The 276485-nt window shown below is 50.4% G+C and overlaps 11 protein-coding genes across 35 annotated transcripts in view; 8 read left to right on the forward strand and 3 right to left on the reverse strand.

Moving 5' to 3' along the window:
• The first annotated feature begins 6190 nt into the window (after positions 1-6190).
• TRIM9 (tripartite motif containing 9) lies at positions 6191-36449 on the forward strand. Of its 15 annotated transcripts, none has more exons than XM_072336883.1 (13): positions 6191-7106; positions 19257-19352; positions 19717-19839; positions 23866-23976; positions 24252-24405; positions 25255-25412; positions 26826-26964; positions 30123-30311; positions 31502-31543; positions 32258-32281; positions 32947-33250; positions 33827-33989; positions 34960-36449. In XM_072336883.1, exons 1-13 carry the CDS (start codon positions 6288-6290, stop codon positions 35020-35022), a joined length of 2385 nt encoding a protein of 794 aa, XP_072192984.1. In that variant the 5' UTR covers positions 6191-6287; the 3' UTR covers positions 35023-36449. The 15 variants fall into 15 exon arrangements, with proteins under 15 accessions (XP_072192984.1, XP_072192985.1, XP_072192987.1 ...); XM_072336884.1 differs by having other exon boundaries at positions 32950-33250; XM_072336886.1 differs by having other exon boundaries at positions 25267-25412.
• Positions 36450-37103: 654 nt separating this feature from the next.
• PYGL (glycogen phosphorylase L) lies at positions 37104-46300 on the forward strand. Its single transcript, XM_072338441.1, has 20 exons — positions 37104-37452; positions 38818-38919; positions 39751-39829; positions 39936-40039; positions 40148-40279; positions 40848-40959; positions 41039-41121; positions 41208-41351; positions 41477-41569; positions 42130-42276; positions 42839-43002; positions 43077-43191; positions 43825-43926; positions 44012-44159; positions 44237-44295; positions 44379-44520; positions 44619-44826; positions 44897-45031; positions 45783-45849; positions 45967-46300. Exons 1-20 carry the CDS (start codon positions 37210-37212, stop codon positions 46159-46161), a joined length of 2574 nt encoding a protein of 857 aa, XP_072194542.1. The 5' UTR covers positions 37104-37209; the 3' UTR covers positions 46162-46300.
• A 136-nt stretch (positions 46301-46436) lies between these two features.
• ABHD12B (abhydrolase domain containing 12B) lies at positions 46437-51147 on the reverse strand. Its single transcript, XM_072338442.1, has 13 exons — positions 51016-51147; positions 49625-49752; positions 49111-49213; positions 48915-49034; positions 48685-48715; positions 48559-48604; positions 48355-48484; positions 48234-48274; positions 48011-48090; positions 47850-47932; positions 47080-47158; positions 46861-46985; positions 46437-46566 (listed from the first exon to the last, which is right to left on the reverse strand). The coding sequence occupies exons 1-13, from the start codon at positions 51105-51107 to the stop codon at positions 46545-46547; spliced, it is 1080 nt and encodes a 359-aa protein (XP_072194543.1). The 5' UTR covers positions 51108-51147; the 3' UTR covers positions 46437-46544.
• Positions 51148-53469: 2322 nt separating this feature from the next.
• NIN (ninein) lies at positions 53470-106457 on the forward strand. 7 transcript variants are annotated; one of them, XM_072338263.1, is made up of 30 exons: positions 53470-53569; positions 57464-57667; positions 61024-61105; positions 67367-67536; positions 72343-72382; positions 73400-73590; positions 74068-74214; positions 74871-75038; positions 76226-76362; positions 76658-76798; positions 77337-77511; positions 78412-78522; positions 79580-79669; positions 80922-81075; positions 81416-81537; positions 82472-82986; positions 83683-85662; positions 86746-86871; positions 87681-87750; positions 87921-88136; positions 88282-88395; positions 89705-89827; positions 90342-90455; positions 91117-91263; positions 92050-92211; positions 92908-93057; positions 93174-93272; positions 96070-96261; positions 100951-101064; positions 101990-102958. In XM_072338263.1, exons 2-30 carry the CDS (start codon positions 57485-57487, stop codon positions 102197-102199), a joined length of 6243 nt encoding a protein of 2080 aa, XP_072194364.1. In that variant the 5' UTR covers positions 53470-53569; positions 57464-57484; the 3' UTR covers positions 102200-102958. The 7 variants fall into 7 exon arrangements, 5 of the variants coding, with proteins under 5 accessions (XP_072194364.1, XP_072194363.1, XP_072194366.1 ...); XM_072338262.1 differs by lacking the exon at positions 53470-53569 and adding an exon at positions 53929-54046 and having other exon boundaries at positions 101990-102338; XR_011903751.1 differs by lacking the exons at positions 53470-53569; positions 83683-85662 and adding exons at positions 55947-56020; positions 94205-94265 and having other exon boundaries at positions 101990-106457.
• Positions 106458-106663: 206 nt separating this feature from the next.
• On the forward strand, positions 106664-117359 carry SAV1 (salvador family WW domain containing protein 1). The gene is made up of 5 exons (XM_072337359.1): positions 106664-106890; positions 107600-108046; positions 112341-112611; positions 113876-114019; positions 116215-117359. Exons 1-5 carry the CDS (start codon positions 106797-106799, stop codon positions 116414-116416), a joined length of 1158 nt encoding a protein of 385 aa, XP_072193460.1. The 5' UTR covers positions 106664-106796; the 3' UTR covers positions 116417-117359.
• Positions 117328-141002, reverse strand: ATL1 (atlastin GTPase 1). 2 transcript variants are annotated; one of them, XM_072337356.1, is made up of 14 exons: positions 140854-141002; positions 131328-131575; positions 130840-130974; positions 130108-130212; positions 129750-129800; positions 128529-128585; positions 125026-125118; positions 124116-124254; positions 123164-123291; positions 122565-122621; positions 121757-121828; positions 120239-120670; positions 118874-118888; positions 117328-118212 (listed from the first exon to the last, which is right to left on the reverse strand). In XM_072337356.1, exons 1-14 carry the CDS (start codon positions 140885-140887, stop codon positions 118102-118104), a joined length of 1677 nt encoding a protein of 558 aa, XP_072193457.1. In that variant the 5' UTR covers positions 140888-141002; the 3' UTR covers positions 117328-118101. The 2 variants fall into 2 exon arrangements, with proteins under 2 accessions (XP_072193457.1, XP_072193458.1); XM_072337357.1 differs by lacking the exon at positions 118874-118888.
• Positions 141003-147894: 6892 nt separating this feature from the next.
• MAP4K5 (mitogen-activated protein kinase kinase kinase kinase 5) lies at positions 147895-203944 on the forward strand. Of its 3 annotated transcripts, XM_072337464.1 has the most exons (33): positions 147895-148049; positions 148176-148398; positions 164572-164629; positions 176128-176218; positions 177445-177509; positions 178232-178287; positions 179532-179579; positions 179670-179712; positions 181199-181271; positions 182180-182311; positions 182794-182856; positions 183980-184061; positions 184662-184778; positions 185089-185167; positions 186222-186280; positions 187204-187268; positions 189685-189729; positions 190631-190673; positions 191123-191333; positions 191857-191954; positions 192066-192107; positions 192804-192888; positions 192971-193050; positions 195903-195963; positions 196910-197024; positions 197146-197204; positions 198190-198293; positions 198681-198858; positions 199810-199878; positions 200486-200578; positions 201326-201396; positions 202013-202068; positions 202585-203944. In XM_072337464.1, the coding sequence occupies exons 2-33, from the start codon at positions 148300-148302 to the stop codon at positions 202670-202672; spliced, it is 2628 nt and encodes an 875-aa protein (XP_072193565.1). In that variant the 5' UTR covers positions 147895-148049; positions 148176-148299; the 3' UTR covers positions 202673-203944. The 3 variants fall into 3 exon arrangements, with proteins under 3 accessions (XP_072193565.1, XP_072193564.1, XP_072193566.1); XM_072337463.1 differs by having other exon boundaries at positions 147895-148398; XM_072337465.1 differs by lacking the exon at positions 189685-189729 and having other exon boundaries at positions 147895-148398.
• Positions 203945-205707: 1763 nt separating this feature from the next.
• Positions 205708-213188, forward strand: CDKL1 (cyclin dependent kinase like 1). The gene is made up of 9 exons (XM_072337346.1): positions 205708-205997; positions 206831-206952; positions 208036-208108; positions 209044-209134; positions 209984-210184; positions 210597-210679; positions 210778-210834; positions 211482-211637; positions 212185-213188. Exons 1-9 carry the CDS (start codon positions 205830-205832, stop codon positions 212290-212292), a joined length of 1059 nt encoding a protein of 352 aa, XP_072193447.1. The 5' UTR covers positions 205708-205829; the 3' UTR covers positions 212293-213188.
• Positions 213189-214330: 1142 nt separating this feature from the next.
• Positions 214331-217696, reverse strand: DMAC2L (distal membrane arm assembly component 2 like). The gene is made up of 4 exons (XM_072337347.1): positions 217562-217696; positions 216713-216921; positions 215772-215943; positions 214331-214630 (listed from the first exon to the last, which is right to left on the reverse strand). Exons 1-4 carry the CDS (start codon positions 217663-217665, stop codon positions 214516-214518), a joined length of 600 nt encoding a protein of 199 aa, XP_072193448.1. The 5' UTR covers positions 217666-217696; the 3' UTR covers positions 214331-214515.
• A 47-nt stretch (positions 217697-217743) lies between these two features.
• On the forward strand, positions 217744-232305 carry L2HGDH (L-2-hydroxyglutarate dehydrogenase). 2 transcript variants are annotated; one of them, XM_072337345.1, is made up of 10 exons: positions 217744-217871; positions 217980-218095; positions 218913-219064; positions 221453-221584; positions 223199-223361; positions 224165-224199; positions 224993-225160; positions 226338-226495; positions 227904-228035; positions 230255-232305. In XM_072337345.1, the coding sequence occupies exons 1-10, from the start codon at positions 217795-217797 to the stop codon at positions 230448-230450; spliced, it is 1329 nt and encodes a 442-aa protein (XP_072193446.1). In that variant the 5' UTR covers positions 217744-217794; the 3' UTR covers positions 230451-232305. The 2 variants fall into 2 exon arrangements, with proteins under 2 accessions (XP_072193446.1, XP_072193445.1); XM_072337344.1 differs by having other exon boundaries at positions 218913-219002; positions 221475-221584.
• A 981-nt stretch (positions 232306-233286) lies between these two features.
• SOS2 (SOS Ras/Rho guanine nucleotide exchange factor 2) overlaps positions 233287-276485 on the forward strand; it is a 46437-nt gene continuing 3238 nt past the window's right edge. Inside the window, exons 1-21 of the mRNA XM_072338497.1 lie at positions 233287-233677; positions 241498-241623; positions 244324-244455; positions 245707-245871; positions 246504-246707; positions 248194-248337; positions 251826-251936; positions 253663-253761; positions 260183-260310; positions 260675-261330; positions 263697-263778; positions 264478-264600; positions 267306-267409; positions 267906-268125; positions 269044-269163; positions 269874-270036; positions 271025-271142; positions 271658-271830; positions 273261-273377; positions 275079-275340; positions 275813-275854. Coding sequence (XP_072194598.1) covers positions 233591-233677; positions 241498-241623; positions 244324-244455; positions 245707-245871; positions 246504-246707; positions 248194-248337; positions 251826-251936; positions 253663-253761; positions 260183-260310; positions 260675-261330; positions 263697-263778; positions 264478-264600; positions 267306-267409; positions 267906-268125; positions 269044-269163; positions 269874-270036; positions 271025-271142; positions 271658-271830; positions 273261-273377; positions 275079-275340; positions 275813-275854 — 3376 coding nt within the window. The 5' untranslated portion in view covers positions 233287-233590. The remainder of the gene's footprint in view (positions 233678-241497; positions 241624-244323; positions 244456-245706; positions 245872-246503; positions 246708-248193; positions 248338-251825; positions 251937-253662; positions 253762-260182; positions 260311-260674; positions 261331-263696; positions 263779-264477; positions 264601-267305; positions 267410-267905; positions 268126-269043; positions 269164-269873; positions 270037-271024; positions 271143-271657; positions 271831-273260; positions 273378-275078; positions 275341-275812; positions 275855-276485) is intronic.

Here is a 276485-nt window from a genome sequence, read left to right on the forward strand (position 1 = left end):
AGAAGGCCCTCGCCGTGCTGCTCGGAGCTGAAGAACCACTCTGATGTGAGATTTAATAGCCTATTCTGAAAGCCAACATGAAGGTGTTTGGAGCCATTGGGGGAGGAGATGGGCTGAGCAGGCCAAGTGCAGTCCATGAGGTCCACCTGGAGATGCCTAAAACCCCTCAGATCAGCCCTGGCAGCCCTAGGCAGAGCAGCCCAGGGTGCAGAGGTTCATAGCAGCACCTGATACGCAGCTATAAATAGAGAGCTTGCTTCCACCGGGAAGTGGCAGAGCTGCAGGGATGGCTTCGCTCTCCTCGGATGGTGCTAAATTTTCCCAGCTGAATAGCAGAGAAGACAATGAAGATCTCCGCTGCTCGGATCCTATTCTCCATCTGCCTTCGCCTTGGTGATTTTGTCTGCCCACCTCCTGCTCCTCCTCCAGCAAACCTCCACCCACGGGCACAGCTGCAGCATCCTCCAGAGAAGGATGACGAGAGAGGAGAGCTGGGGAGATGCTGCTTTGAGCATCCCTCATCCTGCAGAGCTGGCTCTGCTCCATCCCCAGTTGACTGCCAAGCCTTCGTGGGCCCTGCAGGCAAAGCACCTTGGTTCCAACCCATACCCACTCCGTGCCCCCCTTAGACTTCTTGCCAATGTGAAGCCCCCAGCCCAGGAGGGCACATATGTGCCCTCTTGTGTCCTCGCATGCCCTCACTTTTCCCTCCCCAGCATCCTTCTGTGAGAGCCGATCCCTTCTGCGCTCTCAGCACCAGCAGATGTTGGAGCTTTTTAAGTCTGTTGAAGGCAGAATCATTTGATCTTCAGATTTCTGAGTGAAGTCGAGTCAGAGCTGGCAATTTCCTTTCAAATCCATTAAGATCCTGCATGATTTTCAATTCACTCCTCTTTTGTGGCAGATGAATAGAGAAGGGTGTTCTCCATCAAAGGCGGTTTATTAAGATGCAAATGAACTTCAGGCTGCTGGTCCATTTGAGCACTGGAAGTCACACGCATCCAAAGTAAACACAACTTTTGGTCCCAAGAAGAACTGGAGCAGGATCTTTGTGGAGGAGCTGAGATGAGCCACTTCACCAACAGTGCCCACCTCCTCCCTCTGCAGGATCCTCCATGGCATCACCCAAATTCCAGGCGGCCAGAGCTGCCATTTCCCATGCAAGGTGACCTCAGGACTGAGTTGGGCATCTCCTCGTGCCTTTAGGACCTGACCACATGCAAAGCACCACCGTCCTGATGGGCACAGCAGGGACATGGCTCAGCGAGCACGGTACTGATGAGTCAACAGTTGGACTTGATAATCTTAGTGATCTTTTCCAACCTTAATGATTCTGTGACATCCCAAAATGCTCCAGTTTGGCTTTAGAGCATTCCCAAGGGCTTCAGGGTGAACATGCCAGTCGATGGGCTCCAGGAATGCCTGAACCCCAGGCATCACCCCACAGCCCCCAGTGCCACCTGCTTGGGCTCAGCGAGAGGAGTCCCTGCATGTCCCCATCACACAGGCAGGGAGCACTTCTACACTCACAGCGCTGGGAGGGCTGGAGGAGCTCACGGATGCTCTGAAGGAAGGACCTAATTCAGGTGGCTTGGAGCCTGGTCCGAGACCACCTTCCCCATGCAGGAGAGGTGTGGCTCAGGCTGTGTCTGCATGGGGCTGCAGAGTCAGACCCTGTTATTACCCAGCCCTATTCTAAAACCTGGGGCAGCCACAGGCAGAGGGAGCGGGGAGTTGGATGTGGGGAGAGCCGTGCTGCCTGCTGTGCAATTCCTGTGTGCAGGGGTGTCCCCAGGGCTCTGCCTGCCCTGCTGGGGTGTCACTTGTTGATGGATGTTCCTGTGGCCAAAGCCGTGACCAGAATATATTGAGGTTGCCATGGCAGCAGGAAGAAGACAAAAATGGGAAGAAAGCAAGGAATAGGAATGGGAGTCGTGAGCTTTAAAAAGAGAAGACAAACAAAAAGCCAAGAGCATCCCAGTGCCAGCACTGACCTGGTGTGCCCAGTCCCCCTGTGTCCCCCCAGATCCTGACTGAGTGCCAGCTCCCAGGGCAGGTGGGCAGCAGCCCTTGGAGCCATCAGATCTCCAGTGGCATCCTGGGCATGGTGGGTGGACACAGAGCAGTCATGGGAGAAGGAAGCCTTAGAGCCTTTGTAACACCCTTTGAGCCAGACAGGAGCGGCTCCAGGCCATCCATGAGGCCATCAGAGGGGATTTGTTCCTAATCTTCTTGTGTAAAACCCCACTGCAAGGCAACACAGAACCCTCCAAAAGAGTAGCATCAGCCCATGCCAGGGATGTTGCAGCGAGGACAGCTCAGCCCCCAGTGAGTCAGTGTCTCAAGTGACGTCTCCCGGTGGATATTTTCTTTCCCTGTCCTCTCCCACACAGATCAACTGTTCATCTGTGCCAGCATCTGCTGCCATGCCTGAGGTGTGTGGGTACACATCTTCTTGCAGCAGGGCTGGTTCTGGATCCCCTACATGCACAGGGGGTGGATGGTGTTGCTTTGGAAAGGATCATGGAATCACAGAATATCTTGAATCGGAAGGGACCCATAAGGATCAGTGAGTCCAACTCCTAAGAAGACCCCAAGATTCCTCAGGCCTCATAAGACAAAAGCTGGACTTATCTGAAGTTAACCTTGGTGGCAGAACATCAGGATGTAGCTAACCTTGGTGGATGTAGCTGTGGTGTAATCACAGAATCATAGAATGGCCTGGGTTGAAAAGGACCACAGTGATCATCTCATTTTAACCCCCTGCTATGTGCAGGGTTGTCAGCCACTAGAGAAGCACTGCTGGATGCCTGTGGACATACACTTCTCATCCAGATATGACCCCAAATGAGGACAGATGTTGCTCTGTGAGTGTACCCAGGAGAAGATGTGGGTTTCTCTCCACGCCACGTTGTCCATTTCATGAGATGGAAAACAGGGCTTTGTCAGCCTGACGTGTCTTAGTGAGGATTGGTTCCAGGGCTGGGAACACGCCTGCCTTGCTTTTCGCATCTCCTCAACACTTCCACCCCCTTGATTCAACTGAGTGTGTCACTGCATGGCAACAGGCACAGAACACCCACATCAGGGGCTGGGAGCAGCAGTTCTTTGCTGGTGGTTGAGCTCAGGACCTGCACCCCACGCAAGGCAGGTCCCAAAGTGGAGCATGGGGTCCCCTTGCTGCTGTCCTTCACTGTGGGACTTGCTGGCTCACCTAGCAGCACCCCAAGCCCACCCAGACCTCCCCCAAGGGCTCTTTCTGGCCCAGCTGTCTCACTACCCCATCGACATGGGAAGTGATGCTATGGTGGCTGCTGACACTGGATGCCCTCTGTGAAGGCTCCTACCCCTACACCAGGTTTCCCATGATCTTTTCCAAGCTTTCCAAGCTCCTTCCTAAGGCTCTGAAGTCCATGTGGTGCTGCCACCTGCACCTTCCAGAAGCCTGGATTTCACCCAGCCCTGGGTGATGGTTACACAGAGATGATGAGCAGCAGCACCAGTTCCATGAGGGACATATCTACATCAGCACATGTCAGATCACAGCGATGTGAACAGCTCGGTTAAGCACTGGTTATCATGTCAGCAGCACAAAGCATGCAGGGAAGCAGGCTGGCTACCTAAGTTATGCAAAGTGCCTTACCTGGAGACAATTTTCCCATGCAATTACCTTAATGTTAGACACCGTTACATAACGATCGCAGATTTCAGGTCAAATACTCCGTACGTCACGAAAGCATGGTGTGTTTTGACATTTATGGGAATACTTCTTATTTTTAGTTAGTTTGGTTACCATGGCAGCGCGAAGAAGTCTGCACCAGACGCAGCTATACATTAGATTTGGGCCTCCCACTTGATACAGCCAAAAACTTTGCAAGTGATTTTCCTCCAGCTCTGAGCCATAAGCCACAATGGGCGGAAGGAGGCTGAGGAATGCAATAGCCAGCATGCTGCTCTTTATTAACGATGCTCCTTGAAGCCCCTCTCTGCATCAAACGTAGGCGCTCATTGGGATACGAAGCTTTATTTGCTTAGGTACTGCAGCGAGGCAGGCTGCACTGCAGAGGTTCGTAGAGGTGGAGTGGGTTTAGATCATGATGTATGAGCTCAAAAGCGAGCAGAAGCTGTTGGAAAACAGGGATCTCATAGGATGGCTTGGGTTGGAAGGGACCCCGAGGACCATCAAGTTCCTGCCGGATCTGCAGGAACGGGGAAAGCTTTGGCAGCAGGGATGTGAGCATGGAGCACGTGGAATGGGTGGCTCCAATGTGTGCTCTGTGCCACGGGTGCAATGCAGAGGCAGCACTGTCTGCAGGGACGCCGCATCTCCAGCCCTGTAAGCTCCCAGCGGAGCCCTCAGCCAGCAGAGAGGGGGGAAGAAGACAGCCAGGCTGTGGGAGGAAGGACAGATTGCTCGGGTGGGATGAGTTCAGTGTTGCTGTTCTCTGAAATGAGTCACGGGTTGGGAAAGTGGGGCATTAATCTCAGGGGAGATGAGTAAGTGGGCAGCACAAAGGCAGCGGTCAAAGGAGCATCACAAATTATCCCTGCAGCTCAGCTCTTCCCCTGTATCAGCAACAGCAAACGGAGTCAGGAATCATCCGACAAAGCCCGGAGAGAAATAGGATGGCAATAAATGATGTCACCTGTGAAAGCACTCAGCGAGGACAGGATGCCCGTGTGCCACCTGCCTGAGTGTCAGTCTGGCTGACTTGCCTTACAAAGCGCATGTCCAGCAGGTGGTGGGGAGGTGTTGCCACCACGCTCACTGCCAGCACCTCCAATGCAAGCCCTGTGTGTTAAAGTAAATGGCCGTCAAACAGCTGAAATGGTTACATGTTAATGGTCCCGTTGGTTTCTCAGGAGGGCACCGAGCCCTGCAGCTCCAACAGGACACCCAGGTCCAGAGCTATTGCTCACCAGCCAGAGAAGCTTTGTGTGTGGATGGGATGGGTGCAGTCAGATGCTGACTGTGATTCAAGCAGCTCCTGACTCAGAGCCACTGAAGTCAGCAGAAAGCCTTTATGTGATGCTGCCTTTACGTGATGCTGCCTTTACGTGATGCTGCCTTTACATGATGCTGCCTTTACATGATGCTGCCTTTACGTGATGCTGCTGGGCTCAAGGGTCAGCGCCAGCCCCAAAACTGATGAATTTCATGGGACCCCAAGGATGCTGCTTGCCCAGAATAGGTGACACAGTTCTGATGACTCTCATGTCACCACCTATGCATGGGGGAGCTCCTCAGGACCATTTGGGTTCCATGGGATCCAACACCTGCACTAAGTTGGCACCTTGGAATGATGATGGGATGTGCAATTCAAGGCCAAGTGTGCACACAGCTCAGAGCCTCACCAATCAACCCAAACTCACCCTCCTGGCTGCCCATTCATTACCTGCACAGCCCCCGAAATCCCACCCCGGACCGAGGAGCCCACGCAGCACACAGCAAAGGTGGGAGCAGCCAATGATCCACGCTGGGAGCCCAGCCATGATGGGGACTGAGACAGGCTCCTTTCTGCCCCTCAGATCTATGTGCCGGGGTGATGCCGGCCGATTAATGAGCGACAGGCAGCCTCCAGCATCACATCCCGCTGCTCCTCGCTCTGATCTAAGACGAGAAACCCATCGATTTCCCCAGCCCTGCCTTCCTCACGTCCTACAGCCCGGCTGGAGGATGCGGTTGGGATGAAGGCTGGAGGGGATACGGGACTCCCAAATGCTGCCATTTCCCAACGGCTCCGCCACAGCCATCGCACCGGTGCATTAGCATTAGCATTAGCATTAGCGTTAGCACCTCCCCGGTGGGTTCAAACCTTCCCGTTTGATCCCCGTTTCTAATCTGCGTCTCCCGCAGACAAAGCGAACCTTCCCGCAGGCTGCCGGGCTGCCAACGGGAGCGGGCGGGCGATGCCGCTAACATCACCGCCATCTTGGGGGGCAGCGGCGGGGCTGGGCGGGCACGGAGGGCGGCGCGGGGGGCGGCGGGGCCGGTGGGCTCTGCTGACAGCGGCACTGCGGCGGAGCGGCCGGCCGGCCCAGCGGCGACCCCGCACCCCGAGGACAGCACCCCCCACCAACAACACCGGACGGACGGGCCGGGCAACCAATAGCGGCTCGCCGGCCGCCTCCCCGCTGCGATCGGACCAATGAGAGGACGCGGGGCGGGGAGGGGCGGGGCGAGGCGGGGCGTTGTGCGGGCGGCGGGCAGTCGGCGGCGGGACGCGGAGCGGTGAGTCCGTCGGGCTGAGCCGCGGCCGGCGCCGCGCGTCGCTTCGTTCCCCCTTATGGAAGAGATGGAAGAGGAGCTGAAATGCCCGGTGTGCGGCTCGTTCTACCGCGAGCCCATCATCCTGCCCTGCTCGCACAACCTGTGCCAGGCGTGCGCCCGCAACATCCTGGTGCAGACGCCGGACGCGGAGTCCCCGCAGAGCCGGCGCGCGTCGGGCTCGGCCGTGTCGGACTACGACTACCTGGACCTGGATAAGATGAGCCTGTACAGCGAGGCGGACAGCGGCTACGGCTCCTACGGCGGCTTCGCCAGCGCTCCCACCACGCCGTGCCAGAAGTCCCCCAACGGCGTGCGGGTTTTCCCTCCCGCCGCCCCGCCGCCCCCCGCCGCTTTGGCCCCTCCGCCTCCGCCGCCCCGCAACGCGTGTCTGACGTGCCCGCAGTGCCACCGCAGCCTGGTGCTGGACGAGCGCGGGCTGCGCGGCTTCCCCCGCAACCGGCTGCTGGAAGGAGTCATCGACCGCTACCAGCAGGGCCGGGCGGCGGCGCTGCGCTGCCAGCTGTGCGAGAAGGCGCCCAAGGAGGCGGCCGTCATGTGCGAGCAGTGCGACGTCTTCTACTGCGAGCCGTGCCGCCTGCGCTGCCATCCGCCCCGCGGCCCCCTGGCCAAACACCGCCTGGTGCCGCCCGCGCAGGGACGCGTCAGCCGCCGCCTGAGCCCGCGCAAGATCTCCACGTGCACGGAGCACGAGCTGGAGAACCACAGCATGTACTGCGTGCAGTGCAAGAGCCCCGTGTGCTACCAGTGCCTGGAGGAGGGCAAGCACTCCAGCCACGAGGTGAAGGCGCTGGGGGCCATGTGGAAGCTGCACAAGGTGAGGGGGCGCGAGCGCTGCGTGCTGGGTTGGAAAGGTGATGGTGACCGCCGGGCATCTCAGGATGAGGGGATGCGCCAGGTCGGGTAGGGAGGTGCTGTAGCGGCACAGGGAGCGCTGGGGTTCTCCCCTCTTCTAGTTGTGAACCATTCATAAAACCATAGAATGGCCAGAGTCGCAAAGTACCGCAACGATCACCTTGTTCCAACCCCCTGCTGTGTGCAGGGACCAGCAGACCAGGCTGCCCAGAGCCACATCCAGCCTGGTGGGATGGGGCACCCACAGCCTCCTTGGGCATTCAGGGCAAAGCCAACCTGCAGCGCAGTGAGGGTGAGGAAGGACTGCCTGCCTCCTGCACACTGACTCATGGGGGGGAGGAGGAGGGTGGCATCCCCTGAATGCTGATCAGCTGGAAGTGCAGTCACTCCCACACGGGGCCCTGCTGGAGGAGAGGCTGCTGGGGCTGCAGACAGAGCTGCCACCAGCACACCAGCACTCACCTCCCCTTTGCCAGGTGCAGATCCGGCTCAGGTGAGCAGACCTGGTGGCTCTGTGTGCACTCAGGTGCTGCGGGGTCAGCCCTCACAAGCCGTGCTAACCAGGCTCGCCCTGCAGGATGCACCAATGCAGTATCTCACTGATGCTGCCAGGCATGGTGCTGCTGTGTTGCTGCTGCTGAGAGTTTCCATGCATCTACCTGAAAATCCGACCGTGAAGTCTTGCCTGCCTTTCTGCAGGTGGTCAGTTTGGTTTTGGGTTAGGATGGGGCCCGAATTCGCTGCCATTTCCCACTGCCTGTTCGTTAGGGGAGCAAAAAGAGTTCTGTTGGCATTAAATGTGATTTACGTTTTGATTCGAAGGAATGATTTCACCTCCGGAGCTCAAGAGAGCTCCCTGAGATGCTGTGTAGTGAAACTGGCCCAGCTTTGGATGAGTTAGGCTGTCTCCTGAGTTCGGGCTGTGCATCCAGAGCCAACAGCCTGTGAATTGGAGCTGGAGCCCCCAGGTGCTTTGAGGAGCACGGCCCTTTGGCAGCAATGCAGAGGTGGCTGCCCTTTTCTGCCCCATCTTCCTGCTGTCCTGAGTGCCTGTGACACCCCTACAGGCCACGAGAAGGGGAGAAGTGTCAGCTGTTGACTTCTCATATCACAGAGCTCTGTGCAGAGCTCTGTGCCTTGCAATGCATCTGTGCTCGTTGGTTGTGAGCTGAGATGAATGTGATGCTCGCTGAAGCCCATGTTGACCTGAGCATGGCTTGCTGGGCTGCTGCTCCATCAAGCTGTGTCAGTGCAGGGTTGCCAGGCCTTGTCAATCACTGCTGAGTCAGTGGGTGGTCACAGCATGGCCAGGGTTGCAAAGGCCCACAGTGCTCATCCATCCCAACCCCCTGCTGTGTGCAGGTCACCAACCAGCAGCCCAGGCTGCCCAGAGCCACATCCAGCCTGGCCTTGAATGCCTGCAGGGATGGGGCATCCACAGCCTCCTTGTTCCAGTGTGTCACCACCCCCTGGGTGAAGATGGGATGGGGACCCAAGGGCTTTCAGCGCGGCTCTTTGGGAGCTGCCCTGCTTTACGTTTCCCTCCGAAAGCAAAGATGATCATTTCAGAATAATTGGTGCTGAGGCACGATGTCCTATAAAGCTGGGAGCTCGGATCTCTAAGCTGGGAATCCTCTCTGTTCCTGTCTTCCCATTAGGACAGCTGTTGGGAGAGGGGTGAACGTTCAAGAGAAGTAAAGAAGGAAACGGTTTTAATCTGAATTGTCCCAGTTTTCTGTACGTATCACAGCTGTCTGGGTTTTGCCCTGGGAAGACGTGGTGCTGCTCAGCACGTCAGAAGCACAAGATGGAGCTGGCTCATGTATTCCTCACACATCCAAGTCCCTCTTGTGCTTGCTGGGAGGTGCGTGGTGAGGGCAGGCCTGGCAGCTTGCTGATGGTGAGAGAGAGAAAAGCCCAGAATGAGGGAGTGGTTGGGTTGGAAGGGACCTCCCAGCCCCAAAACTGTGCTCAGATCCTGGATCCCCACTGCATCCCTGCACTCCTTGCAGCAGAGGCTGGCCCTGCTGGCTGTAGTTGCATGCTGTTGAATTGGCTGTAATGATGGTTAGCAGCTAATTAGCAGCTGTGTTCCCTAGCCCCTAGCTCATGCACTGGTTCAGCCTATCTGTGAGCTGCAGGGGGGCTCTGTGAATACTAAGGCTGATTGCTTTGTACCCTTGGGACAAACCAGAGGGTGGGAAACACTGCATTGCCTGTTAGCTCCTGCCTGGGGCATGGTCAGCATCAGCACCAAGACAGCAACGAGGAGACAGGGTTATCCATCACCACCTGGGCTGGTGGGAAACCCCATGGGATTGCTACCAGACAAAGCTCTGTTTGCTTTTGCAAAGGAAAATATTTGCTTCTGAGAGAGAAACAGTGAGAATCCTTTCTCTTTTCCCATTGCACTTTCCAAAGCCTTGCTTTGCTGGCCTTCTGGATTCCCACTGCCCTCCCCCCATCTGCAGCACAGGGACCACCCATCCTCCTCTGGCCGTGCCATGCAGCCTCCCTGCTGCTTTGTTCTCCTGTGGCCTGGAGCTGGGGGTGAAGTCAGAGGGTAGCCAGCAGTGTTGGTGGGGCCTGTGGGTGTGCACAGCTTGTCAGTCATAGAATCACAGACTAGATTGGGTTGGAAGGGACCTCAAGGATCACGAAGCTCCAACCCCCACCACAGGCAGGGCCACCAACCTCCACACTGAATACCAGCACAGGCTGCCCAGGGCCCCATCCAACCTGGCCTTGAACACCTGCAGGGATGGACGGGGCATCCACAGCCTCTCTGGGCAGCTGTTCCAGCACCTCACCGCTCTCACAGTAAAGAACTGCCCTCAATATCCATGAGCCCCAGTCCCAGATCTGGAGGTGACACTGCCTTCTCACGTGAGTATTTATTTAGAAAACAGCTTTCTGTCAAGCAAGCCTTCCCACTGTGCTTAACCTCAGTTAACAGAGGAACGAGCATCCAAGAATATCCCATTAATCAAAGGTAATGTGGTACAGCAAGTTCTACAAGGCATTCTTGGAGCCAGCGCCGTGCTCAATGCCAGGAGACGCCCACTTAGGTATTTGCAAGGAAAATGGGCTCCGGGCCATCTTGGAGCAGGGTAAATCACTGCAGCTTTGTCAGTTCCAGTGGGAAGCCCTGAAAATGAGGCTGTGGATGCCCCATCCCTGCAGGCATTCAAGGCCAGGCTGGATGTGGCTCTGGGCAGCCTGGGCTGCTGGTTGGTGACCCTGCACACAGCAGGGGGTTGGAATGGATGAGCACTGTGGGCCTTTGCAACCATGCTGTGATTCTGTGGAATGCTCCAGGATTTGAGAGGACAGTGCTGTGCTGCACCAGCTGTGCTTGGATGTCCCAAAGGCATCTCAGCACCTGGCTGGGGTCGGCTGGGGTCAGTCCTTCTTCCCTGGACTGATTTGTGTCCCTCTCCTGGAAAGGGGAGGCAATGCAGAGTGTCACCCAGGAGTCTCCTGTCACCGCTTCCCCAGCCTGAAAACCTTCTGAATTGACAATGGGAGCAAAATCTGAACTCGGTGTTAAAGTGTCTTACAGTGGCTCGAGCACGGATCCCTCCATGGCTCAGGCAATGCTCTTTTGGAGGCTGTTTGACTCCCTTCCTTGTGCTCTCAGGAGAGTGATCCTCTTTCCCCCAGCTCTGAAGGGAGTTCAAGGAGCTCTACCTGCAGCTGACACTACAACCTCACTTGAACCCTGCTTGTGGTTGACCCAGAGGTGCGGGCAGGTTGGGTGGCCCATCTGCTGTGAGAAGCAGTGCAGGTGGGTTTTGCTTTGAAACAACCTCCCTTCTGCAGAATGCTTAGCATCCCCCGGTCCTGCAGGGGCTCCTTGCTGCTTGGGTTCTCTGCAGTTAATGGCAGGAGATTCCCTGCTGCAGAGAGCTGGTAGGTTATCGCTGCAGCCCGTCATTAAGTGCTGGGAGCATCCCTGGCTTGGGCAGCCCATGCAGGGAAATGAGAGCACCCACGTGTGATGGGCAGAGGAGGAGCACGCTGGCAATGGGTAAAGGGCCCTTTGTGCTGCCCAGGGGCACAACAGCCACACGTGCACCCCCCAGCACTCAGCTATAGGGGCCAGCCCACCCCTGCCTGCTCCTCTGAGCGGAGCTTTGGATGAGAGCTCTTTGGCATTGCACTGCTTTATCGGCTTTGCAAAGCTGAGGTATTTTTGGAGGGGCTGTTGCACCACAAAGCACATTGCTGCTCTTCCAGCCCATCCCTGGGCATGCAGGTGCCTTCCCAGGGTGGAAATGCCACCGTGGTACTGCTGTGTTTGCAGTTAGTGATTTCCGCTGCTGCTTGGCTGGGAGCCTTGCAAGCTTCCTCCCCATGAGGAGGGAGGGAAGGAAGGACAGGCCTGGGTAGCTTTGCTAATGAGCTGCTTTCCCCTTGTGTATTCAGAGCTAGTTGTAAGTCTAAATAAAAACACGATTCAGTCAAAATCTCCCGGCATCAAAGCTGCAGCCCTAAGGAATATAAGGAATAGGCCCTGGTGCTTCTGTAACTTCACCCTGTTGCCTTGCAATCTAAACAAGCCCCAGCTAATGCTCTGCAGTTATCTGGGGTGCTCACGCCGTCCTCTGCTCCTCCCAAGGTGCAATGTGCAGCCACAGTGCTGGAGCTGGGACAGACCTGAGGCAGTTCCCTGCCCACACAGGGCACAGCAGGGACATCCAGGCTGCTAATGAGGAGTCAGGGCTGATGAGCTCCAGCAGATCACTGGGTTAATCCCACCAAACCAGATCTGTTCATCCATCACTGCAGGCTGGGTGCCTTGTCCTCACCCCATATAACCGACCTGTGCCTGTCAGCCTACAGGCAGCCCCTGCCGGCACACTGTGCTGGGTTTGCTCTCTGCACCCAGCAGCTCCTCTCCCATTCCCCCCAGTGTTTGTTTGCATCACAGCAGAGCTGGAGCAGAGCTCCTGATGTGCTGTGTGTTGCTGCCTGCCTTCATGCCTCTAAAGATCAGCAGAGCTCCTGTCTCCCCAGGAGCTTCACTCTTAGAGTGTTGGGAAAGGTTTCTTATCCCCTTACACCAAAACAGTGACTGAGAAGGAGCCCTTCACCCGAGTGGGAAGAGTGGTGCTCTTTGGCTCTGGAAAACAAGAGGGTTCTCTGCCTGTCAAACCCATTGCACCAGCTCTCCCAAAACTCTTTGACGTGCATGTTTTCCTTTAAAGAAGTGTTGAATCAATCACTTCTAAACGTGCCTGTCCATTCCTGGTGTGAAATGGCTCTCGTGGAAAGCTGGAATGCTGCAAAGCAGCATCTGAGGCTGGAGATGCCACCTGCTATCCCAGCATCTCCTGTGCTTTAAAGCCATTTCTCATTGCCTCCTTCCCCTCCTCCTGTATTTAAACGAGGTGGATTTACATGAATGCACCAACACTGACTCCAAACCCCTTTGGCTGCCTCTTCTTTAAGGTCTTGGGGTCGCTTCTTTCTTTCCCTTAAGAAGGCACTTACTGGAGTAAATGGGAATGATTCCCCCCTCCCTTCCCCTGGGATTTCCCGAATCCTTCACTTCATGAAGAACCATCAATGATTCAGTGAGCCCATTAGCTGCTCTCCTCATAGCACACAGATGTGTTGTCCTGCTCCAGCAAATGGAGATCCTTCAGTGCTGAGCACCAGGTCCCTGCACACGCTGCCTGGTCCCTATCCCGCTGTGGGAGTCATCCCAAAACCAGCCCCTTCCAACCTGGGATGCTCCTGGGGGCTGAGGCTGCTGTGCCTGGAGGAAGGTGAGCAGAGGATGAAGGCTGGATGTTGTTCAAGGTGAGGTCTGAGCTCACTCGCTGTGCTCTGAGTGCCACCCAAGCACCCGCTGCAGCAGTGAGCATTGCCATCCTCCTACTGTGGTGTCCATGGTGATGGGAATGAATATCTCTACAGCGGTGCTTCAAGGAAATAGGGAACCCTGCTCCTCAGACCTGCCTGTTTGTCTTGTGTCTGCCCTTGGTTTTCTCCTAGGAGGACAATGTGCAGCCCAAGGTCTGATAGTGGCCTCGCTGACCCATGGAGCAGCTGTGTCCTCACATGGACACCCCAATGGACAGCAAGGTGGGAGCATCTCCACTCGGGGATGTTCACAGAGGGCAAAGCTGCAGCCCTCAGGGCAGGGAGGGCTCCTCACCTCTCCCTGTGCTGTCTGCAAAAGGCTCCTGGCACAGAACAAGGCAGCTGGTCCGGGAGAGCAGCATGCTGTGCTGCTGCAGAGGGAAGGGGTGAAGCAGAAAGGCCAATCAATCTGCATTGCATCATTGAATTCACCTTCACCCCCCCCCCCTCAGCCCAGCTCCTGCTGCCGTGTGATATCAGCAATCTTATTAAAAGCAGAAAATCAGTGATAATCAGCCCGTGTTCTGCTGCCAGTGAAACTGCAACTGCCAGTAAGGCAGCAATCTCCCGGCCTTGGTGCTGCCTGTGCTGAGCAGCAGAGGGAAGGGGTTTGCAGCATCCCTTGGGGACAGGTGAGCCTTGGGTGGCAGAGGAGATGCCTGTGGTTGCTTTAACTTAGCCTGGCAAGGCGGACTAGCAGTGAGGCACATTAGCTCATCTTCAGAGGCTGCAGATGAAGGATTGGTTAGGAAGTAGCAGCAGATGGGTTGTCTGTAAGGGCACGGCACAGCCCTGCTTTGCGGAGATGCTCGGGGGATGTGAGCTTGTCCCCATTGAAGGGAGGGAGTGTGCAGGGAGCCAAAGGGAACGAGATGCCATCTCCCATCTGTGCCTATGAAAACCTCCCTTCAGCAAAGTGTGTGAGCGCTCGCTGATGTTGGTCAGCAGCCAGAGAGGCACAGGGCTGTGAAATGAGGATCTGCTGATAAAGCCAGGATCTCCCAAAGCTGGGCTGCCTGGCTCTGCTCGGCTCGGTGGGCTCTTACCTTTGGGCAAAGCCACATGGGGACCATCCTGGGTAGGATGGTGGGTCCGTTCAGCTCACTGCATCACTGTCCCCATAGTGGGACGCGGCGGCCATCAGCAGGGTGGTGATGAGTGGCTGCTCTTCTCATTTGCATTTCCAGGCAATTAAATGTCAAAGCAAAGTCAAGATGTTGGCTAGCTGTCAAGCCTATTTATGGCCATACCGGGCTGCAGCACACAGATGGGTGTTGGAGGCTGTAGGACAAGACGAAAGGATGGTCAGTGCTCTCAGTGCAGAAGGAGGAATGACCCCACAAGGTTTGCAACCTGCTTTTTCAGCTGGCCCTGCGTTTGGGTTAGGATAGGTAAAATTCATCGTCGGGGCGGTTCATCAGGTTTAAATTTAACTCCAACCAAAGTAATCAGATTTAAAGACTTAATGCAGTAATGGGATGGCAGAGCTTAAGTGCGAGTAACCATGGAGGCAGCTGAGTGGGGAGGCGATAATTGGATTGAAGGCAAACGGGGCATCATTTTAAGGTGGAAAGCATAAGGGCTGTAGTGTGCACATCGGTGGGCGTGGGGCTGTCCCTGGGCTGGAGGTGGGGCCCATAGGGCTGCTCGCTGCAAAGAGGCAGCAGGGGGAAGGATGGCTCTGGCCAGGTGAGTGCCTCATTCCCACCCTCAGTCCTGCTGTACTGTGGGAAGGGGTATCCAGGGCTCGGAGGCTCATGCAGAGCAAGAGGAAAATGCTGCAAGGAGCAGTGACCTGAGAAGGGATCATCTGCTGCAGAGATCAGCTGCCGAGCAGACCTCCCAGGAAATGCAGGGTCTGGTATTAACCGCCTCTTGCTCTAATTAAGGCTGTGCAATGAGTTTATTACTCTTTAAAACAACTGTAAGGCTCTTGCAGCGGCTGCCTAAGAGGCAGAGGCAGATCTTCCTTGATGAGCTACTTGCTTCTGACCTGCAGAGCCCTCCAGCAGGTGAGCAATGCTGCCCTGATTCCATGCACTGCCTCAGCCTCAGCTTCCCTCCCGGGTGCTCATTCAGAGCTGGTGCTGTGTTGGTGGGGCTCTGAAGGAGGGCAGCATCGTGCAGCAGCCCCACACACCTCCCTGTCTGGGGCACCAGCAAGTTCATGTCCTGCAGTTTCCCATCAACACAGACTGACTGCAGTCCAGGGAAGGCCTCTTCCAGCAGGGCTCAGTGCAGCCGTGGGGTGACCAAGCAGCATGGAGCTGCATCCAGGCTAATTAGCATGAGCACTGGGTGTGCTAACGAGGACACCAAGCTGTGCTGCCTGGGTGCCTGCCCTGCTCTCAGCTGGAGGTCTGCACTACCACCACTCGGTGCCCTCAGCAGAACCCAGTGCACTGACCTCCTCCTCAGGCATTTTCTTGGCAGGAGGGCACGCTGAGCTCTCTGCTGGGTCCCTGCCCAGCTCCTCTCTTGGTTCTGACTCCCATCTCAACTCGTTCCATCTCTCTGCTCCTGTGCTAGCAGCAGCTGCAGCCAAATGCAGAGAAGCCACGCAGAAGCAGTTCCCAGCAGGAGTGTCCCTGTGCAGGTGGGGAGGCAGCGACAAAAAGGGGCTGACATCCCAGGAGGGAGGAGCAGTGCACGAGCATCACGGCCCCAACACCACGCTGCCCTCTGCCACCCTGCAAAGGGCGTCCGACCTTCCTTTGTGCATGAGTGCAGCAAGAGATGGGCAAGATGGTGCCTCTCCAGCTTCTTCAGAGGGCAGTGTGCAAGCTGCGGTGTGGTGTGGCTGCTCCGTGCTCTGCAGGGGAGGGGAGGGAGACCGGAGAAGTCATTGATCAGCTGCAGGTTGTCCTCAGCCTCTCACCAGCCTCATTCATCTCTGGAAGCATAGCAGCACTGACACGCTGCAAATGAGCCCAGTGCTTCCAGGGGGGTTGAAATGCCACCAGCCTCACGACAGCAGCTGTAGATCAGAGTGCTGGGCCACGAGTGGCTGCAATCAGCCAGCATTACGGCTGCCCTCCTCAAGACAAGACGTGTCTGTGCTCCCCATTTCAGGAGCTGCATGTTGCTGCTGCTTTGGGAGGCACCAGCTTGCATCAGAGCATCCCTGCTTCCTCCTGCCTGCCTCATGCAGGCCAGATGGAGCTGCCCATACCTCCTCACCACCAACCTGCTCTGCAGTCCCCAATATCTGGCCTTTTTTAGCTTTTCACCCCACTTCTCCCTGGGATTTCGCAGGGATGTGCAATAGGTTTTGCTGATGAAAAGCGAAGGTGATTTGTTGTTGAAGCAAGGCAGGAATTAATTGGGCAATATCAAAGGGCTGTTAATATCTCAGTGCTCATTTCTTCTGCATAGAAATCAGAGCAAGGACTGCATCCTGTATCAAAGCAAGGACTGCATCCTGTATCAAAGCAAGGACTGCATCCTGTATCAAAGCAAGGACAGCACCTTCACCACATCACTGGGGCTGCCTGTGGACCCTTTTCCCACAGTTCACATTGGGAAGCATAGGGTCCAGGTGGGGATTCCCAGCAGGATCGGGGTGCCGCGCTGTTCTGCCACAGGCCTGCAGGACCAGGTTTCTCATCACCAGTTCTGGATGTTTACATGCATTGAAATCAGCCTAATTGCTGTTTTTGCCCCGAGTGCTGCACTTCCAGCAGGGCACCCAGTGCTGCCTGATGTGCAATTCCAGGGGCTGGCGACCAAAAGGCAGCGGGTGGTTCTATAAGACAAGAGAAGCAGAGCACAGACCCCTGTCCCTGACAGGCTGTGGGTGGCAGCTGGGGTGAGTCACCATGCTAGCACGGATGGGCTGCCAGGCAGTGCCAGCATCACCAAGGCCTAAGTGGAAAAGGCATAAACTCGGTGCTCCCCATGGTGAGGAGGCAGAGCAGTGTGTCTGCTCCCCAGAGCAGGGCACCCTGGAGCCGTACAGGAGGCAATGAAAGGGCTTCAGTGAGGTCATTGTGCTTGCAAAGAATATATTCCCTGTCTTATTTCCAGGCTGGAGCTTTGAATCCCTTCTGCCTGCTGAGGAAATACACTGCCCCAGTGTCTGCCTGAACAAAGCCAGCGGCTGGGGCCATCTGTGCACGCAGGGGCAGCACAGTGATGCTGAGAGCTTTGGCTCCTGGCTGCTGCTTGCAGTCAGCTGAGCTCAGGTGGGCCGAACAGAGCAGGTATGGGCTGGTAGGGGGGTACACAGTGATTTGGGGCAGGAGGGTGAGTAACAACCTGATGAGCTGATAAGGCGTCAAAGTTCAGCGTGCCAGAATTGATTTCTGCTCTGCACTGCAGCACCCAGAGCTGCTTCACTGTTCTTTTATCAACAAATAATTGGCTTTATCCAAACCTTAGCAGCTTGCAGGCAGCAGCTTGGCTTTGGGACTCACCATGGGGCTGCTGAGCGTTAACATTCACATCTCCTCCTCCTCCTCCTGCATCCCCCCATAGCTTCAAAGAAGGAAGCAGGGGGTTGTTTCTTGCCTGCAGTTTGCACCCAAGGAGCTTTGCTGCTGGGTCAAACACACAGCAGTGGGGGCTGCACCCCTGGCCCTGCTTCCTCACCAGGGTCAGGCTGTGGCGGCTGGAGCGGAAAGCCAATTAGCAGCTGTTTAGCTTCATCAGCTTCCTGAGTGAATGCAAGTTTTAATTAAACATCCCGTTTTAATTAGTCAGGCATCGCGTACAGTAAGCTTGCCACAGGATTCAAAGGCTGTAGGTCCTGTGCTTTAATTAAAAGGATGAAGCACGTGGCTTCAGCTCCAGCATTTGTGGCAGCTCCTGGTCCTGTCAGGGCTACAAGCAGAACACTGGGAGCAGATCTCCTTGTTGCTGTGCTGCTCTCCCACCTCTCTCATCCCCCTGTGAGTGCCCCACTGCCCACATTCAGACAGCCATGGCGTGTGACAGCTCATGACGTGCCACTGCAGGCTGTGTTAAGGCACAGGGGAGGTAGGAAGGTGATCCAAGGCAGCCAGCATGGCTTCATCGTGGGCAGATCCTGTGTGCTCAACCCTGATCTCAGACAGAAGGGAGTCAAAGCCCAACAGAAATCCCTTTGTCAGCCCCGCCTGGGAAGGAGGGCTATTAGTGAGCACAGAAAGGGGATGGATTCCCTCCTAAGTGCTCCAGGGACAGAGATTTAAATGCTTAACTCCCATTAATGCTAATGTGAATTACGGAGGTCTCCTCTTAGTGCTTTGAAACGAGAGCATCAGGAAAGGAGGCCAGCAATTTGAGAGGAACAAATTCACTTGTTTTTCAGACCGTGCTCAATAGGATGTTTCAGTGTTTGGCGCTCATTCATTCCCCCACTGATGCTGGTCAGGGTGGGACACTGCTTTGGTCATAGGGGACATTTGGGTTGGATACAGGGAGAAATTTCTTCTCATAAAGAGCAGTGCTGCAGTGGCACAGCTGCACGGAGTGCTGGGCTCACCATCCCTAGAGGTGCTCCAGAGCCCTGGGGATGTGGCACTGCGGGACGTGGGCAGTGGGCACAGCGGGGTGGGCTGGGGATGGGGGCCTCAAAGGTCTTTTCCAACCTGAGTGATTCCATGAATGTCCCAGTGCACGTTGGGTCTCCATCAGCTTCCCTGTCCTGCTGGGGCACAGCAGCTGCCTCGTGTGCCTGGCAGTCCAACCCTCCTCTGGAGCTTGGCTGTGCTCCGAGGGCAGTGGCCTTTCAGGAGGGCACCTGTGGGGCTGACAGCCCCCACTCAGACATTTAATTTCTCCCTGCCTTTGAATAACGCAGGACCAGAAGGCCTTGGTTTTTCTGTCCCCCACAGCTATGAATCATACGTTGTCGCTGTGCCCACAGTGCTGCCCTTAATGAATACATTCAGGCATGCCTGCAAGTCCCCATGCACGTTCCCACACGCGCTCCGTTGTCATCTAGCATTAATTAACATTGTTTAATGGGCTAACCGCTCCGTGTCCCCAGCTGGGTGACTCTTGCTGTAAGCAGCAGGGATGCAATGGGATTAAGAGCACAGCAGAAACACTTCCCTGTTAGGCATCTTCCTGCATCTGGGGGTGCTGGTGATGGCTAACCCTCCTTTTTTCCTCCTCCTCCCAGGGCACCAGGACACCTCCTGCCCCAGGAAGGCAGTGCTGGGATCCCAGTCCATCCCTACCGCACTCACATCAGCTCCTGCAGCTCACGAATGAGTTTGGGACATGGAAATGACACTGCTTCTTCTTCCCCCTGCAGAGCCAGCTGTCCCAGGCCTTGAACGGGTTGTCAGACAGAGCCAAGGAGGCGAAAGAGTTCCTCGTGCAGCTCCGCAACATGGTGCAGCAAATCCAGGTATGGTGCTCAGCCCTTCCCGGGGGGATGAGCTGCTCTCTGGGATCTTCCACCTCATCTCCTCCACTTGCTTTGGGGGGATCCTCTCCAAAGGAGCCCCCAGTCAGCACCTGCCTCTTTTCATATGATCCTTCCTCAGAACTGCTCCTCCCAAAGCTGCCTGTGATGGAGTGAGCAGACCTCACTCTGCCATAGGCAAACCCAAGGATGCTCACTGCTGCTCTGTTTGCCACGAGCCAGGGTTGTACGCACCCCGTATGCAAACAGCACGGGTTTGTGTGCTGCCATGGCTGTACACATCAAGATAACCCTGGTAGTACCCCAGCAGGAAAGTCATGCTGTGATGCTCTGCTCTCACCCACAGGAGAACAGCGTGGAGTTTGAGGCCTGCCTGGTGGCTCAATGTGACGCCCTCATCGATGCCCTCAACAGAAGGAAAGCCCAGCTGCTGTCCCGCGTCAACAAGGAGCACGAGCATAAGCTGAAGGTGAGCCCCAGGCCCACAGAGCTTTCTGCAGGGTGAGGATGTGCTGCTGTTTGTTGGGCTCGTTGTGAGGATGCTCACCCTCCGTGCTTCTCATGTGAGCTGAATGAATTCCCCTTTGCTGCAGATGCTCAGCTCACTCTGATGGGTCCGGAGCAGGGTGCTGCTGCCTCCAAGTAGTTCCCACTGCATTATTCCATTTCTGCACCAATTAGAAGTGATTGGGTCGCTGGAGCCTTCTGGACGGCATCCAAAGGCTGTTAGATGACCTCATCTGTGTGTCTCTGAGCTCCTGGCCTCATGCTGCAGGATGCAGTGCTGTGAGTTCTGTTGGTTTCAGCAGGAGCTGCAGACCTGGGGCACCTGGGGCTGCAAGATGCCACTTTTGTCATCGGGCAGGAGCAGAAATCACTCCATGTTTTGCTTGATGAGCACCTCAGGGTGATTGTTGCACCCAGCAGTGAAACATTGGCACACAGGGAGCTGAGCTGCAGATCTCAACATGAGCATCAAGGTCATCTGAGAACAGGCTGAGCTCTGCACACACCTCCTTTAAGCTCTCCCTCTCAAGCACTTCCATCGTATTCACTGTCCTACACTCTCTCCTTGCTGCTGCTTCTCCCCAGCCTCCCTCCAGAGCCCCCAGCAGGTTGGGCGTTAGGCTCTGATCCACAGCTAAACCCCATGGGTCCCATGTAGGTCCATCCAAGCCTGGGAGCTGGACAATAGCAGCTTTGTGAGGCTGAACCCTGCAGCAGGGCTTGCTGTCTAACAACAAAGCACAGCCCAAATAGGCAATGCCACATTGCTGGCATGTATATACAGGGAGAACCCCTGTGCCTGCAGGCTCTCTTTCACTCCTGCCCTTCGGGGCATGGTTAATTAAAGCATAAAACATTGTCTTTGCTCAGCACAAAGCACAGAGACCTTTCACATTTTGGCCAGGGAAAAGAGTCTGCTTCCCACGGCTTGCTCATCCCGTATTGCCTGTCCCCCATCCTGCCCCATCCACGCTGGTTACTGACTGAGCCGCCCTGTGAGTGCACTTCCAGCCCCTGGGTTCCAGGCTGGGCTCTTAAAATCAGCCCTCAAGTCTCCCTGCCTGCCTTCACACGTGGGTATAGGATGGGCTCAAGCCTGCTGGGCACCTCCCTGCTTTCCTCCTCATGCTCAAACAGCGTCCCCTGCCACATCACACCCCACAGCCCCATCCCCACTGTGCTCTGTGACCCAGAGGAAGGGGCTGCCTGCGTCATTGCTGCCTGGAGCAGCTTTCCCTTTGCCCCTCCAAGGAGCCCCCAGACAAAGGCAGCACCTGCAGGTCCCAGCTGGGCAAGCATTGTGCCTGGAGCAGCTGCACCTCCCCAGTGTCACCAAGGCTGCAAAGGCTGGCACTGCCTGCAGGGGATGATGACAAAGCCTGCAGCTTTTGCTTGGAGGCTCTGTGCGGCTGAAAGCATTGCAGAGGGATCAGACATCCCTGCAGGGTGTCGGAAAGGACAGCATGCAGGGTGCCTGGTGGTGCATGGAGGGGCTGCCTCCAGCTGCCCCCATGCTATGTGCTCAGCCCGTGGCTTGCTGTATGTTCTGCTGTACGCCCTGTCCCATGGGATGCCCGCAGTTGGGGTCAGCTCAGCCTCAGGACTGACCTACTTTAGCTTGACACACATTTCATGGAGACGGGCACCAGGCCAGGACTGCCCGTGGGCCGACACTCATTGTGCCAAGGAATGAACTTAGCATCTCTCTGCCATGGGACCCAGGGGAGCAGCGGGGTCAGGTTTTAAACCCCACACTTTGGGTGTTCCCCAAAGGAAGATGCCCTATGGCACAAACACTGAGTGTGGGACATGCCTTCCTGCAGGGTTGTCCCAGGAGGAGATGAGATACCTCTTGGAGCTCCAGTCCGTATCATTGGACATGTTGGCATCTCCAGAGATGAAGTGCTGCTCCATGACCCTTCATACGGGATGGCAGCTCCCAGCAGGGCTCATCCAGCCAAGGTTCACACAAGGCTGCACGCCTTGAAAAGCAGAAGGGGCTAAAAAGAGGAGGGAAGACAAGGAAGACATTCAGGTGGCGATGAGTGCAGATGCCTTCTAGGAGCTGTATTAACATGTAAATTATAGTTAATGTCATCTTGCAGGAAAGAAAAGCTCTGGAAATAAATGTCCTATTTTAAGGCAGGGAGCTGCTGTGAGCACGCAGCAAACATCCTTTCTGCAGGGTACAATTAGTAACCAGGTTCTGGCTGTTGCCTCCATTGACATGCAATGGGAAGATAAGTGACAAAAGCAACCAGAAAGGAAATGTATGGAGCTGCCCCAAGCTCCTTGCCAGCTGAGCTGGTGCTGTGTGTCCCACAGGCCTTTTCCCAGAAGATGCCACCATTCAGTGCATCCAGCAGAGCTTTGCAAACCATCTATTCCATGCTAACCCCAAGGCAGCTGGTGCTGCTGGCGGGCTGGTGAGCACTGCAAGCCTTCCGAGTCCTCCTGAAGCTGCAAGGCTGCTTGTCTTGTTCCCTTGTGCAAATCAGAGGAGCTTCCAGTTCTTCCTTTTGGCTCTTAACATAAAGCCCCATTATTTTGGGGTAATGAGGAGCTGAGATACCCCACCGAGTGGAAATGCCAGGGGACAGCAGCAGAGGAAAACTCCTGCAATGAATCTGCTGTTTCATGCTCTAGTTCTCCAGCTGAATAGGTTCTCGATCCCTGAGCAGGATCACAGAGCTCCAGAAGGGCAGGAATGCTGCCGAGGGGCAGCCCTGGTGGGACGGGTGCTCTGACTCAATGCACAGTGCAGCCAGAGCTGACCGTGCCCTATAGCAAGGAGCCTGGGCTGTGGGCTGTGAGCCTGATGGTGACCACAGCCTGTCCCTAAGTGTGCCACCTCCAGCCAGAAGCACTGTGAGCCTCGCTGGGATGGGAGCAGCAGGTGTTTGGCTCATGCACTGCAAGCACAGACCGCCCTGCTGCTCCTGGTTGGGACCAGACCTCTGTTAGGGACCAGACATCAGGAATCAGCCTTGTTTAGATGAGAGGAGCTTGCTGGAGCTGACTGTGCAGCCAGGGAGCATCGCTCCTCAGCCTCGGTCCTCACTGGGTGAATGCTGCTTGTTGGCAGCACACACAAGGCTGCTGCTGCCAGATGGCCACTCTGCCGGTGATACTTGGAAAGCATCCTTTGGGGCAAGGAGGGGGCTGCAAATTCATTATGCTGACCCAACCCGACGGAGATTTAAGCTGCAGAGAAGATAAGAAGATTGTTTTCCCAATCCTGTCTTTGGATTGGTTGTGTGTGCTGGGGATGTGTTGGGGGTGTGCAGTGTATCTTGCAGCTGGGAGGCACAGTGCACAACCCTCTTGGCCAGGAAAATCCTCGGACGCCCTCTGCTTTTCTGGATGGAGGACGAGGTGGGAGCTCCCCCTGCTGTCTCTGCAGCTCAGCGCACGGTGTGAGCTGCTGATGGTGGTGATAACGGTGCTGATGCAGCCCCAGCAAACAGCAGATCCCCCCCCCAAACCGAGAGCCAGCCAGCCAGCATTTCCCCCTGCCTCACAGAAGCAGATACGATGCTCCAAGCTGCAGAGCCCGTGATTCTTTTCTTCCTGTTGGGTGATTAAGCAGAGGTGATTAAATTGTCATTAAGCAACACGTGATCTGATTGATTGCCCTGCAGGAGCCGTTGCCCCCCTTCTGCAGCCCAAGTTTGCTGGCTGCAGGAGGTTGGCACATGCCCAGGTTCAGCTCCATCCCTCTGTATAGCTCACAGAGGAGGCACTCAGCACGGGTTACTTTATATTGCTACGGTTGCTATCGCTGTGCTGAAGATGGGGCTGTGATACCAAACTGCCAGGTAACACTCCTGGCTCCAGCACAGCAGCCCAGCTGCCCTGAGGATGGGAGAGCAGAGCCCAGCAGCTCAGATGGAGGCAGTGGGCTGTCCTGTCTGTTCCCTAAAGGCTTTATCCCCCTTTGCATTGACCACATCCATGTGCCAGCGCTGCTCTCCTCGTGTCGTTGCAGGTGGTGAGAGACCAGATTTCTCACTGCACGGTGAAGCTGCGTCAGACCACGGGGCTGATGGAATATTGCCTGGAGGTCATCAAGGAGAACGACCCCAGCGGCTTCCTGCAGGTCAGTGCTCGGCTCCCAGGCAGCCTGCAGGAGCACTGGGAAGTCACTGCACAGCCAGAGCCCTGCAGACAGAAGCAGCAGTAAGCCAGGGGCAGGCTGAGGAGTTGGATGGAGGGGAAACCAATGAGGGCAAGCGTTGGGCAGGAACGACCACCAAAACTCCAGCAATCAGGGACAGAGGTGGCAGTCTGGAAGGCACAGGGAAGGGGGACAGTGGGATGGGGACAAGGCTCAGCATGCAGCCCTCATTAGCTGAGGTTGCTTCCTGCCCCCAGATCTCCGACGCTCTCATCAGGAGGGTTCATTTAACCGAGGACCAGTGGGGCAAAGGGACGCTCACACCCCGCATGACCACAGACTTCGACCTGAACCTTGACAACGGCCCCCTGCTGCAGTCCATCCATCAGCTCGACTTCGTGCAGATGAAAGGTAAGGGTATTCTCTGCTCATGCTGGCTGCTTCCGTGCAACCCATCACAGGCCATGGGCAGCAGAGAAGTGGTTTCCATCCATACCAACATGCACAGTTTAGAAGGTCTGGGCTCAGCCTGGCTTCACCAGGCCTCTGGGTCAAACCTGCTTCTGTTTCTCAGTGCTAAAATGCAGATAACAGCTTTCCTCTCACTCCCCACTGCGAGTTTTTGGGCTCGTTTTGGGAGCAGAGAACTGTCCTGAGACAGCTGTGTCCCACTGCAGCACCTGCAGATAAGGCAGGACTGGGGCCAGCTTTGCACAGTGCAGGCGCTCACCTGCAGTGTGACAAGACCTCCCGACAGAGGGCCTTCTGTATTAAGACAGTCAGCTCCCATTTTCCATCTGGGTGGCCCTGGCAGTAGTGGCAGCAGCCCCCTGGTCCCCAGGTGTCGGGGTTACTGTGCGCCAGATAGCACAGGAGATCCACAAAGCTCAGCTCCACAAATGGAGGCAGATGAAATGTTGCTTTTAAGGGTGAATAGAGGCTATTTTTCTTGAGGGGCATCCCTCAGTCACTGCTGGCACTAACACCGTGGGAGGACCCTGAGATAGCATTGCTGGGCAGTGTTCAGCTCTTTGCACAGTCCTGCAATTCATGCCACAATCCTCCCGTTTAAGGAGGAATCCGACCTGTTCTGCAAAGCCCAGCACTTGTTGGTATCTACGGCTCTGGCATCACTTCTGCGGAGCTGCCTTGGCCCTGGGGCAGTGGGTGCCTCCTCCATCCTCCAGCTGCACGTGCGCAGCTCTGCCCTGCTCCTCCCCAGTGGTGCTAGCAGCCAGGGTCACCCTAATTTGTGTTTAGTTTCCTCCCCAGTGCCGGCCCCCCCAATCCTGCAGCTGGAGGAGTGCTGCACCCACAACAACAGTGCCACGCTGTCCTGGAAGCAGCCCCCCTTGTCGACGGTGCAGGTGGAAGGCTACATCCTGGAGCTCGATGATGGCAATGGAGGGCAGTTCAGGGTAAGTGCTGGGGGCACAGAGCCGGCCCTATGGCACAGCACGGCCATAAAGCAACCAGCCAGCTGCCCAGCTCCTTGCAAGCACTCTCCTGCCCTGTAAAAGTGAGACTTGCCCAAGGAAACCGATGGTGCAGACAAGCCATGGGCTTTTTGGGGGCTGAGGTTATTTGAGGGGGTAGAAATGCCTTTCCAGAGACCAATATGACTTGCAAATGTGAAAGACTACTTTGAAGCTCCGTCTTTTTTAGCTTGCTAAATATTTCCTGCAAGGTATGCTAATTGCCATGAAAGTCTCCCAGCTTGCCAGCTGCCAGCGAGCAGAGGTGTTCAAGGCCTGAGGGCTTTAAAATTGCTGTAATTACACAATTAAAAGATGATTTTGCTCCGATCCGACAGGCTGATAATTACCCAGCTGTGCTCCCATCCACTGCGAGTGGGCGCAGCGACTGCCCATCGTGTTTCCTGAGTACATCCCTGAGAAACTCAGCTGGGCAGGAGGCAGAGCAGTCAGGGCAGGAACCCTCACCCAGAGGGTGCTGACACACTGGAACAAGGAGGCTGTGGATGCCCCATCCCTGCAGGCATTCAAGGCCAGGCTGGATGTGGCTCTGGGCAGCCTGGGCTGCTGGTTGGTGACCCTGCACACAGCAGGGGGTTGGAATGGATGAGCACTGTGGGCCTTTGCAACCCAGGCCATGCTGTGATTCTATGATAAGAAAGGGAGCCTTGGGGGCAGGCACACACCTGGGAAGGCAGGGACCAGCTTCAAGTATTGCCTCCTCTGGAGTCTGGAGTCAGAGCAGGGCAGCAGAGCTTCCCCGTGCAGTGCTGCTCCCCAAGCAGAACCTCCATCCACACCATGAAAAACAGAGCTCAGTTGTGGGATCTGCTAATTACAAGCCAGTGCTTTGTGAGCCAGGTGTTTCAGTAGCCTGTAGATGTGTTTGCTGTCAGCTTACACAGCCCTGTTGCTTTGAACAGGAGCAGAAGCATGACATGTTGGTGAGTCAGCACCACATGGGTGAAATCACTTTGTTTTCTTTCAAGGAACACTTTGATCCTGCCATCCAGGAGCATGCAGAATTGGTTTCTGCAAGGTTTTTTCTGTGTCCTGGGCTCTCTGTGTTAATTCATCTCTCTGGCAGGTTTCATCTGGGATTCAGTGGGAGCTCAGCTGAGTGCTTTACACGTTGGTCCAATGTGAACGGCGTATCTTTTCCCTATAGAAACTGTACATCATTGCGAAGGAACAAAGCACAGTCCTTCTGCTCAGCTCTAGGAACATGCATGCTCATAAAGCTGCCCCATGCAGCATGGAGTAGCAGGGGCAGATGGGCTGCTCCCACCCCCGGGGTTGGATGCTCCAGGCACTGCTGCTCCTGCTAATGAACACCCACCTGTGCTTGCTCTGCAGGAGGTGTATGTGGGCAAGGAAACCATGTGCACGGTGGATGGGCTTCACTTCAACAGCACTTACAGTGCCCGTGTCAAAGCCTTCAACAAAACAGGAGTCAGCCCCTACAGCAAGACCCTGGTGCTGCAGACATCCGAGGGTAAGGCATGGCCACAGCCCCAGCCCTGTGCGCCCGGCTGCTGCTCATACACACACGTGGGGCACATCACCACCCCAGGCTTAGCACTGCCATACTGGGAATTCCACGCTCGCTGGGTCTCTGGTGTCTGAGCAGCCATGGCAAGGAGACAGCACTGAGGGGAGGAGGAAGGGCTGTGTCAGGAGCCTCGAGCGGTGCCCACATTGCTCTCTCATCCCCTTTCCTTTGCAGAAGGTGTTGTCTGGAGAGGAGCAGAGGAAAGTGTCCCGAAGGGAGGTGCTGTGAGGTTTGGGTTTGTGTTGCACCCAAGGGAAACTCGTGCCTGCACTAACTGTGTAAAACAAGACACTAAACGTTGCTCCCAAGACACTGAGGGCTGTGCAGGGCTGCAGAGTGACAGCACCATACAGTGTCCCCTTAAGCCCCTGGCAGGGCAGGGACCTTGCAGCCACACGAATGTCCTTGCAGACCCCATAGACAGCGTCAGCATTGTCTGCAGAGCCGTTCTGAATATCAGACACCCTCTTGCAGGTTACAGGGGAGGGTCCTCGCTTGGCTTTAAGTGCATTTGTCACAGCGAGCACTTAATCTGTCGTGGAAAATGGGCTTGCTTCTGACATGCAGGTCACAGGGTTAGGGATCAAGGGGGTCAGGCAGCAGTGCTGCAGCCAGGCAGGAAGGGCTCAGTTCCATCAGCACACCCACCTGCAGCTGGGGACAGAAGGGAGTGCACTGCCTGGGGCTGGGGAAGAGGGTGAGCCCCTTCTTGCTGCAGAGCACTGTGGTGGATTTGAGCAGGGAAGAAAAAGGGTTTCCTGCTGCAAACTGGATTGCAGAGTAGAATCAGCAAGGCTATGCAGAGCGCTCCCACGTGCTTGCCTGCACTCATCCCTAGCAGGAAACTGCTGCTTCTGTGCAGAAGGGGCATGGGCCAGGAATGACGGTGAGGTGGAGCAGAGAGCAAACCTGTGACAAGCCCTTCTCATCCAAGAGGATCCCAAAGCAAATCCCAAACTGCACATCCATCTGAGAGCTGCGTGTGCATCTGCAGAGCTGGACAGCAGCAGCAAGGAAGCTGTGGCATTGCTCTGGAGAGCTGAGGATGGGACAATGCAGAGCAGCCCACACTGGGGTGACTCCTGAAGTCAGCAGATATCACTTGCATCACTGACTGGCTTCACTGGGCATTGCAGGAGGCAGCAGGGCCTTGGCTTCCCATCAGGTTTGTGCCTCTTTTAGGCTGCATTTGAGACACAGCATCCCACAGTTGGCCTGTAGGCAATCTCAGGAGCTCTAGGATACAGAGGAAGCTGGAAGAGAAAATGGCTGTTGGTGGTCCCAGCAGGCTGGGTGGTGCTTGGGGTTGGTGCCCAGCTCAGGGAGCACGCACAGATGGCTCATTTGTGCCTCAGATGGAAGCTGGCTTTGTGTTGGATGGCCTGTAGCATTCCTGCACAAAAGAAAGAGGCAGAAAAAGTCAATGGACCCGGAGTGCTTTCTGCTTTCAGAAGCAGTCAGAGCTTTCTGGACTCAAAGTGCCATAAATTGCAGCTGTGTGCAGCTTCCAGACCCCTGAGTGATGCGGTGACTGGGCCGCCTTGCACGTCATTACCATCCATCTGGGCTTTTGTCTGTATAGCAGTGCTGAGCTTCTAAGTGCTGTTTGCAGTGAAATAGCTCTCAGGTTTGGCTTCCCCCTGCAAAGTGCTCCTGTGGGAGAGCGAGGAGGGACAAGAGAAGAGACCTGCTCTGTGTGGGGAGGACATTTCTTAGAGCACAGCTGTCCCATGTAAGTCCTTAGGAGATGTTCTGCTTGGAGGCTATTAGAGAAAAGCAGGCTTCAGGTGCTGGCAGGCAATGTCTGTCTGCTCGCATTGTCTGATAGCGATGGGACAGTGGGGAGTGGCTTTAAAGTAAGAGAGGGCAGATGTAGGTTAGATGGTAGGAGGAAATTCTCTCCTCAGAGGGCTCAGAGCTGTGGGTGCTCCATCCTTGGAAGTGCCTGAGGCCGTGGATGGGGGGCACCCAGCCCATGGCAGATGGTCTTTAAGGCCCCCTCCAACCCAGCTATGCTGTGATAGCTGAATGCAAAGCCTACAGAAGTTAGCTTCTGCCTTCAGCATGCAGTGAGACGAGCTGTGAGGGCTGTGGGGGAGCAGAATGCCCTGCAGGCTGCCTGGCTTCTCCATGGAAGAAACCAAAACCTCCTCCATAGGATCCAAAGACGGCAGCAATCCCTCAGCTGGGGCACAGCATGATGCCTTCCCTACCTGACACAGCATCCATCCCAACAGAGTGACCTCCAGCAGCAAGTTCTGAACCAGCATCATTTGGAAAGAGCTGAACAGCACAAGGGAAAGGCACTGCAAGGAGCTGCAGGAACATCAGGTGCTATGAGGAGAGCCACCAGCCTGCCTGCCCACTGTGGCCCATGCCTCTTGCTCTTGGCGGACATCACAGGGTGCATCCCAGCCTCGACATGAGCTCCACATATGAACATGTTTTGCAGTGGGTTACCCAGCCCGTTGCTGAACCCACTGATGCTCTTTGCTTCTGTAGCCTCACGCAGCAGCAGGTCCCAGAAGTTGGCTCCCACCATGCAAAGAAATGCTTCCTTTCATCTCTCTGGACTCACAGAGAGGTGGGAAGGCTGAGGTGACGGTGCCTGGGATTGCAATGAGTGGAGGATGGTGGATTCTATGTCTTTGCAATATTGCAGCCCTTGGCGAGGCAGCAGGGAGGAGGTGGCAGGAGGTGACCGTTGGCGGTAGCGGGGAATGGGATGCAGTGATGTAGAGGTTCCCTCCAGGCTGACGTTTTGCTGTGAACCACACGAGTTAAATTCTCACTGTAAGGCTCAGATGTGTTTCGACAGGTGCAAAGAGATACCGAGGTCACACCATCCCGAACGGCCTTTGAGTCAGGTGGGTGCTTGGTGGCCCTTAGGGCAACAGTGCTCTGCAATACGCCTCTGCAGCATTACAAACCTCGTAGCCAAGCGATGCGTCTCACTCCTCTGCCAGGCAATGCTGTGCACAGAGCCCTGCCCCGCTCTCCATGCCCACATGCACTCACTGCAGCCGAGGTCCGGGTGTGGGCAGCGCGTGGCCCTGCAGAGCTGATGTCTGATCTCCAGTTTGCATTGATCTCACGTTTAGAAACGCAGTCAGAAGAACAGACCCTCCCTTTTCCAGTGCCTTTGGAAAGATTGCAGCTTCGTAGAATGAGTCCTTTCTCCTCCACCCTTAATCTACAACCCAGCTTCCCGGGGAGATCCTACTTTGAACTAAGATCTTCGGCCCACCAGCTGAGCTTGCATTCTTCCTTACAGTCCCTGAACTCAGCCGGTGAGCCCAGCGCCTCTGGCATTTCTCTTGGTCTGTGCTTCTGGGCATCTCCAAAGTCTTTGTTTGTTTTGTTGCGTTCTGTTTGTTTTTGCCATGACATGCGGATGGCAGGGCAAGCTGTGCTGTCTGTCAGTGCCACACGGAGGGCATCCCGGTGGTGTAGCTCTGGCAGTGTGTCCGTCTGTCCTTAGCGGTGTGAGGCCTGGGGCGATGCTGGGAGTGCTGTTCTCAGCAGAGCAGATTCCTCATCTCTAGTTGCCATCGATCCTATGCTGAGACGCGGGCAGAGCTGACCCCCCCCACCCCAGGAGGAACCCCTGGGTGCACTTCCACTCTTTGCTTCCCCTATGGAGGTGGGTTGGAACCAGGTGGTCCCTGAGGTCCCCAAGGAGCGCAGGCGCAGTGCATCTCAGAGCTGTTTTCTAACCAGTCTTTGCACATCCTCTGTCACTAATGAATCCTGGGCCCCGATTCTTCCACCAGTGAGTTTACACCGCTCCCACAGAGCAATTTGCAGCTTCCTCCATTGTAAGCCCAGGAAGAATGGGGGTCCCTGATTGCTTTCTTTCCATCTCATCACCTGGAATGAGGACTGCTGCAGCATGACGGGTGCCGGAATAACCAGGGGCCTTGCGGCTTTTATTTGCTTTGTGCTTTTCATGTTCCTTCTCATCACACTGCTGTGCTCTGGTGCCTTCCACTGTCTCGTTACGGACGTTTCTGACTTTGTGTCCACTGTCCCAGCACCTCCCGCAGTGGCTGTGAGCATCGTGCCTGGACTGCGCGTGGCCGAGATGGGGCACTGGGATGGGGTGGAGCGGGGTGGTGAGCGCACCACGTGTCCCCACTGCTCTGCATTGCAGAACTGCATTGCTGCAATGCAAAACAACCCCTGCAGGTGGGGAGAGCCCCATGGGTCTGGCCTGGCTGCACGGCAGCGCTCAGGGGGAGCTTGCAGCCAGCAGGAAGGCTGCAGCCCTCAGGGCTCCAAGGCCAAGAGCCATCCCAGAGATCCCCATTGACAGCCATGCTCCGAGGTTGTGCTGGGAGCCCTCTCCATGCTCTCTGGCTTTCAATGAATCAGTTCTCCCACGGCTGCTCCGTTAGGGGTTAACTCCTCAGGAGTGCTTTTCAGGAGACCAGTTGTTCTTTCTTAGCTGTGATGTGTGAAATGCAGTATCTCTTTATAGGATGCAATTTTGAGACACAAGGAACGCCTTACTCTCAATTAGGCAAGTATCTCTCTTACAATTACCCAGCACCTACTCCACGTTGGTCACCTTTTTTGTTTGTTAACCTGGGTGGGTGAGCAGCATTTCTCGTGCACACCCTCCTTGCAGGGCGTTCCCACATAGCAGTAGGCAAATTTGAAGGCCATGGCCATATGCTGTAAAGGCATTTTCAGTTCTCCCCCTATGAAGAGAAGCCTGAAGTCATCTCTGTGCCAATGGCCCTCTGATTAAAAACCCAGCCTTCTGCTCAATGCGTTCCCATTCATTCAGGATAGTTGAGCATGTGCCAGACCCCAAGTAGTGATTAGCCCTCCCGCAGCTAATTGCAGTGCTGGGGTAGACATGCATCCATCAGGCTCACACCGCCTTCTCCAGGAGAAGTGGCACTCACAGCCTGCAGAGCCATCCTAACGGCATGGGATGGGGGCATGAGTCCTCTGAAGGGCCCGTCCTAATGGGATTGGATGGGATGGAGGAGGAAGTCACCCGCAGGTCCCATCCTAATGGCTTGGGATGGGGAAGGAGTCCCCCTGCAGCACTCTCCATGCCCTCCAACTCGCACCCCACATTCCCTCCCTGCATTTCAGTGTACGCACAATGCTGGAAGCCAGAGAAGCGGGCAAGCAGAGATTGTTTCTGGTTCCTTCTTTGACCAAATGCCAACTTTACGTGCTGTTTTCTTTCCTGCATGCCTCTCCTCGGGAATGACCACAGTTGACATTAAAAAGATGGTGGCAGGTACGGAATCGCTTCTGTCGGGTTGTGGCAGCGGGGCACCCGCATGCATGTGAGTTGTGCTGTGTCACCATCCAATGAATGGAGGAGCAAAGCTCACCAGAGCCTTCCATCTTTAAAGCTGTGTTTTCCTCCTGGAAAGTCTGTGCTTATAACCAGGCGTGCAGGCTTTGGGGCATCTTCCAGCATTGCCGTGGGTTAGTTCTTGTCTCCTGCTGCTCTGGAGAGATGTGTAGCAGCATTCCTGTAAATGCAGACCTTTGGATGTGCTTCTGGTTGCTGCCAGCTTTCCAAGGCACACATACCTGCTCATCCTCAGGTTGTCCTTCCCACCCTGAGCCTGACCCTGCTCAGAAGGGTGAGCGTGGCCTGCTGTGTTAGCCAGCAGCTGGCCAAGATCACGCATGTCCTTCTGTTAGGGCCAGGCTTTAGGAGATGGTGATCATCCTGTGGGCTCTAGGCTGAGCTGCAGACAGGCAGGGACCCAAGGAGCAGCAGAACAGAGCTCAGCTCATTGGGTCCCAGCCTTAAAGCCCCAACCCAAGCTATATTCCCACAGCCTGGCCCTCCCTGCATGCAGCATGCACTGTCTCTGTCCGGTCCTCGTGGTTCAGTCATGGAAGGTGATGTTCCCATTGGCCTAACCCTTCGCTCTCCATTTCTTCCAGTAGCTTGGTTTTCTTTCGATCCTGCCTCTGCACACGCTGACATCATCTTTTCTAACGACAACCTGACTGTCACCTGCAACAGCTATGATGACAGGGTCGTGCTGGGGAAAACGGGCTTTTCCAAAGGGCTGCACTACTGGGAGTTGTCCATCGATCGTTACGATAACCACCCGGACCCGGCCTTTGGGGTGGCACGCATCGACGTCCTGAAGGATGCCATGCTGGGCAAGGATGACAAAGCTTGGGCCATGTATGTGGACAACAACCGCAGCTGGTTCATGCACAACAACTCTCACACCAACAGGTAGGCACTGCGCACTGCTCTGCTGCAGGACCACGGCTTGTCCGCCCGCAGGAGGGGTGAATTGGCTCCTTGTCACCTATATTGGAGGATGTGCCCTTGCCCGAAGCAAAAGACAGCCCTTGCTGCACTGACTCATTGCTGCAGCCATTTCTTCCCTGCACTGGCTCTTCCATTGGGACCCAAAGCCTTGTCGTTCCCAATTCAAGAGAATACTGGTTGCATTTAAACTGGCACAAGGGGAATGATGTCAAAGCAAAAGAGGGGAGATTTAAGTCAGATGGCAGCAGGAATTTCTTCATGAGAGCATTGTGGTCCTGGCATTACCCAGAGCTGTGGGTCCCCCATCCCTGGAGGTGCCCAAGGCCATGGATAGGGCCCTGGGTGGCCTGAGCCAGTGGTTGGAGCTGGATGGGCTTTAGGGTCTTTTCCAACCCAACCATGCTGTGGTTCTTGTGGCAAAGGTGGGTTTTAAGACTCCTTCCAGCCCAACCGCTCTGTGATTCTTTTATCCCTGTGCCAGGAGCACGAGGGACACGATGCCACGGAGATGCTGTGACTTTCTCTTTGCTCCCACAGGACTGAGGGTGGGATAACAAAAGGTGCCACGGTGGGAGTGCTGCTGGATTTGACCAGGAGGACCTTGACGTTCTCCATCAATGAGGACCAGCAGGGCCCTGTCGCCTTTGAGAACTTGGAGGGCCTGTTCTTCCCAGCCGTCAGCCTCAACAGGAATGTGCAGGCAAGTGCTCTCTGCAAGGAGCCTCACCAGCTCCTCCATCTCTCCAGGGTCCTAAATGGGAGCATTACAGGGGAGAAGGGCATCTCTTAAAGCCTCTTTTCCTCTGGGGAGTTTCAAACCCCTCTTCTCTCCCTCTCTCCCAAGCTCTCTGCTATCCTGAACATCACCAAGTGGTGGCTTCCTGGGCCTCTCTGGTATTTTCATCCTTCATTTCCCCTTCTCACCAATCTCATCCCTGCTCTCATCGATCCCAATGAGTCTCCACGTTCCCCTGTTGTGGCTGTGGCACAACCCCTTGGTCACTGCTTGCTCCTCCAGCACTGCACAAGCCCATCCGTCTGCACTGTTTTTAGGGGATGCTTATTGGTGTGTCCTTCTCCACAATGGGTTTAATTCCTGCCATACTCATTCACACTGCCCTAAGAGACAGGCACGTTTCTAGAGCCCTTCTGGTTTCTGGCAGCTCAGTGTGCAAGGCAGAGCTTGAAATCCTCCGGCATTAAGGACGTCCCAAGGGATCATAGCATCATAGAATGGCCTGGGTTGAAAAGGACCACAATGATCATCTGGTTTCAGCCCCCCTGCTATGTGCAGGGTCACCAACCACCAGACCAGGCTGCCCAGAGCCACATCCAGCCTGGGATGCTGATAAAAGACTGCTAGTAAACCCAAGCCCTTCACTATCCTCCTTCAGAGGTGTATGAGTAATTACGATGACTCTAAGCAGGATGGAGATAATTGTATCATAGACAGAGTTTTCTATAAATCCATATCTGAAGGGGAAAATGCCTTCTCAATAAGGAATTGTACTTCCAAATCAAAGCATTTTGGGGGGTGGGAGGAGCTGAATTACCCCTCACAGCAGCTCTGCACCGGTGTGTGTGCTCAGGACACAGCCCTTCACCTGGGACTGCAGCAAGCAGTGAGCATCACCGCCAGCATCCTTTACCCTCACCCCGTCTCCTTGCAGGTGACGCTGCACACGGGGCTGCCGGTCCCTGAGTTCTACGCCTCACGCTCGGCCATGCAGTGAGGATGAGGCAGCGCGGAGCTGCGAGCGCCGGCACCGGGGGGCAGCCAGAAGGGAAGGAGGAACCCGGCTTTGGCAGTCTTCATTCTCCACCCACCAGCGCTGTCCTGTGTGTGTATGCTTCGCTGTTTAGCTCTTTTTGGCTGATGAAGTACCTGAGTAGCCCGAGATGTCCCTGTGTCCGCTTTTAGGTTTGGTTTTGCCCCTTTGAGTTGGGGCATGGAGTTGGGATGAGAGCTTCCCATCCTGCGTCCCGCTGCAGCTGGCTGAGCCGCATGGCCGGGCTGTGGGAGGGACTACCCCAGAAAGCTTTCACCCCCTCCAGCCCCATTCCTTTGCAGGATATTTCTTTCCCCGTGGCCTTTCTCGCAGAGCACCTCTGCCACACACCGGGGTCAGCCCTGGATTGCTGCTGGTCCCCGTGGATCCCAGGGGTGTCCTACGCCAGCAGCACCCCACTGCTGTTGGGGTGTTGCAGCTCCCAGCAAAAGCAGCAGCACCCCGAGGCGATGCTCCATGGGGTTAAACCGCAGCCATCTGCTGGAGCAGAGCTGCATCGTTGCTGGGGTCAGTGCCGGCAGAGCGGCGAGCAAAACTGGTCCCATCACTGTGCCACCAAGGCTGGGCACAGCAGGGGCAGGATTCGGGGCAAAGCCAGCACCCGGCTCCCTACAAACCAGCACCACAGCCATACACCACGCGGCTCCTCGGAGGCAAGCATTTCTTTTTGTACAGCCTTAAATACTGCCCGATAGCATCCTTCCCTTGGCAGGAAAACTCACTCAGCAGTGAGGTTCTGACGGGGAGCCCGGGGATGGGGAGCACGGAGGGTTGACCTGCACTCAGGAACCCGTGCCCACTGCCTGCCCCGTGGCCATACCCCAGGGGTGATTCAGGCTCAGGGCAGCACCATGCCTGCAGCCCACACACACTCCTACCCAAGGGCCATGCATGCGCTCATCCCCACGCTTTGCTTTGCTTTGCCCTCGCAGCGGCGGTGCTGCCCGTGCCATCAGAAAGCTGCGGCTGTTCGCCCCAGGTCCGGCAGAACGACTGTATATAGGTCACCCCCTCCCTATCACCCCCTTATTCCCTCCATCCCCTCGTTGCTCTAGTACGAAACTCACCTAATTTATTGACTGGGTGCTATCTTGTCCATCCACACCGACGAGTTCCTCCGCTGTAGGAGAGCTGTGTTGCGGGACAACGCCGAGCGGCTCTTTGGTGTTTGCCCGACGGGCTCCGTGGCCGGGTCACGGGGCGCCTTCCTCAGCCATTCCCCCCCTTCTTTAGGATGTTCATGGTGCTTATTAGGCTCCTCATGGTCGTACGGTGTCGTCCCCACTGTCCCGCGATGATAGCTGCCTGCAGCTGCTCTGCTCCAGACAAGTGTCATGGTTGCTGTTCTAATAAAGGACTTTTATCAGACTAAAACTGAGCTTCCGTGAGCATCTCTGCGCCACTGCAGCCCCTGCAACGTCCTCATCCTCTGGGTTGGGCATTGGCTGTGGATAGAGTCATGGAATCACTGTGGTTGGGTCTGAAATGACACGGTGCTGGCTCTTATATGGGATGTGTGCAGCTCAGCTGCTGTGCCAAAGTGCCTTTTCCCAGCCCTGCCCCTCTCCGAGGACACTTGTAAATACAGATTATTTCTGAGCGTGTTCAGGAGTGATTTCAGGAAGGTCATTGTCATCTAGGCTGTGGATGCCCCGTCCATCCCTGCAGGTGTTCAAGGCCAGGTTGGATGGGGCCCTGGGCAGCCTGGGCTGGTATTAATGTGGAGGTTGGTGGTCCTGCCTGTGGTGGGGGGTTGGAGCTTCATGATCCTTGAGGTCCCCTCCACGCCAAGCCGTTCTATGATTCTGGGTAAGGGGACAAGAGGTCGTTGGGAGGAGGAGCTGGGAAGGCGTGCGGGAGATCGGGATGTGGGGAGTCCCAGGCGACGGGGCGCAGAGGAGATGCACGGAAAAGGGCTGCAGGGGGTGGGCAGGAGGAGCAGCGGGACGCCGAGACTGCGGAGCAGCGCAGCCGGGATCCCGGCCCTCCCCGCTCCGGGCCCGGCCCTGCCCCTCCCGCTGTCCCCTCCCTCGGGGGCGGCCCGGCCCCTGGCGGAGCTCAGCCCCAGGGCGGCGCCACCCCGGGCCGAGGCGGATCCCCGCGGCCGTCCGCGCTCCGCTCCCCGCAGCGATGTCGCGGCCGCTGTCGGACCAGGAGCGGCGGAAGCAGATCAGCATCCGCGGCATCGTGGGAGCCGAGAACGTGGCCGAGCTGAAGCGGGGCTTCAACCGGCACCTGCACTTCACGCTGGTGAAGGATCGCAACGTGGCCACCCCCCGCGACTACTACTTCGCGTTGGCCCACACCGTGCGGGACCACCTGGTGGGGCGATGGATCCGCACGCAGCAGTACTACTACGAGAGGGACCCCAAGGTGGGTTCCCGGGCCGGTGGGCTGCGGGGCACCGAGAGCTCGGCGCGTTCCGCCTCCGTCGGGCTGCGCTGCTCGGCTTTGCAGAGTGTCCCGAGTGGACTTTACCGGGCGAGGCCGCTGCCCTTTGCTTTGCAAAACAAACAGAGAGCGCTGGTTCCGAGCACGGCAACGGCGGTGCTGTCCCCTATGGGAATGGCGCTGTCCTGTATAGGAGTGGCCGTGCTGTCCCCTATGGGAATGGCGCTGTCCTGTATAGGAGTGGCCGTGCTGTCCCCTATGGCAGCGGCATCGTCCTGCGGGGGAGCGCCGATGTTGTCGTCTCGGCCCGAGCGTGGGTGCGCCCCGAGGAACGCTGCGCTCCCACGGAGGGCGGATTGGGTTTGCAGAGCAAATGGAGCTGAAAGGCTGCAGGCGGAGCTCGTTCCGCAGCACCTGGGGCCAAGGGCGAGCCGTGCTGGGGGGGTTTGCACCGGGCTCTGCTGGGGATTAAGCTCTAATCTCCTCCTGCCACCTGCACGGCGCTGTCGGCTCTAATTTATCCCAATTTATCTACTGTCGGGAGCTGGAAGCCCGCTGCTCGGTGTGATTCTGCTGCAGGGCTCCAAATGTGGGACGCCCCCCCCCCCCAGGTGCCGATCCCATTGCATCCCATTGCATCCCATTGGGCCGAGTGTGCAGTCAGCACTTCTGCAGCCTCAGTCCTCCCTAAACCCATCACTGCTGGGCAGCTCAGACGAGCAGGGCCCTACAGCAGTGCTGCTATGGCCATGGGATGGCAGCACATGGGGAAATAGGATGTGCTCGGTTCTGCTTCGCCACTTTGTGGTGCTGAGCAACGTTAGGAAATAGATCCTCTTTAAATTTAAACTTTGTACCGAGGTGACTCAACTCTTTGGGAGGGCAGGTAACAGCAGGACAAGGGGAAATGGTTTGGAGTTGAGGGAGGCCAGATTGAGGTCGGATGTCAGGGGAAGTTCTTTGCTGTGAGAGCGGTGAGGTGCTGGAACAGCTGCCCAGAGAGGCTGTGGATGCCCCGTCCATCCCTGCAGGTGTTCAAGGCCAGGCTGGATGGGGCCCTGGGCAGCCTGGGCTGGTATTAATGTGGAGGTTGGTGGCCCTGCCTGTGGTGGGGGTTGGAGCTTCGTGATCCATGAGGTCCCTTCCAACCCAGGCCATTCTGTGTGATTCTGTGTGACCTTCCCATCCAAACAAACCCGCTGTGCCAAAATGGGCTGAGGGCAATGGTCCCTCTAGAGGCCCTAAAATCCCCTCTGCAAAGCGTGCTGAGAGGTGGGGTTTCCCATTGGAGCTTTGCTTTGGGAGCAGCAGCCCATGGGGTTGAGCAGAACCGACTTCCTCTTGCAGAGGATCTATTACCTCTCCCTGGAGTTCTACATGGGCCGGACGCTGCAGAACACCATGATCAACCTGGGGCTGCAGAACGCCTGCGATGAAGCTGTGTACCAGGTGAGAGCTGCGCCCGGGGCCTCAAGGGGACACTTGGGTTGATGAAGGGCTTTGTTTGTTTGTTTGCTTTTCTCTCCTCCCACCCCTCTGCCCAGTGCAGGGCAGTTACTGCTCAGTGGGAGAGGTTGCACAACAGCAGGAGCAGTTGTTAAGCAAATGACATTCAAAGGGAGGGCGATTTATCTGCAGAGCTTTTCTAAAGCTGTTAGCACAGTGAGGGCAACAGCCCGGCCAGGGGCAGGCGGGTATAAGAAGAGGTATAGGAAGAGGCTCGGGTGTTGCATAGTGATTGCACAGCTGTGCAACCAGCTGAACGCTGAATGTCTCTGCAAGAAAATGTTTAGCTTTGTATGCATTGGTTTATATGTGTTTGGAGGTGCTTTGGGCAGTTCAGTGCAGTGCAGAGAGGGGCTGGTGCTGCAGGAGCAGCTGGGGAGCTTTGGGGTGGGGAGAAGCTGGCAAACCCATTGGTTATGGGGTGCTGGTTTTTTTTGGAGAAGTGGGAGCTGGTGGTTCAGCTGAGTTCCTCCTGAGCTGCCCTGGGAGCTTTGCATTAAGCAAAACCTCTTCCTTGACAGCACTGTGGGCTGAAAGCTGGGGATGTGTTTGTAGGGGTCCCAGAGCCACGTCTCTGCGTGTCCCTGTTGTAGGGTGGTGCCACCTGTAAGCTTGGCCACAACGAAGGGAAGGATGTGCGTGTCCCTCATAGTGGCCCAAAGCATTGGGGTGGACCCTGCCCCCCTCCCTCATGTCCCCATGTCCCAGCAGCCAGGGCAGCACCCAGGGGTGTGGGGTGGGCGCTCAGTCCCATTGCTTTTTCCTTGTCCTCAGCTGGGGCTGGACATAGAAGAGCTGGAGGAGATCGAGGAGGATGCCGGGCTCGGTAATGGTGGGCTTGGCCGGCTTGCAGGTGAGAGAGGCCCCAGAAGGTGTTGTTCCCGGGGTGGGGGCACAGCCCGTGTGCAGGACCTGTGCCCTGGGGCTCCCCGCTCCTTGCTACCCCCTGTCCTTGGCAGCCTGCTTCCTTGACTCGATGGCAACGCTGGGGCTGGCAGCCTATGGCTACGGCATCCGCTACGAGTACGGCATCTTCAACCAGAAGATCCGCAATGGGTGGCAGGTATGGTGGGAAGCCCGGGCCATGCACGGGGCCTTGGGCAGACTGAGCTGGTGGGGGGCAGCCAGTCTACAGCTGGGAGTGCTGTGACTCCATGACTCCCCCATGCAGGTGGAGGAAGCTGATGACTGGCTGCGGCACGGCAACCCCTGGGAGAAGGCCCGGCCCGAGTACATGCTGCCTGTGCACTTCTATGGCCGCGTGGAGCACACTGCCAGTGGCACCAAGTGGGTGGACACCCAGGTACAGGGGCACAGCTGGCACGCAGAGCCCCCAGGTGGCTTGTGTCCTGCTGCACTCAGAGTGACAGCCTGCATCCAGCTGCTGCTGGCACCTGAAGGCATCTCTCCATTTCCAGGGTGTCCCTATGTCTCGCTCCAATTAAGCAGAGAGGCGAGGTGCTTTTGATAAGTTATGGCCAGTGTGAGATTAAGAAGAAAAACATTCAAATGTTGATCCAACCAATTTATTAGAAATAATAGACAGCTGAGGGGATGGGGAAGGGAGAGCGGTGAATATCAAAATTAGGGTGATGGGGACGGGGAAAGTGGGCGATAGGAAAGGTGGAAAAAGGCAAGAATTACATAAAAGTGGGGAAAGTCACCTCCTGGATGCAGCAGCGTCCCGTTGCATGTTGTTTTGTTGGTCCGGGGAAAAACAAGCATAGGGGAGAGCAGCAGCAGAGTCCCCATGCCTGTCACCATTGCAAGGGTGGATGCAGCCCTGGTGGTTGGGGTGGGAGGGTTCCATCAGGGCATGGGGATGTGGGGACATGGCGCCCACAGTCTGCCCAGCCTCACCAATGCCCCAGGTGGTGCTGGCACTGCCCTACGACACCCCTGTGCCTGGGTACATGAACAACACCGTCAACACCATGCGCCTGTGGTCGGCTCGGGCACCCAACGACTTCAACCTGCGGGACTGTAAGTGGGGGGCAGCGGGGGCCGGGTGGGATAGGGTACAGCAAGGCCACTCTGACCATACCCCTCTGCACCTCTACAGTCAATGTCGGGGATTACATCCAGGCTGTGCTGGACAGGAACCTGGCTGAGAACATCTCTCGCGTCCTCTATCCCAACGACAACGTGAGTCAGGGCTTCTCACTGTGCTGTGATGCCCTGTGAGCCCTTCCCTGTGTGCCCGCTGGCCATCCCACTCCTCTCACCGGCAGTTCTTCGAGGGGAAGGAGCTGCGTCTGAAGCAGGAATACTTTGTCGTGGCCGCCACCCTGCAGGACATCATCCGCCGCTTCAAAGCATCCAAATTCGGGAGCACAGAAAGCGTCCGCACCGTGTTTGACTCCTTCCCTGACCAGGTACAAAGCTGGTTGCTCCACCGCGTGCCTCCAGCCCAGCAATCCACCTCCCCGTTGTTGTGTGCCATTTGGTGAACTCAACCACCGGGCTGGTGTGGCTGATGGGTGCCGCCGTGTCCCCGCAGGTCGCCATCCAGCTGAACGACACGCACCCCGCCATGGCCATCCCTGAGCTGATGAGGATCTTTGTGGATATTGAGAAACTGCCCTGGAACAAGGTTGGGGGACGTGGCTCAGCTTTCCATGGTGCAGGGTGGCCTACTGCAGTCTGGGCAATGGGTGTTGCGCCTCCTCCTTGTGTGTAGGGGCTGCACACCCGTTAGCACTCATTAATAGGATGGTAGGAGGAGAGTATGGCCCTAATATTGTGCTGGGGAGAGTCGGGTTGGGTAATGGGGAACCACTTCTCCATAAGAGCAGTGCTACAGTGGCACAGCTGCCCAGGAGTGCTGGGCTCACCATCCCTGGAGGTGCTCCAGAGCCGTGGGGATGTGGCACTGAGGGACGTGGGGTGGGCTGGGGGATCTTAGAGGGCTTTTCCAACCTCAGTGATTCTGTGGTTCTGATTAAGCAGCACATTGGAACAGGTGGGTTCAATGAGCAGCTCAGGAGCATTACCACTGTTGGAACATCTCCAGTGGGTGCTGGGGAGGGATGAGCCTGTGCTGCCCACCCAAGGCATGCTGGGGCCTTAGTTCTGGGTGTAGGAACACATGTGGGTGCTCACACTCAGCTGGGTGCCCCGGAGCTGCCCCTGATGCCGTTCTCCTGCCTGCAGGCCTGGGACATCACCAAGCGGACATTTGCCTACACAAACCACACCGTGCTGCCTGAAGCCCTGGAGCGCTGGCCGGTGGACCTGGTGGAGAAGCTACTCCCCAGACACCTGGAAATCATCTATGAGATCAACCAGAGGCACCTGGACGTGAGTGGGTTGGGGGCTCTGGGTGATGGGCGTCACACTATGGAGACAGGGACAGTGCACAAACTGTGCTGTGTGGTCGGTGGCTGGGTGGTTCTGCAGCTCTTTGGGGAGGCTGGTGCCTAGGAACTGGGTGAAGCAATGCAAAGCCCTTCTCGTTGCCATAGAGCTGCCCAGACAGGTTGTGGAGTCTCCTTGGTGAACTTCATAGGGCTGAACACCAGCTCTGGGTGTCCCTGCTGGAGCAGGAGCTGGGTCAGAGGAACCCAGAGCTACCAGCCAGCCATAGCATTCTGTATTGCTATCCACAGTTGGTGGCTCTTTAAGATACTGTAAATGCTCCAGGGATGTTCAAGTTGATATTTCTTTGCTCCCTGAGCACTAAACTCATCCTGGAAAAGCATGTGGATGGCTTGAACCCCATGGAGAAGGTTCGCACCATCACTCTGGAGTAAAAGCCATCAGTCTGGCTGGCACCAAACGCATTGAGGACATTGCTGTGGTCCCCTCCTTGGGTGCTGGTCTGTTGGATTAGTTGCTCACCCCTCCCGGCCGCCCCCCACAGCACATTGCATCCCTCTTCCCCAATGATGTGGACCGGCTGCGGAGGATGTCTCTGATAGAGGAAGGAGGCACCAAGAGGATCAACATGGCTCACCTCTGCATCGTCGGCTCCCATGCTGTCAATGGAGTGGCCAAGATCCATTCTGAGATCGTCAAGTCTGAAGTGTAAGGGTGGGTGGGATGTGGAGGGGGATCCACCCAGGCACAGAGCCGACGTTGTCCCCTCCTTGCCATTGCAGCTTCAGGGACTTTGCAGAGCTGGAGCCTGATAAGTTCCAGAACAAGACCAACGGCATCACCCCGCGGCGCTGGCTGCTGCTCTGCAACCCAGGGCTGGCCGAGCTCATTGCAGAGGTATGGATGGCTCTGCACGTGGCTCCCAGCCTTGGGGGTCATAGAGACATGGAACAGCTTGGGTTGGAAGGGACCTTAAGGATCAAGGCTGTGGATGCCCCATCCCTGCAGGCATTCAAGGCCAGGCTGGATGTGGCTCTGGGCAGCCTGGGCTGCTGGTTGGTGACCCTGCACACAGCAGGGGGTTGGGACATTGTGGGCCTTTGCAACCCAGGCCACTCTGATTCTATGATCATCGAAGGCTTTATGGCCGCTGATGACTTTATGATCCTAACTCCCTAGAAGTTTGCAGCTGGGCCAATTACCGAAGTGACACCAAGGTGATGAGCGGTAAAATGGCCATTTATTGAAGCAAACACACACTTATATCAACTATGCCTCTCATGTACGCCTACTACATTGTACACGTCACCGATCCTTCTAGAAATGGGGAAGGGCCTGCCACGTAACAGCTCGATACTCCCGCATTTCACCTATACAACAGATCATTGAGTTCCAGCCCTGAGCTGGGCATGAGCCCGCAGCATGTCCTTGCTTTGAGGTCCTTTCCAATCCAACCCATTCTCTGAACTCCCACGTGGCCGCAGTCCATCGGTGCTTTGCGGTCAGCACGTGGCTGTGCTCCTCTCACAGAAAATAGGGGAGGACTACGTGAGGGACCTGAGCCAGCTGGCAAAGCTGCACGAGTTTGTGGATGACGACCTGTTCATCAGGGAGGTTGCCAAAGTGAAGCAGGTGAGGAGTGCGGATAAGGGCAGCTGGCACTTGGGGGCATGAATTCATGGGGTATGGGGCTGATGCCTGCCCTGCTCTCGGCCAGGAAAACAAGGTGAAGTTTGCACTGTACCTGGAGAAGGAGTATGAGGTGAAGATCAACCCCTCCTCCATGTTTGATGTGCACGTGAAGAGGATCCACGAGTACAAGCGGCAGCTGATGAACTGCCTGCACATCATCACCATGTACAACCGTAAGGCCCCACGGGGGTGGGCAGGGGATGGGTGTGAGATGGCACACAGCTGATACTGGTGCTGCCCTCTCCTCCAGGCATCAAGAGAGACCCTGTGAAGCTCTTTGTCCCTAGGACGGTGATCATTGGAGGCAAGGTAAGTTGCGTTTGGAGGAAGCCCTTGGAATGCCCTACAAGGGAGGCCCCAGCACTCTGGGCCCACCATGGTTCTGCCCCTAGGCTGCACCAGGGTACCACATGGCCAAAATGATCATCAAGCTCATCAACGCCGTGGCCCAGGTGGTCAACAATGACCCCGTTGTGGGCAGCAAGCTGAAGGTCATCTTCCTGGAGAACTACAGGGTCTCCCTGGCAGAGAAGGGTACGTCCTATAGTGGAACACCAACGCTTTGGCTGCTCGTTGGCCTGCATCTTTCAGCATGGCCGTGGCGAGCCCCTTGTCATGTGCTCTGTCGGCAGTGATCCCTGCCACCGACCTGTCGGAGCAGATCTCCACGGCGGGCACGGAGGCGTCAGGCACAGGGAACATGAAGTTCATGCTGAATGGGGCTCTGACCATCGGCACCATGGATGGAGCCAACGTGGAGATGGCCGAGGAGGCTGGAGAGGAAAACCTCTTCATCTTTGGGATGAGGGTGGAGGACGTGGCAGAGCTGGACAAGGATGGGTGAGGGATGGGGACGTGGTGGGGACAGTGGGCAATGGGGCTGGCATGGGCTCACGATCTCTGCCCCCAGCTACAACGCCCAGCAGTACTATGACCGGCTCCCCGAGCTGAAGCAGGCTGTTGATCAAATCCGGAGTGGCTTCTTCTCCTCAGACAAGCCAGACCTCTTCAGGGATGTGGTTGACATGCTCTTCCATCATGACCGGTGAGGTTCATGGCTGGGCCGCCACCCATCCCTGGGTTCCAGCTCCATATCACAATTCTTTGGGTTGGAGACCTCTGAGCTCCCCAAGCCCCACCCCCACTGCCCACATCCCTCAGTGCCACATCTCCACAGTCCTACAACACCCCTGGGGATGGTGACCCCACCACTCCTGGGCAGCTGTGCCAGTGCCCAACCACTCTTCCAGAGAAGAAATTGTTCCTAATATCCAACCCAAACCTTCCCCTCGTGGCCATTAACTCACATCCTAAAGGAGACCATATACCCATGCAGAGCAGCCCTACACCCACTGCCTGATAATATCCCATTTCCTGCCCCAGCTCCTGTGCACAGGGAAGTGCAATTTGTGTACCCCTGGTACAAAAGGCTCTCTGTGCTCAGCCCTTGAGCTGGGCTGCATTAATCCCGCATTAAGGCTGGAATGCATTCATTTGGGTACACAGCCCTTCATCGAATCACAGAATGGCGTGGGTTGGAAGGGACCTCAAGGATCATCAAGCTCCAACCCACCTGCCGCAGGCAGAGCCACCAACCTCCACTTTTAATACTAGACCAGCTCTTGCCAGATGATGGATGCTTTCAGGCATCTCAAGGGCTTTTCTAGCAGGCTGTGATTCAGTAGAGGCTGGGGAAGGTTAATTTATCTGAAGCATCCATTTGAGTGTCCCGTTCCTCCGTGCCAGCCAAGCTCTCGCCCTGCTCTCCATAACTCCTCCATTCTCTGCTGCTTCAGGTTTAAAGTCTTTGCAGATTACGAGGCTTATGTCAAGTGCCAGGAGAAAGTCAGTGAGTTGTACCTGGTGAGTGCAGGAGGGGACAAGGGAGAGTGTCTGCCGTGGGACCCCAAAACAGCACAGGGCTGTGCGGATGGACACCCATAGACACAGCCTGCCCTCCATCCCCCCTTTCTCTTGCAGAACTCCAAGGCGTGGACCAAAATGGTCATCAGGAACATCGCAGCCGCAGGCAAGTTCTCCAGCGACCGCACCATCAAGGAGTACGCGCGGGACATCTGGCACGTGGAGCCCTCTGACCTGAAGATCCCACCGCCCAACGAGCCGCGGGAGGGAGCCGAGGACAGGACCCCCAACGGCACCGCAGCACGGGCATAGGGCAGGGGAGGAGCTCAGAGCTGAAAGTGAAACCATTCCGACCCATTGCTTGCGGTAGGGGCTCAAACTAAAAGCGCTGCGCGGAGGTGGAGTGGGGGTTGCTGGAGATGGAGCGAGGAATTGGGCTTGCTCACTGCAAAGCTAATTGCTGAAAGCACAAGGGAGGTGGGTATCTGCAGTGCACCCTCGCCCTGCTTCTGGTCCCCGCTTGACCCCTCTGTCCCTGCAGCTGTACCTCCATCCCCCGAGCACCCCGCAGCAGTGGGAGGACTAGCATGGGTCTCAGTGTTTATTACATACAGCAGTAGTAGGGTCAGTGCAACGGCAGGATCCCAGCGCGGGGCAGGGGCAGTGCTTATGGGCGCTGCAGGCAGCAGCTGGAGTCACTTCATGTTCAAGAAATCTCTGCAACGAGATGCAATAAACCTCACGCTGTGTCGCTCAGCCCCGCTGCTCATCTCATATCCCACGGGGCTGACCCTGTGTCACCCCACGTGTCACTGCGCTGCTGATGGGCTCGGAGCAGTGATGGGGGCTCAGCAGATTGATGCCAGCGAGTGCCGTGGGATGGGAGGGGATGGGATGGGATGGGATGGGATGGGATGGGATGGGATGGGATGGGATGATTCTGTGTGGGGCTGTGAAGGAGCACAGGGAAGGGTCGTGCTGTGCCCCGTGTTTCTGCAGAGCAGCACTTACTTCACCAGGGCGGGCAGCTCTGGGTTGGATGAGATGTAGTCGTGGCCCAGCCCCAGCTTCTCAGGGAAGGTGATGAGCTTCACCTTGCTCTTGTCCTTGTAGGCTCTTCGTGCGGTCTCGAAGAGCTGCAGCAGAGTGGGAGCAGGGTTAGTGGCACAGAACCCCAGTAGGGTCCCAACCCCCCTCCCTGCCTTTTAGCCCCCAGAGCAGGTGACCCACCTGGCGTCCCAGCTGTGGGGGCAGCACGGTGTCATCCTCTGCGTGCAGGATGAGCAGCGGGCAGGCCAGCACCTTCACACTGTAGGAAGGGGTCAGCACGGGGCTGCAGGAGCTTCTCCTGCCTCATTAACCCCCCTAACATGACCCTAGACCTCCCCAACAACCCCCTGCTGCCTTTGAGGGCCACCCTTGGTGTCCATGGCTGCTGATAAGCAATGCTCAGGGTGCTCACCCCAGGACTGAGCACCTGATAATAACAGTAACAGTAATAACCCAAAACACCGTTCAGCGATGCTCTGATTGGAAAAGCACCCACAGCTTTAGCAAAGGTGTCTGTGAAGGCCAAGCCAAGAGGACACCATCACCATAGTGCTCATCCCCAACACCGTGTTGCCACGTGGGCAGCATTCAAATACATTATGCTCAGAAAAATAAAAGCAATGGTGATGCAGTGGCACAGCTGCCCAGGGGGGTGGTGGAGTCACCGACCCTGGAGGGGTTCAGGAGCTGTGGAGATGTGGCACTGAGGGAGATGGTGGGGATGGGCTGAGGTTGGGGACTTCAGATGTCTTCTCCAACCTGAATGGTTCTATGACCAGCTGGCGGGCTTGGCTCAATAGTAATGTTTGTATCTGCCCTTATACAAATAAAAGCCACTTTGAAGGCATGACAAAGCTGAGCAAATACAACTGGGAGTACACCATAGTGTGGAACAACCCGCCCAGCTCCTGCTGTCCCCGTACCCTCACCCCATCCCGCTGGGCACTCACTTCTCATCGTTGCGGAAGAACATGTTGCCCAGAGCCATGGAGTCCAAGATGAGGTACTCAAAACCTGGGAACTGCCGATAAATCTGCCCAGGAAAGAGCAGGGCACTCACTGAGATGCTGCCAGGGGGGTGCAGTGCCATGGTGCAGGGAGCTGTGCTCACCTTCGTGATGGGGATGTTGGCGGCTGCGTCGCGGATGTTGGTGTAGGGGGACTCCAGCACAACAGCGTCCACCTGGACCCCTGTGAGCAGCATGGGGTAGGAGTCAGATGGGATGTCCCTGACCCCAGAAGGAAGATAGGGACTGACAGTTGTTCCCCACTTGATGATACTTGAGGATACTGATGCAGCCCCCCAAAGTCTGCTGTCCAAAATGTGGCGTTACCTCGCTCCTCCTGTAGCTTTCTGGCTGCGTTTGTTGCAATCCTACAACAAAGGAGGTGGTAATAAGGTGGGGGGTGGGAGAGGAGCCCTACAGCACGCCCCCCACCTGGCCCCACACCTACCCAGTCCCCAAGGAGTGTCCCCAGAAGATGATGGAGCTGTTCCCACTGCGTGCTTTGGCCCAGTCGTACAGCGCCAAGACGTCAGTGGTGAAGCCGCTCTCCGAGGGGTGCCCACTGGAGTCCCCATAGCCTGCAGGGACACGTTCCCATGTCACCACCCAGAGGGGACAGACCCCAAGGTGAGGGGGTGGGGGGTGGCCATACCTCTGTAGTCCAGAGCCAGGATGTGGAAGCCGGCAGCCCCCATCAGCTGGTGGACATGGCACAGCATTCGTTAAGGTGTCCCCATGTCACCTCCCGTGCGCTAGGCAGGTCCCAGCCCCCACTTACCTTCATGAACTGGATCCGGTGGCTTGCAGCCCTGGTGGGGAAACAGAGGATAAAGCAAGGATAAAGCTGAGGGTGCCTTCCCCCTCTAGCAGGATGGGGCCAGCTGGGGGACACTGTCATGCTGGACAAGGGACAGTTCTAAACCCGTGGGAGCAAAAGAGGAGCGGCCAGCTATCACATGGGACAACATCATCACTTGCCCGTCAGGTCGGGCAGCCACGGGTACTTGCCTGGTGCCCCCGTTACCGTGCAGGTAGATGATGATGGGGTGATCATCAGCCAGAGCCTCCTCGAACCAGCGCTGCTCCCGACCTTGCGCCTCAGTCCCACTGCTGCCCGGCACCATGTGCCTGCAGGGATGGACACAGCTCAACCCCAGCCCACAGCCACCAAAGGGGGGATGAGGAGCTGGGACACCCTGCTCACCAGATGCCAACGGTGACGCCCGGCTCGGTGGGCAGGTAGAGGCTGATGGTGTTGTTCAGCAGCAATTCCGGCTGCCGCAGGTCCACAAAGAAAGGGAACGCCACTGCAGGATATGGCACCACCAGGGGTTGGATGAGATCATCCCAAGTGGTCTCTTCCAACCTCAACCACCCTTTGACTTTGTGACCCCTCTAAGCCGGCTGCTTTAGTGCCTCTCTCAGTTGGTTGGGTTCGTTTCGTTGGCTTTTTCTGACATAATTCACCCCGAAGACCAACCCCATTGGAGTATGGCCACCTCCTGCATACCCAGATGTGTTGCAACATCTGGCAACAAGCAGCGTTGCTTGCAAAACATGGGGTGCCCAATGGAGAGCTGCTGTGAGCTCTGTGAGCGTGCCGTGCATATTTTGGGAACCCCTCCACGCCTCCACCCCAAAAACAAGGGCAGATAAACAGTGCCCTGCATGCCTGCATGCTACTGCTTAGGGCGAGCTCTCGGTGCTGGGGTACTCACTGAAGTTTAGGAAGACAAATTTGGTGAGGATGACAGGGAAAAGGCGGACCAGGAAGGGCACGGACATGTAGACGAGGAGCAGCTGCAGGAGGACGGTGCGCAGTCGGGGGCACCAGCCGAACCAGCCCCTGTAGGACACAGCACAGTCAGCACGGCCCCTTTGGACCCAAGCGTTTGTCCTCCCAAGAGCAGGCCCTGATGTTGGGTTTGTCTTCCCAAGACCTCACCTTGGGTTTGTTTTCTCCCTTGCTGCTTTATGGCTGCGCCCCCCCAAAGTTTGGTTTCTGGGGATGGAACTGAGCCCTCAGAGCTGTGATTCAGCCTCGCCAGAGGCCACCACTTGGGCCCCCACAGCCTCCCACAGGGACATGAGTGGGCAGGAAGGGCAGGGCACCTGCCAAGTGAGCCACCAACGCTGTGACAACACCCAGAGCCCAGAGGTGACAGAAGTGTCCCAAAGCTGGGGACAAGGAAGGAGCTGGGAAAGGGCTCGGGGGAGCCCCAGTGCTGCAGTCGAACCATACAAAGAGCAGATGAGGGATGCCATCAGCACGGGGGAGACGCTCCAACAACATCCTCATCTCACCCCAAAGCACTGGGGACAAATCCACACCCTCCACAGCTGCAGCAGTTTTGAAACGAGCACCCAAGAGGGTTGGGAATGCCAAACTCTGCGGCTCCCCAGCACCACGGTGCCCTATGCACAGCAATGGGGCAACCAGCAGGGATCTGGGGCAGAAGTGTCCGTGTGCGATAGAGCAGAGCTCAGCAGCACTGTGGGGCTGTGCTAGGGAGGATCTGGCACCACAGCCTCAGTCGGTGCTGCAGAGAAGGGCTGCAAAGGGCAGTTGGATGCGGCCCGTGAGCATCAGAGGGTGCAGAGCCCTCTGTGGGGCTCACCATCGTTAGGGCTAATGACTGGGTGCTGCACCCCGTCGCCAAGTGCAGGGGCGAGCGCTCACACCCTGCTTGCACAACATCCCGCAGGTGGGGCAGGAAGGGCCAGGGCCGGGGGCAGCACGGGGGGGTGGCAAAGCCACGGCACAGGGGTACGGCGAGAGGAGGGGTGACACGGGGACGCGGCACGGCGGAGGGACTTGAGGACACGGGATGGGGTCAGGGCAACGTGACACCGAGCCATGGCCACGGCGTGGAGCCCGGCCAGGGAACAGCGATCGTGGAGGTCAGGGGCAAACGGCTGCGGAACGCGGGGCCACCGGGATCGGGGACACGCGGCCACAGCGGGGCGGCTCTGCCATAGGGACACACGTGGCCACAAGCCCGCAGACACGGGGTCACGCCGCAGGGCGCTGCCGGGCACGCGGTAACCCCGAGCCGGAGCTGTAGGCCGTGTCCGTGTCCGTGTCCTCCCGGCCGTGTCCGGTACTCACCGCCGGCTCCGTTCGGCGCTGCCCCCCGCCGCCCTCCCGTTCCCATCGCCGTCCCCACGACCCGCAGTTTCCGCGCCGCCGCGCCGCCGCATCGCGCCGTCCGACTGCCGCCCCGCCGCTAGGCCACGCCTCCGCCCCCTAAGCCACGCCCACCGCCTCGACACGCCACTCACAGCGTCGCTCCTCCCATAAGCCACGCCTCCCGGATGCGAGGCCACGCCTCCTCCCCTAGTCCTCGCCAATCAGCGCCCGGCTCCTGCTCTATAGCCACGCCCACCTCCCGCCGGACACTCCCACGTGCAGCGCCGCGGAGCAGCGGCGGGGCAGGAACGGGAGTGAACGGGGGGGGCCTATCAATGGCGCGTGCTGTCCGTAGGGTGGCAGCACCGAGCTGCGCCGCGTACCGACATTGTGTGGGGCCAGGAGAAACGGAGCGCCCTGCCTGAGTCACGTGTGATGGCGTCGCAGAGCGGCCGTTTCCTTCCTGTGAGCTCACGCTGCGGGCACAGAGCTCAGCTGCGGCTGTGGACATGGAATGGGAGGACATGGGGATGTAGGGATATGGGACCATAGGGACATGAGGACATGGGGATGTAGGGATATGGGGCCATAGGGACAGGAGGACATGGGGATGTAGGGATATGGGGCCATAGGGACATGAGGACATGGGGATGTGGGGATATGGGGCCATAGGGACAGGAGGACATGGGGATGTAGGGATATGGGGCCATAGGGACATGAGGACATGGGGATGTAGGGATATGGGGTCATAGGGACATGAGGACATGGGGATGTAGGGATATGGGGCCATAGGGACATGAGGACATGGGGATGTAGGGATATGGGGCCATAGGGACATGAGGACATGCGGATGTAGGGATATGGGGCCATAAGGACATGTGGATTTGGGGATGTGGGAATTGGGGGACATGGGGATGTGGAAATACGGTGGTATGGTGACATAATGGGATGTGAAGACACAGGAATAGGGGGACTTAAGGATGTAGGGACACAGGGACGTGGGGATATAGGGATGTGTGGACACAGGGACATGAGAACACGGGGATTTGGGGAAGTAGGGACATGGTGACATGGTAACACATGGAGACACAGGGACATTGGGAACATGGGGTCACATGGACACGGAGACATGGGGATGTGGGGACATGGGGATGCCATGCATGCTGCCCATCCATGCTGCACGCATGCAGCCATGCAGAGGCTTTGTTTGGTGGTGGCAGTGATTTTGGGGCAGCGCCGTGGATTAGCACGGCATGGGGGGGGGGGGGGGGGAGGGATAAAGGTCCTGGCACTCGTCGGGCTCCAACAAAACAAAGCAGCAGATGGTTCCAGCTCCGCATAATGCGCAGTGAAATAAAAGGGTTTGAACCGGGGATGAAACAGCAAATGGGGAAAGGGAGGGAGAAAGGAAAGGATAAAAAAGAAATAAAGAGAAAAAGCCCTCAGTGAGTGTCAGAGCAGAAGAAAGCTGAGGAGAAAAATGGCAAATGGTACAAAACAGGCCCCAGAGCCCACCCCCAGCACAAAGCCCTCGCACTGACAGCTGTCCCACACAGCCCTTGTCCCCACTGCTGTCAGCTTTAGCCTCACTCGGGGCCATGGGGCCGTGACCCCAGCAGGCAGCACGCGCTGGGGACTGCAGGGACAGGAGGTGGTGACACTGCACGGGGACCAGGGCTGCTACTGCAGCAGGTTTTGTCCTCATGGCAGCCAGTGAGGCCCTTGGCCATCCCACAGGATTCTGTGGGTTTGAAGCTCTTCTTTTCTAAATGTATTGAAACCAACTTCAGATTCATCTCCAAAGAGGGCTCCGAGGATTCCCTAAGAGTTTATGCAGGGAGAAGCGAACAGCATCTTGCAGTGTGAGCTCAGCCCCATATGAGCCAGCAGAGAACCCACAGGCTGGCTGTTGAGGTGGGCTCAGCTCCAATGAGGGCTGCAGAGGTTTAATAGGGCGCTGCGTTTTTGGGGTGCCCATAGGTGCTGTGTCACCACTGAGGGACCCACAGCACAGGGACACATAGGGAACAGTCAGCCCTGGGTGGCAGGGAGCCGACGTGCCCCTGGGCTGCAGATATTGGGGTGACGTGGCTGGCACCAGCTGGTGTGGCACCGGTGCTTGGGACGAGGGGACGCTGTGCCCTGGCGAGGTGATGCCACCTCGGCGACAGAGGGGACTCCACGGGGGACTTGAGCTGGGCTGCAAGCCAGCAGGGCCCAACGTGATGCCACCTCGGGGCGAAAGACAGGGGGGCACGGGAACCCCAGGTCGGGACAAGACACCGCTGTGATGCTACCCACGGGGGCACGGCGAGGATCCCGCGTGGGGACACGGACCGCCGCAGCCGCTCGGGACCGACCCTCCCCCGGCCCACAAAGAGCCGCCGTCCGCCCGCCCCCCCGGGGCCGCCCCCGCGCCGCTGCCCAATAAACGCGGCCGCATTTGAACGGGGCGCCGCCTCCGGTAGCCACGCTCCGTTCGGCGCAGCTCCGTTCCGCTGCGCTCCGCCTGCAGACACCGGCACGGCGCCGGGTGAGTCCGGGGGGCACCGGGGGTAGGTGGGGTGGGGGGCAGAGCTCCCCACCGGAGCCGCTCGCATCGTTCCGGGCGGGCTGAAGGACGTTGCGAGCTGCCGATGGGGGGCTGGGATGGTGGGTAGGGATGGTGCCATCGCTCCGCTTGTGGTTGGTGAAGTCCCCAGACGGCAGCTGGTGGGTGAGCGCGGGGTGGGGGTGAGACCCGAAAGCGGAGCCCCGTGGGGTCAGCCGGAGCGAGGAGCCGGGAGTAAGGCTCTGCTTGGTTTCATTTTAGCGTGCGTTGCTTTGGGATGGTGCCTCGGTGTTGGAGCATCTTCCGTATGTCTGCCGGGGGGTGCCGGTGTGTGGCGCCGTGATTCAGCACCCAGCCGTGTCCTCGGGGCTCCGTCCCCGCTGCTCTGCACCGCTCGGGGGCACCGGCCGGGTGTTGGTCCCCATGTCCTCATCGGTCCTTTCCAATGGGGGATGTTCTGTGAGTCTGTAATTACTCGAGTTTGGATTTTGGGTGGCCCCGTGTGGAGCCAGGAATTGACCCCCATGTCCTTACAGAGCCCTTCCAACTCGGGCTGTTCTGTCATTGTAGGATTACGGGGGTTGGATTTTGGGTGGCCCTGTGTGCTGCCGGGACTCGGGACCCCGCGACCCTTATGAGTTCCATCCTACTCCAGCTATTCCACAACTCCATTGGCTGTATGGTCTCAGTGCCCAACGCTCTGGGTTTCATCCCAACGGGGGTTCCCCAAGTTGTGGGGCACAGCCCCATCGCAGCTCGCAGAACCCCAGCAGATGGGAGCATTGTTTTTCCTTATTGACGCGAGGCCCCTTATTGAAAGGGCCCATTACAATGCAAATCCCGAGGTGCCGTGAATATTCAAACCTCCGTGCTGCTTTGAAGCTCTTTACATACATTTATAGTGCTTTATTTGTCATCCCTTCCCTGCTAATCTGCAGGCTGGTTAACAGCATCCCCTCTTTCTGACAGTTCTGGAGGGGCTGGCTGTGTTTTGGGGGGGCACTGAGGGGCTGTGGAAATCATTGTGGTGCTCATTGGGGTGCAGGAAATGCCAGCTGTAGGGTTGGCTTTGGGGCCGCCCTTGGAGAGGTGGGTGTGCTGTGCTTGTGGACTGATGGTTGGGTGCTGTGTTGTCCTTCTGGCTGCTCTTGTTGTTGCTGGCTTTTCTTTCAACCAAGGGGATGGCTGGTGGTTAAGCTCAGAAATAGCCCCCAAAAGAGGCAAAACGGGGGTCTGTGGTGTGAGCAGGGAATGGTGTCAGCTCAGCCCCAGCTGTGCTGTGTGTGAGATGGTTTGTTAGGGAAAGGAGATGATGATAAGCTCAGTGAGACAGCTGACCTTCCAGAAGGGCTCCAGGGTCTCACTTCAGTGGCACCTTGGAACAAAATGCTGTGCCAATGCCTGGGTCCCAGCCTCGCTCAGCACAAGGTGACATTGGCCGTGTCCTGCAGCGGCTGATGTTCTGGCCATGGCCATGTGATGGAGCTCCAGCGAGTGGCCGTGCTCTGCTGGATGCCAGGGCTTGGTTGGGTCTCAGCAGTGACTTGGTTTGGGTGCACAGAAATGCCATCAGCAACGCAGCCTGAGGGGAGGGCTGCAGGCAGAGCATCAGTGGAGCAGCACTGGGAGAGGCTCCTTGCTTCCACTCCTTGCTTTGATAAGCAGGTGCTGTGCCAGCTGCCATCCATGGGTTGGCTATGTGCGGCTTCAAGGCTAAAGCCTGGGGATTGGGATTGGCTTGAGGTTCTAAATCACCTCATCAGCCTGTATTGTTGGGGTTCAACTGAGCTGGGAATGGCATTGTCAGCCTCTGTGCTGTGCTCCTTGAAGGGGGTGGGTGCGAAGGGAGGAGAGAAATGCTGGGGAATTCCTTATCTCACCATCCCAAGTGCTTTGCTGCCAAAGGCTTGCCATAGGAATGGTAGAAATAACACTGATAACAATAAAGTGCAGCTCTCCTAAAGCTGCCCACTCTACCGAAGTTTGTCATTTTGGAGGATTTAACGAACCCAAACAAAGCAACCCCATTAGAGCTGAGCCCCTCTCAGAGGGGGTGGGGGATGGGGCAGCCCAGCCCAGCTGCTGCCCCCTCCCCAATCCCAGCACCTCAGCTGCTGCCCCATCTGGAGCTGAGACGAAAGGCTGCAGGCTCTCAGCCGGGCTTTGTGCTCCGGTTCCCCTCCGTGCCCCCGCGCAGCAGCTGGGGCTCAGCTGACCCCATTATCCCCACGGCAGTGGGATGGCTGTGGCAGTGGGATGGCTGTGCCGGTGCCTCCCAGCCCGGCGGTAGGAGGAAGGCGTGGGGTTGGGTTGGATCCTTCTCCCTGAAGCAGTGCTGAATAATTCAGGCATCTTGGGTCACCTTGCACGGCGGCTGCCTAAGATGGAGGTTGTGTGGGATGCGAGCGGGGCCGCGGCGGTGAATGCCTGCAGGTAGGAGGGAGGGGGATGTCCTGTGCCTTAGTCCTTCCTTTGTTTGTTTGTAGGCTGGGAAACCTTCAGTCCCCCCTTGGCTGCGTGGGGATGTCCATGTCTGTCTGTGTTTATAACCCGGCATGCTCTGGCTGTCTCTCCATGCTGTGCTGCTCTGTGGCATTGTGGCTTCATTCCTGGATTTATAGGCTTCCATCCCTCCTCCCTCAGCATCCCTGGGCTCACCAGGGTCAGTTTAGTAGTGGGGGGCTGCACTGGGAGGTGGCACTTAGCTCTGTGTGCTGTCCAGCTGGGGGAACTGGATTTCGGGGTGTGGATGTAAAGGCAGGGATGGTCTGTGGGAGCAGGAGGTGACTGAGCCCAAAGGTTCAAGGCTCAGAAGGGCCTGGGATGATCCTGGGGCTGGAGGCACTGCAGGTGTGCTGTGAGCATTGGGGCTGCCATGCAGGCTGTGGTGCTGGTGCCCAGCGTATACTGAGCCCTGCATGCAGGTGGGAAACAGGATTGCTGGCTGAGAAGTAAGGAACCAGTTTGCTGCCTTCCCTCTGCTCGCAGGCATTTGGGGTTTCAGGTGCTGACTCCTCCTCTGCACCCCAGGTTGGATGCAGATACACTGTGGCTGTGCATCATGGACAGAGCTGCTGTGTCTGTCCTGTGGGTTTCCTGATTCCTGGGATCCCTGGAGGCCCCTGTGTGGGAAGGAATGGGGCTGCATCTCAGGTACAGCCCTGTAATGTGCTCCTGGGCTGCTGCTGTGACCCTGTGTTGTGTTACAGCATCGGTTCTGCTGCTGACCTCCTGAGCCAGGAGGGAAACCCTGCAGCCAGAATCAAAGGGTGCCAGCCAAGTCCTCGGTTTGGACAGGAAATTTCTCTCCCCGCTCCCCCTCCCAAAACAGCTCCCTGGGGTTGGGATGCTCCACATTCCAAATCCCAGCACTGCCACCTCCCAGTGTCCTGTGCTCAGTGCCGAGTGCTCCGGGCAGGGTTTGACCTCGGGTCCCTGCAGCACAGTGTTGTGATATGGGCAGGGCAGTGACCCAGCATGGATGTGTCCCCTGAGCACGTGCCAGTAACAGAAGTGCTGCTTTGGGGTGTATGCTGAGCCCGTGTGCAATGAGATCCATGTGTAGAGGGAAGGTCGTGACTGGATGATGGGAGCGCTGTGGATTTTTGGGGTGCAGGCCCCAGCATAGTGGCCATGTATAACTGCAAGTCACCCAGCAAGGTGCAAAGTCCCCCAGATCATCGCTGTGTTTTTCCCACTGAGCCTTTGCAGTGCGTTGCTCCCGGCTTCACCCAGGAGGCTACTGGGGAGGCTTAATGCAAGCAAACGCAGATGCAAATAGTATGCACCATGGAGCAAAGCTGCCTCCATATCAGCCCTTGGGGTTTTCTTTGTGCTGTGCCGTGGGAATCCTCACCTCTGTATTTTTCCCTGCAGGTGAGTGTGGCAGGCTATGGGATGGATGAAGCTGAGCAGGACCAGTATGAAGCCCGCCTCAAGGAGCTCTTCGACAGCTTTGACAGCACGGGCACAGGGTCACTGGGGCAGGAGGAGCTCACTGACCTGTGCCATGTGCTGCACCTGGAGGAGGTGGCCCCGGCGCTGCAGCAGACCCTGCTCCAGGGCAACCTCCTAGGCAGGGTAAGGCTGGGGTTGTGTGGTTGTGTCACTGTGTGGATGTGGTCCCTGCTGTGAACGTGAGAAGAATGTGTTTCATGGACTTATGGAATGGTTGGGTTGGAAGGGCCCACTTCCTTGGGTCCTTGGAGGGTAATAGGGACCTAAAGCCAGGCCTTGAGCTTCTGATTTCAAAGAACCGCAGGATGGTCGGGTTGGAAGAGACCTTAAAGCCCACTCAGTTCCAACCCACTGCCATGGGAGTGCACGGCACCACGTTCAGAATGTCATCAGACTCCATGGTGGCCACCTGAGCCACCTCTACCCCTATTTCCTGGTGTCCCCAATGCAGCTGTTGGTAGGAAATGGCTCCTTCCTCCTTTGGGGCCGCAACATCCTGCTGGCTCACAAATCCCCCAGCTGCTCTGCGCTTTGCAAATTGACTTTGTGCTGTAGTTGTGTCCTCATAGATGGAAGCATCAGGGTGTCGAGCCTGTGCTGAGAGCACTCCAAGTATGGGGCATGCTCACCCTACCCCTCCTACAAGCCGGCTTCCTGCAAGCTTGGGCTGTTCCTATTTTCTGCTGGGGAGATGTGCACCTGCCCCTGGCCGTGCTGCTTTGTTCCTGGGCTTTATTTCATGGTAGGCTCTGGGGGAGCGTTTTGTCTGCGAAGCGGCGGGGAGTTGGCGTGGCCACGTGCTGCCTTTTGTACTGGGGCTGAATGCTTGGAGCTGGGGGGGGGGGGAAGCATCCTCACATCCCAGCACCAAGGAGGTGCACGTGCTGCTGCTGGCTTTGTGTGAGCTGCTGGGGATTATTGCTGCAGTCCGGTGGGGCCGTGCAAATCCTCACAGCACTGCTGGGCCATCCCCAGTTCCTCTTCTCACGCCATCCTGCAGTGCTTGCAGCAATTCCTGGCATTCCTGGGCACTCTGCCTGTTTGCCCCTTGTGTCGTGTCAGTGAGCAACTAACATGGAGCAGCGCTGCGGGGACAGCCTGGCAGCAGGGATGTGAGCTGTAGAATCGTTCCAGTTGGAAGAGACCTCCATGATCCCCAGTTCTGACCCCAGCCCATCCCCACCATCTCCATAAGTGCCACATCTCCATGTTCCTTGAGTTATGGGGTTGGGGCACCTTGGGTGTCTCCCTGGAGCTGTCCTTGGTGGCTGTCTGTCCTTGGTGGCTGTCCCTTCCCTGCTCAATGTGTCCCTTTCCAAGCCCTGATGCAGGCAAGGGGACGTTGTGCTGACCCCAGCCCTATCCCAGCAGTGCACACACATGCTGTCATTGTCACCCAGCACAGCTGAGATGGGCAGTCCTGCAGCTCCAGCTTCTGGAATACCCCGCGTTCAGCCAAGCGTGTCAAAAAGAGCATTAAACTTTAAATGCCCTCCTGGCGTTTTGCTGCTGCAGACATTCTACCTTTGGCTTGTGCAGGCTTTGGCAGGGCTGGCTCGTGGCTGAGGCTGCTCTGGGAGGGCTTTGTCCAGTGCTGATGTCACTGGTGCTTGCTGCATGTCATTGGAGGAGGGTGGTGCTGGGGGCAGTGGCAGAGCCTCACTTTCTTTAGCATGAGCTATTCTGGAGCTTATGGCTTTGCTGTCCCATGGGTTTCCCTGCCTGCTTTGTGCTTGAGTACAGCACTAATTCTAGCAGCTGCAATTTTCTAGGCCTTTGTATGTCCCTACAGCACTCAAGGTTGGATACATGGCACCAGCAGATGCTGCTTTTGCTGGCTGCTGGGATTTGCTTTGTTCTCCAATGGGTTGAACAGGAAGGGAAATACCCCCCAGCTCTCCTGGTGCATCCATCCTAAAGCCAGGTGCTGCTACCCCAAAGGCATTCAGGCTCTGCAGAGCTGTTGGTGCATCCAAGTGTCACCTCCCTCTGCCCATCAGCAGTGCAGGAACATTGTGTTCAAGGAATACTTGGATGTAGTGCTGAGGGACATGGCCAGTGGGCAGTATTGGGGGTAGGTGGGTGTTGGGTCTAGATGATCTTACAGGTCTTCTCTAACCTTAATGATTTGGTGATTAAGGGTCACCTATGAGTGTGCCTCTTGTCTCGGTGCTGCCCATTTGCATTTGAAATCCAGGAGCACTGAAGGATTCCCAACCCTGGCCTGGAAGCCTAATCTTCCACGAGGCCTTTGGCTGTGGTCACGGTCAAATTGGAGCCATCTGCCCACGTGCAGCTGCAGCCCTGTCCTCGTTCCCTTCCTGACCCCCCTGGTTCAGCTCCACAGCTCATCCCATTTGCACAAGTGACACCAAGTGACTCCTATTAATTTTTCCTTGCTGCTGCCAGGGCCCAGACAGACCCCGTGCCTGACCAAGGGGTGGCTCTGCCTGTTGTCCCCGAGCAGATCTTATTGTGGGGGGGAGAGGAGGAAATGTGTTATTCCAACTCTCATCTTTTATTCATGCCCCTTCAGTCTAAATGTTTTTTTTATTGGGCAAATTCTCCTATCTCTGCACACTGTCCTTGTGAAACATGCTGGCGTTGTGAAATGATTGGCAGCAATTAGTATTCAGGTGAAGGCATCTCTGACCAGGTCCTGAATTAGTCTGGGTGTTCACAGGAAGTGATGGGGATGCGTGGTGGGGTCACTGTCCCTGGGGGTGTCCAGGAGCTGTGGAGGTGTGTTACTGAGGGATGTGGGCATGGTGGGGTGGGCTGGGGATCTCAGAGGTCTTTTCCAATGGTTCTGTGATCCATACTTGTGCTTTGCTGCTCATCCATTCCCCAACAGCATTAAAGTCTGCTCTGGCTACACCTCCAGCAGCACCGTATCCACAGCGCTTGATCTGCCAGCAATAGCATCCTCTATTTCTCTAAACATAAAGCCCCTTGTTGAAGGCTCAAAATTCTCCAAGGGTTTCTCCAGCCCCAACACACAGCCGTAGCAGCCAGCTCTGCCTCACTGTCCCCAGCTGTCCCCAGCCTTCCATCTTGCCCTGACAGCATCACCTGGTGCTGGTGCATGGCTGGGATTGCTCACATTCCCCTGCGTGGCTGCAAAGGATGCTGCAGCTCCTCTGCAACTGAACCACAGAATGGCTTGAGTTGGGGGGGACCTTTAAAGGCCATGAGATCCTGCTCCCCTGCAGTGATCCTTGTGGGTCCCTTCCAACTTGGGATGCTCTCCATGGTCCTCTGGACATGGACAGACTAGGTGACCTTTGCGGTCTTTTCCACTTCAGGATTCTGTGATTATTTCAGCTCTCTGCTTAATGGGAAAAGCCCACAAGTGCATTGAAGTCGTGGCTTTGGGTCATTCTGTGCTAACACTGAATGTTTGTGTTGCTGATGGGTTGTCAGACCGACACTCAATTATCTGCACCCATTGACCTCCTCCTTTTGTTTTTTCCCCACAGGTCCACTTTGATCAGTTCAAGGAAGCACTAATCCTCATCTTGTCCAGAACACTGTCAAATGAAGAGCACTTCCAAGAACCAGGTAAGTGCGTGCTCCAATTACCTAAAATAGCTCTCGGGTAGTTCTCACAGAGGCGCTCGGAAGAGGAACAACTGTTTCAGTGCTGAAATGGACCCATTAGAATGGGTTGGGTTGGAAGGGACCTTCAAGCTCCCCTGGTCCCAAGCTCAGAGATATGTCCTCAACTGGAGCCCACTGTGGCTCTTGTGAAGGTTGTAAGGCAAGAACTCATCGTGCTGATGTGCTGCACAGTGCTGGTTTTGTTTTGAAGTCCATCTTCTTCCTTGTGCCCTGGGTAGCTTGGGTAAATTGCTTCCCATAGGAAGCCAGTGCCAGGTGTCTGTTGTCTATGGTTGGTAGGTGGTTGGACTTGGATGATCTTGGAGGTCTTTTCCAACCTTGGTGATTCAGTGGTTTTGTTTCTAAAATGGTGTTTCTGACTGTTGTGAAGATATTTCTGCCCAAGATGAATCATAGAATCACAGCATGGCCTGGGTTGCAAAGGCCCACAGTGCTCATCCATTCCAACCCCCTGCTGTGTGCAGGTCACCAACCAGCAGCCCAGGCTGCCCAGAGCCACATCCAGCCTGGCCTTGAATGCCTGCAGGGATGGGGCATCCACAGCCTCCTTGGGCAACCTGTTCCAGTGCGTCACCACCCTCTGGGGGAAAAACTTCCTCCTAAGATCCAACCTAAACCTCCCCTGTCTCAGTTTCAAACCATTCCCCCTTGTCCTATCACTGCCCACCCATGTAAACAGCCATTCTCCCTCCTGTTTATACGCTCCTTCAAGTACTGCAAGGCCACAGTGAGGTCTTCCTGCAGCTTTCTATTCTTCAAGCCCTCCTATGAGCTGGTTTGGGGCTGGCTGGAGGAAGCAATGGGCACTGAGTCCCCACCGTTCTTTGTTCTCCTTTGCTTTGTTTTTCCCATGCCTTTAAAATATGGGTATTTTAGACCCCTGGCAGGGGATGAGGTGATAGCTCTGGTGTGCTGGGAAGCAGTGCTGAGCTCCAGAGGCTTGCTGCTGCACCCCTGTATGTAAATCCTAAATCCATAGCACTGCCTGTGGGGTGTGAAAGCCCTGGAGGAGAAAACAGCTTGGGCTGGGGGAGAGAGGGCTCCAGGTTTGCTCTCGTGTCAGCTCTGCACACTGAGCATCCGTAGCACAGCCAGTCAGTAGGATGACAGCTCCCCTCCTGCAGGAGCTGTGGAAAAACAATAATGCAGGACCTGAGAGATGCAGTAGCTGGGGGTTTTATTTTCTTTATTTTCTTTATTTTCCTTTCATTTCTGAAGCTCTCCATGCTTCAGCGGTGATGGGTGCTGACAGCTCTTGCACCAGGCATCCCTTAGTGGGGCCGGAGGGAGCTTTGTTGGGGTCTCGGGGGTGGGGAGAAGGGGGTTGGGTTGGCTGCCATCCCTTCCAGCCCAATGGAGAGGAGCTGGGAGGCAGCCCTGCTGACCAGTGCGAGCCCATTGCCACGCATCTACTAGGCAGTAAGGAGCTCTGGCTTTAAGTATAGACATTAAAAGAAATGGCTTTGTTTGGGGCTGTTAATGCAGAAATGACAAAGGCAGCCCCCAAGAGGAGCCCACCTTGGGGATGCATGTCAGCGTGGTGGTAATCAAAGGGCTCGTGCTTCAGGTAGGGAGCCTGGTGCAGGTGGGCCCTGCAGGCATTTGTTTTTAATGTGATGTGACAGGTTGGTTAATGCTCAAGTCTTTGCTTCTTTTAATTTAGATCAAACCTGAGATTGGGAGAACAAGCTGCTCTGTGCTGTTGGTGTCAAACTGTCAGCGAGCGTGGAATGCCGGTGCTGCAGCCAGCCCCGGGCTGGGGAAAGATTGAGTTAGAGCTCTGCAGTGTGTGATTGAAATGAAAATGCAGCTGGGGAAGGCTGGGCTTGAAGGCTGCTTGCTATGCTGTGAGGAAGTGGCAGCGTTGGTGCTGTGGCTTCACACAGAGAGGTGGCCGTGGGTTGGGGCCATGGTGTGACCTGCAGGCTGAGGCGAGGAGCTGGAATTGCTGTGTGATGCTAAAGCAGCTCCTGCAGAAGAGATCAATGGGTTTCCCCATTTTTGGAGAGGAGGAGCAGGTGGGAGAGGTGCTGGTTTGATTTGGTTTGTTATTATCTTTCCTTGGCAAAGCTCTCTGAAGGGCATGCTGACAAGAGGATGAGACCTGGGGGCTGCAGGCATTGCTGCACCAAGGGCAGAGCTCCCTGCCAGCTGCTGTTCCAGGCTGGATGTGGCTCTGGACAGCCTGGGCTGCTGGTTGGTGACCCTGCATGTAGCAGGGGGTTGGAACTGGGTGATCATTGCAGTCCTTTTCAACCCAGGCCGTTCTATGGTTCTGTGTTTCTGTCCCCCTTGGGGATGCTGGAGATGAGTACCCAGCTGCTTGGAAGTGAAATGGCTTGGAGGGGAAGCGTGGGGTGTGGGAAAAGCAGAATGCTTGGATGGGTCTTCAGTGAGTGACAGCCATGAATGAATCACAGGGAGATGGGTGCAGGGATATGGGCTCTGGGGGGGGATGCTGCTGCTGTGGGATCACCAATGCTCTGTGCATGGGCCAGCTGAGCCCCTGCTGTGCACAGGTCACCCAGGGATAATAGAAGGGATTGAAGGGGGGGAAAAAAAAAGGGAAAAAAATAAATTGTTATTTAAAAAGTCAGATCTGTGTATTAGCAGCCTGGATAGAGAGGGATTACCTGGGTGGGGCGTGGGATTATGGGAGCACCCAGGACAAATTAGAGAGCATCTTGATGTCAGCCTGGTTACGAGGGACACTTGCTCATTCTTCCCATGGAGACAAGAGAATTACCCTCCCAGGAGGGAGCTGGGGTGAATGACTTGCAGGAATCATGTGTGGTATGGAAGGGCTGCTTGTAGGTTTGCAGAGGTCTGCAAGCTGACTCCCATTGGGTATAAAGGCATTGGGATGGAGGTGATTTGGGTACAGGCACCTTGCTTTTGGGGCTGTGTGTCCGTGCTGTTCTCTGCCTCAGTTGCTGAGCCCAAAGCGTGAAGCAGGGACGAGGAGTTGTTCAGACAATACCTGGTATCCCCAGGGATTAGGATTTAGCCAGTCCCATCTGTAATGCGATTTGCTGTCTGCTGTGGCCAGGAGGATTCCTGCCTTCCAAATCTTCAGTGGCAAAGAAATTAATTTTGCCTCTGAACCTCCAGATTTCAGGGCGACTGCCTTCCTCCTCCTCAAAAAGAACCCAACTCTTTTGTGCACAGCTTTGTGGTGCTGCATCCCTGTGCTGTGTGAGGAGGGCAGGAAGAATCCCAGCTCTGGGGGCAGAGCAGGGTGGGAAATGATTTCTCTCATGCAGAAAGGCAGGGAATCAAGTGGAAATCTCCAACCGTGGTGACGTGTAACCCCAGGGAGGGGAGGGTGTTGGGAGGGGAGCAGGGGAATGGATGGGTTCAGTCTGCAGTGCTGAAATGGGGGCTTTGCCTGGGAGATGCAGCGGGGCTGATTTCTTTAGGAGGGTTTTTGGGGCTGTGTCACAGGGCAGGGAGCTCAGGTGCTGGCCTGTGAGCAATCACAGCCTTCAGGGCACTCAGGGAGGGCAGGTAAGAAAACCTCCAGGGTTTAATTAGACGTCAGCTCTGATGTCTGTGTTTTACAGAGCCTGTGGCTTGCTGAGGGCTGTAGGAAGCAGGGAGCGTTTGCCCTTCTTTCTATGCCTTGTTTCCTTTCCTCCCTTCCCAGTGAATCATTGATGTGTGGCTGATAAGGGGAATTCTGAGCATCCCTCACTCATCTGCCCTGTGGGGCACAGGAGCAGCCCCCCTGGGTGTGGGTTTGGAGTTAATAGCTGTGTGCTTCTTTTTGCATCCCTCTCCCATTTCCCTACATAACTTTGGAGCAGGTGCAGATCAAGAAGCCCTTAGCCGTCCTTCCTCATCAGCTTTGAGTGGAGATGGGGAGCTGAGCATGGCTGCTTGTGCTCGGGAAGCATGGGTTGCTTCTGTAAACCAGCATTAAGAGAGGAGCAGCAGCTCTACAAACAGAATTTGATGGTGGCGTGAGCTGCAAGCAGGGATGGGTTAGTGAAGGACACGGCTCGGTGGGCACGGGTGATGGGTTGGAGGTTGGCCTTGATGATCTTAGTGGTCTTTTCCAATGTTAATGATTCTATGAGTGGGGGTGGCAAAGATGGGTTGGTGGTTGGACGTGGTCTCACTATTCTTTTCCAGCCTGACCCATTCTGTGGTTCTATGATTCAGGGATGGGCTGCCCGTGTTGGGTAGGCTCAGGTGCTGGAGAGCTGTGGGGTGTGAGGCAGCTTTGTGCTCCCATCTCAGGCTGTGGATGTCGCCCATCCCTCCTGGAGACGTTCCCAGGCCTTAGAACTCCTCATCGGAGAAGGAAGAACAAGCACAGGGTGCTCAGATCAAAGGGAATGTAGGCAAAGTGGGGAGAGGTAAATCAGCTGCTGGCCTCCGAATGCTTAAAAACCAAAGAAACAACAAAAAGAAACCTTCTCATCTCCATTCTGCTCTTGAAAGGCTTGCAAAGCGACCTGGCATGAAGGGAACCTGGGTTTCCATGCATGTCTGGGTTTTGTAACTCAGTGCAGCCCAGAGATGCGATTTGTCTCAGCATTAGGAAATGCAGAAGAAAATGTAGCAGTAGCTTAATTATCACCTAATTGCTTCTTTTCCCACCCGGTCTTCCTACAGACACATTGCACAGAGTTGCGCCTCCATCTCAGCTGAGGAAATTTATTTATCACAAATAAAACAAAGCCCCCAAAGCCTTTTTATTTCCTACATGGAGGGAACAAACGGGCGCACGGACGGCCACGGCTATTAGCATTTCAGAGCGAGCTGCTGGATGGAGATTGTTCACCATCGGGCAGGCTTTAATAGGAGCGATAAGGTTTGCTTTTGTTCTCAGGCTCTCCCTTCATCAGCCTGCCTCGTTGTGATTCTTCTATCGGCACACTTCATCACGCAACTTTCATGTGCGAGTCCCAGCTGCAGCAAATCTCGTTAGGATGGCCTTGTTCAAACACGGGCGCAGGGTTTGTTCCCTAGAGCTGCAATATGGATGGATGGAGTGCGAGGCTGGGAGGAATCAAAGGCCTCCCGATCCTGTGTATTTTATAATTCATTGCATAGCTCAGTCGCGCAATGTTTTTCCTCTAACAAGCTTGGAGCCTTCTTCCCATATCTGACAGCATATTATCCATGGAGGCATTTAGGAAGGGAGCTTTGGAGACCCGCTGGCTGCACCCCAGTGATGAGCAGCTTCCCTGCTCCTTGTTAGTACAGCACTCCTGCATTTGTTTTGTAGTGGAGCTCTGTGCAAACAGAATTTGCAGCAGCCGCCGCCTTCGGTGTGCTGCAAGTAGCAGGAAACAAAGCTGAGAGGGTCCTGGGGGCGGTAGGGGGGGTTGACAGCAAGGTTAGCAAACAAAGTGTGGTGGAGAGCCTTTTTTCCCTAATTGAATCCCTGGTTAATTTGGTCCTCTGGTTAATTCACCCCCTGCTCCAGCTGTCAAATGACTCGTGCTGGAAATAGCCTCAAAAGTGCTTGTTTATTTGTGGGGCTTTTTTTCCTGTTTTGATCCCTGTCTGCAAGTGCCGGAGGATAATTCAGTCCCTAAAGGCCGGAGGCTGCTGAGGGAAGCTGAGATGGGGAATGTGAGCGGGGCCACGAAGCCCCCTGTAATTAGATGGCAGCTCTGGAGGGTTATTTGGATGCTGCAGCTGGCAGTGTGCACGGGTCGGGACCTGCCCTGTATCAGCTGCTGGTTTTGGGCCCCTCGGGGCATGTTTCCCTCCGTACTTGCTCAGTTTTTTTCCACTCCTGTGGTTGTTTTCACACTTTTAATCCAGTTGTGATTGAAAGGAAAGCAGCGGAGGTCGCCCGGGTGTCCAGGCATTGTGGGTCTCTGGTGCTGCCCAAGTGGGATGCTGTCCCTCATTAAACTTACCCGTTGCTCCTAATGAAGATGAGTGCAAGGAGGACAGGCCTAATTACTGGCCTGATCCGAGGCAGTTGTGGATGGGTTTCCCCAGCACCTTAAGTGGGCAGAGAGTGCTGGGATGCAGAGCAGCCATGGTGACTTATGGAGACACGGCACTGGAGGATGTGGTGGGGTGGAGTGGGCTTGGGGATCTTCCCCAGCCTGAATGATGCTATGAACGGGAGGGTGAGAAAGGCAGAGAGCCCGCTGATCTCTGCAAGAGTGTCTGTCCTGTCAGCAGGAGCAATTCTAACCCGTTACCTGCTCCCTTTGCTCCCCATCGTTGCAGATTGCTCCCCGGAAGCACAGCCCAAATACATCAAAGGCAATAAGCGCTACGGCCGCCGGTCGCTGCCGGAGTTCCAGCAGTCGGTGGAGGACTTTGCTGAGGTGACCGTCCTGGAGCCGCTGGGAGAGGAAGTTCAGCCTCCACACATCACAAGCAGCAGCCGTGAGGAGGTGAGCAGGGCGGCTGCAGGGCACGGTGACACAGTGCTGCCTGTGTACGTGGGCAGCTGTTCAGTGCGGGCTGTGAGCCACGCTCTGTGGTTGATCTAATGTGGGCTGGGGGTGAGCAAGCAGAAGGAGCACGTCCTCATCCATCAGCTCACCTGTGGAAAGCCAACCCTGGCCATGAGCCGCAGCATGGCTGGGTGGGAAGGGACCCCAAACCAACCCACTGCCCCCCACCTCAGCTGCCCAGGACCCACCCATGGCCTGGGGCACCCACAGTTCCATGCGGTGCTGGGGCCTCACTGCTGAGGATGAAGGATTTCCCCTCGTATCTTAACACACATCTCCCCTCCCAGCTCGGCAGCAAGCTGCCCCAGCGGCATTTCCTTGGAGCTGGGTCCATTCCAGCCTGCTGCAGGTCTGCCAGCCATTGTCAATTCAGCACTCGGTATGTGTTAGGAGTTTTCCAGTAGGAGGGACAAATGCAGCTGCTTTCCCCTCCCCTTCCTGGCATCACTTTGCTCTTTCTGGGCTCAGCAGCTGCCCCACACTCAGGCATGTTCCTCCCTGCAAGAGGGAGGGAGGCATTTCATAGAGTCACTGAGGCTGGAAATGACCTCTAAGATCCCCAGCCCACCCTTTCAAGCCCATCAGTGCCCCATCACTGTGGTTCTCAGACATCTTTAGGGATGGTGACCCCACTGCTCCCTGCCAGTGCCCGCCTGCTCTTTTGGAGGAGTTTATCCTGATGGCTGATGCCGTGAAGCTGATCTTCACGAAGCTGTGGGGATGTTCTTCCATCTCTTGGGGATGCTCTTCCATCTCTTGGTGCCTCCCTGACCTGGAAATCACTGCAGATCCACCCACACCCTCCAGGGAAGCGATGCCCTCGATAGAGGCCACTCTAATTTTATTCCTGCTTCAGCTGTTGAGTAGGTGTAAAGGGCTCCCATGAACAAGGTCAGCCAATTAGCTAAATTGGTACATAACTGCCAACAGGGAGCACAGGTTCCTGGCGCTGCCTCTCGTTGCGCTGCTTTGGATGGATGGAGTGGTAATTCCCTTGCACCTTGAGCCAAAAAAGAGGATAAATGTGTGAAATCCCCACTTCTCCTTTTTATCGGTGCTATTTTCTTATCTCCAAAGGATGATTCTCCTGTTATACACAGGAATTGGTTTGTCTGCAGCCTGGCGCTGAACTGTAGCTGCTGTCAGTGCTTGGGTAGTCCCCAAGATTTCAGGGCCCATCCAACCCAGCACTTCTTTCCTGCTGTGTGTATGAACTCGCTGCTGACTGCGTTGTGAGTTTGTCTCCAGCTCGGGGTGTTTTGCCAGCCTGAGAACTGGGGCAGTGTGGCTTAATTGGTGCTTGCTTTCAAGCGGTGCCAATTAGAAGGGCTCAGGCTGTGTCTGTGTGGCTTTCTTCCCTCTCAGCCTCTCATTTAGTGTTGACAGAGCTGAGGAGGGCCGGTCTGTGGGGATGGGCTGCCCGGGGCGGCTCTGCCACATCCATCCCTGGTGACTTTCTGGGAACCACTGGACCAAACCTGCAGCAATCAGGGCTGAATTCAGCGCTGTCACCAGGCTGTGCGCTAATGGGTAATGAGAAATGAATGGCTCTGGCAGCTTTAGGGTGCAGTGTTGTCAGAGATGCAGTCGTGAAAGCCCCTGGAAATGCAGCATGAATGCTTGCAGTGGTTGAAGCTGCTCATCTCCAGGCCCAGTTGTCATCTGAGATCACTTCTTTGCAGAGCGGTGCTGCAGTGGCACAGCTGCCCAAGGAGCGGTGGGGATGTGGCAGTAAGGAACATGGGTGGTGGGCATGGTGGGGTTGGGGATCTCAGAGCTCTTTTTCATTCTGAATGATTCTGTGATCCCGAATTCTTGGAGTATGTGATGGATTTTGTTGGGCTTTCAGACCGGTGGTGGCATAGAGGTGACCAAGTCTGACTGGGGAATGCTGGCCTTGTTTTGGTTTCCTTCTTGCCTGTCGTGATAGTGTGAGGTTGGTGTGAGGCAGGTTCAGTGTCTGTGGGGCCTCCAGCATTGTATCCCCAGCTATGTGTTCAGATGCTGTGCTGATTCCCAAACCTCAGTACCAGGCATCTGTCATCTCCTGCCCAGCTGCTCTGGGAAAGGTCCCCCCTTCATTGCAGGAGGCAGAAGCTCGTAGAAACTCAAGGGATAGGACTGGGATGTGACAGCAGCGTCTGCCCCATCTGTTACCCAGACATCCGTGTGTTTGCTTCTGCAGGGAGAGGGCTGTCTGGTGTGGCTTTGTTATGGGAGAGGAGATGAGAGCTGCTTTGCCCCAAACCTTGGGGCTGCATCAGTGCCTTATCCTGTACAAAGCAGGATCTGCAAAGAGCAGCTCAGTGTCGTGCTCGCTCTCCCCACAGCCACATTTATTGGCGCTCCACTTTGCAGCTGAGGATAACCCGTAAGGCTGGGTTGTAGAGTTGTGCTGCCTTCCAGCAGTCCTTGCTGTGCCGGCTGGGCTCTGAGCTCATCCCCCAGGCAGACACAGGAGGATGAAATAGGGGCTGTCAGCACGGGCGCGGGGGATCACCTTGTGCTCAGTGTGCGCTCCTGATCATCATTTTAATTAGCCGTATATTCTGGGGGAGAACAAAGGTCTGTCTCGCAGAAGCAGATGGCAGGGTGGGAGAGGTTGCTAAGTTATTATGGGGAGAGGCCACCGCGAGCAAACGGCACAGGCTGCAGATGCTCGCCGGGCCCTGGGCTGCAGGACGAGAGCATTGAAAGCTGCGGCCATCTGCTCCTCGGGCAGCCGAGCACGCGCCGCTGGGATAATGCATTCCTGGGATCCCAATCCTGCACGCAGCCACTGATGTGTGTGACCCACATCCAGCTGCGGGGCTGGGAACAATGCCCTATGGGACAGCGGGGCACGCCGGCCCCTTTTGTCCTCCCACTGTGCCCACCCTAACCCCCACCCCCAGTCAAACAAAGGGCCTCGGGACGTGGCAGCAGCTCCCAGGGGTGATGGGGAGTGCACTGACCCTTAATAGCATCGCTGCCCCTCTGTGCCCCCTCTGAAGGGGTGGGTGCCTGGCTCTTCTTTCTGGCTTCCCTGGAGCGTGGAATCATTCAGGTTGGGAAAAGACCAAGGCCCCAAGTTGTGCCAGGGGTGGTTTAGGTTGGATATCAGGACAGAATAATTTAAAGGAAGGGTTGTTAAGCGCCGGGATGGGCTGGAGGTGATTGAGTCAGCATCCCTGGATGTGCTTAAAAACCATTTGGACGTGGTGCTCAGGGCCGTGATTGAGCGGAGGGCTGTTAGTGAGGGGAGGAGGGTTGGGTTGGGGTTGGACTGAATGATCTTGAAGGGCTTTTCCAACCTGAGCAATTCTATGAAGACCTTCAAGCATCGCCCTCAGTCCAACCCCGTCGCATCCCCACTGACTGCGTCCATCACCTGTTGGGCAAAGGAGGGATTTGCCCACCCCGATGCCTCAGTTGTGGCTGCATCCAGACAGCTCTGCTTGAGGCCAAAATCCACAGCCTTCCAGTGTGCTGTTATTTATGTTCTTGGCTTTGTCCTGCATACCCAGCTGAGCCCCAGCCCTGCCGGCCGATCTCTGCCTGCAGCCTTACAGGGGAACAAAGGCTGATCTCCCCCTTTCTGGGATCCCCCCCCCAGCCTTCTGCCTTGGCCCCACAGCAAAGGGCCGTGTGGGGCTGCTGGCAGCGGCCGTTCCCTCATCCGGCAGCCAGGCTAAAAATGTACAGTGACCTAATCCAGTTTCCACGGCAACGCTGTAGATTAATGGCTTTTAGCTGTAATCGGAATGAGGCGTGTTGAACTTCTGTAGGATGATTTAGAGCCTCTTTATGTCCCGGGTGACTTTGACTTTAAGTCTGTCGGTCCCATGCACGCGCAAGGACACACTTGTAATGCAGAAGTAACATCTGCTGGTGCTGTTGCTGGACTGGGAGATTAAACTGCTGAGCATTGTGTGCTAGCAAAGACCCTCAGCTGGTACGAGGGAGGTAGAGGAGGCAGGATGCTCAGGTTGGGCCAAGCTCAGGCTGCTGGCCCTGCGCTCTGCAGGCAGATGGGTCCCTCCTTGCAATACAGGATGCACAAAGCAGTGAAATCCCCATTTCCCACACTGTGTGAGCTTTGGAAGCAGATGTCCCCGTGGTGCTCATGTGAGATTGTTGCAGCTTAATTACCCGCTGTGGGTGCACTTTGCCAGGGATGCTCTGCAGCTGGTGTGAGGTGATGTGAAACCACCTTGAGAGTGGGGCTGTGCTGCAGGGCTGTCTGCTGTAGGGATGCTCAAGGCTCTAGGTGGGCTCTGCCAAGCCAGCTGTCTGTGTAGGATCCACGTGGGCTGCAGGAGTCACTCTGCAGCAGGAAGTCAGGTGCTGCAAGGAACGGGTGATGCAAATTCAGGTGATTCCTATGCACTGCACAGTCTTAGCTGCACCCCTGCCGTCTCAGCCATCCATGTTGCTAAGAAAGCAGCTTGGAGAGTTCAAAAACCAGTAGATCTCTCTCCTTCCCCATCAGGCTGCTGGGCCCTGCTGCTCTCTGCTACCATGCCTCTCCTGGGCCGTCTGCAGGGCTTTGGCAGCTCCTGCCGTGGCTGTGCTGTGTCCCCCAGCAGCACGGTGTGTGCCAGGAGCAGCAGCAGCATCAAACAGCCGAGGGCTGCCTGCTGGGAGCAGGGAGATGAAAGCCTGGCAGCCTGCAGCTCGTTTGATGCTGGTTGTGGAATCTTTCATATGTGTCGTGTCTTGCAGTCATAACAACTCAGGGTCCCTTTTTGTTTCCTTCCCCAGCGCTGGAAGACGCAGGACAGCGAGGAATATGAGGCAGAAGGTAAGGGTGAACAGATGGATGTGGTTCGGCTTTAAAGCTGGAAGGAGAACCATCACAGAGCCAGAGGGCTGTCTCCGAGCTGTGCTGCTGGGCTATGCTGAGCTCCTGGTCTGATTCTGGCTGAGCTAGAACACAACTGGCTCTTTCTTTGTTTGAAATGGGAGTGAGTCCCAAACTGGGACTGGTGATGAAAATGCATCTCCTTAAGGGCACTGCCTGACATCTCAGCATCTCTGCCCTCTTCCTGCAGCTGCTCGTATTCTTTCTTGCCCCCATAGCAGCCCCTGGGACACGTCCTGGTCCCTGTAGTGGGGCAGGGTGGTCGCTAGATGTCTCCACGGGCCAGCCCTCAGTTCCTTGTCCTGTTTGCAGACCTGGGTGACCCCGGGGTGCGTTTTGGTTTGGGATGCTCAGGGTGGACCCCATAGCAATGAGCTGGCGGGGCTGCAGTGAGCTGCTGTGCTCCGTGGCACATGAGGATGTGCTTATCACTAAGCCATGCAACTCCTCATTGCTGCAACACACCTCCCCCATGTTAGCTGCTGGCTAACCCTCACCCCATCCACCAGGATCAAAGTTTTGCTCCAGAAGCCACTTTCTCAGCAGGCACAAGGAGGTGGCCCTGCAGCTGGACAGGCTTTGGCTGGTTTATGTCCAGTGGCTTTGTGCAAGGTCTTTGTGAATCCTGTGATTCCATCAGGGGTTGGGCAGCAGGGCTGTGCCCCTCTAGCTGCAGCCCACTGTGGCTGTCAGCTCACCTCCATCCTGGGGGTCCCAGATTGCCCTGTCCTTGGGCCTGGGGATCCTTTGCTTGTGATGAAAGTTAAATGCCATGTGAAATCTGCTGCTAGAAGAGTCTGACATCCACGCTGGTGCTGGTATGCATGCCTCAACATACCAGTGCACTGGGGTCTGCAAAGCTCCTTGTGTTGTGCAAGCTCCATTAATCTCCTGTTGGCCATCAATGCAGTTAATGGATCATTCCCATACACCAGAGTGATTTTTCTCCCATTTCAGGGCAGCTGCGCTTCTGGAACCCTGACGACCTGAATGCCTCCCAGGGGACATCACTGCCCACACCGGAGTGGGTGGAGGAGAAGCTGCAGGAGGTCTGCGAGCACCTTGGCATCACCAGGGATGGCCACTTGAACCGCAAAAAGCTCATCTCCATCTGCGAGCAGTTTGGGCTCCAGCACATTGATGGGGAGGTGAGTAGGGCCAGAGGCTGCTTAAGCAATAAAGCATACCCCACATTCCAAGCATATCTCCTTAATCCTAGAAACTTTCTATCTAGAAAGATGTTGTCTCAAATATCCTGAGATAGGTCTTTGCAAAGTCAAAAGCAACTGCGGGCTGTTCCTGTTCTCCAGGCAGAGTCTATGAAAGATTCAGCTTTATTAAAGAGATGGGGGGGGGAAAACTGTTGTTTCACATCTTAGAATGCCATGACTTAAAATGGTTTCCTTCCTAAAGGTTGGATCTGAGCTGTTGCTGCTTTGCTGTGCAGCACGTAGCTCTGTGAGATGGCTGTTCCAGCAGTGGGCTGCCACAGTCCTGTGGTCTGTTTGCTTTCCTCTTCCTTTCTTTGTCAAGATCCAGGGAACAGGAGTTGGTCTGCTGTGCCAAATGTTGCTGCAGTGTTTTCAGCAATAGCAGCCTTGATTTCTATCCCCCGCCTCTTGCAGGTGCTTGAAGAGGTGCTCCATAACCTGGAGCAGGATGGCACGATGAGCGTAGAGGATTTCTTCTACAGCTTGTTTAGGAACGCAAAGCCACTGACACCCTCAGCATCTACCCCATACCGACAGCTGAAGAGACACCTCTCCATGCAGGTGAGGGATGGGCATGGAGCCCTGCTTTGTTGTGCTGGGGGGAAAGCTGTGGGTCCTTTGGCTACGAGGGGACAGAGTGATGTAGGAATGTCCTCGTGCTCGAGGTAGGAGAGATGGCTCACTTAGTGGTCTTTTCCAACCATAACGATTCTATGTACATAACAGGGTTTGGGGATGCATCTTGCCAGATGTGACTTGTGCATAAGGGTGTAAACTGTGTGCAGAGGGACACTGCAGCCTGGGGGTGGCTGCAGACTGTGGCCACACACATCCTGCTCCTTCCACTCTGAGCTCTGGGAGACTTCGGAGTTGCTGACCGTCTCTGCCCAGAGCTGGGGCTTCTGTGTGCTCCTTCAGACAGGGAGGAACACTGAACACCAAAAGTTGTTCTTCCTTGGGTTCCTTAGACTCAACGTTCCTGGTGGGTCCCTCCCAACTTGGGCTGCTCTTCAGCTCGCTTTAAGCCCACCGTGCTGGGTTGTGCTGCGGTCCCACGAGGTCACTGCTGGGCGTTGGCGTGGCACTGAGGACCAGCAGGACTAATCCTTAATCTCTAGATCCCCGCTAGCAACGTGACCCACGTCAGCCCTTCCCGGGTGGGTGTGCAGGGGGCCGGGCCTGCCTGTACCCTCCACAGCTCTCTTCTCTCCCTCCAGTCCTTCGACGAGAGCGGCCGCCGCACTGCAGGCCCCGCTGCCATGCCCAGCACCATTGGGTTCTGCCTCTTCTCCGGCCTGGATGACGGCATGGGCTATGGATGTGTGGAGGGCATCCTGGACTGCTGGCACCAGGAGGGTGTGGAGAACAGCCAGGACGTCCTGAAGGTAATGGTGGGCCCATATCAGCCCTGCTGGCTTTTCTCTGTGGGGTTCTGGGCTGTAGCTGGGCTTTTTCTTGCTTAAAACACCAGTGTGTGTAGAACTGTTCTGGGATGTCCCCAGTGATGTCCATCATTGGAATGGTGGTGCGTATCTGAGAGCTGGAAGTTAATGATGGGTGTAATAGGGCTTCCAGCTTAGCTCAGGGAGGTCAGCTGTGTTTGTAGAAAGCATAGCGATGCCTTTTCCTTGCTGAGTATGACACCTGCAAACCTATTAGTGCTCACATGGCCTGGGTTATGGCTTGCACAGGAATCAAGAGCAGAATTTGAAACCCTGCTGAGTAATTAGTGCTTTATTACACATTACCCATTTGCTCTCTGTATTGGGAATCAGGTGCCTGATGTCAATCCCTTTCCTGCCCATCCTGCTAAAAGCTGTGCATGGGATCAAGCACTTACTCATGCCCGTTCCTAGAGCATCTCTGAGTTGCTGGCAACGGTAACAGCAGTTTTCTCTTAGTATTTCTAGTCTGTGCAGATTTTGTACATCCAGGCTGCCATAAACACTTTATCCAAAGCTCTGTCATTGCTCTCCAGCAAATAAAACCCAGCTGGAGTTTGCATGGGTACAGCTCAGCTCTCTAACAGTGCAACGTGAGCCAGACTAGTACGGTTTACCTTTTAGCTTACCTTCTGCCTTTTGCATTCTCCCTGGCTTGCTGTGTTTTGCAGTAGGTGTGCAGAGTAATCCATCCCTCCTGCTTTGTGCTGAGGGAAATCCCAAGCTCTTATCACAGTAGCTTTCTGAAAGAGGTGGAGACCTGACAGGAAAAGACCTCCTTCTGCATTGCCTCTGTTACACAGCCTGCTTCATTTACTGGAAACACTTTCAACCACTTTCTTGCAGGAACTGAATATTTAAAAAGGGCACTGCAATTAGGCCCAGCAGAGAGCTGATACTTTAATTGAACAGGACCTTCATTTCCTGCTGGTCTTGCAGCACTGTCGTGGTGTTTTCCACTGCCACAGCTGGTAGCAGCACTTCAATGTAGGAAGGTGCCAGAGGTGTCTCTTGTAGTGCCACAAAACCATTTGTAGCAAGCACGGATCTTTTCTGAACCTGCTCAGTTCATTGTCATTCCTTGTCCAAGTGCACAAGGAAGCACGTTCTAATGCTGGATTTTTTTACAGGCTCTGGATTTCAGCTTGGATGGGAAGGTGAACCTGACCGAGCTGACGCTGGCACTAGAAAATGAGCTTCTAATAACCAAGAACAGCATCCACCAGGCAGCTCTGGCCAGCTTCAAGACAGAGATCAGGCACTTGCTGTAAGTCACTGGGATCGCTGCTTCTGCTTTCCCCTTGGATTTGTTCCCCTTTGTACACCTGTACACCATGCACATAAGCTCCAACTGCAAGCAGTGTTTTCTGCTGTGTATCTTGAAATACTGTCCTTGGTTATCCATCAACCTGTGCGTCCAACACAGATCCATGCCACAGCTGGTCTTTAGGCCTGTAGGTGTTACCACTGGCTTGTATGACTTGTGCCTCTCGGCTCCCCATGTCTCCTCTATGGCTACAAGATGGGGCAGCCCCAAGTGTCTCCGTTTCCTTTGCCCTTAGGGAGCGGGTTGACCAAGTGGCCAGAGAGAAGGAGAAGCTGCGCTCGGATTTGGAAAAAGCTGAAAAACTGAAATCTCTGATGGCTTCTGAAGTTGATGACCACCATGCAGCAATAGAGCGCCGCAATGAGTACAACCTCAGGTACGGCGTTGGGTCACCCCATGGTGGGTGACAGCAGCTCCTGCTTATCCTGAGCACTGCTGCAGGGTTGTGGCACTGTAAGTGCTTGGGGGAGGGGTGAGCACCTGAGGCTTGGCTGAAAAGCAGACTGAGATTGTCCTGTGTCTGGCCAAGCTGAAGTGGTCCTGTGCTGTTCCTTCCCCATCTCATTGGTGGCTCCCAGGTGGTGTCAGCCCCATTCCCATCTCCCTGCTTCCCACCGTAGGGTCTGTGCACACCGTTCACCTTCTCCATTACGTGGTGCGTGTGAATGTCAGACTTCAAATATTGACATCTCTGGCTGCACAAACGTCAGCCTTAATCCCCAAATCCTGGCCAGGCTCTGGGCTGTGCATCTGAAACGTCGCTGAGCCGTGCAGTTAATCCACGTTTCTCCAGGCAGCGGTCCCTCCTGGTGCAGGCACTGATAGGAGCAGCGCCGATTAGCGCCCAGCTTAACTTATAGTGGTATTTGCCTGCTTCTTTTCCTGAGCTTTTCTTACCTTTGATGCCTTAATAGGAAGCTGGATGAGGAGTACAAGGAACGAATCGGCGCTCTGAAGAATGAACTGCGGAAAGAGCGCGAGCAAATCCTGCAGCAGGCGAACAGACAGCGGCTGGAGCTGGAGCAGGAGATAGAGAAGCTGAAAACTGATGAGAACTACATCCGTGACCGACTCACACTGTCACTGAAGGTAACAGACTGAATGGACCCAGGAGTGGGGAGTGGTGCTTATGGTTTGGTCCTTAATTGTAGGATCTCTGCCAGGGTAGGCTGAGCTGAAGTGAAAGGAGGTGGAGCAGCAAGATAAAGGCATTGGAATCAGTGATCCTTAAGAGTCCCTTCTGATTCATAGGATCATAGAATGGATTGGAAGGGACCTCAAGGATCATAAAGCTCCAGCCCCACCACCACATGCAGGGCCACCGACTCAGGGTGTTTCATTCTATATCTGCAATGGTGTTTTTGGGCTGTCTGGGTTGGCTCCTGCTTGGGCTTGTGGGGCTCTGTTTCGAATGTTAAAGCAAGCCTGCTGTTATTTCTTTTGGAAGCTCTTTTCTGCCTTCCAGAGCAGTCTTGCACCCATGGCTCTATATTCTCATATCCTTTTCCCATGTAATAACATGGGAAGTATTTTTTAGGAAACTCTTAAAACACAACCAATTATCCAAAGCTGACAGCTGCTGTATCATGATATAACGCTTTGGGTTGTTTTTAAGCTGATCCCAAGTGAAGGGTAATGGTGTTCCTTTACCAACATCACAAGCACTGACAGTCAGTGGGTGCTAATGGACCAGTGTGGTGTTGAGGAGAGCAGCTTCTGAGCAGGCTGGCTGTCCTGTGAGCATCAAAGGAGCTGTTAAACACCCCCAAAGCAGCAGTTAGAAAGAGAGAGGAGTTGCTGTGTGTTGGGACCACCAGCAGCTGTTTTGTTGTGGCTGTGTGTGTGTGGAGGGTGGAAAATCAATGCACAATTCCCATTGCTGGCTGAAACTCATAACAGTGTCGGTCTCTAACTTGACTTTAATGAGCTATTGCTTGCTATTGCTTTCCTTCTGCAACTGCTGAGGCTGTTGGGTTCTGTTTGGTGCAGGAAAACAGCCGTCTGGAGAGCGAGCTCTTGGAAACTGGAGAAAAACTGGCTGAGTATGAAAGCCTGGCAAGCAAACTGCAGAGGAACTTGGAAAATGTCCTGGCTGAGAAGGTAAAGCTGCTTCTTACCAGCACGTGCTCCCAGTTCCTCAGCTTGTTTCCAGTGAAGGAAATCGCAGATCCTGCAGCCTAGCTGTGGTTTTGTTGAAATTGACAGTGGAGGGATACATGGCAAAGCAATCATTGCATAGGTTTGCAGGGTGTTTTGTTTGGTGTTTGTTTGTTTTTGGTTGTTTTGTGTTTGTTTGTTTTTTTACTTCCCATATGATTTTGGATAGGTCCGATCTGCTGGTCCTTTCTAGGGCAGCTCATATCATAGAATCACAGCATGGCCTGGGTTGCAAAGGCCCACAGTGCTCATCCAGCTCCAACCCCCTGCTGTGTGCAGGGTCACCAACCAGCAGCCCAGGCTGCCCAGAGCCACATCCAGCCTGGCCTTGAATGCCTGCAGGGATGGGGCATCCACAGCCTCCTTGGGCAACCTGTTCCAGTGCGTCACCACCCTCTGGGGGAAAAACTTCCTCCTAAGATCCAACCTGAACCTCCCCGTCTCAGTTTCAAACCATTCCCCTTGTCCTGTCACTGCCCACCCTCACAAACAGCCGTTCCCCCTCTTGTTTATACGCTCCCTTCAAGTACTGCAAGGCCACAATGAGGTCTCCCCTCAGCCTTCTCTTCTCCAAACTGAACAAGCCTGGTTCCCTCAACCTTTCCTTGTAGGCGAGCTGCTCCAGCCCTCTGATCATCTTAGTGGCTCCTCTGGACTTGCTCCAATAGCTCCATGTCCTTCCTGTACTGCAGGGCTCCAGTCCTGGACACAGCAGATGGGGCTTCACAAGAGCTGAGCAGAGGGGGACAATCACCTCCCTCTCCCTGCTGGCCACCCCTTCTTTGTGCTGCCCAGAACACAATTGGGCTTCCAGGCTGCAAGTGCACATTATGAGGTGTTTGGTGTTGCATGGCACCTCTGCTAAAATTTCATCTGAAAATCAAGATGAACAGCTGAATGTGGTAATATTCCAGTGAACAAATAATAAAGTGGAAGGAGGCAGCAGGCTATGAGCAGGGCTATGTGGAAGGCTAACTGGGTGGTGCTGGTGCTGTTTCAGTTTGGGGACCTGGATCCCAGCAGCGCAGAGTTCTTCCTGCAGGAGGAGAGGCTGGCCCAAATGAAGAGCGAGTACGAGCTGCAGTGCAGGGTGAGTGGGGCCCTGGGGCTGCAGACCCAGCACTGGGCAGGGGTGGGGTATTTCTGAGTGCTGTCTGTTTCTGGAACAGCTCTGGCTTAAGAAAATAGAACTGTACATGTTTAATGCTTGCCTTCTCCTCCCAAAGTCCTTGTGCAGCTGAATGCTTCTTGAAGGTGGGTCTGCAAGTATCTGTTTTCTGAGGGCTGCACTGATTGCAAGCAGTTGGCTCATCTGTTCTGCATTATCTGTGTTCACTGTAGGAACCAGCTTGGCTGGGGACTGTAATTGGAACAGCAGAGCAGCTCTGTGAAGTTGGGGTTAAAAAGCAAATATTTTCTAGAAATATTTGCTGAACTGATTGATGCTTTTTGATAAGAATTGGCTTGAATGTGCAGCTGCCTCTTTTGAGTGCTGGCAGACTCTATTAGTCTTTAGGGTTCCCTTTCTGAACCCTCCAGGTCTCCAGAGTTGCATGTTTACATGTTCAGGCTTTCATACTCCTCAATAAATGCTGCTCACTGAGCTGAGCACACTGAGTTTGGCACAAACTCTTGGGAGGCTCTGCTGGCAAGTGGGCAGGAGTACCAGATGGGAAAGGCACTAATGGGATCTCTTTCCTAATTGGATCTTTTACTTCTGCTTTGATTTATTTCAAGTAGAATGGTATTTTGGTATTTGAGGAGGGATTTCTCAACTGTGTTTCGAAGTGTTCCAAAGGTGTTGCTTAAAGCTGTAGGAGAATGAAGGAATAAAAAGTGAAAGGTCCTACAGAGCGGTGGAGTTCAGAAGCACGATGCATGTATCAATCTGAGGAAGGCTCTGTTGTCTTAATAAGAAATGGATCTGCTGCTTGCACGTGGGTTGGAACTTGGAAAAACAGTACCATCTCCAAAAGGGAACCCATAGAGTTATCCAGGTTGGAGAAGACCTCCAAATCATCAGCCCACCCCACTGTGCTCAGTATCACATCCCCACGGCTCTGGAGCTGCCAGGGATGGTGAGCCCAGCACTCCTGGGCAGCTGTGCCACTGCTCTTTAGGAAATGTTTCCTCTCCAAATATCCAACCTGACCCTCTCCTGGCATGACTTAAAGCCATCACCTCCCATCCTGGTTGGTAAATGGCAAGACCGAGTCCTTACTTACTTACAGTAATTCTCTCCTGAATGCCTTGTCTCTGTGTTACACTGATGTGCAGGTGACACCCAGCTGCCTTGGCTGCTTTCACCAAAGCTTTTCTTTGTTTCTCCCCACCCCTGGCAGGAGCTGCAGGACCAGATCGATGAGCTGCACTCAGAGCTGGAGGAGTACCGCACTCAGGGCAAGGTGTTCAGGCCGTCTCTGAAGAACTCACTGTCGGAGGAGTTTGACATTGATATCAAAAGCTACGGCAACAGCGGCATCGAACCTGACCAGGGTAAGGCATGTTTCTTCTATGAGATGTGCAGCATTAAGTGCATGTGAGCGCTGTGCCGTGTTCAAAGCTCAAATGATAGAATCCTAGAACAGCCTGTGTTGCAAAGGCCCACAGTGCTCATCCAGCCCCAACCCCCTGCTGTGTGCAGGTCACCAACCAGCAGCCCAGGCTGCCCAGAGCCACATCCAGCCTGGCCTTGAATGCCTGCAGGGATGGGGCATCCACAGCCTCCTTGGGCAACCTGTTCAGTGTGTCACCACCCTCTGGGAGAGTGAATATACCTGTTGAAAACGTAGCTCTTGGTGTTTCAAGGTGATGCATGTAATTATTCTCTTTAAAGGACTTGGGTCAGAAGACTGCAATCCATTAAATATGAGCATAGAGGCTGAAATGGCCATTGAGCAAATGAAGGAGCAACATCACCGGGATTTGCATCACCTCAAGCAGGAGCTGGAAGATGCTGTAAGCTATTTTTGTTTAGAACTTCACAACTTTCGCAGCTTTTTTGTACAAGTGTGGCCTTGGAGGGGTCCAAGCTTGTTCTGCAGCAGGACCACAAGTCAGAGATCCTGTTGGGTTTCTGTTGTGTTTGATATGCTGGACGTAAGCTCCAGTTAAGAGCTGGTAATTATGCTGCATATTTATAATGAATTCATTTCATGTGTGCTATAAGATAAAGGTTATGAAATCGTATTCTGACAAAGCGGTCAGTCTCTGCCCTGGTTTGCAAAGGGAAACAAGTGATGTGTGTGGGGGAAGGGCACTGAAGCAATATTCCCTTGAGATTGTTACTTTTCATGTCATTTCTAAAACCTTTATGAAGGGAAGCCCCTCACCAGCCTCTTAATCTGGGGAAGGGTCCTGAAGAATGAGTTGGTGAAATGCTCCCGTAGCAGCTTACAGACCTGACTTAGAACATTAAAACGAATGGGTTCTCTCTTCTGTGACAGAATGAATATAACAGGAAGATGTGAGTTTCACTAAAGCACCTTAATCACAGTGAGATGTGCTGCTGAGCTCTTAGCAGGGGAAACCAATGTAAAGAGGGAGTCATAGAATTATAGAAAGGCTTGGCTTGGAAGGGACCTCAAGGATCATGAAGCTCCAACCCCCACCACAGGCAGGGCCACCAACCTCCACATTAATACCAGCCCAGGCTGCCCAGGGCCCCATCCAACCTGGCCTTGAACACCTGCAGGGATGGACGGGGCATCCACAGCCTCTCTGGGCAGCTGTTCCAGCACCTCACTGCTCTCACAGTAAAGAACTTCCCCCTGACATCCAAACTGTGTGTCCAAATGCTCTGTAGAATATGTGGAAACATTCTAGAGATGTTTCCTGTACATTTCAGTTGTATATTCTGGAGGAAGCCAAGCAGTCTGTGTTCTTCCTGCAGGTCAGTCACTACGAAAAGCAGCTGGATGAGACAAAAACCCACTGTGAGAAGGAGCAGGAGGACATGAGGAAGAAGTACGGCGAGGAGATGTGTGTGATGGAGGAGCAGATCGCCGGGCTCAGAAGCCAAGTTGCAGAGCTGCAAGGAGAGGCTGCAGCACTCAGGGAGCAGCAGGAAAAGCTCGGCTGTGAACATAACGCTGAGAAGAACAAGCTGCAGGTCAGCTTCAGTGAGGAGAAAGCCAATCTGCAGGAGCTGCTGAGGCAGGAGCACGAGGATGACGTTAGAGCCAGGTTGGAGCAGGCAAATGAGAAGTTCAGTCGAGAACGGGAGGAGCTGATCCAGAACGGTGTCTGGGCAGAGGAGAAGATGAGAGAGCTGCTGCAGGCACTGCAGGAGGAGAAGGGAGAGCTGGAGCACAGCTTCCATCAGCAGCTGGAGAGGATGGCAGAAGCACACAGCCTGGAGAAGGAGGAGCTGCTGAGGAAGCACAGGCTGGAGTTGGAGGAGGAGAGGTGAGTGTCCCTGTGGCTCTGTGGCCGTGCTCTTTGCTGCTCAGCACTGTGACCTTAGTGATGCTAGCACAGAGCTCGCTCCCAGTGCACATTTCAGGTGTTTTAACTGTACAGTGCCTTGTTGCAGAACGCAGGTGGGCTCATACCCAGAGCTTTGTCTTCTGACCCTTTTCCAGCAGAATCTCTGTTGGTTCTTGGCTCGCTCAGAGGCAGCAGCACTGCTAAAGCGTGACCAGGTGTGGTTAATCTGAGCTCTGTTCAGCATCCCTGTGCTTTCCACTCCTTTGGTTTCCAGTTGTCCTTTTCTGAAGAAGCAAACAGGTGGTTGGTAAATGCATCTGGTCAGGAGAGAGCATCAAAAGTAATGAGACCATCCTGGGCTGACAGGGAGAGATGGGGACAAGAATATCTGCCCCCCACAAATCCAATACCAGGTATAGACGGAGAACATGTTATACATAGAGCCATTTATTTCAAAGGGCACGTCCCATGGCAGTGGTCACTGAACTATCATTGATGCTTCAATGAATGGCCTCGTGTAACTTTTGCTCTCAGAAACACCCAGCAATCAGTAGTGCCACTAAAACTCAGTAGGAGGAAGTAAGTATTCGGTTCACTTCGTTAAGTAGCTTTGAAAATTAATCTCTTCCTGAGATAGCCCGGGGTTTAGTAATGTGTTGTGTTAACCACGTTTAGGCGCAAAATGGAAAGTGACTATAACAGAAGAGCATCTCACACTGAAAGCCAGTTCTCTGCTGACACCCAAACACTTGTGAATAAGTATGAAGAAACCATCCAGAGTCTGGAGGGCCGCCACCAGCGAGAGCTGCGTGAGCTTATGGAGCTGCAGAGAGAGGAGAAGGCTCAGTGGGAGTTTGAAAGGGATGAAATTACACAGGAGGTGGCTGAAGCCCACGAACAGCTGAAGGAAAACCTGGCAAATGAGAAGGCTGCTTCTGTTGCCCTGAGCAGAGAAAAAGAGCTCCTGGAGAAGAAGTTTAAGGAGGAGGTGAACACGCTGGTGTGTGAGAAGGAGCAGCTCCAGAAAGAGCTGCAGGAGCTGAGGGATGCTGCTGAGGAGCAAGAGAGAAAGCTGAGCAATGAGATGTTACAGCTGCAAAATGACCACGAGAAAGAGCTGAAGGACAAAGAGGAACGTATCAACACGGTGGAGGAAAGTGGGAAACTGGTCAGCCAGAAGCTGGAGAGACTCAACAGTGAGTATAAGAGGGAGAAGGAAGAACTGAATTCCAAACTTCTTGCCTTGGAAAGTTTAAACAAAGACATCCGTGTGAAAGCAGAAGCAGAAAAGGCAGAGATGAATTTGGAGATCTCAAACCTCCAAGAAAAAGTGCGGAAGTTGCAGTGGGAGAATCGTAGTTTTTCTACACTACAGAATCACTATCGGGTCCTGGAGAACGAATACACCAAAGCAAAGAGCAAAATAGCTTCTTTCTCCGGTACAGAACCTCTGGGAGATGACACAGATGTTCTCATCAACCTGCAGAAGGTGCACGAGCAAGCAGTGAAGGAAAATGTCAGGATGGCTGCTGAGATTGGCAGGCTGCAGCAAAGGCTGCGAGATGCTGAGTGCAGATCCATGGGCTGTGCCTGGCCTGATTGCTCCCACCCTGGAGGGCTGCCCTGCGGCTGCAGAGATGAAAGTAAGGGAGAGCATCTGGATGGCTTTCAGCTCCTGGAGGCTGACACTGCAGACCTGAAAGAAGGGATGGGTTCTGGTTTGGAGGAGCCGTGTGGTGGAAGCAGAGTGGACAGTGGTGCTCCCCAGGTGCGGGTGTGCCGTGTGCCACAGGGTAAAATGGCACTGGAAAGGGACTGCAACCATGATTTGGACAAGGATCAAGAGGTGGTTTCTCAGGTGCCTCTGCTGCAAAAAAAGAGGAATATTGAGAGAGTACCCAGGCTAAAAATACTCCAAAATGGTATTAAGCAGCAGAACGTCTGTCTGCTAAGTAACAGAGCAGCTCCCAGGAGTAAAAGCTTTCATCCTGATGCTTCAAAGCTGCAGACTGAGGTCAAGAACGTCAAAGAACTGGAATGTTCTCCAGGATTGATGAACAGTGACCTGGAAAGTGCAATGCCTCAACTCTGGGAGAGGGTTGAAGAGCTGCAAGAAAGACTGTTGGCACAAGCCAAGCTGCTGTCACTGCAGGAAGAAATTCAGGCAGAAAACGAGGACCTAAAATCTGAAGTGATGAGGTTAATTGAACAAAACAGAGTCCTGGAAGACAACCTGTGTGAGCTGAGAAGCTTTCATTGCCAGCTACAAGAAAGTGACCCGGAAAGCATGAAGCTCTGGGAGGAAAACACGCAGCTCCCCAAAGCAGAATTGAAAGGTGGCCAGACCCAAAGTGCTGGAGGAGAAATAGATGTGTCCAGGGGAAAAGTAAGGCCACGATCCCAGCTTGGAAAGCTGGAAGAACAGGTGGCAGTACTTGAGGTTCTGCAAGATGAGCATGCCCAGTGTGACAGCACGATGAAGGAAACCTCCACAGGAAAGAGGGGTCTGCAGGAGCACAGTGGGATGCTGGAGGAGGTTCCCACTCTGGTTAACCCCAATGACCTGCATCTCCAAGGGGAGGAGGAGAGGAACGCGGTGATGCATGGCTTGCAAAGCACATGCACAGAGCTGCAGCAAAAAGTTGATCTTTTGAGGTAATGTACACTTGCAGAGCTTTGTGGGATGCGTGGCAGCCCCACAACACTCCAGCTTGCTGCTTGCTCCACGTAGAAACTAACCTAGTGTGTCCTGCTGACCACCTGTAGCACTACTGACCGCCCAGCAGCTGCCACATTAACCCCTGTAGTTTAGCCCTAGAAAGCAGAGCCTCAGAATCTGACTGCTGGTAGGTGTCTGAACGTGGATAACCATGGCTGGAATAAACGTGTGCCTTGCTCCTCTGAATGTGACTTAGCATGACATAACACCAGTGACTGATGCAGTCGTCTTCGCAGTGTGTATGTGGGACAGCAGGGCCCTCTGTGTTTTAATGTCTAAAAGATGCTGGTTACATTTTCAGAACGCTTTCAGCTTTTACTAATATCGCCTCTTTGTTCTTTTCCTTTCTAGCACTGGGTGTTACTTGGAAAGCTGGGGTTGTTTTGCTTTTTCTAAATAGCAGAGTTAACACTAAAGAGTCACAGAGCCATAGAATGGTTTGAGTTGGAAGAGACCCTTCAAGGCCATCTGCTCCCACTCCCTGCAATGTGCAGGGACACCCACAGCTCCATCAGTGCTCACAGCCCATTCCCTGACCTTGGGTTTCTCTTGGGATGGGGCACCGCTGCCTCTGTGGGCAACCTGTGCCAGAGCCTCCCCATCCTTAGTGTAAATAACTTCTTCCTTATGTCCAGTCCAACTCTCCCCTCTTTTAGTTTGAACCCATTTCCCCTCGTCCTGCCACTGTGCTGCAGTCTGCTTATGGTGGTGCTGAGCTCTTCGAAGTCACAGCTATGTTACTGGTAGCTTAAGGACCAGAAGGTATAGTACCGTATTGAAGTGCAAAACTTCTGCTGGCTATCTTAGGTAATTAACTTTGTGCAGGAGTTTTGTACAGTTAATATCCCCTTTCTCACAATCTGGGAAGCAGTCTAAATATAAAATCTATGCACAGCTCATACGAATAACCCAGCTGCAGCTTTGTTGCTGAGGATCACAAGCAGGTCAGGCTTTCAGTGCCTTCTCTCCTTTGGTGATGCACAGGTGCTGTTCTCATGTGTCTCATCTCTCTTACACAGATGTGAGGCTGAGAAACTCAGAGAAGAAAATGCCATTCTGAGGAACAGAGTGACGCTGCTAAACGAGGAGGGCAGTGCTTCCAGCCTGAAACTGAGGGAGCTGAACGGATCCCGGGAGGAGATGCGGTAAGGATCAATGGGACCACATGTGCACCTTCAGGCTCTCACTGCAAGGTCACATCCTTTCTCCTAAAGCACCTTAAGTATTGCTTGGGCTTTGAGGAAAGCAGACTGTCTGGTGCCACCAGCAATCCTTGTGCTTCCCCCTGGCCCACAGTTTCTCCTGCTCAATCCTAGTGCTGAAGCAGGAGCTTAACCTGTGGGCTGTATCGTAGGATGCCCTGGGCTGCAAAGGCCCACAGTGCTCATCCATTCCAACCCCCTGCTGTGTGCAGGGTCACCAACCAGCAGCCCAGGCTGCCCAGAGCCACATCCAGCCTGGCCTTGAATGCCTGCAGGGATGGGGCATCCACAGCCTCCTTGGGCAACCTGTTCAGTGCGTCACCACCCTCTGGGGGAAAAACTTCCTCCTAAGATCCAACCCAAACCTCCCCTGTCTCAGTTTCAAACCATTCCCCCTTGTCCTGTCACTGCCCACCCATGTAAACAGTCGTTCCCCCTCCTGTTTATATGCTTCCTTCAAGTATTGGAAAGCCACTATGAGGTCTCCTTGCAACCTTCTCTTCTCCAAGCTAAACAAGCCCAGATCCCCCAAACTTTCCTCATAGGAGAGCTGCTCCAGCTCCCAGTCTTCTAGGAAAGAGATGTATGGGGGTGTCAAGGAAGCAGGTCTCACCAAGCGTGTGCAAAGCAGTGATGTAAGTGTAAAACAAAAATCCAGAATGACCAATTATTGTGATGTCAACCAGCTCGTTTTTGCAGGCCATGTATCTTAACAAGTGACCCTTACACTGACGAGCTTTCCTTTTCCCTAGGCAAAAGATAGAGGCGGTAAGGAAGGAGAAAGTGGCTGTTCAGAAGATGGTCGACAATCTGAAAAAGCAGGTATGCAGACTGAGTGCATCAGCTTCTGTGGAGGAACATCACTGTGCAATCATCAGTCCTTCTTTGGACGATCCGATCTGAAGGCAACTGATGTTACTGCAGTTGTTTTTAAAATACATCTATAATTCAGTGCAAAATTAGTCCTAATTGACGCTGCTCTCCCAATGCAGGTAGCAGATCTGAAGGCCAGGAACCAGCAGCTGGACTCTGAGAACACAGAACTGAGCCAGAGAAACTCCAAAAACCAAGCGGATGTGCAGGATCTCAACCAACAGCTGGCAAGGGTGCTCAAACAAAAGGAGAGGGAAGCAGGAAGATGTACTCTGGAAGAGTGGGAAAAGGAGAGATTGGCACTGAAAGAGGAACTAGAGAACAATAAAGTCAAGGTATGGAATAAGTGGCTCTAGTGGGATGGAGCAATTAGGAGGAATTAGCATCCATTCCCCAACCCATATCACTGATCACAGCACCTTCTGTGTAACCTTCGTTACTGTCTCTCAAACTGAAATCTGAGCCTTTTACTTCTTGCAGTCATCAAATGTGGTGTCCTCCTTGGAGATGGAGCTGTCAAAAACAAAAGTTCAAGCTCATATGTTGGAGCAGGAAAACCGCCTTCTCAAGGAGGAGCTGGAGAAGGCAAAACAGGTATGGCACCCTATCCAGTACCATCAGGTGATGGCTTAGAGCCACCAACCTGTCTCTTCACGGGCCCTGCTCTCTTGATTGCGATGGAAATAGTTAATTTCTCTAACCAAGTGTCATAGTGTAACATATATTATCAATGACACTGTTATAAATCTTGAGACAGCCTCTCAGTACAACACACAGCTGTTCAATTGTGGTTGGTTTTTGCTTGCTTCAGCTTTGCCAAAAGTTATTCCAGAGCAATAGATCTTCACAGTTAGTCCTTAATGACAAAGACCGAGGCTTAAAAACTTTAATACAGCAACATATAGAGCTTTTCTAGCTTGTGTGACTAGGGTGGACAGGGGAATGTTTCACTGAGCCTTTGTGACATCCATCCAGCTCCTCTGAGGGACTGGTTGCTTCCACCGTGTCCCCCAGCAAAGCCAAAGCAATAAGGTGCCACTTGGAGGCTTTGGCAGCTCGGAACTTAAAAAGATAATTTCCTGGAGGATGTGGCTGTTGTCCATATAAACACGGTTCATTTGGCAGTAAGGGTAGGATGATAATTAAAGATAATGAAGGCTACAAGTGAATTAGCCTTTGTGATTAGGGTGCTGCGAAGTCTTTTTCTTTAAAGCAGAGCACTCAGTTGATGTTCCCAATGTTTGGGGTTTATAATGGCCTTAAAAAGCAAAAGCAGATGAGATCTATTGAGTCGAGAGTGGATTGTGGCTCGAGTGTAATTAAAGACAGAAGGCTTGAGTGAACAAAGCCCAGAGCACAGAGGAGCAGGCAGACAAAGCTGCAGCACTGCGCCAGGTGGGAAAAGGGATCAGGAGTCAGCTGGGTGGCTTTTCTTTTCCCCCTTTTCTGGGAAGGAGGTATTCAAAGCCTTATCTGCCCTGATGATGTTACAAGGTGAATGGAGATGTGTGGATGTGGGAAGAATTGTCAGTCTTGTTCTGGTTGTTCTTAAAACTAAAAAAACAAAACCCACCACCAGAATATACAAACTGCAAATTCAAAGATGTAGTATCTGGTATGTTCTGTTTCCGTTCCAATTGGTGTTGTACAACCCAATGGGTCCTATATTATGTCAGGGGCTTTAATGCACTAATACATGCTGTGCAGGAGGTATAGCACCTGTCTGTGGGCATTTGGTTCACAGGAGCCCTAACACAGGCTGTTCTGTATCATGAGTGGTGTTCTGCTCCCATCTTTTCCACTCTATCCAGTACACTACAATTGGTCCTAAGGCAAGGAGAAGGCTTTGTTGAGTGCTTGCATGCAAAGCTCTGACCTGATGGGAGGGGGTTGTCTCCCACAGCTACCCAGATGCCCTGACCTCTCTGACCTTCAGAACGAAGTCTCTAGCTTGATGACTAGAAATGAAAAGCTGCTGAAAGAGAAGGAAGCACTGAGCGAGGAATTAAGCAGGTGTATCGATAAGGTAAGGCAGGACTGCACACCCATGTCCCTGCCCACGTGCTGTAATGAGGTACTGAAGTTCTTATATCACAGTCTGCATCCCTTTAAGCTATACAACTACTTTGGGTTTCCTTCTTACCTTCAGGCCAGATCAAGGCTTCTGTGCCATTGCGTATTTTCCCTCACTGCTCTTAAAAAGAGCTTTTGGAGCATAGCTTGAGTGCAATTTGGTCACATAGCAAATTCCAAACGTTGTGAGGAGCAAAGGCATGGATAGAAATGTTGCAGCAAGACAAGGAGGGCAGTGTTCTTGCACTCTGTATGCTAAGTCCAGGCTGGGGCAGCACAGTAGGCATGCCATAAATAATGATCCTGTTGTGCATAGATTGAAACGGAGTTGGTTGGGCTGTGGTTTATTTTTTTGGCTCTCTAACTTCCCTGCATAGCTGTAACTCCATCTATCGTAACTTCTGAAGTCAAACTGAGTTAAAGCAAATCCCAAATGATTCAGGCTTAGCCGTGTAATCTTATTCCAGGTGGCCAAAGTAAGCTTCTTGGAGAGCACGGTTGGCAGCTTGAAGCAGGAGCAGAAGTCTTGGGAGCAGCAGAGTCAGAGCCTGAAAACACAGCTATCAGCTTCACAGGAGAAGGTAGAACAGTGGGTTTTGTTACAGTCCTGAATCAAAGCATCTCCGAATTTCTGGTACTGCTTCTTTCATAGAAAACAGCCCTCTTCTAACATGCGCAGAGACTCCGTGCAGCTGAGAATGGGTGCTTTGATGGGCTTTCAAAGTGATGTCCTTAAAGGACAAAAGGAAACTTGTTAAATATGACCTTTTATTCCCCACATCCAAGTTCCTCCTGCCAATTCACTGTGCCCCAGCCATCCCTCGAGCACTGCAGAGATCCTGCTTCTGCTCCCTGCTTTTTGGTGGTAGTTTGCTTCCTAGCAGCCAAGGGAAGGGACAAATGGCCATTTGCTTGGCTGATGGCGCTTTCTTAGAATCATAGAATCATAGAATTACTCAGGTTGGAAAAGACCTTGAAGATCATCAAGTCCAACCGCAGCCTAACCCATGAAGAAATAATCCCAAAGCGATCTCCTTTTCCCAGCATATCACAATCAGTATTCTGGGATGGAAGGCGTCTGGGTGTGGTATTTTGGCCATGTTTAATAGTGTATGGCAGCTCATTTGAAGCAGAAACTTGGAGATCTGGTTAGTGTTTGTAGGAGGTGGGCCACCAGTGTCATCTCATCACCTCCTTCCAACAGACAGCAGTCAAATAGCAGGTGCTTGTGGCACGTTACAGGTTCAGAGCTTGGATGAAACCCTGCAGAACACCACCCTCCAGATGTCCCGCCTGAGGTCAGACCTGCGGGTGGCACAGCAGGAGAAGGAAGCTCTCGAACAAGAGGTGATGTCTTTACACAAGCAGCTGCAGAATGCCAATGAGAAGGTAAGTTACCTCTATCAGATCCACGTGGGTGACCTACAGATGGGCATCCTGTCTCTGGAGCCAGTCTGGTTTTTAGGTTGGCTCATTAATGAGTGAGGCAGAAATGGTGCTGCAGGCCTGAGCAAGCAGATTCTGAGTGGTGTTGGTTTTGACTCTTTTGTAAACACAAGTGATGGAAAGTTAGCAATCAAACTGGCTGGAGGGAGGAGAGTATATAAAAAAACACAATATTTCTGTGTTGCTTTCTGGTTTTAATAGTTTTCATTTTTAAGAGTTAACTGTCATTAGACTGGTAAGGTTGTTTGCAATGCCAAGCTGATGAGGAGGTGGGTCTGAAGGAGGTGGCAGGCAGCAGTCCTGCATTGGCATGATGAGTTTAGCCCCTGATTTGGCTCCTTTGCCCTGTAATTAAAGGAGTATTTAACATCCACACAGAAAGGAGAGTGCTTCAGAATTGTGCAACAGGAGCTGAATCACAGCTATTACTGAATAATGTGTAATGGGGTTCTGTTATTTACTTGATGAGGCCCCAAAATTGAGCCCAATTTCCCTTTCTGTGCCACTGAGTTGTGTGTGCACTCACAGTAACCATTCCAGCTGCGGCTGTGGTGAAGTGCTTGGCTGCACGCTGGGATAATCATGTTGGATTTGACTGGAAAATGGCACACAGGCTGGGAGGGAGATGGAACCCTGCAGCTACCAAAAGCCTCCTTAAACCCCACCTGAACAGAGCAAACATCTGCTTCTCTGTTGAAGGCCTAACCCTGCAATTCTGTCTGTCTTAAGAACCGGGTCCTAGCACGGACTGTGCCTTCCCCAGGGCGCTCACAGCAGGATGAGCTGGAGCAGTTGATGGCCCAGGAGCAGCAGCTGCTGCAGCAGGAGAAGGAGCGGCTGCAGAGGGAGGCCCGGAGCTCTGCCACAGAGCTGGTGCATGCCAGGGAGAAGGTAGGGGACCGTGCAGACAGTCTCTTGTCTAGGATTTTGGTCTTGCCCCCTCTGCTCTGCCTTGAGGAGGTTACATCTGGACCACTGGATCCCCTTCTGGGTTCCTCAGTTCCAAGCAGATGTGCAGCTGCTGGAGAGAAGCCAGCAAAGGGCTGCAGAGGTGGTGGGGGTCGTCTGGACACTTTCCTGTGCAACCTACTGTAGGGAACTTGCTTTAGCTGGGGGTTCATAGAGTCACAGAATGGCCTGGGTTGCAAAGGCCCACAGTGCTCATCCAGTCCCAACCCCCTGCTGTGTGCAGGGTCACCAACCATCATCCAACCTAAACCTCCTACCTCAGTTTCAAACCATTCCCCCTTGTCCTATCACTGCCCACCCTGGATTGAATGTGGAAGCTCCAGAGGGCCCTTCCAACACGTATAACTCTGGGATTTACTTATTAAACCTTCCAGCGTTCTTTGTGTTTAATTTCCCAGCTCACAGGTCGGACAAATTATGGAGAGGAGGAAGGGATGCTCAAAGCTAAAATGTTTGAAATCTGAGTCTGAAATCAGCTGGTACTAGATATTGCAAATGCAATTGGTTTGCAGTGGGTTGTCAGTTTTGACCTACTGGAATGTGCCCAAAACGTCACTATGAAGCAGACGGAATAGTCTGGAATGTCTTCTCACATTTGTTCATCTCTGGTCTCTTTAGATCCGACAGCTGGAATCCACCGTCCTTTCCCTAAAGCACCAGAAGCATCAAAGCCAGTCAGGTATTGTCAAAGCCATAGAGCAGGAGAAATTAAGCTTGAAGAGGGAGTGTGAGCAGCTACAGAAGGAGTTGTCCTCTGCCAATAGGAAGGTTAGTCCAAATACTTAATCTGGAGCTGGTGTGACGCGCGGTGACTCCTGACTCGTTGAATACAGCAGATAAAACAAAGCTGCTGCCTTCCTAAGGAAACATCTTGTCTTCCACAGATCAGTCAGCTGAATTCTCTTGGACGTGAACTGGAAACAAGCTCAGAAAGCGAAGGGCTGAGGAAAAAGCAGGTCAAGCTGGATGATCAGTTAATGGAGGTACTTCTCAATGGGTGTTGACTGCGCTGTCTGTAGTGTGCAGGTCTATCAGAATGTCACTGAATATGTGAATTTATTTATAAAATGAAAGAAAAAAAGCTTTTCCTCTTTGGGGGGAAACGATCAAAACTGGAAGAATCAATGTCCTCTAATGTTAACGTCCTCTTTCATGCTCAGTGTTTGACTGCCACGCTTCTGTGAAGCATGATGTGGTTCATGGGAATTCGTGTGATGTTCCAGATACGAAATGAAACAGGGAAGGATTTTGCTTCTGTGCTTGAGGCGAGGCTAACGCTTGGTTCTTCCTAAAACACATCACCTCAAATTTCCTAACTAATATTTGCCTAATGCTGCTCTTGATGTAGAAGCCTGTTCTTATTTACCTTGGGAATAGTTGGCTGAATGGAAGCCTCGCTTAACAGGACCTTTGAGCTGTCTCTGCATTGAACTTGATGGTCTGAATTTGAGTTTAAAACGTACTTTTTACTTATTTGGTAAATCAGACTGTCTTATAGATGAGGCTTTTGCAGCACTGTTTATTGAGATACCTCGTGGTTTTCACCAAGGAAGCAAATGGGAAGCATGTTATGCTGAATATGCCATGTAATTAGCTGTAAAATTATTAAAGACTTGATTAGAAAAGATGAAATCTTGACAAGTCATTGAAAACAGTTTTATTTCCCGTGCCTTTGCTTCATGTGTTCTTAATTATGCTTTGGGGGAAATCCCAGCTCTGTTCAACTCTTCAGTCTGAACATAAGAGTGGAATTGGGTTTGGGTTTCCTCCCAAAACCTGTAATTCAAACTTGCAGGACTCGCTGTTTCTGATAACATTATCCCAACAGGGCTGTGTAACATTCACTCAGCGCTTCGTGACCTCTAACTTTCTCTTTTGTGCCTGTTCTCCTTTTGTCCATGGCTAACCTGTCTAGAACTCAGTGGTTGGAACTAGCAGAGAAGGGTGCAGTTCTCTCTCTGAAATAGTGTGTGAAGGTAGAGCAACCATTTTCAATGTACTACCATAGCATGAAGGAAACATTTCTGAATGGATTTGCTTTTTCACTCCATGCATCTTTTGAAGTAAAGGAGCCACTATTCATTTGAATGTAACATCCTCACTTCGGCAGCTGCGCTAACCTGTTGGGTGCAGGCAGTGCATTCAGTGATTTGATTCAATAGGAAAACATTGGGTATTCCAAAGGGGTCGCAGTGAAAATGGAGAAATGACCAATTGCATTCAAAAGGATTAAACTGATCATGAGAAAATGAGAAGTGGCTCCATCCCTTCCTCCTCACCCAGTGACTGTGAGGCCTGAAGGTGTCCTCATGTTTGCCCCTTTGCATGCCTTTCCACCAGACCATCAAGTGTTTCCCTAGTGCTGACTGATACGTGGTCACGCTGTGTCATCCCTGATAGCTTAGTGAGCTCCTTCCTGTTCCACTTCCTTCCGCAGGTGAATACGGCAAGGCTACATATTTTCATTAGCCATTAGCAACTTAATTTGGAGGTGTTAACATTCCGTGGTGGTTTCCTCAGCTCTTCCACTTGTGTGCTTTGCAACATCCCATGAAACCCTGCACAGATCCCATTTAAATTTCATTATTTCTACTCTTTATGCTGCTGGTAAAAGAATAGCTTCATTATAGGCGAGTTGATTCTAAAGAACCTCCTGATATGTACATTTATATTTACATATATAAGCTTTTTAAAATACTTACACTACTTTAAAGTACCTTATAAGGCTGCATTCTATCTATTTGGGCCAGCACAGGTGAACAGATGCTATCACAGCCACAGCACTGATGTTCTTATCACATTTCAAGCCCTTCTCTATCTACATTGGGGCTCCACCATTGGATACACCATTAGAGCAGTACCCTTGATAGAATTACACCATTATGTCAAATGCTTATAATCGATTCCATTATAGATGAACTCAATAACGGAACTGTGATTGCTAATTGAGGCCTTAATTACGGCACTTGTGAAAGGAAAAGTGATACTGCTTAACATAATCTCACGTACCTTTTCCTAAGGGACCAGAGTAATGGTTATGAGATAACAAGAGGATTTTGTGATGCAGTTAGCTGGCTCTTACAGGAAGAATGATTTTTACATGAAGAAATCATTAATCTTATGCAAATTGAAGCTGTAAATTGGCTTGGCTGGAACTTAAGTCTCAAGAAATTTTATCAAGCTCTGCTTGTGGCATGACTAAATGGAAAGCTTAAAATGCGTTGAGATCTTCTGTTCAATAGATATACGGGCTCCTAAGTAGTGAATTCAGGATAGAACACAGCAGAGAGCATGAAAACAATTCAGTCACCCTAGAATGTAGGTGGATGGTTGGACTGGGGGATCTTAGAGGTCTTCTCCAACCTTAGTGATTCTATGCTAATTCTATATTATGCTTTTATTTGTGCCAAGATGCCATTATTAGAAGAGTTGCAAAGGCTAAGGTGAAAATTAAAAACTAAAGTGAAGTTATAGCTCACCACGGACCTGTTTAGGATTTCACCAGGGGTTCAATGAGTCATAATGCAGGCCTGGAGTTATGAATCAAAGTTCAGTCTCCGATGGACTTTGTAGAACTGCATGTAAAGATGCACCTTTTTCACCAGGAAGAGTTTGTCTTAGCATCTGTTACTGGCTTCAGACTCGATTCCCTTGTGCACAAGAGATGCTTTATGCTGAGGTCTCATGCATCATGTATCATGCCAGAGCAACTCCAGAAACGTGCCTCGTGCAACCTGCCGTGCTGCTCTCCCCTGACAGCCTGTCTGTGTTGCTCTGCAGATGCGACACTCGAGCAGCAGCGGGATGCTTAGCCAGCCCCTGCCCCCCCGGGAGCTCCCGCAGCAGGGCTGTGCTGTGGTGCCTAGGGAGCAGTTCCTGCAGCTCCAGCAGCAGCTGCTGCAGGCAGAGCAGCGGAGCCAGCGGCTGCAGGAGGAGCTTGAAAGCAGACCTTCTGAAACCAACATGCAGCAGGTAAAAGGCTTTTGTTACTCTGCAGGCTTTTACTTCGGTGGGGTGTTGTGTTCGTTTGGTGTTTTGACTTTTGAGATCCATTCTCTGTTTATGCCAGTTCAAAAACTGAAATTAATTGCATTAAAGCTCTACACAAAACAAACCTTTATTCAGCTTATGCAGCGTGAGCCATGAGTTCTGACGTCCTCTTTATCTTCATGGCTCACTCCATCCACTGTGGCTTTTCTCCTTAGTGTTTGTAGTTGGCTTTTTATTTTCCCTAATGTCCATGTCTGGAACCTTTGCTTTGGAAAATGCACATTGCACAGACACGCTGGCATCAGACATAGAGCATGAGTTCAGGCTGTTGCTGCCACGTGAAGTTCTGCCACAGGAGATATAGCAGAGCATAATACAACCAAGTAACCCTTTTGTAAGGTCTCCCCCTCTTTGTTATTTGGTCGTGAGAGGACGTTGTTTGGAGGGCACCATTTCTGTTATCCTGAAACATCATCCCTGGTGTTTCTGAAGGAAAGCAATCCAATTCCAACGAAGATACAGCCACTGTGCTCATTGGGCTGAGTCACTCCTTATTTCAACATGCGAGACTGGAATGAGAAGCAACAATAAGCTCTAGTAGCAAATTTTGCATCTCCCGTGTAAAATGAACCTTAAAATGAGGCTGCCAGCCAACCTCTGCCAACCCATAGTTTTGCTTGGGGTACTTTGAGCTGCTCAGCTCCCCCTTCCTGCAAGTCTTTGACTTACCCAATGAAAGATGATTTGGTGACCATATCCATCAATCACCACAGCTTTGGCTTTGGGCACATCTCTTAAATAATAATGTGACTGAAGATAAAGCTCTAAGTAACTTAAATAAGAGACTGATGGTTTTATTAACCTGATAGTAGGGGAAAAAAAATGCATTCTATAATAATAAATTTATGTATCTGTATAAGCTTGAGTCCCTGAAGTTTAAAACCATATTAGTTAAGTGTATTTTGGAAGATGTGTTATGGAAAAAATACATGCAGTAATAGTTCCTAAAGCTTACAGAGCTCTCAGTAGCTGCTTTAAATCACGGCCTTGAAGGGAACAATTCCCTACAAAGGAGAGTGACAGCAAAGAATGCAGGAGAAGGAAACAACTGAGTTGTAAGTTTCTCTCCCTTTCACTGAGTGATGGTGGAGGTGCATTACTGATGTACTTGGTCACAGACATTGGAAAGCAAAGCACGCAACTGAATTTTGAAAGCAATAAAAGCTGTATTACAGCAGCAGCATCTGCCAGTTGGATGTGCTGTGTGCGTTGCATTAGAGCTAGATTTGTAGCTTTGCTTTTGAAAGCCTGAGAAGCAATTTGCAAACTAATCATATCCCGGAACCCGCAGCTCTACAGGCACCGCTTCTGTTTCCCAGAATCTTCATCAATGTAAAAATCCTTTGAGAGAGGTTTTGCAAGTGTTTGCTGTCAGTGCACTTGCACTTAATGCTTGTAACATTTCTTTGTGTATTGATTTTTACTTAAAGAGAACAGATGCAAACAAAGTTCCAGTTTGGAACATCTCCTCCAGCTGTTCTTGCGGGCTCTACTGCCTGCCTTTCTACAGTCACTGTTGTGAAGCACTCATTCCACAGCTGTAAACAAGGGCAAAATGGTGGATGCTTTAAGCTGGGGCAAACCCAACTGCTTCTCTAAGCACACCTTGAATTGCTTCTCTCTTTCCCTCAGTCATCCTGAAGCAAACATCTAGTTGAGCTCATGTCCATGACAATGTTCCCTTTAAGTATCTTGGGAATCTGCATCCTAACTCCTCTTCACTGTCTTTTCACCACTGAGTACAACATCATGTCATCTGTGTTTGCTGCATCAATTAACCACCTCATTTTGCTGGTGCTGCTTTGCACTTCGCAGCTTTCTTCAATCCCTAGTCCTTCTGTGGAAGGCACCAAAGTTACCCTCCTCCTTTATGGAATCTGTGTGCTCCTTATGCTTTGCATCCTTCTTTACTTTTCCATCATGGCTATGGTGGTCTGTGTTCTCCTTTGCTTTACAGTCCATGTTGAGCTGTTGCTCACCAAGCTCACTATGCCAGCATCACCCCGTTAAAGCCCCACCACCTTTTCTCCTCTGTTAACCTGCCTACTTTCTCCCAAACAGCAACACAGAGTTGCTCAGCTCCCCCTTTCTGCTGGTCTGCTCTGGAAAATTCCAATAACCTCTGGCCAAAGCTTGCTCAGCTGTCTCAGCAGAAGACTTGCAACCAGGTTTGAGGAGAAGGTCAATGGGGCTGTATTTCATAAATGCTTTTTGGTGACCTCAGGTGATATGTAGTGGCAGATCATCTCCCCTTTCAGAAGTGGAACTGCTTTGCCAATGGCACTTTATTATGGTCACCGATCTTTTTAAATCTCGCCCAGATGTGGATGAGCCCCCTTCAGCATCCTGAGTATTTCCTTAATTGCGTTTGTGTAGTACTAATACAGAGAAATGTAATGTGGTGGTGCTCTGCTTTTTCTCTTGCATGTGTTTTTTGTCTTGTGTTGCTTGCTTGGCTTGTGCTGGTGCTTTGCTTTAAATGTGTGTATGTATTTATAAAGACAACCTGGATATCAGGGTGAAGTGTCCCACTTGCCTTCTCTCTCTAGGCCTTGCTACCGGAGCAGCGAGCAGTGCATGCAGATTCCTACAGGAGGATCGGGCACCTCTGACAGCTTGGCTGCTTACCATCTCATTCCTTGCCATGATACACACACACAAACATACGAACTGGCATAAGCTGAGAAACTTGAGGATCCATTTTTATTTTATTTTGGAGTCTGCACAGTGTTATTAACTATTTATTTGTCTAAAGTTATTTTCTGGATGTTTGTCGGCTGTTCATTTGTTGCAAATCGTTTCTATTTATGTTATTTAAAACGTGGGTTTGCTCTATGTGGGAAGAGCCTATTTTTCTCAAATGGTACTAATTTTATATGAGACAAAGGAAATCTGGGGTATTTATGCTGCTTTTTTTTTGTATAAGATGCCTAAACTTTTATAATGGGGAAAGATGACGTTTCTGATGTAAATGAGAAATAAATTCTTTTTTAAACATAAAGTCTCTTGTCTTAATGGCATCAACAGCTTCAGCTTTATGAGTGAGAATTAACAAGTTTCAGACACTGTTGTTGAATTTCTCATAATGAGGACAGTGCCCAAGGTGATGGATGGGGGCCCTGGGCAGCCTGAGCTGGTGTTTGGAATTGGATGGGCTTTTTTAGGGTCCCTTCCAACCCAACCGTGCTGTGGTTCTATCATATGACCTCTGGGAAAGAATACAATAGAGGATATGCTTTAATATGGAACCCTCTGCTTCCCCAGGACGTGTTGGTGCAATTTTGAGACAAGAATTTCCATGCTACTGAAACGTTTCCTATTGCTGTGACCATAAAGCAAATATGGTAGGGTCAGGAAAGGGGGAAGTCGTCAGACTTGTTTCTCAGATGTTCCTTAGTGTTTTTCTTCTGCCTCCAAGTACTAGATTAAATGAGATTTATTACCAATATTTTGAGGTCGACAACCGCTTCTTTAAAGGATATGTTTTTTGCTTATCTTTCTGAAACTTGAGCTGGCTTCTCCCATCAAGTGTGAAATGTGAGATTAGATAGAATGCTCTCAAATTATCCTTAAGTAAAAAACCAAACAAGGATCACAGACACTAAGACCACTAAATCTTAGATTCCACTGAGCCGCTCCCTCAAGGCTCCTGCAAGCAGTACAATGTGTAATGCCCAGCCATGCTCTTGGATTCCAGTTAAACTGCAGAAGGTAGCTCAAGATGATTTTGCTGGAATTCCTTTTAGTAGAACTTTATAAAAGCTGGAAAAGTTCCCAGCAGCACTTTAAATCTGCTTTCTGGACGACTCTAATGCAACCTTTTCCAATGTCTTTGTAAGCCAAGCACTCATGCAGCTCCATTTGTAAACTAAGAAGTTTCTGGAGTTCCAACAAATAAAATCTTGAGTGGACTTGATTCAATTGGTCCAACAGGATGTTTCTACAGTGGTTAAGATGAATAACTGACTCTGTACAGTTCCTGGTGTTTCTAACTTATTTGGGAGACTTGCATTCAACTGTTGATGCAACAGGCATCTCATAGAATCATGGAGTCACCAAGGTTGGAAAAGACCTAGAAGGTCATCCAGTCCAACCATCTACCCAACACCAATAGATCTCACTAAACTCATGTCAGTGGTTTGCTTTCATTGTAGTTAGATTGCCCATCGCCTCAGACAGGAAAAACAACAAAAGCACATTGGATTATTCAGAAGCATTAGCTATCTACAACTAATCAAATAAAGTAAAAATAGGGGCTGGGAGAATGAAGTGCTAGTTTTAGGATATAATTGAATTTTGGGTGGCCTTTGAGATGAAGGGTTACAGTCAAAGTAAGCAGCCAGCTGTCCCAGTTGATACAGAACTGTATCATATTGATTTGTCTTAGATAAAGTCATCTCACATACAACTTAGATTTAATGCTGTGAATGTCCTTTAAATGTTGCCATAACATTTTGCTTCCGTAAACTGTTCATTAACTGCATTGACTCTTTAAAATGTACTCAAAAGTGGAATGGCAACACTTTCCTTCTGCATGAAGTGGAAGGAAGAACAGCACAGAATGCGACCCGATCTTTGTGAATAGATTCTCATGTACGTGTTGCTTTCCAGGGGGGCCATGAGCAGCTTCTAAAGATGATGGAAGAACGTATGATGGATGTTGAACAGAAACTGAGGCTTGTGAAGAGGCTTCTCCAAGATAAAGTGAATCAGCTGAAGGAACAAGTAAGAGTTCTTGCTCTTTTCCCCAAATCTTCCCTGTTGCTTCTGTAAACAGCTAATTGGGCAAAAGCCACAGCTTCCCTCTTGCTGAGAAGAAAGTTAAAGAGCGTTTTCTTTGAGTTCTTTTGAGCCAATGTATTTGCCCAAAACCTCCCAAAAGTTCAAACTGGAGTCTGAATTCATTGCACGTTAATTCCCTGAAAGCTGTGCACACTTGGTGTGCAGGCACACATAAAGTTTGGGCCAAGGATTTTAGCTGGACAAGTTTCTTACAAAGGACTAAGGAATTTCCTGAGGAATACAGGGATTACGGTACAAGAACTGATTTTTCCACACCCCCTGACCCAACATATCCTTCACTTGATAAGATGTTGGGGTTTCTGTTCTTGCTCCGGCCTCTCTTCTTCAAAAGCTCTCAATAGGATCTTTTGTATACTTGGGAAGGAATGACATGGTGCCATTGGAGAGAATGTCTGTCAGCCTCCCCTCTCATTTTAAGGAGAAGCTACACCAATGGGGTCTCCTGCCAAATTGCTTCTCCAATGCAAATGGACAAATGCTGAGCTGCTTTCCCTAATTTTATAGGGTGGTCCAAACCTCTGTGGAATTACCTGTGTGGGACCAATGAGCACGTGGAGCACACCTGTCCTTAGAGGGCAAATGGCGAAAGGGTCATTTGAAGTCCCCAACATCCACGTGATCTTTCAAGTTCCTTGCAAAGTCTTTCCAGTTCCAAAATGTTCACAGCGTCCATAATGACTCCATAAGCCTATAGTTTCTAACAGATGAGAGAATTAGAGGGCGGGTTGTCTTCCTTGGCTACGTTAAAATGAAGGCGTTCAGCCATACCTACTTACCTCTTAAAAAAGCTTTTCATTTCTCTTTTGCTGCTTGTGTGCTGAGTAATAACGTTTCGCTCACAATTCAGCTTTCCAAGAACACCAAAGCCGATGCAGTGGTCAAGGATCTCTATGTTGAGAACGCTCAACTGCTGAAGGCTTTGGAGATGACGGAGCAGAGACAGAAAACTGCTGAGAAGAAGAACTATTTACTTGAAGAAAAGATCGCCAACCTCAATAAGATCGTGAAGAACTTGGCATCCCCATCTTTCAGTCCAGCAGCTGAGTTGAGATCCTAGCAGAGCCATTAAGTATTGCCACAATCCCATGCACTTTACTGGAATTTTAATATTTCAGCTTTTCACTACGTTGCCTTTTTGTATCGATGACTTTTGGTTAAGAGATGCCTCCAAAGGGATGGCAGAGCTAAACCCCAAGCAGACACTGCCAATGGAGATCCTTTTGTTTATTCCCAAACTGATTTTTCTGCTAAGTCTTGTCTAAAAGTAATCTTTGCTATGTAAAAAAACAAAAGTATGTTTTTCTGGGTTAACTTATTTTGATACTTTGGTTTTAATTTAAAAGACAAATTCTGAATATACCAGATTGATTATTTCTATTTAGACCGAAGCACAAACTCCTGCTATTGAATTAATGACTTTAAAACCCTTTTGGCTTTTTGGGATATTTCTTGGTCCAAACCTAGGAATATTGATAAAATCAGGCTCACCTGAGTTGGAAGGGACCTGTAGGTCATCTGGTCCAACTAGAGCAGGGAACGAGGAGGGACATCCACAGTCTGCATACTGCTGATGGAGTTGCTATTGAAAGCAAGACTTTCCTGACGTTGCCTGTATCCTGCAATATGATTCTAGTTTCTGTAAAGCAATACGCTCCTCTTATGCATTAGGAATCCAGGTTATTCCTCACAGCTGTTTCTCTGCAGGAGAAAAGCGGTGAAAAATGTGTACATAGACTACTGCCTCCAGCTGACATAACTGTATGTTATCTGGAGAGACGTCCCAGATGGCAAATAAAGACTACTGCTCTTTTTTAGTTAAGAAATTGTAGAGGCCTTACTCTTTTTGTTTTGTTTTGTTTTGTTTTGTTTTGTTTTGTTTTTGGTTATACTAAACAATAGAAGAGTCACCAAACAGAAGGGAAGCAATGAGTTCCTGGGAGTTGCACGTTCAATATAGTGGTGGAGTGCACCTACTGCACAACTGGCAGAGAGGGAAGAGGAAAACTTAGTGATGTGGCTCTGGGCAGCCTGGGCTGCTGGTTGGTGACCCTGCACACAGCAAGGGGTTGGAACTGGATGAGCACTGTGGGCCATTGCAACCCAGGCCATTCCATGACTCTATAATCAGGCCTCCCAGCCCTTTGTCACTAATGCAGTGCTCTGTTTGACGTGGTGATTTGGAAGGACGTGTCCTTTGTGGTGGGTCTGAGTACAGAAACTAAGTGTGTAGTTAATTGTGAGGAAACATACTGCGTGTTGAATACAAAGAACTCAGGGAATTAAATGTTAGTTTCCTTTAGTTTAATAAATGTGGGCGTTAATGACAGGCTGAGGGAGTTGGGTTTGTTCAGCCTGGAGAAGAGAAGGTTGCGGGGTGACCTCATTGCAGCCTTTCAATACCTGAAGGGAACTTACTCCCAGGAGGGGAGCAAACTCTTCGAAAGGGCTGATAATAGCAGGACTAGGGGAAATGGTTTTAAGTTAAAAGAGGGAAGATTTAGGTTGGATGTTAGGGGGAAGTTCTTTACTAGGAGAGTGGTTAGGTCCTGGAACAGGCTGCCCAGGGAGGTTGTGGATGCCCCGTCCTTGGAGGTGTTCAAGACCAGGTTGGACGGGGCTCTGGGCAACCTGATCTAGTAAAGATGTATGTTTGGTGGCCCTGCTAGGCAGGGGGGTTGGAACTACATGATCCTTGAGGTCCCTTCCAACCCGGGTCATTCTGTGATCTGTGATTCTGTAATGTCAGTAGACGGAGGTTAGCGTGCATTAGGGAGAGCAGGATAGACGGAATCACCTTTGGTTGCGTATTGCCTTCCTACTCGCAGAGCAGCCTGCAGTGGTGCTGTAGTCAGGAAGGCTGAAGGGCGCGCAGCTTTGTCATGGCAGGTGGTAATTACACCTCCTGTCTGATGAGCTGATGGGGAACGCAGGCTTTTGAGGAACACCTTCAGGAGTGAGACGGGCCCAACAGAAGTCGCTGAATGAGGACTGATATGCTTTGGAGATGGTTATATCCAATTATCACTACAGTCTAGACGTGATGCTAGCTCCCCCTACAAATGCTGGCCTCCATCAGACCAGTAAGGTGTACTTAATGTATACAAAACCAGTGAAAGGGGCCATACTGGCAATACTTGAAACTGGACCTCTTGAAATATGCATGGATCATGGATGCAGGAGGGGAGGAGGGGAGCTTTATCTCTGGGACTGCTAGCAAGGTGACAGTTGTGGCAGCATTTGTAACATGGCAGGTCTGGATACTGGGATGCAACTGCCTACACCCTGCTGGTAACCTATGGAAGGTGACTTTCACTCAGCAGTGTGGCTGTAGGGGATGCTACCTTTGTCTACAGGGTTACCTGCCACTCAGAGGGCTGCCGGACTGAGCTGCACTTGCTGGGTATGACCTCCTGTTCTCCTCCTCCATTGCCTTATGGAAACAGACATACTGTAGAGGCAGAATGTCTTGGAGGAACAAAAATTTCCTTTTAAATGATTACACTGCTCTGCTGTTCTAAATGCCCACACAGGCTTTTTGGCTGCATAATCTCAGAGATTTATGTATCCTGATTCTCACAGGCTGCAAAAACATTTTGACAGATCTCAGTGATGCGAACTGGAGCTTGATTTTCAAATCTGAAGTCAAGACATCCATCTTCTTTGTACAGTTATAATCATAGAATGATTTGGGTTGGAAGGGACCCTTCAAGGCCCTCTGGTCCCACTCCCTGCAATGCACAGGGACGCCCACAGCTCCATCAGTGCTCACAGCCCATCCCCTGACCCTGGGTGTATGCAGGGATGGGGCAGCAGCATCTCTATGGGCAACATGTGCCAGTGCTTCATTTTATACCTCTGTGTGTGGGTACCAGGGCTGTGTGTTAGCAGGGTGGTAACTGAGCACACCTTGAACCATGCTTACATGATGGAAATGAGCAAAGTTTCAAAAGATTTCCAGGAAACACCTCAGGTATGGTTCAGATGATCAGAACTGTGCTTGGAAATGCATTATTAGCTATTACATATTAACACCACTTCATATATTGCCCAGGGATTGCTGGGCTCACCATCCCTGGGGATGCTCCGGAGCTGTGGGGATGTGGCACTGAGGGACGTGGGCAGTGGTGGGGTGGGCTGGGGTTGGGCCTGGGGGTCTCGGAGGGCTTTTCCAACCTGAATGATTCTGTGACTCTACAAAAACAAGGGAGCCAAGCTGTGATGTTAGCACTGGGATACAGGGGAGAAGCAGAGAAAAGGGATTCTGTCCGTTCCTCTTCTCTCCCTATCCTGTCTCATCTACTTTTCTTCCTTCCAAACACCAACTGAACTGCAGGAAAGGACAGGAGAAGGGTGGAGGAGGAACACAGCAGACAAAGAACTCCAGTCTCATTGGAATGCTTGTGCGAATGAGTTCTCAGAAGTGCCTTTTGTCATTTCTATGCTGTACCGCTTTTGTTGCTGCAGAACAATTCAGGACAAACCCTTCCCAGGTGGGGGGAATGGTCACGGTGCTCCAACCAGTTGCTTGTTGTGTCAGCTCAAGAGATAAGCAGCTCGTCCCGCAGTGTCAAGGCTACTGAAAATAAGCATAGAAACATGCCAACGTGCAAAGCGTTTTGTGGTCTTTTTGTGCATGAATGTGTCTCCTGTGCACTACAGGCATCTTTAAGATACCAAAGTATTTAGCCGTGTGGTAAGTCACTGAATTTCTGGGCCTACAACAGGGCTCGCCCATTAGGCTATCGGTTACTTCACAGCCTGAAGGTGTTTTAAATGCTTTCAGCTCTCATGTTATGAATCACTGTGAAAATAAAGGCATGTGGGTACCCAGGGTTGGAGTTTGGGAACAGGAGGGGGCAGAGGAATCGCGCTCACGTCAAATGGATGCGAGCTGAAATCACACCATTGAAGGACTACGTGTCAATTTAGGACGGTATAAAAGCATACTTTGCTACCCACGCTCCCATTGCTACTTCAGGTACAAAGCAAATTGAATTATTTCAGTTCTGGCTGGAAAAGAAAGGATTGTAACATACTTTTAGCCAAATAATAGGCGAGGTAGAGCTGGGGACAGCCCGGATCTGTCAGATACAACACAAACGGCATCGCCATCCCTCAGGTGTTCCACGGCTGCCTGCTGTGTGTGATGCTGTCACTGTGTAAATGGAAGCAGTCGGGTCTTTGGGTATGCTTGTTTTTGCTGAGCGTCGTCACGCGCTGTCCTGACACCACCATGTAACGCGGAAGGAGGGACCAACCTATGTGTTATTTGTAATGAATGTAAAGGAATGAAATAAATCACTGTCGGATCCCTGCTTGTGGCTGTGGGGTTGTTGTTCGGGTTGGTTTTTTCCCATCCTTTATGGCAGGGCTCGGTGAGCTCAGCTTTTTCCAGCCAACATGCTGTCCGCCCGCCCGCCCGCCAGGGGGCGCTGTGACCGCGCTACCGCGACGCTCTATCCGCCGTCCTTCCTCTCGTCTCCTCTCCTCGCCAGGCGGGGCCGCCGCCCCACAACGCCCCGCGCCTAACGGCACCCCGCGGCCGCAGCCCGCCCCCCGCTCGGAGCGCCTGAGGGAGCCGCGGGCGGCCCGGCCCTGCGCCGAGCGGAGCCGGGCATGCGGGCGGCGGGAGCGGGCCGGGAGGAGGAGGTGGGATGCTGTCGAGGAAGAAAACGCGGACGGAGCTGTCGAAGCCCGGCGAGGTGCAGGGGAAGTACGTGAAGAAGGAGACCAGCCCGCTGCTCCGCAGTGAGTGCCGCACGGCCTGCCGGCCCGGGGGGATCCGCGCGGCGCCCAGCCGACACGGCTGCGTTGTTTGGCCGCGGCCCGGCCCGGCCCTCAGCTGCGCCCTCGCCCGGCCGCGCTCCCTCAGCACGGCCTGCAGGAACGGCCCGGCACCGAGCGGGGCACGGCTGAGGGCTGGGGGGGGTCGGCTGGAGAGCTGGAGGCTCCGGGGAGATCGGCCTTGGTGTGCCCGAGGGGAGCGAGACGGTCTGGTGTTAAACGTGGAGGTTTAATGTGGCCGGGGGTTGGGTCTTCGTGAGCCTTGAGCTTCCTTCCAGCCCCTTCGATTGTGTGATTCGGCTCCCGAGGGCAGTGGTGCCGATGGGGCGGGATTCAAGGTGCTCGGGTTGGTTCTTGGCCTAACGGAGAGCTTTAAAAGCGGGCTGATAGGGTTGCAGACCGGCGGGGGTGGGAGCTGTTTGTGTTGGCTCCTTTTGCTGTTAAAACTGTGCTGCTTTGGCAATAGCCTCTGTTGCACATGGAGGGTGTGATGGCTTTTGTTGCGCCAGTGCAAACTGCAGCCCTGCTGTTGTACTGCTGCATGCATAAGAGGTGCTTTAAAGGGGTTCTGGCATTAGAATGGAGTTACTTACACGGTGTAAGTCTGACACTTTGGCTTGCCAAACACCATAAGTGCATACAGAGTTCTCATTTCCCTTCTGTGCTGTAACAGATCTGATGCCTTCCTTTATCCGTCACGGTCCGACCATTCCAAGACGAACTGACATCTGCCCTCCCGACCCAAGTCCTTCTGCTTATGGCTCTGGCGGAGATGGAGCTGTTTCCAGAAACCAGAGTTTCCTTCGAACGCCGGTGCAGAGAGCGCCGCATGAAATAATGAGGCGCGAAAGCAACAGACTGTCTGCACCTTCCTACTTTGCTCGAAGTTTAGCTGACGTTGCTAGAGAGTACGGCTCTTCCTCACAGTCCTTTCTGACAGAAACCAACTCGGTTATGGAAAATGGAGATGCCGGCACACGTTGTTACTATTATGATCACTTCTATGATGCCCAGAGGAGACGTCAGCTGAATGATCGCTTGCATGAGGACTGCAGGTATTATGAGCACAGCGGGGAGCTTTTCCAGAGGATGTCTCACAACCATGGGCGGCGCATGTCAGGTGAGGATGGGTTCATTGTTGCCTTCACATATCACTGAACAACTTCAGGTACAAAGGTATTTCATAGAACCCTACAATGGCCTGATTGCAAAGGCCCACAGTGCTCATCCAGCTCCAACCCCCTGCTGCGTGCAGGGTCACCAACCAGCAGCCCAGGCTGCCCAGAGCCACATCCAGCCTGGCCTTGAATGCCTGCAGGGATGGGGCATCCACAGCCTCCTTGGGCAACCTGTTCAGTGCGTCACCACCCTCTGGGTGAAAAACTCCCTCCTCAGATCCAACCCAAACCTCCCCTGTCTCAGTTTCAAACCATTCCCCCTTGTCCTGTCACTGCCCACCCTCACAAACAGCCATTCCCTCTCCTGTTTATACATTCCCTTCAAGTATTGGAAGGCCACTATGAGGTCTCCCTGCAGCCTTCTCTTCATTGTGTCATTTGATTTTTGTTAATTTTATAATGAATTATTTATTGTGAAACAATGAGTAATGACTGTTTTGTGTAACCAGCAAATTGATGTGTAGTTAGTGTTGAAATTCACTTCCTAGTGTCTGAATTCTTTTTGGCTTGTAGTATTGTGAAGACAGGCTGAGGGAGCTGGGTTTGTTCAGCATGGAGAAGAGAAGGCTGGGTGACCCCATTGGAGCTTTCCTGTACCTAAAGGGAGCCGGTAAACAGGAGGGGAGTCAACTCTTTGAAAGGGCAGATACCAGCAGGACAAGGGGAAATGGCTTGAAGTTGCAGGAGGGCAGATTGAGGTTGGATGTTGGGGGAAGTTCTTTACTGTGAGAGCGGTGAGGTGCTGGAACAGCTGCCCAGAGAGGCTGTGGATGCCCCGTCCATCCCTGCAGGTGTTCAAGGCCAGGTTGGATGGGGCCCTGGGCAGCCTGGGCTGGTATTCAGTGTGGGGGTTGGTGGCCCTGTCTGTGGTGGGGGTTGGAGCTTCATGATCCTTGAGGTCCCTTCCAACCCAGGCCATTCCATTTGATTGAGGAAGAGTCATACTCACACATGTATACGGACCTGCAGCATTTTTCTTATGGAACAAGAGAATCAGAAAAAAAATCCCTTCAGTATTTGTTTTTGAAGTATTTGGTTATCTGTGATGACACAAAGGAGTCATTCTTTTGTATGTCATGCTGCTGTCAATGTACTGAAAGAAGAAATGTGAGATGTCAGTGTTACCCATAGAAAGGTGACCTTGCAGGCATTGTTTGAGTGGTGTTTCTACTGCTGAAATGATGTTCAGGGAGGAGTTTGAGAGAAGCACTCCAGACCTGCAAATAATGTAGTGAGAGATGCTGTTAGTTCATTGTTACTTGCAATCTGCTGGTAAAAATGTCAGCACTGAATTTGTGGGTGGAGTTAAAAAGCTGCCAATGCTTTGCTGGTGGTGTTTGGTTTTTAATACAGAGATGTTCCAATGAAGCGTGGCAGGAGAGCAGTGCTAGCATTGCTGCTGCCAGGCAGTGCATTTTGAGATGCTGATGTTTAAGACTTGCTGCTTCATCCTTAACTTTGCTAAGTGCTGTCTAATTACATCAGATCTATCTAGACTGTGTGGGAAACCCCTCCATCTCTGCTGGCTGCTCATCATTAAGCACATATCTGTCCTCACAGCAACCCCTGCTGGCTTCTGCTGTGGGACCGGAGGGGAGATGTCACACCCCAATTGCTCGGATTTACAGTCAAAATGTCTCAGTGGTGATGAGGCTAAGGGCCTTCAAAACCAATACTGCCATGTTGTAGGACTGGAGCAGCATCTCAGCAGGGATGGAGCTCCTCCTGTTAGTTTGAAGGTGGAGTTAATCTAATTTCTAACACAAGCAGCAAGCGGGCTTCTCAGCTGCGTTTTTCTCACTTGTAGCAACACAGGTTTCTTTTCTTTGTTCAGCAAAGTATTCAAGCAAATGTCTTGATGTTTTCCAAGAGGTGAGAGTGTTGCATTCATTGGTGTTCCTCCTTCAAGTCACGTTCTCCCTGATTCTTTTCTCCATCAGATCTGTTTTAATCACTAACTAGTGTGAGTGTTGTTCCTGAGAAGTGCCTTCAGCTGCTTCCCAGGGCTCTTTGGTTACCCCTAGGGCATTTCTTGATATGTATTTTTTGAATTTTAGTTCTCTTAAGTGTTGGTTTCAAACTTAGTTCTAAGAGTCTTTACCCATCTCTCCTCGCCATCTCTGTCATCTCTTCTAGGTGAAAGGTTTGGGGAGGTCTGTGGTTGAAGTTCTATCTACAGTATAGATTGGAACTAACTTGTAACCAAGACCTCAGAGTTTCTTTGTACCTGTTTGAGTGGTGAGCTGAGCACTTCTTACAGGTGTATGACAGTTCGGAGCTTGAAATCCCAGTGTACTTCGGGGAGAAGCCATGCAGCCGGAGGTGATGCTGCTACAGAAGCAGAGCTGCCCATGCTGCCTTCCCAGCAACACATGGTTTGCTTTTTGGTCTGCTTCCCATAGCAGTTCTCTGTGTGATCAGCTGCTGGCTTTCCTATTTACCTGAGTCCATCTTCCTGCCTTCTCTGGCTCTTGTGTGAGCAGACACAGGCCTTGTGGCAGCAGAACTCGTGGAGCAGAGGGTGGTTCACTGCCTGTTTGTCATCCTGTTTCATTAGTACCAGCCTTAAAGTGTTAAAATACATTCACCTTTAGCCCATGCAACAATCCGTTTGTATTTGCTGCTGCAATCATGAAGGAATTCGAGTGGGAGGAACTCTTTAAAAAGCACAGCAAGACAAAACACTGACAGGGTGAGCAGCAAAATATGTTGATACCTCTATGAAAACTGTTTCCCTCTGTCAAGTCTGGGTATTGAGACTGGTGCTGGTTTAATATTTGTTGTTTATTTGTGCTTCTTACCCAAAGTGCAGTATTTTCAAGAAACTTAAACGTTGGTATTTTGTCATTGGAATGCAAACAAAACCAGTGGTGTAACCATGGCCAGGGCCTAAAATGCTTTCCATGGCCCCAGCATGGCTAAAGGTCAGGCAGCAGCCCGCATGTTCCTTCTCACTGGAAGTAAAGGGCTGAGTTGCTTAATCCTAATGAGGGATGGAGCTGCCACGTGAACACAGCTATTAGCTTGCCTTCATAAAGCTAACGAGTGGCTGAATACTCCAACAAGGGGAGGAACTTGGAGGCTGTGTAATCCAGAGCACACCAAGGCCAGGAATGGGTTTGAAGGTGAGCAGATATCTTCTGCAGGGCAGAACTCAGGAGGAACTTCTTGCATTTACTGCTTCTCTTCGTTCTGTTGCTTTGAAACCTTCCCACTGCATTGGTGGTGACTTCCATCTGTCACTGGAATCACAGCCCAGCCAGTTCTTAATCTGCCATTCTGCAGGTAACCAGTACTTACACTTCCCCTGCCTGCTGCACCATGGGCAGTGTGTGCATTGGTAGAAAGGGCCATTCCTGTGGTCGTCCAACAAGAGTGTGGAATTCCCTGAGACATAGAAGAGCTTTGCTGTTGTCTGAGTTAATGTCTGTACCTGAAAGGCTGTGCCTTTGCCTTCCACTCAGGAATAAGTGCACAAAAATGTTAGCTCTGAAAAACAAGCAGAGGGATGTGCTCCTCACTGACTGACACAACATTTATGGTCATATCTCTTCCTGACTTTAAGAGACTGGGGAAAGGAGCTCCCCCAGCCCTACTGTTGGCTGTGGGGAAATAGTAATGCTCAAACCCTGGGTGCTGAGGTTGAATAGACGCTTTTGGTGAAAAGGCAATTGGAATTCCACTGCATCCAGAGACTGAACAACTGTAGTATTGCAGATAACTGAAGGAAATGCCTCACGTAGAGTTGAATTTGGGCCAGCACGTCCAGCAGGAGCACATTCAGTAGGCACCCAGAAGGTGAAAGACACCCGTGGAAGTCTTGATTGCATCACTTGGCTGTTTATTTGCTCTGATTTTTCTTTGGAAGGTGGCTGATGTAACAGCCCTGAGTGTCCACAGGCCATAGGAGGAAAGGGCAGAGAAAACTGGAATGCCTGATGATGGCTGCACTGTGCCAACCTGGCTGATCCCTCCTGGTTGTCCTCCCTGTGTTGCTGTTCTTCAGTGGTTAAGCTGGAAAACTTTAATACTGTGTGATTTCTAGTCCAGGCAGCTGAAGTCTGTGATTATAACCTGATCATGATTTCTTTCACTGATGTATACGGGTGTGTGCTGGAAACCTGGCAGTATTGTTCATAGTGCCTTGTGTCTGTGGGGGGGGAAAGCTAACTTAGTACATCATGTTGACTTGAGGTGTTACCCACTGAGCTCAAGACCTTGACTTTCTGGTTTTAGGCATCGGGAGAGTTGCTGCTACATCTCTAGGAAATCTAACAAATCACAGCTCTGAAGACTTACCTCTTCCCCCCGGCTGGTCCGTGGACTGGACTATCAGAGGAAGGAAGTACTACATCGACCACAACACCAACACCACGCATTGGAGCCACCCCCTGGAGCGAGAGGGGCTCCCACCAGGCTGGGAGAGGGTGGAGTCTGCAGAGTTTGGAGTGTATTATGTGGATCACATCAATAAAAGAGCTCAATACAAACATCCTTGCGCTCCCAGGTATGACAGCTGTCTTGTCTGTTGTGATTGTCCTTGTTCTAGTCCAGCTGAAAATGTAGAACTGGCACATATACAGACTGAAAGGAGCAGTCCTTGAGAGCAGCCCTGCAGAGAAGGACCTGGGAGTGCTGGTGGATGAAAAGCTGACCATGAGCCAGCAGTGTGCTCTTGTAGCTCGGAAGGCAAATGGGATCCTGGGTTTCATCAGCGGAGGGGTGGCCAGCAGGGACAGGAGGTGATTGTCCCTCTCTGTTCTGCCCTCTTGAGGCCCCATCTGCAGTGCTGCGTCCAGGTCTGGAGCCCCCGGTACAAGAAAGGCAGGGAGCTGTTGGAGAAGGTCCAGAGGAGGCCACAGAGTGATCAGAGGGCTGCAGCACCTCCCATACAAAGACAGGCTGAGGGAGCTGGGATTGTTGAGCATGGAGAAGAAAAGGCTGCGGGGTGACCTCATTGCAGCCTGCCAGGACCTAAAGGGAGCCTACAGACAGGAGGGGAGTCAACTCTTTGAGAGGGCAGATACCAGCAGGACAAGGGGAAATGGATTGAAGTTGAAGGAGGGCAGATTGAGGTTGGATGTCAGGGGAAGTTCTTTACTGTGAGAGCAGTGAGGTGCTGGAACAGCTGCCCAGAGAGGCTGTGGATGCCCCGTCCATCCCTGCAGGTGTTCAAGGCCAGGTTGGATGGGGCCCTGGGCAGCCTGGGCTGGTGTTCAATGTGGAGGTTGGAGCTTCATGATCCTTGAGGCCCCTTCCAACCTGGGCCATTATGTGATTCTATGATGTGATTCTGTGAACTGCTTTTGCCTTGCATACCATGTGCCAAAACCAACTTATTTTTTATAAGTAAGCTTTACTGCTTCTTGGCTGGGACTTTTAGAAGTTGTAATTGTTGGTTTCTGTCTCATCTGTTCGTTCAGTTTAGAAACAGGATATTATTCTCACTAAAATAAAGCAGCTGCTGTCTGTGACTGCTGGTGAAAGAGTTGAGTTGCTGAGAGCAGAATTGGGTTTTAGACTGCAGGTAAAAACTTGATTGATGTTCTGGGAAACCATCTCTGAAACCCAAACTAAGTCATCTCTGGGATAAAAACAGATATTTTAGCTGCTTAAAACACAGAGGTAAAATCAAGTTAGCATGCACCAAATCTACTGGTTCATTTCTATTCGATCCTTCTTGCTGTATTGCAGGAAGTTCATCTCTTTATTAATGAGAGCAGGACATCCTGCTTGGTGCCTGCTGAATTTCTCTGCCTTCCTCCATACAGTGTTCCCCGTTATGACCAGCCTCCCCCAGTGACCTACCAGCCCCAGCAGGCAGAGAGAAGCCAGCCCCTCCTGGTCCCTGCGAACCCCTACCACACTGCGGAGATTCCAGACTGGCTGCAGGTCTACGCCAGGGCTCCTGTCAAGTAAGCTTGTTTCCTTTACTCTTATTTTGCACTGCATTACACATGCATCGTTTAGACAGAAACCACGTGGGTTCTGATGACTGGAAGTAGAACTACAGCTGCTGGCTCTTCTGTAATTGCATGAGAGCTGCTGCTGACAGTGGGTGAGGGATCTACTGGGATGTTTTCATATCAGAAATACAAACCACACTGAATTGAGTGGACCATCACTGGCAGAGGATCCAGCCTAAGCACCTTAGACCTGTAATTCTTGTTGCTCAATTGCCCATTCAACAAACTGCTGTCAGAATATGCTTTTAGAACATCTATATATTGTTTGTACACATAATATATTAAGATCACCGTGCATGTAATCTGTGCTATATACATTATGATTTAAACCATGTGTGTGACACTCACATCTCCCACAAACATAGCAAAAGTTGGCCCGATAAGGGGAACGGACTCTTGACTCTTCTGGGTGGAAATGGGTAAGTTGGAAATAAGCACAACTGGGCTTCATTTGTGTCTTAGCAGGAGATTGGAGACCACTTCTCATAGGTTTGCTTTGCATTAGGTAATACTTAACATGGCACTGCAGAACTAGGAGTGCTTGCTGTACTTTCAGTGTGCTTGTGAGCATGGTGCCCCATGGCATATAAAATACGTGGGGTATGTTTAGGAACAGGGTCTTCTCCAGGGGTAGATCTGAATCAGTGCAATGAACACGTTCTGATGGCTGCAGCTCTGCACAAGACTGACACGAAGTAGAAAATCAGTTTCTAAAAGCATCCGTGTGGCACTTCAGCAACTATAAAACCACGTACTTCTTTGTGAGGAGAACGTGGGGAGGCTGAGTCACAGCAAACAGCCCAGTGCACGGCTGGGAATTGTCAAACCATGTAGCAGTCAGTGGCTTTCAGCTGAAGTTTTTAGCTGCTTCTAATTAGTGTAATTGGAATGGGTTTAATTACTTCTCGTGGCTGCTGGCAAACCCATATGGATTTAAATGGACCTAAGATCCAGTGGTGTACTTGTACTGCAGCACGGGCGTGCTGAGTTCCTGTAACCTGGGAGAGGGCTGAGTTCCTAGAAATACTTCTAGGTTTTGGCTGCAGCTGCATTTCTTAATTTAGGTCTTTGGCACATCTAGACAGTGCAGAAGGATTTCAGCCTGTGTTGTGTAGGTTCTTGCTGGTTCTTCTCTTGAAACTTGAAGATCAGCACTGTAAGATTCTCAGAGACTTCCTGAAGGGCTGGGACATTGAAGTCAGTGTTGGGAGGAACCCAAAGTCACCCATTTTCCAGCCTCCTTTTTTTCTTCAGCTGAAGCAGGGCAGGTACAAACGCTGGTGTCTGTGGCATTCTCAAATGTGAAGAAGCAAATCCTGTTTCATGCTGATTTTGTACTGGGAAAGGGAGGAGAAGTAGCAGCTGACTTGCTGTCACCTCAGCTTGAGGGCTTCTTAAAGAACAACTAAATCTGCACATTGGGCAGCCTGGTCTGCTGGTTGGTGACCCTGCACACAGCAGGGGGGTGAAACCAGATGAGCATTGTGGTCCTTTTCAACCTAGGCCTTTCTGTGATGGTGTGTTTATCCATCCTTGCAGTCAGGAAGACCACCTGGTAGGTGCTCTGGGAGTTTGGTGGGCTTCATGGGTGGGGAACCTGACAGTGCTTTCCATGGAACAGAGATTATAGTTCATATTCTTCCCCACTTCTTTCGAAGCACAGATCAGAACCTTTGTCTTTCTCTGTGTAACCAGGATCTCATAGCTCTGCTTATTCCATCTTTTCTCCTATTCTTTCAGTAGCTGCCTTGTCAGCTGCTGATAGCCAAGTTAAGAAAATAACACTGCAGGTGAGTTACAAATGTTTAGAAGTGCTGGGAAGAAGTAGATTGTGAACCTGCAGTAAGGATGTAGCATCTAATACGGAGCAAGGCTGGGGCTGCCTGCCTGCAGCAGCTGGCGGCTGCCCAGGGGAGCTCCCTGTCATTCAGAGGGGTGTTCCTCAGAGAGGGCTTTGGGCTGGCACCGAGGTGACATGGCCACTAGTTAGGGCTGTTTCTTCTTACTGATGTTACCCAGTTCTCCTTCCCGTTGTTCCACGGGCCTCGTGCCCCACGGTTTGGGATGCGGTGACCTAAATCAGCACTGCCTGCGAACACAGAGCAGCACGGCAGCCACAGGTGTAACCCTCTGTGCCACTCCAGGTACGACCACATCCTAAAGTGGGAGCTGTTCCAGCTGGCTGACCTGGACACGTACCAGGGCATGCTGAAGCTGCTCTTCATGAAGGAGCTGGAGCGCATCGTGAAGCTGTACGAGGCCTACAGGCAGGCACTGCTCACCGAGCTGGAGCACCGCAAGCAGCGGCAGCAGTGGTACGCCCAGCAGCACAGCAAGAACTTCTGAGCTGCCCCACGGACACAGGGGAGGCCAGGAGCTTTCAGAAGCCCCCACAGTTCATAAAGAAGTGCTTTGGTTGAAAAGGCAGCTTATTTTTGTTGACATTGCACCTTTTGTTATTATCCTCTTGAATATTTTTCTACATGTATTATGTATTGTTTATACAAATGAGAAACGTTTGTTAATCTTTTTTCCATACAAAAACTAGTTTATTATGCTGAAAACCAGCGTGGAGTCGGAGCAGAGAGCTGATTCTGCTCTCCTTTCCTAGCAGTTGGCTGCGTTACGGAGAAGCTGGCTGTATGTTTTTAACCAGCAATAGGTGCAGTTACCAGAAGGGCCCTGGATGCAAAGCACCACTGCAGCCCCTGTTGGTACTGCGGTGTGTTTCCCTCAGGCCTTCCTCCGAGCTCTGCTTACAGCTTTAATGGACAGCACACCGTTACTGCACCCCCAGTACTGCGCCGCACGGAGCTGCCACGTGCTTCACGCCACTCAAGTGGGAGTTGCCTTATTTTTTACTTGGTTCAACACCGTTGTTCTTTAGCTTCCCTCCTCCACCTCACAGAGGGCAGACGGGGAAATACTGACCCTCCTTAAGGACCAACCTCACCGCAGAGCTTCCTCAGTGCAGTGTGAGCCCCGCGCCGTGGGAAGGCAGCAGCACCGCACCTGGAAACGGCAGGGACGGGTCCCCACCTTCTTCTTTCTTACTGCTCTTTTCTAATCGAGCTGTGTCTTATATTTGGGTTCCTTACCTGGGGGGAGAGGGGAGGGAGGGGGAGTTTTTACATGTACAGTGACCCTCACCACTGTTCTCCTTTGGTTCACTGATTGTCCTGAAATGTTATTTATGGATTCTTTTTAGTGCAATAAATACATGGTTGCAGACAAAAAGAAAATACATTTCTTGTAAGTCCTGTTAATTCAATAAAAATCACTTTGTTTAATGAGCCGGGGGCCCAGCAGCTCATTTGTGCCGCGTCGAGGGCCCAACTGAAGGTTCATAGTGAGCGCAGAGCCCGCGTCTTAGGAACAGAAAGCAAACTTTAATGGTTGTGACAAGAAAAGAACATGTTCCTGGGCACCATGACGGATATACAGACAGAAACACAGAGACGTTCTGCAGTACTTGTACAGAGTGAGACCGTGTGCATCAGCTACGAATGGACAAGTACGCGTTCCTTACAATTGTTAACATACCATAGCAGGAGTGTCCTCGTGGCTGCCAGCAGAGCAAGTTAATACGTTTTCATTACGTTGCTGTAATTGAGGAAAAACCGTGGTTACGTGTTACAGCCCGTTCAAGTATCTGGACATGGGGTGGTTCGGAATGACGCGAACGTTTGGAAGGTCTTCAGTTGCAGTGCCACGCCAATTATAATTCCCTTAACGACTTAATGATTAATTAAAAAGGGAGAAATAAGGCTTTGTAAACGAGCTGGGAAGTACGCTGGATATTGCAAATCAAAAGCACTTGGTGTGGGCGGCAGCACCGTACACAGAACAGAACACACGACACGCTCCAGCCTTCCCTGTGCTGCACCGACAGAGCCAAGCCGGGCGCTGAGCTCCTGGTTTGGTCCTGCATGGCAGCGGGTGGTGGGGAGCAGTGAAGGGCTGAGCCGATGGCGGCCGCGCCGCGGTCATGCACCGACTGCACCGACGGGACCGCACGTGGCTCACAGCTGTCACATCTTCTTCCTGTCCGGGCCCTCGGCTGGCTCCGCTTTCTGTGCGGGGAAGGCGTGGTGGTACAAATGTCTGTGGGTCGCTGCCGCGCTGTACAGCTTGTACAAAGCCTGCAAGAAACACAGCAGAGGCTCAGATGGCCCTTTGGTTTGTGCCCCCACTCCTGTACGGTTGTACAGCTGCAGAATGGTTGGGTGGAAGGGCCCTCGAAGCCCAGCCGGCCTCCAGCCCTGCTGCGACATCCAGAAGGGGAAAAAAAGCGAGTTCAGGAGCTCGCCAAGCTTTCACCATTGCACAAAGACACAGCAAAGCCCGCAGCCCCACAGCTCACAGCTTTCAGCAGTGCCTGAGGCACGGAGCAGCCCCCAGCCTCTGTGCTGGTCTCCATGGGACAGAAGGGGTTCGACACCTGTGAGAGCTGCTCTGCAGCTCACTTGGAAGTTCCCACCTCACTCAAAGGCAGCAAAATGCACCAGCACTGACAGCGCAGGGAAGCTGTGCAGCGGAGCTGACCCCGTAGCATCCCCGAACACAACTAATAGGAGCAAGATTCAAGCCCCCTTATAACACACACACAAAAGCCCCCAAACTCTCTCCCCTGCTTGGCCTCCAGTAGTGCCCTTCCCCAGGCACTGGAGGTGCCACGTGCTGCCATCAGCCCCCAGCCCAGCACCCAGCAGCTCTGCATGCTTCACCTCCCAGGGGCTTCCCATCACTTGAAGCACCCATGGGAGAGTGCAGGGGGGAGAGGGGAACCCGAGAGGCACTTACCTCATTTGTGCTCCCCTGCGAGAGGCATTGGGGAAAGAAAAGGGAAAAAGAAAGAAAGAAGCATCTCTGTGTATCACACATCCACAGGAGCAAACCTCACGCCTCCACTCAGTGCCCCCACAGCACCATGCTTGCAGGACCCCCCCAAAGGCCCCAGCCAGCCCTCCTGCACCCACAGGGACAGCCACACTCATACAGAGCACTGAGGGTTCCCAGCACTGCTCCTCCCTCCGGGGCACCAACAGCCCCAGAGGCACTGCTGCTCCACAAAGCTCTTTGGGAGTGCTCTGCCCCCATTGGGAAGTTGTGCCTGGGGCAGCTGGGTACCAGGGAGCAGCTGCAAGCACTTTAACCTCTTCTTTAACTCCCCAGCAGGGCAGCTCGCTGGGCAGCCCATGCCACTCACTTGCTGCTGGCCCCATCCTGTTCTTGCTGTGGTGCTGAACTCATTCCAGGTTCTTACACAGGGATGGGCTTCGACAGCCAGCATCCCCCAAAAGGTGCCAACAGCACCAGCAGGATGTCAGGATGGACACACCTGGGATGTGGGGGTCTATGCTGCCCCTGCTTGCCCTTGTTTTAAAGGCAGCTGACATCGTTGGTTCAGGGGTGAAGAAGCTGAGCAATGAAGAGCTCAGTGTGAAAAATGCAGCATGTGGTCAGTTCTAGGCACAGCTGGAGCAGGCAGAGGCGCTCACCCTGAAGCAAACCCTCCTCACTCATGGATGAAAAGCAGCCCAGGGTTTTCTCACTGCAACCTTTGTTAAGGTTTTAAGGGAAGTCTGACAGCAGCGCCTAACCAAGGCCTCTGCACTTGTTTGCACAAAGCAAAGAGAGATGGCAAGCCTGACGCAGGCAGGACAGTGCCCCAACCTCAGCATCCTGCAGCACAGGGATGGCCACATCCCTGCCCTGTGCCAGGCTGGAGGAGCAGGGCTTCCTCCTTAGCACACACTTGGAGCACACAAACTCCTGTGGTCCTGAGCACCTCCCCAGCAGGATCACACTGTGCTGCCCTGTGCCAGCACTGAGTGTCCACAAAGCAGCATTTGGGGATGGGTAAAACAAGCAGAAAGATGCAGAACAAAACAGCTTGTGGGGATCAAACTTCCACCCTTGGAGAGCCACCCAGACCTGAGACTTCTCCCCTCATAACCACCTGAAAACACTCCTCCAGCCCTGCTTTCCCCATCTAGGCGGCCTAAGGCACTGGTGTGTACTGTCCCACTGCACCTAACAACCCTACGTGCAAACTCAGCAGCCATTGGAAGAGGAGGAAAAGCCCCAGGAAACTGCTTAAGACCTTGGAGCGGGGGGACGTGGGCTTGGCCGGTCAGTTTGTAAATGAAAAGCTCTTTATCCTACCTGGTCCCACAGCGCCGCCGCCACCTGGTCTATTACTGCGCCCAGTTCTCTGTACTCCCCAGAGTATCTGATGTACGCCCAGGTACACAGTGTGATAAGTGTCAAGCCCATGATCATGTTGCACAGACTGGCTATGATGTCCAAGCCAATGAAGCCGGTCACTCCGGCGATCACGTAGGTGATGAAGATGACGACGAAGAGCGTGGCGGGGGTGCGGGCGGCGTGGAAGATGTTCTTGCTGTCGTTGTGCTTGATGTACTGGATGTAGAGCTCATCGATCTCATTCTCCAGCTGCTGGAGGTAGCGGCGGCTGAACTCCTCCCCGCCCATCTTCTTCACCCCGCGGAACAGCCTCACGGCCTCGTCCTTCAGCTCCACGTGTTTGGTCTGCAGGTCACTGGGTGCAAGGAAGGGCTTGTCCCCACCACAGACCTGCATGGAAAGCACAGCCCGCTCACTCAGCGCCCTCGGCTCCTGTGTTCTGCCATGCAGACCACTGAACGGCAGCTCCATGCACTCCTCTATTGACATTGACCACTGTGTGTCCACACTCTGTGCCTGCTCACCGGTATCTGGGGAACCAGCCCCTCTCATCCTCCTCTTAGCCTAATAGATTGTTCCTAACATCCAACCTGAGCCTCCCCTGGCTCATCCTACCACAAGACCCTGCCCTTCTCTTGGGGCTGTTATCGCTCAGGACTTGAACCCGGAGACTCAACAGCCCCCCTTCAACTAACCAGCTCCAGCAGCACTGTTCTCCCACTACAGAGGATCAGCACTGCAGGGTTTAAGGCATAAGCACAAACACAGACCCAGGGCGGTGCACAGTAATTTGGCCACGCAGCTCCGCATCCCTTCCATGCCAAGGCACAGCAACCTCCAGTACTGTAGATCAGAGCTGGAAGCGGCAGGAGATGGGCCGAGGTCTGAGCTTCACCTTAAAACATCACAATCATCTCATGCCTGAGCTGAGATGGGCTGGTAGGGCAGGGCACGGGTGAAAAGCTGGTTATAATAATATATAATGACTTTATCCCCTAATTAGCACCAGCCACGGTATGGGTTAAAGGATAGGACAGGGTTAGGAAAGGACAGGACATTCAGATGGAAGGGACCCACAAAGACCATCCAGTCCCATTGACTGAGCGCTTCAAGGCTGACCAAAAGGTAAAGCACATCATTGAGGGCATTGCCCAAATGCCCCTTGAATGCTGACAGCCACGGGGCACCAGCCTGCTCGCTAGGGAGCTGCTGTGCTGTCTGACTGCTCTCTTTTTGCTCTGCAAAAAGCTGCCATCGGGTGGGACAGCATCCATTTGTCAGCCATCTTCCCGTGCCCTGCCATGAACTCCTGGCCAGGCATCGCCACCACAAACATGGCAATGAGTCTCACTGGGAACCTGAACGCGCTGCACCAGCACGGATGTGGCCATAAATCTTGGCCAGGTCCTTGCAGGGCGTTTTCCATCAGGAAACCAGGCAGAAGAGCCTGTGAAATAGGGTGCTCAGCACACCTACCTCTTCCATCCTCCTGCTGTAGGTGTCTTTGGCAGTGGCAACCGCTGCTAAGTTGTTGGCTTCTGCTGTGGCCTGCAAGAAGGGCGAAAGGGAGCAGAGCTGAGCTGCAGGACGGTAAGGTTAAGGATCACAGGATATCCCCGTCTGGAAGGGATCCAAAAGGATCACTGAGTCCAACTGCTGCAGTCACACCAAGTGTAACGACAGCCAGGAACCCAGGGGCACAGGATAACATGCTTTTGGCCTGGAGGCATGTGTGGTACCCGGCACACACAGAGTCACCCGGCTCCCTTCTCCAGCAGCACTCTGACCAACACCAAACAAGATCCTTCTGGGTTTCCCTGTTCAGTTCCCCTCAGGCAAAAGCCTGTGTCAGGAGAGGATTCCTCCCCTCCAAGTCAGAGCAATGGAACCTCTGGCTTCAGCTGTGGGAACCAGCAGGAAAGCAGATAAAAGGCTCAGGGTATGTAAACAGCCACAGCTGCAGCCTCCCGCCGAGCCCTGACCCAGCACAGCAGCTGATCCATGTGGGGAGCATCCCTGTGTGTGGTCACAGCACAGCCAGGGGACGACGCTGCTCACCTGCAGGGAAACTGCAGCTCAGCAGCCCAGCCCTGCTGCCCCCGCTGCTTCCCCGCAGCACAGCTCCTTCGGGCTTTGATGTGACTGCTGGGTGCTGCTGGGGTTGTCAAACTAAGGCACTCAGAACTCACTGCTGACTCCAAGTGTTGCACTAGTGGGACTCAGCTCTGACAGCTCGTGGGAAATCAGTAGCGGTCACGGTGCAGGAATGGCACAGCCCACCTACCTGCAGCATCGACTTCGGGTGCGGCAGCTCTTCCCCCTGGTAGATCTTGATGTATGCCTGCAGAACATGAGATCACATCAGACGCGGCACAGACCCCATCACAGCATCAGCACGATGGGAAAAGCCCAGAGAGGGGGAGGTTCCTGGCACGGGATGGCTGCAGCAGGGGGGGCATTGCCAGGCAGCGCACGGCTCACTGTCCATTCTTTGGGCGCTGCAGGGCGGCCTCTCAAGGCTCACGCTCCCAGCACTCACTCCAACGTTCACCCCATAGGATTTGCACCTACCTCCGTCCTTCACTGAAGGAGAAGGAGCTGGAGTCAAGTATCCCCAGAGAGTAGGTGGTGAGAATTACTCACGGATGTCTTACACTAACATGTCCCAGTAGCCATGACAACACGGTGAGGCGTTTTCCAAAGGCAAGGGGGGAATACGGCCCTCAGCCTCCCTCCCTCCAGTCCTCCATCCTCCACAGCAAGGAAGGGCCCTGCCCACCCCTTGGGCTCACTGCATGGCCAAGCACACTGACACGTTCCCCTCTTGTTACAGCAAAAGCGCTGCAAACCAATAAGCTCAATTTGTCCAGAAAAAGCCAATACCTTAAAATACTCCACAAGGCCTCGGCAGGTGATGTGGTTTCCATTGATCTCCTTAACATCCAGACTCTCGGGACTAAGAAGCCAGGGAATTAAAATCTTCAAGTTCTTGATGAACTCGTCGTCTATTTCTGGAAATAAGCCCAGCATCGTCAGTGCCAGCGCTCAGCACAGCACGCACTGCTCCTCCAGCAACCCTCAGCACAGCACGCACTGCCATCACAGCAAGGGAACCCGAGCCGGGATGCGGGCACTGCAGCTCAGTGAGGGGAGCATTCAGCAACGATCCCCAGTGAAGTTAACCCACAAACAGAGCGTGCAGCCGTGCATGTGTACACAAGCCAGCTTGCTTCGCTGTCTCAAAAGTAGCTGCAGGAACACAGATGTGACTTTTGCTGATGGCACTGCTAACGTGCACCAACTGCCAGAGAGCAGCAGCTCAATGCCAAGAGAAAAGCTGAGTGCAGCACTGAAAGAACAAGAGAATGCTGTCAAGAAGATGCTGACAATCCTAAGCCAGTTCTGTGTGCATTTGTTAAATCCTGCTCTGCACCTGAAATTAAAAGGAGACTTAACAAACCCCAGTTCAGCTTCCAGCAGAGCTTCCCCCCATTCAGCTGCCTTGCCTGCCCTGCTGCTCCTTAGCATGGTTTGCCAGAGCAGTGAGTTCCATTTTTTAGCTAAGTCTGTCCTGAAGGGAAACCACTGATCAGATCAGTCAGGAGGGTTAAAGGTTCCTTGTCAAGCTTTTCAAAGTGAAATGATGTTCTTTAGAGAGCACACGTGTGACAAGGCTGCCAGCACAACCTGCCGTGCAGCACCCAGCCTGCCCCGCTCTGCATCTGCACCGAGCTGCACCAGGGCAAAAGGAACGCACTGCAGAAGCTCTTTCATGGGACGTATTTGCAAAGGACAGCCTGTGGTATCGATCCAACAACGGACTTTTGCTTTGTACCTTTCAGCTTTCCGTCGAAATTGGGGTTGGTGGCGACCTTCAGGCCGGGGTGAGGCAAAAGGAAGCAGGAGATTTTGGTGAAGCAGGAGTGGATGTGCTTCCTGACATTCTGCAGTTCTTCGTGCTGATTCCCTGAGACCTGTAGGAGAGCAGCGTGTGCTCAGGTTTCCTCTGCACACAGAGGCACTGGGACAGCAGTGCCAGCAGGACCGTGGGGCGTCCCGCACCAGGAGGGCATCCCTTAGCAGTGCAGTGCTTCCAGCAACCCAGGAACTGGCCTATCTGTGACCACATGCCCCGGGGCATGTTAGTATCAGCTGGAAAATGCGCACATGTGTGTACGACCCAAATGCAAAAGCATTTGGGATTCCCCACCAGGACCATTCTCGTCTTCCCTCTGACCAGGCCTTTCAGCTACCAAATCACCCACGCATTTCTTGATCAGTCCCCACAGAGCCCCTGCCCATTGGTTTCACTGTACAAGTGCCTGTTGCTGAAGCATTTTTCCTCGTCCCTCCAGCTGAAGGGCAGCCCTGCACTGGGCTCCTCTGGGCAGTGCTGACATGCACCATCCCTGGAGGTGCCCAGAGGCAGCTGGATGCCTGATTTAGTGGCTGGCAACCCTGTCCATGGTAAGGGGCTGGAACTAATCACAGAATGGCTTGGCTTGGAGGGGACCTCAAAGACCAACTGGAATGCAGCTGATGATCTTTGAGGTCGCTTCCAACCCGAGCCATTCCACGGTTCTGAGATTCCCTACGACATTTCTGCTGTCGTTTTAAGGCATGGGCAAGTAGAGGTGTGACCTGAACCACCACCAGCAGCTCACAGCTGAGCAAAGCCCTGCCTCGGATTGACATGGAAGCCCACATGGAAATCGTTCATGGAACCCAGAGGAGAAAGGACAAACCTTCAGACGCTTCTCCAGAAACCTCGCGCCGCCGTCGGACCCGTAGGAAAATTCATAGGGGAAACTCCAGTCACGCACCAGGAATATCAGGGACTGGGAAAGAGAAACAGAAGCAGTCAGCGCCACGCGGCACCAGCGCTGCTCAGCCACACGTTATCGAGGGGGGATTTGCTGGATGACAGTTTGAGGCCCTCGCTTGAAAAACAGCACCCGTCACTTCGACTGCAAAACAAGAAAGGGATTTCTGCTAACCAGGACAAAAGGCAGCGAGCTGCAGCACTGAGCTCCGTCCGATGGGAATTTCATGGGCTCGTTTTCCAGCCATGTTCAGCGGGCAGCTCTCCAGGCAGACTTCTAACGAGAAGCACATGTAGGATAACGAGGAGGAATAAGAACTGCTGGCTTTGGCCATCTTTATTGAGACATCCGACGTTTCTATTCAACGAATAAATAAATACCAGCACGGGCAACTCCGCATCTTTACAGACATGGGTTGGGGATGAAACCACATCTCTGGTGTCTCATCTACATCCCATGGAAGGCTGTGGGGTAAAGCCCTGGGGGTACCTCAGTGCTGGGGCAGAGGAGACAGGACTTCTCCCCTCCATTGGAATAAGCAATAATGCGTTTCATCGGAATAGCCCTAAAACTCGCCTGCGTTTCAAACAAAGATCTGGGAGAGGGAAGGAAAATGTTTCCCTCCTTATTTTCCTTCCAGAAAACAAAAAGGGGGGAAAAAAAAAGGAAAAAGAGCAGTGGGTTGGCCATTCCTAAAGGCACTGCAAGCCACAGCAACGCCTGCAGCTCTGTCAGGACATGCTGTTCTTTTGCAGGATGCTCAGGACACGGGGCCACGCTGAGGACTTTCCCACAGACACATGATGTGCTCCTCAAACCATCGGAATTGGGAGTTATTTTCCTTCTTCTCAAGCAGAATTGCAGCAGAGCTGCTGTGCTCGCCGTGCCCAGCAACCTTCAGCCCTCTGCCAAGCAAAGGCATCGGTCAGCACACAGCGCTGCATTTCAGCACATAGCAGAGTGAGGGGAGCAGAAGGGAAAAGCTCATTTTCCACCACCAAGTGCTGCTTCCTTTCCAGCAGCACCAGCTCAGCCATCTCCCTATCGCTGCACTCCCTGTTTGGCAGCATCCTCCTGTAGGAGCTCTCTCCAAAGTCCTCCTTTCCAGGCTCGCATATCACCAGGCCAAAAGACATTCACTGAGTTTCACTTCCAGGCTCAGAACCTCACCCAGGGAACTCAAGCTGCAAAGAAAGCTGCCTTGGTTCCGAGCCCCCACATCTCTGCCCGAGCTGTTCAGTTGTTCCCCATCACCTCACTGGATTTGTCCAGTCCAGTTCCTCCCCCTGGGTGGGACATGGCGATAGATGGGCGCCCTGTGCAGGAGGCAGTGCTGTGATGGGGACAGGCGGCTGCGTGCTGCTCACATGGCCCCGCTGCCATCAGCTCCTCCACCACGTCTCACCACATCCACAGCTGTTCCACACTTGCGTGGAGATTGCTGCTGAAGATTGCAATGAAGCAGAGAGATCCTGGGGGAGCCCCAAGGAAACACTTCTGAAGAGTGGCACGTCCCTGTTACAATTAGTTCAGCATCCTCAGCCATCTATCAGTTAATGGGTTTTTAATCCATTTGCATGGATTAAAACAGACAATGCTGGCAGGCTGCATTGTTGGCTCTATTTCCATCAGCACTTTATGGAGATAAGGCACACGGAAGGCAGAGCATCACAGTGACAGTCACCTTTACCAGCCAAGGTTGTGGCCTTGCAAAATGGAAGCTGGGATGTGTGACCAGACTTACTGCCCACAGACCTGCATGACTCGACATCACTTACATCATTAGGCAGAGCCACGGGCTGTCAGCCAGCCCTAATGACTTAAGCACATTTAACAGTGCCTCCTTACAGCCTCCTTCTCACTGATGGAGCATTTCACTTTCACTGTAATGTTTGGCAAGGTTTTTCTGCTAACTTTTAAATAAAGAACAGAACGATTTATTTTATGACTGGCTGTTTCTGTACCGTATTACAGTTTTCTCCTGGTTCTTATAACAAGCCAAATGTTTTTACTGGTAGCTTTAACGCCATTTACCAACCATCTACCCGTGCTATATCCAGTATATACTCAAAGCTCCCTAAAATCTATCTGTCTACTTGTTATATTCTTTAACCTTTTCATTTCATTCCCCCTTCACAGCCACCTTATAACCCACACCTCCACCTTCCAGGATGATGGGGAGATTGACAGTTCTCTCTTAATACTGAAAGGCAAAGCAAGACAGCTGAAACCCATTCCCAATTACTGTCTGCCTTTCTACAACTGCTTTCTGCTTTGGGAAGCTCACAAACCCCATTTGCAGCTCCCCTATTGCAGGTGCAAGCTAGAAGATGGACTGCTATTGGGACTGCCAGGGGGCACCTGGGTAAGGGAAGTGAGTATTGGGCCCCATTCCCTGGTTCATGTAGGTGCCAGTGATGTCCAAAACCTTCCAAACCTGGCTGATCCCTTCCCAGCCTTGCAGGCGCACAGACACTGTCAAAGCCACACAAACCACAGCTTGTTCTGCTACAGGACTGCAGGTTTAGCGAGCTGCCGAGCCACCTTTCTCAGCAGCAGCTGCTAAAACCATCCCATGGACTCCTCCCTCCCTCCCTTCCTTCCTTCCACTTTTCTCTTGTCACTCCCATTCACCTTCCTCCTGGAAGGGGCCCTAACAGCCCATCACCCTCCTGCCATGCTGAGCTGCTCACAGCTCTGGTGTCCAGAGCAAGCTGATGTTTGCCTACTGCTCTCCTCTCCTGAGTGCCCCCTATGCACAGGTTGGGAAACAGATGTCACTTACTTGAAGTTAAAACCCCACTTACACTTGCCACTCTGAGCTGATCCCTCCATGCTGAGCTAATGTTCTTTGTTCTGCCAAGTGCAGGGATTCCCAGGCTGCAGACTGAAGGCTGTGACAGCCGAGGCTGCAGTGTTACAGACCTGTCTGGGCATTCACTCCACAGCTCTGCCACTAAAGCTGGGCACCTCATGAGACCAACAGGGCTGAGCTGTAGGGGTGGCTCTCCCTCCTTCAGCTGGGGACATTGCTGTGTGCACAGCTCTCAAGGCAGAGCATCACTTGTATGGTGCCCTGCCAGGACACAGCTGATGCCACAAAGCCTTCATCACGTTGCACCGAAGCCTTTTGTCCAAGGGAACAAAGCCTCGCTCAGCTAACAGCCTCCAGCTGCATCCAGACCTGCTGGGTGAGGGGATCGCTGCAGGGCTGGGGAGCCGCCAGCAGCCGACGTAGAGAGCGGAACGAAAGAGATTGGGTGTATTCAGAAAGCTCCTTGGGGGTAAGAAACACAAAGCCTTTCCTTCGCTTCAGCTCAGCCGGTCTCCACGCCTCCCTGCTCATCCGTCCTGCGAGCTGCAGTGACACCTCGTGGCAAAGCCGTCGGTTTGGGGGATGCTGGTGGCCGGCAGCCTCTACTCACCTGGAAGGGCTTCAGGAAGGTCTCCTCCATGGCCAGTCGTCCGTACTCGGTGAACAGCTGGGGAGAGATGCAAGGAAAGCGGGGCTGTCAGCGCCCGGGGCCACGTTTGGTTCGTGTTTTCCAGGCAGAGAGAAGCTGTTTGGGGCGATCACCGTGCAAAGCCTCACAGGAAAAAGCTCAGCCGAGAGTTTTTGGCAGCCAAATCTATGACGAATGGCTCCAATCCGCTGCTTGCTGCTGCCTTCAAACCTGACGTGTGAGAGGGGACTGCTGGAGCCCTGCTCGCTTTGAGCGCTCCAGGAAGGGGTGGAAATGAATGCAGAAATAAGTACTTTCCCTGCAAGCCCCCACTGTGCAGAGACCATCAGATCCGCCTTCCAGCAACGTTTGAGGGCTCTCCGGTCTCTCTGGGCTGCAAATCTTAGCTGAGGCACCAATAATGTATTTCACAGATGCCTAAAAGTGGGTCAATGTGTTAAACAATAATGGCTTCAAATTCCAATGGCAAGATTTGGATCTGCACTGGGTAAGTTCAATGTAAATCCAGTGTTACTGTTAAAAAATGGTTACTGACTGAAGCAGTGCAGAATCTGCTGGTTTCTCCAGCTGGACTTTCCCTTCCTTTTCCTTCAGCTACTGAAAAAAATCCCAGCTAGTCAAGCAGCCAACTGAGCAAAAGAGAAGGCTGTGGGCAAAGGCAGGCAGGATGTGTGTGCCATAGAAACAGAACACCCCAAAGCTGCTGGTCTCCAGCACTCAGAGTTATAACTTCCCTTCTGGGTCATCAGTACTGACCTACAACCAGACGTCAATATCCATCCTTACAAACCAATTCCTCTGAGTTTCTCAACCAAAAAGTCCAGGGCCAGGCTGGATGGGGCCCTGGGCAGCCTGCTCTGGTTGGAGGTGTCCCTGCCTGCAGTGGGGACTGGGGGGCCTGCTACCCCCAAAGGCCTATAGGGCACGACTCTGCTCCTGCTGAGTGTCCCACTGTCCTGCCACAAGGCCCGGGCCCCAGGCAGGCTTGCAATGAAGCAAGACACATTTCAACACAAGTGACTGTTCCTCCATGCCCATGAACCAAAATGAGAGCAGGAAAACCCTGAGACCCTTTTGTAACTCCAAAGGCAAACGTGCCTTTCCAAAGCAAAGCATCTTACAAGTGCAGAGCGTAATCCAGGGACCCCAGTGACAAAGAGCAGCAGAGACGAGGGATCTTACCTGCAGGTGCTGCAGATCATCCTCCTGCACGTTCTGAGACAAGTTATAAACCTATAAGTAAACACAGGAACTTCAGAGCGAGGTTTCTCCAGCAGCACTGAGACAAAGGCATACGAACTTCACCAGACCAACATCCTTTCCCCTCTGCCAGCTGGGAGTAAAGGAGTGCATCTGCTGCTGGCTTTGCTCTTAGGGTGAGATGAGATGAGACTCTTCTTCTCACAACCGAACCCTGCACTCAGTGCAGCCAGCACGCTGGCCTTTGTCTCTCCCCCAGCTGCATTAGGCCGGTGCCGAGCTGCTGGTTCTCAGCCACCACCTTTTAGCAACTGTTTGCTGGAGACATCTCCCTTCTTACCTGTATTGAGCTGATCATTGTGCTCAGAGCAAACACGGTGGCTGAGTCCCGCAGGGTGGACTGACTGTCGAAGGTCCCCTGTGTGTCCATCAGCAGCACCGCAACCTGAGAAGCAGAAAGCTCCCGGTCAGCATGAATGCACCCGTTCAGCATCTGCACCCAAGCAAAATCACTCTCAAATGCCAACAGGACAAGTGGCTGAACGTCAGCTGTGTGTGGAGAATGTCAGTGCTCCCTCCTCAGAGTCAGGGGAAGATAAAGGAAAAGAGCATCTCCAGTCACTCTTGACAGCAAGAAATGAACGCTGCGTAGCAGAGGAGGGAACTGCTTTGTTCTTCTGACACTTGCTGTCAGTGCGGATGGGTCTTTTCCTGAGCCTGCACAAGCTTCACGTCACAGAAGCCAAATACAGCAACGTATCTCAGCTTCACTGAGGAGCTGACAACTATTCCTGCCTAAAAGCTGAACTGGCAGGATTCCCCAGCTCTCACTGTACGTGACCTCCCTGAACGAAGACATTCCATGTCGCAGCTACTGCTCTAGGAAGGGGGAATAGTTTACAAGGGCCTCAAATGGCAGATCCCTGGGAACAGCAGAGAAATGATGGGGGATACGTATCAAAAACCATTGCACAACCATTCCAATCACCTCCAACAAGGCAGAAGCTGGAGCAGCAAGATGAGCTGATGAGTAACACGTAGATAGAGAGCCACACAGCACAGAAGCAAATACCTTTTTACCATCAGGCTTGTCCACCAGGAAAACCTCACTCCATATCTGGATGCCGGTCGTCTCCCGCTCAGATCCTCCCCTCCAGGAGAAACCAGTCAGCGGCTCGTTGTAATCTCCAACCCAGTCCACTGCTTCCTGCAGATGGGAACAGAAGAAATGCTGAGTTTCCCATCTCACTGTGGTTTTGCACCTCTCTTCTGTGCTGCCTCTACCCCAGCACTGCAGACAAGCAGCCCCCACAAGAGAGGTTTCCTACAGCATTGCACATGTGAACATTTCTGCTCCAGAGTCAAAGAAGGTAGCGTCCCACCGAGATCCAGTGCTGCACGGGGCTGTGGAAACATCTCTACTTTAGTTTGCGAGGCTCCATGTTAAAGAGAGGCTGGAGCATCTCTAGAACACCAAACCAGGGTCCGTCCCTGATCAGCCCCGGGCACACAGGAGCACTGAGCAGCAGTGGGAAGAGCCAGGTGCAGCTGCAGCCCTACCTTGTTGTACATGTACCGCAGCATGAAGTCCATCAGGAAGGACTTTCCTTTTCTAAAAGCTCCAGCAACTGACACAGCCACCACCTCCTTGTCTCTGACAGCCTCTGAGAGGAGGATGCGGTTGAGTGCGGCTTCGTCCAGCTCAAAAGAATGGTCATCCTTGACAATGAGGACTTGCACCGGTCCTGCCTTCCTCACGGACTCCTCCTCCTCTGAGCTCCACTCGTAAGCCTTGTCTGCAAAGCTACCTGTGGAAACCAATGACACGAGAACTGGTTGGTTCCTTCTGAGAGCACAGGATGAAGGAAAGCAGGACTGGACAGGGCTGTAACAGGTCAGCCGGCCAAAATATCCACCCCAAAACAGCATGACTTAGAGCAGATGTCTTTGCAGCACTCCTCGGACAGCTGCTTTGGGGCAATCTGTCAGCATGCCTGCCCGGCCCTCCTGGACAAAATGCTCCTGCAAGAGTTGACATGGAGAACAGATTACTCACTTCCCTTCAGAAACACCTTCCTACATGCACTAAGGTTGTCCTAACATCTCCATTAGCCTCAGCTGAGGCCACAACATCTCCCTTAGCAACTTATACGGTGCTGTGTTCTTGACTGAGGGTGAGAATCACGTTGATAACGCACAGAAGGGAGATGTAGGTTGGGTACCAGGAGGAAATTCTTTACTCAGAGGACAGTGTGGTCCTAGCACTGCCCAGAGCTGTGGTGCCCCATCCCTGGAGGTGCCCAAGGTTGTAGATGGGCTGTGGGCAGCCTGAGCTGGGGGGCACCCAGCCCACGGCAGGGGTGGTGCTGGGGAGGCGTTCAGGTTCCTTCCAACACAACCATGCTGTAATTCTGTGATGTCACTGCAGTTTCTGTGGCAACAGCACAGCCCAGAGTCCTGCCCAACCTGCAGTCTGCACTAAGGCTCTGACTGTTAATTCTGCAGTCCTCCCACTCGGCAGCTTGCTGAGAGCCTTCAGACCGGACACACAGACACTCAGACACACAGCACCCATTCACTGCCATAGTAACAGCAGGAACCACAGCTCCTGCCAGTGTCCTTTCATGGTCTCCCAGCTGCTCAGCACAGGAGAGGAACAGCAAAGGTGATGCCCTGCGCCAATCAGCTCACCCCAGGCCCTGTGAAACCTGCTCAGCAGTGGGGAAGGAGCATGCAGTGGAAAGTCCCCCATGTTTCCCCCTGCTATCAGCCCGTCCCAGCTGTTGCAAAGCACAGGGACAACGCACAGACATGCTAGAAGGCAAACTATAAATACCACGAGGAATGGGGTTCGCCCATTCTGGGCCTCGTATAAAGATGCCTGCAGCATAAACTTCTTGTTTTAAATAACAACGGCGCTTTTGTACAAGTTTCTGATTTCCTGTGATCCCACTATGGAATATCAGGATCATTAAGGCTTGTTGCTAGGGGATTTCTGGTGGTTGTGGGCCATATACTGCAAGCTTTCTCCGCTCACAGTTGAAAGACAAAGATCTTTTCTTCCCAAAGCTTGGAGTTGCCTTAGCAAAACAAAAGTCCCAAACATGCTGGAAAGCAGCATTTTGCAGCGGGCTGCAGCAGCTCTGAACGTCCTTCCAGCATCAGCCCCTGGGTCACATCGCTGCCCTGCGGCCTCCAAGGAAAACCCTCCCTGTTCCCAAAGCCCGGAGCAGGCACACATCACTGAGACAAACAGAAAGGGAAGAGCCCACAATGCTCTGCTTGCTGTGTGCACTCAGTACCTCCTCCAGCTTTAGGTCCTCCCCAGCACACAAGTGCAGACAGTTGCCAAACCCGGTGGTCTTCTTAGGGACTGCCATGCACTGAGTGCCATGTAGAGCCTGCCATTGGAAATTCCTCTCTCCTGCTGTTTCCCAATGCTGAGCTAAACGAGCCCCTTGTTTTTTTTCCCCTTCTGCAGCTGCACAGAAAGGACAGCAGAGATCCTTGTGTGCTGTGACTCATGGTGGAGGCAGGAAAACATTTGTAAGTGGAATTCAATCTAAACATTGCTGGCTGTATCCGTAGCAAGGCCACCCGGTGTGCAGGTGACGGAGCTGTGCCACCCCTGGGCCTCCCCCACAGAGCACACAGACAGAGGGACGGCCATCCCATAGTGGGACACTGCAGGTGGGCACAAAGGATATCCCAGCTCAGCCCCAGCCTTGCTGTGGATCCGAACACCCCAACTCCTGTTTAAGGACCATCCTGCCCTGCCAGCACGAGGGATGCTTGGTACCCAGCTCCATGATGCTGGTGCCTGGAAAAGGTCTCCAGGTCTTCCTGTTGCTCTCATTCAACTGCCAGGAAGAGCAGAGATCCTCCCACCTCATGGGAAATTCCACTAACGAATTCCTGCCGTCCCCACGAGTCTCACGTGAGAATCAGGCCCATTTGACAGTACCAGGAGCAGCTGGGAACTGCAGCAGTTCCTCAAAGGTACCTCAACCTGCAGCAGAACGGGGTGCACAAGGGATCCAGTGCGCAGTTACCCCTGCTCCATCACCAACAGCAACCAGCACAAGCAGGAGGTGGTGCAGTTCCTTCAGTGGCAATGCTTTGCTTTCATTTTACCGAGTGTTGATGGATCCGGGGAGGTTCTCTGCACACAGACAGCAGTCGGAGTGGCCACGCTCTGCTGGAGGACATCCTTGGTCCATCAGCGGGCAGCCAGGCTGTTTGCTCATCACACAGAGCACGATGAGCGGGATGTGCTGCTTTCCCAGTTCCTTGGGGATATCAGGAGGAAAGACATTATGGTAAGCACGTCCCTGAGCTAATTCCAGCCCCGTTATCTCCTCTGCTTTCATGTAGCCGCCTGCAAACAGAACTCCATCCTTCCTATTTATTTCCATGTGATGAAACTCCCGTGTTCTGGTTATTGGATTATCTGCCAGAGATGTTTTGATAAGCTGGCTGCGCATTAGTGGAAATCAATTGTTTTAATTGCTCTTTCTGGCATAAATTAGCTATCTGCTCTGAAGGAAGGTGTACCTGGCAATGGCAAAACATCGTCTGGCCAAAAGGGGAGGGAAGGGGGTCTCTGCTCTCCCAAACACACTCTTGCTTTCACTCATTTTCGGACTCTCCTCCTCCTCTCTCAGTGCCATGCGGTTACGTCAGTCCTCCAGCTGCTCATTCAGCCATTGCCAGGATACAGCTCCTTTTGCCCATCTCATAACAGCTCATTTCCACCGCTCTGAAGCAAGGTAGAATCCAAGCCTCTTTTCCATACAGTGATTTAAAAGAGAATGAAGGAGATGGGGATTCACATTCGTTCCTATTGCGCTGTCAGACAGCAGTGAGGAAATGGCCCTGCTCCTGCAGGCAGCCCCAATACAACCTGAGAGTCCACGGGAAGAAATGAGCTTTCTTCAATCACAAATCAAATCAAATTTAGTGAACAAGGACAGCATATATGAGGGCAGACAGCTGATGTCTGTATAACTGAGCCCGTACAGAAGAATACACTGGATAACTTACATCACTGATCACGCAGCATACTTTGATGAGTACTTCATGCTCCTCCTTAGCTACGGACCAACAAGTCACATGCTGAGACCAGAGACCAACTAATGCAGTCATCTTTTTCCTTCAGTGACTTTGCACAACAAATACATTTCATTCTGCAGACTAACCCAGGCCTGTGCAAACAAGGGCTGCAGAGCACACCCTGAGATGGACCATTCCCAGCCCTGCTCAGGGGAGCCTCACCTGCCAAAGCACTGCAGGAGGAGTGGGGCTGCAGCCTGGGCCGCTGCTCCAGCACACTGATTTACCACGGAGCTGCTGCTCCAAATGCCTTCACTGCATGGAACAACAGAATGTCCAAGGAGAGAGAACAGAAGTGTAATGGTTTAACTTCTTTAACCTTAATTTTTGTGTGGTACCGTCTGGAGCCACGAGTTGGGCTCGATGATCCTTATGGGTCCCTTCCAGCTCAGGATATTCTGTGATCCTATGATTATTAACTGGTGCTTTCTCTGGGATGAACCATGTCTGTATTGATGGGATTTGGTTGCTTATCAGCAGCCCTCCGGGGATTCATTCAGTCAGCAGCGATAGCTCTGTGGATCCTTTCGAAGGCTGTTTTTGCCCCAGCTGTTTGCATTACAAACGTATCACAGTGCTGCTACCCGTACCACGAGCCAAACACAGCAGATCATGCTCAGCCCGGATCCCTCGGTGCATTCTCCAGAGGGTTCCGGCTGCCAGAAAGCTTATCTGCCCTGTGCAAACAGCTTGGGCAGAGAAAGCCATCTATCTCCAGGCCACGGCATCCCTGGCACTTACCCCTTCCAGCTCCCATGCCACGAGTCCTGCTGGTTCCACTCATGCACCACGCAACCACCAGCTAAGGGTCAGAGGAGGCTGGAAAAGACAGCAGCCATTCTGAGTGGGGACCACAGATCCCCTCCTCTGTGAGAGAGGCTTGCACACAGCTCAGCATCTCAGCATGCTGACAAAGGAAAACAAGAGATAAAGCACTGAAAGCATACGCTGGAGAGCTAAGGTGGAGGGAGTGTTGCAGAGCAACAACCTGTATCAGTCCTGCACAGAGGCTCAGCTGGAGAGCTCTCCTTCCCAAGTGCAGAGGGGCACAGCTGCATCCCAAAGCACTGAAGGCAGCTGTGAGTTAGCAAATTCCCCAGGTGTGGAGCTGCCAGGTGTCTGTCTAGACAGTGCTGCTCCAGGGAGACGGCATCTTCCGGAGGGCAAAGCAGGGCTGCCAGGCTGGGCAGAGCCCTCTTCCATCCATCCACCAGCATTAAGCAAAGAACTGACCCTGCATCTTCTTCCCACCAGCCCTAAGGCATCCCGCTGGCATCAGGGCAGCATGGCCAGCTCAGCTCCTTCCAATGGCAGATCAGGGAGATGAGTGACGACTCTGACAACACTCCCAGCTGGAAGGCTGCTAGTAGAAACAAGAGTTAGCAGCATTCCCCAGGGGTCAGAACTGGGTCCGGTCTCTTTTGACATCTTAACCTGGATGAAGGGATGGATGGAGTGCACCTTCAGCACGTTTGCTGATGAAACGAAGCCAGGAGGAGCAGCTGACACACCAAAAGGCTGTGCTGCCATTCCCTGACAGCTGGGTGGAGAGCAACCTGATGAAATTCAACAAAGGCAAATGTAGGGTCCTGCACCTGGGGAGGGATAACCACATCCATCAGCACAGGCTGGGGCTGAGCTGCCAGGAAGGAGCTCTGTAGAGGAGGATCTGCGTGTCCTGGATGATCAGCAGTTGAACAGTGGTTGCCCAATGGTTGCCCAATGGTTGCCCAATGGTTGACCAACAGTTGACCATAAGCCAGCATTATGTTGTGGTGGCCAAGAAGGCCAATGGTATCCTGGGATGCATTGCACAGAGAGTGGCCAGCAGGTCAAGAGAGGTTCTTCTTCCCAAGTGCTCTGCACATCTGGAACACTGCACCCAGTGCTGGGATCCCCAGTTCCAGGCAGACAGAACTGCTGGAGAAAGCCCAGCAGAGGGCCACAGAGATGATCAGGGCCTGAAGCATCTCCCTTATGAGGAAAGGCTGAGAGCCCTAGGGTTGTTCACCCAGAGAAGAGCAGGCTGAGAGGGGATTTTATCAATCAATATAAATACCTAAGGGTAGATGTGATGCAAATAGGGAAAGGCTCTTTTCAGTGGTGCCCAGTGACAGGACGAGGGGCAATGGGCACCAACTGGAACACAAGTAGTTCCATATGAACACAAGGAAAAAGAGACAAGGGCACACCAACTTCTTTGTGAAGAAGGCAGATCACAGAGATTCCCTTCTAGAAGTTTTCCAGGAAGCGTGAGGCCACGTTAGATAGTTCCGTGCTTATGCCCATGTCAAGACTGGGCGATTCAAAGCTCAAGTGGGCGATGCTCAGAGGGAACTTGAATCCCATTCCCTGGTGGCAAACAAGAACACTTCTCCAGGACCCAATGAGCTGGAGTGTCCCCAGTCCGAGGGTGTTTTGGAGGTGATCCACTGGCACACCGTGCCTTGTAGAGCCTGTCAATATGGCCCTGCCTCACCACACAGCTGGAGGTGGCTGCAGTCAGTGGTGCAGGGGGGTTAACACAATTCCTGGCGCCTATGAATACAGAATCATAGGATCATTAAGGTTGGAAAAGAACTCTTCTAGCCTCTCATCAGGGTTAACCATCACCCATCACCACCATGCCCACTAACCATGTTCCTACATACCACATCTACATCCTTCTTGAACATGTGTTCGAGGCTCAGGACATCTTTGTTCCTCCCCATGAGGGGCAAGGTTAGACTTGCTCTGCTGATCTCTGAATGACTCACAGCCTGCTGTTCAAATACCTGGTGCAATGCTACCTCTCCAAGCCCTGGGCACACAAAGACCAAACGCTGTTTAGGGATTTAGGTCTCTATTGCACCGTTGGCTCAGCTCGCTCACAAGCCCCAACACCTCACCTTCCCTTCTCATTTACAGGCTAGCAGTTTGGTTGTGAAACTCCTCATCCCTAGTTGCATTTGTGTCCTAACCCTAACCCTAACCCTAGCCCTGACCCTAACCCTAACCCTAACCCTAACCCTAACCTTAACCCTAACCCTAACCCTAACCCTAACCCTAACCCACTGGCCTGAAAAGCCTCAGCTTTCATTCTTCTGGAGGTTCCTGTCATCCAGAGTCACAAACAGAACAACAAACAAAGGCTGTTAGCAATAGTACTTAAATACATGTACATATAAAATGTACATACAAAAATCACCCATTTTTTTTCTGTCGAACCCATTTCTGTGCATGCAGAAAGAGTGGCAATGAAAACCTCAGTCTGGTCTGTTTTGGAAGAGAATCTTTCCTCCAGAATCTGCTGTTCAGCCCCTTCTAACAGCCCTCATTAAGTCCGGGTTGAAAAGCCTGACCATGAACCTCTGTAATCCTCTTTATGGTTTTGAAACCGAACTCTTGGCGAGCCGATCATTTGGATTACAACACGTGCCATGATGGGAGGTGAGAGGTTTCACATATTTCACACTCATCCGAGCTGTTTAAAGGAGTGACTGTGGGCAGAGATCTCCAACGGCTTTGCCACAACAGGGGGAGCAGGTGAAAAGCACAAGGGATTTCAGAAGGGAACATCACTGCCACGCACTGCAGACCTCCATAGTACTGCACCCACTGGGGTTCAGGCCAGGTAAAAGCAGGATCCCTTTCTCTGGTGAGAGCACGGTGTGATTTCTCAGGCAGAGGGGTTGGAAACAGATGATCTCTAAGACGGAATCCCACCCAAGCCATTCTAGGATTCCTTTCCATGGTTCTATGATCTCCCCATACCCAGCTCTCCCAGCCATCCACCCCACAGCTAGCAGCAGCTGTAAACTCTCTGCACCACTTAGCACGTTTGTAAGAGAGCCTCCAATGATGCACAGCCTTATGCTGACCTCCTGCCCGGGGCTAAGCCCTGTGCTAGATGCACAACATGCCCCAGCACGACCAGGCAGGGAGGTACTGCATGCTGCAGGAACACAGCCCTGACAGCTGACTGGAGGCAACTCCTTCTGGGTGCCGTGCAATTGCTCACCTGGGATCATTGCACTCTGGGATCATTAAAAAAGCAAACTGTTTTTATGAAACAAAGGTGGAGGATTGCATTGGGAAGCTCTCAGGCCTGCCTAACAACCAGGAACTAGGACAAAGCTCCAAAATAGCGTCGTATTTTTACTGACTGAACTTGACTGAACTGACTGCTGGGTGGCTGGAGATTGAGACGCCTTCGGAGAATCATAGAATCACAGCACGGCCTGGGTTGCAAAGGCCCACAGTGCTCATCCATTCCAACCCCTTGCTGTGTGCAGGGTCACCAACCAGCAGCCCAGGCTGCCCAGAGCCACATCCAGCCTGGCCTTGAATGCCTGCAGGGATGGGGCATCCACAGCCTCCTGTCGGACTCATTGCAATGCTAAGCAGGCTGGCACAGTGCTGGGAGATCCCCCTGGGGATAGCCTGCATTTGGTCTGTGGATGGATGGAAGGCGGTCGGTCCATGTGAGGTTCCAGATTCTTGAAGAGCTGACCCAGAAGCAAACCAGCGATAGACCACGTTTCCCTCCAGCATGGCTTAGCAGCACGCTCACACCAGGCACGTGCCTAATTGCATTGCTACACCAAGCCTATACCTCCTGGGATGGTGTTTTTTTCCCCCATTTAAGTCTGTTTTGACATCATGTGCTTTTTTTTCTCACACCATCAAGACGCGAAGCGAAAGTGCAAGCGTCAGTACGTGCGTGCAATGCTCAACCCGCATCCGAACGGCACCAACGCTCGTGTGAGACGGAGCTGAGAATGTCACAGTGTCGGCTGTGAGCTGTCAGCCCTGCTCACACGAGGGCTGAGCTCCTTCCTGCACCGTCAGGGTTACATGCAGCCCTCATGAGGCGCTCACTGCTTATTTCCTCCTGCAAAAAGAACGGCTTCAATCACAGCCTCCGTTATCTGCCTGCTTCTGCAAACATGTCCCCGAGCCCGTAATCATTACCATGGGAAATACTCATCTATCCAAATTAGAACCTCATTTGTGTATCTAAACATCAGAGCTCCGCTCACCTGCAGACGGGTGCCGTGAGCTGTGATGCCTTGCTATGGGGATGGGAACACGAGAATGACACATCACGCTTTCTGCAGCCTCACATAGTGGCAATAAGCCGTCTGAGCTGGATTTCCACTGGGTGAGGAAGGCGGTAAGCAGGGCAGGTGAAGGCCAGGCTGTGTGCGGGGGACAGCCCACCTGTGGGACCCCCGGGGCCGCAGGGGGACACGGGTTTCCCCTCCTGCCCGCAGGAAGGCGGCTGGGAGACGGGAAGGCCTGCAGGAAGGAGGCTGGGGACTTCCTCCTCCTCCTCCTCTTCCTCCTCCTCTCTGGCAATGCTAAAAGCTCCCGGGGCTCCGGCGGAGCGGTGTGGAAACGGCCCGTCTCGGCAGGGCTGCGGCACACCGACAGGCCCTTAGGAACGTGCAGAGCCCTGGGCACGGCGCGGGCGGGGCTGCGGGGGCTCCGAAGGGCCGGACCCGCCGGGGCTGGGGGCGCTGCAAGGCGGAGAGCCACGCAGGCCGGGACCCGGCTGAGGGCGGCGGCCGCCCGGGACAGCTCCGCAGCGCGGGGACCCCTCCCAGCATCCGACGTACGGACGCAGGCTGACACACAGACACACAGAGACAAACACACACACACATACATACACACACACACTGACACACAGTGACACACACAGCGCAGAGGCAGCGGGGACGCGCAGGGCCCGACCACCGCCCCGCTCCGGCCGCAGCCCCCTTGGCCTGCCCTCCCCCCGCCCGGCCCCAGGCCCCGGTCCCGCCGGGCAGCACCGCCCGCCCCGCCCCGCCCCGGCGGCCGAGCGAGGCCCGGGAGGAGCCGGGCGCGCCCCCCGCCCCGCGGCATTGTTCGGCACAGCGGCGGGCCGTGCCCCCGTCCTTCTCCTCGTCCTCCTCCTCCCCCCGGCCTCCTCCCGGCCGCGCTGCCCCCCGCTCTGCCCGCCGCTCACCCCAGCTGCTCCTCTCCCTGCGGTTCCGGGCCATGGCGCGGGGCGGCTCCGGGAGGTTCCGTGCGGGCTCCGAGCCGCGCTGCGTCTGGCGCGGCTGCCGCGGTGGAGCGGGGCGGGCGGGGGCGCCGGCAGCATCCCCGCCCGCTACGGCGTAGCGCGGCCCGGCCCGGCCCCGCGGGGAGCGCCGGCGGCGGGGGACGGCTCGTGCCGCACGCCTGTCCGCTCTGCCTGAGGGCTGCCGGGGCGCAGAAAGGGGCGGCTCGAGGGTCGCGCGGTGGTCGGCTCGGAAGGGAGCCCGCTACCACAGCCCCGCCGGGGGATGGGTGACCCCCGACTCGGGCTGCCCGCAGCCCATCTGCGGCCTCGGGCGCCTCCAGGGATGGGGCACACGCAGCTCCGGGCGGTGCCGGGACCTCGCCACCCTCTGCATGAAGGATTTCCCATCACGTCTAACCCAAGTCTCCCCTCCTTTAGTTTAAAACCGTTGCCCCTTGTCCCGTCACCCACCAGACTCCCCCCGCTCTGACCCCTCGTTTTTGGGATCGATTCATTGCTCTTCGAAATGGTGACTCAGCACAAGTGCAAGGAAACACCCAGGTGCAAAATCTGGGCAGTGAGAAGCCCGTTCCATGGGGTATGGATGGGGTAAGGCTGGCTGAGGGATCCAGGGGACACAGTGCTGTGCTGCCCTTCGGAAAGGAGCACAGTGCAGCTCTTGAGGCCCGCAGTGATCAAGGGGGGGCTGCGCAGATGGAAGCTAAGAAGGATGGGAAGAGGAACTGAGCCCTCAACTGTACATGTGGAGATTGCCCAAGGAGGCTGTGGATGCCCCATCCCTGCAGGCATTCAAGGCCAGGCTGGATGTGGCTCTGGGCAGCCTGGGCTGCTGTTTGGTGACCCTGCACACAGCAGGGGGTTGGAATGGATGAGCACTGTGGGCCTTTGCAGCCCAGGCCATTCCATGGTTCTATGATTTTGGGGGAGTTTGCTTCTGCACACTGTCCCCGTGGTGGTCAAGGAGAGCCAATGGCCATTGGATGCATGGCAACTGGGGCGATCCGGGGGCAAATTTCATGAATGAATTGATGTTGTGTCCCAGGAGGCTCATAGATGCAAGCCATGGTGCTCCATCCCTGGAGATGCCCAAGGCCAGGCTGGATGGGGCCATGGGCACCCTGAGCTGGTGCCTGTGTAATGGTTGGCAACCCTGCCTGTGGCAGAGGGTTGAAACTGGGTGATCCTTGAGGTCCCTTCCAGCCCAACCATTCTGTGACTCTGTGATTTTATACACATACAAATTAAAGTAATGCACACCTGTTGATTCTTTGAAGCAGCCCAAGAAGCAGACCGCATTGCAAGAGGGGATTTCTTATGCTGGAGACATACAGAGTTCAAATAGGTTGAAAGAGGAGATTAAAAGAAAAGCAGCTGGGAAATGGAGAGAGGAAAGAAAATAGGATGGGAAGGAGATCTGTTAATTTGAAAGTCTAATTAAGCCAAGATGGGCTCCAGTCCTGCTTTCCTCATTCCTTATGAGAACTGCAGCGTAGGTCAAGATTGTCTTGCCCCATTTACAGGCATTTTTTCACTTTCCATTGTGGCACCTTTCCTCAGAGGGCAGAGAGGCCCCAGCACTGCCCACAGCTGTGGGTGCCCCATCCCTGGAGGTGCCCAAGGCCATGGATGGGCCCTGAGCTGGGGGGCACCCAGCCAATGGCAGGAGTGGGGCCGGGGGAGCTGTGAGGTCTTCTCCAACCCAACCCAACCCAACCCAAGTCATTCTCAGTTTCTTCCTGCCTTCATTTTTCCACCCATGGGCAGCCCTCCCTCGGAAGCATCCTTAAGTTCTTGCTGCCTGAGTGGCCAGATCACAAAGAGTCAATGTCAGGGCTGAGCAGGCACACAGTGCAAGGATTCTTGAGGAAAAAACAATGGGGGAAAGGCAAAGAGAGAAAGTGCTGCGCAGAAAATGAGCATTGCCGTGGGGTCAGCAAGCTGCAGTGCTGGGGGACTGCAGTGCTGGCCACAGAATGAGTAGAAAACCTGGATTTGAACCCAATAAAGCACATTGCTCACGGGGGCAGTTTCATAATTCACCTTGTCTTGCCTGGCCCACTTACCAGGGCTGCATTTTCCATTGCTTTTCCCATCCCCAGCCCTTTGTGAGCAGAAGCATTGTGCAACGCTTATGTAAGGGCCGGGTGGGTGCTGCACAATCTCTGCTCTGCTTCAGGTGCCGCTGCATACTGGGGGCTGCTCAGAGGGTCCCCATTATCCCATCCCATCCAGGGCTGTTCCCACACTGCTCTATGAGGTTCTGGAACCCATTGGCTGCTTCCCCACAGTTGTTTGTATCACTTCTGCCTGCTCACTCTTTGCTTTTTCACCGCTTCTGCTTAATTTCATGCGAGAGCACACAGGATTCAGACCTTAGCTGTGCTTCTGCTAAGCACTTACACTCCTCTGTAGCAGCGATTTATCATCACTTTTTATTGCAGCGTCCTTATTCTCAGGTTAAGGGGCCAAGATTCCTAGGAAACAGCAAAAAGGGATCAAACAAAATCGGTGCTTCGGCCCTTCTTGAAAGCCGCAACCTGTCTCAGTTTTCCCTTTTTCTTTCCCCTTTACTGAAGTATTTTTAAGCAAAGCAGATCACTGTTGCTTAGGAAATCCTCCTGTTCCTGCGGTTCCTATTTCTCACCCCAAACTGTGCTACAGCCACCCACATGTACACGGGGATTGCAACCAGAGGAATTCTCTTTGCTTCTCCCGTTAGCATTGCTGCACAGCAGAGCTGTAACAGCCATTTCACTCATAGAGGAGATGGAATTTCAGCAGTTAATTACTTAGCTTGTTTAATCACTCTGTGGGGAGGGCCTTGCTCTGGAAGGTGCTCTGTATTCTGAAGGAACTAGTTAAGAAGACAAGCAGTGATTGAGATAAAGGAAATATCGGCCAAAATCTTCAACCTCAGAGTGCACGTGGGGACAGCTGGGTTTGCTGCTCAGGAACAACAAGCAATTGCACAAGGCCTGCAATAAACAGATGCAATTCTTCTAATCTGATTTAGACCACCGGGCCAGTTTCCAGTCAGTCCCTCACCCCAAACGACACCCTCAGGACTCCTGCGAGGTTCTGCTGAACTGGAACAAAATATCCCACTCTCAGCCATGGATTCAGACAATACCCGTTTTGCAGGACGAACCACAGCCTTCCCAGATTTCTCTTCCTTCCTCACATTTCCCTGTAAAGCTCAGTAAGAGCTCTTCCGAGCCCAGCTTCCCATTTATCTCCCATATTGTTTTGAATTCTTTCTCTCCTATGCTGACGGATGGCTGGAGGCTATATTCAAAACATCCTTCCCTGCCGCTCTGTTTTCTGCAACGTGGCTGCACTAAGGCCAAGCCAAAGCCTGCGTGTGCCAAGTTTGTTTCTAGGATTTCCCCCAAAGATACACCTCTTCCCAAGGAGAGGGTTCCAGCTCGTCTCGTGCCTTGGCAGAAATACCCCTGCAGCCTACCTGCCTGCATGATTCACCAAGATGCTTGCAATGTGCTCCAGCCAGGTTTCATGCACCTGGACGCAGGGCAGCAGATGGGTTTCCAGGCAGCTCTCTGAAGTCCCCTCGTTAACGTGGCTTTGAATTTCGTAGCCATGTTTCTCTGCATCTTCACACTGAGCAGTTGGTGCCGGTGAAGCTGCCAGCTCACCTCTGCCCTGGCTTCCTTCCTGCTGAATGCAAACAGCACGCTCAGCTGCAGAGCGACCCGGGACACGGTGACGTAAACAAGGTGATGCAGGAGTAAAGCGTGGCCACCTGCACTCCTCTTCCTTCCCTGGAAAACAAATCCTTGCCCATGGAGCTGGCTTCAAGCTGCCAGAGGGTCTTGTTTGACTTCTGTGCCTCTTTTTGTTCTTCTGACCCTACACGACTTTTCTCTCCTTTCAGAGCATCTCAGCAACAACCTTTCCTTTCTGCTCCTGCAGCAGGATATCATCAGTGCTCTTATTAGCATGTCTGTGGGTTCTTTTCTGGCATCTTCTGTACTGACCATCATATGCTCACTGTTATCCCAGCTCCAAAGGGATGCACCAACAAGGAGGAGTCATTGCACCTTTGGAAAACCTGACCTGCCTGCGCTGTGTGTGGGTCCCCCAACAGAACTCAGCATGAAGCAGTGTGAGCAGCACTGCGAGCTCCTGAAGCAATACTGAGAAGCTGCTGTATGCTCAGCATCCCACCTGCTGCAGGCAGAACTGCATTTGGTGGCAGGGAAGGTGCCAGCTACCAAATCAGGCACCAGATCAGGCTGCCCAGGGCCCCATCCAGCTGGCTTTGGGCATCCAGGAATAGGGCAGTGGGTGCATATCTTTCTCAGTCCTACCTTCCAGGAAAGCCCTTGGCTCGTGGCAGCAGGGAGATGTGTTGTAGCAAAAGCATATATTTCATCAGATAGGAAAAGCAATCAGAAAAACCCAAACCACAGACTTAACAGAACAAAAATCCCATAGGGGAAAAGCTGCAGCATTTCTTGAGAGCCTACTTTGTCTCCTCAACAATGAAGTCTGACGTAAAATAGAGTGCATGGCATGAACCAACGAGGGGGAAAGCCGCAGGCCTTGCTGCTGATTCCTGTGCCTTTGGCTTCCTTGTTGCTGTGCGTCTGATCTATTTTAGTAGTCAAATGCACCACAGGCACGAGGCAATCTCGCAGAACAGTTCTGAACACCTTCGGTGTGAGACGGTTAAACAATGTGAAGCTAAAGGCACTCAGGTAATCTCATGAGAAGGAGGGCTGATTTCTTTTTCTGGGTGCCGATGTTCCATAGCTCAGTTTCCCGTTCACATGCCCAGCACCCTGTGCTGCTTTAAAAGGCACTTTTGTGACATTGTTCAGCTAGAAATTGGTGCAGCTTTGTATCGACCTTTACCGGCTAAATCTCGTTAAAATAACCTTTGCTGTTCTTCCTCTCAAGACTACAATGCAAACAGATCACATTCTCTAATCCTACGTAATGCCTTATGTAAAACCACTTAACATTCCTGCTGGGGCTGGGACCCATCCAGATGAACGATGCTGCAATGCTGCATAAAAGCACATTCCTCAACGTGCTTGACCAGCAGAGCAACCTGGTTTCAGGTGGTAAATGCAGAATGGAGATGGGCATGTGCTCAAGAGGCTGTGTCTGGGAGGATGCAGCGTCCTGCCATGTCTTGGACTGAACTCTTTGGCCACCTCTCCTACCCCCATTCTTGCAGTCATAGAATGGCTCTATGTGAGAGTCATTCAGACTTGGTGCTGCTGTTACTGATTTATACTTTCCAGGAGGGACCAAGAGCCAGCTGGGAACGGTGGAACAAAGCACAGATCATAAGGCAGCCTCAGAGCTCACAGCACAGGCACCACGCTCCGGGTGTGCTCCAAACCTCCAGGTGTGAAGCGAAAGGTAACCCAGCAAGGACAAAACCTTGGTGTATGGAAGAGCTCTCGCCTTACACTGCAGAGCTCCTGGATCCACAAAATGCTGTAGGAGGCCAAGTCTTAATGCACCATCTGCTACTGGAAAATGAAACGGCCTTTCCTGTGCTGTCATCTGATGGCTTGACGGGAGCAGAAAGTCCGTCAGATGAAAAGTGGTGTTCAAATATGCAGCTGAGGAAGGATGGGGGGGGAGGGAAAGGACACAAACAGCTCACTATCAGGAGTGCAGGAAGCCAATTTCTAGGGGAGAGGTAATTGTTTGGTTGAAAATGGCCAGAGGAAATACAGCCCCCTGAAGGGTAAATGGATTTCTTCTTTATTTGCTGGGCGTTCAGGAAAACTTACGTATTGATGTTGGAGAGAACATACAGGATGTCGAGAGCTTTCAGAGCACAAGGGGAAATGAAATGTGAATCTCTTTAAGTTGGCAGTCACGTGCTTCCCTGGCGCTCTGGAAGCAAGGCAGTTTACATTTGGAGCCCGCTCCTGAAAAGCACCATTTCCAATGAGCCCATAAATCAGAGCCCAATAAAATCAGACGTGACTGTGCAATTCCTGAGCGTCAGCACATGCAGCCTTTGAGTTCAACCTCAAACGGTGCAATAATCCTAATGAGTTCTGCCAGAGAGCCTGTGTTTGGAAGGCAAAGCTGACGCAATCGGCGGTGTGGTTTCAGGTACCTGCACGTGGCGCTCCTAAAGGCGCTGTGCTAAGCTAAAAACAGGCTCCATTTGGAACTGGGAAGCTGCACCGAGCTGCTTTGTCAATGCATTGGGCCCAGTCGGGCTGCCTGCCTGCAAAGAGGCCCGAGCACCAAAAGGCCCAAACATCTGGCATCCATTTCATTCATCCTACCAAGCTTTTGCAAACATATTTCCTGCGTTGAGTACGTGGTACTTTTTGCACCTCAGAACTCACACCTCCTTTTGTAGGCCTTAATGATTTTACTGCGTGATACCGCTGTGGATTCCAGCATTCCTCTGCTCTGCGGCTGGGCGCTTCGGTCTATTAATTGTACAGCAGCCATTTCAGAGACCACGGGTGGGTTTTACTCAGGAGTTCGGCTGCTTTGCTGGAAGTAAAAACCAACCCAAAGCTTGAGGTGCAGCTTGAGGCCTCACCGCATCACCAGCTCCAGCTGCAGCCCCACAGACTGCGTGGCCTTTGCAGTGCCACAGCCCCTGTCTGACAGATGGCACCATTCCTCAGTGCCGTTCTCCATGAAGGAGGAAATATTCTGCCTTTACTGATCCGACTCCCGCCCTTTAGATATCGATATGCATCCATAAGAACCCCTCAGCCTTCTCTCCTGGCGGCGCACGGCCCCGGGGCTCTCAGCCTGTCCCTTTGGGACGTGTCTCACACCCTGCCGCAGTTCTCCGCCTGCCTGGAGCTGCGGGCCCAGCGCTGCAGAGGCGGCCTTCCCAGAGCCGGGCAGGGCAGAGCAGAGCGGAGGATCCCGCGGGTCGCCCCGTGCAGCGCAGCGCTATGCGGGCTGTAAACACGCCGCGGGGCGGCGGCGGCCGTGAAGGGCCGCGGGTTGGGATCCGGCCGCGCCGTGGCGCTGCGGAGTTGCGGAGGCGCCGTTCCGTCCCGTCCCGTCCCGGCGCGGTGCGTGCGTGGGGCCGCGGCGGGAGCAGGAAGGAGGAGAAGGGAGGAGGAAGGAGGCGGCGGCGCGGCGTTCCCTCGGCGCCGGGACAAAGGGCCGCGCGGGTAGGGCACGGCGGGCCGGCCTGGCTGCGGAGGGCCGCCGAGCGGCTCAGGGCCGGGACCCCCTCCCCGCAGAACCGCGGCCGACGGACGTTCCCAGCGCCCCTTCTGCTCCCTTTGTTTTGTCAGCCGTGGCCGAGACCCCTCCCCGGGAGGGGAGGCACTTCCCGGCGCCGCAGCCATGAGGGCCGAGGGCCGGTGGCCGTGCTAAGCGGCAGCCCGGAGCGGAGGGCGGCCCGCGGGGCCCGCCGCCATGGAGCGGCCGAGCGGGGACATCATGCGGCGGAACCCGCAGCAGGACTACGAGCTGATCCAGCGCGTGGGAAGCGGCACCTACGGCGACGTGTACAAGGTAAGGGCCGCCCAGCCGGACTCGGCCGCTTCTCCCGGCTCTGGGACGGGCCGGCGGCGCCCGGCACCCGGCGAGGCGTCTCCAGGCCCCGCTCGGAGCGCTGCGGGCGGTGCTTCGCCCGTGGCTGAAGGCGGAGGGTATTTACCTGCTCGGAGAGCGCATCGCTTCGAGCACCTGATTAACAGAGCGCGAGTTTAGCCCAGGGTTAATAATAGCCGCGAAAGGCAGGAGCAGATTAAAGCTCTTCGGAAGCCGGAGCGGAGCTGGAGCTCACTGCTGGGCTCGCTCTGAAAGCCAGCGGGTGCTGCTCAAACTGTTACAGCCACAGAGGCGTGAGCGTCCCACCTTCCTTCTGTAGCCTTCCTCAGGCTGCCCAGAGCTGTGGGTGCCCATCCCTGGAGGTGCCCGAGGCCATGGATGGGGCCCTGGGCAGCCTGAGCTGGGGGCACCCAGCCCGCGGCAGGGCACCCAGGTGGCCTTTGAGTCCCTTCCAACCCAACCGTTTGCTGATGGCTCTGTGAGCCCGTTCTGTTTGTCAGGGATGCCCAGTAACTCTGTAGCGTTTTTGGCTTGTGTGTCAGCAGTCCGAATTTCTGAGCTCCATGTGCAGAATGGCTACGATGCACTTCATAATGCTGCTGACTGTACGTGGAATAGGCCTGCTGTGACTGAACTTAGGAGCAGAGGTGCGTGGCTGTGCCACATCAAAGGCTCTGGTAATTGCTGCGTGCTGGGGGAGGGCTGTTTGCTAATGTTCCAATTGGAGTTTTATAGTTGGATCTCATTCTCATCCCCCTTTGAAATGGTTACTCTTGGCCTCAGGGAGTTATTTTTAACTATTTCGTTTTCATGGTAATGGCTATTTACCTTCTTATTTTTTTTCCTTAGAGTGCTGTGCACAGATCAGTTGGCTGAGGAGCTACGAGATCTGGTTTAGTGGCTTGTGGTAGCGGTGCTAATGGGAGGATGATTGGACTAGGATGATCTTGTAGGTCCTTTCCAACCTTGTGATTCTATGATTCTGTGACTTTGCTGGGAAATCAGGCCCATAATACTTACAAAGGGCATCTCGGGTTTCATAAACCTGCACCATAGCATGCCTTCAGCTGGCTTGTGTGGGTACAGCTGCACAGTGTAGGGCAGCGTGGTGAGAAGTGACTGGCTATGTCACAGGGAAGCATTCTGCATCATCCCTTTGCTCCTCGTGGAAAAAAGACACGTTCTTCTTCTCATTATCGTGCTAATGAGTGGAGAGCTGTGCTGACATGTCCTATAGCTTCCAGTTCAGAAGCTGGCTGGATGCAGGGCCCTGCACAGTGCCCTGTAAATAACACCCCCACACCCCCTTCCCACCAAGCCCTCCTCTCTTTGGGTCTTGGTAAACATCCTTCTGTTCTGGCAGGGGTCTCAGCGATAAACCCTCTCCTAGTACAGCCTGAGAAGTGTAAATCAAAGCCTTGGATGGAGTTGTTACACCTCTAAACGAAGTGTGAAGTTAATGAGTTTAAAGTAGTTAGGAAGCCTGCTTGTGTTTCTAGGTCATTGGTGCGCTCTTTGTTTTCATAGAGCCTTGCAAATGGGGAGGAACTGTGTGGAGGGAATACTGAATGGGATGGTGCGGGCTGTTATGGCAGATATGCAAAGCCAACTTCATTTTTGAAAGCCATTGATGTTGTGTTCAGTTTAAAAGTATCTAAGATAAACTTCTTTTCTTGGAAGCAGCTGATGTATAAACATTGTGCTTGGAGTTTTCTGTGTCCGTGGTAGGGCTCTCAGCACAGATGGCCTGAAGCCCTGTCAGCGGTGTTTATAGAAAGCGTTTCTTAGTCAATACCTGGTTGTTGTGATGTTTCGGAGCTCAGACAAGGTTTGTTAGAGCACTCTTAAATTAACATGGAATTTTCCTCTCACCTCTTCAAGCGGTTCCTCTGCTCTATCGCTATCATGACTCACTGGTGTCTTCAGCACAGTTGGGTTTTGGATACCAAAATGAGGCAGCCCTTGTGATGGTGGGAGCTCTGTCTCTTTGTTCCTTTTTGGTGGTGGTGGTTCATACCTCACATTCTTCGTGGGGCATTTGGTAGCTGTCAGAGTAATTAGTTCTTTTCTGGAAGTCGGAGGCGGGGGTTAAGCAAATATTTGCGTTCCCTGTTAGGTTACAGAAACATACTTCAGGCCTTTCTGAAAACCTCCTGCCCCCTTTGCTTTCTGTAACTACTGTGGATGCTTAACACTAGAATGTGTTCTCTTAGTCTTGGTGTTTTTTTCCCTCTGTCACATGGCACACAATGGTTGCTTGTAGGGCGCTCATAAGTGCTGGATTGTTGGTGTTGTTTTAATATTTATTCCCCAAAATGCATTTCAGGGTGGGGGAGAAAACATCCTTAAATAAACATTTTCTTATCTATTCACAGCGAGTGGAATCGGATCCAAGTTTGGGCCTACCAGCCGTGGGAGTGCACTCTTCATTAAAACCCTGGTGCAATCATTGTTCCATCTGTGCTGGGAAGGCCTTTTCTTCCTCCGTATTAAGGGTTTTGTTATTAAGCTGGTACCAACCCACTGGAATAATTTCTCTCAGAGCACTGCGTTAGGCCTGTCTTAAATTGCAGACTTCTGAAAGGGGTTATAGTAATGGAGGTGGGTGCTCGGTGGATCTTAATAACTTGATAATGGTATTTTTCCCCCTTGTTTCCAGTCATATGGTTCTGAGCCACAGTGTCATGCCCCTGAGCTCTGCGAAGGTGAGCTCTGTGAGGTGGGGTCCTTCATTTGGCTTTCCCAGCCAGGTTTGTGTTTGCCCACTTTGCTCGTATACAAGCAGTATTCAAGAAACGTTGTGAGCTGGGCCGTGTACCTGTGTGTGGCTCTGGAATAGACACTGCACGTGGTTAATGCAGAAGCTATCCAGCTGGCTGGTGTTGTAGGGCAGAAAGCTGAACCATGTCTGCAAATCACCCAATAGACACAGAAGGGGAATGGAAGCCATCCTCTACACGTGTGAATCCTGCTCCCACCTGCTCTGTCCCAATCTCCCCCAGCTAAGCAAGGCTTGGGGTACTCAGAAGGAACCCTCTGTTGTCCTGACACTGCTCTCTGACTGCTGCAGGGAGGTACTGAGCAATGAAATTGAATCAACTCATCCAGACACTTTTCCTCACTATTAAAACAAAAGTTTGACTTCCCTGTTAAACGTTTTGCTTTTTCAAGTCAGCAGGTGAGAAGTGGAGCGCCACAGCTTTGTTGCACTACCAGTGCACCGTTATGGCACTGCTAGTTTTCAGTTGGATACTTCAGACTTCGTAGGAATACATTTTTGCAGCTGTTGCCCTGCTGGATTGGCCGTCCCTGGTTCTGTGCTTCTCTTCCTGGTGCACACACATTGCTTATGTGTGCCAATCCCTCCCTGCTTCTGAAAAGTGTCCAAAATCTTAAAAAGAAGGTTTCTTTTCTGTGTCTTTTTGAAGAGTTGTCCTCCCAGGTATCGGAGGAGAAGAGCTGAAGGAAATGTAGCAGCAGCTTTCTGTTTGCTTCTGTCAGCTGCACCAGGGCTGCGTCCAGAAAGGGAACCGCTGGTGCCAGCAGTAGTTTCTGTAGCAAGTGATGGTGTAGGAAGCAATGTTAAGTGTGCTGACAGCACTTGTCTGCAAGGATTATATGCACTGTTTGCCTTGCACTACAGCATCTCTTAAGTCATAGGGGAGCTGAGAGCCTGTTCTCTTGGGTTTAATGCCCCAGTGGCACCAGCCTTGGTTCTGGTGTAGCCTTCTGCTGCAGTTGTTGCTATCTTGTGTTCGTCCTTCAGGAGACATCCTGCCGGGTGGGTGATTTGGGGTTTTCTCTTATTTATTTATGGATCAACCCGGGGAGGCTGCAGTGCCTTGTGGATGTACACACGAAGGAGGGGATGAGGGCATGTTGGTTCAGTCCCTGTGTGTTGCACACCTTTATGCAGAGCAGTCTGGAACACCAGAGATGCTTTATATGGGCCGTACCTTTTTGCCTTCCAACCCAGAGTTCTCTTTCAAGTGCATGGTGTGGTTTCTGCATCCCCTTTGAAACACCACAAGAGCAGAAGAAATCTCTGAGGAGGAGGAACGAGTGAAAGATTGTTGTATTTGCACACTTGTATCTACTTCAACTTCATCGCCAGGAGATGCAGTAGTTGTTTTTAGTGCCAGCTCATATGGAGAACTTTGAATGTGACCAGGACTTCATAGAATCACAGAATCCTAGAATGGCCTGGGTTGCAAAGGCCCACAGTGCTCATCCATTCCAACCCCCTGCTGTGTGCAGGGTCACCAACCAGCAGCCCAGGCTGCCCAGAGCCACATCCAGCCTGGCCTTGAATGCCTGCAGGGATGGGGCATCCACAGCCTCCTTGGGCAACCTGTTCCAGTGTGTCACCACCCTCTGTGTGAAGACAGAGGTGGCTGAGAGTTTCCAGGTTGCATCAGGGGAGATTTGTGACACAACTGTGCAGATCAGCCGTGTCCAGTAGAGCGGCTCTTCCTGTTCACGAGGCCAGCACGGAGTTTGCCAGCTTTTTTGGCTGACACCAGCAACTGTCCGCCCGCCCTGCAGCTGGGAAAACAAATGTGCTTGCTACCTTTATTCATGTTTGGCACCTTGCTTCTTGGTTACAGCTGTGAATGAAGAGAGGAGGCAGCATCAACAGACAAGTGATTCCGTGTGTGAGCAATGCAAGATGGGTCGGTCTCTGGACACACAGAAGTCGCTCAAAGATTTTCTTTGCCATTTTGTTAGGATTTCGGGCTTTATATTTCTTCAAAGAATCAGAATACTTTCCAAATTTCGGAAGGCTTCCTACCAATGAGGACACTTGCAAGGTTTGGTGGATCTTTGATTTGTGGTTTATGGCAATTTCCGTGGCTGTGAGCGCGTGCTGGGATTTCAGGAAAAGCTCAATGAGAAGAGCAGGACACTTTCCCACTCCATTCCCATGTCACCAGCTCTATGAAGTGCTGTCACCATCTGCTGGGTAGTGCTCAGCCTGGTGCCATCATTTTGAGCTCCAGTCCTGCCTCTTCCCATGTTGTCCTGCAGGAGTGCTCCGTCGCAGCGGTCTGAGCTGTTGGGAGTTCCTTGCTTAATGTGAGGGAGAAATTATATCTGCAGGGAGTTTTCCATTTTGCACTTCATCTTTTGAAATTCCTTTACCCAGGAGTTACTGATTTTATCCAGCACAACAAATAGAGCCTACAAGGCCTGTCCTTGCCTCTCAAAGAGCCCAAGGTGGCAAATGGGAGACCCCACTCTGTGTCTGTCCCACCCACTGCAGGTGAGCCAGGAATTGCTTCCTGCCCACTGCCCAGTCAGGGCTTGGTTCGGAGGCTGATCAGTCCAGTGGGTGCTCCTGGCCCTGCCAAGTCTCAGGCAAAGGGCTTCAAGGGAGACTTGTCCACACGGAAGCATTAAAAAAGTGGGAGCGGGGCATTGGAGAGAAGGCTGTTGTCTTCTCTCTGGTTGCATGAAGCATATTTTCAGCTGTATGCAGCTGGTTTTGGACCTGTTGAAATGTGAACATTGAGGTGCTCCAGGGAGGCAGCTGCTGATCCTACTCACAGAGAGGAGATCTTTTCAGGGCTCTGTGGTCTTTATTGGTGTTACCTTCTTGTACTTGCTTTACTCTCGTGCAGCATTTTTTTCCCCCTAAGTAGAAATGCAGAAATGTGTTTAGGTGTAAGTTATGCATATTCAAGCTTATTCTGGCTACATGTACTGAAGAGATAAATTGTGGCTATCTCTGCCAAGAGGCTGTTTGACAGCTTGCTCCCTTTCTAATTAGGTGCAGAACAGATGAACTTACTCCAGATGGTTTATCCATTTATCACATTAATGCCCTACTTAGAGTATCTGGAGCTCCGTGTTTGGTATTTTTCAGCAGCCTGTGTTGCCAGCGTGCTGCCCATAGAGCCCTATGGACGCCAAGCTGTACGCTGTGCAGTTACCTCCAGAATCAGTGAGAAGGAGCAGCAAAGGCTGAGAGATGGTAAAGCCAAATATGAGCTTTAATTTGATGATCCGCTCCAAGAAGCTGTGGTTTTGTTCTGCTCTCATCTACGAGAATGGCTGTTTGCTGATAGAGAACAGTGTTACATTTGCCTTCACTTGTTATTCAGTGTGTGGACATGCAAGATAATAGATGAATGATAACCTCCCAAGGATTTAGTCATTAATCTTAGTGGAAGATAAATGGTAAAGAGTTAAAATGTGATTGTCAGGTATTTGTGCTGTGTTTATGGAGGGTGTGAAAACAGCAGTAATTGAAATTTTTACCTCTGATGAGTTGCCTGCGGGGGGTAAAAGGGAAAGTGTTTGCTGTGTTGCTCACAGTACATACCGGGCTCTCAGAGGGGGGTAGGAGTTAATTTAAGGTATCTGAGATGCCTTTTTCTTTTGAAGAAGCTGTGTGAAGTGCTCCTTGACTTAGGAGTGCAATTTCCATTGCTGAGATGAGGATAACAGCAGGGTAATGTGAAGGGAGGCAGCTGAACCAGGCTGCATATTGTGGGCATTGCTTCTGTCATACCAGTACTTCCTGAGGGTGTCTGGGGTGTGCTCAGCATGTCTGTAGCCAAAATAGCTGGTCTGCATGAATCCTAGAATGGCCTGGGTTGAAAAGGCCAACAATGCTCATCTAGTCCCAACCCCCTGCTATGTGCAGGGTCACCAGCCACCAGACCAGGCTGCCCAGAGCCGCATCCAGCCTGGCCTTGGTGAGGTTCAGGAGGAATCCAAACCAGAGGTTCAGGCACGTTGGTGTTAAAATTCAAAGCACTGTTTGAGTTGTGACAGCCGACTGCTTGGATAATTGTGAAGAGACATAAGTCACTGTAGGAGCAATTGAGTAGCACTTCTAATTAGCATAATGCCTTTAAAACTTTGCCAAACATTTCCTGTCTAGAGAGCCGGGTTTCTCATTTCCTTCTAGTGCCAAACTGGGGGCAGAGCTCTGAGGCTGGAGAGGGAGGTTTGAGCTTCATCTGCCGTCACACAGCCAGAACTGATTGCATTTTTAGAGTACAGAAACAGAAATTTTGTCTCTTTCTCCTGCAGATGCTGAGATTTGTCCAGCTCGTAGACCAGGATGTTCTGAGATGGGCTGTGCTGGGCAGCAAAGGTCACTGCTGGGGGATGAGTTTGGGAGGGGGAGAGCAGCGGGCTGTGACTTTCCGCTATGAAACGACGGAGCGATGAACTTGGGAGGGAGATGAAGCAGCTGCTGCCTCTATTTCTAGGAGCCTCAGTGCTTCCTGCAGCCAGCGGGGAATGCTGCATGTCAGCCAGGCGATGGGTTTGAGTGCGGAAGGTGTGGGGCCAGCTGTCCTCGATAGCTCCGATGCAGTGCAGTCTCAGTGGGTGCTGAGCTCATCTTGACGTGACAGCTCTGGCCCTCCTACTCTCTCATGGTTTCTGATTTCATTACTTCACCCGTGTGCATCATTTTCTCTGGCTGAGGGCAGCCCGAGGTGGAATTTGCATGTGATCCCTGCGTGGTTGCCCTTTGATTGCAGAAGTTCAGTCTCCGGTGGCTTTGTGCAGAGAAGGGCAGTTATGATATCTGAAGCTTCCTGCAGGTGGAATCCACTTGCAGGGTCCATCACATCTTCAGGATATCTCATAGCAAGTGTAATATTACATGTGACAACTTAGGCTTTCTGTTTGAGGATGTGGCTGGGATCTGCTTTGATTCACAGGTCTGCTCTTGGGATTTTTTTGCTATAGCTCCCCAAGGATTTGATCTTGTTTCTTCCATTGAGCAGGTGTGTGGATCATCAGCCTTCCATCAGAGTGTTCTTAGGACAAGAAGAATGCTGAGGATGCATGCGTGTGGCAGCTGAATTAGCGCAGAGATCAGTAACTCAGGAGCTGGGCTGATCCTTGTGCATTATCCAGCTGGGGGTATCCTGGGAACTTCTTGCTGAGAGGGGATTTTGCATTTGTAATGAAAGAGAGGAATAACAAGATGGAAAATGTTTTCCAACTGCTTAAAAACTGGGGAAACGTTCTTTCTTTAAAATGCAAATGAAATTGTAAGCCCTGCTTTACTGTAACGTTACAACTTCCATATTGTGTACATATTTTGCTGTCTGTGTTTTAAAGAGCAAGTGTGCTGGGGAGGTCAGTGGCCTGATGGGTTGGAACGAGGCTGCTGAAGTGAAACCAGGGTTTGACAGCTGTAGAATAAGCTGTCAAAAATGCTTGTTTCTTCTTTTCTGGTTGCTTCATTTACATGAGTGGAGGAGTCCAAGACAAGGAAGCAACTTAAAACTTGAAAAAATGAAACCCAAACCCCTCCTTTTGGGCTGCAATAAGGTGTGAGGGGATAAGGTAGCTGTGAAATCCAGAGAGATCCACCTCTGCTTTATTACAGATCGTATTTCCTCTCTGCACTCAGTGTAAGTACAAGACATATTTTGTACTTAACCTTTCTTTTCCCTTGTTTTCTTTTATCTTCTTTGCTTTACGCAGCTTCTTTTTTATTCATCCCATCCGTTCTGGTCACTGTTTTATCTAGTGACGATGCCAAACAAAACACCCGGATCTGTCTCCTTCACACAGCCAACTTTGTTTGGTTCCTCCTGGTTCTCTCACTGTTGGCGTATCTTTGAGGAACTGAAACTTAAGGAGGCACTCCCAGGATAACGATGCTGGCATTAGATTTTGCTGCTGAAATCTGTGTTTTTTGCCTGCGTTTCTCTACGTTCTGTCAGATAAATGACAGTAAGGAAAAGGAATCAATGAGGATTTGTGCCTGTGCTTGAGAAGGCTTGGTCCCGTGGAAGAATAGAAGTGGCTTACAGTTTGCTTTCTCCTTCAAGACCATGCTTTCCTCCTTGTCTAGAAAGCAGATGTTTTGTTGGTTTATTTTTGTGACAGGAAAGCACAGTCAAGAGCTTTGGACCTGAATCACTGATTTCCTGAGTAGTGCTTGGCAGTTCTATCCTTGCTATGTGCAAATTGTTGGACCTTCCTCAGAGCTTCCCTGAAACAAATGAGATTGGTGTCTGTCTAATGTATGAGATTGGTGTGTTTCCAGTGTATGAAGTGGAGTTCATGGTGCTGCCTTGACTTGGTGGGGAAGCTGAGAGGCTGAGTGCTCCCTCAGTTCAACTCCCTGATTCCTCTCTTGCTCTCCTTCATGTGTTTTGGATTACGCATCCTGAGCTCTTTCATCTTGAAGGAGTAAATAAATGCCCTTGCAGATATAAAATGTGCAGTCTTTTAATGTTACTTGAATTTATAATCCATAAAATTGGAGGGTTTGTTTTTTCCCTGTGTCTTGATATGTGCTTTCAACCCCTTTAATAGCCCTTTCTGTAAGAAACCCTTTTAACTTCCATCTTGGGAACTGGGGAGAACTGGGGGTTTTCAAGGAACGTTTGGACGTTGTGTTGAGGGACATGGTTTAGTGGGAGCCATTGGTGACGGCTGGATGGTTGGACTGGATGATCTTGTAGGTCTTTTCCAACCTTGGTGATTCTGTGTTTCTCTTTATTATTTATTTATTCCTAGTTTCCCCCTACTTACACCCCAACCATTAAAACTCTTAGCAGTGTGTGCCCAGTTCTAAGTATGCCCATAGTTTCATGGGCTCGCTTTGGTTTGTATCACTTTATGTGCTCACAAATGTCAGTTGTTCTGCAGGAGGGTAAGCTATTTCCATTAGCTTTCCGAAACAACCTTACTCCCACTGTTGTGACTTGAGAAGTTGTGTTTGTTGTTTTGCTTTTGCTCCAACAGCATCAAAATTTGGCTTTGTTTTTTTTTTTTTCTCCCCCCTCTCATGTGGTATTTGTTTTGTATCTCTGGTGCTGCATTAGTTGCTAAATAGCACTTTTGTGGTCGGGGTCTATTTCTAGCTTTAGCTTTTCAATTCTGGAAGGATTGTGCCAAATATTTGCAAACCGTGGTCTGCCAAGAGAATTTCACAGGAGGATCACAAGGAGAATAACCAACTCGGAAGCATACGGCTGCTTTTTTTTGGTGGCGTTATTTTTTCCTGCTGAATGCTGTTAAGATGTGCACTGAGCTTTGCTTTGGTGCTGTTGTTACCCGTGTTGCCATAGGTCTTTGTCCTGCAGTGATTGGTAGGAATGAGAATTGAACGTTTTGTGGCTGCTGAGGTCTGCAGCAGAGCTGGAAAGGCAGTTTGCTGGTACACATCCTAGGCCTGTTTTCTGTGCAGGAATAAAAGGAGTTAACCTAATGTCATTAATGAGCTTCTAATCCCTTATTGCTTGATTGGCCTTGAGTAGGAAAGTGTCTGAAGTCATAAAACCATGGAGTCACTAAGGTTGAAAAAGACTTTCAAGATCATCCAGTCAAACCGCCCACCTGTCATCAGTAGTTCCACACCAAACCATAGAACCACAGCATGGCCTGGGCTGCAAAGGCCCACAGTGCTCATCCAGCTCCAACCCCCTGCTGTGTGCAGGGTCACCAACCAGCAGCCCAGGCTGCCCAGAGCCACATCCAGCCTGGCCTTGAATGCCTGCAGGGATGGGGCATCCACAGCCTCCTTGGGCAACCTGTTCAGTGCGTCACCACCCTCTGGGTGAAAAACTTCCTCCTAAGATCCAACCTGAACCTCCCCTGTCTCAGTTTCAAACTATTCCCTCTTGTCCTATCTTGTCCCTCAGCACAACATCTAAATGTATCTTGAACACCTCCAGGGATGGTGCATCCACCACCACCCTGGGCAGCCCATTCTGGTGCCTGACTGCTCCTTGCAGGAGGAAATGGCAATGGCTGTGCTGGTAGTGTTGCTGCAGTGTGAACTCTCTGATTCAAGTAAAATTAGCTTGTGAATTTTCATTCTTAGTTTATTCTGGAAAGCGCCGTGGTGATGCTGTGAGAGATGGTTCTCTTTCAGGGTGCTGAATCTGTGAAGTCTCTGTTAGGGAAGTGGCTTCTGAGAGCCTCTGTGCCTTCTCCCCATAAAAGAGCCTGGTACCGCTCTCAATTAAAGATCCAGCTGGAAAATTGCAGAGTGAACAATTGCCTTTTGGCTGTTTCTGCCTCCTAGCAGAGCTCTGAAAATAAGAAGGTGCCTGTAGGTATTATTTTGTAACAGCTCAGATTAGATTGATGTCTGCTTTATAGGTGAGCTGCCTTGTCACACCTGAAGAGACTAATGGAGCACTGCAGGTACTCGGGATGGGAAGTGTGGTTGTTCTGTCTGGGACAAATATAAACCCACCCCAGAAGATTGGTTTTAGTATTTTGTGGACTCTTCCCACCTCTGCTCCATCCCTTAAAGCCATCCTACCACGTTTCCTTCTGAAGTTCCTGCAGAGCTAAGTGCATGAAAGGGAAGATGTTTGGTGTCCGCTGTGGAGATGCTCTCAGTGCTGAGCAGAGCAGCCTTTATTCAGCCCAGCACTCTGCATGGGTTTGCTTGGGATGAAGGATTTGTTTGTATGATGGGGTTGGGTTTGTTTATTTGATATCAAACAAACAAAAATACACACAGGATTGTCCAGTGGTCACATCTAGGTGAGCTTGATACGTGCTCCTAGGTAGGAGGTAGGTACAGGGGAACATGGGGAGTCTAGGTGTCATATACCACATCTGGAAAGGTGGGCAGTGGGTGCATGTAGGGCACGATGGCTGGTGCTGGGACAGGGGCTGGAATGTGCTCAGTTCTGTCTGAGACTGGAAAGATGTACCAGGACCTGCTGGTTTAGGCTGGGGGGCAGGCGGAGCTCTACAGACAGCCTGCAGCCCGAGGAGGCGACCCTTTGGCTTTTGCTCTGTCCTGACCCCAAGGCCAGGGCTTATGTGGGGGGATTGGGAGCAGCTTGTTTCCTTTGCAGCCGTGAGCTGCCGTGACTGGTCTGTGTGCCCACGTTAACTTTGAGCTGCAGACGCTCAAGGGTTGTTTTCTTAGAGCTTTCAGAGAATTTGGTTTCTTCTACAAACGTGCTTTGCTAATGCGTGGTGCTACAAAAGGCTGCAGCGTCCTTCTTTTGTTATGGGCAGCAATTCTAGACTCGCACAGCAGGGCTGAACTTCATTTTGCTTTTAAAGGTTTTGTCAGGAGCTCCGGAGTTGCATAGTTTCAGAAAGGAAGTCGTTCCCATCATCTGGGCTGGGAATTTCAGAACAGGGCAGAGCGAGTTAGGAGTTATGAAGAGTCAAGGCAGAAACTAGAAGGCAGGTGATGAAACCTCCATTTCAGTGGCTGGAAGTCAGGGGACCTTTGGGAGGTGCGTGTGGCTGCTGAGAAGAAACAAGCAGCAGATGAGACAGCAAAGCATCGTGGTCACTGATGAGTGAAGCTTGGCAAGGAATGAATAACGTGGGGGTGTGTGGGAGGGTTGCCACAGGAGCTGCAGTTCTGATTAGATTAAATGAAGCCTCAGTTGAACGAATGAATCTGCTGGTGAACTGGATGGTTGATCCAGGGCTGCAGATCAGACACAGACGCAGGAATGAAGGGGATGTTTCATCGTGGGAATTGAAGATACTGATTTGGAAGTTGTGGTATTGGTGTCCAAATCTTGCCCTTCTCTTCCTCAGTGTTGAAGAAGAAAGCAGCTGGACAATGATAGTAGTAGGGTGGTGTGGTTGGGTTGTGGTTGAACTTGATGGTCTTTAAGGTCTTTTCCAACATGAGCAATTCTGTGATTCCATGAAGGATGCTGAGCACACAAAGTTGAACTTTAGATGTGCACATAAAACAGTTCTACTTTTGTCTACCCAAACTCCCAGCCCTCCTGGTACTGCATCTCTTCTTTTGAGTTGGCCATTGGGACACACAGCCTGTGCTGTGCCCGGGTTTGTCCTTTAATGGGACACTGGGGAGGAAAAAAAGAAAGAAAAGCAGTCCTTGTGTTTTATTTAGAACACAGGCTCTCTTGTTCTGTAGGATTAGCGTGTAGCTGGTAAAATATTCTGGAAGAGCTGTGCTCATTGGGGTGCTGTCACTCTTCCCATAGCCAGGGCAGGGGGTGACCAAATGACCACCTAGCCCTTCTTTCAGTACAGATGTGCTGTATATGATGTAGAGCTAAATAAGGCCAACCTTAACGATTCTGTGATTCAGAGGTTAATTCTGAGGCTCGCCCCATTCAAACATACCCTCATTTGTGTCCAGTTTTTGTGTCAGTCAAGCTTCCTGCTGTAACTTTGCAGTCATTCTGCCAAAATCCCATCGTTTTCCTTTTGACTCTAAGCAATGTAGAACATGATCTTTAGTTTTGAGTCTCATGAAGTAGAACAAGAGCGGTGCTACCAGGCAGCAGAGGCTGCAGTTTCCTTCTGCAGTCGGGGAAATCGGGCTTCTGCAGTGTGGGAAGTGCAGTGGGAGCTGATGGGGATGTGGGCTTCAGCACAGGAGGGAGCTGGGCCAGGGCCAGGCCAGGCTGTGGTCTCTTAGCCTGCAGTGTCAGAATTGGCTGTTAGGAGGCTGCATTACGTGTTGTAGGAAATGGGTGAGTTTTGTCAGGTTTCTTGTCTGGTAAAACGTCAGGATTGGTTCCCAAAGACTGACTCCCTCAGTACTGCGCCGTCCTTTTTGACACAGCACAGCAGTGCAAGCTGTGTATGTGGGGAAACATTTGTTACCCTGCACCACTGTTTGTTTTTCATGGTATGTGAGATAAGCACCGTTCGTTATTGGTGGAGTTTTCAGCTGACAGGAAGGTCAGGAGGAGAGGGCAACAGAGATGTAGGTACCTGTGCAAAGTGGGTGCAGTCAAAGAAGGGATAAAAGCTGATAGTTGCACTTAGGGGTGGGCAGCTCCCCTGGGAAGCTTGCAGAACGCCTGCAACGTGATCCTTCAGACAGCAGATCTGATACAGCTCTAGTACCTGTGAGCAGCCCAACAAGGTATCAGCAGCGGGTCCTTGCTGCTGAGAGGACTGATGGTGTCCTGGGCTGCCTTAGGCAAAATATTGTCAGCAGGTTGAGGGAGGGGATCCTTCCCCCTGCTCAGTGCTGGTGAGGCCGCACATGGGTTGTTGGGCTCAGTTCTGGGCCTGCAGCAGGGGAGAGGCCTGGGCATACTGGAGAGAGCCCAGCATAGGCCAGGGGGTGCTGCAGGGCCTGAAACAGCCTTTGGATGATAGGGTTTGAATAGTCTGTGTGGTCCTGGTGTCCATTCAAGGAAAGTGCTGAGTCGGAAGATGAAATTGTAGGACCAGGAAACCTGTTTTAGGGTGATTGGTACAGACAACTCAACATGTCCATAAATACCGACCTGCTGAAAAGCTTTCCATGCCAGCAGGCAAAGGTTGGTGGCTGAAAACCAAAACAGTCCGTGTTGGGGCTGTGCCAAAAACGTGATGGTAATGCTGGCTAACAGCAGCGTGCTCTTGGGTGAAGCTGTGTGGCCTGTGCACTGAGGGAGCTGAGAGCCAGCAATGCGCTGAGCTCTGGCCTGCAGCTCTGCACCACAGCCAAGCAGTTTGTGTACCAAGGACCTTGGGCAGTCTGCAGCTATTCTTTCAAGCTTTGGTGTAATGGGAGCAGTGGTAGTCACGGCTTGTATGGAAAGGGAATATCAGGAAGGAATACAGTCTTCCCTGCGTTTCAGAGATGAAGGTGATGTACTGTACAGAGTGCAGTCCAGTCTCCTTCATCTGGACAGCCTGGCTGGTTTTTGGATGGAAGGATGGATAGTTGAGGTTCCCTGACTTCAGCGGGAGGCAGCACATTCTTGATCCCTTACAGACACCTCTGTGTTTTCTATCAGGTCAGTGTAACAGTACCGAAAAGGTCCCTGATGTGCTTCATCAGGATGTTGATGAATGCAAATGATTTTGCTGCTGTACTGAGCTTTTCTGGTGGGAAGGTACTTGAAGACGTGGTGAAGGTTTCCTTTGTGGTTAGCAGGCAGCCATCGCTCTGTTCAGTGATTTACATGAATTATTTGCTTCTGTTGCACGGTTGTTCAGGTTTGCTTTGTTTTCAGTTGAGTCATCCTTGCCAGCGTTCCTACCCTGCATGCTGACAGATGGCGCTTACCTGAACGCTATGGGACTTTGCATGGCCCAATTATTGCTGGCTTTTTTTTTTCCAATGGTAGGAAAGCTTGATTTGGAAGCCTGCCTAAGCGTTGACACGATTGAGGGATTCATATTTCAAGTCCTTGCATCACTTGTTGCTAAATGAAGTCTTCTTGTCCATAAGCAAGAGAAGAATGTTGTGTTCTGCAGTGGTTTTCTCCAGCTTAGCCCTAGGGCAAATTTCCATTGCATCCTTATGCTAAATACCTACCAATCAATTTTAGCGGGCGCAGTTTCCTTCAGGTTTTCTACAGTCTGCCCTTTCAACACATTTTACGTGTTCAGAAGATGCTGAATTTCTCTCAGAGTCAAAAGGCATTAACTTCTGGATGCTCAGCAAAAAGGGAATGCCACAGTCCTTAATTGGATGAGGTTGTGTGTCAAAAATAATGTAGCTTAGCTCTGGTGATGGTGCCTGAGTGATTTAGAGCTCATTTTACCACAGTTAACAGCGTTAATGAAATCCCCTCCTAACACTTTCCAGATCGAAGGCTCCTATAACATTGTCTTTCAGCACCGACTTTTCAGAGGGAAGTTTACAGGAGTGCTCCCTCCAGGTATGGTGGGAAGGTTGGATTGGAGCTCCATTCCCCTTCATCTGGAGGAGTGTGGGGACCACACCAGTCAGCCAGGGTTTGCTGGAAGGAGTTTAAGAGCCCAGTTGTTCCCACAAAGCGTGCTGCATCTGCGGAGCTTCTCTCTTCTACCCATCAGTTCCACTTTCAGAGCACGCAGAGGTTTCACACCACGAGGTGGCTGGGTTGAGTTCAGCATGCTCTGGCAGCCCACAGTGCAGCACAGACTTCTGCATCACTGCAGTTTGTATGGGCTGCAGGCATTTCTCAGTTTTAACAGACCTTACGTTGGTGTTTTGAAGGCATGAGCCCTCGCTTGCTGATGAAAAGCTGGTTGGTTTTTGAAGCTCTAGAAGGAACTGCTGATAACACTTCACATTTCCAGGTTGATGCAGTGCTAATACCATGACCAGATAATCCTCACCCAGGTTGCTTGCAGCTAATTGCATTGTGCAGTATTTGTAACTCATTACATCCCAGCGTATCTTCCTGTACCTTGTAAAAAACTCTGAGATGCCATTGCAGTATTATTGAATGTGTCTTAACTCTCTTATTTCAGGCTAGAAATCTTCATACTGGAGAACTGGCTGCTGTAAAAATAATCAAGTTAGAGCCTGGTAAGTTTTGCATTCTTTTCTATGTTTTTGGATTGCAGTTCCAGTTTTTTACACGTGTTGATTTTCATGGCAGCAGAGCTCCAGACAAAAGAAGTGGTTTTGTTGTGTTTTTTGCTGTTTCAGTGGTTAGATGACAGGAAGCTCTACAGGATGTACCATTGCTTTTGGTTATATCCTGCTCGTGATTTCCTTCTTCGTTCTTATCTGCATTATCTGTTACTTCATTAAAAAAAAGATGTAGCAGTTGCAGCATGTTGCAGTACAAAGGGAAGATTCAGGACAGATGGCAGGTTGTGAAAGAGTGGGGAGCTGTGTGAGTCAAAATGGGGAGGGGAGACCAAGCAGTGGTGCCAGCGCTCACCAAAGGTGTATTGGGAAAATCAGCCTTCTGGAATACCTTTCAAATCCCTGTTTAGTGTATCCCTCTTCTGCATCTCCCTGCTTCCTTTGTGTCTCCACAGCCAGTTCTGTGCTGTATGTGTTTGGGGTCCTGGCTCTCTGGGACAAGGGATGATGCCTCTGTCAATGTGGGCTTTCTCAGTGCTCAGTATCACTTGTAACCTGTGGACAAGAGACACTGAAAGTTTATGTATGGTCACAAAGCTAGGAAGTAGTAGGGTTTATGGAGATGTGGTGGGTTAACTTCTGTGACTGGAGTGCTACAGGGGATTAACACAGACTTGTTAGGCAGGAAGAGCAGAGTAAAATCTGGAAGGACACATGACACAGGGAAGGCTGAGGGCTTTTTGTTCTGGAGGCAAGAAGGCTGAAGAGAGACCTGAACACCATCTTCCACTGTGGATGTGCAGAGTGGGGGGCCTAGCAAAGGGTTGGGAGCCATTAGGCACAGGTATGGCAAGAGAGATTCCAGTTGGAAATGGGAAAAACTCTTCATAAGGAGAACACCAAAGAAGTGATGGTGGGATCTCCATCAACTCATCCAGAGTTCTGACCAGCTTGAGCATTAGTACATCTTCCATTGAAGGCTCTGTGACCAATATGTACAGTATATACCAGTATGTACTCTATGTACAGTGATCAGAGAGTTGATCTCAGAAACCAAATATTTCTAAATCTATATTTCAGCAATAAAGTTTCAGGGAAAACTGTTATTAAATGAGTGTATTTGTTTTTCATAGAAGTTTAGTATTGTCCAAAGGAATAAAATTTTCCCACATGCCTGTTGACTTTGAGTTATTATGGATCTGTAGTACCATGTCCAGGCCCAGGGCCACCAGCAAAAAGATGTGAAGCTGTGGGTGCAGAGGAGGCCATGAGGATGCCCAGGGGGCTGGAGCACCTCTTATAGAGGCGAGCAGAAGGAGCTCAAGGAAGGACCAACAGAGTCTTTGCATCTGTGTTGTTTGTTTGTTGTTTTTACCCTTCTGAAAATGTGCTCATGTTTCTCGAAGGTGACAGTCTCGCATGGGATCTCTGAGGTACTTTGCCTTGTAGTTGGGGTGGTAGTTGGTTGCTTTGGTAAAACGATTGCAGGCGAAAGAATTTGGGGTTTCCCACATCCAAGATCCTCTGGTCTGAATGATGTAAGATTTCCCATGAGCTGAGCTGCTCATTTCCAAGTTGGTTTTGTTTTGTTTCGGTTTGGTTTGGTTGTTTTTTTAAACAGTTAAAAGTTCCTTAAATCTGAACTTTAGTTTTTTTTCCAACGGGAAGAATTTGAAAAATCCTCGTGGAAGATGAGAAGGCTCAGCTTGATTCTGAGCTTTTCTTTTTCTCCTTTCTGAAGTTTCCATTGACATGTGCCAACAGAGTAAACAAGCAGAGAGCAGCCTGTCCTTGTTGGTGACGAAGTGACCCCAGCACACTGCCACCTCCATTGCACCTCTCATCTCCACACGTTGGTGAGGTCCTCCCCAAGCTCAGCATGGTGCACTCAGTGAGGTGCAGCTGTTGATGGCTGTGGCTCGGTCCCTATTACATAGATGTCCTACATTTCTGAACCCACTTACCCACACCAGAATTTGTGGTCGTGTGACCTCAACACTGGTGGTCCGTGGGCAAAACCTCAGGTGTGACCTCAGGTGTGACCTCAGCTGCCACTCGTGTCACCTCTGTGACTCATTGGCTCCTTCAGCTGTTTCAGGTCCTCTCAGCTGTTTGATCTCATTAGGTGGCAGCCTAATGGAGCAGAGCTGTCTGTTTTCTGTGATCATTTGGTGCTATACACATCATGGGTGTTCACCTTGTTTGGAGGTCCAGAACTGAAAGGCAGTATGTTTAATGGCTCAGGACGGTCGTCTTGCTCCTACTTGCTTCACTGTGTCCCCATGCAGCCATATTCCTTGCACTGGTGTGTGCATATTGGTGACACCAGAGCTAGTGGCAGCGAGCAATGGCAGGCTGCAGGCAACAAGGAAATGTGGTCACTCTGCACGTCTCTGAAACTCCTCATTGTATTCAGTTGTGCTTATCTAGGTGTGAAAAACAACTGCCCAAATTCATACAAGAGAAAAATACATGAAGGGCTGTGAAATACAAGGATGCCATCTCTGACTGAGAGATTTTTCTGAGCCATAACTCTGGAGCTTGGGAAAATATTTGGGCAAGCATCTTCATGTGGACTGTTTGTCAATGCTTCCTTGGCATCCTCAGCTGGAAGCAGGACACCGGGCTGAAGGCCCCGCATTGGACTCAGTGCAGTGCTGGTTTGTAATTCTGCTTGGTTCCATGATCTGCCCCAGCCCTCAGCCAAGCTGCTGTGTGTGAAGGCTGAGGGCAGAGGAGGCTGTTGGAGCTGGAGAAAGAGCTGGATCCTTTGAAGGCTGAGTAATCCCTACTTCAGATTGTTGTGCTGTAGTGAACAATATGAGTCTCTGGCCACAAATTATCACTGCTGAGAACCCCAATCTAATTAGGCATCAGTGACCACGTCTTTATAGGTTTCATCATGTTTTAGTCCAACTTGCCCTGGAGAAGTGATTTCTTCTGGGGTTGTTTTCATTTTGTTTTGTGTTTTCAAATACCCTTTAAAACATTACTAGCTTGCTTTCCACCCAAAGCATGATGGACACCCACAGCCTCTTGGTAGAGATCTCTTCAGGGGGTTGCTTTGTTTCTGAGGAGGGTTCACAGCATTTATTTATGTTCAACACTCTGGGATGTCTGTTGCCTCTGTACCTCCGTGGTAGCAGCTTGTTGGACAGGAGGACATGGCTGTTCAAAGCCTTCCAGAGGAAAATAAAAACCAGCTGCTCCTTGTTGCCATTGTTCAGGCTCATTTTAAGTCTGGACTAGAGTCTTTGGGCTGTGGTTGCAGGGCACCATCAGGTTGTGGATTGAGACAGTGTCAGGTGTTACTCATGGGGGGTTTCTCCAGGGAGGCCACCCCTTGTCTATCATCAGAGATCATGCCAGACCATGTGGCACAGCTGCTCATCAATTTCATACATCAGTCACCAGATAAATAGGATCACAGAATCCTTTGAGTTGGAAGGGATCTCTGAAGGCCATCTAGTCCAACTCCCCTGCAGTGCACAGGGACACCACAGCTCCATCAGGCTGCCCAGGGCCTGATCCAGCCTTGCCTTGAAAGCCTCCATGGATGGGGCATCAACCACATCACTGGACAGCCTGTTCAGTGCCTCGCCACCTTCACTGCAAAAGACTTCTTCCTTATATCCAACCTAAATTTCCTCTCTTTGAGCTTGGAACCCTTTCCCCTTGTTCTGCCACCACAGACCCTGCTAAAGAGTCTGTCCCCTTCTTTCCTGCAGCTCCTCTTTAGATATCAGATCACCTCATAGCCTTTGCTACTCCATGCTGCACAGCCCCAGCTCTCAGCCTGTCCCATAGGAGAGCTGTTCCATCCTTGGGACCACTTTTGTGGCCTTCCTCTGGACGTGCTCCAACAGCTCCACGTCTCTCCTGTACTGAGGACTCCACATCTGGATGCAGTGCTTCAGGTGAGGTGTCAGCGCAGAGTAGAGGGGCAGGATCACCTCCCTTGCACTGTTGGCCACTCTGCTTTGGATTCAGCCCAGGATACGTTTGGCTTTCTGGACTCGTTGCTGACTCATGTCCAGCTTCCCATCCACCAGTACCCCCAAGTACAGGTCCTTTTCAGTATGGCTGTGGCTCCCCTTGAGTTATCTGCAGCATCTTCTGGAGGGAAGTAGTAGATGGCTTCATAGGTGGGAATTTATTTGCAGATGGAAAAACACAAACTCCAGACTCAACACGAGCTGCAGACTCAACACTAGTTTAACACGTGCACTGGGGGCAGTTGGAATCAGAAAGCAAAAGCCTCTGGAACAAGGAATGTGCCACAGGAGGTGAGAAATGTGATGAATTAAAGCTGCAGGAAACAGCACGCAGTAAGATGGCAGCGTTCTGGGAGGTCTAGCAAAATCACTGAGATAGAAAGTAGGAACAGACTGTGTCCTTTCCTTGTTGGTCCCTCATCTGCTGCAGGTAATGAGTTGGTAGGCGCCATCTTAGATCTGAGACCCCAGTGTGACTATGCATTTTATTTCATCTACTGTCACCTTCCTTTGTTCTCTAGACAGAAGAAAGAAGCTCCACCTCGAGGGCTTCTATCATGAGTTTATTTGAGTTTTTGGGCAGTAACTGATTCTGCTACCAGTTACTTGAGCTGTGCTGTTAGAATCAAAACAGACCGTGTTTTTCACTTTTTTGGCATAGACTTTGGAGAGCATTAGGCAAAAGTATTATGGCATGCTAATGACATTTCCCAGCATTCACCGAGTACAAATGCTTCAAATAATTTGGGAGCCAATTCTATTTCAGAAACTAATCCAACTGTACTCAGCGGCGTAAAAGCCAAAACCATCTGAAACACTGAAGCCACTTCCTTCTATGGGTTTAGCAGATGAGTGGAGTCAACGCAGAGATAACTGCTTTCCAGGGTAGCTTTACTCCACAGAATTTTCTCCCTGGGAAAATGTCATAAAATGTTTTAAAATAAGCGGTGTAAATACAGCTGTGATGATAAACAGTGACCTCAGAAACCTTTGACGCTTTGAGGGCTGGCCGTAATCTGTAGTGCACAATTACAGAAGAGTCTCGTTAGTGGTTTTCATCTGGTTCAGCATTTGTTTTCCATTGAGATCTTCCTAAGGGCCAGAAGTAGCTGGTTATGTGTTTCAAGCTGGACCTTAATCTGTACCTGGAACCATGCAAGGCTATTTGTACACGGGCAGACAGTCTCCCGGCGCTGTGTAGTGCTGTGCTCAGTACATCCACAGCCAGCTCTGCGTGGTTACGGTTGGTTTGCATCTCATGGTTTGGATGTAGGTGTTTGTACTGCACATTTGAGTGCAGCCCTTAGGGCTGAGCCAGGTGTGGGCTGTGCTTTGTCCTCTCGGGATGCTTGCACTTGGGTGTTGCTCCAAGGCCCTTTGGGGCAGAAGAGAAATGCTGCAGTGTAGCCTGTGTAATAAGTTCCCTAAGGATGCTGTGAGCTATGGAGAGGAACAAGCCCGAGGCTTGTTTGAGTAAGCCTGTGGGTGTTAACAGTTGTTGAAAGCTCCAGGGCTTGAAGAGATACAAAAATAACTTCTGGTTATTTCTTCCATCTTTACTGGTTGGGTCTGGAATCGTGTCCGGTGTGACTGAGTCAAATTGCCAGCAACCCTCGATTCCCATTCCTGTGTCCCTTTGCTGGTTGCATCTGTCTGAGCTGAATGCCTGCATCTCCCAGCATGCAAGAGCTGCTCAGTGCTGAGCATCGCTGCTTGTGCTGTACCACGCACTGCTGGGTGCTGCTGCTGCTGACCCGCACAGCTGCTCTGGAACATATACAAAGCAAAACACAGACAGTGAGGTCTTTTAATGTAGAGTGCCCAGCATTTTAATTATTTGGAACTTCTTGAAATCTGGCCTGTTTCTGCTTTGCATGTTTATTTGTAATCTGTTCTACCTTCAGAAATGCATGTATCCGGAGGGGGTGAGCTCATGTTCCCACGTAGTGTAAGCTGTCATTCACAGAAATAGTTACTTGGATGAGAAAGACCAGCAGGAGGATCCCGGAGTCATCGAATCATTAAGGTTGGCAGGTGAAGGCAGGTTGGTAAGGGGTGCTCGCAGTTGTGAGTACACTTAATCTGACAAAATATGTGGAAGAAAAACAGCAACAATGAGATGGCGGCACTCAAAACATCTGGGGGGAAATGGGTTGTGCAATTAGAACTGTCGTTCCCAACATCTGTGTGCAGTGGCACTGCATTGCCATCAGCTATGTTTGTATCAGCCAATGTAATCAGGACCATTGGCGGGTAGCACGTGGCAGCTGAGATGTCTGGCAGTGAAACCTGCTGGTGGAAACCTGGTTGTTTCCAAATAGCTGTATCCTACTTGGAGTCAAATTTCAGAGCCTCAAGTTTGGGGACTTTAAATTCTTTCAGTCAGGCTGCAGGTTTCCTTTAATCCCAAGGAAAGAGGGATGGATAAAACAGCTCAGGTGCTGGAGTGGAGTTTAAAGAATTGCTGTTATTAACGATGTTAATAGGATTTTTTTCTGCCGTTTTCCAAAGGGTTGGCATACAGCAATGCAGGTCTGCAGGGCAGTGAAGAAAGCAAGGAGGATGTCACAGTGGCAGTGTTCATGCTCAGAGTCAATGCCCTGACCCTGTTGTTTGCCATCAGCGCCCCATACAGCACTGTCTGCCCATGTGTGCTGGGAGCAGCGGCTCGGGGCTGGCTGGTGCCACAACATTTGGCCTCTGTGTAAGTGCTGCTGTCCCACCCTTTGGTGACACTCTCGGTGCCTCCCGATGCTGTCAGCTCTCTCCGCCCGGTTGCGTGTGAGCCCTGGGTGCTGCCTGCCCGTCCCTCCCACTGTTCCCACACAGCGTCATCCCATAATGCAGCGCTGAAGTAATGCAGGACAAACCAAACACAACAATAGCTTCTTCCCCAAGCAGCCTTCTGGACAGTGAAGTGAATCTCAGCTGAGCCGGGAGAGGTGCGAGCAGTGACCCTGCGGGATGGGACCACTCAAAGCAGTCAGTGGAACGCATGACAGTATGACCAGGTGTAAATTTGCTTGCAAGCCATTAAGGTCAGGCACGCTCAGAATAATGCTGTGTGATAAGCACCAGAGCCAGCAGGCCTTGCTGCACTGCAGAGGGGCTGTGTGTGCCCAAGCAGGACATACCTTACTGTGTCAATTCCACTTAGGTGAGAACAGCTGTTTGCGAATAGGAGAATTCACAAGTGTTAATGGACCATCGGTTTCTCAATGATCTCCCTCTTAAATACGGGTTTATCGTGAATTTACCAGGCTTTACCTTGCTTAGCTTCTGAAATCTGACCCAATAGCTACATAAGATGATGAGGCCACAAGTTCCTGTAGTCCTCCCCACCAGCTGTGTTGGTGGACAAGCAGCTCTTTGTGCCCAGCAGCACAGCCTGGACTGCAGACTGTGGCCAGAGGAGAATATTCCATTGTAACCCTCCATTGTGTCCTGCATGGCTCGTTAGAGAGGTAAAATTGCATGATAGTAGCACGCTGTGGTGACTCACTGCACTGCCTGTGTGATTTACAGCAGCGCTTTTGCTCGCCGTGCCCCATAGCCCATAATTGCAAACATGTGAGTAGACAGGACATTTTTCCAATTCCGTGCTATTAGGCATCAGGAGATCTCTGATGACTAAAACAGCCGCAAATCTCTTGCTATGGATATATTATCAGCCTTGAACTGAGGATTCTTATCTTGCCGTCTCCTTGATGAAATATTCTCTACAAATTCTTTCTCTTACTGTTGTCTTTATTTTCACGCTATCCAAGGATATTCAATTTTTGCCCTATTCCAGCTTCTCTTGCCAAGATTAATACTCCAGCTGCCTGGAAACTCTGAATTCCATTGTTTTGAATTCATTCTTGTCGTTGAAGCACTATACATCTTCCCTGCTATCTTTGGGTCTGATCTTTCAGGATCTTTTTCGACAGATTTTGGCCAGACTTTTCTCATGCTAACGTCTCCTTTCCATCTGCTTGCTACTTTTCTGTCAGCTTTGTGCTCACTTAAAGCCTGGGCCTCTCCTTCCAAATCCTTAATTCCTCTTTCTGTAGGTTGCCCCGTTTCTTGCATAGGTTCTCCATTTAGTAGTTGCAGATCAAAAGGTCATCTTGTGCGTGTTGCTTCACACAAGTGTTATCTCCATCCATGCACTGAGTTCAGTGTCACATTGTACCTTTGGTGGGAAAAATTTTTCACCTTTACACTGATGATCGGTGAAGGCAATTTAAACCCATTTCTGATTGTCCAGTCATGGGGATCTCATGTGCTCCATCAGCAGAGGGGTGGTCAGCAGGGACAAGAGGTGATAGTCCTTCTCTGCCCTGCCCTCATGATGCCCCATCTGCAGTGCTGCGTCCAGGTCTGGAGCCCCCAATACAGGAAAGTTAGGGAACTGTTGGAGAAGGTCCAGAGGAGGCCACAGAGTGATCAGAGGGCTGCAGCACCTCCCATACAAAGACAGGCTGAGGGAGCTGGGCTTGTGCAGCGTGGAGAAGAAAAGGCTGTGGGGTGACCTCATTGCAGCCTGACAGGACCTAAAGGGAGCCTACAAACAGGAGGGGAGTCAACTCTTTGAGAGGGCAGATAACAGCAGGACAAGGGGAAATGGATTGAAGTTGAAGGAGGGAAGGTTTAGGTTGGATGTCAGGGGGAAGTTCTTTACTGTGAGATATGATTTAGCAGAGGTTTGTTGTTGTGGTATTGTTTTGTGGTTGTTTTTTTAAGAGATAGGCTACTGGTTAGGCTGCGGTTGGACTTGATGATCTTCAAGGTCTTTTCCAACCTGAGTAATTCTATGATTCTATGATTCTGTGAGAGCGGTGAGGTGCTGGAACAGCTGCCCAGAGAGGCTGTGGATGCCCCGTCCATCCCTGCAGGTGTTCAAGGCCAGGTTGGATGGGGCCCTGGGCAGCCTGGGCTGGTATTCAATGTGGAGGTTGGTGGCCCTGCCTGCGGTGGGGGTTGGAGCTTCATGATCCTTGAGGTCCCTTCCAACCCAGGCCATTCTGTGAAAAACAAAACAGATTATTGCTGTTTTTTTCCCTAAGTTTCTGTTATGTATCTGAAAGTTGGTATCTGCTGCAGTCTTTTTTCTAGTCCAAATCACTGTATTTCCTTTGTTTTTCTCCCCACTAGTTATAGCGTTTATTATTAACATTAGGTGGTAGTCAGTGGCCCACAACAGATGATGCAATCCACGTGATATAGAAGAGCAATTCAGGGTGCTGCATACTGATGGTTTATTTGGTCTTTGGAACACTTCTTGACCCCGATTTTCACATGACAGCATTTAGCTCTTCTGAAATGTTGATTCTTGCTTATCAAAGACCCTTTGATTGGAGGATTTGGCATTCTCTGAACTTATGGACAACTTGCAGTGTTAGAGGAAAGCATTACTTGGTGTGGGGTGGGGGCTCTTTGCATTCACACTTGCTTTGATTGAACTTTCTAGGAAAACTTTAGTTTCAAAATGAGGTATCTGAGTATCTACTCATTTCCCTTCAGGTGTTTGTGACAGAAACGAGGGATTCATCCACCTGGTTCAAACTCAACGTGTCTTTGTTCATAGCAAGCACTCTCATGCAGGGTGCTGAGCTTCAAGTCATGTTGAGGCTGAAAGGTGACCCATAAAGCCAGCAGCGCAGTGTGAAGTCTGTACTAAATCCAGTTGCTTAGTTTGTGTTGCCTTTTCTTTTTCTCATTACGCAAAGTACTGTTTGTGCTTCAAATGTCAAGAGTCTTTTTTTAAACTCCTCTGCTATTGTTTTCTTTCCCTACTGAAGTCTTTCTCCGCATCATTTGTGAATATTCAAGGAGCCCTTGAGGATTCGCTGGGCATGTTTGTACAAATGCGTCCCTCTCTACCTTTTCTGTTTCATAGTTACTTTATTCCTTCTATGAGTGAACAGCTCAATGTGTACAAAAGCTGAGTTTTCCGTTGTGATGAGCAGCACTGTGGGGCAGCACGTCAGTCCTGGCAGGCTGTGTAAGTCCAGCCAGAGGGCTCAGGTAACTGATGGAGCCATCCTGGTCACCAAACACACTCATAAGAGTGGGCCGTGAGGACTCTGTGTGCTTCTCCTTGTGAGTCAGTGGTGGCTGAGTGGGCGTGCAGGCCATGTGCTGCTGCAGAGCATTTGGAGACAAAATGTTTTTAATGATGAGTCCATGGTGAGCTGGCAGAAGTCTCTATCGTCTTTGCAAGGCTGTGGAGAACAGAAGAGGTGCCTGAGGGCTGCTGGCAAGTCAGTGCCTCTCCAGTCTTCAGAAAGGGAGAGAAGGAGGACCCAGAAAATACAGGCCAGTCACCCTCACCTCCATCCCCAGGAAGGTGGTGGAACAACTTGTTCTGGATGCCATCTCCAAGGAATTGGAAGAGAAGGTTATCAGGAGTGTCAGTGTGCATTTGCCAAGGGGAAGTCATGCTTGACCAACAGGGTGCCTTTGTGTGCTGTTATGTGCGCTGGGTAGATGGAGAGAGAGCAGTGGATGTTGTCAGTCTTGACTTCAGCAGGGCTTTTGATACTCTATCCCACACCATCCTTGTAGGTAAACTTAGGAAGTGTGGGATAGACAAGTGGGCAGTGAGGGGAGTTGAGAACTGGCTGTCTGGCAGAACTCAGAGGGCTGTGATCAGCGACACAGGGTCTGGTTAGAGGCTGTAACTAGCAGGGCTTGTTGGTGCTGGGTCTAGTCTTGTTCAACATCTTCATCAGTGACCTGGATGAAGAGATAGAAAGCACCCTCAGTGAGTTTGCTGGTGATGCGAAGCTGGGAGGAGTGGCTGACACAGCAGAATGCTGCCATTCCATGAGGCCTGGACAGGCTGTGTTGGGAGAGGAACCTGATGAGGTTCAACAGGGGCAGGTTTAGGGTCCTGCATCTGCGGAAGAATAACCACATGGATCAGTACAGGTTGGGGCTGAGCTGCTGGGGGCTCTGCAGGCCCTGGGGTCCTGGTAGCCAGCAGAGTGACCACGAGCCAGCGGTGTGCCCTGGTGGCCAGGAAGGACAGTGATGTCCTGGGGTGCTTCCAAAGCTGATGATCTGGGATCTCCCCTGGCTTCAGGAGGTGACTCTGGCCTTACCCAGCTGTAGTCTTTACACCCATGGCTGGGAGCCTTGTTCTGCAGGCACCATGGGCTGCTGCAGTGCAATTGGGTTGACAGCCTCCTTTGTGCTCCCATCCTACAGGGCCCTCTCCTTAACTGCCAGAGCACTCTGTGCCTGTGGAACTGCCTTGGTCCATGGAGCACAGGTTCCCAGGACAGCCTTTCTCCATTGGCCTCCGAGAAATATTCATGCCAAAGCAGATCAAAATGAAAGGCTGATGCATGTAGAAAACTTACTGAAGAGGCTGATGTGTCAGAAAGCCCTTGTGAAGGCTTAGCGGTTTCCAAACCCATGGCTGGTGTTTGTGAGTTACACACACGCTTTCAGATCTCTTTCAAAGTTCAGTTTTGTGTGCTCTAATGGTGACTGTTTCCTGTTTTTCAGGGGATGACTTTTCGTTGATCCAGCAGGAAATATATATGGTAAAAGAATGCAAACATTGCAACATAGTCGCCTATTTTGGGAGCTATCTCAGGTAAACAGCGCTGCATTACCTGCATTTTTGCTGGGTTTTTCCTGCAGCTGTCTCTCTCTGGTTTCTTACTTGTATCCTCTCTGTGTTCAGCTCTAGCTTGAATTCCATTCAGTTCTCTTCTGGCTTTAAAAAAAAACACATACAGCAAATAAAAAAGTGACTAATACTTTGTTTTCTCTGCTGGCCAAAAGGCTGGAATATTTTTATCACTAGGAACAGAAAGAAACTTTTCCCTTAGAGACTCTTGCAACACATCCAACCCTACTCACTTTGCTGGGTGGATTTTAAATGCCTATCACTCATAATATAAAACAAGCTGACTGTTTATCTCGAGCAGAATTGCCTTTGGGGTATTGTGTTTAATGGCAGCATTGTGTGCTGGGAAAGTACAGGCAGTGAGCTGTAAGAGGGCTCTCACTGCGCGCTGCTGGTAATACCATTTCTCCTGGTTGCGGTGCTGCAGATGCAGCACACTGAGAGCGAGGCGATGCCAGCTGGCTGCACATGCAAGCACACGTTAAACGGTATGCAACAAGTTGGGGAGGATTTTCCATTTCTGTGGAACAGGGACATTTATCAGTTGGCTCCATGGGAATGTATATCACCGCTTTGCCCATTTGGTCTTTTTCTATGAGGCTTCACCTATGGATTTCTTGGAGGATTGCATTTTTTTCAAGTAATCTGTACAGCCCCAGTGGATTTCAGTGGAACAAAATAGCTGGGGTTTGAAATCCCCAGCAGCTCTTCTGCAGGCCGTGTAGGGTTTTATAGATGTGAATAGGTAATGTCAATCTCAGATTGAAACTGTGTCGTTAGCTGGCTCCTCTAATGTGCTCTTGCTGATAGGAGGTAAACTTCTTGTGTTTGTTCTCTGTCTTCTTTCTTGCAGTTATGAGGTCAGCGTTAAAGCAGCGTCTGATAAGTTAGAAGTTAAAAGCTTGTCAGCGACCTTTCATTTTGATAGACTGACAGGCTGAGGGAGCTGGGCCCGTTCAGCCCAGAGAAGAGAAGGCTGCGGGGTGACCTCATTGCAGCCTGCCAGGACCTAAAGGGAGCCTATAAACAGAAGGGGAGTCAGCTCTTTGAGAGGGCAGATAACAGCAGGACAAGGGGAAATGGATTGAAGTTGGAGGAGGGCAGATTTAGGTTGGATGTCAGGGGAAGTTCTTTACTCTGAGAGTGATCAGCCAGTTTCTGATGCCTGTGTTTTCCCTTTGTTTCAATAGCCGTGAGAAGCTGTGGATATGCATGGAGTACTGCGGCGGGGGATCCCTCCAAGATATCTACCACGGTACTTTGGGAACTCATTTTAACCTTTGTAACCTTGGAATGATTTATGCAAAGAGGAAAATTTGCAGGCAAATGACTGGGAGGTGGTTGGTGCTGGCCAGCATCGCGTGTGTGTTTTCTTGAGAAAGGAACACTGCTTTTTAGCTACAGTCAACAGACTTAGTAGAGAGCACTTGTCAAAGTGGCAGCAGTTGCTCTGTGCTAATATCCTGCTATTCTAGGCCAGGACACACTATGTTTTTGAATCATCACACTGCTCTTTTCACTCCTGATGGTTAGGTAACAGGAGCTTGGTTTATCCTAACAGCTGGAGAGCTGTTCAGTAACTGCAGTTGCTGTACGTTGTGAGCTCCTCTGTGCCTTTAGCTGCCTCCTGCCAGCCCTGCACCATTCAGTGTTGGTGTGCAGTGGTAGCTGATCTCCTTTCTCTGAAGGAACTGGAAAAAAAAAAGACCTCTTAAGAAGCTTACAACCAGAAATGGTGCTAATTAGATATGGAATCTCCTTGCAAATATCGTCTTCCATTAACATGCTGTTGTTTTTCTTGCAGAAAGCCTTTCTGTAAAACTAACAAACAGAACCCTCTTTTCAGCTCAATGTAAAATACAATCCGTGTAAATAAGGCTCTTCTCTTTTGTGGCAGTACTGCTTTTTTGGCTGTTTCACGATGTTATTTACACGCTACAGGCTGCAGACTTACACACTTCTTATCTTTGCTTTCAGTGACGGGACCTCTGTCAGAGCTACAGATTGCATATGTCTGCAGAGAGACTTTGCAGGTACTGTACTTCTGCAGATGCACTGTAGCCATTTATGGTACAGAACATGTACAAAAGTAGAGATAGAAGACAAGTGATTTCAGAAGAGTGCAGCACCATCACTTCCATTTGTGAGCACTGGGAGTCTACCTGAGCCCAATCAGACAGCTTTCCATATTGTGTAAATAAGAATTAGCAAGAAGCACAGCAAGGTTGTGCAAATATTTGCTTAGAATCATTGTCAGAGCAGTGCTTCTTTCATGCTGTAATTCGCAAAGGTGCGTGAGCAGATGTCTCTGTGGATCCCACTGCAGGACCGAAATACTAAATCTCAGTCCTGTTCCTGTCTCCTCGGTGATGCTGGTGGTGGCAGTGAAAATGTGGAAGACAGGTCATTGCAGGTTGGGACCACAGTGCTGTCTGGGGCAGTTTTCATGCCTTGATCTTACACAGCGCTTCAGTGCTGAAGTTGTTCAGGACAAAGTTCTGAATGTCGTTGCAGAAAGCAGCTAATAGCCAGTAAGCAAGGGTAAGTAACTGGGTAATAAGAATAACTCCCTTCTAAAACAAGATGTGTTTTAAACCGCCTGCTTGATTATGGCATTAAATTCTAATCATTTGGAGTGGAAAAAAGAAAGATTACAACCAGGTGTTTTGTTTTCTGATTGCCCGTAATTGTAGAAATGCAAGATAAGGTGATGCAGACAGAACGTTTCTTCAAGGAACATTTCCATCATAGAACCATCCCCACTGCCCGCACCCGTGGGTAATTGCAGAAGAGAATCGTGAAGCCTCACACCTTTCCCTGAAGCAGTGGCTGAACTGCGCGCTGCTGGAGGTGGAGGTGCAGGCCCATCCAATCACCTACTTGGCACTTCTGTTCCTGATCTCCTGCTGCTGCAGGAACTGGTATTGCAGGACGTGCAGCTCGATGGCTACATGAGCACCTGTTGAAATCTTCAGGATTTCAGTAAAGTAGCAGATTTAATCAAAGAAAGCAGTGCTGCACATTGAGGCTTGTTCTGGAAATGGCCATTTACCAACACAAAATGCTAAGCAGTGACGGATTAAATGAATCTTGGCATGCCTTGGCTGGAGCTGGGAGAGATGAGGAACAGAACCCAGCACACTTCCTACCTGCGAATCTCAGTTCTTTTAATTTTTCAATGAAATACATTCAGTAATTAAAACTGGTTGAATGGGACTGGCTTTGCAGTCTGCTAACAGGTGTGATAATGAAGGGTTGTGTCTCTTTTTATTTGCAGGGTCTCGCTTATTTGCATATGAAGGGCAAAATGCACCGAGATATAAAGGTAACTTGGAACTTTGAGAGCCCTTAAATCTTCTACTGCAGGAAAATATTCCTGACAGTGCATTTTAATCTTCTATTTATTATGTTTTAGGGTGCAAATATTCTGCTAACAGACCACGGAGATGTCAAATTAGGTAAGTGGCCAGAATTTAATATGAAGACAGAAAGCAAAAAGGAGGTTTTGGATGCAGTCAATGATGAGTCGAGCAAATGGTCCTTTAGGTTTTCTTTAAGGCAGGAGTTTTCTCTTGGTGAGAGTATTCAGATTGCGTATGGCCTTGTTTTTGTTGAGCAGCACATGTGCAGCAATGATTGAGCTTCCTATAAATGATAAAGCACACGACAGCAGAAGTCCTGCATTGGTGCAACCAGTGTTATTAGAGAATGTCTTCCATGGCACAAACCTCTTGTGTCACGCTTTGGGGTATAAGAACATCCCGGAGTGCTGTGAGATCAGTTGTTGGCAACAGGAAGTGTGTATCCGTGGGTGTACACACATGGATGAGATGTGTTGCATTCTGTTATGAAGTTGCAGTAAGAGCTTTTCTTGGCCAACCAGCCCTGAAGCCTCCCAGCTTTCCCTGGGACCGAGGTTACCTGGATATTGGAGGGTACGTTCATAGCCAGAAGGGCAATTCTGCACCTGGCAGCCTGTTGCAATGCAGGGTCTGTTCCTGGCTGTGCCTCCAACCCAGCATATGGTGTTGGGTGTTTCCATGCAGGTGGAGGTGAGGAAACTCTCCTTTGTCAAGCACTCTGGGTTCCACGGGCAAGCACTCAAAGAGATTAGTGTTGCTGGCTTCCTCTAATGCCACTTTGCATTTAAAGGGGCACAGGCAGGCCAAATCTTTTGTCAAAACCCTCACATGCCTGTCTGCAGCCTCTTCATAGGAGTCTACATCTGTGAGGGCTCTTCCAGAAGGAAGGAGCAGACAAGGAAACATCCTGGGAGGCAGAATGAGACAGTGATCAGCTTGGGTTGAACCGGGGCTTCGCTGCCCCTCAGAAAGTAAAACCCTTGAAACTGATAGGAGTTTCCACCAGCTCCATTAAACTTGGCTTACACGCTGGTACCTTGTGTTTGCCTGCCAAGCTAGGTAGGTCTGTCCACAACTATCCTCCAGCTATTGTACTACAGGTGCAATAAAAATAAAGCTGGACTTGAGTCCAGCTCTGTAAGGACTGTTGGCTCTGTAAGACCTCCTGATTGCCTGCAGCTCTCAGCTGTCAGTAAGGGGTAATTGTCCCCCAGACTGAATGTCCAGAAGCAAGAACAGATGGCCCCCCCATGGCTCCTCTCTAAGTAGCAGTAATATTACTGTTTCCAGAGCAGGAGGCTGGTTTTCCTCTCAGCTGTTACATTGGATACCCACTGAATTTTGTGAGGTTGCTGTTTGGTGAGATGGAAAACCAGTGAGGAGAGGAGCAGGACTGTGAGTGAGCTGTGTAGAAACGAATGGCTTTAATTCAGAAATGTTTCTTCACTGACAGCAGTTGATCTGTCGAAGCTGAATGAATTTTTAATTTGCATTAAAATGCTTTTTATCACGTGGAACTTCCTAGAATGGAATTGGAGTGTTAAAATCAGGTTTCTAAATGAACGATGATTTCATTTTCCAGCTGACTTTGGTGTAGCAGCAAAAATAACAGCCACCATCGCGAAGAGGAAATCATTTATCGGTACTCCTTACTGGTAAGAAACTATTTCCATTGCTGTGTGCTTGCAAAGCTAAGCCTGTATTTACAGATCATGCCAAGAGCTCAGGTTCTCAGGATCTGAATGTGTAATAGAATCATAGAACCATAGAATGGCCTGGGCTGCAAAGGCCCACAGTGCTCATCCAGTCCCAACCCCCTGCTGTGTGCAGGGTCACCAACCAGCAGCCCAGGCTGCCCAGAGCCACATCCAGCCTGGCCTTGAATGCCTGCAGGGATGGGGCATCCACAGCCTCCTTGGGCAACCTAATGGCCATTTAGTTTCTAACTAACTTCTTGTTCTTGTCGTGAATTAACCCAAGGATTTTCAGTTTTCTTTCAGTTTTCTTCACAATTCCTTCTGCAGAGCAGATAAACAATTTTTAAACCATCTTTTAATCATCTCTAGTACTTAATTTTCCATGTCAGACAATATTCAATAAGCAGTCATATCAGCATGAATCTTGAGCTGGATTATGCATGTAAATTAACTGCTTTTAAGTTCTGACACTACCAGATGCCTTTCTCTTAGGGTGATGTTCTTAGAGCTGACTCGATGTGTACGTGCAGCTTAATCCAGACAATGGCATTTAATTGTTTGCTGGCCTCCTTATCCCACAGCAGGAGGACGCAGGGCAGGAAGATTATCTGGTCATTAAAGCATTGCACCAGGAGTCATGAGGCCCTGGGTCTATTCCTAGCTCTGCTGGCCAGTTGGTGACCTCAGGCAGAACACGCAGCCTGTGTTTTCTGCCCTGCTGCCGGGTGAGGGGTGGCACAGCAGCCTTCTGGTGGGGCTTTCTGCACCGCAGTCACCTGTCGTGCTGCGTGACTCCATGTGTGGGCAGTGATTCCTGTTTGGCTCTTTGCTGTCTTCTCTGACGGATTGATGCCTTCTCTTTGAAGGATGGCCCCAGAGGTGGCGGCAGTGGAGAAGAATGGCGGCTACAACCAGCTCTGTGACATCTGGGCAGTCGGCATCACAGCCATCGAGCTGGCGGAGCTTCAGCCCCCCATGTTCGACCTGCACCCCATGAGGTCTGTGGGCATGACACCCTGCTTACCACATTGACCCCTTCAGCCCCAGCAGGGACTGCTGCCTGCAGCCCAGCCTTCTTCCAGGCTCCTTCACCAAACAGCTCCTTGCTGCATGAGCCGTGTCTGTGTTGAAGATGCCGATCCAAAGCTAAAGGCTTAAAGATAGAATTGAAATTCTAAATGGAGATTTAAACATTATTATTTTAATTGTAGTGTCTGCAACGTAGTGATTAAACATAATAAATCAGTAGAGAAACCGTAACCTTACGCTTAACAGGATTATGCATGGCATTAAAAAGATGTTACTTAAAGATAAGAAAATCAGCAGCTTTACCATATCTGTCCTGTAACACAGTAGAGGCTGCAATCCAGTTCCACCATTATGGTTCTTATCATAAAGTATTAATTTAAAGTGCTTAGATACCAGGATGAAAATGGATTTTTTTCCATCATATATTAACATTTTCTTCCTTTCCCTTCAGGGCTTTGTTCTTAATGTCAAAAAGTAATTTTCAACCACCAAAGCTAAAGGAAAAGGCGAAATGGTAGGTTAAGCCCTTTTCTTTGCTCAGTGTGCTGTAGGCAATATGAACAAAAAAGCACTATATAGTATCACAGAATGGCCTGGGTTGCAAAGGCCCACAGTGCTCATCCATTCCAACCCCCTGCTGTGTGCAGGGTCACCAACCAGCAGCCCAGGCTGCCCAGAGCCACATCCAGCCTGGCCTTGAATGCCTGCAGGGATGGGGCATCCACAGCCTCCTTGGGCAACCTGTTCAGTGCGTCACCAGCCTCTGGGGGAAAAACTCCCTCCTCAGATCCAACCTAAACCTCCCCTGTCTCAGTTTCAAACCATTCCCCCTTGTCCTATCACTGCCCACCCATGTAAACAGACGTTCCCCCTCCTGTTTATACGCTCCCTCCAAGTACTGCAAGGCCACAATGAGGTCTCCCTGCAGCCTTCTCTTCTCCAAGCTAAACCAGCCCAGTTCCCTCAGCTTTTCTTCATACTTGTCACTACTGAAGCTGGAAGGCTGTGAACAATAGCATAGGTTGGTTTTAAACTCAGTGGCTTGAGACGTGACCCCAGCTGAAGGAAGGCGCAGTGAGAAGCAGCTCACTGGTTGTTCCAAGTGTCTCTGAAGAAAAAAAGGGGGAACTGAGCTCCAGCAGCGGGATGTAATCCAAGATCCAACATACTTGTGCTGCTGTTGTCCACAGAATAAGAACCAGCGTAAAGACTGGACTTAGTCTAGAACTTTGTACTTTATTTCCCTGTCTGTAGCCAACAACAGTTATGTTGGTTTGCCTGGAGTCTGAGTGTTTGCTGGGTAGCTGAGTCACAGTCTTTATTTCCAGTGCTTAGTTCTGTAGCAACTGACCCTAGAAAAAGCTGAAATAGTGCCCTGTGTTTGGTTTGCTTTCTGTGTGCTATTGAAGCTTTTGCCATGCGAGTTCCAGTAGCTGGCCTTACATTTCCCCTATTTTGTTAACTTGGAAACATAATTATTCAAACCTGGGGTGCATTGAGGTACTTGGGCAGCATTGAGGTACTTGGGCAGCATTCTAACTTAGCGCATCCCTTCACCATCTGTTCAGTAACTACATTTAAGTCAGAAATATCTTCCTGAAAGCTTAAATATCAAACCTCATTTCTCTTTCTTTAAGGTCATCAACATTCCATAACTTCGTCAAAATAGCACTTACAAAAAACCCAAAGAAGAGGCCAACAGCAGACAGACTCCTTGCTGTAAGTGATGGGAGGCATTTTGCAACAGCTGTAGATGGTTTCTTGCTTCAAAGTGAGCAACTCATCAATGGGAAATCAAACTGGAACAGCGTTCTGTCTCTGATCCGCAATGTGCGGTGAAATCTGAATGAAAGAGGCAATAGTCCCCTGTAAGAAGTAGCGACATTTTATTCAGGGACAAGGATTTATATGATATTTGGTAGGGATCATTGCAGAAAGTTGTTCTCTTTCCAGCATGTTCTCTGTACAGGCGGCTGCATCAGCACGTACGGCGTAGCCATGTAGATGTTGAGCCTTCCTGCCACGCAACCAGAAAACTGATCTGTTTCACATTTGTTCGTGCCTTACTAACCTTGATCGAGCTGCTTATTGTACAAACAGATGAAGTTAACGTGTAGTTGTTTAAGATTACTTTCCAATTTACAGCTGGCCCAAGGTGTGTCATTTCCTTGCTTACTGGGGACTATCAAGTATAACCACCGGGCTGTCACTACAGAAATGGTTGAGCCCTAGAAGAGAGGCAAAATGCAGTGGCATTCTGAATTGAACGTTTGTTATTTCAAGTTGCGTATTCTAACTTGTTCTCTTTTGTGTTTTTAGCACAGCTTTGTAGGGCAGCCTGGTCTTTCACGGTCTTTAGCAGTTGAGCTGTTGGACAAAGTTAATAATCCTGACAACCACACGCACTGCAGTGAAGTGGATGATGATGATTTTGAGGTAAGAACATCTTTCATTTTCTGGCTTTGGGTAACAATGCCCTTTAAATATCTTGCTTTGCCCTCACCGTGTGAGACTCCAACCTGACAGGGGCACTGCCCCATTCTTGGAGCTCCTGTAAGTTGCTGTGCTGGAGGAACCAGAACATCTTAGCAGAGTTGGCCTAGGAAGTGTGGTCCAGGGTCTTGCCTGGTACAAAGATAGTGTGTGTTACTGTGCAGCACCTCTTCTTTCTCCTTGTTGGTTTGATGGTTGATTGAGATCAGACATAAATCCACAGAACTTTTTGTGTATTTCTTTTTCCTTGCAGCCTCATTCTGTTATTCGCCATACGATTCGTTCTACAAACAGGAATGTTAGGGCAGAAAGAACAGCATCAGAGATAAACTGTAAGTCCCTAGTGTGCTTTCCCCATGCGGTGACATTGCTTTGTTTCTGCCAATGGGAGGACGTTGGGGTCATTGTTCAGCTGCACACCCTGGAAAGTCTGTTCTGCTCTTGGCACATATGAAAAACCAAAGCAGAAGAAACAGTGCATAAATGTGAATCTTCAATAATATTTTTATAGAATCACACAATGGTTGGGTTGGAAGGGACCTTAAAGCCCAGGCTGTGGATGCCCCATCCCTGCAGGCATTCAAGGCCAGGCTGGATGTGGCTCTGGGCAGCCTGGGCTGCTGGTTGGTGACCCTGCACACAGCAGGGGGTTGGAATGGATGAGCACTGTGGGCCTTTGCAGCCCAGGCCATGCTGTGGTTCTATGGTATGATGCAGTAAAATGGCAGCATTTTGTCCATGGCAGAGTTGGAACGAAGTGATCTTTGTGGTCCTCATCCAACCCCAGCCATTCTGTGATTTGATGTTTTTCTTCCCACTGCTCCAAATCCATTGGTTAAACCTCCTCTTGACCCTGACTTGTGATTTTAATCACTGTCCTCACCAGGGTTTGTGCCAACTCCATGCATTTTCTTTTCATAAAGCCTTTTCTTTCTTTTAAAACAATACTGATGCTCTACTCTGTTGGATCTAAGAGGGAATTTTGAGCACAGAAACTCTCTGGGTTTGGACACGTGCCCATGGGCAGTATAAATACTGGCTGCTCTGAGTCACATACGTCTCACTTTTAGGAGGCTTACTGTTAAAAGCCTTTTGCTTGTTTTTTCCCACATGCCTTAAAAATGGTGTGTGGTTACACAGTTACACATTAGCTCGCTTTCATGTTACAACTTGGCATTACTTCTCATCTCTTCCTGTGTGTTTCATATTTGCAAATCTGAGCATTTGGGTAATAATGGGACGTGGAGTGATAATCATTTTATAGCCCACTTTGATGTTATGAACATTCCTGCACCATTCTACAACGTGCGTTTCACTGCAGTAAGCACTGAGAGGGCATCAGCACAGTGCTGAGCGTACTAAAGCCGACAACATCATGTTTTGTAGTTGATAAGCTCCAGTTTGAGCCCCCTCTGCGGAAAGAAACAGAAGCTCGGGATGAAATGGTAAGGACAAGGTTGGCTTTTCCTTCTTAAAATCAAAGCAGTCTCCTTGTTCTGCAGCTCAGCTCCCTGGTGTGTGTGTGTGTGTGTCTGTGAGGCGCAGAGTCATGAGGCTGCTCTTGGTCTGCAGACAATCACCACATGTTTAAGATCATGAATTGCCCTCTGTGCTCTGTGCAGAGAGTCGTGCTCAGATGAGAAAATCGACAAGAGCCAATTAATTTGATAATGGGAAGAGGCTGTTCTGCGTCTCAGTCCCTGACCTTCCTGTCATCAGAGTGTTTTTGCTACTTGCTTCTCGCAGCACAGCATGCAGAGTTTTTGCCCCCATGAGCTGCTGCAGTTGATGGCAGTTGATGGCAGCTCGCTGCAGAGCAGTTAGTGGGCCTTCTTTTGGGTCTCTGTGCGGCTCTGTGTATGAGGGCTCCATTTCTAAATGATGTGAATAGCAGCAGCTGCCAGTAACTGTGATTTGGAGACATCAGCGCTCCAGAAAAATCCCATTTCTGTGTTTTAAACAAAGTTCATCCTTCTTTGAATGGGACTTCTGAGATTTATCCGTGCTGTTCCTGGTGAGGTCCCCTTGGTCTGTGTGCAGTGACAGGAATGCTCCCAGCCTGGAGGTGGCTGCGCTGTGCTGGGTCTCCTGGAAGTGCCCCAAATGGAAAATCCATCTCTCGCCATAAATTGTTGCTGTCATATTATTTATTAATTGCTGCTGGCACTGTGCCATTCCCAGATGTTGCTTTTCAGTCCGAGCCAAAGGAGACGTTGTCTTTTCAATGTTTGTAATGATACTGTAAAACATGACCTCACTTTGGGGGTTTGTTTTATTCTTATGGGTTGCTTGGGACTGTCCCAGGCCTTTTCATGCTGTGGGTTCCATTTGGTAGGGGAAGAAACAATAACCATCCCTGCATCCTCAGGTTGTGGCAGCTGGCACCGACTTTGCTTCACATTGGAATCCTTTTGTTGAAGGTGGAAGCAGCAAGTGAGTATAGAGTTTAAAAACATCTTGGGTTTTGTGTGACTTAATGGGAAAACAGGGTCTGAAAGAAAACACGTCAAGCTGGAAAAGCAAACCATCAGCTCGAGTCCATTTAGAAAGAAATGAAATGAAATGAAATGAAATGAAATGAAATGAAATGAAATGAAATGAAATGAAGGGGAATTTTACCTGGTTTGCAGTTGTCCTCCAGTTGGTTGGTCCTTGTCTTAGGAGTGGATTTTAATCTCTTTTAATGGTGAACAGTGGTTTACTTAAGACTTGTAGATGGAAAGCAAAGCATCCAGGTATGCCAGCCCTGCTGAAATTATGCTGTCTGAGGTAATTTTGGGGAGGAAAAGCAGTAACCTTGCAAGGGCTGAGTTCAGGATCCTGTGCTGCCCTCACACTGCTCTCATGAGCTGCTCATGAGCTGTGACATCCTGTGGTTGCAGTCAGGACTTGGCAATAAGCAAAGCAGAAAAGAGCTCTGCAAGTGCAGTGCTGTGAGTGCTGGGGGTGTTGTCACCCTGTGCAGGGTTTGTGGCTGCAGGCTTGGAGGCAGAGCTATGATTTCCCCTGGGCTGAAGTGGGGCAGCACAGCTCTGCCCATCTTAGGGCTGAATTTAATATGTCTGTGGCTTCCTTTGGCTGCAGACTGCTGCCTTCTGCCTTTAAAGGGACAAACACAGCCTCCCTGGGCATCCTGTTCCAGGCTGGTGACGCACTGGAACAGGTTGCCCAAGGAGGCTGTGGATGCCCCATCCCTGCAGGCATTCAAGGCCAGGCTGGATGTGGCTCTGGGCAGCCTGGGCTGCTGGTTGGTGACCCTGCACACAGCAGGGGGTTGGAGCTGGATGAGCACTGTGGGCCTTTGCAACCCAGGCCATGCTGTGATTTGGAATTTGTGAGCAGCAGGATGAAAGCTTAGCAGTAGCATGTGGGTATGCAGGGAAGATGGTCTTTAGGTTGAAATAATGGCCAAACAAACAGCCCATTTCCCAGCTTTGTTTGGAGCTGAGCAGCCTGCATGGGTCTTTTTAAGTTCAGTTCAGTTTTCTATTCCCACTGTCATCACAGTGCAAGTTCTGCATGGCTTTCAAGGCCCTGCCTTTGCCTGTCCATTAGTGATGGTCACTCCTCTCATTCCTGTTCTGTTTGCATGACCCCTGTGAGCCTTTGTGGTGAGCGGTGAGCTCTGTGCGGGCAGCAGCTGGGCTGGGAGTTTCCATCTTTCTGCAGGAAATACGTATCTCGTGTGTGCCCAGCAGTGCTGTGTAACCCCAGGGCTGCACAGAGGATGTGCTCTGCAGCTCTCCCTATGCCAGGGCTTTTATCAGCCGTGGTGATGAATCTGTTCGACTCCAGAATCACTTTGATGGAGATCAGCACGACAGACACTGCCTGGAGATGGGCCTTGTTTGATGGCTTTTCCCAGTGTTTTGTAGCATTCAGAAATGACTTCTTGTATTGATTTTCTGCCTTATGGAGGTGGGGTTTGTGGGTGGGTGGGCCTTTGTTCTGTCCATTCTTTGCTAGTTCCTGCCCACAGCTGTTTTTTCCTTCAGAAGGAATACATTGTAGGGAAATTGTGTAGCCACGTAGAGTTGAGTGCCTTAGTTTTTGTGCAACGTGTTTCCATTTTCCTGTTAGGGCTGTCCCCATTCCATGCTGGCTGACACGGAGGGATGTGTGCTGATGGCAGTCGGGTCTCTGCACTTGAGGCCGACGCGTTGTCTGCAGGGTCGTGGGTTGCTCTGGCTTTCTGCATCCTGGACAGCCCCTTCCAGCACAGTCCTGCTGGCTGCAGGAGCCCAGACTTCACAGTGCCACAACGGCACCCTAAGGAATGCGTTTGCTCATGCAGTCCACGTAATCTGCATCTTTTTTAGACACAACTTGGAGATTGCCATCTTAAACACGAACGCATTGAATTTTTTGTCTCTGAATGATATTCCCAGGGCTGCCCTGAGCCTCCAGTCATAATTTCTCTTCCTGCCCTTGGGTAGCTTTGAAAAGCACTTTGCACGGAGATGGGAAGCAGGCTGTGTCTTGGGCATACAGTGCCAGAGGAGCCCATCTGCTGCTGCTTTTTCTTTGCAAAGGCCTTTCTCCATTTGTCCCCCAGAAGCTTCCTTTGTTTTCCCCTTTTTGATTGCACGTAGTAGGCATTTGGCAATATTTACAGTGCCACACAGGGAAAGGAATGTTACACTGATAGCAGGAGGTGTGGAACAGAGCTATAGTGATTCCTGGGGGCAGGTGGGAAGGAAGGGGTTGTGCCAACTCTGAGGGGGCTTAATGCAGTGAGTGAGAGCGCTTTGTTTTGAGAAGGGCTGGGAGGTGCTGGTTCTGAATGTCACCAATGGATCTGGTTGCACCTCAGAGCTGAGCTCTTTCATTTTATCAACGTTTCACCTAGGGGACTGCTTACAAAATTTGGAGATGGGAGCGAAGATGTTGAAGAGTGAGTGAACCTCCTTCGTGTGCAGCTGCATTGGCTCCGTGTGGCTCTCGCTAGCAGGCAGTGCTCTGGCAAAAGCTCTTCCTTTAAAAGGCTGCAGGCAGCTTTGCCACTCATAAAGCGAAGGCTGGTTGTGCTCCAAGGTCTAACGCATGCTTGTCTTGTTGTCTGCCCATCTGGAGAACGTATGCACAGCGATGCTTTCCTCCTTGCTCTCCTTTCTTGGGGCGTGTGGAAGCACCTGGTACTTGCAAACTGACTTGGCGCTGACTAATCCATCCAGGCCTAGCAGTGCTGTGGGCCCGCAGATATCCCTGCAGAGCTCTGGGGGGATTGTGCTGCTCCTCTGTTGGACTGAGCCAGAACAAAAGCTGCAGAGTGCACAGAGTGGCTGGGAGCCTGCGTGCTGCTGGGCCCCGAGTTCGGATGCACTTGGGTCTGGTGTTCATAGATGTCCAGTGATCTTGTTTTGCCACTTTGACAAATGCAGGGAGGACGCTGCTCTGTGACATGACTTACTGGCTGGTCCAGAAATGCTGCATTTTCACTGTCAGGAAGCGTTTTCTAGTAAAACAAGCACAAAAGCAGCATTCAAATAGTGGGAGGGTGGTGCCTTCAGAGCTGCAGTCCCCTGACGTATGTGATGTGCTTATCATGCACTGCTCTCTGACAGCTGCATTTAGGAAAGAATGTAAGTTTTTATTAAAAACAACACCTCTAACAACATTAACATGCTTTCCTCCCCCCCCACCAATCTTGGACTTCTGGTTTAACTCCATTTGTGCAAAGCTGCAGTCAGTCTTTTCCATGCATCTAGCTTCTCTTATTTACAGTCTTTGTTCTCAAGCAGTTCCATCTCTGGTGTTGGTTTAACTAAGACGGCTACTGCATCTTTTCATTTTAGGTCAACCCTAAAGCGAGCAGGGCCGCCTCCTCTGCCCCCTAAGGTAAGTGACTGGGTTTCAAGGCTTTGAGGCAGCAAAGCCCCACTCGTGCAGCCTCTGCAGTGCTGCCCTTGGATGCTCTCAGTAGGTTGTAAGTCCTGTTAAATACCACTTGCAGACAGGCTTTGTGTGCCTTCATGTTTTTGCTGGCTTGCAGTCCGTACAGTCTTGACCTGTGGGAACTCCTGCATTGTGCAAAGTGGCTTTTAGGTATTTCTGCCTTCAAGGGAGCATGCTGTGTGGAATGTCCTTTCAGTCAGCGTTCTGCCTGCTGCTGGGAGTTTTCCTCCAGAGAAGGAATTCCTCTTAGATTGTTCTTCTGGCAGATGCCTTTGCTCAAAGCTTGTTCCCTTATAACGTAGCAGCAGTTTGTCCTGAGTTAAAATTTGCCTTAAATGTGAGCTTCAAGGTGCCATTGCCCAGGTAATCGTCACCTCTTTTGTTTGTTGCAGCCAAGAATAAACAGCTACCCTGAGGAAAACCTCCCGGATGATGAGAAATCTCAGACGATAAAACACTTCCCGGACTCACAGAACAGAGCCCCACCGGCCCATAGGAGGCAGAGTATTCCTGTCTGTGGGCCTCAGGCTGATTCCTCCCCCATTGGTATGACCAGCAGCATCAGTAGCCCAGGATTGCTCACAGCAAGATACAGCGACTTGGGTAAATGCATTGCATTTCCTAAAGGTGACTTGTTTCCTGTAAAGGGAAATCAGTTTGAGATCTGCCTTGTTTTCAGTAGACAAGTTATTTTTAATACAGACTGACCGCAAAGCACAGCTTTCCTTGTAATGTGGGGGCTGGTTCTTATTAGAGCTGTGACCCATAGTAGAAATCCCAAGCAGGGATGTTCAGCCTGTCAGGAACATTGCCTGCACAAATAAAACCAGCACGTGTGCAGGAAGGACCATCTGTAGGGACCTTGGCACTGCTTTATTCTCGGTTCTGTTTGGCCCAGGGACTGTCTGGATAATGGGGAGCCTTAATTACTGTGTAACTTTGTATGCAGAAGGGTGGCCAGCTGTCTTTGAACAGATTTGGCTACCTGAGATGTCCATATGAAGCTTCACAGCTCACTGTGCTCTACTCCTACAAGGCATAGGGCAGGAGCAAGAATAGAGCAATTAAATATTTCCTATTTCATTATGTCCTGTGAGTTCCAAATTGTACCTGGGCTTCTTTTCAGGAAATGGGGACGGCGTGCTGAAACTCATTGAGGAAAACACAGAAGGGTCCGGACAAATCCCTCAGCTGCCACGGAAAAAAGAGAAGAGGGATTTTCCTGTACGTACTGTGACTCTCAGTCTGATCAGCTGCCTCCTGTCATCTTTGCTCTCAAGCTGGTGTTATGTCAGTGCGTGGGACGTACTTGACGATGTTTCTCTTTTCCCACAGAAGCCGGCAATCAATGGTTTGCCACCAACGCCGAAGGTGCTGGTAAGAAATGCCATTTGCACTCAGAATTGTGTGGCCTGGGCTGCTGGTTGGCGACCTTGCACATAGCAGGGGGTTGAGACTGGATGAGCACTGTGGGCCTTTGTAACCCAGGCCATGCTGTGATTGTTGGAGGCCTGCAGTCACATCATCCCTAGTGTCAGACACTAGAGCCAACACCCGGTCTGGGCTGTGTCCTGCATGCCATGGCTGATTACTTTTCGTGCCATTATTTATGTATTAAATCTTTTTCTCAGAGTCCTCCTTTCACCTCTCAGTCAGGTGGTGAAGGGATGGGCACCTTGCTGGCTCTGTGGGCTGTGATCTCCGCTGGCATCCTCTTTAATAAAAGGGGCAGGGAGGCGGTGATGGGAGGGTGTTACAGAACGTTTGTGCTTGTTTTGCCTTCTCACACAGTTACATAAGCACTCTGTGGTGTTCTTACCAGCAGGTGAGAATTATCCATGTAATTTTGATCCCTCTTTGCATTTCTTAATGTGTACAAAGTCTATGGAAAAGTTTGGAAGGCTGCATTGTGGATTTGGGGGGAAGACAGATGCATTTTGCATGTTACAGTTAAGTTTGTGCCTAAAGAGAAGGCTGTGGTGGTGCATGCAGGTTTGTTACATGGCCAAGTGCTGGAGAGTTAAAGCTTTGTGCTGGGAACTTGTTTAACTTTCCAGCTTCTGTGTCTTTCAGATGGGAGCATGCTTCTCCAAAGTCTTCGATGGTTGCCCTTTGAAGATTAACTGTGCAACATCGTGGATTCATCCAGATACTAAAGGTGACATCGGTTTTTGTGTTTGAATCCCACCTGCCGCCCGGTGGTAAGGAGCTCCTGAGATAAACCACGTCTTGTATTTCAGATCAGTACATCATCTTTGGAACAGAAGAAGGTATCTATACTTTGAATTTGAATGAACTTCATGAAGCAACAATGGAACAGGTGATCTTGGGTGTATCGGATAGATTTGGTGACACAATGAAGCAGGAAGGTTTTCTGTTAGAAGGGGGATAGGTGGGATGCTGGGCTTTGTGGTACAAAATGATTAGGAAGTCCTAAAATTAATAGCTCCCCTGCTTGAATTTTTATTGCTGCTTATATAACATAGCTTTCATAGGTGCTCTGTACTAAAGTAGCTTTCTCCTTGGAGACGGTGGATTGCCTGTCATTTCTTTCTTCATTTTACCTCCACTAGATGGCATGTTGCTTCTCCTCGGGCTGCTACCAAAGCCATTGGCCATTTACTTTAGTTGGTGTTGTCAACACCAATAAATACAAGTTCTCTTCTGTTTTCTTGGTCTCTCCAGCCCTTTCCAAAGCCACTTGACGTGATCATGGTGGTGTTCATCTGCCTTTTTGGAATCAGAAGTAGCAGGGTGTTGTTAGCAGGGAGCACAGACAGGAGTGGGAGGAAGCTACGAAGGCTTTGGTGGCACAAAGTGAATCTGGATTTGTTGTGGTGTGAAGGTCCTTCCAAGCATAGAGAGATGAGCTCACACCTGAGCGCAGCTGGAGAACAGAGTGTGGAGGTTTTAAAGATGTTGGTGTTGCATCAGCAGATGTAGGGAACAACAACTTGCTTTTCTAACAAATGTCTAACAAAAAAGAAGTTGCTGGAGCCCCCCAGGCCTTACCTCAGTTCTTTTTACTCAGTGAAACTCATCTGTCCGTGTGAATTTCCTACATTATTTATTGTAACGCTCTTCTCCAAACTCTGCCAGCTGCTTTTATTGCGTCCTGTCGAGGGGCTGGAGGTGCTGATGGCCACTGGAGGCAACGCAGTAACGTCCACATCGGACATTTAATGCATCCTGAAATGAGAGTTTCCTTTTCTGAGGGAGCAGCCCCAGCTGGCAGAAGCGTGTTTGGTTCCTTGCAGAGCTCTGAGGCCTTACAGCAGTGCTTCAGCCGTGCTGGTTGGATTCCCTACCGTCACATGTTGGTACCTGAGATCTTCTGAACTGTTCCTCAGGTGTTTCATTCTGATCGTATCCTCCAAAGTGCTCCCTGTCTCTCCAGGGTTAATATCTGCCAACTTGTGGATCGTAGAATCATAGAATGGTTTGGGTTGGAAGGGATCCTTCATACGTGCTTCTCACCTCCCTGTTTCTCTGCACCCAGAAGCAGGCACTCTGTTGGAGGAGGTGTGTGTGTACAAGCAGCCTGTTGTGCACAGATCTCTTGTTATCCCTTGGGAATTTTAGGGACGTGGCCATTGAGCGCGGTGGGGATGGGCTGGGGTTGGACTGGGGTTGTGATCTTGGAGATCCCTTCCAACCCTGATGATTCCACGAGGCTGTGAATTACAAAGTCGGTCCTTGAGGCCCTTGGTTGTCTTCCAGCAGCTCTTGGAAATAACCGTTACACAGACCTTGGGCTTTGAGCCAGTTCTTAAGCAGTGCGAAGTAAACTTTACTGGGGCCTGCTGACATGGTCCGAATAGTCGTTAACTTGGCTTCTATCTGCTTGTAGCACAAGTTTGTCCACCTCATCATGCAGTCCGGATGTCCTTTCCTGTCAAGCTGTGGGCCCGGCCTCTCGCTGTCCCAGTTACCTGCTTTGTTGGCTTCTCTTGTTGCCTCTGTCTAATTAAGATTTACATCTTAACCTTTCTTAGGTTTCTTCATCCTGGCTTATCTCGTGATTGCCACTTCATCCTCAGCATTGTGCCCTGGTTTCCATTTGCTGTACTATGGGTTTGTGATACTTAAAGCATCAGGGATATCACAAATGCTCTTCCATCTCATGGTCACTTGCAGAGGGCCCATAGCAAACAACTGCTCCCCTTCCCTTCCACCTTCTGCAATGGGGAGTTGTGAATGCAGGGAGCTGCATGAGTTTGGAGGGAAGAGACTGGACAGTCTGAGGGAAGGTAAATGCACTGGGGCTCACTAAAAGCACAGAACCCATCTGATACAGCAGGTTTCCAGGCTGGGGATATGAGCTGTAGCACAGTATCCATTACTTTCCTGTGCTGGTCGTAGGAAAAATATCACTTTGCAGCACCTGTTGGAAATAGGTGGATGTTTATATATATAGGTCGATGTGCTCGACCCAGCGCAGCTGTTCCTTTGCAGATCCTGGACTCCAGCATGTCCCTGTTGATTGTGGTGGAGATGGACTAGATGGCCTTTAAGGGCTCCTTCCAACTCAAACAGTTGGATGACTCTGTGATCATCTGCAGTGATTGCAAAGCTTCCCTCAGCAGAGCACCCTGCTGTTGTCTTTCTATACCAGCCTCCTTTCAAAGCAGCTTAATCCTATGAACTTTTTTTTCCTCTTACTGGATTTCTCATGGGAGACCCTTATCTGTGAATCTTCTTCAGTGAATTCAGTCAGCAACAGAAGAGCCACCACGAAATCCATGTCCTTGTGCTGTTATTCCTTTCAGGATTGAGACTCCTGGATGCTGAAATTCCCTTCAGCAGGTTCTTACCTTAAGGCTTCTCAAGTCTAGACTGGCTGCCCCTTGTGTAACTTCCTTCCTTGGCAACAAAAGCAGTCCCGGTGCCTTCCAGGAGCTGCTCCAGTCTTGCCCATCATCCCTCTGTGCTGCTAACTGAAACATAAAGAGCGTTACAAGTTGGGATGTTCTGGGGGTAGGAGAGGGAAAGAATGGGAGTGCTTCAGACAAAACAGTCTTGCTCAGCCGGGGCTCCGGAGGGGAGAATTGAAGGGGGACTTTGTCCCATGGCGGTCGCTGTAGGGACGGTGATGGCTGTGGAGCAGGCAGAGGAAGCTGTGGGGATGGATCCCTGTGAGCTGCTACGAACTGAAACAATTTCTCTTTTCAGTTGTTTCCCCGAAAGTGCACCTGGCTGTACGTTATCAACAACACCTTAATGTCCCTGTCAGGTATGTGCGAGTAGAAGGGAAAACCAAGAGGTGATAAAGAGAAGCACTTAACGCATAGTTCAGTTCATCACACTCCGCTGGCCTCAAGTAGAAAACTCTGCTTTGTTGCTTGCGTTTGTATGGGAGGGTTTTTTCATGAGTGCTTTAGTTGGAAAGATTCCCATAGCTAAAGCTGAAGTGGTACAATCTCTTGGCCTTGGTTTCCCACCATTTTATTTACTTTAATCAGTTTGGCAAAGATTTGGCATTAGTTTGAGTATCTGTCAAAGGACAAAGCATGGAGTGCCCTCCTGGTTGGGTCCTGAGCTGGGAGAGCTGCAGCAAGGGCACTTTCAAACATCGTAACCAAGCTGAGAGAGGATTAAGCTCCGTCTTGCTAATGCAGCTGCATTACTGTGACGTTTGATCCCTTGCTGTAGCCTGACTGCATGGTCACTACGGGACAGAGTTAGGGAACAAAACCAGTCTGAAGTTGCAGGAGGAGGCGGCAGTGAGGTGCTGCATCCAGCACAAGGATTGGTGGCAAACAAGTTGTGCTGCTCTCCTGGATTTTCCAGCAGGGAAACAGAAGTGCTGCAGCACACAGCCCCAGGGTGGCATTGTGCCTTCAGGGATGCAGGTTTTGTTACCCCGCTTCCACTGATCTATAGATAAGATGTCCCGATGTGGTTAATTGCTGTCGTGTCATTACAGCCTTCTAAAAATGCGTGTGTAACGTTCAGAGCTTTGTTAGTGTTACTGAAGTTTGCATTGAATGCCATGTCTTCTCTATATGCATTATTATCGTTGTCTTGTTTTATTTTTCTTCCTAATTGGACTTGAAATATCTGACGCATGTGGTCCATTTTTCTAGAAGGTAATTTTCTCTACATACATTTTCCTATCGTGCACGGCTCCCTGCTGGAGACACGTGTCCCACAGCAATGCGTGCTCTTCTCTCTTGCAGGGAAGACGTTCCAGCTCTACTCCCATAATCTGATCGCTTTGTTTGAACAAGCCAAAAAAACAGGACTGGCTGCTCACATCCAAACCCATAGATTTCCTGACAAGATATTACCAAGGTACAAGTCTTTTCTCTTGCAATTAGTAACCAGTGACAGTTCTTTGGAATATGGATGGGTTGGGAGCATGGAAGGTCCTCGGCCTCTCTCATTAATGTACTTTTTGTACTTGTTATTGCAGGAAGTTTGCCTTAACAACAAAGATTCCTGACACAAAAGGGTGTCACAAATGCTGTATAGGTGAGTAGGTGTGTTGCTTTCCTTTTAGTTAATGCAGGGAGTCATAGAACCACAGCATGGCCTGGGCTGCAAAGGCCCACAGTGCTCATCCATCCCAACCCCCTGCTGTGTGCAGGTCACCAACCAGCAGCCCAGGCTGCCCAGAGCCACATCCAGCCTGGCCTTGAATGCCTGCAGGGATGGGGCATCCACAGCCTCCTTGGGCAACCTGTTCCAGTGCGTCACCACCCTCTGGGGGAAAAACTTCCTCCTCAGATCCAACCCAAACCTCCCCTGTCTCAGTTTCAAACCATTCCCCCTTGTCCTGTCACTTCAGCAGAAGTTTTTCATACCGACTCTTAACGTAAACATGTTGCTGTCTAGAGTAAGATCCATTGGGAAACCCAGTAGGGGATGCTCGTTCTGTGTCAGTTTGAAGACCGTCCCCATCACTGTGTGAGATATTATGTTACACTTCTGCTCCAGCAGAGTACGGGGTACCCAGCTGTGAGCGTGGCTCTCCTGTTCAGCTCATCTCAGGTGTCTCCAGCAGGCACATTTATAAATAATTCCTGCAATCAAGTTGCTCTTGTGGGCAGCTGAGCCAAAAAAGCAGCCAACCCTCCGTCGTGTTTGTTCCATCAGCTGTCAGAGCTCACAGGGAGTCTCTGCGCTCGTGCACTGCCTGGAGGTGGTTTTTATTTAGTCACAGCTGGACCCAGACCTTTTTTACCCCCCTTCCTCAGCCCCAGGACGAAGGTGGTGCTGCTTTCTGGCCTCTTCATTGGGACTTGTTGGTAATTAGAAGGGTAATTGCATTCATTTGGAATGTAGCACAACATCAGTTGCTGTGGATATTCAAACAGCCATCCAGAAAACAGCAATCAGTGTGAAAGTGGAGCTGTGTGTTCAACCATTTGTAAAGATCCCCGCAGTTTTTATTTCCATCGGGCCTTCTGGAAGGAAAAAGGCTTTACTTTGTCGTTCTGTTTCTTGTTTCTTATAGTAAGAAATCCATACACAGGACACAAGTACCTCTGCGGGGCATTGCAGTCTGGGATTGTTCTGCTACAGTGGTATGAGCCAATGCAGAAATTCATGTTAATAAAGGTAAATATTTCCTTTCGGTTTGGAATGTTTAGTTTTGCTTGTCCCTCTCACCTGCTCCATCATCCTAATTGTGACATGGTTTTGAAGTAACCTGTCTGGAATCTGTAATGGAGAGTCCATCTCCATCTGGTCCCATTTGTGGGCTCTGCGCCCTTGAAGATCTGGCTTGACACACATTGACTAAGAAAATCCAGTGGCTGAAGTCCATGCAGTGCTGGATGTAGCCCAGTATCAGCAGGATGGACTAGCATAGATCTCAGCCTGCACGGCTTAGAAACGCACTGTTAGCAGCAGTGAAAAGCAGTCCTGTGTCTTTCACACTTTGTGCTCCGTAGCTCCGAAGCAGAAGGAAACTTCACAAATGCCTGCGTTGTTTTTTCCCCCCAGCACTTTGATTTTCCTTTGCCGAGCCCTCTGAATGTCTTTGAGATGCTGGTGATCCCAGAGCAGGAATACCCGATGGTCTGCGTCGCTATCAGCAAAGGTGCTGAGCCAAACCAGGTCGTTCACTTCGAGACAATCAACTTGAACTCTGCTTCCTCGTGGTTTACAGAAATCGGTGCAGGTAAACTGCCTGGGCTGGCTGCAGCTGGCCTGTAGCAACTGCTGAATAGCATCAGGAGTCATTTGGATGTCCTTTGTGCTAGGCAAAATGAGGCACCCTCCCTACACAGAGTGCACTGAAGCTGATCCCAAGTTCCTCTTGTGATGATTTGCCAACCTCAGTGTAAACTATCCTGAAAGGCTTCATTTTTAGACACGTCTCTCATTCAGTTTCCTTAAATAGCAGTGCAGACCCCGCTGATTGCATTCTCATTTGTGGTTGCATGCTTCTTGCTGGGGTCAGTCTTAATGCTCTTTCCCCTTCATTCCTGTGTCAAGTCTCACATAAATGCATTCCTGTCTGTCCTCCAGCCCCTGGGGGAGGACGGTCCTCTTCAGCTGCCTATTAAGAAGTAGAATGTCTTGGTTTATCTTCAAAAGCCGCTTGATATCTTGCAGATGCTTTGCTTTGCTGGCTTTCTTGGATGTACTTCTTTACATTTCAATACAGCTGTGATGAGAACTTTGTTAATTAAAAAGTATGCGGACCGTTCAATTCTAGTTCAGTATTAGCACGATAATCCTTCCAGGTGTGAGCTTAGGGGAAAGGAGCGCTTCTTATAGGGAGAAAGGTTCCTTAATGATTCCTTCTGTTCGTTACAGTCCCTCTGTTTGAAGGGAGCTGACTTCCTGTGCTAAACCACAACATGAAGTGTACTTTATGCCAGTAACTGGCAGCGCTTTCATACTGAGTACATGCTTTGAGCTGATGGGCTTCTCCCTGGGCCCTGCTCCGCTCCCACAGCGCTCTGGGGTTGCACAGCACTAAAGAACAGGACAAAGGAATAACAAACACAGATTGCAAAATGTTTGTGGTGTTCCAAAACACTGCAACGATCAGCTGAGTTTGAGGGGGTTTCTGAGCTCAGTGGTACGATGTGATGCGAAATGATCCCTTCCCTTTTTCCACAAGGCAATCAGCAGCTGGATGCCATTCATGTGACGCAGCTGGAAAGAGACACCGTGCTGGTCTGCCTGGACAGTAAGTGATGAGCCCTGCTGGGCTGCCCTCACACGACTCCTTTGGCCACAGTCATTTTACCTCTGCCATTAATTAATTGTCGTACCTTCGTTACCCGTTTGTATGTAACGTTTCCTGACACACACCATGCAGGTCACCGATGCTATGGGTTGCTCCTTTCACTTTGGCTCTCACAGTTCCACTTCCCCTCTCCGTGTGAGCATCATTCTTGTTTCTTTCCCACTGCGCTGTACTGCAGCACTGCAGGTGGGGATTCAGAGGCACACACAGTGACCCCAGCAGTGATTCGTATGCCCCAGAGCTCAGTGCCTCAGCGGGAGCTCTGCAGTGACTCAGTCTGCCTACATCTGCAGCCTTGATGTTGTGTTTGCGGTTGTACTCTAAGCTGGGTAATTGCAGACAGGCCATCAGCAAAGTCTAAAGACACGAAACCTGTAAGGAAGTTTCCTCTGTTGGTATTGAGAGAAGGGCTTGTTGTGGCACACAGCACAGCTCTCAGGTGTGGGCATAACCTCAGAGCTGAAATGAGCATCTCATGGCTGGTGCCATCGGTGACCATTTGCAGGCGTGGCTTTTAATGTTTGGTTTTTTTTCTGCTTTTCTTGAGAATTTGTGAAAATAGTGAATTTACAAGGGAAACTGAAGTCAAGCAAGAAGTTGGCCTCGGAGCTGAGCTTTGATTTCTGCATTGAGTCAGTGGGTGAGTGCGTGGCTTCTCTGCTCACAACAGGGGAGGGCGGGCGACTGCTGCATGGTCAGTCTGTGGGGAAAGTGAGTTGGCTGCTGAGAAAAGCGCTGCTCGTCGGGCTGTGCTGAGAGCCTTTGCTGTGTGCATCTGGGACGGCTGGTGCTGAGCAGAGGCACAAGGAAAGCAGGGCTGCGCATAAGCAAAGTCTCTGCAGTGCTGCTTAAAGAGCACCAGGTTCTTCAGCCGTTATCTGAAAGAATCTGATACTGAGATCAGTCAGAGCTGCAGCTCGCTGTGCTCTTTGGCCCGGCAGCAGAGTCCTCCCCATTCTTCATGCTCGTGTCTGTTTTGAAGTAAAAGTAATGGCTGCCCTGAGCTGTAATTCCCAGCGATCCCCAGTGCTGTTGGCAGCGCCTCTCTGTGCTTCTTGCTGCTCTCCAGCATCAAATCAATAGGAAAATAAAAGCCCAGGGAGGCGAGAGGAAAACAGGGGAACAGCAGAGAGCTGGGTCTTGTCTGGGCAAACAGCGGGTGTGTGAGCGGGGTGTTTGGGCTGTAGAAAGAAATGTGCCTCGGATCCAAATGGGGATTCCAGCCAGGTTTTTATACTGAGGTTTTAGTTTCACCCTTCTGTCACGAGGCGACGTCTCACGTGTTCTGTGCCCACATGGTTCCCATTATCACAGCTGGGGAGAATCCCAGATGTCCTGGATCTGATAAAGCCACGCCTGGCTCTGAGTTTGTGCTTCTCCCCTGCAGTGTGCCTTCAGGACAGCGTGCTGGCCTTCTGGAAACACGGCATGCAGGGCAAGAGCTTCAAGTCAGATGAAGTGAGTAACCTCCAGTGTCTCCTGGTCTGACTGAGTCCTGCTCCTTATTTACCAGTTGATCCTTCGGCCCCTCCAGCTGCTCCCCTGCTGCCGGGGTTTGTGCCCGCTGCTCTCCCTGCTGCAGTTTGCTGCTCACTTTCTCTGACTCCCATCGTGTTCTCACAAAGCTCACACTGTGCTTTAAGCACCTCTGTTTCCAGGCGTATCACTGCAGATGTGGTGTAAGCAGCATTTGGGTTTCCTGGGTATCATGGGGGAAAAAAAAACAACACCAAAACCTTATTATTTTTTGTTAGGAAGCCAATAAATAAGAATCCTGTGCTCAAAAAGGACGTCATCCTTTGGCATCCTCTTTGAAAGCACAGGGGGCCGGTCTGCCTCGTAGGACTGCGTTCTGTCTGTGCCAGCAAGTCCTCTGGACTGACAGCAGCCTACAGTAACACAGTGATTTCAAGTGAGCTTTACTGGAGGAAGTTTAGCACAATTGACCTGATCCAGTCCTGTGATTTTCACTGAATCATGTTTGAAGTTTTGATCTGTTTCCTTCCTTCCAGCTCAGACCAGAGCATCTCATTTTGCCTCTCAAATGGACCTTAACATCTCCCTTTCTCTGCAGGTTACCCAGGAGATATCAGATGAAACCAGGGTTTTTCGCTTACTGGGCTCTGACAGGTAATCACTATGATCACCATGAAGAAACATACGCCTGTTTGCTTTATATGAGCTTTCTGTGTTCCACATGGAATGAGGTTCCATCCCACAGCAGATCCCCCTGTAGGCCAGTCCTCATTGCACTGTTTCTACCTGCAATAGCTGTGATGATTTTCACGCTGAACTGACGTTATCTTGGCAAGAAATTACCTTTAAAAAGGACTTTGCTGCTCTGGGCCTTGAGAGCTGGAAGCAGCGGATCAGATTTGGAGCTCTTTGAGGTTTGATGCACCGCGGTGTGTTCACCCCATTACCACTAACAGGCAGTGCACACTGACTGCTCCCCTGCCCCTTGTTCTGCCTTAGTGTTGTTAAGGAAGTGATGCTGCAGGGTGGGAAATGAAGCAATGGGTTTGAAGGATAAAACACCCCAATATTTAGGAGCTCCCCCTCCCTCCAGCCTTGAGGAAGCTGTAACAACCACAGACTCCGTGCTCTGCTGCTGACTGCTTGGGTGCTGTTTGTGTTTGGTTGCAGAGTGGTGGTGCTGGAGAGCAGGCCGACGGAGAACCCAACTGCACACAGCAACCTCTACATCTTGGCTGGCCATGAGAACAGTTACTGAGCTGCAGTGACCCGACGTGGGGGATTCACTGCGGGACGAGAAAGGAGCGTTAGGAATCTCAGTGCATGTGGGGCTGTGACTCTTTTTCTTCTCTCGACACCTAAATTTTGCTGTTTTCAGGTGGAAATCAATACATTTTTTGCAGCTGGGAACAGCTGGTTCCGTCTCTCGCCACTGTGTGGTTGGTTATGTCAAGTTTGCTTAATAAAAGCTATGAAATAAGTAGCCCTTTACTCATTAGTGTAGGGAAACAGAGCCTTTAAAATAACGTTATTTGGTAAAGGTGCCATAAACTGTTAATTATTCTCCTTCCCTCGGGTCTCCCGTGCATTGTGTAGATACAGACCTAGTGGCTGCCTCCCCCTTTTATACCGAGTCTTATTCTTAAGTAAAAGACCCACTTGGTGCAGGGAGGGAAGGGATCCGCGGAGCTCTTTGGTTTTAAGTCCGCCGTTCGGCACGGCTTTGTACTATAGACTATTTAATCCTTATTTATTAATCTGCTGCTGGGGTGGCGTAACGGATCTTGTCGCACAGGAAGGTTGCAGAGCAGCTGCCGGGTTTGTTGGGTGTTTCTTTACAGTCGTCTCAAGACTTGACGATGATTCTTTCCCTCGCAGAGACGTGCCGCGTTGCTGAGGCTTCCTTACGGCTTTGTAAAGGCGCAGTTTTGTACAACCAACTGTTTTGTATTGATTTTCTCCTTGCCTGCAGAATTGCCATCGGAGGCAGTTTCTTACTGGCCAGACGTAGGGCTGTGTGCACACAATGCAGTGCTGGTGTTGACGTGTTGCTGCCGGTGGGTGTGTGCTTTACACACCTGTGTGTGTCTGCATGTGTGCATGGGTACCCAGCTGACCGGCGGCGGGTATTTTTATATCTATCTCTCTCTCTATATATATATGTGCTTATATATATATATATAAATGTACAAAATATATGTGTTTGTTTCACAAGTTAGGGATGAGCCTCGTGACGGGAAACTGCACCTGGGCATCATCCCTGATGAACAGAAGCGCCGCGTATCGGCCTGCCTGACGTGTAGATTATTTATGCTGTTCCCAAGGGGGGAGCGGAGCTGCACGGCCCTCGGCTCTGCCCTCCTCCTCCTGTTGGGCTGTGGGGGCCGCGTTCCCCGCCGGGTGGTATAAATAAATACGATACGAAGCAGTGTTCTGTATCGCAGCTCTCCAGCACCGCTTCCCTTGCCCTGTTTTGTCAGCTGCGTTGTTCTTTCTGGTTCTGTTCCTCCATTAAAAAGCCATGTGGGTTCATCTGTCTTTCTTGTTCATTAAGACCTGGAGGTGCCGTGTGCTGTTGACAGGGTGGCATCTGGTTTGGCTGCCTTACGTCCACCTGCTCGCTTCAGTCTGTATGCAGATAGAGCAGAGCTTTGTTAAGGTCGGAAGGTCTGAAATGGCACATTGTGTGCAGCATCCATCCTGCTGCCCTGGGAGAGATGGGCCGGGAGCTCCACATCACTGTAAGGGGGCAGGAATGGAGGCGTGGTGCTGAGCTGGGCCTGGCTGGAGGCTGCGGGCAGGACGGGAGGAGGCTGGTTGAGCTCCCAGCCTGACGGAGCGCAGGGATGTCTGCGTGGCACCAACCTGCTGCTTGGAATTGAACAAGGACGGGCTGAGCTCCACACAGCGGTGCAGCAGTGATGTGCTTTGTCACCACGGGTGGGTGGACACTTGTTGTTCTGAAGGTCAGGAAGGAGCACCAACAGAGCTCACGGCGCGTAGTGCTTTGTCCACTTAGCAGCATAATTCAGAAGCAATTCTTGTTACTGACTTGAGGCTTACATCAAGCGTGGCTTTTCAGTTCCATATCCACGTCAGGGGTTGATAACTGATGTGCACCCAGAACCTAAAAATCAGCCACCACCGATGCTTGGAAGCTGGTTGGGTGGGCAGCAGTGAGGGACAGGTTCGAGTTCCAGGTGTGAAGGAAGCAGAGCTCTGCAGCACTGAGCTGGGTGACCTGCAGTGCAGTGCTGGGTGAGCAGCCCCGGGTGGTGCAGCCCCCAGATTACAGCAGCAGCTCTGCTGTAGAAGCAAAGAAGTGAAGCACAGCATATAGATGTTGTAAAGGAAGCGCTGGCACTCGTTTCACTCACTGCAGAAGTTAGTTTGGGTTCCATCACTACGTGAACCTCGGGGAGATCTCAAAGACTGAGAGAAATCTGCACATAACATTTCGGTGTTGGGGGTAACTGCAGCTGATACCCGTTAGGTTGGGATGCTGCCATGCAAAGGTAACCAAGGGAAGGTACTGGGAGCCACGCGAGGACTGGGGGCTTCCTGAGCCGATCAGAAGGGCTCTGGGAAAGTGGGAAGGTCCTCCTGTAGTCAAACCTCCTTTGGGAGCTGTTGAAGTGTTTCTTGTGGTGGCCCCGTGTCCCACGGCCAGCTGCCCCGATGGGCGCCGTCTCCATGTGTTGCCTTTCTGAGCTGTTTTGTTCATTAGGTTGTAGCCGAGTCGCCGTTCCCGTTTGTGCACCTTGGGCTTTGTTCTGCTTCTGTTGCTGCTCGTTTCAGTCTGTGCCAAATAAACGATGCTTTATTGGATACCTCGGAGTGGTGACGGACGGACCGCGGTGAGCTCAGCTCTGGAAGGGCCGCCGCAGGGCTGAGCGCCGCCGCACGACTGATGGAGCGTCGCGGTGAGCTGCGGGTCTGCTGGGGGCACCGCGCGGAGAAGCACCGGACCCCCGGGCTGCGAAAGACCTCCGGGTCCTGCAAGCCCGCCCCATCCCACCCCACCCCGCCTGCATCTCCTGGACAGCCCCGGGGCCGCCGAGCGCGCCGCCACTGGCGGGCAGCGTGTGCGGGACGAGAGGTGAGTTCATCCCACAGCCGGACCGCGGGGAGGGAACGCAGGGCTCAAGAGACGGCAGCGCTGAAGGGCCGCTGCTGCTGCTGCTGCTGCTGCTGCTGCTGCTGCTGCTGCTGCTAGGAGCCCCGCGGGCTGCGCTGTGTTCGGAGCTCCGCCTCCCGCTCCCTGCCGCCCGCACTCGGCTCAATCCCTCAGCTCCCGTCTTGGCACCGCACCCGTCCCGGCGGCCCCGGGCGCAGCTCCTCCTCCTCCCCGCCCCGGGGCGGTGCTGAGCGCGGCGCCGGGCTGAGGTCGGGGCGGGGGGTGCGAGAGCCGCGTCATGGAGCGGTACGAGAAGCTGGGCAAGGTCGGGGAGGGATCGTACGGCGTCGTCTTCAAGTGCCGCAACAGGGAGACGGGCCAGATCGTGGCCATCAAGAAGTTCCTGGAGTCCGAGGAGGACCCGGTGATCAGGAAGATCGCGCTGCGGGAGGTCCGCATGCTGAAGGTGGGCGGCACCGCGCGGGGCCGGCGGGGAACCCGTGGGGGTGCGGGGTGGGCGGCCGGCCGGGGCGAAGCGGACAGGGGTTGATCTGAGCGCTGCGGCTGCGGATGGTCGCCTGCCGACGGCGTGACCCGGCCGCTGCCCTCGCGGCCTTTGGGGGTTTGTTCCCCGGAGTCTCCACGCGCAGCTCCCGCAGCCAGAGGTTGTGCCCGCAGATGGAGGTTGTGCCGTAGCCGGAGGTTGTGCCGTAGCTGTGCGGCCCGCAGAGCGTTGCTCAGGCTGCCTCTTCCTGCGCTGCTGTGTTCGTTCGGTCTCCATGGCACCCTGAGGCGGCGGTGCCGCGGCCGTAGGAACGCTCCCTTCCTGCTCTTCCTTCGTTTGCCGTAACGCAGCTCCGGGCCGGGGGCGGCCACACCGGGCAGGAGAGGAACAGCTTCCCAGGCTCCGAGGGAGCCCCATTCCGTGTTTGCTGCACGGGAGCCGTGCGGTCAGCCGGGACCCGACACGTTCTTGCAGCCCAACGAGGATGGAAGGTTCTGAAGTCCCCATCGAGCTGCACAGAAAGATGTTTCATTCCCAGCCCGCTGCTACGCTGCGTTCCTGGCTTTGCTCTCATGGTGCAGCATGTCACAGTGTTTGTAAATGCCTCTCATATTATCCACTCATCCCTCAGTGAGCACCTATAGCCGTGCTATCAGGGAACAGACGTGGCTCGGAGGAGCTCTTTGCCTCCCGCACTGTGTTGTTACGGGCTCTTCCTGTGTGATTCCCCAGGGGGAGCTGCTTGTTGTAGTGCTGGGTCTGAGCAGTGACTGACCGACTGTCTGCTGTTACAGCAACTGAAACACCCCAACCTGGTGAACCTGCTGGAGGTGTTCAGGAGGAAGAGGAAGCTGCACCTGGTCTTTGAGTACTGCGACCACACTGTTCTCCACGAGCTGGACAAGCACCCCCGGGGGTGAGCGGCCCTTCTCTCACTGGGAGCAAAGGAGCTGGGCTGTCTGTGAGTGCCCACTGCTGCTCTGCAGAGCTCCCAGAGGGGTGTCCGTCCCAGGAGAGGTCTCTCATCACAGCGCTCAGGGTCACGTTGCTGCCCATAAGCCCACGTGTGCTCCTGCATGGTGTGGCTCACCATGGTGACCAGGGAGCTGAGCTGGAGCATTTGGGTGGTGAGCAGCTGGCTGGGCAGCAGTGGGGCTGCAGGAGGCTTTGTGTCCCACTGCTGAGAGATCAGGGCTGTGGCAGAGCACCCAGCATGGGCACAGTCCATAGTGCTGGCACTGACAAGTTGTGCTGCAGAGCTGTGGTGGAGCCCAGGAGTGTGTGCTGGCTGCCACGAGTTCCTGAGCTGATCATGAAGCTCCAACCCCCACCACAGGCAGGGCCACCAACCTCCACATTAATACCAGCCCAGGCTGCCCAGGGCCCCATCCAACCTGGCCTTGAACACCTGCAGGGATGGACGGGGCATCCACAGCCTCTCTGGGCAGCTGTTCCAGCACCTCACCGCTCTCACAGTAAAGAACTTCCCCTGACAGCCCAGCTTGTCTTTTGATCTTTGCTGCTGCAGACACTAAACCTTTCATGGTCGGGGTTAAGATGGGAGGGCTCATACATACCTCCTCACACGCTGGTCATCTCACCAGCTTCATCCCTCTGTCAGCACAGCATTCATCCTTCTAGGGTGTTTCTGCAAGGAAACCCAAGCTTTTCAACAGCAGCACCAGCACGAGGCCTTCAAAAGCAGAGAGTGTCCTGAAGCCAGCTTCTGGCATTGTGTTTTGGCTTCTCTTCTCATTTATGATGAATCAAAGTCTTGCAGCATTAAGCATAGGGAATAAAATTGGTTTTGAGCTTGAAACTGGCCAAGTGGCACTGGGTGCTCCTGCAGGCTCTGGGTTGCCGTACATCCTGCGCTGACTGGCTGGGGAAGTGGTGCTGATGGTCCTTCAGCTGCTCCTGCCGTGCCATGGGCTCTGCTTGCTCCTGCACTAGTGAAGTTGTGTGACCCAAACAGTAAAAGCGTGCTCTGTTCTAACAGGGTTCCGGAGCAGCTGGTCAGGAGCATCACCTGGCAGACCCTCCAAGCTGTGAACTTCTGTCACAAACACAACGTGAGTCCCCTGGGCTGTGATTTGCCTTCGGGTCAGATGCAGATTCTGACGCCATTTTCCTGCCCGCAGAGTTTTCTTGGTTAGAAGTCAGATGATGTTTCCCATTTCCAGCAGGAAACGCCCATCGGAAATAACAGTGTGTACCCACAGCAGTGAGGGGTGGTAGAACAGCTTTACAACCCCTGCTCTGCTTGCTGCAGGCTGAGACCAGGGACTTGCTCATAGGTCTGTCCTGCCTCCAGGGTTTGTCTTTATCATGTTCCCTTTCTCAGTCTGAACAATGTAATGGAGTTTTAAAGCTGGGGGAACAATTAGATGGCACAGCCTGACCTGCTGTAGATCACAGGTAACGAGGATTCATGCAGTTGCCTTTCTGTGGAACTCTATGATGCTGGGTTAGGAAGCAGCACTTCAGTCCTCAGGAGAAGAAACTAACAGTGAAACTGAGCTGTTCTTTGTCCAAGGGCCAGATTAAATAGAATCACAGCATGGCCTGGGCTGCAAAGACCCACAGTGCTCATCCATTCCAACCCCCTGCTGTGTGCAGGGTCACCAACCAGCAGCCCAGGCTGCCCAGAGCCACATCCAGCCTGGCCTTGAATGCCTGCAGGGATGGGGCATCCACAGCCTCCTTGGGCAACCTGTTCAGTGCGTCACCACCCTCTGGGGGAAAAACTTCCTCCTCAGATCCAACCTGAACCTCCCCTGTCTCGGTTTCAAACCATTCCCCCTTGTCCTATCACTGCCCACCCATGTAAACAGCCATTCCCCTCCTGTTTATACGCTCCCTTCAAGTACTGCAAGGCCACAATGAGGTCTCCCCACAGCCTTCTCTTCTCCAAGTTAAACTGTAGCTGTTTTCCAAGCTAAAACAGCTGTTTCTAACCTTGCTGTGGTTTGTTTTTTACTTTCTGGTTTTGTCCTTTTGTTTGCAGTGCATCCACCGTGACATAAAGCCAGAAAACATCCTGATAACAAAACACTCCATCATCAAACTCTGTGACTTTGGATTTGCTCGCATGCTGAGTGAGTGCTGCCTGCCTCCATGGGTGATACGTGCCAGGGCTCCGTGAAGTGCAGGTTTGGGCTTTCAGACCTCAGTGATGTTACATCCTGTGTGACGTTTAAGGACTGGTGTGTTTTCACAAAGAAGTTCTGCTGAAGGCTTTGGAAATGTTTGGATTGAGATCCCCAGAGCAGATTAAACAGGGCCAGCTCAGACAGTCAAATGCCTCCCTAAGTAAAGTGCCCTGAGCTCCCTGCTGGTGCTGAGCTGGGGATGGCTGGCCTGCCCGCTGCTTGTGCAATGCTGGGGCACAGCTGGAGTCCCGTAGCAGGAGGGCTCCCTTTGGCAGAAGGCACCGTCTCTGCAAAGAATGGCTTCACATTTTCCATTGTAATAAAGCCCCTGATTTTATTTTTGCAGTTCTTGTTCAAGCGAATCCTGTGGGCTCTGAACTGGCACGGGGCCTGCAGCCGAGCTCTGTGTCATTTTGTTTTGGGAAAGACATGCTCTTGGTTTTCCCAACTCCTGAGTGTTTGCAATCTGGTGGGCAGTGACTCAGCCTCTTCCCGGAGCTCACGTGGGCCCTGAAGGTGCTGCTGATCATAGAATCACAGAATGACCCAGGTCAGAAGGGACCTCAAGGATCGTGAAGCTCCAACCTCCCTGCTGCAGGCAGAGCCACCACCCTGCACACTGAATACCAGCCCAGGCTGCCCAGGGCCCCATCCAACCTGGCCTTGAACACCTGCAGGGATGGACGGGGCATCCACAGCCTCTCTGGGCAGCCTCTTGTTGCTGCTCTGAGCTGTGTCTGCACCCTTCTGACCCCACACCCTTCTTTCTTCCTCTCCATCTTGACCCCAACCCAGCTGGCCCAGGTGATTACTACACAGACTACGTGGCAACCCGGTGGTACCGCTCCCCAGAGCTGCTGGTGGGGGACACGCAGTACGGCCCTCCTGTGGACGTGTGGGCAGTGGGCTGTGTCTTTGCGGAGCTGCTCTCTGGGGTGCCGCTGTGGCCCGGCAAGTCGGACGTGGACCAGCTGTACCTCATCCGGAGAACGCTGGGTAAGCGCCTGGCCCACCACGGCTGGACAAGGATGGGCTTCCTCCATGGATGCTGCTGGGCAATGACTGATTTCTGGGCTGGGAGGGAAATGACCCCCATGTTTAACTCAAATTTGTTGGGATGAGTGGAGAATTGTGATGTTTTACCAAGCAACATATAAAGCCACAAAGGTGGGTTGGGGCTGCGAACTCCTTAGCTCGGAATATAGTTAAACTTCCAGTTCCTTGAAGTGGCTGAAGCGGGATGTTCACAAAACAGTGTTTCGTTGGCTCCTCTGATGGTACTCCATCTCTTTATGTGCTCTCTTGGATGCTGCCCATCTTACTAGGAGACCAGCTTGTTCATAGCAGACACTGTAAAAAGAGCCAATTATTCTGATTGCTTTTAATTCCATTTTCTCTTTGCTTAAAGGGGATCTTATTCCCAGGCACCAGCAAGTGTTCAGCACCAACCAGTTCTTCAGTGGTGTAACGATTCCAGACCCGGAGAGCATGGTAGGAGCTCCCTTCAGATGTGTTCCCTTTGAGCCCAGCGCTGACCAGCATGGTGAAAGAAAAGCTTGCTAATACAACAACTCTTTTTTTCCCACCAGGAGCCATTGGAAATGAAATTTCCTAGTATTTCATACCCTGCTTTAGCCCTCATGAAGGTAAGCAAAGTGTCACCATGTGGCTGAGGCTCACAGGGTCCTCCACCCAAAGCAGCGTGCCCAGGAGGTGAGGAGCTACAGCTAGAGCTCCACACTGAACTCAACAAATGCAGCCTATTTGCTTATTCAGGTGGTAAATGGTCTGAGAGTTGGCTACAGAACCATCATAGGTTCATAGAGAAACACAGCTGGGGGGGAAAGCACAGACACGGAACAGAAATGGTTCCATTAAGATGCACCAAGTACAAACCATGAGGGTGAATGCATTAAAACTAAGGTGCAGCTTTAGGTAGCACCAAACCCTGGAACAACACAGCCAGTGATGCACTGCATTCCTCAGTTTGAGAAGACTCTTCTAGTTCAGATGGAAGTCATAGGCTTAACTATTTTCTGAGACTTGATGGTTTGCTATAGAATGAAGCTGTCCCTTAGTTTCTAAGTATTGCCTTCTGTCAGAGGTGGCCATTGTTCAGTGTGAGCTGCTTTGTGAGCTTCCAGCTGGCCCTAAAAAGCCAGACTTGTGGAATTCCTTGAAAAATAAAACACACGCATCCATCTGTGTAAATACTCAGTGGCTGTTGCAAAGAGATGGAACTGTGCAGACCTTTATGTATCAAGTGTTCTGTGTGATCCTTGTCTTTTCTAAGGGCTGCCTTCACATGGACCCTGCAGAGAGGCAGACGTGTGAGCAGCTGCTGCAGCACCCCTATTTTGACAGCGTTAGGGAGGCAGGAGATCCAGGGAAAGAACATGAAAAAGCAGCTCGGAGACCAGCCAAGCTGACACGGAAGCACGTGCCGGGGGTAATGTTTTCATAGCAGTATTTAATGCTCAGTGTCTATGGAGGGAAGCTGTTTTCTTTACGTGGTGCCCACAAGTTGGGCTCAAGCACAGGGTGGGCAGTTTGTGGCGAGGTAAAGCTCTCACATTGGAACAAGCTTAATTTTGGGCTGAGGAGAAAATCATAGAACCATAGAATCACTAATGGTGGAACAGACCTCCAGGATCCAGTCCAGCCAGCCACCTACCACCAGTATTTCCCACTAAACCATGCCCCTCGGTACAACATCTAAACAGATCTCAAAGGAATCTGCAGGCTGAATTCTGCACTGCAGCTCCATTGAGCGGCTGCAGACAAGCAGCATAGCAATGTGACAGATGAGGCTTATTTAGGAAAGTGCATTCTTGATGAGATGTAGCAGGTCTGCTGAGCAAACTGCACGTGCTCGTGACTCTTAGCTTGAAAAGTGCAGTATGAATAATTTTATAGCTTATATTCCTTTTTGAAAGATGAACTGCATGCTTTCTCCTCCTTTCGAACAACTACACACGATGTAACTCTTGCTTTAGTTCCAGTACCTGCCTCAGTTAAGCAGCAGCAACATTCTGCCAGCTTTGGACAGCAAGAAGCCCTTCTGCAAAACGAGGAAATCCAATTGCCATTTCCCCAACATCTAAAGGGGTGGCAGATGAAAAACTACCCAGTGCTCAAAGTTCCACTCCTTCAGAATTTATGAAAGGCCACGTGATGGAAAACTGAATGAATCCAGGTGACGATGTATGCAGAAATGGACTGTAAGGTACTCTGGGCCACCGGTGGAAGGAAAGTGGTGCACTCCAAGCTCACATTAGCCAGTGTTCTCTGTAAAGAAAATATAATTCTTTAACTTGTGATTGCCTACTGGTTCAAGATTACTGCAAAGCAGTGTTTATAGGGTGAATCTCAAGAACTCTGTTGCCTATCTGTTGGCTGTATTTCAGACTTGGCAGGAGAATAAATCAGAGTCACTGTGGCTAGCTAACTGATCCTGCAGGGACCTGTAAACCTCTGCCCTTTGTGAGTGGAAGACAGGTTGTGTGTGTGTGTGTGTGTGTGTGTGTGTGTGTGTGTGTGTGTGTGTGCAGCTGAGGTTGGTCCAGCTAATTACAAACCTGCTGAAATAGCAGTGTTTTAAAGGTATGTCTATCTTGTGTACGGCATGAAGTATTACAAGCACAGGCATTAACTTAGACTTACTGGAAGGCTCCACAGGCACTGTGAATAGAAGGAGGATATAATTACCGAAGTCTGCTTTTCTCCTTGGCCTTTTCAGAGCTTCTCCTGTCTGTCTCTTCCTTACATTATGAAGTTATTTATATTTGCTGGTTTTGTCAGTAGTGAAGTCACTTGCCTGTAGTGTTACAGAAACTGTTATCAAAAACAATTCAATATAATTTATAACAATAGCCAGACACGGGCAGAAATTCTGCCTAAGTCTGTGTATTAGAACAAATCTTGGATTCTGTGTCGTTTCAGAATGTAACGTTGTGTTGATTTTTAATAAAAGAAATGTAGCTTGTTTTTCCATTTTACAGGATATGTTTTACCATGTCAGGTTTCAATAATGGGCGAGGTGCTGCCTCTTCCTACTTGAAAATGAGAGCAAAAATGTTTCCTTTCCCCAGTTCTGTTATGTGTTCAGCAACAGTAAGAGCAATTTGAGTGAAACAGAAGCTCCATCCTTACTGAGCATAACTGACTGACCTTGTATTCCATATTGTATTTTAATCTTGGATCTCCTCGGGTGGTTCTGGTTATGCTCAAAATGTTTTGGCATTGCTGTATGGCCGAGCTGTCTAATTCTGTGTATTGCTAAGCACCCAACAGCCATGTGCAGCTGTGAACTAACAGCCTAGCAGTCAGCTCTTGGACATGGCCCTTGGCAGCACAGGCTGGAGGGAGCTTTCCTTGGCACCACTCCTGCCTGCTCTGTGCTAGGAGCTATCAGCCCTGAGATGCAACTAGTACAAAAACGTGATCCTTCCAGTGCTTGGTATCATTTACTTCTGAGGATAAGGTGGCAGTTGGGGATAATAAAGGAGGCTCTCAGCTCTGGTGTGGTAGCCATGCATGAGGCACTACTATGAAAACGGCTTTCTCGGATTCATCACCTCCCATCTTTGCACTACCACCAAAGCTCAGGACCTGACTACAAAGGATGTATCTTTCCTGAGGGTGTATGACTCTTTCTTAGTGATACGGTTGCAAGTAAAGAGATACAAAGATTTAGTCCATGCTGGTGTATGGCAAAAACGTACAAGGGCTCACTGAAGAGAGCCTACTGCTCCACAAATCCAGATAGTCGGCTCATCAGCTCAGGTGTTATAAGGATGGATTGCTTGTCTGTAGCTCAGTCCAATGGAAACAAAGAAAGACTCTGCCAGTCAAAGTGTGAGCAACAAAAAAGGCCCAGAAGCTACTGTCACTCATTGACTGGGTGACACCTTCAAACAAAGTAAATAGATGTCATTCCAACTCTAAGGATTCTCTGGCTCTGTGATTCACGTGGCATCAATGCTGTATAATAAATATGCACAGCACTGCTGCATCACAGTACTGACATTCTTCTCACTGACATTCTACACGAGAACTTTTGTGCAATGCAATATTTTATACCTTCTGATTGATGTATTAAGGGCTTCCTATAAAGCTCTTTAGTACACATAGAATCCTGTTGATTCACCATATAGTTTAAGCTCAGTGAAATTTAATTGTGTCATTTGTTAAAAGACAGCATATGGCTTTTAAGGCTGGATTGAGAAATCTGTGTTTATTTCCATACCTGTAAATAGAGCAGCATCCACAACTTAATTTATGCAACATGTGATAAACAGCATGAAATCAAATACCCCTCGTTGCATTCACTCTAGATCCAGCTCCAGCTCTAGGTTTGGCAGTGCCTGCTGAAGGACACGAGCAGTAGTTTCTTTCTGTCTTATTCCAGGAAGGTCACTCAGATACAAATATTCAAGGTTCCTATAAATACATAAAAAGAAAAGTCAGCAACTACTATTCAGATATCAGGCAAAGTATGATTCTGCTGTAGCTATGATGAGTATTTTAAAGGTCAATGAACCTCACAGAAGACTTTTTCTAAATGGAGTGCTTGAAGTTTTTAGTTGATAAAGAATTCTACGCAATTTAAAAAGAGGTCTTAGCACCTCAACATCATCAAGCTTCCATTAAATTTAATCAGTATTTATTTCAATAAAAGTTGTTTTTTTTTTGTGTTTTTTTTTTTTTCTGTAGGACGAAATCCAATTCTTCACATCACCCACTTGTAGATAGATGTAACTCTGTGTAACACTGCATAGTCCTAAGCCACTTTTAAGCCCTCAATAAAGCACACAGATGTGCTTCAGAGCTATAGGAGTGCCATATCCAATCCATACCTCTTCCCATGGCTGAACTTTGCAAGAGACAACTCTCGAGACCTCTAAGGCTACAGTGAGCACAACATAACCAAGTGACAGGGAACAGTGTTAAGATGCAGAAAGGTGATAACAAAAGACACCAGGAAAAGCAACTGCAGCACAGAGGGGTGTCAGGAGTAGAAGCCACGGTCGTCAATAGTTAGATATTCTCAAGCAAAACCATCCAGATGTGCTCACATGAAAGGAAGCTGATCTGTTCAGTCCTACTGCTCTTGCACAGGCTGTGTGTTGGCAGAGGGCACGGCGGGCTCTGATTTGTGCAGTAACCAACACTGCGTTAAGTAACTTCAGGTGGAAAGGGGGAATGTGCTGCACTCAGCTCCAAGGGTAGAAACAAAACCTTGAGATTCACACACTGTCACAGACGATTCTGGCTTTCTCAGCAGCAAGCTTCAGTGCTACATTAAGTACCTGATACCAACCTTAAGAGGCTGATTAGTACATGCAAATTAATTCACATGTCATTTCAAAGCTACCCATGTCACTCCTTTCAACCATACTTGAAGAAGTATTTCTTGCAATGACAGTGCCACCCCTCCCTGGTTTTAGTCAGTTCCTCACACTCAGCCATCCCCCCGCCCCACACATCTGAGCAGCCCACAGAACGGTCAGACTTCAGCATTCCCAAGCAACCTAACCCCAGCACTGTGGGCTGGTACAGAAGAGCTCAGCAGCTCACATACGTCAGCTTGTGAAGTGCAACGATGCCTTTATCCGTGACATTCCCACAGGAAATGATCTTCAGCTGCAGGAGACTCTTCTGTAGGTTCTTAGTCTCGCTGAGCCTCTGCAGACATTCATCCTGTATGTAAATACACTTCTGCAGCTTGATTTCAGTAACGTGCTCAAGACCATCTGAAAAGACAAAAAGGAACATCGGCTCTAGAGTAGCAGCAACAACCAGTACTGGCTGTTAAATTCCCCCTTGCAAATGCAGGAACACAGCAACATGCTCCTACATGCAAGAGGGACATCATGCACAACGAATCTCCAAAGCCCCCCTTTGTGGGACTGCCAATTACGAACAAGCTCCTGTTGGGATCCTTTTGGTAATATTCTTAAAGCACTGGCACAGGCAAGTAACAAACAAAACTCCACAAGATTGAGTGATGAAGAATGATTCTGAATTAGGGATGAAGTAATGTGCTAATCCCCACTCTGTTGGTATTTTTGTTATCTAGATGAAACCTGAAACACTTCTGAATCTGTTCATACTTCTATAAGAGACTGGACTCACGCTATTTTTTTTTACTGACTTTGAAGATATCACGAATTCTCAGAGGACAAGCAGTATTATGGCTTCACAGCCACCCAAACCATCAGTTGGTGGTGAAAGGCACTGTTTTAAATATTATTTTTCTTTTAAACCAACCTCTTAACTAGGAATTCAATTGAACAGCCAATCTTTGCTGCACTTCCTTAGCGCTACTGCAGCTCCAAGTAAAGGCTGAGGACTTTTCTTGCTGCTTCCCAGCACACCCAGCGAAATCTTAGAGCTGCTTAGTCTTTGTAGGAGCATGTTAAGGAAACCAACCCACCAACCAACAAGATTTCTCTATATCTTACTACAGAATGAGGAAAACAGCCAGTTATTAACATTTTTATGCATATTATTTGACCTTACCCAAGTAGTCAAATCCTCTGTACATGATGCATGACTCAGTGGCATTAATTGCTTCGATCTTGTATTTCCCTAAGGGCCCAGTGGGGAGGCCGCTGTAGTCCTGCTGCCATTTCTCATAGCCTTGATAGCGCACCAGTGCTCCACACCGCAGCAGCCACTCTGAAGCTGCCCTGTCGGGCCCAACAGCCTGTATGCGCTCGTAGTCCACTCTGCAAAGCCAGGAAGAACGTTTATGTGTCTTATAAGGGGTCAGATTTGTTATCACAGAATTGTGGGGGTTGGAAGGGACCTCCAGAGATCATTGAGTGCAATACCCCTGTAAAGCAGCTCGCTACAGCAGGCTGGTTCCTTATCAGTCTGGAATTATAGTTTGTTGTGTGTTGTTTGTTCTTTTAATATCACCTTTGTTAATGAAAGAATACAAATGCAGCTTGACTAGGCATGCATTAACCCTTCTCATGCCTGTGACATGCAAGCCATTCTTGAAGGCTTTTCTTTCCCTCAGCAATTACAGCACACTTCAGCCAGTGCTTACAACCCTTATTATTTTGCCCAGAGAGGCTGTGGATGCCCCGTCCATCCCTGCAGGTGTTCAAGGCCAGGTTGGATGGGGCCCTGGGCAGCCTGGGCTGGTATTCAGTGTGGAGGTTGGTGGCCCTGCCTGTGGTGGGGGTTGGAGCTCCGCGATCCTTGAGGTCCCTTCCAACCCGGGCCATTCTGTGATCCTAGGAACCCTTAGATCCAGTCTGACACGGGCCGTTTCTTAGGCCGGTGAGGAATGAAGCCAGAAGCAAAGAGCTGGAGGAGGACTTGGCCCGCCCGCCGCCGGCCCACCGGGCTGCCCCTTACTTGTTGAACACGGCGTTCAGCCAGCCCCAGAACTGCCTGCAGCCGCCCGGGCACAGCCGCCCGCTCAGGCTACGCGCCGACTGCGCGACTTTCCCCACCAGCATCTCGGCAATCCAAGGGGAAAGAAAGCGGAAAGGAAACGTCACCCGCAGCGCCCGCCCCACCAGCCCAGCTCCCGTCCCCCGGCGCGGCGCTCCGTCCCCTCCCCGCCGGTGCCCGTGGCCGCCCACAAGATGGCGGCGCTGCTCGCTCGGCGCTGTGGCGGCGCGGCGGCTGTGGCGCTGTGGAGGGCTCAGCGCCGGCAGCGCAGGTGAGGCCGCGGCCAGCGCGCTGTCTCAGGGCCGGGAGGGGATCTCGGGGGCAACCCCGGCCCGCCTCGCGTTGACTGCGCTCACACCGGCGCCCCTTGTTTTTGTAGCACGTTCGACGTGGCGGTGGTCGGTGCGGGAATCGTGGGGCTGGCCGCCGCCCGGCAGCTCGTTCTGAGGCACCCCACGCTCGCCTTCGCCGTGCTGGAGAAGGAGCAGCAGCTAGGTACGGCCATCGGGGCCTCTCCGAACACAGCGGCTGGAAAACAGAGCTCTTCTTAGCCGGGCATGTAGTGATAAGGCAAGGAGGAATGGCTTTAAGCTGAAAGAGGGAAGATTGAGGCTAGATATTAGGGGGGGGTGCTTTACCCTGGCACTGCCCGGAGCTGTGGTGCCCCATGCCTGGATGGGCCCTGGGCAGCTGAGCTGGGGGCATCCAGCCCACGGCAGGGGTTGGGACTGAATGGCCTTTAAGGTCCCTTCCAACTCTATGACTTTGTGCCTTAAGAGAGAAAACGTGCCCAATTCCTTCATTTAAAATGGTATTGATGTGTTTCACCTCAGTTTGACCCGGTTGCAAAGTAACCAAGTAAACTGAAGAAGTTAAATAGCAAGCTGATTAAGATCACAAGAACTTGAAAAGCCTGGATGAGACGTGCCTGAAACACTGACTTTATGTTGAGTGGGGCCTTTAAGTATGCATGAAAATATGAATTAATTAAAATTAGCATAGGAAGCTTGGATTAGCTGGCTGGCAGTTGTAGCCCTTGGAGGATAAACTTGCCATGCCCCCCTCCCCCCCATGTTGATTCAGCACATTTCAAGCTGTCATGGTTTGCTATTAACTAGGTGTTGCTATGGCTGTATGTTTTTTAACCTTTTGAAACCCAGGTGTGTGCTGCTCAGTTACATTATATCAGCATGTCTTGCAGTGACTCTGCTTTAGGGCAGGACCTCAAGTAACACACTTTTATGACAGCTGAAATAATCAATCATGAGATTCTAGTAGTGTATTTTAACAGTGTGTTTTTCTTTCTCTTTAGCTCATCACCAGAGTGGACATAACAGTGGTGTAATTCACAGTGGCATTTACTACACTCCTGGATCCCTGAAAGCCAAGCTGTGTGTACAAGGTGCAGCTCTCTGCTATGAGTACTGTGACCGGAAGGGAATACCATATAAACAGTGTGGGAAGGTATAGGAACTACTTTGCAAACCATAACCGTATAATATATATTACAGTGTGTAGTATATGCCTGGCTGTGGTAGTTTCTCCCAAAAGATGCTTTTTTACAGCCTACCGGACAAAGGTGTCTTTGTATTTTCTTATTTTCAGCTACCCAAGTGAGTCCTTTCACTGACCCTAAGCAATTATTCTCCTTATCTGGGAGCTGAGTTGAATCAGCCCAAGTAACAGTGGAAGCAAAGTGCCATGGCGGGCACCCATTCAGAAACACTAATTCCAAGGAAGGCTCTCAGTATGCATCTTGGCATAACATGCTCTGAGAAGACTCACTGACTTGAATACAGCTTCAGATGTGACCCAGCAATGTGCATGTATGTCATATTACATTCCCATATTACGTCTGGGGACAGAAGTGTGGCTGTATTGGTTCAGATCAGGTTGTATGCAACCTGTGTTTGGAAGTGTCTACAACCAAAGACCAAGGAAGGAATGAGAACATATGCTTTCAGCTCAGGTTCAGAGTTGTACTCTGAGCCTTATCTGTTTTGGCTGTGATAATTCAGTGGATTTCTTGTCCAAGCATTTTGCAATTAAAATCAGTTTCAGAGATCAGCAACTCATTGTGTGAGGCCATGCCCAGATACCTCTTTTGGTTTTGAAACCAGTTTCTGCTAGCCTTACCTGATGTCTGTTGGCCCTTTAATTGGAAGACATGGTGAACAAAAAGTCTGTGCTGACACTTTCCCAGTCATGCATCATTTCATATTTCCTGCTCTTGCAGCTGGTGACTCTTAGCCTGCTTAGTCACTCCTGCTACAGAAAGTTTCGTGACTTTTGTTACTCCCATCTTTTTTTCTGTGAAGCATTTGTAGTTTAATGCATCTTTGATACAAGATGAGCTCCTGCATTCAGGGTGTGGTTGGACTCCGGATTTTTGCAGTGAAATAGTTCAGTTCTCCACCACTGCTTTGTACCCCTTTCCTAATAGTTCCCAATTCACAATTTGGGGCATTTTTACTGTCACAAGACACGGAGCTGGTGTTTTCATAGGACTGGCTGTGATAACTTCAAGATCTTGGTCCTGAGTGATAACTTGGAACCCAAAGCCCATCGTTTTGTATCACAGGCCAAAACGTTTTGTTCTGTGAACATAATTTACACTCCACCTGCGCTGAATTTCATCAGCCATTTTGTTCACCTCTTGCTCACCTCAGAAGGTCCCTCCACAGTTCTTCAGGATCACTGTGAGGTATCTAAACCACCTTGAGCTGCTTTAAGCCATCACCTGACTTATCTCACTTACCTGGTTTCCCCTTTCCAGGTCACTTGGAAATGCCTTGGGCAAAAAAAGCCTTTCTCTTGAAGGTGCAAGACCTCGTTTGATGTGATGGCCGCCAGCCCAGTGGCTTTTCCTCAGCACCAGCTGCGAGCTGGGTGCGGATCTCTTCTAGCTCCGGGACACAGTGCAGAGATACCTGCCGTGTGACTGCGGGTGGATCTGTTTGTCTGAACGGAGTGCTGTGCTGCCTAAGCTGTGACACTGGTCACAAGGTGGCAGTGTGGCTTTGTGCAGCCCTACACCCGGAGTTAGAAGCCAGCTAGCTCATAGCTCAGAACGCTGGGAGGTTGTGGTGCTTGGGAAGGGCTAGCACTGACCCACCAGTGTTCTTAGTCCTTTGCTGACGCTGGGTGTGTGTCTTTGTGCATCACCTTCTTCAGCAATATGTTTTCCAGGGAAGACAATGAATCTTTACAGCTGATTTTAAATAAAGCAACCCCAGGCTTGGATAACTTTATTGTCCTGTAGTGCAAAGGTACCAGTGTTCCCAGAGCTGAACTGGGGATGGAAGTAGCATTGTCTGTGCAAGCTTGCTTCTGGAGACCTTGGTGCAGACAGTTCACAGCCTGGATAAATCTCTTGCAGTACTTGTGATCCAACTGCATGCTCAAGTGAAAAGAGGCTGGTGCACTTCAGTTCAGATGTGGTGTCAGAGCCCATCCTTCACTCTGCTATCAAGACAAGTTTTGAGACAAGTTTTTTGACAAGTTAAGCTCAGTGTTTTCTCCTCGGAGGCATCCCAGTGGCTCTTTAAAATCATAATCTCTTCTTTCAGATTTGTAGTCCCATAATGCTTTTAGCAAATATTTTCCATGAATAGTCATTGAAACTATACATTAACATTTGGTTTTCGCTTTCTCTACTGTATTGTGCTTTCTCAGTGGTGGGTGGTATTTACCAATTTGTGCCAGTAGTGGTACAAACTGTAGTTTTTCCCCTTTGCATTATAATTCATTGTTCAATCTCACTATTGCTTGCTCTTAACTTGGGCTTGATGCCAGGCCTGGATGGGCTGTGTGTATTTTGCTCACTGGTGTGCTTTGTTATCTTTTCTGAAGCTAATTGTAGCTGTTGAACAAGATGAAATTCCAAGACTCAAAGCTCTGTATGAAAGAGGGCTTCAGAACAATGTCCGAGGTCTGAAATTGATTGGAACAAAAGAAATACAAGCAAAAGAACCCTTCTGCAGGGTAAGGGATTTTCATATATTTAACTGTCATGCAAGATCTCAGCTTTTCAGGTGATGATATTTTTGAGTTGAAGGTAAGTATGTTTCTGCCTTGAGGGAATCTCCATGAGTGACAAGCTCCAAAGACCCTGAAAGCCTACGAGAAATATAATTGCCAACGCAAAAGTACAGATCCATTCATTTCTGGGACTTCTTAGCTCAGGCCAGTTCTTCATGTGTATTATTCACTACTCTGAACTCAGACCTGGTCTGTCACACTGTCACATCATAAGTTGATCCCACAGAATCTTTTGTGTTGATGGATATTTTGGCCCAGGTTTTCTTCTTCTCATTGTTGATCAGCTCTCTGTGTGCTGCACTAATTGCTAATGAAATGCTGGCTGTGTCGTGAGGGCCAGCATTCACAAATTGGGGAGTGGGTAATTAATATTGCTTGCAACCTATCAGAGAAATCAGAATTGTTTCAGTCAAAGTGACTCTGTAGGGACTCAATAGACCCTCTGTAGGACTGAATCCATAGGCGAATAGTCAGGGCCTACAAGTTGTTTGAACGTCAGCCTTTGCTGAGCTTTACATATAGGTGTCTTCTCTAGTGTATGTATGTGCTCAGGGGGGAAAAGAAAAGAAAAAAAAACCACCACCATTTCTCCCTAGTTTAAGTTTGTTTCCCCTTCTGCTTGCAGGAGCCTGCTTGTGTGTTTTTGTGGTTGATTGGCAGATTTTCCTTTGTCCAGCTCAGAACTGCTACATTTGAGTTTATACTGAGACAGTTCTGTTCTTTCCCACTAAAATTACGTAGCTTACAGCAAATTTGATAGTGCAGCAAGGAATTTTTCCTCTCATCTGCAAATACAGATTGGTATCAAGCCAGTTTTGATGGAGTACACATGGGGTGGCACTTCTCAGCTTGTTTATTTTGACAGCAGTAGAAATGTGAGTAGTTTGTGGAGTACAAAGTTGTTATTATTTGGTTTGTTGTTGATGGAAGGGAATGTGGATGTAAACTCCCCCTACAGTTTCACCTGGTGGCTTGCTCTTGCTGTAGTTGTGTGACTCACTGCTTACAAGTGGTTGTGGGTACATACAAAACATTGGTGGAGGGGAATCTTTTTTATCTTTTTCATTTTGTATCCACTCTTTCTTTCTAACGCTTTCTTTGCTTTGCCTTCAAGACCCAGCTGAGCATTTACTTCCGCAGATGACTGGGTTCACCCTTCCCACACTTGCTTTGGTTCCCTGAGCTGAATCCCTTCCTCCTAAAGAAAGGGGGCTCGAATGGTCTTGCAATACATTGCACTGAAGTCAGGATTATGTAACTTGTTTTATCATTAAGCATTCTGTCATGAATAGCTGTTCATGCTGAGGTTTCACAATCAGTTAACCCACTGTGAGTAGTTTTCACCTAATTAGTTGTCAGTAAACACAAATGCTGCTACTGGAGCCAGCACTTGGAGAGGTGAAGGTCAAACAGCCAGAGATGGGGAGACAGCAGTACTCCCTTCTCAGTGTGCAGAGGAAAAATATCAAATATATCTGTATCAAAGACCAAAGTGTGCATACAGCTTTCATTGGTGTTTTTTTGTTTTGTTTTGTTTTGTTTTGAATACCATTTCAGGGTTTGATGGCCCTTGATTCTCCATATACTGGCATTGTGGATTACAGACAAGTGGCTCAGTCCTATGCTGAAGATTTCCAGGAAGCAGGTGGGACAATCTTGACTGATTTTGAAGTTACAGACATGGAGATGGCTAAGGAAAGTGCTTCAGGAAGTGAGGATGGTAAGGCAGGTTTTGCCTTCTTTTTACTACAGTCCTGAAAAAGATGTTGTTCAAAACATGTTTGTGACAATTGAAATGGTGTTTTCTAGCCTTTCTGTCTGACAGTGATGTGTTCAGACAAAAGGCATAACGATGTTAGTGAGACTATTCAGCAAGCTCCCTGTTTTTCCCAGGCAGGTCAGTTCAACCCTTCAGTTGAAATACTTAATGCATGAAAAGGACAGTAAGATAAATGGGAAATAGGTTGTTCTCTCCTGTTAAAATCTGATCTAGTTGAATGTTGCATTTGTGTGCTTGTGATAGTGCTCTTTCTTTATCCTAGAGGATGGGTTGGATGTGGAATGATACACAGAGTGCAGATTATGGAAGGATAGAAAAACAACAATTTATATATGTAATTATGTCCAACCATGTGTCCTAGAGTAGCTTTTCAGTAGTCTACCAGGGGAAGACCCTGGTAATTACAGACCAGTCAGCCTTGCTTCAGTGCCTGTTAAGATTATGAAGATTATTCTGGGAGTTATTAAAAACAAGAGGGCAAGGTTCTATGGCATGGCACAGCTCCCAGGGCAGTGGGCACAGCCCCAAGTGCTGGAGCTCAGGGAGTGTTGGGACATCTCTTGGGCGGAGGGTTTGAGTGATGCTGTGTGGAGCCAGGTGTTGGATTCAGTGACCCTTGTGGGTCCCTTCCAACTTGGGATGCTCTGTGATGATTCTGAGAAACTTTCATTGTGACAAGTTTTCTGTGTCCATTTTCGGTTGTGTATCCTACTAACTGTTTCTTCTGTCTAATTCTATTACAGGACTGCAGTACCCAGTCATTGTTAGGAGCTCTAAGGTAAGAAAGAGCTTAACTCAAAATTTAATGTCTTCATAGGAAGCTATTTCTCCTTTCCTTAAGAATGTCTGTTGAGTTCTGGTGCATTAATCAACCTCTAAAAAGTTAAGAAACTGCTGTTCTGCATCATGTGCACTGTTGTCTAGGACTGCTGTTACAAAACAACTGCAGTCAGCTGATAGCAAAGCATATGAATACGTCCAGACTTTACTCTGTGCTGGGAATAGTAATGAAAGTATAACTTTCTGCTGCCTGATGGTATGTGCTCCTTATCTTCCTTATTTGCACACTCCTTCATTTGTTGTTTCCATGGAGTCCCTTTATTACTTACTCATTTGGAGATAAATGTATTCTTGTGTTTGTTCTCAATCTTCAGCATGAAGATAAGGAGGCATTTGCAATCGTTTTATTATCAGAAGACCACAAGGTCATTCAGTAGAACAGGTAGATACGCTGAGGTCATTCCTGTGGGTTAGTTCATGCTGCACAGGAAATGTGCTTGTAAGCTTTTGGTCTTCAGGAGAGAATACCTGGACTTTTCCTTGGAGAGAGAAGGGATAAAATAAGGCAAACAACACATGCACGAAGAACACATCCCCTACCCCACTGCAAATAGTGTCTGAAGTTAGTGCTGCTGCTTTTTTATCTGGTTTTATCAGGTTGGGTTCCTTTCTGATTGTGACTAGATTTTCCAAGGCTTCGGGGCGATGGGTCTTCTCCTGGTAGATATGTTGTGTTTTTATTGTGGTTGGCGTTGGTTTTACCTTTCTTTTTTTAACCCCCACCCCCCCAGGGTGAGGAAATCTACTGTCGGCACATAGTGACCTGTGCAGGGCTTTACTCAGACCGCCTGTCTGAAATCAGCGGTTGCAGCCCTGAACCTCGTATTGTACCCTTCCGTGGAGATTATTTGGTGCTAAAACCAGAGAAGTGCTATATGGTTAAAGGAAACATTTATCCGGTATGTACTCTCTTGTATGTGTTTCATGGTGTGTTGTAGAAACTGCTACAGCTACAGACATGGGGGCAGTGTAACGCTGTTGTTTCTGTTGGGCTGAAATGATGCACAACATGAAAGTAGAATCATTTGCTTTCTGACAGGACGACTTGTTTTTGGTAATTCTTAAGGAATGGGTAGAAAAAAATAGACACAGCAGGAAAAGGACAAGCTTTACAATCTATTGTAGGTGCTTGTCTGGCCTCTTGTCATCAGGAAGCGATGCGGGATCCTGCTGTGGGATGGGACAGAGAAACTGCCTGGGGTGGGAGGGTACCTTCCGGCTTTGTGCCATAGCTGTGTGGTAGCTTGTACCCTTCTGTTACTGCTAAACATGATGATAAGACTAGAAAACAGACTGTAAGCTGCTCACCTCTGTGGGCACGTTTTTAAACAGCTAAAGGTGCAGAAGCACCGGCGCAGGAATAGGTGTGCTCATTTTATACTCTTTGTATGTAGTCAGCTTATTTCTGTTACAGCTTTTGTACACAACTGCACCGTGTTCCTTTTACAAACAAAACCAGAATCTGCAGGTATTTATTATTACTATTGATCAGGCTTGCAAACTGTGTGTTGTTTTGAGTTGTACAGCAATGGTGAGATTTTCCTCATTTTATTTTATTGCAGTGATTTGACTTACATTACTATTTATTTGTATTGCTATCAATGAATAGCATTTGTGTGTTGTTAGTCCTGTTGTGGGTTGATTTATACCTTGAGAAAACACATGTACTTTTCCTGCTGATCATTTTGCTTCCTCTAAGATGCAGTCTCACTTAGCCCTTCTCTCAGGCATTTTCAATTAGCTGCCTACTACAACTGTACAATTAACAAGCAGAAAAACAATAGCTCAGGAGCCACTAGTATGTCTCAGATTTTATTGTGGTGATTGGAAATAAAATGGCAAATTGAATTCATTTTCACATTTTATTTGAAATGAATTATTCCCATTTATTGGGAAGACAACAGCTTTTACTGTGTTTTGGTTGGTTCTAATAACTCTCTTATGTAATGAGTTCTACTATCTTCCTCATAGATGCTTCCCATGTTTCTTGGGGCAGCATGTTGGCCTGGCTGGCTGTGTAGCTATTTCACTGATCTGGGCTGGAACAGCTGCACTAAGTGTTGTATCCTCCTTTAGGTTCCCAATCCTCGCTTCCCTTTCCTGGGGTTTCATTTCACACCAAGAATGGATGGCAGTGTTTGGCTCGGTCCAAATGCAGTGCTGGCCTTTAAGAGAGAGGGCTACAAGCTGTTTGACTTCAGTACTACGGACTTTCTAGATGCTGTAATGTACAGGTAATATCTTGTCTTTTAGTCTGCTGAGTACACTTAATTAAATGTCAGCTTGTCATTCCGTGGAAGCTCACTCTTGTCAAAAACGCTGCCAAGATTTTGGTGTTTTTAAAGGCAGTTGTGCTGATATGAGTGGACTTCTCAAAGAGATCGGACTTGGTGTAATCCATATTTGAAGTTTTTAAACTGCTGAGGCATGTCTCAGCAAGTGTGAGGATGTGGCCACTCATCAGAAGGTGCTGGGGAGCCCTTTTCCTACCAGTGGAGCTCCTTCAGGGCTGGTTTTGGTTCAGGGGAGTGCAGTATTTTAATCAGCTTAGACAGTGGCATTAAATCTGGAAGAGAGAATACACATTGGCCTGAATTGCAATGTTAAACTTTGGCAGATCATCAGTATGAACTGGAATACATCCAAGGGCAAGGAAGTGTGTTAAGAGCCACAAAGGCTCACTCATTCAGAAGGTGGTGCCGCACTGGAACAGGTTGCCCAAGGAGGCTGTGGATGCCCCATCCCTGCAGGCATTCAAGGCCAGGCTGGATGTGGCTCTGGGCAGCCTGGGCTGGTAGTTGGAAACCCTGCATACAGCAGAGGGTTGGAACTGGATGAGCACTGTGGGCCTTTGCAACCCAGGCCATTCTATGATAAGACAGACTGGGAAACAGAGCATGTCAGAAGAAGTAGGAATCATTGCTGAAAATGCAAGCATAAATGACCAGAATACCTTTAGAAGTTAAAAGAAATATTGCTTCACTGTGAGGGGTTGACAGACCTTTACTGAGAGCTTAATTTTAGGAATGAAACTGGGAAAGTGATGTGGAAATTCTGGATCGGATCCAGAGAGAGGCTGCAGAACAGGTCAGGGAACTGCAGAACAGCTTTCTGGCGAGGAGCTCCACTTTATGCAGTTTATTAAAGGGAAAAGCTGAAAGCTTTGGTTAATGTTAAGGAGAACAAAGCTAGCAAATAAGGACATAGTGAGATTCATCGACTGAAAGCTGAGGTTTCTAGGAGTATGACAGTTTTCAGAACAACTGTGGAACAAAGGCCCGAGGAATGAAGGCCCAAGCAGTAAGGCTGTCCTCTCTTGTGTATGTGTGTCTGCAGCCTTCTGTTGCTTGATTGGAACAGAGGAAAATCCTGGACATAGGAAGGACTGCAGCTCAGAGTTATGTCTCACAGACGGGATATAGATGCAGCACTACAGCTTTGTATTCAAGGTTTGTTGAAACAGGGAAGGACAAGAACGTATTTCCTTAATAGAAAAGTATCTGTCAGATGACTGATGTTGGGAAGGGGAAATTCCGCCATGCAATTGGCGTTTGCTTCCTTCTTTGACAGCTTTAGTTTGACGTGTCTGTGCTTATCGTGGAAGTTTTGTTCCTCCCGCAGTCATTTTTTTTTCCTCTGCAGTGGGTTATGGAGACTTGTACTGCGAAACTTATCGTATGGACTGAGTGAAATGTACAGAGCGTGTTTCCTTAGTGCCCAGGTGAAGGAACTTCAGAAGTTCATCCCAGAGGTCACCGTCAATGACGTACTCAGGTAAAGAAAACATTTCTTGTCAGTAACACCCACTGGCTTGTTAAATCTCTTTCTTTTATAACAGCAGCAAATGTAGCTCGCTGCTTCCTTCCACCAAAGTGCTCCGCCAAATCTTAAAAGTTTACCAGCGCTTTCTACAGGAAGGTGTCTGAGGAATATTTGTTTTACTTTGTTTAGTCTCTGTTGGCTGAAATTCACAGGAAAACCAAAAAGAAAACAATTCTTCATAATTTCAGTTAGCAAAGAAAGTAAATGCTAATGAAATTAATTAGTGAATGGCTAGTGGTGGGAAAGCTGGAGTGTTGTTACTGATGCTACTGAAGGGAGGGATGTAACATAACTCCTGCTATTTAGAAGGCTGCTAATTGACCCTGAACATATGGCTTAAAGCATAGCTGTTTAGTGAAACATGGAAGGCTGCAGTGCTGGAAAAGAACTGGAGCTGGCAGAGATTCTAAGAAGTGCTTGCTTCTCTGCTTTGTGCAAGGAGGAGGATGGTGATGTTGTTACGTGTGTACTTAAAAGTACTGTGTCTTCAGATGGGAGCAAATAGTGACTTGGTTTGAACATGTCAATAAAATTGTATTCAGCTTCATAATGTGAGGAGAGAGAAAAAGAAATTCAAAGGAGTGTAGAAATGAGAAGGAACTGAAGGGACTTGTCAGGAAATGTGAGGTGTTTAGAATACTTGGGGGTGGTTTTGCCTGTCTAAATATTTGCAGGGAGAAAATGCAGTATAGGAAAGAGCTCAAGCATGGTAAAAAGGAGTTTCTGAACTCAGGCAGTATAGCACTGGCATGGAATTCATGTTTGATGAGGTTTGCCATTTCAAAAGAAAGGATTCTCTTTTGAAAAGAGAGGGCTTGATTACGTGTTTGGGAGGGAGGGTAACTTCATCATGAGGAAGAATACAGAAAATCCTCTGCCTGGCTGCCTGCCCCCGTTCTGTCGTAACCACACTGAGACACCTCCTGCTCTGCCTCTCAGGGTGTTAAACTGCCCCGTGCTCCCCCAGCAGCACAGCAGCCTGCTCTCGTTGATTTCTCCCTTGGCATCTTGACAAAATTGGAACACAGCTGATTTTTGGACTTCAGAAAACTCAAAAATTCCTGAAGGCTGTGAATGATTTGAAATGGAGAAGGGGGAGTTTTCTAACACCCCAGAAGGAATAGCTTCCTTACAGGGAAAATTAGTAGCTACAAAACAGACTTTCTTAAATGTTGTAATGTTTGCACTATTACTTCGGAGACTTAAAGCTAGACAGAATGGAAAAATTGATCTCTGCAGCTTTGTTTGCATAGGACAAATCTGGGCCTTGTCAGAGAGGTGCAAAAGGAGAAAATTGCTGTTCAGGAGCGGAGAGTTAAAGTCCCATAATGCAGATTGTTGGTGAGCAGAGAACAGTTGGAATAAGTCTTCTGGGCATGTTCTGTTCCTGTGTTAGCTTTGACTGTGGCAGAAGGCGAATTGTTAGGGGAGGTGAGCCTCTGGTCTGACCCGGCAGGAATGTTCTTATTGGGTTTGTTACAGATAGCACAAATCACTGCCTTGGGGGTTATTTTCTAGTAAAAGAGAACTCTTGATTCTTGTTGCTTTAGCTCCAAATGGACAATGCATTTGTGGTTTTTCTAGTAACCAGCTGAGGTGGTAACACCCAGTGAGGTAGGTGTTAGAGAATGGCAGAAGTGGACAAGCGAGCCAGTTCCTGTTGAATGGAAGCAAATTTCCTAGACTGGCTCATAATCAGTCGTGTAACATCTTTGGTTTTGCCACCAGAGGGGCACAGAGACTCTGCTGAGATGAAAGCTTCTACAGAATTAGTCTGCAGTGAGCTATTATGTCAGATTTCTCCCCATGAAGTGCTCAGAGCCCGTCCAGCCTGACCTTGAATGTCTCCAAGGACGAACCTTGCAAATATCTACATGAAGAAATGGGTCAGAGCTGTATTTACAATCCGAGACAATGCGTCAGAGCTTGGATAAAAGTGTGTAATTTCAAAAACCTAACTTCACATAAGACTCCGTGATTAAGAATGAAGCAGAGCACTGTCTTACCTTTTGCTTTGTTTCTGGGGTTTGGGAATGTTGTAACTAATTCTGGGTCTTCTACATTTTCTAAGAGGGGTTACTAATAATATCTCTAGCCTTTATTGTATTTCGGTTCAGCTGACTGGATGGTTATAACACTTCCTGATGCTGTGCTCCTCCTTTATTTTGCAGGGGTCCATCTGGAGTGAGAGCACAAGCGTTGGACAGCGATGGAAACTTGGTAGATGACTTTGTATTTGATGGTGGTACCGGAGATATTGGAAGCAGAATTCTTCATGTCAGAAATGCCCCTTCTCCTGCTGCCACCTCCTCCCTTGCCATCGCAGAAATGATCGCTGATGAAGCAAGGCAAAGATTTGAATTGTGAATGCCAGGTGCAGGACTGCTTTACCCTTCTTGTATGTGTAGCAGCTTGTCTGAACTCTGCAGCCTTTAATGACGAAGATAAAACAGGCAACGTGTTGCCGGTACAAGATGTGCGGTCCAAAAACAGCACTTGAAATGTTTGCCAGCCCACAGCTTGTCAGCTTCCTGAGTAAAGGATGTTTGGTGCCAGGCATGACCTGGTATGGTGCTTCCATCTGCAAGGACCAAGCAAATGGACTGCTCACAGTGAGGGCTTGCCTGCAGGCTCAGCTGCAGCAGCCAGTGGAGGGGCTGGTGCTCCATGCAGGGTGAGGTCCTCCCACCAGGCCAGCAGTAGGTGGGGAAGGAAGAGTCTCCGTAGTTGGGTTGCCTGCTTCTGAAGAGCCCCAGGAGCCAGGTGGTTCTGTGCACATTCTGTCTCTTTAAATTGGCTTGGAGTCATCGGACCCCTAACTTATGTTAATGGAGATAGAAGGATAAACCCTGCTTAAGGGTTCTTCTGCAGATACAGAATTAAAGGCTTTATTGGAGACTGAAAACCATATTCAGAGCTATGTACTTAAACGTAGAGTGTTTCAGAGAGAAATAAGCCTGGCAAGAGATTACCAAACCCAGGTCAGTTTTGGCTGTGAATCTGAACTGCATCTTTATCATACCTATTTTAGTACAGAACTGCAATTTAAATGTATACAGAAACCGGCATTTTTCATTTGGCTTGTATCTGGGAAGCCATCATGAATCAGGAGCTACTTTGATGGTTTGAGTCGCTGGGGGTTTTTTTCTCGTTTATTTTTACCCTTTGAATACCGGTAGGACAAAAGAAGCTTATCTTTGTACAGCACGTTGAGCAATCCAGTGGAAGTAGCCTTTGTAAAAGCAAATGTGCAGGGAGGGAAGCTACAGAAACCTGTCTTAACTGAGTCATGTTGAGTACCGCTTCCCTTGGAGCCCGAGCAGCCGTGAGTCAGGAAGGCTTCCCATTTCCCTGCTGGCTGCAGGAGGGGAGCTCGCTCCTTCGAAGCTGTATCAAGAGGTGCACCCAGAAGAGAATCCACGTGGAGAACGTGCTGTAAAATACAGCGAGATGTGGAACAAGCTTTGGGTTTACTGAGCATCTCAGGGCGTTCTGCGTAATTGCTGCGAGAAGAAATACGTGGCCTCAGGGGCAGAGCGCTTGAGAATATTCTTAAAGCAGATGTTCACAGGATGTTGGGTAACTCAGATAATTGTGGGTAGTTTGCTACCAGGCAATTTGCCACGTGCTTTTTTTTTCCCCTTAATGTTGCTTTCTGCAGTTCTTTGCCGTGCACAGAGGAGGTCAGGCTGCTCTCACCTGTATTCCTGCCCACAGTGACACTTGATGAAGATGCGCACGTTCCAAGTGCTGTAACTTTGTGCGCTGGCGTCTCACAATGGAAGGACCGAAGCTCTGCTCCCCCCAACAAGCGTTGCCAATCAACAGTAAATACTACAAAACGATTGCAAAAGGGACTTCCTCCCACACCAGGTGTGGCCCTGACATGTATGAACAGAACAAGAACACTGCCGTGTGAAGCAGCCGTGTAGCACGGTGAGTCGTAGTGCACTTACCGTGTGCCCAGCTGTGCCTTGTACTCAGGGGATGGTGGCACTTACCTGGAGCCTCCAACACAGCAGAATGTCTGCACTTCTAAAGCTTGCTATAAACCTTCTGTAAAGGAGTGATTCTGTGAATGATGATAACGAGACTTTACACCTCGCTCGTGTGTTGCCCACAACATGTGAGAATGTATGAATATGTGTATTTGAGAGGGTCCAGCTCGCTGGGATGGCTCCATCAGCCTGTCCTGACTGTGAGTAAAGGGGTGTAGTTTTCCAAAGACGTGCTGCAGGGTCTTTCCTCTCTCCTGACTTGGAGCACAGTTCTGCTGGCAGCTGCTGACTCTCAGCTGGTGTCGATGGGATGCAGCTCTGCATCCCAGGAGTTACTTTATGTCTCCTTAGGGAATAGGATGCGGGGAGCTCATCCTCCCAAAGCACCTGTATCTCTTAGGACACTGCACAGCTTTTTGTCACGTTGGACAGAGCTGCTGCTAAGCCTCATCACAGACAGTCCCGACTTGGAAGCCTCTGAGTGTCTGCTCCGGGAAACGCGGCCCAGCGGCACGGCGCTCCCGCGGGCGGACAGCAGCGCGTTCGGATGCGGCGCGTCCCTTCGCAGGGCAGCCCTTAGAACGGGTAACAGAACGGGTTACGGGTAACAGAACGGGTTACGGGTAACAGAACGGGTAACAGAACGGCAGAGCCGGGAGCGCCGCCACGGAAATAAAAGTTTGGCTGCTCGGGAGGCGGAGGGGAAAGCAGCGCTCTACGGGGGAGTGAGAGGAGCTGCCCGCAGGCAGGGCGAGGCTGCTGCTGACACGTTACTGAGCAACACGCCGGCGGTTTTTCCCAGGACGGCCGTTCTGGCTGATTCTTCCGTCAGGGCAAGGCTGCTTCCAGTAAAGAGCGAAGCAATAAGGGAACGCGAGGAGCGCGTCACCGCTCCGTGCAGCAGCTTGCACCGCGAAAGGGGCGCTCTGCTGTAAGACGGCGCAGCCCTGAGGGAGGGGCCGGGAAAAGGCGCTGCCGGGGAGCTCGGCTCGGGGCAGCGGGCCGACACTCGGGATCACGGCAGGCCGACAGCCGGGATCACAGCGGGCCGACACTCGGGATCACGGCAGGCCGACAGCCGGCATCGCAGCGCTGCGCCGCCCCGACTCCACTGCGCGGCCGGCAGGGGGCGCCGTAGCGATAGGGCAGAGGGCGGCGTGGCGGCTGCGGCGCATGCGCGCGGAGGGCGGCGGCGGTAGCGGGCCGCAGCGAGCGGGGCCGACGGCGCCTCGGCCGCCGCCCTGTCAGCGCCCGGCGAGCGGCACGGAGCCCGGCCCCCTCCCGCGCCGGATGTGATGGCCGCCCGGGCGGGGGGGTGAGCGGCGAGCCAGCGGCGGCCTCGCATGACGAGCGGCCGGCGGCCAGCACAGCGCGGCCCGGCCCGGCCCTGACGGGCGGCGGCGGCGGCGGCTTCTCCTTCCCCCTCAGCGCCCCCTCCTCGGCCCCGGCGCCGCGGGCGGCGGGGAGCGGCGGGACGGGCGGGCCCGATGCGGAGGGCCGGCAGCAGCCATGCAGCCGCCGCCGCAGCCCTACGAGTTCTTCGGCGAGGAGAACGGCCCGAAATGGCGGGGGCTCTTCGTGCCCGCCCTGCGCAAGGTCAGTGCGGGGGGCTCTTCCGGCGGGGCGGCCCGAGCTGCCGCTGCTGTGTGGGACGGCCGAGCTGCGGCCGGGGCTGAGCGGTCCGACGGCACGGAGCGTCCGGTGGCGCTGAGGGACCGCGGCCGGACTGTGCTGGGCTCCTTCCTGTCACTGGAGTTAAAGGCAGCGCGTAAAGGAGGGTGCCGTCCTGCACACGGCGGGAGGACGAAGGGGAATGGCCTCGTGCTGAACGAGCAGCGAGTTGGGTTGGGTGTTAGAGGGGAATCCCGCACCCGGAGGGCCGTGAGGTGCCGGCTGTGGGTGCCCCATCCCTGGAGGTGCCCGAAGCCGTTGATGGGCTGTGGGCAGCTGAGCTGGGGGGCACCCAGCCCACGGCAGGGGATTGGGGCCCCTTCCAACCCAGAGCACTCAGTGGGTCCGTGCTGTCGGTTAGGCAGTCGGTGCTGTGCAGTGCTGTGCAGTTGGGTGGCCGCGGTTAAAGCACCCTAGGTCACCCTGTCACAAACCACCACCATCCCGGCGTCAGGCAGTTTGACCCCAGCCGGTCTCATTAAATCTCAATGGCGTCTTTAGTTGTGAAACAAGCACTGTGTAAAAGTCAGAGAAGTGATGCTGCTCCTAGCAGTGCTAACCACTTCTGTACCTTTGAATTGGGTCTCAAACAGAGCAGGGGCTCCATCCTGTGAGCTTTCTTTCTAACCAGAGACAATAAGTTTTCAACCCCAGTGGCTGCTTGTTCAAATGTGCAGTTGCTTATAGGTGTCTTTTCTCCTCCTGGGAAAGTTCCTCATCTGCCGTACCCACCCTTTAGCGTGAAGCAATCCCACTGCAAGGTGCGTTTCTTTTCTGAGCGTGTCGTATCAGTGAGTCAAAACAAAGCAGTCTCATCATTCTGGCTGCTGCAGGCTGTGGTGGAGGTGCTGCCAGCTGGGAAACCCTGCCTGAAAGATGGGATGCTCTGATACAAACAGTGTGTGTGTGTGGGGGGTGTTTGGATTTAAACCAGAATGCGTTAGAAATTCATGGCATATTGCTTTGTTTACATCTTGTTCTTGGGTAACGGAAGCGTTGCTGTTATTGGTGGGATAGCTGGAAGCTGGTCCACTGAAATCCCACTGTGCGTCAAAGAAACAGGTTGGTGCTTCGTGCATTCATAAAGCACTGCAGCTGTGTGTTTGTGAACAGTCTGTACGTTAATTCTGAATCAAGTTGGAGCTGTGTTGAAACGCTCCCCATCTGCAGTGCTGTGTCCAGGTCTGGAGCCCCCAATACAAGAAAGACAGGGAGCTGTTGGAGAAGGTCCAGAGGAGGCCACAAAGATGCTCAGAGGGCTGCAGCACCTCCCATACAAAGACAGGCTGAGGGAGCTGGGATTGTTCAGCATGGAGGAGAGAAGGCTGCGGGGTGACCTCATTGCAGCCTGCCAGGACCTAAAGGGAGCCTACAGACAGGACGGGAGTCAACTCTTTGAAAGGGCAGATAACAGCAGGACAAGGGGAAATGGATTGAAATTGAAGGAGGGCAGATTGAGGTCGGATGTCAGGGGAAGTTCTTTACTGTGAGAGTGGTGAGGTGCTGGAACAGCTGCCCAGAGAGGCTGTGGATGCCCCGTCCATCCCTGCAGGTGTTCAAGGCCAGGTTGGATGGGGCCCTGGGCAGCCTGGGCTGGTATTCAGTGTGGAGGTTGGTGGCCCTGACTGTGGAGGAAGGTTGGAGCTTCGTGATCCTTGAGGTCCCTTCTAATCCAGTCCATTTTGTTATCATTAGGTAATGAAAAAGTGCTAAATCGTGCCTGCTGGAGGCAGTCTTCTTAGGGGAAAAAAACAGAACTAAGCAGCAAGACATGATTACAAAAAGATACATCTTTATTGTGTTCAGATCACCATATTGATAGCAGAAGCGCCTTGGAACCTAGTTGGGGTGGAATTGTTAAGGTAGTTTTACGTATTTATGCTCTTCCAGCTGGGAGGTTCACAAGCACCAGGTCCGTATGCACTGCTGGTCACGGAGCCTTCTTTAGCAGCAGGCTCGTTCCTGTGCCTCTTGTCTTCCTCTCAGTGGCTGGGTATCTCTGTAGGTTGGTTTTGGTCCCCTGTTTCTGAATAAGCTGATTTCTGTTGTTGCAGAAATATTCTCTATCATAAGTTAGGAGCCAAATGGGCTGGTTCCTTTTGCTTAAATCCTATTTTTTCCCATATTTTTTTCTGTGTTGTTTTTTCCCAGCTGTTACACTGCTTAGCTTACCTATGGCTACTAGGTTTTGCAGTTGGCAAAGGGTGGGAGGAGACTTTTCTCAGGCACTGGCACAGCATGAAGGTGGTTCTTGGAGCTGAGGCATTGAAAAAAGCAGAAGGAGCAGCACAGTTTTCTTTGGCAGCAATTAGAAAACGCTTCCTACAAATTAAAAACCACAAGTTGTTTGGTGCTGGGAGGAGGGCGTGAAGGGCTGAGCCTGGTTTGCTTGGGGTTTGTCTCAACTTAAGGCATTTTATAAGGATGAATAAAATCCAGGTGTTTAATTTTAAGATGCAAACAAGTGTTTGTGTACGTATGAACTTACATGCATTTCTGCTTGACCCCTTGCATTAAAGGGCACGGTCAGCACCTGCCTGCACTGTCTGTGGGACATCCTCTCCTGCACCTCTGTCCTTCTCCAGCATGTGCTACCCATCAGTTGTCAGTAGCTGAGGATGAAAAGGTTTGTGTTTATGCTAAAGTAGTGCTGTAGGATGGCAGTAGGATCTGTAGGATGCCCTCCTCAGGACATGCTCCAGCAGCCCCATGTCTCTGTGCTGGGCTCAGGCCTGAATGCAGCACTGCAGGTGGGGCCTCACAAGGGCAGAGCAGAGGAGGACATTCCCCTCCCTGCCCTCTGTTGGTGCAGCCCAGGGTGCAGTTGGCATTCTGGGCTGCAAGCACACACTGCCGGCTCACGTCCAGCTTCTCGTCCACCAGAACCCTCCAGTCCTTCCCAGCAGTGCAGCTCTCAGTGTTCTTCTCCTGGTCTGGACACGTAGCTGGGGCTGCCGTGACCGAGGTGTGGCACCTTGCTCTTGGCCTTGTTGAACACTGTGAGGTTCCCATGGGCCCACTTCTCAAGCCTGTCTCTGGCTGTGTTCCTTCCTTCCATCGTATCACTGCTCAGTTGGGTGTCATCACAGAATCCTAGAATGGCCTGGGTTGCAAAGGCCCACAGTGCTCATCCAGTCCCAACCCCCTGCTGTGTGCAGGGTCACCAACCAGCAGCCCAGGCTGCCCAGAGCCACATCCAGCCTGGCCTTGAATGCCTGCAGGGATGGGGCATCCACAGCCTCCTTGGGCAACCTGTTCAGTGCGTCACCACCCTCTGGGTGAAAACCTTCCTAACATCCAACCTAAACCTCCCCTGTCTCAGTTTAAAACCATTCTCCCTTGTCCTGTCACTGCCCACCCTCACAAACAGCCGTTCCCCCTCCTGTTTATACACTCCCTTCAAGTACTGCAAGGCCATAATGAGGTCTCCCCACAGCCTTCTCCAGGCAAACTGCTCTGGGTGCACTCATTCCCACTGTCTGTATCACTGCTGCTGAGCACTGGTCCCAAGATGGACCCCTGGAAGAGCACACAGCTCAGTACCAGCCTCCACTTGGACATGGAGCCACTGCCCATGGCCCTCTGGCTGCCGCCATCCAACCACTTCCTTACCTGCAGAGCAGCCCACCCCTCAAATGTGTCTTTGTCTGATATAGAGGAGATAAAGCTGTGGTGCTGGGCTGTATCTCAGGCCTCTCAGAGGAGCAGGTGGATGACATCAGCTGCCCTTTGTCCACCGATGCTGTCACTCCATCATAGAAAGCCACCAGATGGGTCAGGGTCAATTGCAAGTAGATTGTTTATTAAGCTCTTGTTTTGTTTAAGAGCCTACTTCACACTGCTCCTCTATCAGCATTTACTACAGTTTGATTTGAGGAAGATCAGCCATCTGGAAAGCGCTGTGCTGGAAATAAGGTCAGGAATTGGTGCAGCTATTCTGGGGTGTTGGTGGTGTGTTTTGCTTTGGGGTGTCTCTTCAGGTCTTGACATTTTTGTGCTTCTTCCTAACAGTTACACTTGGAATATGGGAATATTGACGCTGTTGTTAAGTAAGAGCATCTCGTATCTTTAAGCTGCTATATCTGGTTCCCTCCTTCGTCAGGAGGGTGACAGTAAATCATCCCGACTGAGAGCTTAGAAGTGCCTTTGGAGCAGATGTTAACTATTATTCATGGTCAGCATTGCCTTCAGGAGAGACAAGAGAAAAATGAACAAAACCCCAACCTACAGAGAGACATTTGTCCACTTCATTTTTATTTCCTCTTTTTCAGCACGGTGGTGCGAGGCAAACCCAGAGCTGCTTTCCCTGCCAGTACCGAGTTCTCATCACACAGAGCAGAGAGACAATAGTAAATGTTTAACTTTAATGCTCTAATTACTTCTCTTGCTCCCAAATTTATACATTGAGTTCCTCGGTCACACAGCCTTGCAGAGCTTTGCGTCCTCTGATCTGATACTGCTGTGTTATGAGGTGAGGATAACAGGAATCATTGCTGAGCTGCAGTCAGTTGCTGTGGGAAAAGAGCAGCGTGCAGTTCCTGTAAGAGCAGTTTGCAGCAGGTGCTGTGGTGGCATGTTTTAAATCAGAGATTTCTTGTTCTTACTGAGTGGTGCGGTTGGTGCGGTGGAAAGAAGGGATGCCATTCAGAGGGGCCTCAGCAGAATCGGAAGGTGGGCCCAGGAGGATGTAATGAGGTTCAATGCGGCAAAGTGCAAGGTTTGGCACTTGGGCTGGAGGAATCCCAGGCATATGTACAGACTGGGAGGAGCAGCGCTTCAGAGAAGCCCTGCAGAGAAGGACCTGGGGGTTCTGGTAGATGGAAAACTGACCATGAGCCAGCAGTGTGCTCCTGCAGCCAGGAAAGCAAATGGGATCCTGGGCTCCATAAGCAGAGGGGGGGGGCAGCAGGTGATTGTCCCTCTCTGCCCTGCCCTCATGATGCCCCATCTGCAGTGCTGCATCCAGGTCTGGCGCCCCCAGTACAAGAAGAACAGGGAGCTTCTGGAGAGGGTCCAGAGGAGGCCACAAAGATGCTCAGAGGGCTGCAGCACCTCCCATACAAAGACAGGTTGAGGGAGCTGGGATTGTGCAGCGTGGAGAAGAAAAGGCTGTGGGGTGACCTCATTGCAGCCTGCCAGGACCTAAAGGGAGCCTACAAACAGCTCTTTGAGAGGGCAGGTAACAGCAGGACAAGGGGAAATGGATTGAAGTTGAAGGAGGGAGGATTGAGGTTGGATGTCAGGGGGAAGATCTTTACTGTGAGAGCGGTGAGGTGCTGGAACAGCTGCCCAGAGAGGCTGTGGATGCCCCGTCCATCCCTGCAGGTGTTCAAGGCCAGGTTGGATGGGGCCCTGGGCAGCCTGGGCTGGTATTAATGTGGAGGTTGGTGACCCTGCCTGTGGTGGGGGTTGGAGCTTCATGATCCTTGAGGTCCCTTCTAACCCAGGCTATTCTGTGATTCTGTGAGCACTAAATTCTGTTCCCTGAAAGTGTTGTCATTTAGAATGTAATCAGAGAGGTGGGATGCTGCCGTGTGGTCTTGCAGAAATAAGGAAGCACGTCTTTGCTGGTATCTGCTGTGCAGTGACTCGATAGACACATCCTGGGTTAGGTTGTTTTTCAGGCTTTGTTTATTTTCGGAGCAGTATCTTGTTTTGCACGTGTTCTTGCTGTGGAACAACTGGAGCTTTCTGAACGTGTTTTTACTACCAAAACATGTGTGTTACGTAAAGATCTATTGAGTCAGTACAGCCAAACCGCTGGGTTGTCCCAGTGGTGCAGCTCAGAAGGAAGCTTCTTGCAGTCCTGACTTTGTTTTTCTCTCAGTCTGTTGCTGTTGCAGGTACAGCACTTGGGCCCTTGATTTTATACTTCACAATTTCTCCAAGTCCAGGTGTTGTTGAGGCTCAGACTTTGTGCCATAGTTCCCGTGGGTCAGAATGGATCTTACAGACTGGTTCTCAAGCACTGTTTGGTGCAACGTGTTGTGCTCTTAACTATTTTGGCCCTTAAAGGAAGCAGCTACAGGTCAGATCCGGATGGATTCCTGTGTTAGCTGTGGTGTGTCGTTCCATGCCAGCTAACGACGTGCTCAGAGACTGAGACTGCTGTATGTACCTCCTGTAAGAAACACCCTCAGTCATTCCTCCTGCTTTGTTCCTACACTCTGTGTTTTATCAGACACCCTCTCCCTGCTTTTTCACACCTTTCAGTTAGAGTTTAGGTGAATTCTGTATAGAGCAAGTGTGCTGTCCTTGATGCAGCAGCATCTGCTTTGTGTAGCGAGTGCATGGCGTTCATAACTGGCCCTGTTTTGTCCATGTCTCACTATGAAATCATTTGCTCTCACTTAGGGTGTGTAGGGCACAACTACTGAGGGAAATACTCAGGGTGCTGAGGGGCATCTCAGGGAGCTCCTTCTCATGGTTGCAGCTCGTTTCCTAGTTGGTTACTAATGCTGGAGCAGTGCGAGGCAGGACCTTAACTTGGCACTTCCTGGTGCTCCATTGTTTTGTGAATTCAGCTCTCCTGTTCAGGAAGAACGTGAAAAGTTCCTGTATGATTGAAAACCTGCGGGCTTAAGTAAGTGTTTTCGTGGAGTGGTTTTGGCTTTCTGATGGCTGTTTTTTTTCTTCCAGTAGTACCCAATCATGCAGATGCTTCATCTGCAGAGCAGGGTTGCCAATGTGGAATCCAACCCTCACAGTTAGGTGGGAGCATCCGTCCTGGGGTATAGCATGAGGGCTGTGCTCTCAGCACCCTGCCTGCTGCCTTGGTTACCCATTCCAATATAACCAGCCCTGCTGGTTTGCTTGTCTCGTTCTTGAAACCACGTGCAGAATGTCAGTGTGGGTATGTAAGATTATTGTTTTGAGGCAATTAACGTATAATTCGTCTGGGGGAAGGTAGGGAATTTCCCTGGACTGTGTTATTTATGAGTGTGTTGGCTATAGTTTAAGGTCTAGTTAGTGCTTTCCTGACTGAGGCTGCCAGGGAAAACTGGGGGGTAGGTTTTCTGCTTTTCTTGGGTAAGGTGGCTGTTGGTTCCGAGTGATTTGTAGTGGGAGAACAATGTGGGACCAGGTGAGTTGCTGCAGCCCTCTGGCTTTTGTGGGTGGGTGCTGCAGCCTCCTGTTATAGGTTGTGTGCTCCATTTCAGCCTTGGAAATGACAGCAGCAATTCACCTCCATGAAGTGAGAGAAATGCATTATCCTGCTGGGCATTAAAGGGAAGTGGTCGTCCGTGTGTGTCACACCATGCTTGCCAGTCAGGAGGATTGGATTCTGATACATGCTTTTCTTTAGGTCTCCTGCGCTGCAGTATGAGTTTGATACCTCCCATTCTCATGCCTCAGATGGAGCTTCATGCTCTAATTAGTTTTCTGGTTCTCAGGCATCTCCAAGCCTTTATCTGTGTTACGGCCATGGCTTTTCATTGCCACAATTTTAAGAGCACCTTCATTCAGTGTCCTGCTAGACTGTTCAGTTCTCCTTTTGTGGTTTTCCTGCGGTGTGTTTGGGCTCCTCTGTTCACAGGTCACCCAGTACTTGTTAGAAGGGTTAGGAATAATTGCGTGCTGCTCATTCTGTGAGTGAATAACTGGAATTACAGCGATGGCTTTCTCTGCATCTTCAGCAGAAATCTGCCTTGGCTTGAAACTTCCTCACAGCCATAAAGGGTAAACAGTTTTCAATTGAAAAGAAGTGCCAAAAAAGACTAATTTTTACAACTTCTTTGGGACAGGTTCAGCAACAGGTGCACCCCAACCTTTCAGCAAAGGAAGATTCCCTCTACTACATTGAGGAGTTGATACTTCAGCTGCTAAATAAGCTATGCATCGCCCAGCCACGCACAGTCCAAGATGTGGAGGTAAGATGAGCTACTGGAAAAACAAATGCTTGCTCCTGGAAACACTGGGAGGAACAAACGTATTCTGAGCAGTGCAGTTTGAAGCTGAAGCAAGGTGAATCTGAAGAGCAGAGCTTAGTAATGCTGTTTTTCTAAACAATTAAACAGTATTCAAGTTTCATAAAGCGAGTTTAATTGGATATTAATTTTCTTACGCCATATATCAGAATAGAAATGGTGAGAAATTTTGCTTTCAGCCTTGTTTTTAGAAATGCAGCATACTTTGGGGGATTTTCTGCTGGTTGAATACACTTGGACTTAAGAGTGAAAGGATGTTGTAATTGTTTTCCCACTCCTTGATATTAATATGCAGGAAAAAAAATATGTTGTAATGAAAGGTTAGGCCTGGGCTGTGAGCTGATGGAGTTGTGTGTTCCTGGAACTCACTGAGGCTCGTGTAATATTGCAGCTGTCTGCTTTTGTGTCATCGGTTAAAAATGAGAGCTTTCATGGAGTGTGCAGAGTAGAGGCAGAAAGTGCTCTCGTGTAGCTGTGATCCATTAGAGCTTTGCAGAGCATTAATTTTGCATCAGTCTGCGTGTCAAGGATTTTCAGCCTCAGGCAAAGTGAAGTCCTCACCCAATGTGCTATACGTTCCTCATGGAAATAAACCTTTGCGAAAGTATTACCTGAGGAGATCTGGATCCTTACTGGATGCAATAATTGCCCTATATTCAACTTGATTCATTAATATTGGTTTATGATTAATGTGTTTCATAATACTGATGCATAAAGATTATAGTCTGGCTAAATAAAACTTAATAGTCCCCTAATAGCTCTCAGGATTGTTACTGCTTTGAGTTTGGATTAGATGTGAAGCTGAGAAGTTCTGTGTTGGTGTGTGTGGTGTGTTTTAATCATACCTGGCAGTTTAAAGCTGCAAATTATAAGACATTATTACACTTGGCACTGTAACAGTTCTTTAGTATAAAAACACAGCTCTGTCTAAATAGTGGTAAAATATTCCCCAGGACCTTAATTGTTGAGTAGGTCAGTAAATTCAGACCCTTTCAGAGCAGGGAAAGTAGAATTGAGTGTTTTGTTATGGTTTAGTGGTGAGGTTGCTGACCAGCAGGCATCTGAGAGCTGCAGGTGAAGGCTCCTGGCTCTGCTCCTCTACTGTTTTAAGCTTAAGAGACAACCATCTCTAAATCTTATCATGCAGCTGTTTCCATAACAGCCTGGAGTTAAGGGAACTATTTGTGCACAATACTAAACCTAAGCATTTGCAAGATGGAGGTCAAAAATCCCAAAGTATAAACTTTTTATAAATAGTAAAAGCCTTTCAAATGATCCCCAACAAAACACTGGCAGAATCCTGGAGCAGGTGATACGTGACTTGTTAAAGGACATCTGAATTCCACGTTGTACCTGTTTACACATGCTTTCCAGGTAGCTTTCAGCTCACTTCAGTGAGAGCAGCCTGCAGTGTCAGGCTGCTGCCCGGAAAAGGTTGCAGCGCGTTCACCTGGCACAGACAGCTGGCACAGATTGCTGCCTGTTGGATGGCCATGGCAGTTGCTAGAAAGCTGCCTCTAGGGAGACCTCAGGCCTCCTCTTCCATTTCAGAGTGTGTGCAGCAGTACAGTAGCAAGCTGTACAATAGCTTTTAGGGTGTAAAATCAGGTAATCTGCTGCAAACAGAATGTAGTTGCAGCATCCTGGAAAACAACGTGCTTGTCTTTTGTGTTTGTTGTGTGCTGGCTATTTAGCTTAGAGAAAATCTGTTTTTCTAGAGTCACTTAAGAAGCAGCCATCAGAGTTTGGATTAGATTAATTCTTCCAGCAGTTCACTCCCAGCTCATAGGGCTGCTGCTGCAGCAGGAAGCCTGGAGAGCTTGTGGAGAGCAGGACGGGGGTTTTGCATGTGTTAGCATGGGATTGCTAACATGTGGGACTGCAGACCAAAGCAGTTGGTTCTCTTATGGAGGTGTCATCCCACCTGTTCCTATGCAGGTAGGGAGATGTGAATGTATATAAAATCTGTATAAAAAATGGCCTGAAATTGCAAAGTGCAGCAGGGAAGGTGCAGGCTAGCAGAGCACAAAGTGCTCCTTCATCCTTCATCAACTCACAACATCACAGAATGGCCTGGGTTAGAAGGGACCTCAAGGATCACGAAGCTCCAACCCCCCTGCAGGCAAGGCCACCAACCTTCACATAGAATACCAGCCCAGGCTGCCCAGGGCCCCATCCAACTTGGCCTTGAATACCTCCAGGGATGGGGCACAGCTGGAAGATCTGAGCTTGCTTTTCATTTCTGCCCTGAACTTCACCCGATATAGTGCAAGTTGCATCCTTTTATGAAATAGGAGCAGTAACAACTTGTTTTCTTCATTAAAGTTGTGAGCTGTTCAGTAATTCCTGATGTTTATATTTTGATCTCAACAGCAGTTTCTTGCAGTTCATGTGATCTGAAGATCATAGAGCAGGAGCTGTTGTAGGAGATGGGAAGTTCCTTGTGCTTGGGGCAGGAAGGTTGGTTGGGGTTACTGCGCACAGCTGTATTAGGTGAGAAGGAGATAACAGTTAGTAAAACGTATTCCAAACACTGCGGAGGAGGATAATTAGCCATAGTGCAGGGGAAGCAATTTGTTGTTTTGTTTTTTAAACTTCTCTTTGATTAATGTGGTTAATCTGAGTGTGTCGGTGTTTGGACAGGAGCGCGTTCAGAAGACGTTTCCTCATCCCATAGACAAATGGGCCATTGCCGATGCGCAGTCAGCTATAGAGAAACGGAAAAGAAGAAACCCTCTCCTGCTGCCCGTGGACAAAATACACCCCTTATTAAAGGTACTTAATGCAACAGTTGGTGACTGCTGCTTCTGCACCCCACACACCCCAGCTGTTCTGCTGCCCTCCAGCATAACCTTTAGAATAGTTGTTGAATTTGTGTTGTTAGGTATGTTTCTCGTATTGGAAGAAGGAGTAAATAGTTATCATAGAGAAGGACAAATGCATTGTAGTGTGTAACAAATCTAGATCCCTGAGTTCATCTACTGGGTTACTCTGCTTTGAAACATGACTCGTTTGTTTGGGTTTTATTTATGTTAAGAACTCACTCAGATACCTTACCCACTTCAGTAGTTTTGATGGTTCTATTTGTTTCAAAATGCTGCAGAAATCAGAATAGGAGGGAACAAGTAGATCTTGTTCCCTGTGTGCTGTAGACTAAGAAGTGTATCACTGTCCTTTCGGTTAGTGTTAAATATCACTGATACTTTCATTTTAAAATCTGTACATCTGCAGTGATGTTACAGAAGAGCAGACACAGGCATTATTGTTGCCATGAGCAGCATGACCAGCTCTGTCTTCTGGTGTCAGTTATAACAGATGTAGAGCTTCTTACTTACAGTCAAGGTTTCGTGCCACCTAGTGTGGCACCTACTGTGCCCATGGAGACCTTTTGGTTTTTAATGATGAATAAGAACTCTGGTTTTTTTAGACCAGTGTTGAAACACTTTCAGGTCTGTGCTGAATCGGCGGATTGATGCTGATTCAAACATTGTGCTTCTTTTTTTGTATTTCTGTTTTTGTTTCTGGTTCATAGCCTCTGAGATGTTTCTTTCCAGTGGTGCATGTGCCAGAGTTTCCAGCTGCATTGAGAAAACGTGATTTGGGCACTTTTCAGGCACAGTTCCTGTGCTCTGGCACATGGTGTCTCAGTTTGTGACAGTTAATGAGATGGAAAGAGAAGTTAGGAAAGATAACAGCATTTTGGAAGACCTCTGGACAGCACTGGCTTCCTTTTGTGTATTCTGTGTTAGAAGTGTGTGGATGTAGGTACAGAGCCCACCTGATTTTTTTAATAGAACTTACATCCAGTATGAAAGTTCCTCCAGTCAGGATACAGCAAATAGCGCAAGGAAGTGTTTGCAAACATTTACTTTGAAGCTGTTGGTCAAATATCCTTTGATATCCTTTGCCCCTGCTATCATATTGCTGTGAATTATCAATGCAGACAAGATCAGTGTTGGTAGAAAACCAGATGCGTTAATGTCATTCCAAATCAATAGCATTTTTCCTCTTCTTTTCAATTTGTAGGAGGTCCTAGGTTATAAAGTAGATTACCACGTCTCTCTCTATATTGTGGCTGTCTTAGAATACATCTCAGCTGACATTTTAAAGCTGGCTGGAAACTACGTTTTCAATATACGACACTTTGAGATCTCCCAGCAGGACATTAAAGTATCCATGTGTGCTGATAAGGTAAGGAGGGGCACTGGAATAGTCTTCTGGACAGGCAGGTTTTTTTAGGGGGTATGTCTGAAGTGACATAGGAGGGGATTCTCACTTAAATGCAGAAGCGTTGCTCTTTATTAGTGCCAGAACTGTCTCATTAAAGACTTTACCTTATCTTGAGCCTGTTTTGGATCAGTAGTACTGCTTATAAATAAGTATAAGGACAGAAAAAGTTGTCTTCTGTTTCTCAGCTGTTACTGTCCTCGTGATGTCACCTTGTCATGACAGCTGTTTCCTTCCTTATAATACAGAAATTCAGTTTTCCATTTTATTAGTATGAGAAATATTGTTGTTGAATTTTCTCTTTCACGGGAAGGTTTTGTCCAAACCTGGGCAGTGTGCCTTAGTTTCAGAGTTGGTTCTGCATGAATTGTAACTTTTGTTTTCTAGGTTGTATGAACTTATAAAGGGAAAAATGGCTTTGGCAACTGTTCCAGCCTTCTGCTGCCAAAGTTCAAATATTATTCCCTTGTGAAAGTGATCACAGAAAGTATTGTATTAAAAACTCAAAGGATTTCTCTGAACACATTGAAATAGCTGAGTTTGAGCCAAGTGTTGGAATCAGGCTTGCATGTAATTTTTTAACATTTCTTTGCTAGGTTTTGATGGATATGTTTGATCAGGATGACATTGGCTTGGTTTCTCTCTGTGAAGATGAACCTTCTTCTTCTGGGGAACTCAATTATTATGACCTAGTGAGAAACGAAATTGCAGAAGAAAGGCAATATCTCCGGGAGCTGAATCTGATAATAAAAGTATTTCGGGAAGCTTTCCTCTCTAATAGAAAGTTGTTCACGCCCAATGTAAGTCCTTTAGTAGGTTATTGATATGTAATGCTTCTCTGATAACAATGTTTCTCCATTAGTAGCTGTGACCTACCAATTTTACATTAACCACATTGGAGGTAAAATTGAATGTGATTTATTGTATGTCAGCACATAACAACTGTTGACTGTATGTGAAATGAAAGGAGGAAATCGCCACCAGTAGTATGCAGAGTGCTGTTCTCACAGTGAAGCTTAATGGATGAGATTTCTGGTTGGATGCTAGAGATGGCTGGTGCCTCCTGGTCATGTAGGTAATAGTTACACTTCTGCTTAACACAGAAATTGTCTACCTATGTGTACAGGGAATGCAGATGGATACTTGAATCAACATTCGAAGTCAACTCCAGGGCATCCTTTCTGTGGAAACTGAACGTAAAACTGCCTCTGGCTCCAGGTTCACTAACATGTGACTGACTGTGAAATTTGACTCTATTTGATAAACAGCTGAACTTGATAATTGACTGAAGTGATATTTGTGGCACATTGTTTTTTCAGGATGCTGGTCCTAAAGGAAAAGCACAGCTCACGTAACTGAAGTAGTAGTAATTAGGGATGGGTGAATCCTTCCGTGGGAGGGAAGAGAAGGGGACCAGGACAGGATCCCTAGATGGTTCCAGAAGATTTATAAGAACTGGCAACAGCAGATATTCCCATTGCTGCTGAGTGTGGAGCTCCCTGAGTAGCTGATAGGACGTTGGAGTATTATGTAGATCTGGGTACAGAATTCAAATGAAAAACCTAGAAGGAGAAGAGGGTGATGATTTGGAGCTGAGGAGAAGTCTTTTGTTATTGGGGAATGGGTATGAAAGACTTGGTTTGCTTGTTTCCCTGAGAGCTTGCCGTGGTGCAGGGCTAGCAGGGGGTCAGATTTAGCTGCACGGTTGGATGAGAGCAGAGCAAAGTTTTGAGAAGTGTGTTTCAGAGGGGTCACAAGAGGAAATGCAAGTTGTTGTGTAGCTGGGTGTGTTTGTGGGGTGTGAATATGAATTCTAAAAGTAGGGTTGGGAAAAGGAAACTGGCAGCTCCTCTGTACCCAGGTAGTATTCTGCTGATGTAGCCAAGTAACTGCTTTAGTTTTACCTGTGGTTTTGAGGCTCTGACCTTGGAGCAACTTTAAATTGCCTCCTTCCTGTTGTGTTCCGAGAGAAGAACCAACAGAGAGGAAAACAGCAGCTGCAAATTGTGGCTGAGAAGGACAGTTCTGTCTAAAGCACTGAACAGACTGTACCAGGACTGCTGCTGCTCCTGGGGAGGGTGTTATGCTTTCTTTTGCTGAGGTGAGAATTGTGCATAGCTGAATGTACCCAGACAAGCCTGCAAGCCATGAGGCCGTGTGATTTAACTTTCTTCCTATCTCCTCTCCACTTCCCTCTTGGTTCAGACTTCTTGAAAAAGGCTCTGGTGTTTACAGAAGCAAGATAAATGGTTCTAAACGCTACTAAGATACATTTTGTGTTTGCAGGATATTGATGTGGTATTCAGCAACATTTCAGATATTCATGAGTTGACAGTGAAGCTTTTGGGACTGATTGAGGATACTGTTGAAATGACTGATGAGAGCAGTCCTCATCCTCTGGCTGGCAGCTGCTTTGAGGATCTTGCTGAGGTAAAGATTTTGTTTTGTTTTGCTTTTAATGTTTTCATTTGGGGTTTGTTAGTTTCTTTTTAATCCCATAGTTTTGTTCTTTAAGTAAACATTTGGTCACGGCTCATGTCTCCAATAAGTGCATGAGTGGTGATTCTTTTAATAAGATTAGAATAGAGGCCTTGCCTAGCTGTTCTTTAATAGGTAAACTAAAATGTGTTTTCCACCTGTCACAGAAACTGTATCAAGCAGGTAAGCACAAACCTGAAATCTTGATTTGGAGTGGGAGTTAATTGTTACAGTTCTGCAGGGATGTGGATTTGAAAAGCCACTGTCTGGGATTGCTTACTGGAAGGTGGTGGTGCATTCATTTCTGTAGGCCTTGGTGTCAGGCTGTGCTGCCCAGACACGGCAGCATTTGGACACAGCTCTGTGAGGTGGGTGACTTGAATTCCTCAGACAAATAGTTTGGGATGAGATGTTCTGACCTGAAAGAGAGAAAGATGAACCACGTAGCAAATGTGAAGCTCATGGTTTTATGTTAAAAGTACTGTGTTTAAGTAAATTAGAACCTTCTCCATTTCACTTGAGTATGTCTTATTAAGTATGGAGTGTGTCTTATTAAATTAGTTACTTAGATCTAATTTTTGAAATTGGAGGGATGGATGAACCCACTGGTACCTTCTGGAAAATAATTACTTTATTGAGTGTGAAGAATACACGTCCTTCAGCACATGTGCTGTTCCTTAGGAATGTTCCTTAGAGATGAAGTTTCGCTGGCTTTAGATAGCCACTCACGTAATGTCACTTAGGAAGTCCAGTGAAATAGGTCTTAGTTCTTGAGATGTTAAAGTCTATTTGCTTGTACAATGATAAGCAGTCGAACAACAAAATGAAGTAGCTGTTCTATTGAAAAAAGACTTAAAGTTTGGACAAATACGGCACAATCCTGGAGAACATACTCATCTGTTTATTGCAAAAGCTGCTCTTAGGCAGTCTGTGCTGCATGGGAAACATCTTTGCAAGTCAAAATGCGGCTTACTGTTCATTAACTGAGAAGCTTTACCAGGCAGTGAAGAATGTTATTTTTCACTTTTTATGCAGTTGATAAGTTTGAATTTAATAGTTCAATTAATACAGAAGAAGATCTACTTGACAACTGTACTGTTCATTTGATGATGATCTCACATGTTATGATCATCCTTCTGTGAACATGTGTCAAAGGGATCTTTAAGAGATTTGAAAGTGTAGTGTTTACTTGCCTGTCTCATTGCCAGGCTCGTTTGCTTACTGTTGCCATTGTAAAGGTCCTTCAGCTTATCTGGAAGGATAATTAAAAACAAACAGCCCTTGCAAGCTGGAATTTTCCTGCTTTGTTTTTCTGCATCGGTCCTCTGGAAGGTTTCAGCATAAATATTTTGGTGTTTCTGAGACAAGGAGGTATGGGGAAAACAAAAGCTTTCTCTGGTGTGAAAGAAACACAAAAGCATGGGGCCTGACATGTGAGTGGTGATGGATATTTGCTGATGTGGTGGTAAAATTGTTCTGTTTTGTTGTGTTTGTTTTGTCTTGGAACTTACTTTTACAACCCTGGGTAGCACAGTTCTTTGTTATTGCCTCAGATAATCTCATGAGTGGTGTTCAGTTGGTGCGCAGTGTCAGGACTCAGGGCTGTGTGTCTTTCTGCCTCTTGAGGTGTCCTTCGGAAGGCAGCTAATACAACAAAGTTGTAATCAGTAGATTGTAAGCTCATTATCCTGGTATTTGCACTTTCATAAGAGATATTTTAGGTATCCACAATGGAAAAAAGTTGGAAACTTCTGCACTAGAGTAAAGGGGGCTGAGCAGTACCAACACCAATTCAGACCTCTATACTGCATTAGGGTAATGTAGATAGGCTTTTTGACTTAGCTGGCGTGGCAAAGAGAAGCCACGTGTGCAGTGTTGTCTTCCCCATCTTTCATTAGGGTGCTGTCAAATAGGAGCCACACATTGTGTACTTCATGGTAGTGGTATGTACCAAAAAACAGGCTGTGAAAGTGCATTCAGATTCAGCTCAAGAAAATCAGCCTCTTCAGTTGGTGTCTCCTCATTTCTCACCAGCTGCTGCTGAACTGCCAAATCTATTTTCTTCCCCACCACAAGATAAAATCTGATGCAAATGGACAGTGATGTTTAGAACTTGATGACTGTTGAGAGTGAAGATAAGAATTTGTATGTGAAAAGAGTGCGTACTTTGCCTCTCATTTAGTTACAGCTGCCCATGAGTAAGGTAGGAAATTCCTTGAGCCCTTTGAGCATGCATTGCTTGAGACTTCATCTGAAGTTCAGATGAGCCTTTGTGGTGCTCCCTGCCCTCGAATTCTACAGCATTCATTCTGAAGAGCAGTTCTGCATCCAAGTGGAAAGAGAGATGTGCTTATTCTGGGCATTGTGCCATCAGTACAGGGTAACTCGGTGATTCATGAGTGATTCAGCCCAATGAATCTGCAGACTCAGGAACAACTTGACAGGCTTTGGAGCAGGTGATGTATGGGCAGTCATAAATTATTCCTGCAGAGTTTCATGTAGTCAGGTTTTATCCCATCCTGCTGTAGTTGACATTACAGAATCACAGCCAGATAGCCCATCCAGAGTCACAGTTTCTGTGCCTGAGACTCCTGAAGTTGTCCTGCACAGGCTGTGAGGTGTACCCAGTGGTTCTTGCTACAGATCTCCCACCCAGATGCTGTGGAGGTTTCAACTTCATGCAGACATTTTTGTCTTGGAATTGGTGGGACTGTACTTGAACCGGATTAAGATCCCTTGTTTCCATGTAATCTTTTGAGCATACTGCTCAGCCTACTCTTACTTTTCCATACTTCTCACCAGAGTTTCACAGGAGCCAAATATGTGCTTTTCTATGGTTTAAACAGCTTGGCCCCTAAAGACTCTTCATAACCCTTTTGAGAGGACTTGAATCCAAAAGAATCTCAGCTTAGTTTCTTTTCTTTGTCCCACAGTAAGATACTTTCCCAGCTGCACTGCATGGCCAGAGAAAGATGCAGAAGATGAGTGTTAACAAGGCAGTCCTTAAGCTCAGCACTCTAAAATGATGGTAGTACAACAATGCCTCCTTGTGACGGTCTCCAAAGTTCACCTGAAGTGTTACTTGTCAACACCTTTCCCAGTTGTTTTTGGTACCAGCAGAGAGGAGTTAGAGTTAGGTAAACCATTCACTGTGACATGTGAGTGGACTCAGAGCCAGAACTTTGCTTGCTTCCCACTGCTTCAGCAGAGCTGTCTGTGTTAGTGATGAGTATGGTAAGATCGCACACAACTTTTCCTCAGCATTCCTCAGTTAAAAAGTAGAAAAGATTTGTGAGTGAATGTCTGTTTTCTTATTGCAAAATGGATCTTTGGAAAAGTCCTACTTGTATGTTAGCTTGTTAGCAGGATGAATGTTACCAACAGGTGTGGAAATAGCATGCATTCTTCTTGTATGTATATAATTCTCTGCTTTTGTTTAGGAACAAGCCTTTGATCCATATGAAACCTTATCCCAGGATATCCTCTCGCCACAATTTCACGAGCATTTTAATAACTTAATGGCAAAACCTGCTGTTGCTCTTCACTTTCAGGTAAGTGCAAATGAGAGATGCTGAATTAGTTTGGTTCTCGTGTTTTGAAGGTTTACGGTTGAGGATTACCTCTCATACCTGCCATGTCTGTTTCGGTTTTCTTTTTAACACCAAGCACGGGCATGAAGGAGTGTTATTTTCAATTGCTTCCTCTCATACCACAGGTCCTCATGTTTAGCACTGGAACTGGCAGTTTTTCTTGACCTGTTTATTCAGCAAGATCACCTGTGATTTTTATAACCTCTGCCAGCATTATGTTTCTACTAAAGATTACTGTTCAGAAGAGAGCTGAGCTTGTGTTCGGAAACGTACTTCAACTAGCTGTGTTCCCATCTAAACCCATTACAGTAGCACTTAGTTTGTAGTTTAGGACCTACATCTTTGTAAGATGAGATTCCTTCATGGTGAGTGTTTCCTCTCCAGCTCTGAGTGCTTGGTGAGATGGATTGTCTCATTTGCAAATGGAAAGCTGAAAACCCTATTTCACATTAAATTGGAAGTTGAGTCATTAGATGATGAATCCTCTCTCTCCTCAGCATAGGAGGTGTGGGCTTTCCTGAGGATGTTCTTTTACACTTGTCCAAGCCCTGGAATAAAAACAAATCCAGGCTCTGGGCTGTTGGACACATAACGGCTGTCTCTGGCAATTGCAGAGTTGTGACCTTAAGTCTTAAACAGAGGGGAGGGGTCATTTCTAAACTGGAGATCAAGAAACTCAGATTCTGATCATCATCTTGGTGTGGATGGTGGCAGGGATTCCCTGTTCTTGGAAGGATGTCTCCTCATATTAGAAGGAGAATTACTGCTGGGAATGGGAAAGGGTGTCTGGTGCGTTTTCAAACTCCTGAACTTGTGATGTCTCACTAAGGAAGGGAAGATACTAATGTTAATTTCCTCAAAATGTAATGACACCTTCATATCTCTGTGGCAAATTGGGTATAAACTGAAGCATGGCATTTGTAAGTTGAAGTAGGCGTAATTAGAGAGAAGTTGGTGACTAATACGGGAGTCTTGGCTGCTCTATAACACTCCAATGTTTTCTTTAAGTTCTGCAGCAAACTGTGGCCCAGATAAAACACGTTACGTTGGAAGTGGATGTGAACACTGTCCTGCATTCTGAGATGTGTCTGGAATCCTGTGTGCAGCTTAACCACAGTGCATTGTTTTTAGGTCTTGTCACCTTGAGCTGTTGCTATTAATTAAGTGCTGCAGACAGTGCTGAGATGTAAAGGTGCTAAGGATTGTAATGTGAGGGTCTGGTATATCAAAGGATGCTTATAAGAATGCGTGGTGGATGACTTGGTCCTCTGGCCATTACATATGATTTGCTGCTTCTGGCAAAAATGCAAACCATTCAGCTGCTCTTGTGCAGCTGCAGCACTTGCAGGGGTTGGAGGTGTTCTCAGAGCTATAGGCTTGCTGGTGAATATGCATTAAAATCCACCCTCAGCTGCTGATAGAAAAAAAAGTGATTGCAGAGCCTGGAGGAGCATTTACAGGTTCTATTGCTTGATTTGTTTTAGACAGATGTTTTTTGGAACTTTACTGTCTTCCTCACTCGTAAGCACAGAGTAATGTAAATCAGAAGGGACACTGAATGCATCCAACCCAACCATCTTGCTCAAAGCAGGGCTGAATTCAGAATTCCACCGGAGAGCTCAAGGCTTTGTCCTGCACTGCTTTGAGTATTTCATTGTAAATAATCCTGTTTATTTTTCCTTTTCAGTCTACTGCTGAAGGTTTTAAAGAAGCTGTACGATATGTCCTCCCACGGCTCATGCTTATCCCAGTCTATCATTGTTTGCACTACTTTGAGTTACTGCAGGTAAGCGAAGCCACTCACTTTCTTCCTGCTGAAACCTTTTCTTAATGTGGAGAATCTGAGCTTTGAAAAAGGCAGTTAGATTTCATTTGGTGCAGCTTAAGATTGAAAGATATGACAGACATCAATATGACATCGGGCTGTGTGTAAAAAGCAAATTCATGTGAAAAAATCCTCAGAAGCACCTGTTACTCCAATAAGAACATTGGAAGTAATTGCATATTTTACTACACAAACCTTGACTGAACGTGAGTTCAAATATTGTTAACAGTGCAATACACAAATGTTTTAATGATTTCTTTACTTGACTTCTGTGTTTGGTATCCCTTCAGTAAAAAGCTGAGCATAATTGAGATAAGTGTGACCAGATGCTGAGAGCACTGCAGCTGTATCTCAGTTGATCTTATTGGGGCTGGGAGGAGCACTTCCCCCCAGCAGAGTCAGAATGGGCTGCTCTTCATTTTCAACCATTTGCCCTCAGTGCTGAAGGGAAGAGATGTTGCAGGCAGTGTCATTCGTCACGTTGTGCCACACTTTGTGATGAGAAGGAATGAAGATAAGCACTATTGTGTTCTTCTTTTCTGTCATCTAAGAAATGGCACCAGTGAACTACATGAGCTTTCAGGAATTCCTATCTAGTTGCTAAAAAGTTACTCCTGTTGGATGTACTTTGGGGGTCTTACTGCACAAATTGTTTACGTTGGCATCTGGCTCGTATGAGCATTTCTGCACACTGAGGCATTACTTCCATTAGAAGAGCCGTGCTTGATTTCACTACAGATGACTTCCACGTGTTTTATTCTGCTGTGCTCTAGCAAGGTGGTTCGCAATAGCAGATACTTCCCTTGGGTATAACAGCTAAAAGCCAAAAAGTAACTGAGCGTGTATCTGTTTTGCTTACAAGCAAATGTTTCTGCAAGGAGTTATGAGATCAGAGGCCAGCAGTCAGCAGAAATGTAACATCTGACATCCATAATAATCATTCCTGAATAAGAAGAAGCGATGTTGGCTGGAGAGAATGCAGTATCTCAAAAAATACATGGAGCTTTTTTTTAAGTAGCCGAAGACTGTTCAAAAAAGGTGTCTCTTGCAATAGGAAAGTTTGTAATGCAAATAAGTTTAAGTGAATTGTTAACTATGTGGGATATGCTTAAATGGGTGAAATAAAACATCCCACAGCTATAGCTTGTGTTGTGTTAATAGTATCAGAAATTACACTTTTTTAAGTTCTCAGTGTAAATGGATCTGTAGCAGTTGTACAAGGCTCTGTTCTCTTTCTTTGCATTTTATAGAATTGGAGAGTCACAGAATGGCCTGGGTTACAAAGGCCCACAGTGCTCATCCATCCCAACCCCCTGCTGTGTGCAGGGTCACCAACCAGCAGCCCAGGCTGCCCAGAGCCACATCCAGCCTGGCCTTGAATGCCTGCAGGGATGGGGCATCCACAGCCTCCTTGGGCAACCTGTTCAGTGCGTCACCACCCTCTGGGGGAAAAACTTCCTCCTAAGATCCAACCTAAACCTCCCCTGTCTCAGTTTCAAACCATTCCCCCTTGTCCTATCACTGCCCACCCTGATAAAGAGCCATTTCCCCTCCTGTCAGAGAAGTTTGCTTGTATGAATGAAGAGCAGGAAACTTTCCAACCTAGAACATCTATAATCCAGTGTACAATCTTTTCAAAGGAAAGTAACCCTAGAAAAAGAGCAGTTGGTACCTAATATGTTTGTTTTCTTCTTTTTGATCATCTGTGCTATGACTGTGTATGCTGAATTAGATAAGCAAAATATCGGTCATTTAATTTGGGCCACAAACGTCCTGCAGTGCATGGATTACCACAGTCTTATAGCCAATCTCTATTTCAAGAGACTTAAATTTCAAATCTGGACATGTTTCCATTGATAGTCAGGTTAGGAACAAGTTTAAGGAAAAATAAAACAATCCTGTAGCTGTCAGTACTTCCAGACTACGTGTATCAAGAGCAGTAAACCCACATTGCCACAGTCTTCATACTTTGTAAAGCTTGTGCTTCTGTGAGCAGAGGTACTTTGAGGTACAAGCAGCAGGCAGTCAGAGCAGCACAGGTCTGTGCGCACTTAGAGCTCCGTAGTTTACATCTCCCTTTCAGAGCAGTGCAACTTCCCTTTCTACAGAAGTCTGTTGTATATGGTAAGTCTCTGAACTTCTTAAAATGTTGTTCTTTCATGCTGAAACAACACAGTCAGTTTAGTGACCTGTATTATTATTATATTGGAGGTCATGCTAATGGGTGATCCATTGTTTCTTCAAGCTGGCAATTAGGGCACATCAGTATGAAATCAGAGTGAAACCATAAGGCCCAGCCTGGGAGAATCTGACCGTTAGCCTGATTTTTACAGGCTGCACTGTGTCTGTCTGCTCTGCAGGGGAACAATAACACGTATGTCCTCCTGATGAGTGGTTCTTTTGTGTTCTGTCATTCTCAAATTTAAGACAACTGTTTGTGAGGGTGGGCAGTGACAGGACAAGGGGGAATGGTTTGGGACAGGGGAGGATCTGAGGAGGAAGTTTTTCATGCAGAGGGTGGTGACGCACTGAACAGGTTGCCCAAGGAGGCTGTGGATGCCCCATCCCTGCAGGCATTCAAGGCCAGGCTGGATGTGGCTCTGGGCAGCCTGGGCTGCTGGTTGGTGACCCTGCACACAGCAGGGGGTTGGAACTGGATGAGCTCTGTGGGCCTTTGCAACCCAGGCCATTCTAGGATTCTGTGACGATTCCACAAAGTACTTTGTACAAACTTGCAGGTTTTTTCTTCCCTGACAGAAGGGTTGCTTACTGTTTGTGTTTTAGACCTTTGTGCAGAGAAGCTGATTCATTTTTCATAGCCTGCCTTAGGTTTTCAGTGTTAGAAGAGTTCTGCATCTTAGGCTCATAACTCCTGTTACTGTTGATGGGATCAGCTCCTATGTGCACATTCTTAATATTGCTTCCTAGCTTCGAAGAATGAAAACTGTCAGTACAAAAAGTGGTTTTGCTTCTTTTAGCTGTTTTTGTCTCTGGTGCACAACAGGACTCTGTGAGAGATAATTAAACGGTGTTTTGGTTTTTATTTTAACTAGGGAATTCTAATAGTGAGAACGATGGAGATCTTTTCTTGCTATCACTTTCCATTGTAGGTTTGAAATGTGTATTTATTTTGAAGATGTCCTCAGTCTACAGCAGTGATTGTTTTAAAGGCAGGGTGTTTTTAGGGATAGGGAAAGCATTTATTGAACGATATTGGTATGTGTTATAAAGCACAGGTGACCGCTGCTCTGTTACCATTGTGTTTGGCTGGAGGAGCCTTGGCTGAAAGAGAAGTAGTAAAAATAGAAATGGAAAAGGAGCAGAATATTGTAATGTCATAATTTCAATGCTTCAGTAGAGAAAAGCAAAGTATGAGACTTGCTCCTGAAGAAAGCTTCCAAAAAATCTGTTAAATCCACCCCCCACCTCAAAGACACTGAATTGAGATGTGATGTACAGCAGTACCAGCCCGCTGTCTGCTCTTTTGCAAAACAGCAAAACTAAAATGGGTGAAAGCAGAGGGAGGGTGCTGGGATGGGCTGCCCAGGGAGCCTGGAGGATCTTGAGAAACGTGGGGATGTGGCAATTGGGGGCACTGTGCAGTGGGCATGGTGGTGGTGGTGGGCGGCTGGACTTGATCATCTCTTCCAACCTTAATGATTCTGCGAAATGAAGGCGTGAAAAGCTGGAAAATTCCTTCAAGGTTCAGAACTCTGTTTTTTGGTACAAAAGCCTGTATGTGCTGCCATTTCATACACCTGCTGGAGTCCTCCCTCCTTAAGCAAGGAGGCAGAAATTTGCTGGGTATGTCTGCTCTTCATTAGCAGCCGTAGAGAGGGCACCAGGAAATGGCCTTGAACACCTTGAGTCAGAGGGCAGGCCCTGCTGCTGCAACTCTTTACTGATGTTGATTGCTTGTTCAGGGAATGACAGAAGACAAAACTTGCCTTGGATTGTTTTGCAACAGGTAATTACAGCAAAGATTGAAGGGAGTCACACTGAAGAACTACCCTGAAACATGACTGGTAGTGATCAAACCCTGTTGGATCTTGCAAACAGATAACAAATACGTTCTGACTGTCCTCCATAATTGATTAGCAGAGAGTTCTGTGTTTCAAAACACTGCTGAACACTTGTGAGGATAAGCACCTTAATGCTAGCAGCGTAGAAGGCCATTCATTGGTTCACCAGTCTTTCAAGCTCCAGTAATGCTTTCATAAATGTCTATACCAGAGTTCCAGGGAATATTACTTGCTGAATGCAGTGGGAAGAACTCAAGGGGTCATACAGCCTGTCCAGGTCCTGAGCAAGGTGCAAGTACGGGATAGGAAAGTCTTCAAAATCCTGGAAATGAGCAGTTCAAATCTGTGTTTATGTCCAAGGCTTTCCTATATTGCCTAGAGAATGTATTCTGCCTTCTCATGTGACTCTCAGGCACAAGTTGACCCCTGGTTCATGCATGTGACTTGTTAGATTATCGTCAAGCAACACAAAGTCTGTGCAGTTCTGCCTTTTGATCTTTTCCACTGTTAGCTCATCACTGACACAGAGAAACCCTTTCCAGTATGCTGCAGCATCACCGTGCCTTCCTTTCTCTAATGAATACTGCTTTTTTCTGACAGTTTTCTGTATAATAAAGTGAAAAGTTAACACTCTCCGTGTATCATCTCTACTATCTTAAACATATATATATTCTGATTATATTTCTAAATACATCTGATGGAAAAGGGACCCTTTTCTTCCTTTTCCTACAGATTTATGTATTTATCTAGCAAACATGTTATGCTTTTGCATCTGGTGTTTAGACAAAAAGATGCTTGATTAAAAGCAGGCATTTGGAAAAGCAGATGTTGATGCAGTGATTACAGAGAAAGAGACACACTTGAGGTAATCTGCCTGACCGCCGGGGATCTGGGCTTTAACTCTGGAACTGGAGCAGGTTCCAGGACGAGTTGGAGGCTTTGTTTTCAATACCACCACCAACAAAAAGCAAAGTATGCCATTTGATGTCTGCTGACCGGCAGAGCTTGTTCTTTGGGAAGGGCATGCAAGAAACTGTGCTCAGGACAGGTGAGGAGGACGAGGATTTGATCAAGATCAACAGCTTTTCCCACTTCTAGAATTCTGCTCTTTTCAAGTCATTTTTATGTTCTTTGCATTTCTGTGCCCCGTTCAAAGGAAAGGAAGGGTTTCCCCAGGGATAGACCATCTTATTTTTCCCTTCCCTGTGCTGTTCCTCAGCTCATAAACTTCCTAGACATTTTTGGCTGTGAAACTTTAATATGCAAGATGGAGGTTGTTTGGGCACGTGCAAAAGAAGAAGTATGGTCATTTAGATTACGTGAAGAGACTGGACCAATCTGGTCAAATCCTGTTCTCTCAATTACTTTTAGAGGAAGCTACATATCCTTGCTGAGGGAACATAGTGGGGAAAGGAAAGGAAGGCTTCTGCCATGCTGAGTGATTGTAAGTAAGATTTCTCTTGAAGTATGGAGGTAAAAGAGAGTTCATCCTAAATGGCGTGGCATATTGTCTTCATATTGCCCTGCAGTTCTGTTTGCCTGAATTTCCTTTCAGACATTTATATTATCTTGAACACAAACAGGGTTAAGAACAAAAATCTCAATATCAGCAGTGCTTTAGGAGTGATGACCTTAACCAGAAGGAGGAATTCTCTAAAAAGGCCCTTAACAAGGCATGCTGCTGTCAAAAAAAACTGGCTTTCATATCTCCATACATTTCAGATTCAAGAAGTTTCAGACCAGTGGCAGAGACAGATCTAGTCTTTGTGCTGATTCCCACTGCTTACATTTTGCTATTAGTAGCACATCCCAGTCTTCAGACTTTATTTAGGATGGGAGAGTTTGTCGTGCAGAGTTGGTGCAGATCAATATACTGAAGGTGGCTGAATTTAGAACAGTGAGAAGAAAAAAGGGGATCTCTGTCATTGTGTCCTTTAAATGTGCTCTGAAATGTTAATTGACTCGTTAGAGTATCACATACAGTTACACAAAACAGCGTTTGATCCTGGACTACTTCAAAACTCCAAACTATATACAAAGTTCTTATCAGTTGTGAAACACAACATTGTTGAAGAGACAACAGCAAAGGCGTCTCTGACAGTTAGCATCAGTTCTGGGTTGTCTTCCTACACTCCTGACCTCTCTCTGCTGTTGTACACAATGCTCCTGAGTATCTGACGTACTTTCTGGTTACATGCATTGCTGGTTTTGGGTGTGCTGCTAGGCACAACTCTTTTGTTGACTGGAAGCCATTGGTTTCACCGAGCGCTGTGAAACACACTGAATGATTGTCAGTCTTCCTGTCCTTCTGTCCTTTAGACCAATCTGAAAGAAAAACGTTATTTTTCTTTATGTTACAGCAACTGCAGGAATGCAGTGAAGATGAGGAGGACCGGGAGTGCTTAAAACAAGCCATTACTGCTCTTCTGAATCTCCAGTGCAGCATGGAGCGCATCTATAGCAAACACTCCCCAAGACGTCGGCCTGGGTAACAAGGCACAAACCTGTGCTGGTTTTCCAGTGTTGGTAGAGAAAGAAAGAAATTATGTGGAAGGCATTGTTGTTGTTTTTTCTAGTTAGTGAGCGTGTTTTCTTTTCAAGAGGTGTCTTTGTGACCGTTTCCATTGTAAATGGAATAGCAGCCCAGATCCTTTGCAGTCTGCTTCAATGAGTAACGTCGATATCTTATTCTTTCGCTAGCCAAAGCAGTGCACGTGGCTTATTTGGAACAGTAGACTTGGTCAGGGCATTTAGGGGGAAGAAATCAGGGTACCGATTTAGCTAATTAAGTTGGTTTTCAGTCTCGTGGGGTGGGATGTACCCATTGTGACTTTTTCTTTTATCCATTCAAGGGAGCCTGTCTGTCGCTTCTATAACCGGCAAATAAGAAGCAAGCACTTGGCCATCAAGAAAATGAATGAAATCCAGAAAAATATTGATGGCTGGGAAGGCAAAGATATTGGGCAGTGCTGTAATGAATTCATAATGGAAGGCACCCTGACAAAAATAGGAGCTAAACATGAACGACACATCTTTCTCTTTGATGGCTTAATGATCAGCTGTAAAACCAACCACGGCCAGTCACGGCTCCCCGGTTACAGCAACGCGGAGTATAGACTGAAGGAAAAGATAATCATGAGAAAAATACAGATTATTGATAAAGATGACACGTCTGAATATAAACATGCTTTTGAACTGGTGTCTAAAGATGAAAACAGTATACTCTTTGCTGCCAAGTCTGCCGAGGAGAAGAGTAATTGGATGGCTGCTCTGATTTCCCTCCAGTATCGGAGTACACTGGATAGGATGCTTGACTCCGTGTTACTGCAAGAAGAAAATGAACAGCCACTGAGGTTGCCCAGCCCAAACGTGTACCGCTTTGTAGTAGAAGATTCTGAGGATAACATTGTTTTTGAGGACAACTTGCAAAGCAGGAATGGAATTCCCATCATCAAAGGAGGAACGGTTGTGAAATTAATCGAGAGGCTAACGTACCATATGTATGCAGGTATCCTGTACATTTGCTACGTGTGTGCATGTATGGGTGATGAAATCCGTCCTTTCATCTATTGTTTGCTTTTCCTTTCTACATTTGGTTAAATGTGATGTGAGATTTGCAGAAGTAACCAATATCTGTTGTTAAACCAAGTGGCCTTCCATGCAGAGCTTTAAAGAAGCTTTGGGCTTGCAGGACCCCTTTCCTCCCCACAACATACCAGTGATCTAGTGGGAGCTACTGATGCTTTCTGTTAAACCTTTGCTTCATTCATTTCCTGAGGCCCTCATAGCTAAAGCAGCAGGGCTGGTGCAGGTGGTGTGGAGGAGGTCATTTGTTATGCTTTAGCCTGCTGCTTTCTGAAGCCCCTCAGTAGGAAAGGGTGCAAATCATAGTCAGTTCTTCAGATTTTACTGTGAAACACAATATCAAAGCCACAGAAATTAGGCTTGTAGTTAATGAATGTACTTACGCTGCTGAAAATATTTGGTAGATCTTATGTATGAGTTTACAAAAGCATGCGTGCTGTTGTAACAATGAAAGCTGGATTGGCTTGAGCTGTGTATCTTAAAGGAGAATGCTGAAGTTCAGTGTTGATCCAACCTAGGGGTCATGCAAGTGACCCATAGCTGTGCTGCCTGTGAATTCCAAGTCCTCCACATGTAAAATGTGCTGGGCTGCTGTGGTGTGTGTCTTTTTCTGAGTGAACTGGTGCACTGGGGTATTAGTTTGATAGCATAACTTCACACGTTTTTATAGAACAAGTATTTGCTGCTTTGGACTTGGGAATCTTTGGTGAGAGCTTTTTCTCTTGGGTTCCGTGTGCTTTTCTCCAAGCAGTGTTTGGAGCCAAGGCTAACAAACAAAGGCATTTCAGTAACATCACAGAGAGGGACTCCTAGCAGATCGTGGTGCTGCTTTATCTTTGTGTTTAGGTAAAAATACCCTTGTAGCTGTTCACTTTATTGTATGTTTGTATTAGTTTCAGGTTTGTTGGGAGCAGGTTTGTCCCAGCACAGAGGCACTTCGTTTGCAGAACAACCTCTGTCCTAACAGCTCACCAGCTGGTACTGAGCTGCCGTGGGACGTAGCAGATGCAGAGCAGCAGATGCAGTTGTTAATCTCTTGCATGTGACTCGTGAGCTGCTATTAGTAGCACACTGCTTGTATTTTCCATTGTACTGAAAACGCCACTTAAACAAATAATCTAAAAAGTAACGTGGGGGCACCCGCACAGCTCTGAAGGCAGAGCAGCAGTCACCACTTGAAAAAGCCTGCAGAGCAGAGAGAACCTATTCAGTGTAAGAGGAAGATTATCTTCTAAAAGTGTCATAAATAATAATACCCAAGAGTGATGTGATGTAGAAGCAGAACAGGCCAGGACAGCACCAGGGTGCAGACTAAGCAGCATTCTCATGGAGTGAAGCACCATTACTTCTGGTTTGCATGCACATTCCTCTGTAGGATCCCTTAAAAGCATTGAACAGTGCTTTGCAGGGAATTAAGCCTGCCCAGGCTGATAGGTAGCCTTCAGCTGGAGAGCAAAGGGGGAATGTTTGTGCTTGCAGCAGAGGACTCCTCAGCTCTGCGCTGGTTAGTTGGTTTGGGAGAGCTTTGTAGCAGATGCCCGTTGGACTTGCATTCCTTGTTGCAGAGGGGTGAGCTGATGGGAGTGCTGGTGCAGGACAGGAACAGAAACTATTCTTCAGATGTGATACAGAGTGCACCTAATGCCTTTGATACAGGGGACAGTAATTGATCTATGCTCCTAAGAGATCAGCGTGCCAACTGAAACACACGTTGGGCTCAGCTAAAATGCCAGGAAAGGTAGGTTGACACTCAGCTGAGAGTTACAGTGGCTTGTGGACAGGCATGTCTCGTGGTAACACTCCTGCCTAGCAGAGAGGAGCAGCAGGAAGGAGGTGTGGTGGCTCCTGGAGGTGCAGTGTCTGGAACTGCTTTGTAAGGCCTCTGCTTCTTGTAATGCCTTCACTGCTGGCTGCCCTGCAGAGGTTGCCTGCATGCTGCTGTGGTGTGGCTGGGCGAGATGTGCAGTCTCTGCTAGGGAGGTTATTTTAAGAGCAGGTAAGACAAATGCTCTGTTGGGCGATAAAGGTGTTTCTGATGTGCAGATAGCAGATAGCTTAGTCCTCCCATGTTTTCTTTGCCTTTATGAGATCACGGAATAGCTTACTACTCAGTGAGTGTAAGGCATTCTGTGTGCCAAGGTTGAGACACAGTGTTTGAGGGAGCATAGCATCTGCCATTGATTTCTTCAGCAAGACTAAATCAAAGAGCTGAACTTTCAGCAGTGTCAGTTGAGGTGGTTTCCAGCTGCAGTGCTCGACTTCCTGCATCTTTGTGTTCTGTCTTTACAGATCCCAATTTTGTGCGTACTTTCCTTACCACATACCGTTCCTTTTGCAAGCCCCAGGAACTGCTGAGTTTACTGATCGAAAGGTAAGCAGAGATCATCCTTTCTGAAGATGCATGGGAAGGCTTTGTGTTCCTTTACCATCTCCTTTTTGCTCAGGTTATCGCTGCTGTGTGTCATACGTTTGGCAAACAGGAAAAACACTGAAGGTCATCAAAAATAACTTTAAAAATGGGCATTGATCTCTTTTAATGCAAGCTTTCCTCGTTTCCATTTTGTTAAATTAATACCTGAATGTCTTACCAGCTCGAGTACTCAGTGTGCCTCGGCTGCTGGCTGGTAATGTTTTGAACTGCTTCACTTGATCATGAGAGTATATCTGAGTGTGTCTCAATGCAAATAAGAGCTGAAATGTTCTGAGCAGTTTGTTTGAAAGGCACGGACTCTTACTGTAAACAGCATGTTAATACAGCGTGATAAAGCTGCTCTGAAGCTTTCTTCTAATCTTCGCTTAATCAAGCTAGCAGGTAGTTAAAAACCTTCTATCCTAGTCTAGACATCTTGTGATGACCAGAAAAGCAGTGAATTATCAGGGTGAGGGCAGGGTGTGTTAGCACAGCATTGCTAGGGGAGGAGGGAATTCCAGGCGGACTGGATAGTGGATGAGTGAGTGCTTGAGTTTCGCTGCATTGAATTTCTTTAAATAAAATTGCTCTTCGTGTCCTACTTAAAGGGTTTGTGTTTTATCTTAATTACCATCAGTTTTCTGGTGCTTGTGTTCATAGGTTTGAAATCCCAGAGCCTGAGCCGACTGAAGCAGACAGGCTGGCAATCGAGAAAGGGGAGCAGCCCATCAGTGCAGACCTGAAGCGATTTCGCAAGGAATACGTCCAGCCGGTGCAACTCAGGTTGATTTGCTTTTAAATTTGTTCTGTTAAATCCAGATTTGAGTTTGGTGATTATATTGCGTTCCTGGAGACAGTAATCTCTTTAGGAGACTGCTGTGCTGTTGAGTAGGGACTTATCATTGTCTGTGACCAGACTAATAGCCCAAACCATGTTCTGATTAGTCATACTGGCTTCTGTTGTTGTTGTTGCAACTGTACTTGGTTCTCTGCTGCTCACAGCTGTGATCTCTGCCACCCACAGGAACGCTGTATGGCTGCTATGTAAAGCGACAGCGGGTGAGAGATGTACAACTGAAAGTGATTCTGACGGCGTTTTGAATGGATCCCTTGTTAATAGGCCCTGTGAGGATAGTTTCTGTTTCCATTTTTTCAGTCCTCTGGTATTTTACTCCCTTTCCCAGCCTATTGATGTATTTGCACAAAGGGAGGCTCTTGTCTGCGCCGTGCTTTGCAACAGGCTGCAGTGAATCTTCAAGGTCTTGCTGACCAAGCTAACTTGGGGAACAATCAAGCGCTTCTAGCATGAATGAGGCTGGTTGTTTCCCCAATAGGAAGGAGTCAGGAGGAGACACAGATCACAACAAGTATTTGCTAGAACAGCTTTTATTCATTACACTGTTATTAGTAGCATCAAGCTATTATTATGAATGGCAGATAACCAGGGGCCCAGTGCCCTCAATTTTTCCCTCCTCGCACACAGTCATTCATAGTTACCTGCCTGGAGCAACAGCAATTTACACTTAAGTGGAGGGTTATGACATGCCAGTTCCTTCAGTACAGGTGTTTGGAAAGTCACTTAGGGAGTGTTTTTTTTCCATCACATTTCCATGTACAAATATCCAAACAAAACACCCAAGTATGTATGTATGTATGTAGGTATGTAATCCTGTAGTTCTTGTTGATAGATTGGAGCCAGCACCTTCTTGGATGTGCTCCAAGTAATACAATCCCAGTGTAACCTTGATAGTTCTGTGTGCTCCCGTCCTTGGACAGATTTGGCAGGTTCTTAATGTTCTGAGTTTATCAGTCCCTGTGGGTTCAGCAAGGCTACCAGTCTCCAGAGCTATCAGTTCCTGAGAGGTCTTCACACGCTCCTTCTCAGCACGTATTTTTCCTTGCTGTTTTCTGTTTGCTGTTTCTGCAGACATCCACCTGCCTATAGAGCCCAACCCAAGAAACTTGCACATAATGGGTTTTTGTATTTTTGTAACCTAACCGAAGGAAGAGTTTAAGTCTATTGCTTTTGATGCCATTTTCATAACCTCTGCTAGCTAGGCTTGAAGTTAGCTGGGGATCTCCTCACAGTGCCCCTTTGCTTGTTACAAATACATCTTATAGCAGGACAAGGGGAAATGGATTGAAGTTGAAGGAGGGCAGATTTAGGTTGATGTCAGGGGGAAGTTCTCTACTGTGAGAGCGGTGAGGTGCTGGAACAGCTGCCCAGAGGCTGTGGATGCCCCGTCTATCCCTGCAGGTGTTCAAGGCCAGGTTGGATGGGGCCCTGGGCAGCCTGGGCTGGAATTCAGTGTGGAAGTTGGTGGCCCTGCCTGTGGTGGGGGGTTGGAGCTTCATGATCCTTGAGGTCCCTTCTGACCCAGGCCATTCTATGATCCTCCTGCAGCACTGCTGACTGCCATAGCTGAGCAGGACAAGTGATAAGTAGTGAAATGGAAGCAACAGAAAGGCTTGAGGCAGCACATAACCATGTTTCTTGCTGTTCATTTCCAAAATCAGTCCAGCGCTTTTGCCTTCATGTATGATGTTCAAGCTCTTTGAAATGTGTGCCTACTTTTGACGTATCCAGGATGTTAGGTTTCTGCTTTCTTTCCTCATTTGAGAGATGAGGATACCTATTGTTGTGACAGCTATGCTTTGCTGTCTAATTCCAGCTGTGGTTGGCGAGCAGTGTCCTTATTACTGCCTGCCTGATGAAAGGTGTGCTTTAAGGTGGCTAATTAACACTCATGCTGGTGTGGTTCGTAGTTAATCTTTGAATTGAGGAGATCTTACAGTAGCTTGGAACTCTTAGCTCTCTTACAGTTCAAAAGAAACATCTGAATTTGAGCTGTTAGTTTGGTATGTACTTCGTAACTTCCAGTTTTGTTAATAGCACTGACCTCTACTTCAGAGCAATCTGAGATGTGGGAAGGCAGCGGAGGACATGAAGATGCTCATTCCTTCCCCTTCTTGAGTGCTTATTCCACTTCCTGTGGATAATGCTGCAGACAAGCTGTGCAGTGCACAGACGTGGAAATGTTAATGGCTTTGACCAGATTAAGTACATGTGAGGTCATCAGAGAGAGGAGGCAGTAAGCTGGCAGTGCAGTCAGCAGAACCAGGCAGTCTGTCTTGCTTTTTCAGTATTCCTCCCGTGATGGCTCCAAGACTGAGGAAATGAGATCCTGTAGTACTGCTACTGGGAGCTTGTTTTGGGTTGTGACTCCTTTGATGGTAGCAGCTGTCATGAATTTCCAGCAGTAGAGCAGTATACTTGCAGCAACTTCTAAGATGAAATTATGTGCAGGAGTGAGATTTGTTTCTAACAAAATAGTTGCTCCAAATTGGCTTTTTTAGCGTCCATATGAATTTTGATAGCTTATGGTTACATGAGTCTTGGCTTTGTTGTAGCTCTTTTGTTTCATGTTTATATGGAATGAGCTTCAAGTTCTTAAAACCATGATACTTCTTTCTCTCTCCTTCCTCAGAATACTAAACGTGTTTCGTCACTGGGTGGAACACCATTTTTATGATTTTGAAAGAGATCTGGAGTTACTGGAGAGACTGGAGACGTTCATTTCAAGTGTAAGAGGTATGCCGAGTGCCTGTCCTCTCTTCCACGTTCTGATACAACCTGCTGGTCTAATCCTCTCAGATCTGAGGCATGAGAATTATCTTTACACACATAAGTAGTTTCAGTGTGTTTAACCAAACTGTTCATGTGACTCCCTTTTACATGAGCAGTCTTTCATTTGGATTCTAGATGGCTGCTGAGAACTGTTTCAAGCCCTGTTGTACTGTTGAACCTCAATGCATTTGCTTCTGGACAGTAATGTTCATCCTTGCCTGCCTGTCACCTTCCTTCTCTCTGGTTCATATTTGTGGAGAATTCCTTCTCTGTTGGTTAATTTTTCTAAAACTGTCAATAGATGCATTTAAACGCAGCAGGGCACCTACAGACCCAACTGATTTGCTTGTAGAAATGCAGCATTTTGAGTGCATTTACAAATTTTATTGGTGAGTTTCATTAAACTATCAGAAGTTAATTAAGATGGTATTAAAAACGTTCCTCGCATTTTGTTTTGTAGGAAAATCCATGAAGAAGTGGGTGGAATCGATTGCTAAAATCATCAAGAGGAAGAAAGCACAGGCAAATGGGATCAGCCACAACATCACCTTTGAGAGCCCGCCTCCCCCCATCGAGTGGCACATCTGGCGCGTGGGGCACGGCGAGGTGCTGGACCTCATGACTCTGCACCCCATTGAAATAGCTCGACAGCTGACACTGCTCGAGTCCGACCTGTACAGGTGGGGACTGAATGAGTGCATCTCCTTTAGGCTGTCTGGCCCCCAGAATCCTTAGAACTGATCTGAAGTGCGGCCCCTTCGCTCACAGTTCATGGAAGGAGGTTTTCTGTTTGGTGCCAAAATACACACAGGAAAAAATCCATTCTGTATTTCTATATGAGATTTCTGACAGCACAGTGACGCTGTTAGCACAGTACATTGAGAAGCTGAAGTATCAGGAGTGCATAATGTTAACTTACTGCCTCTTTGCCAGGAGTGAACTTTGCTGCATGAATAAGAAACATTCTTTGCATGGTCAGAAGACAACACCTGATTGCATCTTCCCTTTTTCTTTGCAGTTGCATAGCAAAGGCACAGCTGTTGCCATCTGACTGCAGCACTGCTACATCAGGGTCCTCTAATCTAAGAGTCTATTAGTCTGGTGCCATGCTCTGCTGTTTCCTCGCTTTGTTGTTACCTGTATTAAATAAAGCTAGCCTTGATGTGAGAGCTGAGCTTTGCTGGATAGAAGTTCTTTGTGGTCACAGAACTGGAAGGTGAAGCTCCTTTAATGTTTCAGTGACAGCAGGTTTCCTATCAAAATAGGCCACTTATCCCTATGGTTGTGCAAAGCCCTTTAGCTTCTTATTTAAAAAAATACTGTAACTGTCTTTAGGATGCTTTCTTCTGCTTTCAGGAGATGAAATTCACTCTATAGTACTTTTCATAGGAAGAAGTGCTTATTCAAAAATGCCAATTTCAGTTATGATAGAAATGGGCTTTTTCTTTCCTCACATACTCATTGAAAATTTACTTGAAATAACTGTTACAGAATCACATTTGATTTCTGATTAAGAAATAATCTTGTAATGCTAACACAGGATGTACAATTGCTGTTTGTATTTGAGCATTCTTGTGCATCTCACTTTATGATAACAGGGCAGTGCAGCCTTCTGAACTCGTCGGTAGCGTTTGGACTAAAGAAGATAAGGAAATCAACTCCCCAAATCTATTGAAAATGATTCGCCATACTACAAATCTTACTCTTTGGTTTGAAAAGTAAGTACAGCGGTGATGATGTCAGTGTAGTGGCATGAACTCCATCTGAAATTGAGGAACATTCTTATGGGAACTGTCACCTCCAATCTTGAGATGGCAGTAGAGCACCACAGTAGATTCAGGTTTTGGTTCAAGAGTGCGTGCTGTGCCAGTCACAGAGACTCACTGCTCCCTGGAGCAGAATGTGTTTCTCCAGTAATGTCTGCTTAGTCAGCATGTGCCCTATCTGTATTTCTTACGGTGCATCAGAAGGCGCTGAGGGCAATGCTGGACTCGGCACCACTTCTGTGTATCTCTGCTGGGAGCACTGCTGTGTCTGTTGCCTTACCTCAGTTTTTCTCCCTCCTCACATCAGATCCTTCCTAGGACATGGCCATGTTGCAGTCAGGAGGATGTGACACTCTGTATGTGCATATCTAATCGTGTGAATTTAATACACCATTGTAGATTCTGCAGTTTGAGAGAGTCACCCTATTTGCCCTGGGTCTGGCTTCAGTTTTGCTCTATTTTACAGCATAAGCCAAAGTCTTTCTTGGCTTTTCAACCTGAGCATATACGAGATGTGATTACATAAATTTGTACTTGAGAGTGTGCCAGAATGTGCCTGCTGAATGTACTGTAGAGTTCTTACATGGAATTCTTCAGTTAAGTAGCTAGCAGAATGTCAGGTTTTATTGATTGCTGTTTCTCAAGTGACTTCTTCCGATTAGGTGCATAGTGGAAACCGAGAACTTTGAAGAGCGAGTGGCTGTGCTGAGCAGGATTATAGAAATCCTGCAAGTGTTTCAAGATCTGAACAATTTCAATGGTGTTTTGGAGATAGTCAGTGCGATGAACTCTGTGTCGGTGTACCGCCTGGATCACACATTCGAGGTAAGTTTTGGGCATTGCTTTTGAAGAAAAACTAGTTGGAATCCAGGAATGTTCCAGACAGACTTCCTAAGTGAAATCCAAATCACTGTTGCTTTCTTAGAAGACAGTAAGTTACAAGACTAAGTTATGTTAAAAGTTAGCTATGAGAAATATGAGATGGGCTGGTTGTCTCAAAGGAATTTAGGGGGAAATGGAGCTTTTCAGCAGGTATCTTCTTACTTGTGTTCAGCTCCAAAAGGGGAAGCACCACAGCCCTTTGATTGTTCATTAACTTGTCTGAAATAAAGATGTTACTTCAGACCGGTGTTTAATGGGTCTGAAAGAGGAGGATCCCAAGGCTGAGAACCTTGGCCTGGAGCATTTGAGCTGCAGCACTTGGTGCCTGTGCAGGGATAGAAGGGCAGGGAGGAGATAGCTGAGACTCAGATTGCAGTTATCTCAAACACTTCTCTTGGATGAGAGTCCGAGTGGATTCCGATTGCCAGAGGCAGAAAGAAATGGTTGCTGAATGGTTTATATGAACAGTAGAAAGAGAGACTGCTGCACTGACAGTGACTCCTTATTGCACTTGACGAGGAAAAGGAACACCCTGAATTTGGCAGCGGAGCTTCCATTGACTAAAATAGAAAAAGAAGCATTAATGCGGCGTTTTGAGTTTTGTAACTATTTAAAAGGCCACACAGAGCCTGTAAATTCAATTCAAAATCAAATGTTTTCTTCTTTTTGCATTAAAAGACCAGGGCTATGCTTGTAAATGGATAGACAGAATTGATAGTCTGTGTTTACTGTAGCCTCAAAAGTCGCATGACCGAGGTTATGGACTGGCAGTGCTGTAGTCCGGAACAAACCATTTACTAAAGAGATGCTTTCAGATACGAATTTCAGTTTCTGAGTTTTGTTAAGAGAGCCAGATCATTCCTTCGGTTCTTATACAACGGCACCGTTAAGATAATGCATGGCTGCTTTTTTTCTCTCTTTGACAACTAAGGCACTACAGGAAAGGAAAAAAAGAGTTTTGGATGAAGCAGTAGAACTGAGTCAGGATCACTTCAAAAAATACCTGGCCAAGCTCAAGTCTATCAATCCACCCTGTGTGCCTTTCTTTGGTAAGTAACACCAGAACAGGCTCATACCGTGTGTATCGTCTGCCTTAAGCTGGGTTAGATACAGATATGTTAGTTTGCATGGAGGTTGTGTTCAGCTCTGAAAGTTCTTTAATACAGCGTGTCATTTTGACTTGATAGGTTTGTAATAGTGCCTTTGTGTAATAAGTGCTTTGTGCCTTTGTGTGAAAGTTACTTGTTAATTTAGTAATACAGATTACTGGTTCTATATGACTGTTACTTCATTTTAATATCCGCATTGGTGATGTGACCTGAATATGTTTCATCTCCATAACACGAGACCCTGAATTCAGGAAAAGCATCCTCTTTAAATAATACACTGTTCCTGTCTAAAAGGCGAACTTAGCTCATTCCTGACAGCTGATAAACTGTTGGAGTATTGAAGGGAACGATCTGCTTGTGCTCAGGTTCTTTCTTTAATCTTTCATTCGTTGTGAAGAATGAAATCAGCTCTTGGAATGGAAATGAACTTACAAAACCATCTCTCCTTTTATCAGGAATATACCTAACAAATATTTTGAAGACAGAAGAAGGGAATCCTGACTTCCTTAAAAGACAAGGGAAAGAACTAATTAATTTCAGTAAGAGGAGGAAAGTGGCTGAAATTACAGGAGAGATTCAGCAGTACCAAAACCAGCCTTACTGCTTACGGATAGAGCCAGAAATTCGGGTAATCAAAAATTAAGCATTTGTTTTGGGACTAAAAGAAGGGAAAGAATGTGCACAACAAAAAGTGGTCAGCTGCTCTTCTGGTACCAGACCCGATCTTGTGGCAGCAGTGACCATTGGAGGAGGGAGGGAATGGTGGCTGGTTGGAAGCAGCACGTGGCAGAGGTACCACAGCAGAAGACCAACCAGAGCTAAGGGGTCTGCTTCCTTGGGTTCCATGTTCTGGGTCTCGTTTACCCCCTTCTTGTTCTGCAGCCTGGTAACGGTGAGATTTCTTAGCACCCAAGCAGTGAATGAGCCACAGTGACCCAGCAGCAGAACATTTTGAAGGGAAAATTGCTTCCCTCTAATCTGTAATGCTGTGTGCGTGCCTGGGGCACTTCAGGCCTTCTGCAGTGAACCTACTGAGCAGAGCCTGCTGACCCTGTGGAATGGCAGAGCACGTGTCTGAGCACTCTCATTCACTGTGAGGGGAGCTAGTAGATGCAGGGCTGTACCAGAGTCAGCCAGCATTGCCTGTGGAAATGAGGAGAGATGCTGGAGAGGTTACTTCTAAGCTGGAGACCTCGTGTATCCTGGGTAATTTGAAAGTATTTAAAGGAAGGTGATGGAACAAGAAGCCAAGTGAAGGCAGATGTTTGTCTGTAGAGGTAATAACAATTTAAAAGAACAGCTTTAAGTTCCCAGCAGTTCTTCCTGAGTGCACAGCTAATGGTAACCTTTCCAGAAAACAATCTTGTGGGTAGCTCTCTTGGTTTGTGAACTGCATCAGTCGGGAAGCAACAAAGAGCTTGGTTACCTTGCCTAAAGAATTACACAGGCAGTAAAACTGTTGTTTAAAATGCTACTTGCATTCTGTGTTGATTCATTGCGGACATTTCTGGGAAGGATTTTGGAGATGCCAGTATTCTGAAAGCAAGAAGCAAAGTAAAATCAGGATGGCAGTATTTGTGCCAAAGTTGTACCTGATGGCAGCAGGGACTCAGCTGCATCAGGTGCAGGGTGCTGCACTGTGCCCCTGGTGCCGTGCTGTGCTCTGCCTCTGACCTTTTTGTCCTTTGGGCCTTCCTGGCCTTTGTAGTTAACTGATGACATCTGAAATACCCTTTAAAAACAGCCCTGGCATAACATTGCTTTGACTGCTGTGTGATCTGCATTCTGCTCCTTCCCAGATATGTGCTGTTATGTGAAGGGAAGCACACAGTGTACTCTATAGCAGTGCTCTGCTGCACGTGCTCAGGTAGCAACAAGATAACTGGCAAACAGTGTACAGAAAACTTCATTTGACGTTCCTGCTGATTGGAATCAGATCATTTGTTCGCAATGGGAAGCTGACCAGGAGCTTGTTTACTTAAGAGCTACATTTTTATTTCATTCCAATCTCTCTGTGCTGATTTTAAAGCAAATATTATTGATGCTTGTTTCGTTTAGAAATTCTTTGAGAATCTCAATCCTATGGGGAAGATACCTGAAAAAGAGTTTACAGATTATCTGTTCAACAAGTCATTAGAAATTGAACCTCGAAACTGCAAGCAACCTCCTAGATTTGTAAGTCTTGCGCTGTACATTGAATAGCTGAAATCCACCACTGAGAAAGAGAGCTGTGTTAACTCAGTAAGCCATAGCAGTTCCCTCTGGAATTCTGTATAACAAGGTGGATAACCAGCAAAACCTGAGTGTTCTTCTAAATCCAGTTGGTTTTTGTTACTAAGAGATGCTGCTTTTAGCTTATCTTACAACGAATGTTTCTTTTTCCCCCGACCTAAAACCACCACAGCTTACACCTGAGCATATTCCCTTCCAGTTGTGCGATGGAGCACACTACAGCACTTCATAGCAGTGTTCTGTAAAGCATTAATTGGAATTGTTTGATGCTTTTTTATATTTCTCCAGTTAAAACTCAGTTGCTGTTTTTCATTTGCCTTCGTTTTTACACGTTGTAATTCTACACCTGAGTTACTGGAGACTTCTGTCATTTTTGGGAGCACTGCCAGTCATTACAGCCATCTCCTGATAGGGGAATAACTAAGATGATATTACAGTTATGGCAAGAAACCACAGAAATTACTGGTGCACAAAAACTCCCTATGGTAATTTCTCTTTTTCTCCTTTCTTGCGGCTTTTTTTTTTCTTCAAGCAGGTATCCACGCTGCTCTCAGTTATCTGAGCAAGAATTCTTTACAGTTCATGCATTCCAAACTAGAGGTTATGGGAATTTCAGGGAGGCCCAGTTCTGAGTGCTGTAGTCATTGAATGGCCTGGGTTGCAAAGGCCCACAGTGCTCATCCATTCCAACCCCCTGCTGTGTGCAGGGTCACCAACCAGCAGCCCAGGCTGCCCAGAGCCACATCCAGCCTGGCCTTGAATGCCTGCAGGGATGGGGCATCCACAGCCTCCTTGGGCAACCTGTTCAGTGCGTCACCACCCTCTGGGGGAGAAACTTCCTCCTAAGATCCAACCTGAACCTCCCCTGTCTCAGTTTCAAACCATTCCCCCTTGTCCTATCACTGCCCATCCTCACAAACAGCCATTCCCCCTCCTGTTTATACGCTCCCTTCAGGTACTGCAAGGCCACAATGAGGTCTCCCCGCAGCCTTCTCTTCTCCAAGCTAACCCAGCCCAGTTCCCTCAGCCTTTCCTCATAGGAGAGCTGCTCCAGCCCTCTGATGATCAAAAGATGCTGTAGCTGTGCATACCACCATTGGATGGGAACGTGGTTCATTTTTGGAGGATCAGCTTTGATCTGTGCAGTGTTACACCTGAGTCTTGTGAGCCGAGTTCACTCCCACCAGCCAATGTAAGAATGTCAGGCTGACTCAGCTGAGTGCCCATACAGTGTGTGTCTCAGCTTGTTGCTTGGTGACCTGCTGTGCTGTGAGCTGACAGCACATCCATGGGGCTGTTCTTTAAAGCTCTTTCGCAAGCTTGCTGAGACACTGGACATGACCCTCCCAAGACTGTGACTCTCTTCCCTGTTTTGTCCTGTTTGACGTGCATGTAGAACTTGACTTCCTATTTTTGTAGCTGTGAAAAGATGTAATTAGCTGGGAAAAAAGAATTTTTTCAGCTGCATCCATATGTTCTCAGTAAACTCCTGCTATGTGGGTAATGACAGTCAGTACCTGGAGACAGCCGTACAAAGGCTGTTTGATGTGAATGTGATGAGTGCCTTTTAGAATTGCTCATGGAGACTTTGGTGATGGGACAACCTGAAAAACAAGCAGTACCAACCGTCTTTCCTTTCTCCAGCCTAGGAAAACAACGTACCCCCTGAAGTCTCCTGGGATAAGGCCCAATGCTGGCAGGCACGGCTCCACCTCTGGCACCTTGAGAAGTCACCCATTGCCACTTGAAAAGGAGCCGAGTAAGATAAGTTTCAGCAGAATCACGGAGGCGGAGCACGAATCAGCAGTGTCTGCACCAACCTCTCCCAACACACCTTCCACTCCCCCAGTGTCTGCTTCGTCAGAGTTCAGCGTATTTTTAGACATTGACCTCAACAGTTCTTATGGTAAATGTGCAATAGATTTTAATAGTCGTCCTTGCTGTCCTGCGGGGTTCCCAAATGTATTGGGCTGTTATTGCAAAATGTGGTTGTGAGCTCTGAACTTCTTGCACCGGTGCTGCACGTACTGCAGCTTGGAAATGCCTGCTGTTAGTAATTAATTAACAAGTGATATTACTGGTCTTTTAGCCTGCTGGAGCTGAGGCAGTCTGCTTTGGGAAACGTCCCCTTGTGGCACTACATGCAGGGACTGAGTCAACATTACCTTGTGCAGCATCTGCATAGAGAGACATGCTACTGGGGCCCTGTGTAACTTAAAGTCTTCAGTTCAGGAACGTTTCTCATTGGAAAGCTTAATTAGTGTTCCCAGGAGATACAACTCAGAAAACTTGGTCATCTTTAAGGTCACTGCAAGCGTGCTTTATATGCTGTCTGCAACTGTTAACTGGAAAGTCTTTAATCCATTTCTCATTAACAGGTAACAACAGCATCTTTGCTCCTGTCAGTTTGCCTCAGTCAAGTAAGTGCTGCAACTCCGTGTAAAATCTTTTGTTTATCTCTGCTTTTCCTGTTTGCAGGAGAGCTGAATAGGAATGAATCAGTCTCAGAAGCCTGGGGTGCAGATACGGATTGTGTCCATTCAGTAGAGTTATGAAGGGATTTTGTACAGACTTTCGATCAGCCGTTCGGTAAAGCAGTCTATGAAGCCTAAGAATGGTCTGATCTGTTTGTTTTCCCCGGGCCTCTGCTGTGATACTGCTTTGCTTTTGAGTGTCCTCGATGTATTGCATTCGACTAATGGTAAAAATGAAGCAACCTGGTAATTTAGTGTTACCACTCAGTGAAAATAATTGCTCTGCTGCTGGGGACTGAAGAGAAAGCCTGTACTCATCTGTGTTTTGAGCTTCTCTTTACTCCCTTACTGCACAGACACGTGTACTTTCTCATAATATAATGGGCATTCAGACTGGAGGGCGCAGTGTCCTAATGCACTGGTACCGAATTGTGTGCCCTTCTGAGAGAAGAAGCAGAGGAGTGATGAAGGTCACAGCCACGTTGGGGGGTGGTTCTGGTTTATGAACTTGGAGGACTTTTTCCTCAGAAGAAGGATTGGAAAGATCCTGAAATGCTGTGAGAGTCACCGTCTGCTC

The sequence above is a fragment of the Excalfactoria chinensis genome, chromosome 5 (assembly GCF_039878825.1).
Source record: "Excalfactoria chinensis isolate bCotChi1 chromosome 5, bCotChi1.hap2, whole genome shotgun sequence".
In the NCBI taxonomy this organism is placed as follows: Eukaryota; Metazoa; Chordata; class Aves; order Galliformes; family Phasianidae; genus Excalfactoria; species Excalfactoria chinensis.

Coding starts and splice junctions, on each gene's coding strand:
- ATL1 (XM_072337356.1), bottom strand. CDS start 140,887: ATGGCCCGGAACCGCAGGGAGAGGAGCAGCTGGG. Junction 130,213..130,839: donor ACAAGCCTGATGGTAAAAAG/GTATTTGCTTCT, acceptor TCTGCTTCTCAG/GTTGCGGTGCTGCTGATGGA. Junction 129,801..130,107: donor CAATGATCAGCTCAATACAG/GTAAGAAGGGAG, acceptor GTTTACTTATAG/GTTTATAACTTGTCTCAGAA.
- DMAC2L (XM_072337347.1), bottom strand. CDS start 217,665: ATGCTGGTGGGGAAAGTCGCGCAGTCGGCGCGTAGCCTGAGCGGGCGG. Junction 216,922..217,561: donor CTGAACGCCGTGTTCAACAA/GTAAGGGGCAGC, acceptor CTGGCTTTGCAG/AGTGGACTACGAGCGCATAC. Junction 214,631..215,771: donor GTTGCACTTCACAAGCTGAC/GTATGTGAGCTG, acceptor ATGTATTTATAG/GAACCTTGAATATTTGTATC.
- L2HGDH (XM_072337345.1), top strand. CDS start 217,795: ATGGCGGCGCTGCTCGCTCGGCGCTGTGGCGGCGCGGCGGCTGTGGCG. Junction 221,585..223,198: donor CAAAAGAACCCTTCTGCAGG/GTAAGGGATTTT, acceptor ATACCATTTCAG/GGTTTGATGGCCCTTGATTC. Junction 225,161..226,337: donor TTAAAGGAAACATTTATCCG/GTATGTACTCTC, acceptor ATCCTCCTTTAG/GTTCCCAATCCTCGCTTCCC.
- CDKL1 (XM_072337346.1), top strand. CDS start 205,830: ATGGAGCGGTACGAGAAGCTGGGCAAGGTCGGGGAGGGATCGTACGGC. Junction 209,135..209,983: donor TGGATTTGCTCGCATGCTGA/GTGAGTGCTGCC, acceptor ACCCCAACCCAG/CTGGCCCAGGTGATTACTAC. Junction 210,680..210,777: donor TTCCAGACCCGGAGAGCATG/GTAGGAGCTCCC, acceptor TTTTCCCACCAG/GAGCCATTGGAAATGAAATT.
- NIN (XM_072338262.1), top strand. CDS start 54,011: ATGTCCTCATCGGTCCTTTCCAATGGGGGATGTTCT. Junction 88,137..88,281: donor TAGAGAACAATAAAGTCAAG/GTATGGAATAAG, acceptor TACTTCTTGCAG/TCATCAAATGTGGTGTCCTC. Junction 96,262..100,950: donor CTGAAACCAACATGCAGCAG/GTAAAAGGCTTT, acceptor GTTGCTTTCCAG/GGGGGCCATGAGCAGCTTCT.
- TRIM9 (XM_072336883.1), top strand. CDS start 6,288: ATGGAAGAGATGGAAGAGGAGCTGAAATGCCCGGTGTGCGGCTCGTTC. Junction 31,544..32,257: donor AACGCCTTACTCTCAATTAG/GCAAGTATCTCT, acceptor GAATGACCACAG/TTGACATTAAAAAGATGGTG. Junction 32,282..32,946: donor CATTAAAAAGATGGTGGCAG/GTACGGAATCGC, acceptor CATTTCTTCCAG/TAGCTTGGTTTTCTTTCGAT.
- PYGL (XM_072338441.1), top strand. CDS start 37,210: ATGTCGCGGCCGCTGTCGGACCAGGAGCGGCGGAAGCAGATCAGCATC. Junction 40,040..40,147: donor AGATCCGCAATGGGTGGCAG/GTATGGTGGGAA, acceptor TCCCCCATGCAG/GTGGAGGAAGCTGATGACTG. Junction 41,122..41,207: donor TCCTCTATCCCAACGACAAC/GTGAGTCAGGGC, acceptor TCTCACCGGCAG/TTCTTCGAGGGGAAGGAGCT.
- MAP4K5 (XM_072337463.1), top strand. CDS start 148,300: ATGGAGCGGCCGAGCGGGGACATCATGCGGCGGAACCCGCAGCAGGAC. Junction 184,779..185,088: donor TGGATGATGATGATTTTGAG/GTAAGAACATCT, acceptor TTTTCCTTGCAG/CCTCATTCTGTTATTCGCCA. Junction 195,964..196,909: donor CACCTTAATGTCCCTGTCAG/GTATGTGCGAGT, acceptor TCTCTCTTGCAG/GGAAGACGTTCCAGCTCTAC.
- ABHD12B (XM_072338442.1), bottom strand. CDS start 51,107: ATGCGGCGGCGCGGCGGCGCGGAAACTGCGGGTCGTGGGGACGGCGAT. Junction 48,091..48,233: donor AAAGCTACAGGAGGAGCGAG/GTAACGCCACAT, acceptor TGCTGCTCACAG/GGGTCCAGGTGGACGCTGTT. Junction 46,567..46,860: donor GAGCTGCCCGCCCTGGTGAA/GTAAGTGCTGCT, acceptor ATCTCGTTGCAG/AGATTTCTTGAACATGAAGT.
- SAV1 (XM_072337359.1), top strand. CDS start 106,797: ATGCTGTCGAGGAAGAAAACGCGGACGGAGCTGTCGAAGCCCGGCGAG. Junction 106,891..107,599: donor GACCAGCCCGCTGCTCCGCA/GTGAGTGCCGCA, acceptor GTGCTGTAACAG/ATCTGATGCCTTCCTTTATC. Junction 112,612..113,875: donor AAACATCCTTGCGCTCCCAG/GTATGACAGCTG, acceptor TCCTCCATACAG/TGTTCCCCGTTATGACCAGC.